Genomic DNA, 208,559 nt, shown 5'->3' on the forward strand with positions numbered 1-208,559 from the left:
AGAAAGAGATGGAAAGAGTTTTTTTTTTTTTCAATAATAACTAGTCCACTCCCTTGAGCTCCATTTGCAGTCACACCCATCACACTGCCTGCCTCTGTGTGGCTGAGCCAACTCATGTTTTTCTTCATTCCCCTCATCTCCAATAATAGCAAAACAGGCTGTGCTTCAATAATCTTTATTGTTCAATACTGCAGTGCATTATCATCACTGATGTCATTCCATATGTTCTCACTGTCAGCAATCACTCAAGTGCCAAATAAAATGTAATGAAGACAATGATGGAGCATGACAAATCTCTCAGACCAATACTGGAGGAGGAATTTATATATACGGAGAAGAAGGAAAAAAAGCTTCCTCTCCATCAGATATAACTTTTATAACCAAAATAATCTGATTTTGAATAATTGTGAAATTATTATATACATACCCTTTCAATAAATAGGAGTATTCAATATTAAATTAACGTTTCCTTACAAATATATGGTACAGACAAAAGCAAATCCATTCAAAAACAACCAACAATGTCCATCAGCATTTTCAGTAATGACAACAAAAACGACAAAAATAGAAACACTATAAACACAACAATGTTCATGCGACTGCTGTGGATTTGAAGGCACTTCCTTGGCAACACATTAATCCCTCTTCCATTATTTTGGAACCTGGAATTAAACAGGAAAAAATGATTAGAATCAAACATCAGTTTTTACTTTAAAGCTGCATTTTAGAGAAAAATTGTCTTTTGTCCAGTATTGGCAAAGACACATCTTCACATCTTGGCCATTCTGAGGAAGTCGTGTGGTCAGCCTCTAAAGAGGGCCATTACTGGCATTCCTCGATGTTATGTCTAAGCTCATTCAGAAATGACCAGGATGACTAAATAATGAATCACTTAATGCTCCTTCAATAGTCCGTCGATTGTGATATACGTTTGTCAGATTTCTCAGAACAGTGCAGAAAGGATTATCTGGTTCACTTGAGAAACTGAATACTTGAGGATGTGTCAGCCTCTTCAATTTTATCATCACCGAAGTCCTATACCACGAACGACTCAAATTAACTGAAATGGCCACGAGTGTAGATGAACTCTCACAGCCATCACTCACCAGTTAGACCTAAGTGCTAATTCGCTGAGAGCACATGCTTTTACTCACGTTGGATTTAGGACTAGACAGTGAAGGAATTCATCAGACCTGCTGTCATCAAAGATCACCTTAACAAAGGGATGACTTTGACTACATCCAAAATTACTCCACTGACGATAGTCTGAGTCCTGCCTTTGTCTTGAGAACCGCTATGTTTAAGGTTATTGGTTTGGTTGAGGTTATTGTAAGATGCATGTGGCAATCACAATGGATTCATACAAAGAACACCTCAATGTGTGCATTACTGATTCTAAAATGTTTTCTTTTTGTTTTGAGTTACATCACCTTTTAACAACAGTCAGTAAGCGTATGGGGACTGAGGATACTAACTGTTGAAGTTTTAAAGTTAATTTTTTTTTACTATTTTTGGTAAACAACAAGTGCTCAACAGTCTGTGGTCTCTGTTTCTCTGTCTCTCTATTTTGTGCTTCATAATGTTTCAATGGGAGACAGGTCTGGGCTGCAGCAGGTCAGTCTAGTACCTTAACTCTTTTACTATGCAGCCACAGTATTGTAACATGCAGAATGTGTCTTGGCATTGTCCTGCTGAAATAAACTAGGATGTCTCTGAAAAAGACATGTTCCTGATGGCAGCATATGTTGCCCCAAAACCTGTACTGTATTCAGAAATAATGGGGCATTCACAGACTGAGTTTTTCCTGAGTTGTGACTCAGAAAACATGCACGCTCGGTCAATTCTCGAGTCAGTACCGCTGACCATGGCTTACAACAGTTGAGTTGGGCACTGCACAGTGGCTGCCAGCTGCTCCTAATACTGGGGTGGATTAAATGCAGAGACTGTAACTCTTTATAATTGTACAGTAACAGTTAAGTTGACCTTTGAGAGCCTTCATTCTGATCATTAGGGAGAATTTGTGAAGAACAAGAGAAACAGCCACCTGCTCAAATAGTAGTTTTCTTCTTTTTTCTACAGTGAATGTGTACACTATCAAAATCACTGTAATTTGCATGCGTTTGCCAGCGGACCATCATGATAAGAGTCAGCTTAATAATGTTAATTCCAGTACAAGAGGGATGTTTGCTGCCTTTTAGTGGGTAAAAAAGGTGCATATCTTGAGTCGGAAAGTCTCATGCATCCCTGATTTTCTTGGTATCCGGTCTGTGAAACTGATTGAAATGTTTTATGATTATCTGAAATTTTAAAGACACAATTAAGCAATTAATCGACTAATCATAAAAAAAAAATCACTAGATTAATCCTTAATCAAAATAATAGTTACCATGGTTACATTTGCAGATGCAGTAATGGAGGAACTGACCATCACCAGTCACCAGGTAAACTATTTCTTATGATGAATGAAACCAGTGGAAGAGCATCAGCAGTATGGAACTGAGCAAACCAAACATACAGTGTTGTTCTAAACATGTAATATAAACAAGACATAAATAAACAATTTATTCATATAAATAATAGCATGTAAAAGTTATTCTCAAATCGATTTTAATGTACCTCTGTGATGTTCGAGCAGCAGAATAGACAGGAGACACTTGGCCAAGTGTTTCTAGACATTATTTCCCACATATACTAAACAACATGAATCAAAGGTTGTAATATATCATTCTCCTACTCATGAACACACATTTTTGTGCAACTTCAACCAACCAGCATCTGACAGGAAAGTGTTACAATATGTCCAACACCGACCAATAAAATATTGTCAAGGCATAAAAATTTTAAACAGATGCACTACAGATATGTTTCTGATTATGTGCACATTAGTTTTCCTTATTTTCCCATCAGGCACATTAGAATAACTCTGATCATGAGCAACAGAGCAAGTATTCCTTGTCTCACTGAGAGAAAATGATAAAAATGTATAAACACTAAAAAGACACAAGGCAAACATGCAAGTGGCTGCTAGATTTGCTTTATTCACCAGACGAAAAAAGCCCAGTAGTAATCTCTTGAGTAGTGGGTAAAATCTGAACATTTGCTAACCATTTGAGTTAGCTGAGAGATCCATCTCCATCAGACTTTTTAATGTTTCCATCTGACACATTTTAAAATGAGAACCCTGTAAAAAGGTCTGAAATACAAGACAAGTAGTCGTTTTTGTAGCTGCATGTATGTTTTAAGGTATCAGTGTTGGTATTGGCAGATACTGAAATTCAAAATCAGATCTGAACTGAAAGCAGTGGGTAGATACACTGAATATGTAGTATGCAAATCTTAATAAACAGTTAAACAGTTTTACTTTGACAATCATGTGTGGACAGAGTGTGTATGAATAAAGGAAAACACTTACTTACATGCAGTATCTACGATTGCATGCAGAGTGGACTCATTGCTAATCGTGTTAGCAATCTTGCACATCTTTTGTAATCTGAAAAAGACAGTGGGGAAAGGCCATTAATATATGTTAACATGACACTGTCCTTACAAAACTCAAAGCTTTAAATTCTTTTGATACTGTCAGGTATTTTTAACTGTTTATAAACTTGCAAATATCCCAGTTTTTTTTAAATAGACGTACCATCAGACCTTTAATAACACCACGTACTAGTACTGAATACATAACAGTGTCAAAGTGAGAGGGGAAAAAATGTTAAGTGAAAAAGACACAAGAGCCAGTGCTGACGTCAGAAGTGTTGCAATATGCAAATTCCTGACTGAGCATTTAAAGTTGCAGTGTTATGCTCTGCATGTAAAGTACACAATCACTCATGTTTTCTAATAACATCATCAGTAACATTAGCATGAGAAACGAACCATAGATGCTGCCGTCAACAATACTCTGCGTCATCCTAATCCAGCAGACACACAAATGAATCCTGATTGGGAACCAATCGCCATCATGTCCACCGTGTCTCTGTGTCTGTCTTAAACTGTCCACTGTGTATCACAGCAGGACATTTATTCAGTGGTGGAATGTAACAATACATTTACTGCACTTTACTTGAGTATCTCAGTTTTATGCAACTTTATACTTCTACGCTACATCTCAGAGTAAAGTATTGTACTTTTTACTCCTCTACATTTGTCTGACAGCTTTAGTTAGTTGTTACTTTCAGATTACAAATTTTCATACACTTTCTGTTCCAAGGAAATGATGCGTCTCCAAGATTGTCTGTTTTTATGAGCTCGTGAAAAGTTGCTGTTTTAGAGATAGGCTATGGGTTTTATATAATATGATGAACCAAACAGGTAGGAGAAACTATTGTGGCTGTGACAAAAAAAATGCAAAAGGCTATATCTAGAGTACGTGTTTGGTTTGTCCATTCAGGGCTGCTGCAGAAACATGGCAGCCTGCATGTAGGAGGACCTACACTGTATAAATACAAATGTCTGCCAGTAAAACCCTGTAAATCTTGCATGCTGGACTTTTAACGCAGTGATATTAATGCAGAAACTTTACTAATACTGGTAACATACTGACTGTTGACATTTTACTGCAGTGAGTGCCTTTACTTTTGATACTTCAAGTACATTTTGCTGATAATATTTTTTGTTTTGTAAGCTGGACTTTTGTTTATAGTGGAGTATCTTCCATTGGTGAAAAGTGTAGTGAAATGGAACTAAAAGTACTGTTACATTACTGAAATATTACTTCTACAACTACAATAAAACTACTGGCAATAAAAATAGAGTATTAATGACTTTTTAACTGTTGATGTTTGATGCAACATTAATTTTAACAGTAATTTGAGTAGTTGTAAGTTGTTACTTCCACCATTGGTGGCATTTGTAAGGATCTGAATAGGTCTACTTCTTCCACCACTGCATTTATTCAGTGCTTAAAGTTTGACTTCATGCTTACTTGTCTGTGTCACAGATGCTAACGACAGCACAAAAACAGTCTGGTTAAATAGATGTCACATCTGTGATGGAGGATCATCTGCATTTCTCTGGTGCCTGCTTGGCATCATCGCCTTAATTCCCAAATGTAAACATCCCAGAGAGAAGGACTGATGTTTCAGTTTACAAACTGTGGCTAGAACTCTTGGGGCTTCAACATCAGTGGTTCCCAACCTATGGTTTAGGACCCTCCAATTACCAGCTTGGAGGCTAAGCACTGTGGACAGGGTCAGCAGCAAAATGCATTTTAGCCACTTAAAGAAGGGCCCATCTAAAAAAATCTATATCAGTTTAAGTGTACGCTATATTTAGAATATTTTCACCACTTAACCTCGCCGTCATCAAGGTAAACTGGTAAACTACCATCATATAAGCCACATAAGTCATTTTACGTTGCTGAATACAGGAGTTGCTGGTCTACTTCTGTCTCAATTGGTTAGTTTGTTAGTTTGTTTGTTTGTTGTTACTGTGTGATTTCAGCGAATCCAAACTATCCTTTTAAGACAATTAAGTCACACAAAACACAAACAAAGTCACAGATCAAGGCAGAAGTAGACTAGCAACTCCTCCAGAATAACTCCTAAAGCAAAGCTGGGCAAATATTAAAATATTAAGTATTTTATTTACGTATTTAATATTAATATTAATATTAAATACTTAAACTGATTTAGATTTTTAGGAGGCTAAAATTCATTTTGCTTCTGACCCTGTCTACAGCAGTACATTTCTTAGGGGCCATCTAATGCCTAGTGCCATGTACTGTAAGTAATACACTGACAATCCATAAGGACCTCATACAACCCCACTTCAAATAATCCGAACCACCACTGAAGTGGTCATGAGTAAATACGAAACAATCAAAGTTAAACTTTGGAAAAAAACATCTTTACATATTGTTTATTATTTTAGCACTCAGCTAATCTGCACAGTAAAAAGACCACAAAAAAAACCAAAAAGAAAAAAGCAAAAAATAAATGAATAAATACAAAAGCAAAAACTAAAACAGCACAAACAGAAACCTCTCAGCTCACATAACAGAAACCGTTCCAACTTTAGCAAATACTGTGCGCATGGGGGAATAAATCATTCACAACGCTGATTGAAAACATACAAAAACATTTTGGGGCCTTTAAATCACAAAATGTTTGATGATAAAGGATGGCACAACACACACACACTGAGCACATTATAAAAAAGAGCAACACGGGAGGAAGAAGGCATACATACATGCTGGTCTTGAGCAATCCCTTGTGTTGTGATAAAGTCTATGAAAGTGTGTTCTGCACTCCGACGAGAACTTGACTGGTCCTGCTTAATGGAAAAGGTCTTGTCAGGCAAAATGAAAAGGATTTCAAAGGCTCTGTTATTTTCTCTTTAATCAATCTGCTAGTATAAGCATGCGTGAGCAAACAGTGAATATGTGAGTAAACAATAAAAACAGAAAAGTGAACAGTGCACCATTATTACGGAGTCGGGGTTCAACTGGACATTGAGTCCTCACTTATAATCACCTCTTAAGAGTTTCTGCACCAACAGTTAAACTTCAAGATTTTCACACCAATAATGAAGTCTACTCATAGGTCCTGAGACAAATAATCAGCTTAACCTTGCACTGCCTTCAACTTATTCCTGTCGGCTTCAGACCATGTGCTATTTCTCTGCACCATTGCCCTACAGCTAAGTCAGGCAACCCTCTTCTGACCCACAGCGGTTCCAGTGTTCACAAAGCTTTCTCTGACTTAAGCATACTGTATGTTGGCTTACAGGAATGAACGCTGTTTTCTCAAAGGGGCAAAATATAGAATTTCCAGCTAGAAAAGTTGCCTGGGAAAAATGCCAAGTATGCTCTAAAAATGTTTGCTAGATAAAATAGTTTTGCTATGTCTGCAGAGGAACGCGGCGAAACCCAATCAAGACCTAAACTTTGCACTCGTGTTGTTTGTCTTTGATGGCAATTTTCTTACCTGTGAAATGCTGAATGAATTTGCCTTTCATGTTTACATCTCTAGGAACAATTTCTGGAAAAAGAAAATCACTGTTAGCTTGTCAATCAACAGATCATTTTACAACAACTGAGCACTTGCCAAAAGTTGCACAGTAATCATGATGAATATGACACTTTCAAAGTCACCCTCCCCTGCAGGTATCATTGTGACGCAAGAAATGTCTCAATATCGTCACTTTAAGGTACAAATATATTTCAGTCCACATGAGGCAGCATGATTATTATTCATGTTTAATATCATTGATGATGTTGGTCATTAAAATTATTTAACTGCACTCATTCCATCTTATATAATCATTTCTAACTACAGCTGTCTAAATGAACACTATTCCTGTTCATCAGTAGTGCAACCAATGGATTATTACTGTGATGAACCTATACCTTTATACAGGGCTGCACAGTTAATAAAAAATATTCAGATTGCAATATAGATAAGTGCAATATACAAATTACAGCAGCTGTATTTTTTTTTGATAAAGGAAAAATGTGTGACAAACAGCATTATGGCTGCTGAGATGCCTTGAACTACAAATCTTGTTCTCCAGATGTGAAATAACATGTTTGTTTGGTACAGAGCCCAAGAAATGTCACATCATCATGATTTTAATTGTTTGTGTGTGTGTGTGTGTGTGTGTGTGTGTGTGTGTGTGTGTGTGTGTGTGTGTGTGTGTGTGTGTGTGTGTGTGTGTGCAAATTAAATCTGTGATGTAAAAAAGATCATTCCCAGTAATTGTGAATCATATCAGAATATCTGTCAAAATAATCTTAATATGATTTTTTTTTTTTTACCATATTGTGGAGCTTTACCTTTCTATTATTCTCTATATTATCTGCTGCCGGTAGGGGCATTTCATAGGTTCTAGATGGGGATAAGGGAAGCCCCCTCTCTACTTAATGTCCATGCAGGCAACACATGTATGTCAATGTGTCTGATAACACATTAGCCACGCTAACAGGCTAAAGAGATTATATTGGAGTTTAATGCTCATCAGAGTAAGTCCATGCTAGTAGATTCTGAACTAACATTACACTAGCCCCCAGACCCAGGAACATGTAATGCTGTAACTGCAGGAGAAGGTTGGCAAATAGGGGTCAGTGGCACTCTACCAGGGGTCTGTGAAAAGTTTTCAGTCATTCGTTTAAATTATTGTATTTAAAGCAAAATGATTTTTTTAATAACAGAAAGCTTCCTGATTCAACAAATATGTTAATTCTTAAATCTAAAAATTGTTCATAGATTACATTATACTCTAATAATCTATAACTCTTAATAAATATGTATAAGTCTTTTTCCTGCTAAGCACACGTCACCCGTTACTGGTGGAAACATGCTCTCTCTACAGGGACATACATGAGGGAGAACCTCTGATTAAGATCATTTGAAAGTCAATGCAGGAAGTCCTTTAAAACATCATTTTAAGTTCAAGTAGAGCCAGAATAACTCCACCTAACCACTCCGTTTAAAATGATAAGCACACCATATATTTTAGTACTCTAAAAAGAGTTATGGAAATACAAGGGACAAATGTGCCATCAAGCCAAAACCCAGATGTAAAGAGTGAAAACGGCAGCCTGGACATGTTCTGTATTTTCTGGGCATTAATAAATGCATGTCAACAAGAATAAAATACAGAAGTGTAAAGCAGCCAGTCTAAATCTTATTCCTTGTGCCAGATATATGAAAAGAGAAACTGTATGAGAGAAAACCAGCTGTAAAAATAAAAGTGTTTCCTTATATTATGTCTGTTTTACCATAGCTGCCACTCTGATGACACAGCCAGGCTTTTGAGGAACACACAGAGACAGCTGATAGTCTATAGGATGAGAACACATCAGCGGGTTTACAGATGGTTTTCCTTCCTCCTCATTATGCTCAAAACATCTATCCTTGCGTGACCATGGATCTTTGGCACTATAACACGCACCAGTTGCTAATATGCTGCTTTGAATATCCTCAAAAGATAAATTCCATCCAGCCAGTGGTCTGAGAAAGGTACTTTTCCAATTGCATAAGCTGGGGCCAGGACTTTGAGCTTTACAATGTCTGCGCAACATCTCTAAAAGATGATCTAATTGATAGTGATGGTGGGGAGAATCTGAAATAGCAAATAAAAAAAAAAACATACTGTGCTCACTTAGCACTTAATAAACCCCCACTGCACATACCAATGAGGCACAGTAATAGACCACTTAAAGTTAACTTTGCCTGTTGCGCTAATAAACACAGTTAGTGTACATAAAAGGATTTTCTGGGTACTTTGTCTTTATTACAGTCAGACTTGGACAAACCTTCTGTCTTGAATCTCAGATAATTGAAGAGATATGTATCAAAGATATACTCAAATTGCTTAATTCCAGCTGGATATGACGCTTTATTTAAGTCAATAACGGCAGAGCTGCAACAATGTCAGACACAGCTCAACATCCGGTTACTGCAGGAGAAATCAACAAGGGTCAGTTATAGTGAGAATTATATTGAAGTAAGGCTGCAACTAACACTTATTTTCAATGTTGACCAATCTGTCTATCATTTTCTCAATTGATCGATTAGTTGTTTGGTCCATAAACTGTCAGAAAATGGTGAAAATGTTGATTACAGTTTCCCAAAGGCCTAGGTGATGTCCTCAAATGCCTTTTTTGATCCACAACCCAAAGACATTCAGTTTATTGCCATGGCAGAGTAAAGAAACCAGAAAATATTCAGATTTCAGAAGACTGAGTTGCAGCATTTGGACATTTTTCTTACAAGACGATTTAAAATGATTAATTGATTATCAAAATATTTGATGATTAATTTAATAGTTGACAACTAATCCATTAAATGATTAATCATTACAGCTCCACACTGAGGGTCAATTTGTTTAGGTAAGATTTAGAAGCTCAAATTGATAAAACAAATAAATGAAGTTATCTTTATTGGAGCAGCAATGATTAAATCAATTGCCAACTGTTTTTATAATCGATTAATCGGTTTGAGCAACTTTTCAAGAAAAAAAGAAAAAATTGTCTTATTTCAGCTTGTTAAATGTGAATATTTTCTGGTGTCTTTACTGCTCTGTGATAATAAACTGAATATCTCTGGTTAATGGACAAAACAAGGCATTTGAGGACATCATCTTGGGCTTTGGGAAACACTGGCTGACATTTTTCATGATTTTCTGACATTTTATGGACCGAAGAACTAATTGGTTACATGAGAAAATGATCAACAGCTTAATCAATTATGAAAATAATCATTAGTTGCAGCCCAAATTGAATATCATTCTTTCTAGAACTGATCATTGTTCACTTCTCCTGAAGTAAATGGATGTTGAGCTGTGTCTGAGGTCTCTGATAAATGAGAATGTGCTTGTTTCAGTTCTGCCTTTATTGGCTTACATAAAGCATTATGTGCAGACTGGATTTAAGACATTTAAGTAAATCTCTGGTAGTAAATCTTAAGTTTCTTCACTTCTATATGACAGTAAAGTTAATATTGTTGGGTTGTGGACAAATAAGACATTTGAGGGTGTCATCTTGGGCGTTGGGAAACACTGATTGACATTTGACTATGAGCTCTAGGCTAAGAAAGACAACGGTGCAATCTTTGTTGGTATTCAATAAGATGTACAGATAGATGTACTTCTGTTTAAAGAGGCTGGATATTTACATTTTTTATTTTCATTATCAATTATTCTGCCATTTTTTTCTCAGTTGTTTGCTTAAATGTTTGGTTTGTAAAAGAAAGGGTGAAAAATGCCAATCACCATGTCCAAAACTCAAAAATATTAAATTTACTACAATGTAAGGCCAAGAAAATCAATTAATCCTTATATTTGAGAACCTAGAACTACAATTTCTTGGCACTTTTGCTTGAAACATTACTTCAGAATAGTTGCTGATATATTTTATAGCCAATAAGGTTAAGCAATTTATTGATAAATTCAGAAAAGAATCAGCAATGAAAATAAAACTGAGTTACAGCCTTAGTCTTTATATAGTCTCCTCTTACGGTCTCTCTTTCTGTAATTGCAGTCAAAAGGAGTGTTTGAGTTACAGAGACTTTGACGCAGCATCATAAATTACATTAATGTGACACAAAACAGACAATCTTGTCTCTCTGCTCTGTGTCTAATGTGTCTTTCGGAGATGCTAGTGATTGGTGATGCTCTGTGGCACGTCATAGTGTGCGTATGGGGTGGTCATCATTCATGTTTAAGATTCCACAGTGAATCATAATGAATGAATCATTCACAGGTTTGGCATGACGATGCTCCTCCTACATGAGATAATAGTACCTGTCCATGTCTCTGTCCATCAATCAATCTCAGTTTGAATGAGGGAGTGATACCATGATATGTCCAAGACATGCGGTGAAAAGACATCTCTCAGAAAGGACATCAAGTTTGATTAATGTGACATAACTCTTTTGTCCTAAACAGATGAAGCTCCTGGTTTATGTGCAGCATTGTGAAACCACTTTAAATTTAGTTGGACATTTAAAAACATAAAGATCTGGATACTGCACCGTGTCTTTGAAGCATGCATGAACAGGAAATTTCCTTTTCCATATATCTTGACTTCACATGCATGCACCAAGTTCCATTCAGCCGAACAAAATAAGATGTACAGCACAGACCAGACCAATGACAGCTGTCTCCCACGGTAAAATGGGGATTATGCCTTCATCATCAGGACCTAAAAATAAATCTTATCAGCTTACCTATGAGTCTACTGTTATCCAGCCTAGGAACATAGAAAGGCTTTTCCCGGGAGGAGAACTTCATGTCTTGGGCTGAAGTGAAGAGTCCACTGCTGCAGCGCCTGGAGACGGCTTTGTCTCGTTGCTGGCTTTCTCTGATAACCTGCAAGATTAGATCCAACAGGGTTCTTCTTTCTTTCTGCTTGACATCCTTGCTGTCCATACACTGGCCCGAGGTGATGAGCAGAAAGAAGATAGTCAACAGTATGTGCCATTTCCTCTCCACCTGCATGACTTCACTGTCTGAAAACATAAATAAGTTTGTTACACAGAGGTTTATGTGGTTTCTAAAGGGTGATTATATGGAATTAAAAAATAAAACAGCACACTTTGCACCACTCTTAAGCTCAACAGATGTATCAGCATGCCATTTTAGATCCTTTACAATCATAAAATTTCACACACACCCAAAAATCACTGACAGAGGGAACATGCACAGCCTCTAAAAGTGAAATTAGTCACCAGAAATGTTCTGGTGCAGTCTACTTTACGCAGCAGTCGTATTTTTTTTCTAGTTTAATACAAGGTTAAAACAAATGCAGCCAATCTAACTTTTGCACTTACTAGTTTAGGAGGTTAAAGATGCTTATGTCCTGCACAGTGGACACAGTTGTCTTCAGCAAATTCTTCCAGGCGTTGTCTGTGGTCCCGACAGGAGAGAGAGAGAACAGCCAGCAGATTGTGCTCACCACCGTCTTTCTTGAAATAATGCGTCCCTATTTATACGAGGAGCCACCTTCTTGAAGGTAATACAATCGATTTCGAGTGGGTGCTAAAGCAATGTTGACATCTTTGGTGCAATTTCTTCCAGTGGTATTCGCTCATTTTGCCATGCGCCCCTCCTTTACGCACCAAAACATTATCAAGTTGTAGTTTTTCAGAACTATTCAACTCCAAATAAAAATGACCCTCTCCACACAGTGTGATGGTTTAACAGCTAAAAAATGAACTCCAGTGATATTCCCATTCAAAAAAAAAAAAAAAGGCGACAAAGGCTGTGGCACTGCAGCGCGCAAGAAAGTAGTTGTCCAAATGGAGCAACTTGTTGGATGTTGGATGCAGAGAAGAGAAGAATCTGTGGGCCTGTAAGCTTCTAGCTGACCTGTCAGCGTGTCGATGTTTTTGTTCACCGATGTCCAAGTCTTGTGACCGCGTAAGCGCTGCAGAGAATGCGCCCCCAGAAGCAGCCATCCATCCGGCTGCTTTCCACCCTTACTGAATAGAAATCTACAATTGTGGTAAAGGTTTTAGGGATTTGAAATTAAAGGGAACATAAATGGTTAAAAAGAAATACAAAGGGAGTCCAAAAAAGTTATTAGACTGCTGGCTCAGCTGTCTGAGTTTTAAGTCCCTCCTTTAAATAAAATCAAACAGGAGTTTAATCTTGATGTAAACTACTGTAACAATCAATTAATACATTACGCCTGCAGATTGGTTCATATTTTCAGAGGTCATTTTGTTGAAGAAATTTATTAAGCTGCAAACTCCTTTATATCTGCCGGAATGTAAACTGCCACTGGCAGCTGCACACCGCATCTGCACTTTGCATGCATCCCGCTAGCCTGCATTACACGGTATATTTGGTATAAAAACGCTTCTTCACTCACAAGCTAAATGCCTGTGAATTCATAAAAAGGACGTCACCTAGTGGTGTCTCACTTGTTGCTGCTTGTTAATATGGTTCAAAGGAGTGGTATTATTACCTAAGTGCCCTTAAATTATGATGTTGGGGAAAAAAACTACCGTTAAATTATTATTGTTGTTGTTGTTGTTGTTGTTGTTGTTATAATTGTCGTTATGATTTAAAAGATGTTAAATTATTCACTTTCCAACATGATTTCCACTGATTAAAAGGTGACTACAAAACTGAGTTACTTCCGGAATGACTGTTACCATGGAGACGGGCTAACATGTCAACTTGATAAAGCTCACACCGTGTTTGATATACGAGTTAGCTAATGTTAGTTTGGTTTTATGCCCTGTAGCTTGTTTGATTATTTTATAACGAACACTCCCTCTGGAGGCAGAGACATGTCGCAAAGGTAAACTTCCCCGCTATGTCTGTATACTCAGCTGCTACCGTAGTTTAACGTTAGCTTTTCCAACATAACCCTAGCGTTGACCTAGCTAGTTTGCTAACTTTAGCTGTGTTCATGCAAACACGCCTCGCAATGTTAAAGCAAAGTTTTCCTGTCATGCCGTAGAGAAAACTTAGTACTATACTTACTTTTATAACACTTAAATCTTCAAACAACTTAAAGTACTCAACAACACAACAGAAAGCACAACGTGTTAACAAGAAAATAAGGTTTTGTTTGTTTGTCTCAGACCTGGTTCATGCAGCAGGTTGGCAGCAGTGACTAATAATATAACAACAGTAATGCAGTCCTCGTCTTATTATTGTTACTAGTGTTCGACCTATATAGGTTTTTCAATGGCCACTGCCAATATGAGACAGACCGATATTGATGTAGGACTGATATGTGATGCCAATATCAAAGCAAGGACAACTCATGTAATTCCATTATCTTAACCAAAAACAGAACACGACTGGTATTTAAGGGAGAGTTTGATACAGTATGTTAGAAGTTATGTCATTCAACTGCATTATTCTATGCATTATGACCAGGGGTGATTAGATTTTAATATAATTAATACATTTTTTGTCTAACAGATCATTGGTTTTATGTCCTGTCATTTTCAATTCTTCTTTAAAAAGAGTCTATGTGGTGTCACGATTGATATAAGAGCTTGTAAGCTATGCTGTGCCATCTCTGAAGTCTTGTTTTTTTCATCGGACACATGCTGTAGACTCTTTTTGTTTATTGGCCTCATGAGAGCAGGCATCGGCGGATGCAGATTGATCTCAAAATGCCAGATAACCAGCCCTATTAAACTGTCTTTCACTATTTGTTAGCCTTGGCATTTGTAACTTACTGCCTTTTATGAAACAAACTTACAAATACCACAAAAGACTCTAAAAGGGAAAAAAAAAATCCTTTCTTCCATCATGTCTTTTATCTTGTATTCGCATTTGTATCTTGTTTTTATTTTCTATGATATACTTATGGCTTGCAATAAATAATGATGTAGTTTTACTTGATTGTTACTCACCTACCAGTAATTAAGATGCCATTTTTCCAGCCTTGCCCTCAGCTCATCAGTATACTACTACTCATTTACATTGTTCCAGGACATACAACCAGCTGTGGGCAGATGCCCATTTAGAGTTGAGCCGTCTGCTAACTGAGGAGCTACCTGCAGAACCTCGTCGCCCAGAAAAGGACAGGGTAGTGTTCTTCCAGCGTCTGGCCATGCTTTATGTCCGCTACATCCAAATCTTCAGACAACTGGAGAAGGTGTATGACCAGGTGGTCCACCCGCAGAAGAGACAAGTCATTCGGGTGATTCTTGATGGTGTGATAGGGCGGGTGTTAGAGCTGAAGAATGAAATGGTGGAAAAAGAGTTTTCAGAGTACCACTACATGGATGATGTTCTTCATGACTTGAAGCTGATACCTGTGAGTTTCATTTCTCAGAACAAGTACAATGGAATTACCTGAACAAAATTATATTGATTTATCCACAGCAAACATTACTTTTTTATCATGGATGAACCTTCAATTATGACAAAACTCAAACTGCTGTTTTCTTTGTTATCACTCTAGGCAGACCTTGAGATCCCTATCCCTCGCTATTTCATGAGTGAACGCAGCAAAGAACTCCAAGAACGAAAGACAATGCTGACAGAAATCCTTAAAATGGTGGAGGTTACTGAAAGTGCAGAGGTGAGTTGAAAAGTAGCCACATCTTATTGTAAGATATTTTATTTTTAAAGTTTAACACGTATGAATTTTAATTGTAAAAGCGAAAATTATTCATGCATGAATGGTTATTATTTAATAAATTAACGACAAGCAGAAAAATAATTGAAATATTGTATTTAGGCTATTTCTTTTTGCTGTCCCTTCAGCCTCAAATGACCAAGGACATGAGTCAACTGGAGGCCATTAAGATCATTCAAGTAGCAGAAAGGGCACGCCAAGGACGACAGAGAGCAAAAATCAATGAAGAAAATAGAAACGCAAACACAATGTATGGGACCAAGGACCCTGGAGCAGCTAGCATTGCGTCAGCTGTGGTCTGCATTCAGAAGGTCCTTGTTATTAACCTAATCCTACGTGTGTCTTTCTCTGCCTCCTTCTTTGGCTTATGTCATCTTTCATGCTGAAAGATCTGGTTGTATGTGATTTGCAGGTGTGGAGAGGCTACATACAGAGGAAGAGGGTAAAGATTGCCCGGGAGGAAGAAATGATTTTTCTGGGAATGGTGAGTAAAATGGGTCATGAGTTTTGTGAATTGTCTGAAACTGTAAAAATACATCCCCAACTGTTTGCAAAACCACCAGTACTTCTAATGAAACTAATTTAAAAGCTTAATAATATGTATACTTTAAGACTTAAGTCATCCTTTGTCTTGCCTGAGATAAAGTTAAAGGTCCAGTGTTTAAGATTTACTGTGACAGAAAATGGAATCTAATATTCCTAAGTATGTTTTAGTGTAAAATCACCTGAAAATTAAAAAAAAAAAGTTTTTTGTTACCTTACAATAAGCCATTTATATCTACAGAGGGTGTGGGTCATTTCATGTCATGTTTATAAAGTATCCTAGAACAGAAAAACTTAACACTGGCTTTAGATAGGGCCTTTCTTTTTTTTTTTTCATGAGTTCTGTGGCCCCCATAGTTTCTCCTACATGCTTAGAAGGGGAGGGTGAGGCCAGATATTTGCACTCATCAAGCTCACCACTGGTCACACCACACTGGTCCTTTAATCCAGCCATACTTGCATTTTCTGTTAAAAAGGAGCAACAATATGATGAAAGCTATATAGCGATATTTCAAATTAATATTCCACCCTGTTCAAGTGTCTTTTCCCTTAAAATGTTATTTTCCTTGATTGTAATTTCCATGTGAGAGGTTACAACAAATTTCAGAGTTTTTTTTTAACATTTAAATTATGTATGTCACTCCCATGTTAGGTCATGCATCCAAAATACCAGGTGCCATGCTCTGCAGAAATCATGGCCCAGGCCAGTGAAATTAGCACACGGATCAAACAGGAGGAGCACGAGGATGATTATCAGAAGTCTGCCGTCGCTGTCACAAACCAGCTACGAGATGTGGAGGGTCGTGACATTGGCAAGACCATGAAAGACCAAATCCGACAGTGGTTCATTGAGTGTCGGTAAGGTGGCATGGAGGGGCTTATGGTGATTTATTTATTTATTTATTTATTTTTAAATTTCAGTGGCGCATTCCCACATGCAGTGAAATTAATCAAATAGTTGTGTTCTCTTCGGTTTGTTTGCTTTTTAATTAGCGATGCTACAGGATCATTCCCAGACTTCCCGGATGAAGAGGATGGAGGCTCAGCCCTCATTTTTGCTGAAAAGGACCCTCAGCAGGTAAAAGACACCCAGAGGCAAAACCATGATTTATGACATATTTTTAGAGTAGTTTGCAGAAGTAGAATGATGTTTGGTTTGCACACATTTTTTAGGTAATGGAAGAAATTGCTGCAAAAGAGGAGGAGGATTCCAACAACAAACCAAAAGGGAAGGAAGAGAAGAAGGAAAAGGTCAAAAAGGACAAGGGGAAGGATGTTGAGGAGGTAAGGGTTTACAGCTAAATGAAATTTGATTGATTTATTATAACATGCAGTTAATTCTGGTGATATCAGCCTAAATGATTAATAATATACAATAAGATTGGTTCCACTTATTCAAAGCAATCCTTGTCAGTAGTATCACAAAAATGCTGCACATCAGTGAATCAATGTAACTTTATTGTTAACCACAGGAAGAGGAGGCAGGGTTAAAGATGCTGCCATCAGCTTTTCTGTCCAACTTGGAAGCGGGACATAAAACCTTTGTAGGTATGTTTAAAGTGAAAAAAGATATCAAGATATCCAGTGGTCCACAGTTTGCTTAAAGTGTAGTTGGTCATCAAATTAACTAAAGTCAACAGTTGTAAGTAAACATTCAGTTCAATACCACTTTAAGTTCAGTTCATTCACATAGATAAAGCTTGAATTGAATTATTGTCATCATCAGATTTTTGGCAAACCCGCAATGAGTCCAGAAACTTCAACCAGAGGCATGACATGGAGCTGATCAAGGAAGAAAAGAGGAAAGTCATTGAGGCAGAGATTCGAGTACAGGTGATGCTGACTACAGAATACAAACCATTTTAAAGCATACATATTCAAACAACACATGTTAGGAATTTAACAAGCAATTATTATTATAATACTATTTAAACAGTTCAGTTTCTCAGTCTCTGGTACTTAAAACTGATAACAGCAGCACCTGTAGTTGCACTCATTGGTCTGTTGTGCTCTGACCAGGTAGATGAGCAGATGAGACAAGAGCTGGCTGAATGGAAGCTAGCTGTGGATAAAGACAAGGGTGGTAAAGCCAAAGGAAATGCCAAGGTAAAAAGTGAAAGACACATGACAATCCACACATGGTTCAACTGATTATCTTTAGCTGTGTCTGGATGACATTTATTTTACTGCACAGAAAAAGAAAGGATCAAAGAGTGGTAAAAAGAAGAAAAAGGAAAAAGATCTGACATCTGATAGGTGAGGTCACAGAGACAATGTACTTATAAAGTATGTGATTTTCAGTACAGAATTTAGTTGTATGATGACAATAAATCAGTCAGTGCAAATGTTGTAGAAAATGATTGTATTATTTTTTTCATGTCTACCAGAACTCTTCAGTCATTGTGTCAGGAGCTGGTCGAACAGGGCCTGTTGAAACAGGCAAAAAATGTGAGACTGCAGCATTACTTGGGTAAGATTTTATTATATTGTTTGCGTTAACTTGTGTGCCATCTTTCAAAAGTCTTTTTGTGTTTTGATGATAATTGTTGTGAGCTTCAATTAATGCACAGACGTAGTACAGAACTCCTAGAACTGAACACTTTTGCAACAGTCAAGGAAAGTAGAAACTAATCAGTAGTGATGTGCTGCCCCCTTCTGGTGTGTGGTTGCTAAAACACTGATCAGAATCAGAATCAGAAATATGTCATTGATCCCTGTGGAGAAATTGGGTGATGTTATACAGTTGCTCCGACCAAGGACAGAAGCATGTAGAAGCATAGAGGAATAACAAGAAAAATTAAAAAAATATATATATAAATGGGTATGTAAAAATATGTGCACTACAATACTATGATCAGAATGAACAATTTCATATTGTGACATTAATCTTTGTGGTAAAGAGGATCTTTCTTGCAGTTTTCTCCAATGATTCACTTTGCAGATAAATAGCTATTGGTCTCACAGTTGTTCCCTCCTGTTCCTAGGTGATTACAGCTACCTTGGGACCACACTGAGGCAAAATGACATTGAGCCCATGCCGTCATTGTCAGATGTGCGGCAGATCTTATCTCTGTATGCAGTTTTACCATTAGGTATGGAAGTTATTTAAGTCATATTTAAAATAAATTTAAATTTATTTTGTTATGATTATTTGTTTTCAAGTCAGTTTAGTTATTGTCTTAGTAGTTTTTCAGGAGTAAGATTTAAGATAAGTTTTAGAATAAAGAATTTATACTTAGATATAAGAAGCTCAGAATAGGTACCATAATACACAGACTTCATGAAGACAGTTGATTGAGTCTATATTCCAGTCTCAATAAACATTTGCACCAATGCCTCCTCAAATTCCAAATGTCCAAATAAACAAATACTAAAACTAAAGACATTTCCTGTATATTTTTATTTATTCTAGTTAGTTTTTAGGTGAACAATATCATTTCAGCTAGTTTTCATTTTTCTAAAGTCTATTTTTTATTTTAAAATGTTTTTTCTTTCAGATATAGTTTGTTTTTAGTTTGGTTTTAGTAAACTAGTAACCATAGTGTGTTGTCTGCAGGCTCTCAGGTGGTACATGAGAAGGCTCCACTGATAAAGGCCATCCTTCTGGTAGGGCCGGCAGGTGTAGGCAAGAAGATGTTGGTCCATGCAATCTGCCAGGAGACAGGGGCCAACCTGTTTGATCTGTCTCCTCTGAACACGGTGGGAAAGTACCCAGGCAAGAGTGGTCTTGCCATGATGCTTCACATGGTGTTTAAGGTAACACATTGGTGTTTAATAGAAGCCAGAGTCATTGTCCTCTAAGCTTATACAGTGATGATATTTTTTGGTTGGTTAGGTTTAGGCATAAAAACTACTTGGTTAGATTTTTGGAAAAGATCATGGGTTGGGTTCACATAAGTACTTTAATCCAGGAAGTTAGCTTGGGGGGTGTTAGTATGTCCCAGTACACAGTATGTCGAGTGCATTATGCCAAAAATACCAGAATGTCCCACTGCATCCAGTCGCACTTCGCCATATGCAAGCCAGCACGCTTTTCTGGCTGTTCTGACCCACAATCCTTTGTGATGGATGTATGAGCAAGAGGTTCAAACTACAAGGCTCAATGTTATGAGGAAGTAGCATGTCCTAATTGTATCCATACTGCATGCAACAGTACATAGCTGCAGAACATAGTGGATGTGAAGAGAAACAGTATGTGATTTGAAATACAGGTAATACATAGCAGGTAATATATAATGTTTTACCTGCTATTGATTATGTTTAGTATTTCATGGTGCACTTGGTGGAACATGAGGAATTTTAGGTGCCCCTTGCAGACATTTTGACATGGCCAGAAAGTAAAAAGTTCTTCATAATCATCTTCGCACAGGTTGCAAGATTGCTGCAACCTTCAGTAATATGGATCGAAGACGCAGAAAAAATGTTCTACAAGAAAGTTCCCAAGGAAGAAAAAGAGGTATTTCTAAGCAAGATGAAAGCCGAACAGCATGATTATGTTGTTTAAATGCTTCAGTTATGGATTTGCATAGTAATTAAATAATTTTTTATATGTTCACAGTTGGACCCCAAACGCTTGAAGAAAGACTTGCCCAAGTCTCTCAAGCTGATCAAAGGGGAGGATCGTGTTCTGATAGTAGGAACAACTAAAGACCCACAAGCTGCTGATATCAAGTCACTGTGTAAAATGTACAGCAAAATCATCCTCATCCCGAGACCTGACTACGGCTCAAGATACAGTAAGAATAAAAACAATTGTGGTTTTAATAATAATTTATGATATCTTTGGATGTTGGTGTGAAAAATGGCCTTTGACTCTGTTAACTTTCAGTCTTGTGGAAGCAGCTGATCAAAAAGCAGGGAGGTGAAGTAACCAAGTCACTGGACCTCAGCTCTCTTGCGAAAATTTCTGACGGCTACACGCCAGGTCACATAGTCCAGGTGATCCAGAGTGTTGTCACAAAGCGTCGTGTCTTACAGCAAGCAAACAGACCACTGATCGCCGCTGAGTTTGTTACTCCATTAGCCAAGATTGACCCTGTGTTTCAGGAAGAGGAAGAGGCCCTTAAAGTAAATCTCTTGTTTTGTGTTTGTTACTGTTGTTTCATGATTGCAACTGCTCTGTTGTAAATTCATTTTAATAATATAATCATATATGTTTAGTTTGTACTTTAGTTTATTATACTAGGATATTGTTGATTTTGTGTTTCCTTTCTTGTGTATCTCCAGAACTGGTATGCAAAGACTCCCTTGGGAAAGAAGAGGATTAAAGCTGCCACTGGAAAGGAAGAAGAAGAGGCACCAGATAAAGGCAAAGATGCGAAGAAGAAAGGGAAAAAATAAGTTTGTCATCATGTTTTTATCAACAACTGAATGTGTTTAAATATGTGAAATGCCTTCTGATGACTGGTCCCTACAAAATAAATAAATTGAGTTAAAAGCAGTCATTTTGTTTTGTTGTGTGTTTTGCTGTTGGGACTGTCAGGTACATATTTGAAGATGTAACAGGAATGGTAAGCAGTGCACAGCGGTGTGTTGTTGCCATGACAGAAACAGAAAAATGGTTCGGCATCACCTCATATAATGTGAAAAGTTAATTGTCATAACATTTTTTTCATGATAATGACATACAGCATCTTATGTTGAAACAAGAAACTTTTCTTATTCCAACAATATATGACACATGAAAAGTTTTGTGTTTTAACAAAAAAAGTATCTTAACATGAAACGATTCATGTTATAATGTAAATTATTACTTTCAATTACATTTATTTCCAAAAATAAAAACATAACTAGTTAGTATCTTTCTGATCTTATATAACTAATCAAATCTCAGCGTTATTTTTCATTTTAGTATTTACATGTATGTTTGCTTTAGATCTTGTAATACCTAGTTTTGTATGTGATTGTGTTTGGAGTTGATCTGCTGGATGACTGACCTTTGTTGGAGCCAACCAAACTACATATTCTGTATGAATGTGATCTGAAATACATTCAGTGGTCTGGATCAGGTGGACAGACCGTTATGGCTATAGTTATCAGAGGCCACGCTGTAATTAGACGTGCCAAGACTTTCTTTTTTATTTGCTTCAGTCAAGGGCATCTAAGGTCGTTCTACTGTATGGCTGTGGCTGCCTGACTATGACACGTCATGGTTATGAATTCTTCATATGGGAAAATGACAAACTAATTTTATGGTGTTTGACACAACACCTGTATGAAATTACTTTTTAGGTCACTGGGCTGATGATCAGGTCATTGGATGTACATGTTGAACGTCTCTATATTCCTCTGTTATGACCGCTGTCAGGTGTAGAGAGTCTGGACCAGAGGAAATGTGACACACAGGAGGAGGGGTGTTTCCAAACAAGGACCCAGAGGCTTAGGTGGAGTGTTCAGCTGTTTTGACGAGTTCTAAATTCACTCAACACATCCTCACATTGCCTCGCTTCCTTTAACGTTACTCTATTTTTAGTCTATGTGCACCAATTGATAGGATGCTACACACGTGAAGGCCCACATTTTAAGATTGTTGGCTGTATTCACTGTGGCGGGACATGATTTGGGTTGATTTCTTACCTCAGTCAGAGAAGGATTTGACATTCTGTTTAGAAATTAACATTGAAATGCCCCAAAAGTTAATCCAATAACGTACATGTTTTGTTCGTCATACAAAAGCAAATGTAAAATGTCCAACAAAGCTGTTAAAATCTTCGTAATGATTGGGCTGCTGGAGATCTGTAAAATGAGACTGGTTAGCTCCTGCGGGTCATCATTCCCCTGTCAGTGACGACAAGTTGTTTTTTGTGCCCCGGCAGGACTGCACAGAGATTATCCTGTCGAGTTTCACTGGACTTAGGAGTGCTCGGTAGCACATGGAGCTGTCTGTCAAACTGAGGCAAATACAATGCTGGGTAGTGCTGCTTTGTTCTGTGTTGCTGTCTGGATAAGGGAACCCTGCAAATGTCAACCTTCTTGTTGTAATGCAAACAAAAAACACCTTAGATCGACGTATCTTGCAGTAGGAGAAGGTAGAGGTGGGTGCATTGGCATTTCCCACCTGTGTGGAATTTATATCTATAGCTATCTTTGTTATTTTAGCCTGATGTCCTTTGAGTCTCTTGTATTGCAGGGTTCAACATTAATGTTTTTTTTCACTTGCCCAGTCGGACAAGTGTCTCAAAAATCTACATGCCCAAAGTAAATTTTAACTCGCCCCTAAATAATTTGTTTTATTTATGAGCTGTCATATGATGCCTTTGACATCAACCATCATAGTACTGCATAGCAATCCAGTTCTTCTGTTGGAGAAGCAACTGAAATGCATTTTTTGAAATATGATTCACCGTAATCAGTTTTGCGATTACCTGACTGGCCTCATGTTTTGTACAAGCACTGACAGTGCTGTGGAGAAAGGGTCACCGGCAGCTCTCTTAGCTGCCACAAAAGCGAGACCTTGTCAAGGCAAGGATGAAGTGACCATGTTGTATGTGCCTCTCAAACTTATGTCAAGCTGTGAAGCACAGTTGGAATTTCACCCACATCCTCTTAACGCCACGTCCTGTTTCCAGGATGATTGAAATGCTCACTTGCTTTTCAGTTTATTAACTTTATCCACAGCCATTGCAAATGCCTAATTGGTACCATACACTTAGAACTCTCAACAGAGATGAGAAGGAAACGAGATGGCTCTCTCCTTAGCTACCTACTTCTTTCAGCTCATCAGGCAAGTGAGTTGCCAGATTTACTAGCCCAGCGTGGCATTATATTTGCCCTGGGCAACAGGGCAATCCCTATTGTTAAGCCCCGTGCCACTATGGGTAGCAAACGACCTTCACTTACTCTGTTGTCAGTGAGTAACCTCACATGGGAACGCTGATGTGGTGTTATTTAAGAGAGGAAATGTGCAGTGGGGGAACTCCCTGCAGAGATCCATAGACTTTGATGTCTCTAACCTGGGGTTTAGCACACTGACAGATATGGGTCAGTATTGTAAAAAGCATGTGATTGAACTACATCAGCCTTATAATAGGTGACGGCATGATGTATTTCTGTTATGGACCAGTCATTTTGGTGGAGGAGACCTTAGACTTCTGTGAATCTTATCTATTCATATTGCAGACAGTACAAATTGTGTAGGCCACTCACCTAAATCCTCCTCCTACATGACGGTTACTTTCACTTACTGAGATGCTTTAAAGTAATTTGCACTAAGCTTGTCTCTCACTCATTCATGCACACTAGAAAACCATCAAACACACTAACCCTGTTGTATACATTGTGATTGTTTTTGATACTTCTACTGATGCACGACATGAGTTAACTCACACCATTAAAGCCAAAGCTATCTTTGCTCTCATACTGACAGAAGGCTATTTTGGAGGTTAGTATGTGGGGAGAGATATGTCAGCTGTTCAGCACTACGCTCCATCAAAGCAGGAAAAAAAAGAGAAAGCACTATAGGCTGTCTGCTTTGGGGGACTGGGACGCAGCTTGTGAACCTGGGCATGCTTTCCTTTGGCTAAATGTTTGTTGTTAATCTGAAGGGCTTTGTGATAAACAAGACAAGACTCGGATAGATCTGTTGCCATGGTGGATGTTTTATCCAGCTGTTTCCTGGTGAAAGTTTTTTTGTTTTTTAGCCGTTCGTGCAACAAGAGGGCATGCAAGGATTTGTTCTTTCTAGAAAATACCAAAGTTGAAGGTGGGTGCACGCTGAGTGTGAGCTTGTGTGTTTTTGTGTTATTCTGCGTACTTTGATGGAATTGATAGATTGCTTGTTGATAGAAAGTTAATAGAAAATTAGTTTATTCATTCGCTTCACTGTTGTCTTAAGATATGTTTATAAGTTTCTTGTAATGTCAGAGTATGGGTGTATACTGCATTTCTGAGCTGTTTTGAGTTTGCTCAATTAATTTCAAAGGATTTTTTTAAATTATTGTTTCCATGGTATCCATTAATTTCACATGCCATCTTCAAGGGATCGCATCGGACTACAGTATTTACAGTATCAGGCATCTAGCATTAATATAGTGATAGTTGGTGCATTCAGTGCAGTTGAGTGACGCATTATGAATTGTGGTAGGTAGGACCCTCCTCTTGCAGTACTTAATTTCCTTTGTGATGGAGGGAGGAGCCAGCCTCCAAAAAGTGTGCCATGATCTTAAATAGCCTTTCAATCAGTTCAGTAATTGGCAATTCTCATTTGGCCTCTCATTTGTTTTTTAAAGCTTCTCAGTTCGATGCACGCAGCCTCATCGCAGCTGAGTCTATATTGGTGGTGCTGAGCTCAGCCGAGTGAGGTGACAGAGATTACTCTGCTCTTCATTACTGAGGAGGACTGGCATGCCTTCACAGGGATCAACCATATGAGCGTGATGCCATGTGTATTCATTTTGACAATGTTGCCATTTTGGAAGTGATGGTTTATATCATTAGCCTGAGAGGAATTTGTTTGGCATGTGAGATATAGTTTTGTCTAAAACAAACAGAGGCCATACATGCATGCAACAGGTTATCTACAAAGCAGCATCAATGTACCTGAAAAATAATAATGATAATAATAACTTTATTTATAAAGCACTTCTCAAAATCAGGTTACAAAGTGTTTTACAAGGACATAAAACAACTGAAATTACATACTAAATGAAGTAGAATTGATACAGTAAAAATGACTGTGAAGACGTATGTTTTTGAGAGAGATACAAAAGAAGAAACAGAGCTAGCCTGGCTGATCTCTTCTGGCAGCTTGTTCCAGAGTTGTCTCTGACTCTAAAAAGTCAGCCCCTTCTAGTTGTCAGGTTTAACCAAGGAATTACTAGCAGACGTCTGCCGGAGGATCTCAGGGCGCATTCAGGATCATAAGGGATTAGTAAGTCAATGATATCATTTAATAATTATAAAATCTAAAACACACAGGTAACCAGTGTAGAGATGCTAAAATAGCCGTCATGTGGACTCTTCTATTTGATTTTGTAAGTCGTCTTACTGCAGCATTTTGAACTAGTTGAAGTTTAAAGACGTTTTGTTGAGTAAGACAGGAATAAATGGATGGTCTGCATTCATATAGCGCTTTTCTAGTCTTCCAACTACTCAAAGCATTTTACAGCACATGTCACATTCACCCATTTACACACATTCACACACTACTGGCAGAGGCTGCTATGCAATGTACCTCTACTTCTCAGAGACTAATCATTCACTCACACTCAGACACTCATTGCTGTGCCTTCGGGGGAAATCAGGGGTTCAGTTGAGGAGTTCAGACACGAGGGAGCTGGGGCTCAAACCGCTGATATTCCAATTAGTGAACAACCCAGCTCTACCACTCAATACAGCGAGTTAGGATGCAATAAAGGTGTGGGTGACAGTTTCCAGATTCTTAGCTGTAAAAAGATCTATCACGACTGACTTCGCTTGTTGGTCAATGTTAAATCATTATCAACATAACACAGATTTCTATACTGACATTTGATACAGCAGGATAGAGAACCTAAGTGAGACATGATGATGATGATAATGGTTTATGATTCATCTGATTTTGACTGAGGAAAGTTTTGAGATAGCCAGTTTGTATCTTCTGTAAGACAGGATTGTATTTTAACCAGTTGTGTTGTATTGTTGGAATCAAGTGAGGAATAAATCTGGGCGGTATCTGCATTAAAATGGAAACTGAAAGACTATGAATTGATGTTGTTGTAACATATAAATTGAGAATAATAAGGGCCAAGGACTGACCCTAGAGGCACTCCATAGGAAAACTGAGAACAACAATCGTCATGTGGAATTTACTATTAGAAAGATAGGAATATGAATGGCAGAACATGCAAATGAGGTGTGAATGAGTTGGTTGAAGCTAAAACAGATTAATTATGTTCTTGGCCAGACCATTACCCAATATATATTTTTCATCATATTTTAGTTGTAGCCCTTCTGTGATAACTGTGGTAAAAAGCAAGCAAGATTCCCCAGTCATACTGAGAGAAGAGCAGGAGGCATGGGCGACAATATACCTGGAGGAATAGTAGCTGCTGCAAGTAAGTTCTCCTGTCACACAAAGTTAAATTTCAGTGTAGTTTTTGCAATCAGCTTATGAATCTCATATGCTCTACGTGTGTGTTCGTGTGCCAGAGAACCGTCTGCAGGTGGTGAAGGGCTTGGGGGATGTGGAGGTGTCTGAGTGTGAGAGCTGCTCTTTTGAGGTGACCCTCAACCTGGCCTATATCGAGGGCGTGTGGACCAGAGATGGACTGCAGCTTAAGTCGAAGCCCAACTGTCGCATCAGCATGCATGGGAAGAAACACTCCCTCATACTGAAGAGGGTGTCTTTGGTAGATGCGGGCCTGTTCTCTTTTCAGGCCAACGGCATTCAGACCTCAGGCAGACTCAGTGTCAGAGGTAAGAAAGTACAATACACTGTGTACTTCCTCACTTCTGTGTCCATGTGACCAAGACAGTGGACATGTCAAGTCAAAGTCAAGAGCTGACTAAGGCCTAGAATTTTTAAATGATGGTATAATATAATGAAAACGTGTGGTCTTACGTTATTCACTTGGTGAAAATATCTACATTATTGTTTTCTTAATCAGTAATAACACAATATATGTAAGCTAGATAAGAGAGAAACCCATATTGTGTCACACAGTTCATACAACAGAAAGAGAAATATTTTTTTAGCCATGTTAGTGACTCTTCTCTAGGGCTCATCTGACTGTTCCTAAATTTTGTACATTCATGGCCCCCAGAGGGTGAAAACTGGATGATTCATCCCCAAGAGGATGAATGAAATATGTCAAAAAGTCATTATGATACTATTGTAGAGCAATCTTAAAAACAGATTGATGAAGTTCTGTTTGGATGCTTTAACTGAGTGTCCAGTCATGGTTTGGCTCTCTTCCGCCAGCTAGGGACATCCACATAATGACAGAGTTGGAGGATGTTGACACAGTGGAGCGTCAAACTGTGACCTTTGTGTGTGAGGTCAACCAGGTGGATGTGGATGGTCGATGGTACAGAGATGACAGCCGAATTAGACCTGGGGACAACATGAAGATCAGACACCAGGGTAAGAGACAAATCACATGGGTTTTAAGGAAACAAAAGCCTAAACAGTGTAAATACTCCCACTTCTTGCTTCACAAAGCTGTGTTTTAGTGGTCATAGTGGATGTACAGGGCACTTTCTTGGCATAAATATATATAAATAAGAGAATATAAATCCTGGTTAAATACAATTCCTTCCACTTTGATTTTATTGAAGGTAAAACTCACACCCTGATCTTCAAGTCTGTCCGGCCAGAGCATGCTGGAGAAATCAGATTCACTGCAGAGCGTGTGTCATCATATGCAACTCTCACAGTCAAAGGTGAGACAGCAGACTATTTATGTCATGATTTAACACGGATTTATGGAGGAAATTATTTCTGACGCAGCCTGCTCCTCCCTTCTTCAGAGCTCCCGGTCCAAATAGTACGTCCTCTGAGGGTCAAGATAGCCATGTATCGCCACCGTGGTCTGCTGGAGTGCCAAGTGTCGCGGCCTAATGCTCAGGTCAGGTGGTACAAGAACAGGAAGGAGCTCCTGCCCAGTAAGAAGTACCAACTAATCAGCCAAGATATCTACAGGCAGCTGACCATAGATGACGTCTGCTCTTCAGATGAAGACACCTACACCTGCGATGCAGGAGATGACAAAACCTCTTGTCAGCTTCTGGTGGAGGGTGAGATGCCTGCCGTCACAGTAATCTCTCTATGTCGTAGTCTCAATGTTAAGTTTATGGCTGCAGTTTTGCAATATCATAAGTAATGCCTACATGCACATGTATTTCCAAATTGCAAACTTTATAAAGTCTGGAGTTGCGTCGGTAGTGGTAATGTGTTTTATGGCTGTACATGCAGAGCAGGCTATCAGCATAGTGCGGGGGATGAGCTCACTGGAGGTGATGGAGCCTGAGTCAGCGCTGTTCCAGGTGGAGACCAGCCTGAAATCAGGAAGGCCGCCCCGGTGGACCCTGAATGGCGAAGTGCTGGAGCCCAGTGCGGCAGTGAACATTGACAGGGAAGGCACCCTCCACAGCCTCTGTCTCACCTCCACGGAAAGCTCCATGTCTGGCCCTGTGCTCTTTGTTGCTGGCAAGAGTCGTTCCACCGCTCAGCTAACTGTCAAGGGTGAGTTGCCTAAGTCTCTTCAGAGATGAAAGAAAGAAGATGAAGCTATTTGAAGTGGTCATAATATTAAAATATTAATCTAAAATGATACTCAATTTTGGCCAAATATGGCCCCCAATCCCAGGAGGGAGGGACAGTTAGGTCAATGATGTATGATGGGATAAATGAGGCTGATCAGAGAAGGCTGATCTTTGTGGCCTTTCAAGTTGTGCAATGTGCAGTCGGATTAGACGGTGAGCTGCACAGGTGAAGACAGCCGTTACCTTCACAGAAGCAGAGCAAAGATTATGCAGGAATTAGGAGAATTTTGATCCCTTAAATGTTTATCTCGTACTAAAACATCTTACATATGTATACATTATATTATTTTATAGTATGTATATATTATATATTATGTCACTTGAAAGAGCCATTTATGTTTATGTTTTTTTTTATGAATCATTCCAACATTTCAATGTTTGCATGATGGAAGCTATGTTTAATGTTGAATAAACTATTGTTAAAATGTAACTAAAGCATTTACAAATGCAGGAAGATGCAGATGCAGTTATGCAATAAAATATCTGATTTATCTCTCAATTCTTGAACTGACAATAATTTGATTAATAAGGTAAGATAATAACTCAATTCATTTGAAAATAAAGAATTTCAAAGAAAGAAGATTTATGGACCTGAAATGTTTATTAATTTAATCTGATTTATAATGTTATTAGTAATTCTTGTTTATTAATTGACACATGGCTTCCTGTCATTTTACAAAAGTGACCCAGTAATACAACTTGAGTATCCATGATTTAAAAGAAATTTTAAATTGTGGTCTGGTTTGACAAAGCTACTTCACCTTTTGTAGCTCTGCTGTATCTTGCCGTATCTCCACCCTGGAGATGTTAGTAGACATTGGGTGCTTATTTGTAGTGTTTACATGTCAGTGCATGTTTTTATTTACCCACAGTGCTATAAATTACATATTTCTATTGCTGCATTGCCACAGCAAGGAGAATGTATATGTATGGCATTAATAGTCGGGACATAACTGAAATAAATAGTCAGTATAATTTGTTTTATACAGTAATATACAGTGTCTGCTCTCTGTCTTTGCCTTGCAATGGACTGGCTAAAGTGGGTAAAGTGAATAAATTATGTTTATTTGAGCTTCTTTATATCTCTCCTACTGTAGAGCGACCCCTTCAGGTTGTCCACCATTTGGAAGATGTAGAGGTGAAGGAGAACAGCTCTGTGACTCTGAGCTGTGAGTTTGCCCCATCACCCAGGATGGTACGGTGGTTTAAAGGCCGCACGGCTCTGAAGAGCGCAAACAAGTACAGCATGAAGCGGGAAGGGAAACGGGCAGAGCTGACCATTCATGGGGTGACAGGGATGGATGGAGGACAGTACCGCTGCATGGCCGGGGGTTCACAGAGCACAGCACATGTTAAAGTGGAAGGTATGTAACTTTCTGTTTTGGATATTTTTGATTTTCAGGTCTTTATTACACTTCCTCTTTATGTTAGCTCAGTTGATGGTTTTGCATAATTTATTTCCCTCCTTTATTGTAGTGAAAACTCTGAAGTTGGTTAAACATCTTGAGCCAGTGGAAATCGAGGAGGATGGCATTGCCAGATTCACATGTGAGCTCAACTATGTGGTTGCCAATGTGGAGTGGCTCCTCAACAACGTTCGCCTCTATTCCAACACCGTGAACAAGATCCAGCACATGGGCACGATGCACAGCCTGACAATCATGAAGCCGCGGCCGCAGGAGAACAGGCTCACCTTCAAAGCAGGCCTTCTCTCTGAGACAACCATCTTAAAGGTCAAAGGTCAGCTGAGGGGCTAACTGAAGTGTATGATTAAGAGTTTTTCTGGCACTGTATTTAAAGGGATAGTTCAGTTTTTTTTATTGAGGTTGTATAAAGTTACTTTTTCATAGTGTATTCCCGGCAAAATGCATTTTGGCTGCCTAAAAAACTGCTCACTTTAAGAAATCAGTATCAGTTTAAATGTATGCTATTTTAGTATATTTAACTGCTTTACATACTTACTCCTTTAAGTATTACTCTCCAATGCAACCAGACTCCATTGGAAGATTGTTTTATGAATCCAGACTTAGCTTTTAAACCCCGACCTCACACAATAACACAAACAAACTGCTGTAGCTGTTTGAGGTAGACCAGCAACTCCCATGTTCTGCACGGTAAAATTAAAGTTTTTGCCAAAAGAATTTGGTGGTTTTGCAGATTAGGCTTATATAATAGCAGTTTCCCCTTGGAAAAGGGTTTCTGAAAGCAAGGTAAAGCGGTGAAAAATTCAAAATGTTGTAAATGTATGGATAAATACTTCACACAACCCCATTTCAAATAATCTGAACTATCCATTTAAATGTCTGTTTTTAATTTCTGAGAAACATATACACTATGAATGATGTTCTCGGCTCCAGAGCGCCCAGCAGTGTTCCTGAGGTCTCTGGAGGATGCAGTAGGAGAAGAGCAAGGAGAAGTCTGCCTGCAGTGTGAAATATCCAAAGAGACAGTGACTCCTGTTTGGAAAAAGGATGGCATGGTCCTGACCCCTGATGACAAACATGAAATTCTCCAGTATGGAAAGTCCATGGCTCTGATCATCCATTCTCTGGCTAAGGATGATGCTGGACAGTACACCTGTGACCTGGGCACTAGCCAGACCAAAGCTAAAGTAATTGTACATGGTGAGTTGTTGGTTATTTGGGAAGAGGTCTAGACTTTGAAAATGAAGTGCTTTGCTCACATGAGACTTTCTGCCTTTTGATGACAGTGCCACCAAATGATTGATAGAATAACAGATAAAACTGGCACTAAAGCGAAAATATATTCACTGTAATAAGCTTTATTATTGCATTTATCTACAGACTTACACATCACAATTGTTCAGCGTTTAAAGACAACATCTGTCCTGGAAGGGGAATGCTGCACATTCGATTGTCAGGTCTCTCATGATCTCGATGATGAGCCCTCCTGGACCATCAATGGGCAGGTGATCGTCAACAATAGCCGCATCCAGGTTATCAACAATGGCCGCAAGTATAAGATGACCATTAGAGATGCTTTGTTGGCTGACGCTGGGGATGTAGTCTTCACAATTAAAGACCTAAGCTGTAGGACCATGCTCTTTGTTAAAGGTAAACACCTGGCTGTCTTAAATAAAATTATGAACATCGTTTGATCTGTGCTTGTGTATGTGAGGACACCTGTGCATTATTTATTTTGAAATATGCCATTTGGTAGATGCATTTAAGCCTGAATGAATGCATTCTCTCTTCTGTAGAAAAGCCAGTGCACATATTTAGGGACCTACTGAATGTCAAAGCAGTGCCAGGTGAGGATGCAGAGTTGAGCTGTGAGATCACCAAAACAGACGGCACCATCCATTGGCTGAAAAATGGCCATTTGATCAGGCCTGGCCCTAAGTATGAGATGAGCGTGGAGAAGTACCTGGCCAAATTGGTGATAAAGAATGCCACCATCAGAGACTCTGGAGATTACTGCTGTGAGGCCGAAGGTGTTGCCTCCCGTGCCAAGCTGGAGGTCAGAGGTAGGTGAATTTTTAAAAAACTTTAGATAATGATATTTACAGCACAATCTAGTTGTGTTTTCTTTTACTGTGGCTTTGTGCAGGTTGATGTTGCTCTTACCTGCAATACAAAATGGAAAGCATGGTTTAATTTTCTAGACTTCATTGTTCCTTTCAGAACTCCAGCACACGTTTGCGAGGGAGTTAAGAGACACACGGGCAGAGGAAAAGGGTAAAGTGACCCTGGAGTGTGAGACCAGGAGGCCAGCCAAGCGGGTGACCTGGTTGAAGGGCATGGTGGAGCTGAGGTCTGGTAGGAAGTATATCATCAGGCAGAAGGGTGTGGTGCTGTCCCTGACCGTCACTGGCCTGGAGAAATCAGACACAGATATTTACATCTGTGATGTTGGCACCATGCAGAGCCGGGCACAGCTGACTGTCCAGGGTGAGACCATAGTGAAGGGGACAGTGGCATTTGCATCACTGTGGTTCAGGGGTGTTTAATATTTTTATGTTCACCAAGACCAGATGGTAGTTCTTTATATTAATTGATTAATTATGAGTTCAGTTGTAGGACAAACTTGGGGTCAATAACTGAACGATAAATTGATCTACAGGACCAGTGTGTAAGATTTACAGGTGTTTATTAGCAGAATATTGCAGAAATTGAATATAATAGTGAAGTATGTTTTCAATAGTCTTTAATTACCTGAAAATAAGAATGGTTGTAAAAAAGTATATCTATACTGTGGTTGTAAATGGTAAATCAAAAGCACAGGCTGGTTTTATCATTACTGTGTCTAATGCTTAGTAAAATTCCACAGATTTTGATTAATGCTTCTTATACCTACTGTATGTGACAATTATACACTTTCTGACTTTCCTATCTTTTTCATGTTTACTTCAGATCAGAGGGTGTTGATCCTGGATGAATTAGAAGATGTTGAGTGTCTCGAGGGCGACACTGTCACATTCAGGTGTCGAATTTGTCCCAGTGACTACGCTGGGGTCAAGTGGTATCTGGACGAGACGCTGCTGTACACCAATGAGCTCAATGAGATCCAGATGGTGCCTGGAGGCTACCACACTCTCACTTTTAGGCAGCTCGCCCGCAGAGACACTGGCACCATCTCGTTTTCAGCGGGGGACAAAAGATCATATGCCTCACTGTTGGTTAGGGGTGAGGCCTCAATCTGCCACAGAGTTTTATTGTGTATTTTTAATCACATTTCATTTGGTTTTGATTTGCCTTCTTCTCTCTATGTTACCAGAGAGGCGTCCCACCATCATTAAAGCGCTGGAAGACTGTGAAGCTATTGAAGGAGGTGGTTTGATTTTGTCTTGTGTGACCTCCAAGCCATGTCACATCCTGTGGTACAAAGATGGCTGCCTGATGTGGAACTCCTCGAGATATTTTGCCAGTCGCTCTGGCTGTGAGGCACGGCTGACAATTCGAGAGGTCTGCAACAACGATGCCGGAGTGTACGAGTGCAGTGCTGGTTCTGTTACAACCAGGGCCGTTGTAACTGTCAAAGGTATGAATGACGTTTTACTGGACCGTTTTTACAGGACTGTTATGACTCACTATTGCCCGTTATTAAATGCCAGAGGGGGGCTGGTGATATAAAATTATGCAGGTAAATTTGCTTTGATGCTTATAGTTGAAAAATGAGTATCCTGTTTTTTCCTCTTTGTTATTGTTTTTCTTAGCCATCCCAGCAGAGTTTATCCAGCCTCTAAAGACTGTGGAGGCCAAAGAGGGGGAGACGGTGACCTTGACCTGTGAGTACTCTCTGCCTGGGGTCCAGTTCCACTGGAAGAGAGGTTTTGAGACAATCAGAGCTGGAGACAGGTACTTGATGAAACAGAGGAAGACAATCAACTCCCTAACCATCAAATACCTGAGGCCTGACGACTCAGGAGAGTATACATGTCAGTGCAGAGATCACCGCACTACAGCAAGCCTCAAAGTACATGGTATGTCATTAACTTTTCCTAACCTGTATGTGCATTTTAACATACCAAAAATGTAATACTTGCAAGTCGTTTTCTCTTTTGTAATCATACCAAGTATTTGGGGTGTACAGTTTCAACAAACCACACTTTCACTGGAGTGTATTTGAAAGTCACTTAGGCATTTTCTGTTACTGGTTGCTCTGCAGTAATATTAATATATGCACATTAACTCTTAAGTCTATGGTGTAAACACTGGGCTGAGAAATCACAGTGGAGTTGCGACAGATTCACAGAGAGTTCACCAGAATGTTTAAACTATAACCAGCACTGTTTACCTTCAGGCATGAAACACAGGATTGTCACTATATTTTGGATGCTCAATTCTTGTTGCAGATTTGTCTGTATCATAAAACTATTTTGTTTGTTGAACTGAGTGTTTTCACAGCATGTTCCTCTCTCACCATCCACACACCATCAAAACTTTGTAATATTTAAGGTTTTCCAGCTCTGTGTGTGGGCTTGGTAAACAAACAAGGTAGTTCCTATGTTTGGTCATTCCAGAAGGAAGGACCCAGCTCATATGGATATTTACCACCTCTTAGTTTCTGAAAATATCACATTCATGCAAACCAAGTTTTTAGCAGCTTGAACTTTTCCATGGTTTAGACATCCTAAACTTGGCTCGAATTAGATATTAAGAGTGTAATCCATTCTGTTGTTTGTATCCTGGTACCTCCAACACGGTTTGGTCCGTGATACAGGTGCAAACACTCCAGCTCCATTAGACAAAGAGGTAATGGATTCTGTTATGGAGGGTTAAGATGTTTTATTTAGTGCTGTGTTGTCATGTTACTCATATCTCTATGACAAGTAGCTGTCTGGCTGGCATATTATTTATGTATTTGTGCCCATATATGAAATCTTTTCACCAGACCCGTGTGCAGCATCAAGACTTTCACCTTGCTCCTACCTATATTTATTAAAAATGTCGCCTCTTGTTTTCCAGCTATCCCCATAACGTTCGTACAGCAGTTAAAGAACATGCAAGCAGAGGAGGGAAGCAACGTTCTGTTGCGCTGTGAGCTGTCTAAACCTGTGATTCCAGTAGAATGGAGGAAGGGACACGAGCTGCTGAAGAATGGAGTGAAGCACCAGATAAGGAGAAGGGAGACCACCCTGGAGCTCCTGATATGGAAGCCTGTGCCTGAGGACAGTGGGGTCTACAGCTGTGTGTGTGCTGATCAGATGACATCTGCCACTGTCAAAATTACTGGTAGGACATGATTTACCAATAGCCTGATGGGTTTAGGTTTAAAATGAAATTTAATGAGGTTAGAGTAAAGTTAATAATTATCAGTAATTCATCAGTAGTTATTTATGTCAATCAATGGTCACCCTCAGCTCTCCCAGTCACCTTCAAGCAGAAGCTGAGGAATGTGCTGATTGAGGAGGGCAGCATCGCAGCTTTCCGCTGTGAGCTGTCGAAACCTGGTCACAGTGTGGAGTGGAGGAAGAGGGGGAATGAAATCATCAGGAACGGAGAGAAATATCACATGCGGCAGAGAGACATGCTGATTGAACTGAGGATCTTTGATGTTACACCTGAGGACAGCGATATCTACACATGCATCTGTGGAAACATAGAGACCACTGCAACTCTGACTGTTAGTGGTAGGTGTTTGTTATTGACAGAGTTCCATTATTTTCTACTATTTGTTTCTATTTACTTTGTACCTTGTCATATAACTAAAAGACAGACTCAGAACAGAAGTCAAGGAAGTAATGTTTTCTCTACAATAACGAGTAGGTCAGTGGTTCCCAAGCTTTTGGGTCCCTTCTTCTATCCTTGAGAAATCTGACAATCTCGTTGATAAACTATACAAGAAGCTCAAATAGTGAACACAATAATGGCAGGAAATTTGTGTAAAACGAGTGATTTGACTCAATTTTGAGCAGATTATTTCCTGTGAATATTGCATCAGAGATACGTTTTCTGAAACTTTTTATACAATTCTCCATCTGTATTATGCATTTAATGTTTTTTGTTACAATCATAGGAACTTAATAGGCTTTTTTGAAAAAATCAGTGTTTTATTCTCCCTGTTGCTTGGTCATTCTTTTGATAGCTCTTAGGTTGCTTTAACTGTTGAGCAGAGAGTGAACGCTCTGTGAATTTAGTGCATGTTCAGCTCTTCACCCTTCACCCCTATCCTGACAGATTTTTTTAAAAAGTATTTATCTTAAACAGTAATCTAAATTTCAAAAATAATTTCATTCATTTTTCTTTACAGGAATGAATGAAAAACTGAGATACATAATTTACTGTGTGTTTTTTAAAACATTTTCTTAGACCCCTTTGCAACCCTCTGTGAAGCATAGGTGACCCCTATTGGGGTCTGAACCCACAGATTGGGAACCAGTGATTACTCACAGAAAGTATGTGACATTAAACATAATAACAATATGCACACAAGCTTCACCAACTTCACATGGAAGTTTCTTTTGCCAAAATAAGACAAAAAAAGAAATAAATATGTAGGTTTAGATTTAAAAAATAAACTTTTTAACAACTGAATACCTGTCTTTCCTGTTTTTCATTTCTTCCTCATGACCCAAAATTATCTTTGCCTGTCAGCTCTTCCCATCACTTTCAAGCAAAAGCTGAAGAACGTCCAGGTGGAGGAAGGACACAACATCACGCTGTATTGTGAGATCTCTAAGCCTGGTGTCCCAGTGGAGTGGAGGCTTGGTGGAGATCTGCTGGAGAACGGAGAGAAGTACCAGATTAGGCAGAGGGACTCAGTCCTGGAGATGATCATCAGAGATGCTGACCCAGAGGACAGTGGGGTCTACACCTGTGTGTGTAGAGAGCAGAGGACAAAGGCCACTGTGAAAGTGATCGGTATGTTCAGTGTGGGTGGTGAAGCATGCTCTCTTTTTTCTTTGTATGTTATTCATTGACCCATTTTTAGAGGCATATTGAGCTATCTGTAAAGCACTTTGTTATTGATCTTGCCTGGTTTCTGCTTAGCATGTATCAACGATATCTGTGTTTGGTTCAACAGCTGTTCCTGCCACATTCAAAGTGAGCCTGAAGAGCCAGGAGGCTGAAGAAGGGAACAGTGTGACTTTGCGCTGTGAGCTGTCAAAGAAGGGAGTCCCGGTGCAGTGGTGGAGAGACGCTCAGGTGCTGTCTGAGGAGTTGTTTCGAGGGAAGTATCACATGACGCTAGAAGGAAGGATGGCTCAGATGACCATTCTCAATGTCCAGCCGGAGGATGCTGGGAAGTACAGCTGCATCACAGGAGATGAGAAAACCACAGCTGAAGTCAAAGTGAAACGTAAGTTTGAACTCTACCAAAGACCAATGAGAACACGTTTTCCTGTGGAATTTCATACCTGTTGTCCAGATTAGCTTTGCAGTACATCCTGCTTCCATTTACTCATCAATTTTCGTTGCCGTCTCATTTTTCATAGTCCATCTTTTGTGATTCTGTTCTTTTGTAAGCAGCATGTCAGTTGAGTAGGCTTAGTAAACTCATACTTCAGTAGCACTGACATCTTGGTAGCTTGCTGGCAGGAGGCATTGTACACTGTTTTTGTAGAATGTTAAGCTAAAAGAATATTTGTGGAACCATAATGTTGTGTTGGCGAAGGCATACAGTAAATAAAACTTGGTGGCCACTGCAGGGAGTATTTAATGGCCATAGGACACTTTTTTTTAGATTCTAGATACATCCTTTTGTGTTTTGCATGATTTTCATGGCCACTGTAGGTTCTCCTACATGCTTGGAAGTCGAGAGTGAACAAGGCGTTTGAAATATGCAATCTTGCTGCAAGATGCCACTAAATCCTACACGCTGGTCATGCATTGGTGACTGAATGCATTGGTGACTGAATGATTCATAACCAACACATGTATGTACATTTTGTATAGTGCAAAATCCAAAATCCCACACCGTGATACCAAAGTATGACATTTTGTTATGGTTTTAAGGAGAGGAAATCTAGAAGCGAGGAGGCAAGCTCATTTGAGTAAGTGGACATGGCAGGTTGCAATCACTTATTTTCTAATATATCCACGACAGCACTGCCTGTGACCTTCAAACGAGAGGTCCAGCGCCTGGTGGTGAAGGAAGGAGACAGTGGAGTTTTCTGCTGTGAGCTCTCCAAACCTGGAGCTCCAGTGGAGTGGAGGAAAGGCAGAGTGAAACTGAAGCCTGGAGAGAAATACGAGATGAAGCAGGAGGGACGTCTCACCAAACTGGTCATCAACAACGTAGACGAGAGTGATGCTGGCAAATACACCTGCAAGACTAAAGACAGCCAATCAACTGCAGAGCTCACTGTCAAAGGTATGACATTTAAATCAAAGTTCACCCCCATATATGTTGGATTCATTATTTTGTTAAGCATGTATCTTCCTATTTTTTTTTTAATTTTCCCAATGTATTCAACAGAATCACCTGAGCGCAGACGTCAAAGAGGTCAGCTCTAATGTAGTACAATAAAAATAAAATAGTCCCAGTGGGTATGATCACCGTGTGCGCTCCATTATGTCATTTCACTTAAGCTCAAAGGAGAGATCATTGTTTCATATCTTGTAACCCAGTATGCTTATGGCTAAATGTCACGGTACTCTGTGCGTACTGTACATTACCTCTCATTAGCTGGGTGAAAAGATACAGTAGATGAGATGTAGAGTCACATCATGTCATATCATGGGGTGTTTCGGCAATAATTTGCGATCAGATACATCCCTGTTCTCAGTTCTCTAACTAAACTGTAGCATTAGTATTAGCCTCAGTGTTTTTCATGTAAGTGACATGTTTCATTTGTGCCAGAAATAGTACTCTTGGTGTGACATGGGGATAGAAAATTTTACTCACCGCCTATAATGGATAATCATTTAATCCATTCCACCGTTCAGTTAAAACTGAATGGTTACCCAGATAAAAGGATTATGAGCATGGTGGATTTTCTTGTGAGAATACATGCCGTGTCACTGACATCATTCTCGTAGCCATGATACAAAAAAAAAATGTTTTTATAATTCACCAACAACTCAGTATGTCTTTTTCAGGGTCTTCTTTAGGGGCTTACCCTGAAGAAGACTGACATGTTGAAAAGTTGGTAAATTATTAAAAATTATTATTATTAAAATTATTTTTTTTTTTTTTTGCATCGTGGCTATGAGTGTGTGACTATCTTCCAACACACCTGTACTTTTTCATGGTCGGCACCTCTCCAACACTGGTGTGCATCCCCCCTTCCTACTTACATCACTGCTACTATAACATCCATGTAATATTTATTATGTTCCTTGTCAGACTGAAGACAAGGAAGTGTATTATGGAATCCAGTGAGTTCAGTGGATCTCTGCATGATTAGATAAGTGTTTTCATGTTTCCTCTGTAGCTCCGTAATTTATTGATCCTTATTGGACCCTAAATTTTATTATTGTTGAAGTTTCCAGCTGCTCAGTTTTCATTATGAGAATTTATTTTAATGTGATCATTAATAAGTTTAGCCAATACTTTTTTGGCTAGATTGCAGCAAAGTGGAGCCAGCTCTATAAATGAGAAAGTCTGTTCCTGATTTAATGAGTGAGTGATGAAGTTACGCAATTTTTTGTTCGAGTGTTCAAGTTTCCCCTCTTGCTTCCCCTGTTGCTCTTTCAAAATGAGAAGGCATGAACAGTCCTCAGTTACATCCCCAGGAGCACACTGATCATTCATGGTCCAGCTGGTCCTGTTTGCCTTTATTCCTTTTCTTGATTTTTATTCCCTTGACTTTTAATTTGGTCACTGATCACAGCTCTCCTGTCCACATGCCAAAGTGTCCCTGGGTAAGACACTGAACCCCAAATTGTTCCTAATGGTCAGTCAGGCACCTTGCATGGTAGCGTGCTGCCATTGGTGTGTGAGCAGGAAATTGTTAAGCCTTTGGGATAAAAGTGGTATATTTTATTGACAGGTCTACCACCAAGTTTTAAGCTGCCACTAGTCAACCAGGAGGTGATGGAAGGCAACAGTGCAGTACTGCGCTGTGAGCTCAACAAACCTGCCCCCTCAGTGGAGTGGAGGAGAGGAGGAGAGCTGTTGAAAAATGGAGATAAATACCAGATGAGGAAGAAGGATCTGCAGGTGGAGCTGAAGATTTCAGACCTCAGTCTGGATGACTGTGGAGATTATCTATGTATATGTGGAGAACAGATGACAAAAGCTACAATCATTGTGAATGGTGAGTAAACTTGTTTGTTTTGCTTTAGTGATTTTGAGTGTACTCAAAGATCTTATGAATACACAGTGTCTCAAAAGGTAAAATAAAGAGATGGTAAATACAACTGATAAACTGACAAATTTAAAGTATACACTGCAAAGTTATTGTAGGTTTAGGTGGATGTCTGGGTCACACTGGCAAAATAAAATTGTAAAAGGGCATTTTTATTAAATTTTCTCCACTGGGAGGGCACCCTAGAGGGCACATTATCACTTTTTAACCACTAGAGGGATCTCTCAGTTTTCTTGCATATTGGGTAACTGTAGAGGGCACTTTATCATGTTTTTCCGCCAGAGGGGGATCTTGTTTTTTTCAATCATGGGTCACCAGAACGAGTTGAGTGGCTCATGACTCATGTTAGCAATTGTAGAATAGTTACTCAAAGTCCTGGAAACTAATATAAAAAAAGAGTTCTCCAAAAGAATTTTTCCAGAAGATTCACTGGCATTATTTCTATTTTGGTGACACAACCATTGTACTTGCTAAAACTTTGGCAGTGTGTCTTGTATTGTCACCTCTTTCTTGATAACCATTTAAATTCCTATCGGTGATGTTTCTGTTATTGCTTTGGCTCCTAACATCACTGTTCCTTTGTGGTTATTCTGAAGAAACCACCGTTGCTGCTGGAGAAATACCTGAACTGGCACCTGATGTAAATGATTGTGTTTACCTGACTTATCGGTCGGGACTAAAGACCAGCAAAACAGAGGTTCCTCCGCATTTAAATGTCTTGATCTCATTTTGATATTCTTCCTCCTGTGATCTGCTGTAGAGCGGCCCATCAGATTCCTTCAAGAGCTGAAGAATATTCAGGTGCAGGAGGGTAATGGAGTGACACTGTGCTGTGAGCTCTCTAAACCCAGCACTTCAGTAGAGTGGAAGAAAGGAGACAATGTGTTGACCAACGGAGAGAAATACCAGATGAAGCAGAGCGGCTCCACCCTGGAGCTCCTAATCAGGAAAAGCCAGCCTGAGGACAGTGGCACATACAGCTGTGTTTGTGAAGATATAAAAACATCTGCCACCATCATCATCACTGGTGAGAGCCATTAGACATAATGTAACATAGTAACATAATTATGCTTTGGTAATTTGCACATCTTATACAGCATTTTATGTTGTCTCTCCTCAGCAATCCCAGTAACTTTCAAGCAGAAACTGAGGAACCAGGAGGCTGTTGAGGAGGGTAGTGTGACTCTGCGCTGTGAGCTTTCTAAACCAGGAGTCCCTGTGGAGTGGAGGAGAGACGCTCAACTTCTGAAGGAGGGGGAAAAATATCAGATGAAGCAAGAGGGCCGGGTGGCTGAGATGCTGATCAGAAATTTAACCCTCACAGATGCTGCGGAGTACAGCTGTTTGGTTGGCACAGCTGTGACTTCAGCTGACATCAAAGTAAGAGGTAAGTACAAAGTAAATACTTTAAATGTTTTAGTTTTGATCTAAGAAGTTTGGAAATTATGGAAAAATTGGGGTGGGTGGAACTATTAGTAATTTCAAATTTTGCTTAATTGTTTTTTTTTTTTTCTCAGCAATTCCTGTAACGTTTAAACAAGAGGTGGCAAATTTGGAGGTGAAGGAAGGGGACAGTGGAGTTTTCTGCTGTGAGCTCTCCAAACCTGGAGCTCCAGTGGACTGGAGGAAAGGCAGAGTCATCCTCAAACCTGGATACAAGTATGAGATGAAACAGGAGGGACGTCTCACTAAACTGATCATCAACAACGTAGAGGAGAACGATGCTGGCAAATACACTTGCAAGACTAACGACTGCCAATCTACTGCTGAGCTCACCGTCAAAGGTAAGATAGAGACTGAAAACATGAACAGAAACTCTCTAAACCTTCTCATTTTTTAGAGAGTAACCACTCTTTGGTTGTTCTCCTTGCAGCTCCTCCTATCACATTCAAGACAAAGTTGAAGAACCAGCAGGTGGAGGAGGAGAACAGTGTGACATTGAGCTGCGAGCTATCAAAGCCCGGCCTCGCTGTGGAGTGGAGGAAAGGACAAGAGCTACTGAAAAATAATTTCAAGTACCAGATTAAAAATCGAAGCAGCATCATGGAGCTGACCATCAAAAACTCACAGCTAGAGGACAGCGGACTTTACAGCTGCATCTATGGTGACACCAAGACCACAGCCAACATCACCATTACATGTAAGGGAAGCTTGTAAATGAGAGGATGTTTGTGTGTTTTTTCATTCTTAAACTTTTCAGAAATTAAGAAAAACGACATAAATTTGATCTGTGATTATGTGGGTTTTAAAGTTATATATTAGAATTTAAAAAGGATTAAAATGGTCTTGCTTATTTTACATATTCTTTATTTTGTTACTCACAGAAACACCATTCAATGTAAAAAATATACACAATATATTGGTTGAATAGATGATAATAGACAACATGAATTTTTATTTTCCCACAGCGATCCCCCTTTCCTTTAAACTGGGTCTGAAGAACCAGGAGGCCCCAGAAGGAGGCACCGTGTCCCTTCGTTGTGAACTGTCCAGGGCCGGGGCGCCTGTGCAGTGGTGGAAGGGCGAAGACCAGATCTATCACGGGGGACGATATCAGATGACACTGAGAGGGAAGATAGCTGAGATGCATATCAAAAACGTCCAGCCGGAGGATGTTGGAGAGTATAGCTGCATCTTTGGGGAGCAGAAAACAACAGCTGAAGTGAACGTGAGAGGTATTTGACATGCTGCCGTTTTGTGTTTCTTACACCAAGCAGCAAGTAACGTGGATTCTTGTGATGCCTGTGGATTAGTTCAGGCTGATGACTGCTACACCCACACATGGCATGTGTTGCTCACTCTAACATGGGCTGCAATATATCCACAGCACCCTTTGCAATAAGTTGGTCTGTTAAAGATCACAAAGCTCCACTCACTGTTTTATTTCTTGCCAATGCTGCTGCTGCTTATATGACTTTTTTCACTGCAGCCATTAGTGGTGGGAAATATATTGCCTCTTACGTGCACCGCGATGCCTAAATGGATGATTCTTCATCAGTTCACAAATGTCAAAAATCAGTTTCCTAAATGTTACTTAATAATATGATGTTCAAAAAATGTTTCATATTAGTGCTTCCTGGACTCAAAATGCATCTGAGGTGCTCTTGAAAAGTGATGAAAGCTGATGCTGATGCTGAAACGTGTCAGAGTTTGTTTGTCTTCACATCTAACATCACCATTCTGTAACAATCATTGCATATTCTTTTTTTAGATGGAGAAGATAGAACTCAGCTGTGAGGGCAGTGCAGCACGTTTGAGTTATCTTGTAATCATAGTATTTAATTTATTTTTTACAAAAGATAGTGGTTGCATGCATGTTTTGATTTAATGTCTACATAATTATCTTTGTGAGACAAATGTGAAGTATACTGTGAATGCTTTCTACACCAGCACCTGAACGCAATCTTAATTAGCATCACTGGTAACACCACTATTTCATGTCAAAATGGCTACTTTAAAAAAGTTCTATTATAGAGTAATTCATGGACCCCAACATCTACTTGTAGTCAGTTAGTAGATCGTCTTGATGTTTTGCTGATTACATCAGTATTCATTATTTTAGTTGTGAGTCAAACTTTTCTAAAAAACTGTCTCCTTTCCTTCTTTTTCTTCTCCTTTTCAGCGGCAGCATCTGTGTTCTTTGAGAAGGAACTGGAGAGCCGAGCCGTGATGGAAGGAAAATCCGTGCTGCTGTCTTGCGAAGTTTCCAGTGCTAATGTCCCCGTCACTTGGAAGAAGGACAACACTGTGCTGGGAGAAGGAGGACGGTGCATTTTAAAGAAGAAAGGTCCCACACACACCCTGGAGATCCAGAAACTGTGTCTGGAGGATTCTGGAGAGTACTGCTGTATCACCAGAGGCAAGAAGACCACTGCCAAGCTGATTGTGAGGGGTAGGTGGATTAGTTATATTAAAGTAGAATTTTTCCTTATATTTTGCTCGTATTTATCGATATATTTAACTAACTCATTTACAGTACAAGGAACGGGGCATGAATAAAACCAACAGGTGTCATTCTCACTTAAATTGTTGTAAAATACATCACATTCCATCTCCATCTCTAAACAGCCAGCTGTATATAGCTTCCTCTTCCTCCACAGAGCGCGTGCGGATTGTTACAGAGCTGCAGGACAAAACGGTGACAGCAGGCGAGGATGCAGAATTTGTGTGCGAGCTGAGCCATGCAGACGTGAGTGAGGGTGTATGGTGGCTTGGCTCCAGCCCTCTGCAGAAGAACGAGATGAACCAGATGACGTGCCGGGGTCGCCTACACCGACTGGTCCTCACCATGACGACGCCTGAGGAGACGGGCACCGTGGCATTTGTGGTTGGGGAGGAGAGGACCTCTGCGTGTCTGCTTGTAGTTCCTAAGGCCAAAGGTGAGCAGAAACATGAGGGAATAGGGTGTAATTTGAAACAATAATAATAATTCAGTGTTCTGTAATGTGTAATTTTAGTAGATGATTTCCTCTGAACCAGACTAATGTGGCATTTGATTTCAAATTCTAGTTTTATTTGAAGAGAAGCCTAAAGACGTTGTGATCATGGAAGGAGAGACAGCCGTTTTGTCCTGCAGGACCTCTGATTTTACCTCTCCAGTTTCCTGGCGGCGCAACCACATCCCACTCCGAAATGGTGATAAATATGAGATACGTAAGGAGGGAAAAGTCAACCTGTTGCTCATCCATGATGTGGATCCCCTGGATACTGGCACATACTCCTGTGATACAGGAGATGTGCAGAGCACTGCTAAGCTTACTGTAACAGGTAGATGCTGGAATGCTGTTATACCTTCTTTTTTGAAACGCATATGTTCTTATTACACCAAATGTCTCAAGTCCTTTTCTTTCTCTCCCAGAACTCCCTCCATTCTTCCAAGAAGAATTGCAGAGTGTGGAGGTTGAGGAGGGAGGTTCAGCCTCTCTGTACTGTGAGCTGTCTAAACTTGGAGTGCCGGTTCAGTGGAAGAAGAACAGACTCCCACTGAGAGCCAGCAGAAAGTACGAGATGAGGCAGGATGGCTGCTTCTTCCAGCTTCACATCAAGGAGCTCAAACTTGAGGACAGTGGCAGCTATTCGTGTCAAGCAGGAGGTGCAGAGACCGCTGCAACTGTGACAGTGAAAGGTGTGTGCTATTTGGCAGTGAACAGTTGACCTGTGTTTGCTCTGCTTGTACTGCAAATTCTATTATATCAGCAGTGTCACAGAATAATAACGTGTTTGTGTACTTTCCTGTGATTGTGTGAACTTTCTGGAACTCTGCATTTGGCAACATAGCAGTTCCCTCCCAAATCTGTGTATTTTGTTGTCAGTACTGAATGCAGTGTAGTCCAAATACTAGCATCAAGTGCAGTGACTTTCAGATAGTACCCAGTGATTTTGTTGTTTTGTGTAAATACTGCACTACTAAGCTAAATTAAAAGTAGAACAGTGCACTCAGTACAGTGCAAATGTCCACCAGGTGACAGATGGTGAAGCACCTATTGCAATATCACCACAACTATCTGCTGGAGGCAGCAAAGATTTGCAAAGTTTTTAATACAATCTTTTGTACAGTATAATGTAAGATTTCTTATTTTTCTGTATCAAAAGATGACCCACTACAATGACATAACTACTATGGGAACTAATATCATCACACATGAATACAGTTGGGCTCAGAAGCTCAGCTGAAATACAATCCCAATACTGTTTAGGGACCCCAGTATGGAGGAATTCAACTACACCATTTTAGAATAAGTAATATATATTTCTGTCCAAAACGGCATGGGATTAGTATAAATTAGACATCTCTGTAAAGGGACTTTTTGGTACCAATAGAACGCATTTTTATTAAGGTATCTTGAGGCGAGAGGTAAAGGAACCCCTTTAAAAACGACCATGCTAGTTTTTGCAAAATTTGGAGCACTATTTAGTCCCCTTCACGACAAGCATGACATTGATTGTTCCAATGGTGGTTGTAGGTCATCTAGTTTTGTATGATACCGGTATCTTCACTCTAGCTTTAAACCTGAGCATGATACTGTCTCTGAAAGAGACAAAAGTCTACTTTGTCTTTTTGTGGTGATATCTCACAAATTGTACCTCTCATGATAATTTTGTCCTCACCAACCCAATTCTCAGAGCCCCCTCCATTCTTCAAGAAAGAATTAAGAAGTGTGGAGGCTGATGAGGGAGCTACAGCCTCGCTGCACTGTGAGCTGTCTAAACCTGGAGTATCAGTACAATGGAAGAAGAACAGGCTGCCACTGAGAGCCAGCAGGAAGTACGAGATGAAACAAGATGGCTGCCTCCTCCAGCTCCACATCACAGAGCTCAGACCTGAGGACAGCGGAAGCTACACATGTCAAGCAGGAAATGCAGAGACCACTGCAGCTGTGACAGTGAAAGGTGCATTTTGAGATTTGCATGGAAAACAGCACAATGACACCAGTAATTATTATTTGTAAATTATACAAAACTAAACCTAGTAAGTTTCAAAAAAAAAGAAGTGATAATCTAAACATCCTGTAACTCATTATGATTGGATGTGATATGGAGCAAACACCACTCATCTTTCACATATGGCTACAAAAACATTGACATCATTTCTTCTACTTACTGGGGCCTTACTTGCTACAGCCTTATTGCTTGTCTGAAATGTTACCTCTATTACACTGAAAATATTTTACTTCATTAGTCTCTGGCCTTTCCTATCTTTCCCAGAGCTCCCGCCATTTTTCAAGGAAGAATTGCAGAACGTGAAGGCTGAGGAGGGAGGTACAGCCTCGCTGTTCTGTGAGCTGTCTAAGTCTGGAGTGTCAGTGCAGTGGAAGAAGAACAAGCTGCCACTAAGAGCTAACAGGAAGTATGAGATGAAACAGGAGGGCTGCCTTTTCCAGCTGCACATCAAGGAGCTCAAACCTGAGGACAGCGGAAGCTATTCATGTCAAGCAGGAAGTGCAGAGACCACTGCCACTGTGACAGTGAAAGGTGTGTACATTTGGACATCTGCCATTAAATTTTACAGTGTCATTGAGCTCTAAAATGTGGTAAAATATTTTCAAATAATTATTAGTTTTTCCCAGTGGAACAAACATCACTTTTTTTTTTATCACAATGCTTAGTTTCTGCATTTTATTTATAAAGTGAAAATAGGCATCTTTTTTGCATCTTTCTTACTTTCTTGCGTACTTGTTTACTTTCTTGTCTCTTATTCCCAAATTAGTTGTGTACAGGTATTGCCTTCACAGCAGCGGCATAAACAATAATATCACTTGGAAACTCCAGAAATGCATAGGCTCGTATAAATATAACATAAACATATGACCCACTAGAAGTGTGTGGTGGTAGCTATATCTGCAGAGATCCTGGCCTGTGCCTGCATTTAATGTTTTTTCCCTCATCATTTTGCTGTGCTTGGCACACTTGACCAACCCAAAACATCAGCATTTGACATTCTGGGAATGAGACTAAACAGTAAACAATCTTTCTGGGGTGTTTACAAACAGCACGGACAAACTCTACCGATTCTACTTTTAAATGCTGTTTCTGTTATAGTAAAGCATGCCACTATGTTAATCCCTAAATATTTCATATTCCACAGAGCTCCCACCCTTCTTCAAGGAAGAATTGCAGAACATGAAAGCTGAGGAGGGAGGTACCGTCTCCCTGTGTTGTGAGCTGTCCAAGCCTGGCATTTCAGTGCAATGGAAGAAGAACAAGCTGCCACTGAGAGCCAGCAGGAAGTATGAGATGAAACAAGATGGCTGCCTCCTCCAGCTCCACATCAAGGAGCTCAAACCTGAGGACAGTGGCAGCTACACATGTCAAACAGGAAGTGCAGAGACTGCTGCAACTGTGACAGTGTCAGGTGTTTATGTTTGGAGAATTCAGAGTTTATTAGAACATTTTAGTATTAGAACTATATGCATTTTATTGTACAGTGCTTTCCTGTACTTCTCTGGTATATCTGGTAGTCATTATGTGGTCCTACATTACTGTATTTGTTAACCCACCCACTGGTGAGGATTTAAGTACAGTTCCCATAATATTAAAGATGTACAATTCTGTTTTTATCTTGCCTATCTTCCCAGAGCTCCCACCATTTTTCAAGAAGGACTTAGTGAGTGTGGAGGCTGAGGAAGGAGGATCAGTCTCCCTGCACTGTGAGCTGTCTAAACCTGGAGTGTCAGTCTATTGGAAGAAGAACAGGCTGCCACTGAGAGCTAACAGGAAGTACGAGATGAAACAAGATGGCTGTCTCCTCCAGCTGCACATCAAGGAGCTCAAACTTGAGGACAGCGGAAGCTACACATGTCAAGCAGAAAATGCAGAGACCACTGCAGTTGTGACAGTGAAAGGTTTGTGCATTTGAGAGTGAACAATTTAATGTTTGCTCTGTAGGCGTTTAACCTCACAGCAAGTTTCAGTGAATTTTCTTGAGGGTGTCTGAAGTTCCATGAATGTTAAGTTGTTATCATTGCGGTTCGACCTTCTACATTGGGAGTTGGTTGAAAAATGTTGATAATGTTTGAATTACCAAATACATTTTCTGCTTTTTGGTAGGCCTCAAGCATTCTCTGATTCCACTTAAGATTTATAATTATGTTGTTTTTGGATCTATATCCATTTTTGCAGAGCTCACACCATTCTTCACCAAAGAATTACAAAGTGTGCATGTTGAGGAGGGAGCTACAGCTTCTCTCTGCTGTGAGCTGTCTAAACCTGGAGTGTCAGTGCAATGGAAGAAGAACAAGCTGCCACTGAGAGCCAACAGGAAATATGAGATGAAACAAGATGGCTGCCTCCTCCAGCTACATATCAAGGACCTCAAACCTGAGGACAGTGGCAGCTACACATGTCAAGCAGGAAGTGCAGAGACTGCGGCAACTCTGACAGTGCAAGGTTTGTCAGTCTGGAGGTTTGGCAATTAGAATTTCAATGGTAGCAGTGCATGCATTCAACCACACACCAAAACTTGAATAGCTGATGATTGCCTAAACATTTGTCATGTACCACCCATCTACATTGTAAGTTTTCTGACAAATCTTGATACTGTGTATCATCAAAGACAATTAAGTCCCCTTTCTGTTAGGTTACATTTTGCATTTTGCATCTTCCCATTACACATAATTTTACCTTACCTTTCTCCTAGAACTCCCACCATTCTTCAAGGAAGAATTAGGAAGTGTTGAAGTTGAGGAGGGAGGCACAGCCTCTCTTTGCTGTGAGCTGTCTAAGCCTGGAGTGTCAGTGCAGTGGAAGAAGAACAAGCTGCCACTGAGAGCTAACAGGAAGTATGAGATCAAACAAGATGGCTGCCTCCTCAGGCTTCACATCAAGGAGCTCAAACCTGAAGACAGCGGCAGCTACACATGTCAAGCAGGAAGTGCAGAGACCACTGCAACTGTGACAGTGTCAGGTGTGTGTATTTGATGAATAACAACTTTTATGATATCAGGATACTCTCAAGCCACAGATAAGAAATGTAATGTTGATACTTTTTTGTGATTGTCTAAACTTTCTGGGACTGTAATAGCAAAATAGAAATTCCCACCTGTAACATATAAGTATATGTACATAGTCTAGACAAAAACGTTTATTTTCCAGTTTGGTCTGCATTTGGTAATGTCTCAAGTGCCATTTTTATTATGACAAAACATGCCAAAGACATTTTCCCTCTTTATGACAATGTTTCACAGAGCTGCCTCCATTCTTCAAGGAAGAATTACAAAGTCTTAAGGTTGAGGAGGGAGCTACAGCCTCCCTATGCTGTGAGCTGTCCAAGCCTGGAGTGTCTGTACAATGGAAGAAGAACAAGCTGCCACTAAGAGCTAACAGGAAGTATGAGATGAAGCAAGATGGCTGCCTCTCCCAGCTCCACATTAAGGAGCTCAAACCTGAGGACAGTGGCAGCTATTCATGTCATGCAGGAAGTGCACAGACCTCTGCAACTGTGACAGTGAAAGGTCGGTCTGGTAATTTGCATAGCAATCAAAAATTCATTGTCAGAAATGGACACACTTACATATTTATTTTAAATACTTTCCTATTATTGTCTAGAACTTTTAGCACATTCATACTCATTCATTCATACATACTGCTCATATTGCAATTTAATCTACATTATAAGATGACTGAAAAGTCTTAATACTGTGTTATTTAAAGCAGCAATCTCAAAGATTTCAGTCCAGGTTGATTTGGCAACTCTTGTAGATGCTAGTGCTAACAGGAAATGCAGTTTATTTCTACAGGTCACAAGATTCTGGGTATTGCCACTCTAAAATATGTTTTTTCCTCTTCTGGATAGTTAAAAAAAAATCCAGTTACCTTAACAATACATGATCATTTTTTTCGAAACTGCACCCATTTCACAGAGCTCCCACCATTCTTCAAGGAGAGCTTGGATAGTGTGGAGGCTGAGGAGGGAGGTACAGCTTCTCTCTGCTGTGAGCTGTCTAAATCTGGAGTGTCAGTACAATGGAAGAAGAACAAGCTGCCACTGAGAGCCAGCAAGAAGTATGAGATGAAGCAGGATGGCTGCCTCCTCCAGCTCCACATCAAGGAGCTCAAACCTGAGGACAGTGGCAGCTACACATGTCAAGCAGGAAATGCAGAGACCATTGCAACCGTGACAGTGAAAGGTTTGTGCATTTTGTGGTGTATGTATGGAAGAGTTTACTGTGTCATCTCAAGTTCTCAGTGACAGGAAGGTATACTGTAATTTTCAAATACTCAAATGAGATGTTGTGAACTGTCTGGAGCTCACTGGATTTTCTAGTGTAGCAACCGCCACTTATCAAGTACATTCACTTTGTAAACTAAATCAATCCATGAAAACTAAATAGATTTACAAATCACATTTTACACCTTTTCTGACTTTACCTTAAGCAATACTTTTCTTTGCCCTGTCCTACCTACCTAGAGCTCGCCCCATTTTTCAAGAAAGAATTACAAAGTGTGGAGGCTGAGGAGGGAGGATCAACCTCTCTGTGCTGTGAGCTGTCTAAGCCTGGAGTGTCTGTGACATGGAAGAAGAACAAGCTGCCACTGAGAGCTAACAGGAAGTATGAGATGAAGCAAGATGGCTGCCTCCTCAAGCTGCACATTAAGGAGCTCAAACCTGAAGATGGTGGAAGCTACACATGTCAAGCAGGAAGTGCAGAGACCATTGCAACTGTGACAGTGCAAGGTTTGTACATCTTGATACCTAAGTGGCAAAGTAACAGGAATAAGATGAGTTTACTTATGTAATTTTTCACTGTAACCCCTACCACACAGTTATGCTTTTCATTCTCTTGTCCAGCACTACAACCAGCTCCACTAAAAGTAGAGACTCCCATGATACTGCCTGAGAAAAAGGGCACTGTTTCCAAACCAATGCTTACTCTAGAGAATGAGAAGTCTGTTCCCCCAGAGCCCAAAAAGAGAATTCATAGGAAACCCTCTATTACAAATTCAGAAAAAGATGTGGAGCCAATGTTGGACGTAAAACAGTCCATACTGAGGGATAATAATGAAGACCAAAAGGGCATCCAACCTGCAAGGACTGTGGAGAAAGACTTCAATGTTGCACAGAATGTAACTCAACTGGAGAGTCATGAGGAGAAAGACAGTGAGGTGTTCAAGAAAGCTGATGAGACAATGAGACTGCAGGAGAAGGATGATGGGGTTGACAGGGAGTTGGAGGAGCCTGCAAGGCCTTTGGAAGCGGAGAAAGTAGGTCTCTTGGAGATGAGAAAACCAGGAAGGAAGTTGGAGGAAGTAGTCAGGGTTGACCAAGTTCTGGGAGACACTGTGTTTGAACAAAAGAAACAGACATTAATATGTCTGGAAAAAGAAAATGAAGTTGATCAGAGGTTGAAACAACAAGGAAAGGCCTCAGAGAAAATATGTCAAGTTGAGAGGAAGGAAAACCTTCAAGGGGCAATCCAGTGGAAGAACACTGAGGATGAAAGACCTGCAAAACCTGTAGAAAGATTTGTGAAAGAAGCAATAAAGGAGCAAGAGGAGACGTCTGCAGTAAAGGAGGCTGAAGTACACAAAAAAGATGAGGAACCCTTTAAACCACCAGTAAGATCTAAAGGAAAGGTAACAGCAGGAATGGAACCACTCAAGTACTTTCCAAAGGAAAATGAGGAGATCATTGTTCAGTCAGTAAAGCCCACTGTAAATGGTTCTGAAGAAGACCATAAACAGAAAGACCTGAAGCAACACATGTCCACTGAGTCAGAGAGAGAGAAAAAGCCACTGAAACTAGTAGTGGAGAAACAGTCTGTAGAACAACCAGAAAAGGCTTTAGTAAAAGAGGCTGAAGTTGCCCCTCCAAAACCACCCAAGAGGATAAAAAGCAAAACAAAGGGAGGAATGGAAAAACAATATTCAAGGGACACAGAGACAGATCAGGATGACCAACCAATGACCAGGGTTGAAATGAAAACAACGGATGATCAGCTAATGAAACAACCAGTAGAATCTATGACAAAAGAGGTTGAGAAGCAGCCAAGTGTTGAGAGGAAACCATCAGTAACAGCAGACACTGAGATAACTGAGAAAATTCAGCAACCTGTGAAAGCTGCAGAGAAGGACGCAAACACCAAACAGCCGATCAAACAACCAGTAAAACCCATGAGGAAAGAACCTGAAGTTGACCAGGAGGTGAAAGTTGTGGTCGAGCCAATGAGAAGAGAGAAAGAACAACAAATAAATATGGCAGAAGACATTCCTCTCCTCTACATTTCCGAGGATGAAACTTTCTTAGAGGCTTTGACTGAGATACCAGAAACCCACAGGGATGTTCAGCCCTCTGGATCTTTTGTTGAAAGTTCAACACAGCCTTCTACTCTTTCTCCGATTAACGAACCCCAGAGGCCACAGCCACCGAATGATGCTCCACCAGAGGTTGACATCAACATTGAGGATGAACCACAACTGCAAGAGGCTGCGGTTAAGATCCAGGCTGCCTTCAAAGGCTACAAAACCCGCAAAGACATGCGTCCTGTCTTTAAAGAGGTTTTTAAGAACCAGAGTGTAGATCTTCATGGTACAGTGAGTCTGGTGTGTGTCGTAGAAGGAAAACCAAGCACCGTACGCTGGCTGAGAAATGGCCAACAGATCGCTCATGACCATCGATGCCGTATGGAGACTACAGAGAGTGGCGAATGCACACTGGTGATCAAGAACCTCACCACCAATGACAGTGGAGTCTACACATGTGAGGTGGTGAATAAATTTGGTGTAACCTCCTACAATGGAAACATAACAGTAGTCCAACCTCAGAAGCCTGCTCTGATAAACCAGAAGCCCGTGCACCCACCCCTCGCGGCCATAACTCCTCTGCAACTCGCCCCGCTGAAGCCTGAGGCTGACACCAAAACACAGACTCCAACTCGAACCCAGATGCCCACTTCGGCTACAGATGCTACAAGCTACGTAGAAAGTGTGAGTGTCTCTCTGTGGGAAGCCTACAACCTGACGGAGCAGCAGGACGCTCAAATAAGGCTGCAAGAGAGGAGAGGATCTTCAGTCATTGCTGCCAGCTCCAGTCAGTAACCTGTTTATTCTCTAACTGTAATCACAAAAAATATGTGCTGCATTTTTTATGATGCCCATGTATATACTGCATTATAAACATACTTACAATGCATTATACTGTGTGTATAGTAATGCATAATATTTATAAGCACTCGTATCCTTTAAATTAAAACAATAACTCATCATAAAGCATTTTCATGACTTCAAGTCAAGTATAATATTACTTCAAGGAGAATCATCTATTATAATACTCATAGTTGTAATATATAACAATTTAATAATGATCTATAATCAGTATTATAATGTGCAATTATGTGATTATAAGTTTCTCTAATTGGCCATTGGGTAGAGTAATGAAATCCCTAACGTAAATTCAGATATAATACATTACAAACTTGTTGAAGGTCACTTTTTAAATGGTCATTGTTTGCTTTAAGTAAAAATTGAAAAAAAAAATACTGCCTGAACAGCACACAAGATGTAAGATTAATTTATTTGTTTAACAGTTCATAACAGAAGTTTGTAGTAGTAGCTGCAAACATTTTATAATGTATTACAATCACTTAAAATTATAACAATGATAGATACAATATAATATACTATGATTCTTGCTGGTCAGTGAGTGACCAGCAAATATGAATTATTGTCATAGTTGACCTTATATGTCATTATAAAATGCTTTATAGTGTTTTATAAGTATTTTTGTAAAGCATGATGAATATTTATGAGTGCTTGTAAGTAATTATGCAATGCTATAAGCACAGTATAATTCATTCTATGTATGTTTATATTGCATTACAGACATGAGTGTCATAGAAAATGTGAAAAATGGATTTTCTTATGTATTTACAGTGTAGTATATATGATTTTCTGCTTTCAACAGTGTCGAGTCCGTCTGACTATGACACAGCTCCAGATATGCTGGAACCTGTTGAGACTGTACCAGCCGTACCAAGGTAAGAGGGCAGAGAGAGGAGTCCTTTTGTTATCTTTTGTTATCTAACTGCTAATATTATATATTGTGCTCATAAAGACACACAAAATATTTATGAATGCTGTTACAGAGAAGTGACAAAAGCAGCGGACAAAGTGGCTCCAAAAGATGATAAAGAAGAGATAACGCCTCCACAACCTCCAAAGAAACTACTGACGGTCAAAGGTCAGCAGTGTTGATTTCTTTTGTTGCTGTTTCATTTCAAGCAGGCAGTACTAAACCAAATAAACAGTCCAAAGAAGGCAAACAAACACAACAGGGTGCAGGCCAAGAACCAAAATCCATAAACCAGTCCAAAAACCAAAGTAAAGATCCAGAAAAAAACACAGGAAAACTGAAAAAAATTGCTGCGCTGCTTGATACAAAGGACAAAGACAAACTGGCAATGAAAGGAGGGAAACACAGACTAAATACACTAAGAACAAATTAATTAATGAGATACAGGTGACACAGAAAACAAGTGGGGGAAAAAGACAAAGACAGGAAATAAAGGCAATAAAGACACATTAGGGAAAACTCAAAATAAAAAAGGAACTAACTAGAGAGAACCCCAAAGCCATAAGATTATCATGTGATCTACTTCGTAGGAGCTCAAGATGGTAGACTGAGGACACCATCTCCTAAACACCACCGTGCTCATACTCCCTTAACTAGTACTGTCTCTGGATCGGAGTCAGAAGGGGAAGAGGACAGACGAGAGGTACTTTTTCATACTTGCACTGCATCTATGGACTCAATTGTGCTCTATAAACGTTAATGTAATTATGATTTGACTTAGTAACCATCTGAAAAGGTAGCTAATATTGCCCTTTTGATTACATAACCCCTAAATCATGTGCTTGCTTTTTTCACCTCAGACATATGAAATGTATGTGGCTCGAGCTGACTGCAGTCCTGACAGTGGAAATAAGGACAGTTTTGTCCTGAAGGAGGGCCAGTTTGTAGAGGTTCTGGATTCTGTTCACCCTGACAAATGGCTGGTGAGGACCAAACCCACCAAGACCAACCCGGCTCGACAGGGATGGGTGTGTCCAGCCTACCTGGAGAAGAAGAGGAAGGTAGGATGTATAAATCCAAATGTCAACTCAGGTACTGAATAAACATGTTGTACTCTGAAACATTTATCACACACTGTAAGTTTGCAATGTTGTCCTGTCAGCAAAGAGCTTAATTTAATCATGTAATGAGAAAAGAAAAGGCTTTTGACTATAAATACGTGATGGTCCTATGAACAGGAGACCTTCCCGCAGTTGAGAGCACCTCAAGAGGATCTTGATGGAATTGGGTCGACAGGAGAGGAGTACAGGAGAGCTCTGAGGTCCGTTATTCTGCTATTATACTACTATAAGGTTACATAAACAGAGAGGAATGAAACTGAGCACTATTAATTTGTATATGGATAATCATGTTTATTGTAAAAATGTATACATGTTTATTGTTAGTTAGCTTTTGTGATTACAGAGGATTTATTTGTTTATATCACAAAAAACAAATACTGCTGCATCACTTCCAGTCTGTATTAAATTTCTTTTGCCTTTAGCCAACTGATCCAAGGCCTAATTGATGGAGAAGAGGAGTTTGTAAAGGAGATGAAGATGTTCGCCTCTCACCAGCTAAATTATTTGGAGTCTAGCCGCCACGTCCCTATCAACATCCTCAACCAGAAAGAAATCATTTTCAGGAATATCAAGGACATTGTGTCCCTTCACGAGAGGTAATACACGCACACACAAGAAATTCTTGGTATAAGCTTGTCTGAATGTGTTAAAAAAATAAAATAATATGTCTTCTTAGGTCCCTCCTTCCCGGTCTGAGAGAGTGTGCCACAGATGATGACATAGCCATGCATCTGATCAAGCTCACTGAGGACTTTGAGAAATATCTTCACTACATGGTGGGACAAGCACAAGCAGAGGCCTGCGTCACTGACAAGGCTGTCCAACAGTATTTCAAAGTATTAACAAAATCTTTTTGTATTTAAATACGAGCATTTAACATAAATATTGTTGAAACCAAGGTCCTGAATAGCAACATTATTACACAGATTAATATTTCTTTATGTGCATAAATATGTTGCTCATTAGGAATTACCAGAGTCTGGTAAGCCTGAGGCTCTTCCCATGGATGTCCTTACCTTCCTCCAGAGACCAGTAGAGAGGATTCAAACCTACCAGGCTTTACTGAAGGTCAGCATATAGTTTTATTTTTAACTAAATATGTGTGAAACCTTAATCATTAATGTCAGTGTGATAGTGGCAATGCCTGAAATATATTAGCGTTTCAGCTGAATGCCTCGGATGTAAGTAGAAATTTTATTGGCAGGAGTTAATCAAGAACAAAGCCAAAAGTGGCCAGAGCTGCTGTCTCTTGGAGGATGCCTTCTCCATGGTGTCCTGTCTACCCTGGAGGTCTGACAACCTGCACCAGGTGTCCCTCATCGAGAACTACCCAGCTCCTCTAACTGCCCTGGGCGAGCCCGTGCGTCAGGTAGCTACAGACAGTTGACAGGATTTTAAATCCAGGTTAATTTTGCTAAGTTTACCAGACCAATTAAATATTCGGTCTTCAATAGTGTGTTAAGACCCAAGTTGCAGCACCAATTCAACTAATAGATAACCCCTTTAAAAAGTTATTTGGAGGGGTTATCAGCCTTATTACTCTGATAAAAAGAAAAAGAAAATATCTGTATTGTCTTCACTGTCCTTCCTTCAGGGAGCCTTCACAGTGTGGGAGGAAACTCCTGAAGTTAAGACGGCCACTAGGGGGCACCAGAGACAAGTGTTTCTGTTCAAGGAGTGTATTGTACTGTGTAAACTGAAAAGAGACACCAGTATGAACGGTGACACCTACACCTTCAAGAACAAAATGAAGGTAAGATCGGTTACCCTACTTTCTCCCTTACTCTACTGCAGCAATACAAAAAAGAAACCACATTTGACCACATGTAGTGACAATTCCTGTACATCAGTGTGTTCTCAAAACTACTACTCTCCAACTCATGACCTCATCTTTCCACTCACTCCTCTTTCTCATTCTCATATTTTGGCCTATCCAGCTGAATGATGTGGAAATAAAGGAGACTTTGGGTGGAGATGAGAAGTCATGGGGGTTGTGGCATGAGCACAGGGGCTCAATGCGGAGATACACTCTGCAGGGCCACTCCTCTCTGGTTAAACTCTCCTGGCTGAAGGACCTGAAGGAGCTACAGCAACGTTCCAGCCTGCCCACCAACAGTAAGTGTTTATTTGGAAGGGGAACTGAATTTTGACACTGAATCAAAACCTTTCTATCTATTTCCAGTCATTATGTGCTGTGCTTTAAATTACAATAGCAGCTAAAGGATGACATTGGCTTCTGATGTTCTGAACCCTCTGTATGCTGCATCTGGTGGACTAAAGTTTTAGCCTCTTGTCATGTTTTGAGTGTCAAAACTTTCTTTTATGAGATTACTTTTATTATTTTTTCATTAAATGCTTGGTGAGTGACTTCTATATCTGTGTTTGTGTCTCTCAACAGGCCCACCAGTGTTTGAGTCACTGTTGTCTGACTGCACAACAAAGATTGGACAGACAATCAAACTGACCTGTAAAGTCACAGGATCACCAAAGCCAACTGTCTGCTGGCTCAAAGGTCAGAAATGAATTATTAAAATATGTATATATTGGATATATTGTACCAGGTTTTATAAGATGTTACAAGAAGCACTTATCGCACATTGTTTTTCACCTTAATTTATCTGACAGTGATTTCCCATAACACCCAGTAACACCATATTTTGCAAACGTGCTCTCTGTGGTTTGTTTACAATGATGGTCTCGCAGTAAAAATCTGATTTTTCACCTCTTAGATGGTCTTCCCTTGGAGGATGATCCTCGTCACATCATCACAGCAGACCGATCAGGCACCTGCAGTCTCATCCTGGACAGCCTCACCACAGAGGACTCTGGACAGTATGCATGCTATGCTAGCAGCTCCATGGGCAGTGCTGGTACTCTGGCTAAGGTGGTGGTGCAGGGTGAGTCTGTTGACACATCTAAATCACTGGAGTGTTGCTGCAGAGACGTGTCTGGGTTTGTAGAAGAACATGCATGTATGTCAAGGGAAAATCTCTCAGACATCTAAAAGGTAACAGAGGACCCCAACTAGACATAGATTTTGTGTCACAAGACAAAAAGTCTTACTCAAAGCTTGTACTTTAAATGTAAAATCTTTATCTGAAAATTAATGAGTAACTATACCTGTTAGATAAATGTAGTGGAGTAAAAAGTGCAGTATTGTCCTCTGATTACTATTTCTAAAGTTTTACCACTGGTAATACCACTGTGATTACAGCTGTTACACTTACTGCTGGTATTCTGGTATTACCTCTACCTACTACTGTGCTAACTGCTATTACATTTACTACTGTGACTCCTTCTATTAGATCTACTATTACTTTATACTACAGTGTTATTGCTAGAACTACTGATACAACTAATAATACAACTACTAATGACTATTACTATAACTGCTAGTATTGGTCTTTTTCTAATTATAGAGGCACAGACTACATGTTAATGTATTTCTTCTTCCCTCTAGCTCCACCCAGATTTGTGTCTCGGCTAGAGAGTGCTTGTCTGATAGAGGGAGAGGATATACAGTTTACCTGTTCTACACTCACTACTCCTTTACCACGAATCAGGTATGACAACACAGAGCAAATGTACCCACAGTAGTTGCTACATGATTATTTTTGTCAAACACATCCGTCTTTGGGTTTGGCAGGTGGTTGAAAGACGGCAGAGAGTTGACTGACCATCAAAAATACTCCATCCTGAATGATGCTCGCAGTGGGATCTTGTGTCTGACGGTCATCAGGGCAACAGAGGCAGATATTGGACAGTATGAGTGTGAGGTATAAAACCATAAAATCAATGTATCAAGATAGTCAGTGTCATTGATATGAAATATCTTTCTTTAAGATACAGTATGTGAAATGTTTTGTTTTGTTTTAGCTTTGTAACGTGTTTGGCTGTGTCAAGTGCAAGGCAGGGCTGTGTCCCGCATATGTGCCGCCAATTGAAATGGAGAACGACCAACCACAGGACTTACCTCCTAAAGGTAGGACAGCCAGACCTGCTGAAGGTAAATATCCTCCACACAGGGTGGAAACCCACGGCAGGGTTTTCACTTTCACTAGTTCAGCTGTGTTTGAGAAGGGATGAAGCACATGCCATTGTCCAGTTTCACTTCAGTTCACCTCACTTCTGATCCCGCCACCCTATTTTTTGCATCACATCATATGACATCTCTCCTCTCTCCAACAAACTACAACAGTGTGCATCAAATTCCACTTTCAACCACTACCATTCATCCATTTTATCAAGGCGATGCCATTCTGAGATTTTACTCACATTTTCCTTTTTTCCATTCCACACACACTCACATCATACATAGTTCCAACTACTATACCAGTTCTCACTAGATCCTCTGGGATTATGGGTTGTAGCCTATGCATGCATGTAAAAACACTGCCATCTGCACAGTGCAGCAAATGTGGATTCATAACTATTAACTGAATTATTTGGTGGTATACATGAGCTAAAAGCACCCAGATGCACACTTTTTCCATTCCTCATTTTTCCATTTCTAATATTGTTGTGTTGCTGAACTTAAAAGGCAGCATGTGTTGACTAATACTTACATTATAAGTGCACACTGTCTGTGTCTCTGCCTGTTCCACACCACTACAATGGCCTTAGCCACATTAAACCCATACCAAAAGATAACCATTAGAGCTGCAATGATTAGTTGATTAATTGATTTATGCCAAACAATTAATTGTGAAAGTAATCTGCAAATTATTGATCAATAATAAAAAATAAATATTAGTTGCAGTCCTAATGACCATCTTTGACCTAATACCTGTACTGCTCTTTGGTCATGAATATGTTTCACAGCTCACTTCATCTGTTCATTTGAATGGTGGTGAAATTCAAACACTTTCACTTTTGTAGATGATTCAAATCTTGAGTTTTTGTTATTCACTCCATGTATTACCTAGTAATAACGATTTCTAACCACCTTGTATTGCCATAACCCAGCAGGATCTAGTGGCTACCATTCAACATAGACACCATACTGCACTTCCCAGCATCCTCCTCACCCATGAAAAGATATATATCATACATTATATTGTATGGAATGTTTTTGTGTTTTTCATCATGTTTTCACTTTCTAAAGAGGGCGTGAGTTGGAAAAGAGTAGATAAATTTACTCAATTAAACCTAAAAGCCAGCTTTAACAGCAGTTATTTGAATAGAAAGTACTATTATTACTGTCTCATATTATGTAGTGATTTTCCAACTATGCTAGTATCTATGAATTTATCATTTTTGTAACCGCAATGTCAGCTATAATACAGTAGAACAGAATTCACTAAAATTCAATAAAGTTATTAGATGTCAGTGAAAATCTTCTGCAAGTTTGATGTACAATACTCTTTATATAGACTGTAAAGTTGTCTGATTTTGATGCCGGTTCACCATGTTTGCCCTCTCATTGTCCATAACCTACACGTTTTTCCATCTTCCCTCTACTTGTTCTAAAGCAGGAGGTTCCTCACATGGACTGTTCCATGTAAGTCATCATTGTCATGATAACAAATAACCACTCAACATTCCCCTTTCTCCTCTCGCCAATGCATGCCCAGCTAACTGTTCACTCCTACGATCACAAGATGGTCATGTGCTGGGCAGGTGTCCCCTTTTACCACCATACAGGAGTGGGCATGTGTGCCCTTGTCCTGTTGTTGGGTTAGTGGGGTTAAACCCTCAAGTACCGAGGTAAGAAATGCATTATTACTGCTCCTGGTATGTAAGGTAATGTACTTTTTCACTTTTCCTTTTCCACTGATTCAATATAGTATATACAGTGCAATTGAGGCAACGTGTTCACTTCTCAAAATATATAAAAATATAGATTTAATTTAAGTGTCTGACCCATTAATTCCTGCTAAATGGCATTTTGGTTTTCACAGATGCAGACTCAGAGGGCTGGTCCACTGCTTTTGTGAAGAAATGGTTACAGACTGATTTCAGCCCCACCTCTATTGCAAAGATGCTCTTCGCTCCTGAACAACCTGAACAGTAAGTCCACTGCTGTATCAAGCTTCCTTTCCAGACTTTGAAGTAAATCGAGTGTGATTTTAAGAAAAAGCCCTGCACTGATCAGTAATATTTAATAATTACTTTGTCTTTTTATCTGTCTTTGTCTCCAGAGCTGAATGTGGACCTGTGGGTCAGGTGCCGCAGCAGCCTGTGTGTTACCTCGAGGATGAAGAGGAGGAGATCTACATTTCAGAGTCAATGCAGGAAATTACAGATGGTATTCTTGACTCTTAAACATAAGAGTGTGATTACAATCAAATGTTTTGTGAATACTAACTGATCTCATCTCTTGTTCAGCTCCTCCCTCCGTCCAGGTACCTGCTGAGGACCTGTGTGTAGAACCCGGCCAGTCAGCTACATTTACTGCCATCATCACAGGAAGACCTACCCCTAAGATTCAGTGGTACAAGGTGGGAGCACTGTAGATTAGTAGTGCAAGAAATCTCTGGTTGGGTTGTGAAATTTTAGAAAAAATATCATATTCCTACCATACAAGTTTCCTTTGTAGTATATACTCTGTTTATTCACCTATATTTTATCAGGAAAACATATCAATATGAATACAATAAATGTTATAGAAAAACATCTCTTTGTAATATCATGTCTTTTTGTTTTCTCTCTCTAGTATATGTTTTTTTCTGATTAAGTACTAAATAGTTTTCAGCTCAACTGTCTCCTCTAAAAATGAATAAAACATAAAAGACCTCTAAAGTTAAACACAAGGCAAAAGTTTGACCAGAATTTGTAGACCTGGTAGTTTGACCAATTACAACTTAACTCTTTCTTCTGTGATTGGAGGATGGAGAGGAGCTGGCAGCCAATGAGAATGTGGAGATTGCACAGCATGGTGCCCGCTGCTCAGTGACCATTGTGTGCCCCGAGGGTGAGGACAGTGGCATATACACCTGCTTCGCCTACAATGACTCTGGACATGCCTCATGCCAGGCTGAGCTGACAGTGGAGGAAGGTGAGGCAGTGGCAGTGCTGCTATGCCTCATTATTTTAGTTCTGTAGATATTGATTAATTAATCAAATCTGAGTGCAAGTAAATTTTACAAAGGGCTATTGGTCAGTGTAACTGAGATGAAAAGCAAAAAATATATTGTTGTCAGGGATATATTGTAAATTATGTTGGTCCAAGTGGTGGACCTGTTTTATTCACAGTTTTTGTTTCCTCTCCAGGTCCACTGGAGCGTCAGGAGAGAGAGGTGGAGCTGGGGAAGAGAAGGAAGTTATTCTCTGTCTATGACGTCCACGAGGAAATCGGAAGGTGAACTTGCACTTTTTTAATGAATTAGTCCACCCTGCCCATGAGCCCCGCCAAGATTCAATGTGATCAACATCATCTCTCTGTGTTTCAGGGGAACCTTTGGGGTAGTGAAGCGTGTCGTCCACAGAAGGACAGCTGAAGTGTTTGCTGCCAAGTTTCTGCCTCTGCGGAGCAGCACTCGGACTAGGGCCTTCCAGGAGAGGGACCTGCTGTCCCGTCTGGCTCACCCCAGAGTGGCCTGTCTGCTGGACTTCTTCTGCACCAGACGCACTCTGGTGCTGATCACAGAAATGTATCCTCCCCATTAAATATAACAAGAAGAGTCCTCACAGTGAGATTATTTTGATTTGTATTTGGTTAGGAGCTCTTTAACACCATTTTCAGATGCTGTTCTCATGGACTTCTGGACCATTTGTTACTGAAAGGATCAGTCTCAGAGAGAGAGGTACAAACTTAGAATCATTCTCTTAAAATGCTATTTTCTTGCTAATATAATGTGTGACTCTTGACTTGATATTGTGCATTTTATTTCAGATTCAGTCATATATCCAGCAAATCCTTGAGGGAGTTGGTCACATTCACAGCATGAATATTTTGCACCTGGACATTAAAGTAAGATTTTCAGTCCAATCATGATGATATGAATATGTCATCATATATAATATTGTATTCTTGACTGTGTCATTATTTTGTTAACTCCTCCTTTTAACTCCTTATTTATTTCCACTCCCTTCAGCCTGATAATATCCTGATGGTGTATCCGCCCAGGGATGAAATCAAGATCTGTGACTTTGGCTTCTGCCAAGAAATAGACACATCCAGACACCAGTACAGTATGATCGGTACACCAGAGTTTGTTGCCCCTGAGATTGTTCACCTTGAACCAGTCACTGTGGCCACTGACATTTGGTAAGTTTAACTACTAATCTGACTAACGGAGATTGGCTTCAGATAGTATTTGCAAAGACAAACCGTATGCAGTTTTAAGTTACTGTAAAATTAGATAGCATTACATTAACATGTTTTATTCTCTCTGTCAGGTCTGTAGGTGTTATAGCCTATATATGGTATGTATAACTACGTTTCATAATATCCTCAAAATTTCCTATATACAGTAAGTCATATACACAAAATCCGTGTATATGACTTGTGAGTTTCTGTTCACTTTTTACACTCTTTGTTTATCTTGACAGTCTAGTGTGCCGATGCCCGTTTGTGGGTGAGACGGACCGAGCCACACTGCTGAGGGTGGGGGAGGGGACCCTGAACTGGGATGCCCCTGATGTCACGTACAGGAGCCCTGAGGCCCAGAACTTTCTCCGCATGCTGCTTCAGCCAGATCCAGAGTAGGAAACCTCCTCTTTTACACTGCCACATCTGTCCAGTCACGCATGAATTTGCAATGACAGCAAGGATATTTTCTAAACTTTTTTTTCAAAATTCCTACCTCGTGGACATTAGTGACATTTTGACTGCAATGCACCAGGCTCACAAAAGAAAACTTTAAAAATAAGCAATGCTTATCAAATTTGAATCAAGATTCTGTTACTGCATTGCATATTTCTCGCTTCAAATGTTTTCAGAAACACATTTTAGTGTACTGTTTAGCTGTAATTTGACAGCTGTCTGTTGGTCTGTGCCCTGTGGATCAATCAATCAAAAGTGAACCGAGAAAATCCAGACTATATCTAGTCTGTTAATTAGTCTGGTGATGCCAGGCAACAAAAGTCCCATTTTGTGTGAGAAATTAGTCATTCCACAAATCAAACATAACCCAACACCCAACAATGCAAATGAGAGCAAAATATATATTGACATTAAAGCTGCATTTATTTGAACCCAGTTTTCTTCTACCTAGGAAGCGACCATCTGCCTTTGAGTGCTTGAGCCATGAATGGTTCCAGGTGAGAGGAAGTATAACACAGCAAATGTTTTAATCAGGCTTAACTGTATTAAAAAAAGCTGTGAGTTAGGCACCAATCTGAATGCACATCAACAACACAAATTTTGTAACTAAATATCTTGTGTTCAGGATGAACATGCAGGAGAAGACACCAATGAAATCAATACAAGGAATTTGAAAGTCTTCATCTCAAAAAGGAAATGGCAGGTAAGTCACCTCTCTTGCACCGTGTCATTCAATGTACTACAACCTCTGTGGAAAAAGGAACTAACTGGTTTCTTGTAATGTTGATAAACTTGAAGTTTAATATGATTACATGAATTTCCTTAGAGAAAACTCACTGTTTGTCTTCACCAGTATCTTTTCCATCTATCTTTCTAGCGTTCCTTGACATGTATTGGGTCAGTTCTGACGCTGAGGCCCGTCCCTGAGCTGCTGGACGCTCCTCTCAGAGACACTGCGGTGACGGTGCCCCGCGAGCCCCAGGAACACAGCAGCACCTCTCTGAGCAGCGGCTCCTCGTCTGAGTATGATGAAGCCGACTCTTGGGACTTTTTCCAGCACTGCAGCCAGACTGAGGAGGAGGAAGAAACCGAGGAGGACTATGATCCCTTAATGGAAAGAGCACAGATCCCCGAGCCTTTTGCCAAACTCCATCTAGATGCAGAGGAGGAAGAGGAAGTGACGTTAGGGGAGGAAGAGGATGGTGAGCCTGTAGGAAGGAGGAGTGTGCTAGAGAGGAGTGTAAGCAGGCAGTCGGTCGCATCTTCGGATGTGTCATGCAAACAGACACCTCAGACGGAGCGTAGATTCAGCAAGGACAGCAGTCCATCTCTCTACCTGTCTGATGGGGATGAGGGTTCAGGCAGTGATGGAGGTCGTATCCCTCGTGGCAGCGTCATCCGAAGCACTTTCTACAACACGTCCCATCAACTTTCACCCATGTCCGCCAGGCACATGACATTACGGGACAAATTCCAGGCCAAAAAACAGGAGAGAGGCCGCAAACCACTCCGGAGAAGTTTTTCAGGGCGTCTCAATGAGCCTCTTATTGAATACGTTGAGGATGAGACAGAGACCAATCGCGGCCAAAGACGAGCGTCTATCCAGCCTACAATGCAGAAGTCCTGTTCGTTTGACAGCGGTGTTGGCCTCGCCCACACCAATGTACCCCCTCACAGGAGGAGCAGGTCTCTTGATGAGTCCTCTCGTCGATCTCCCAGCCCATCCAAACACACAAAGGCAAGTGAAGAAGAAGGTTCTCAGAGTCTGAAGGAAGATTTCACAGATGATGAGGTGGCGGGGAGGAACTTTCTGGCAATCCCAGGCCCTCGAAGACCCGCAAGAAGAAGAGGCTCTGTTGCTCCAGTGCAAGGGACCCGTGTGCCAGGTGGATCATCTGTTCCCTTGAGCTTTGTTGCTGGAGACAGAAAGAGCCCCAGGCAGGAGCAGGAGCAGGCTGAGGCCGACACCTTTGCAGGCTCTCAGGGGTCTCTGGCTGAGTCGTCTGTTTCTTCAAGTAGACTCGGCTCCTGTGAGGAGCTGAGTCAGGCCCACCTCAGAGGGAGATACAGATCAGGAGAGAGTGAAGGGTATGATGATCAGGGCGAGCCTCTTATTTCACCATCCCCATGCTCATTCCAAGAAGTCAAACCTAGAAGCTTGTTTCCCCAGGCACCGCCACGGAACCGTACCCGCTCTAACCCCAACTTATCTAGCAGAAGTCAGCCGGGAACCCCGCTAACAGCGAGCCCCAGTCCCAGCCTTACTTCTCTTCAGGCTCCAGAGAGGCCTCCCCGGGCCAGGGACAAGAAGGAGAGCTATGGTCTCCAGAGGCACGCATCCGCTCCAGCCCTCGAAGCCCGGCCACCTTCTGGAAAGTCGCCCAAGCTGGGACTGCTGAAGATCTTCCGGAGGCAGTCCTGGACCGGCCACTCATACTCCCACCTTGAGGACACAGAGTTAGGACCCACGCTGGGAGAGATCATGAAGCCAGATACTCCCACCATGTCTCTGAGGAAGAAGATGAGAGCTTCAGCCTCCAGCCTGACCAAACTGTTTACCAGGTCTTCTAGTAAGGAGGACGTGAGCAAAGGAGGTGAGCTACTGACAATTTTATATTATGATTTAACAGAGAATAAAGGGGATAATTTGGATTTTTAGAAGAGGGATTGTATGAGGTACTTAACTGTTGTTAGTGTGTAACCTACAGTAAATGGAAGCAGACACACTCCCAGTTTGAAGTAGCAGCAGGAGTACTTTTGCAGGAAGTGATGCAGTGTACAGCTGTAGGGTCAGCAGCAAAATGTATTTTAACCGGCAAAAAAAATCAATATCTCTGTAAGTGTTTGCTATATTTAGAATGATTCCACGATTTTACTTTGCCGTCAGACAGCTTTTTCTATCTGACGGCATATTGCTTCATCCAAACACACCAAACTTTGTGTGACTTCATTGTTTTAAAAGGTGACCTTGGCTTCACCAAAGTCACAAAATAAGACAAACTAGTTAACTGATTGGGGCAGTGGTAGACCAGCAACTCCTGTCTTCTGCGAGGTTAAATTACTGATTTGTAGGAGGAGGCTGTCTGAGTAAGAGAGAGCGCTATTTGGCGTATATAACAAGACTTTCCCATTGGAAATCGCCTGACAGCAAGATAAATATTCTAAATAGAGTGTACATTTAAACTGACATTGTTTTTAGTGAGCCTTTTTTAGATGACTAAAATACTATATACTAATACTATAATGTTTTGCTGCTGACCCTGTCCACAGCAGTACATTGCTTAGCTTCCTACACGGGTACTGCTGCTTCTTCTGCCAATCTACTGTAGGCAGTACACTGACAATGGATACATTTCTCATACAATCCCACTTGAAAAATACACTATCCCTTTAAGGAAAAAGCTAAATATGTATTTCTACATCATTTTATCCAATCTGTTTTTTCATTTCTAGGGCCAATAGTAAAAGGATCAGCTCCCATCCCACCTGAAAGGCAGCACAGCACTGGTCTTGAAAGTCCAAAAAAGAGAACATCCAAACTCTTGCCCTCTTTTAAAATACCCGCATTCAAAAAGACTAAAGGTAGTGAATAAGATACGTTGTGTGGGTTGTGTCTTTCTAGTTTGAAATCCTGCTGTCATGATTTTGAGTTGTTTATCTTTGTTCTGCTCCATAATTTCTGGATCTTCCAGTCCGTCCGGCCAAGGCTGAGGTGCTCCAGCTACAGGGAGGTGGAGTCCTGCTGGTTTGGAGACCAGTCCAGTCTAGTGACCCTGTCACATACTGTGTGCAGTACTGTACAGATGGTGGGTTCACACACGTGATACAGAAGCACAGAAATTGACTTGGTCGTTTGTTGAAAGGAAGCCAAATTGACCAAATTAATTTGGGTTTTAAAAGTTTGCAATACTGACATATAAAATGTAATCTTATCTGTGTATTGCATAAATGGTCAAAGTGTTTCATGATAAAAATGAAATTCATATTGGAATTTAATACAGAGTGACTGTTTTGGTTTTCAGCATTAGACCAGTGTACTTGTAACACACAGTGATGAATACTGTTCTTATTCTGACACAGTATACTGTATTTCAAGAGTAATAACTAATATCACTGTTGTGTGAATCTACTGCAAGAGCATTAAAATGTGCCGCATGTATAGATTTCACAGTAAAACATGCTGTGTGCCTCCTCAGGTGGGGAATGGACAGTTCTGTCAGAGGAGGTGACAGATAGCTGTTACGTGGTGAAGGATTTACCCAGAGGAGCTTCTTATGTGTTCAGGGTGGGCTGCATCACCAAGACAGGAGCTGGACCTTTCAGTGATGCTTCAGCACCTGTTGTTATGTCTACTCATCCTGAAGGCAAGAAGAATACTCTCAAACATGATGCTGCATGTGTATTTTTCACATTATTACAGTTTTTTATCTCAGACCAGGGTTTTTAAATGTAGCAGGAATTTGCCTCACTGGTTTGGTGCTTTGATGTGCAGATTTATAGCAATCATATACACATCTATGGCTTCTACACAGAGAGTGATAGTGTTTTCACCTGTATTAACTCTGTTACACAGAGAGCCACATTCCTCTCATCCAGACTGAGACTCTGGGGTCAAAGGTCATTGCGTCAGAAGGACAGACACAGAAGAATTTCAATTTCCTCTCTGAGATCAACAGGTGGGGTTTTTAAGGAGAAGCTACAGTTTTCAAATAAAATTATTTGTAACTTATGTTTTATTAATAATGACAATGTTGTAAAAATTCTTCGTCTAAATAGTGAGAGTTGCTAGTTCTCTAAGGAATTACCAAGACGGTGTGATGAATCAAATCTCTTTATTTCATGCAGCATGGAGAGAAGACTCAAGCACAGTGTTCTCTGAAGGTCTTTTACAGTGTCTTGCCTGATATACAAAGTGTGTATTTAAGTATTTCCCAACATATTTTAAGTCTTTTAAGAATCAGGAAAATACTTAGATCCCCTTATTCAGTGTCAGTGTTTATTAGGAAAAGAATAGTGTAATCTCACTCGTACCACTTTCTCTTAGACACCAGTTTGGCTTACAGTACAACCTCTCTGTACCTCTTTATCTTTTGTTTCCTTCGCTCGTAGGGGTCGTTTCAGCGTTATAACCCTGTGCCGTGACGTTGAAACAAGCCAAGTCTTCGCTGCCAAGATCACCCCTTACCAGGCAGAGCAGAGACAGTTGGTGCTGAGGGAATACCAGCTGCTGAAGAGGCTTCATCATCACCACCTGATGCAGCTGCATGCTGCCTACATCACCCCGTGCTACATGGTGTTAGTGGAGGAGCTCTGTCCCGGCAAGGAGCTGCTCTACAGTCTGGCAGCAAGGTAAAGGGTCAGACTGATTTTGTATGGATTTATACACAGTACTATTTATACTTATTTTAAGTATTCTTTTCTAAAATTAAAATGTTTATCCCGTCTTCAAAATCACTGTTTTGTGCATGTCTCCTTTTTTCACCATGCTTCCAGTGTGAGTATGTGGGTGGGTCTGTCCGTCAAAAACTTTGTTCTAGACCGTCATACCATAAAATTTGCTCTATATATTAATAGACTTGCTAGGTTTGTTCTAGTGCCAATATTAGATTGAAATTACTGAGCAAAAGCAAGCAAGAAAAACTTATATCGCATGTTATATAGCACATTTCATCCCAGGTGGACACACAGTGTGCTGCACAGAGAGTGAGTTATGACAGTTGCAGCCATAAGAACAGAAGCATAAAAATACTGGAGTTAAAACCATTTGGGATGCAAAATAAAATAAATTAATAATTAATACCAGCCGCTGACCAAATATTACCACAAATATTCAATCAACGAATATTTCATCAAGGGACTTTGTCCATTACAGTGGAAAGCCTTCATATTTTCAACTCCTTATTCTGTCCTAAGGGGCCTTTAGTAGATATAATCCAGGCAGAACTGATCACTATCTAATTCCAAAATAACATGCTCTAGTTGGTCTAAGAAGGCAGTGAAAAAAAATAAACAAGGAACAGATTTTCCTGTAAGAAATGCTCCTCTAATTAGGGCCAGCAGGCCAGTTTAGATATCTCTCAAACTGCTGTTACAGAGGATGATTTACTGTAATCTAATTTGAGACGTTAACAATTAATGATTAATTGATTAATTGCCCTTGAAATTTAAACTCTAAAAATTTTGTTAACCCATAATCTGTTTTTTGTGTACCATTACTCCGGAGCTGACAGCTTTTCAGACGGACGAGTCGCCGTTTAGAGCGAGACCCTTACTGTTTTCTTATTCTTTCCATTTTAATTGTTTGTGCTTCATTAATTAATGTTTTATATTACTAATGTTAATAAATGCTAATAAAAAAACAAATATTATCTATATCATGTTTCATACCTATGTCAAAGACATTATTTTTATGCAATCTGTAGTCATTTTGTGTGAATTCCTCACATTCTGTTGTTGAGATCAACAAACCCATCTTTCTGCATGTTTGCCCTCTCAGAGATCTGTACGCGGAGACTCATGTGGCAGAGCTGCTGGTTCAGATCCTGAGTGCAGTCGACTACCTCCACAGCCGCCGGGTCATCCACCTGGACCTGAAGTCTGACAACATGCTGGTGGATGATGGTAACCACCTGAAGATAGTCGACTTGGGCTCGGCTCAGTCCTTCACGCCCGGTCAGCCTCTCAGCATCGAGCACATCCATGGCGTGTCAGAGAGCAAAGGTAGTAATGTATCCTGGTTTAATTTCAAAAGGCAAACTAAAAGATTGTGATGCTTGAATTGTTGTAGATCCTTCTAATGTACTAAACCTTTGACTGCCTTCAACAGACTGCCGCAGCAAAGGTACACATTCTTTAACGGAGGACGGATTGATGGATGGAAATAACTCAGCCTAACTTCATCCACCTCAGCTGATCCTAGCTACCATAGCCTAACAACCCCAAGTCCACTTTCTTGTCATTTTTAAAGCAATTTTTTCCTAATTTAGAAAATAAAGCATGTGAGTGAATGTGGCCTTGCGAGTAACAGCACCACTCTTTAAGAACAATGTTCTGTGTCTGTCTGTTTTGTCAGTTTATATTGTGCTTCCTAAAGCTCCGGAAATCCTGGAAGGTCAAGGTGTCGGACCTGAGACTGATGTCTGGGCTATTGGAGTTCTGTCCTTCATCATGTAAGTATAGAAATACAGGTGGAGTGGATGCACGTAGTTGTTTGTTTCAGTATTCGAGTATTCAGCTGTGTTCTTATTACTTTACAAAAATGATTTGTTTGTAATTTAATAAATGTGGCTCCCATTTTTGCAAACAATAGCAGAACAAAGTCTAATATTTCTCTAACAGATAGCAGGTATCACTGATTGACAAATGAAAAATTCTAATGGTTGAATCATCCAAGTTTTTTCTTTAGATATTAATATTTTTTGTCTGATCATGAAATGTTAACAGTGCTACTGACTCAATCTTCTATAGTTCTGGCGTGCTGGATTATGAACTAATTTAGTAATGCAATGTTGTTGTTTTTATCTTTATTTGGAATCACACAATCACAGCAGTTTATGCAGAGTGATCCAACTTTCCAGCATTTTACTGTATACTGTAGTTATAGATCACAAATACATAGACAAATCTACACAAAAGAAGGGCAAATATACATTTTCCACTTCTTTTCTCAAATTTATTTTCCTGAAGCCTCATGGAAATGGTGATTTATTCCATTATAAAGACTCCATGAATGATAACATGCTAGTCCTTCCATATAATTGCTTTTGTAGCAGCTACACTCAGAGCTTAACCCCAATTAAAAGTAATTTTTGTTCCAAATATAGACACTCATTCTGTTTAAATCTTGCACCAAAAAGTATGTACTTTTGGACAAGCTCAAAACAGGTGGTAGTGATTTGCTTTTTGGGCAATGCAATTCCTTCAGCAGGTGTAATAGCCTGAATGATGAGACTTCTAACCAGGTGTGATAAAACATTTTCTGAGACTCTCACAGCCAAGCCTTCTCCATTAGGTTGAACTTAATATCTTCCACTAAAATTCACAATATTTTGACCAGAATCTTTGTTCTCTTTTGAATTTTTGTTTTATATAGGTTGTGCTGTTTGAATTTTTGTATAATGTATGTGTCTTTTTTTCCCCCTTTCTTCACCAGGCTGAGCGCTGACAGCCCGTTCCATGCAGAGCTCGGCTGGGAGCAAGACAGAAACATCAAGAAAGGGAAGATCCAGTTTGGACGCTGTTACCCTGGCCTGTCAGAGGGAGCCTTAAACTTTATGAAGAGCAGCCTGAACAACAAATCCTGGTGAGTGTCTCTCTAAAAATGTAGTCCAGATATACAGAACATACATGCTTGTGTTCTAGTTTTCATTCTTCTTATATAAACCATGACAAAGATTAGTGAATTAAAAACATAAATGTGAATATTCCAGGGGGAGACCTACTGCAGCCGAGTGCCTCCAGAACCCCTGGCTGCGTGCCCATCGCGCCCCATACAAAGGCCGACACTCCAAAGTGTGTTTCTCCACAGACAAGCTTAAAGATTACCTCAAGCAGAAGGAGGAGAAACGAGACCAGGTCCGCACCAAACTGCAGGGGCCCTTCTTCCAGTAAGACAACACTGTTAAGGTTTCATTCGTCAGCCTCATAACCAGCACATTTTCATTTCACCTGAATGTTTCCTGTGTGGCTCCTTTCTGGCTTGCTGGAGCCAGGTCAGATTGCTAGAATCATGTGTCATGTGATTTTGAAAATGTGATGCGTCTTAATGAGTTTTTAAAAGTGTTTTAAAGCGTATTTATCCATTAGCTTGTATATGTGAGTGTGCTGCATTTTTTTTTGTGCTTTGGTTAATATGGAAACATATCAGGGATACAGTTTAGTCTAAACAATGAGTGCATACGAATGTGTGAGTTGTCAAAGAAACGTGTTTGACCTTAAAATGAAAAATGTTTTCTGGGCTTTTCTTCTTCACGCCTGAAGCAGATATTTTTCTGAGTGACATATTTTATTTAGAAATGTACACATTTTGTCTGTTACAATGTATAAATGGGAAATTGATTAGATTTATAGGTTTTACCGGATGCTTCTAAGGTTCATAATTCTTAAAGTTTATCATCTAGTGAATGACAGATTCATTAAATGGCACAAAAGTGGTCAGTCGTTGTCCTCACATTCTTTATTCAGTCTCATTTGTGTACAAAGACAAACATAAAGTACATTCAGTTTTAAATGTAACACATGCAGTGCTTTAATCTTTGTTCATGTAATATTTAAATAACATGCAGCATGTGAGTAATTATTTCAGTAACATGATATGAGTCATAAATATAAATCACAAACATTTTCAACAATACATTTAGCTATGAGTGAATTTATTTCTAATATTCAACAAAACAAATAAATCACATTGCGACTACTTTCTGAACTATTACTACTGTCTGAAGTATTTTGTAGGGTGTGTTGTAGGTATTGACTGTTGGTAGTGATGTGTACTCCACAGTTGTGGGCAGGCTAGTGCCAAACTTTGGGTTATATAGATATGCACAAATGTAGCACAGAATTTGGCAGCTGCACCTATAGTTTTTCTTTTACATGGCAGCTGAGCCAGCTGGTAGAATTGTATGGGTTAAGATTGTCATACCTAGATATCAACCACTGATTTGACTAAATCTAACACAGACCCCTGTTCTCTGCGTCGAGAACAATAAATCCCTCTTTTCCGTCTGAGCATGAAGAATGAAACCTCTGACCAGAGGGTAAAAGAAAAAGAAACTTTTGTGGGTTTGTGTGAGTCACAAGTGTTGGTTCTTCTGTTCAGCAGCAGAACAGACTGTTTCCCTCTTATGATTTGGCTTCCTGAACTTTTTGGATTTCCTGTATCAAGAGAGATGAGGGACACTTTTACAATTTGTGCATTAAACTAATGATCTTGTCCAGAGGATTGACGCATCAGCTGGCAGATAACGGTGGCGAAGCTTTGTTAACGAAATCAGAGCAAAGATACTATGGATATGGTTTTACTCACTTCATTGAGGATGTCTTTCAGCTCCTCGTAGGCCTTCTCTAAGTCATCATTGATGATAACCACATCAAACACTCCAGGCTCCTTACCTAGAAAAAAGAACGCAATCAGCTGCAGTGTTTGTCTTTAATTCTGCATCGTGTCCAAGTAGAAGTGCAGTGAAACTTACTGAGCTCCATGTCGATGCGTGCTGCCTCCAGGCGTTTCTGTAAACTCTCCTCTGTTTCCGTCTGCCTGTCCCTCAGACGTTTTTCCTGAGAAAGACAACGAAACGTGACGGTGAACGATCGACATCACAATATCCAACCAAGGGCTGAAAGCGACTGTAGATAAAAACATTAGATTTCAGTGTGTCAAATGATTTTTTAACACCTTACAACGCCAGAGAGGAAAAGTTAAGTTAAGCAATGTACTGCTGTGGACAGGCTCAGCAGCAAAACATGGTGGTTTCCTATCAGAAAGGGCTGTCTGACAGCAAGGTAAAGCAGTGAAAATTTACTAATTCTAACATACAGTTACACTGATGTCAATTTTTTCAGATGGACCTTTAAAAGTGGGTAAAATATGTTGCTGATCCTGTCCACAGCAGTATGTGGCTTAGCTTCCCTGCTGATACTCCTGTCTGCTTCTCTGCTTCTGAGGGCATGACAACCGCCATCGACTGTAGGTAATACACTGACCATCAGTAAGAACCTCATATAACCGCATTAATTCAAACTATCACTTTAAGTTGGACATTTACCAGGATTTCCATGGAGGGGGGCTGGATGGAGATGTAGATGGGGTTCAGATCAGTCTCTTTAATCCTCTTCACCCCCTGGATGTCCACGTCTAAGATGCAGATTAGGTTCTTGGCCTGCACGTCTTGAATGGCAGCTTTACTAGAGAATTGAAGCGTTGTTACATTATAAAACTACATAAAACAAGAGGCTTTTTAAGCAACCAGGACCACACATATGAACGTGGACAGACTGGATCATGTCCAACCAGGTATTGACAGTGTAATCGTGTCGTTTTGTGCTTTTCACACGTAGTGACTAAGGTAAGAGGATCGCTGCATTGATCCAAGCTGCTCAGACCCGTACTGCAGTGAGTGTGTGTTATCTTCAGAATAAGAGGAAGAGATTAAAGTTGACACACGAGGTGCTCAGCTGCAGCGTTGCTCTTTTTGACGTAATGGGGTTAAAGCTCCATCTGTGACCAGACTATTATATATCCTCTTAATCCCTGTAAGCCTGAGGGTATTCTCTTATATAAGGCAAGCAAGAGTATTAATTTCTATTGAATTAAGTTTAACCAGCATCAGTGAGAATGATACTTTATGTATTACAGTATTTTCGATCATATTAACTAGCAAACACCGAAACTGTGCAGATGTAGTTCCTTTTCAGAAATCAACAGCCTGCTAAAGCATTGCCTCTTAAATGATTATTGAAACTTGGAGAGAGGAAGAACAATTATATAAATAGATAACATGTTTTTTTAAAAAAGGTAGAGATGTCAGAGGTTATGCATCTAAATGACATTTACAAAATGCAGAAGAGTATTAGAGCCAGGCATAAAAGTGAGGAGGATCATTTATATTTTACATTTGTGTATAAAGTGCAGAGTTTCTAAGAGGACACGGTTGGGAAAAATGAATAATTACATAAATAGATAAACGGTTGAAAAGATATAAGTGGAAAAAAATCCCTGCCTTGAAAAGGTTGTATAAAAAAGAATTAAGAAAAAGCTAATGATAAAGACACAAATGTTAGTTTGCTAATGTAAGCTAGTTAATTTGCCCACTAACATGAAGCACTAATGTTAAACTGGTAAAAGTAAAGTTAACAAAGCTGTAACATTAACGTATGGAAGAACTTCACATTCATTACTTCTTCTTTTTGGGTTTTGACACAGAAGTGGAAGTGTGTTTTTCCACTCAGAATATATCTTGGAAGAGAAAGCAAATGTTTTGCAAGGGAATGCGAGGTTTTACAAGAGAATACAAAGTTTTGCAAGCACACAAAGTTTTGTGTAATAACGGGTTTTGCGAGGGAACGCAAGGTTTTGCGACTTAAGTTTTGTGAGGGAATGCCAAGTTTTGCGACTTAAGTTTTGCGAGGGAATGCCAAGTTTTGTGAGGGAACAAAGATTTACGGGAGAATCCAAAAGTTTTGTGAGAAAAAGTTTATTTGGGGAACACAAAAGTATTTTTTTCACTTATTTAGTTTTTTGCTCCCCCATGTCTACCTAAAGGTCTCTGTAATAAAGTAAAAATGTCACAAAATGAAGTTGAACTTTCAGTATTTTTCCCAGACACAAGAAAAATAAAATAAAGGATGAAGGTATTTTTTTGCCTTTCGAGAATAAAATCAACATTTATTTATTCTTATGCTTGGCTCTGATGCTCCATATCTAAGGTCGCTCTTGATTATGTGTTGGAAAATAATGTGGCATTCATGTAGAGAGATGCAAATATTTACCTTGTTCCATACATGTTACCGGAGAACTCTGCATTTTCAATGAAGTCCCCATTATCAATGCCCTCCTGCATGGCCTCTCTCGTTGTGAAGTGGTAGTCTGCAAGATGCAACGTGCATAATGAATCTAGCTCTGCTGTGGAGACTTGAAGAATGAATGGAGATGACCAAAGAGAGGTGATGGAGAATGAAGTGAAGGCTTGTGCTGATCAAGCAGTGAACATCACACAAAATAAAAGAAACACAGGCACCAAGGCTAACATTGTGTGCAGCTGGAGGTGCGTGTTTAAGTGTTGATGTTCTCCTCTGAACTAAATATGAGACTGTGTGTTGAAAGTGCAAACAAACAAAACAAGTACGCAGCCATTCTCCAAGGGAAAAGCATGCAAAGATTAAAAATTTGTTTCTCGTCACTTTCTAAACATGCCATTAGTGTAACTGTTCCAGAGCACATTATATTGTCCATACCAGCTCCACACAGGCCTAAATCTTCACAACATCAAAACCTCTGGGGATCTAAAACGGCAGAGTTTTAGAGACAAACACGTCACTACTTCCTACCGCTAATGGGCACTGCGATAGCACACAATCATTAGCATGACAACATGAAGGAGTCTGCTGAAGACTGAAGACTGAAGTAACAATCTGGAGGGAAACGCCAGATAGAATGAGAATTGGCTGCGCTGTAAACAAATGGATAATAACCCTGAAAACAAGGCAGAATTACTTTTAAACAGCAGTCAGGAAAACAGTAGTACATAGGATATTTTTATGCAAAATAAAGATCTAATTTTGGCCCAAAGTGAGTGATTGATTGAAGTGAGCGAGTGATGGGACATATTTTGGATTAATAAAAGTCTGGGCCACGTACAAAACAACGACTGTGTGTATTTTCCTGGAGTCTAACACATTACGGAGTCGTGACAACAGTGTTTGAAAAGCTTGGATGGATCGTTTATATCCCAAAATCTCTTTACTGTGATGCTAATGGTTGGTTCATCAATGATCTATCAGCCACACGGGGAAATGGGACCGTTTTTTTGGACATAAAAATGTCACGGGACTGGAAATGGGAATCACTACTGAGGCATAACAGGGGGCTATTTTCAAAAGCTTTTTACTCCAAAGTGTCAACTGTCTGGTCCCGATTCTGTACATAGTTTTCTTTTTCTCTTTTTTTTGGTTTGTATTATTACCATGAATCCATTCCTATGAATCCAATAAGAGCGTGCCAGGATGATGAAAGTAACCCCCATCCCTCTGCCCTAAAAAAAAAAAAAACTGTGATAAGGAATCACACTAAGGTCACCTTTATCTGTGGTTTCTGAATCGTTTGGACACGAAAATGAGGTTGACAATTCTAAGTCTTCAGAGGAAAAGACGTCTGCTACGGGCAGTAAAGTAGCCCCCAGAAGCATGGGGAGTTTGTTCAGCCCTATGGAGAAAGCAAAACAGGCACAGAAAGAGGTTTATCCCTTTTTATATCAAGGGAGCTACAGGGGGACAAAACCATTTGTACAGTTCACTTGGGAGTAAGAAGTGTCGTGGGCGTTATTTTAGACTGAGTGAGTGGGGAAGGCTACAGAAACAAAAAGCAAGGTGTAAAATATACTTTTTTTTTTTTTATCACAGTTATACAAATTCAAATCCAAGTCCAGGGCTCCTGCATGGTGAACCACAGAGCATGATGGTCCTACTACAGTGTGAGGGTGCTACAAACATCAATGACCCACTTTTAACACTTGTGTTGATACTAAAAACACTGCTTTGAGCCAGAAGTACTGTACCTTTGCCATCTTCCTCTCCCGGTCGTGGGTTTCTTGTTGTGTCTGTGAAAAGTGGATTTCATCATTAAAACCCAGAGATAAGGTAAAAAAAAAAAAAAAAAAAACATCAGTAATGTTGCTTTTGAGAGTTATTAAAGGGATAGTGTGTATTTTTTGAAGTGGGGTTGTATGAGGTACTTATCCATAGTCACTGTGTTACCTACAGTAGATGTGGTTGCTGACGCCTATGCTGCTGTTAAACTGTCAAGTCTTGATTTGTAAAGATCAACAGATCATTGGTTTTATGACCTGACAGCAGCCATTTACATTTTCGAATGTAAGTGGCACGTGGTAAAAAAGAATTAAACTATTAAATTATTTTGACAGTCTTTAAGTAATTCTTCATGCAACATGGCAGAAAGTGTTGTTTTCGGCCTCTCAAATGTGGAGATTTGCTGTCTCCATTTAACATCATATTAAGCAGAATATATTTTGACTCCTTGGACCTTGACAAATTGGGATGGACATTTCACTATTTTCTGGCTTTGGAGGGAGCTATATTTGTCTTATAAAACTGCAGTTTCCTGATGCATAAAGGCTTTCTGATGACAAAGCAGTAAAAATATTCTAAACATAGTGTACACTTAATTTGATATTGATTTTTTAGGTGGCTGAAATATGTTTTGCTGCTTCCTTCACTGGTATTCCTGCTGCTTCTCCAAACTGGGGACATGCCGACCAACATCTATACGCTGACTGTGTGCAAATACCTCGACCCGACTTCAAAAAAATCCAAACTATCCCTTTGACGTGAACCTCAGTCTCAGCATTAAAAGATTTCCTGATATATAGAATCACAGAATCTATTGGCTGGTGCAGAATTAAACCCATCAAGCTGAGACAGGGTGACTCCAGCGTGTCCTACTTCCTCCTCGGACAGGATGTTTTTTTGTGATTGAAGCCAATAACCAGTTGGCACACCAACGTACGTGACACACTGAATCCGAAGACGCCCTCGTGGTCCTTCATCAGCCTCTTCATCAGAGTGCTCTTCCCTGCTCCAGAGGGGCCACTTAGCACTACAGGCCTCGGTCCTGACATGGTTCTGAGACAGAAAGACAGACAGACAGACAGACAGACAGACAGGGACAGAGTGAGCTTCAGTTTGTGCCAAAAGCAGATTAAAGTCGGATCTTTTGTGCCAGTGAATCTAGCGATAAATAGGATGTTTGACATCTTGGTGTGAGTTATTTTATTGGTTTTGACTGATTGATTTTTGACTTTTTAAATTAAAATAATTTGCATGAAGTATTTTAAACTCTTCCTCTGCTGATACATTACTACTGCAGTACTGGTAAAGCTCACCAGCTATCCTATTAAGTGGTATAATGTGAAGTAAGTCTAATCCTTTGACCTGAGCTCCTCTTAGCCACTACACTGTCAGGAAGAAACGTCCCAACACACACATTGACGTTTAAAATCAGACCTTTGCTCTTGTGTTATTGTAGTTTTTAATCTCTGCTAATAATTAACTGACACTCAGGAAATTCTCCTTCCTATTTCCTTAATTAAAATATTGAAACACGTCCATGTCCTAATTGCTGACTCGTTAGACAGCCGGAGGCCCGGAGGTTAATGTTAAGAACGCCTGTTAATGAAGTCATGGCAGGTCAGTCAGCAGGATTAATTGGATCTGGGCCAGGCGGCACAAAGGTTCCAGGACAGGTGACCCATTTACCTGCCGCCTGTGCAAAAAGAGAGGATGATGTTTCAGGGACACTTTTGAATCAATTCATTAAGAGTAATTACTTAACAATACAGTCAAAAAAACATGCAACTTCTCTCTTCAACATCTTGCTGTTACAACTTATTGTTTGGCTTCACCTGCAGTTTTTGATGAAAAAGAACAATACAATCCCAAACTATTAATTTATGCCTCCTTTTCTCAAATTTCTGGAGCTTTTAATGCTCATTAAAACAGTTATTAATAGATTAAAAACTATATATAACCATGTCAGCCTATTCACTGAGCAGAAAAGAAATACTTTACAAACATGTTATGAATATGCAGTAGTGCAGGCTGTGGTGCAGTGCAATACAATTAAAATGGACCTTTCCTTTAGTTTTAGTTGAGGTTTGCACCTGAACTCACATTTATCACATCAGTACTTGACACAAATTTGATAATTAAATTTAAAAAAAAGTCAAAAGTTCGACCTTACCTTCTCTCACACCGTCTGTGTCGCAGAGACGCTCAGCAGATGATTCTTCAGGCTTCTTAATGGACTCTCACAATGAGTGTGTGTATGTGTGCATGTGTGTGTGTTTGTTAGACTGATTCACTGAAGCAGCTCAGTGTCAGTCTGAATTACCACCACCTCCCTTCAGCTCACTGACCAATCACGTGTGTGCATGCTGGCTTCATTTTATCCACAGTGTTTACGCAGGTCACAAGACCTTTAGACAAATGGGCAAAGTCACTGTATACTGTGACGTAGCAGAGGCTTTGAATTTGTTTCAGCTGACACTTGTTGCTTAAGCACCAGGATTTTGGCTTTGAAAGGAAAAGGTGGTTTAAGGTTGAGGAGGTAAATATAAATATGACCAGTATTTCCTTGTATTATTGTAAAAACAATAATTAACAAAAAGTTTCACTTTCACTTTCTCTTTGAGCATTGCTCTTTTTCATAAAGTTACAAACATTCATACCTGCCTGGTACAAATACGGTTGCATCCTACTGAGTTGGGTACCCACAGACACCAGGGGTATCCTTTATCACATCTCAGAGGGGCTTTATTCTATCACCCCAATTTTTAATGACTTTGTTCTCTAATGAATTATTACCTTTACTTTCTGTTTCTGCTTTAATGAGTGCTTTTTTTTTTTTTTTTTTTTTTTAAAAACACCAATCTGTTGGGGTCCTGGGGGACCCCATCAAAAGCACCCAATTCTGCTCATGCAGTTTTAATACATGAAGGTATTTATGGAGTTTACTTTTGCCCCGGGTCCAAATTTAAAGATAGATTCTGCAACATCAACGGTCAAAGAATCAGAGAAGCAAACCGTTATTTTCTGATTGTTTCAAAGCAGTAACATTGTGAAGAACAAAAACACGGCCACACCTCCACAAAATACTGGATTTTGTTTAAATAAACCTGAAGTCATCTTCAGTCTACTCTGCCTGTGTGTGTGTGTGTGAGTGTGTGTGTGTGTGTGTGTGTGTGTGTGTGTGTGTGTGTGTGTGTGTGTGTGTGTGTGTGTGTGTGTTCCCTTGCCTGATCATAAAGGTAAAAAGTGCTTCTTCAGACTAATTTTGTGTACAAACAAGTTTTGTTTGATCGGCATACAAGTTGATAATCTTACTGTTAATTTACTCAGGATGGTTTGATTTAGAGCATCGGTCTTTTCAGCAACGCCCTGCTCGCTCAGAAAGTTGCAGATACTTTACTGGTATGAGACGCTGCCTGGTACTGGTCTGGTAAGCAGCTCTACTAGAGCAGTTGAAGGTCAGAGTGATGGAAATGAGACAAACACAGCTCTGGACTTTGACTTGGTGTTACATTTTGAAAACTGGAAGAAATTTCAAACATAACCATTAAATCTGACTGGTGTTGGACTCTAAATTACATTATCCTGCCATTAAATGTAATAAAATGGGGTGTTTTGTGGTGTTTTTCGTGTATGATAGAGCCCTGTCAAAGCGTGAGTGGTCGTCCGTCCCTCACATGGTAAAAGCTCAGAATAGCAGGGTTTAGTGTTCCTCGACTACAGCTGAGCTGCGATGGGCTCTGCCTGACTAATCCTGCACCGACCCACTTCTTAAAGGGCGAACGCGCGACACAGAGCCATCAAAACAAGGGCCTCACCTGGCCTGAACAACACAAGATGCCTAAATCAAACAGGCTAATATTCATGTCATCCCCGCAATTAAAATGTATTGTAAAACGGCAACTTTTTAGACACACGTTTTATTGTAGTAACATTGATAAAATTAGATTTAATGATCCTTTTACAAAGAAACACGTCAGTGACCGAGACAAAATGAGCCTGAATGTGATGATGATATTATTGTGAGTGTTTCCAACCTACAGGAGCTACACAAATAATAATAAATGATCTAAGCAAAGACAAACTCTGTACAGTAAATACAGTCGGGTTGTTCTGCTAGTCAACATCATATACACACACCAATCCAAACATACACAAAACTATGTACATGTGCTTTTGCATGTGATTTTTTTTTCCCTCATAAAACAGAAAAAAGGATTATAAAATCGATAAATATTGTCCCAAAGCGTTTTTGTTCTTCAGTGCCTGAGCTATCAGTTGTTGTTTTTTTTTTAATGTTTCTTCTGGTCTGGTTGGTGTTGCAGCAGGAACATGGATATTGTACAGGGCTGTGGAGGAAGGTCAAAGGTCACACTTGCTGTTCTTCAGGGGTTAGTGGATGTTAGGAGTACACTGACGAACAGGTAGGACCAGGAAGGGTTTGAAGAGGAGGAGGAGGAGGAGGAGGAGAAGGATGGGAGTTTATGACAGGCCAGCTGCCCACAAGTCCACCCCTGATTAGTTAAAACAGAAGAAGTCCCTCCTCTTGTTTTGCGAGTGGTTGTGTCACAGGAAGACCCGCCTCAGGTCTCCAGGTGAGGTGATGGTATTACATTGAGGACACAACTTCTTTGCTCCCTGAACAGAAAAATAAAAAAAAAAAGGTCAAATGAGACTTTTATCAAACACGCTCTGGTTATTTTTCTTAATTTTCATGTTTATATGAATCAGATATTTTACCAGCGTTCGAAGCCAACACTCCTCACAGTGAACATGCCAGCACTGGATGGAGGTGAGCGGGGTTGTGTACGTGTCCTGCAGAGAGAAGAAAATACAGGTGAGCATGATTCTTTACACCTGCAGTACAAACAGCTGCCACTAGATGTCCATGTGAAACTATAATAAGAGCATTAAAAGACGCTCCATTTCAAATAATCTTTTATTGAGGCCACTTTAACAACAGGAACAGTCAGCTGGTGTGTTTACTTACTACACTGTTTTAGTTTTAGTAGATGATAAAATACATATTCTTTTGGCAAGTTCAAATTAAAATGAGCAAAATAAGTCTATCACTGTAAAACAGTGACTTGCTTCCTTCATGTGTACAAGAAAACAGAGCTGAGACACAGCAGCTGCTCCTTCATCAAGAAATTGTTTTTATACTTCATTATAGACTAATCCCATTTTTTTCTATTCATTAGTTAATTATTTTTTCAACAAAATGTGAATGAAATCATGAAAAATATTCATCACACGTTCTCAGGGGGAAGCTAATCCTCGAACAGATTCTGTTAAATCAACAGTCCAACATGATGATATAAAGCAGAGGAGAGTAGCAAATTCTCAAACTTTACAGTCTGTGAGGAGGAAAGAAGTGACATTTTTTGTCAATAAATGGCTCATATGATTAATTGATAATTTCTGTAGACTTTTGATTAACTGACTAATCATTATAGTACTAAAGCAAAACAGTTTTTAAAGATTTTCTTGAGACTTGACAATGTAACTTTTAAATTTTATTTTTTCAAGTTTATTCACAAGTTTAAATACATGTACAATCATATAAGACACTGAATACACGTGAAATCATCCTGACAAGTTTGGGTGTCACAAATCTCCAAATCCACCATTCAATTGGATTTTTGACCTTTTTTTTGTCTCAATTTTATTCAGTTTTCTCTTGTTAGTTTATCAAGTTCTCATCTGCAAAAAGTCTTCTTGTCATCAGTCTAACACTGATCAAAAAGGTAAGACACAGTAAAAACAGACATATGACAATATGACATATAACGATGTAAAAAGAATTTCAGAGTAGAGTAACTAGTTCAGAAGTCCCCAGCCATTCAGGGTATTCAAGCTTACAAGCAACATATTGTAATAGTTACCGCTGCCTTAAGCTGTGGAAGATGAACAAATTTGATGAATAATCAATGTACTAACTTTGGGAGTCTCTGTATGTAAGTTGTGAAACAGGAAGGTGACTGTAAGCCTGAGTGAACAATCAATCAATCAAATCAGTGGAACAGTATACTCAGGAAGACTAGTGTGCCTACACATTGTTAAAGGATTGATTGAATCGACACTGTTACAGAATCAGCAACTGTTGTTTTGCATATAAGGCAAGATGCTTTGTAAGACCTTCAGAGAACACTGTGCAAGAGTCTTCTCTCCATGCTGCATGAAGTAAAGAGATCTGATTCATCACACTGTCTTGGTAATTCTTCAGAGAACTAGCAACTCTCACTATTTAGACGAAGAATTTTTTCCACAAAGCTCATTTTTTAAAAAGAGACACAGATTGTGAGATTTTTATAGTGTTATCAGTCCCATTCCACATCTGGGGAACTCTGCAAACCACAGCAAAGCTTGTACTTTTCACGCCAACTAATCACACTGACAGCCTAAATGGTCATTTAAATCTAACGTCAAACAAACTGAACATAGAGCTTTTCAAATAATATTACTTAAAGTTATGTAAATGCAGATCCATATCGACAGATTAAAATATCATCATCAGCATATTTATATTCCTTTAAAAGAGCATGACCAATAATGTTGACATGGTCCCTGCAGGAATATGAGCAGTTCGTGCATTACTGCGCTGTTGTCTCAATCTCGCGTGTCTGCTGCTCTGTCGATTTAATTTGCCTCCGTACTCACCATGCAGATGAGGCATTTAAATCTGTCTCCTTTAGACAACTGTTTCTCCAAATCCCGTATCCGAGCTTTAAGTGCATCCAGAGTTGTCAGCGTGGAGTCCTCTGAGAGCCTGCACATACACACACACACACACACACACACACACACACAGACGGACGGTAACAGGAGGGGAGATGGGAGGAGATGGCAGAGTTAGGCAGACACTGGAGAGTCATTTATAAATCGAAGACAGATTAAATTATTCGCTGGCCAACATGGACACTGAGCATGAAATTTATCAGCAATCACATTGGCTGCTTTCGCTGTCTCATTTATCATAGACGGAGGGTGGAGGGTGGAGGAAGGGGCGAGGTGAGGCGTCCTCACACAGATAGACATACACACAGACACACGCACAATTACAGGATAGACTGCAGCGCAAACAGACTGTAGCGTGAGGCAGACAGGCTACAATGCATTAAGTGTGATGAAATGTGCATACATGCACACGAGCGTCGCCTGCTGTGACCTTGATTGATGATATCATCACATTGATACAGTATTGTGTATCACGCCGGTGGGAGCAGGGGACCGCCAAAATACACTTTACAGTAAGTGATGGTTACACCTCCTCCGCTCTGATTGGCTGATTCACACCTGGAATTCACTACACCCAACTTACAGTATAATACACGAGTACTAATTGAGTTTTAACTTGGTTTCAGTTCAGTTCTGTGAGTTTACGCATAACTAAAAACTTCTATATTTAACTTTTTATGCAAAAAAATTCCACATTTTGAAAATAAAGGTATGCAAACTGATTAAGGAAGAGGACTATTTTACTCAGGTAAAGGGAATTATTATGTGCAGAAGCAGCAACATTGAGCTAAAAAAAACTTTATTCAGGAGTTAAAAATCATTTTACTGCATTATTATAATATTTAAAATTAAAGAGAAATGTTTAGTAACACATTATTTGGCCATGGCACTGTTGTAACACAGTCACCAAACCTATTTAACTATTTTAAAACTTTAAGTAAAACTGTAAACACAACCTGAAGTGTGTAATGTCAAACTTACATCTCTATCTCAGTGTTTTTGCAGGTTTTGGGGAGACAAGCTGAGCTGCTGTCCACCTTCTCTCCACTGCTGGTAGATGGACTCCCTGAGTGAACAAACAAATGCAAAAGATAAATAATAGAATAAATGTTTTTTTTTTTTTTTTTTATAAAAGTCTCCCTTTTTCTGAAAGCAATTAATTTGCTTAATGTACCTTCATTTGACCATTTGGAAAATTCTAGGTTCACCCTTGAGTCAGGCAACGTGCTGCTGCTGCTGCTGCAAAAATACGACAGACATTTAACAGCCAAAAACATAAAAAAAAAAGGTACTGTATTAAATGGTTGCTTTCATATCTAACTGAATGTGACCCTATCAGTTGGGGCACATACTTCACTGTTGTCTCCTTGGAGCTTTCTCCTGAGCAGGGGATGACGTCTGTCTCTGTGTATCTGAGGACAAAGGTCAGGAAACATTCAACAACACAAGGCTGACAACAACTTATCTAACCTGTAAAGTGCTGAAAAACACTGCACACAGTGAGGAGTTTGTCTAAAAGAAAAAGAGTTTGTAAGAAAATTGAAAAGTAGACTGTTTATATATATCACTTATACAAGGTCTACAGCATTTGAGTGAGTGTTTCATGCTTCTTTTTTGGATTTCTATGTATATTCTTATACTGCATACTGTGAACTTTACCGTTATCATTATGCACCAAAACCATTCAAGTAAACTCCTCAAATTAAGCTTAATATTGCTGTTTTACATAACTTAAGACTGCACCAAAACCTTTGGTGTAAAGGATACTGCGCTCGGCCGTACTCCAGAGTATCATCTCCGTCCACGTCCAGGTCTGCGTCGCTGTCTCGACACTCCTTTGAAGTCGTGCTCACCAGGACTGCACCTGGGTTTCCCAAGAAAATCCAAAATATTTTTCACGTCAAGTCAAATCAAGTCAAGTCAGGTAAACTTTAATTTCTATAGTCCAAAATGACCAATCACAATTTTCATCAGGGTGCTTTATAATCTGTACATGGCTACAACAATTTCTATCCAATTTCCATCAATACAAACTTCCCAGATTAACACTTGTAAGAAACCTTTTTTTGTGATCATTTTTATTGGTATTAAAACATAATTATATAGGATGGGGTTGTGAGTTGATGGATCACCAATACAGTAAATGAATATTGTCTGTGCATTAATCAGTACAAAACTGACAAATAACTACAAGAGAAGAAAGAAAACACACACACACACAAAAAAAACAAAAATAAAAACTTCTGTCCATTCTCCCCACCCTCTTGATCCCCTCCAGTCCTCCATCCAACCTGAATTGGATTAAGGATTTAATTATAGTGATAGCTTGTTTTTAATGTGCTATATTTTCTGATTTTGTAAGTGCACTTGTGGTATATAAATTTGTTTGTAAAAGGACAAAGTAGAGAAGTTCTGTTCTTATTTCTAAGGTCAAAATAAGGTGAATTTTAGCATCATAAAATGTTGTGTTGCTGCTTGTTTCTGTCAGTCAGTATGTAACGAGTTTGCAGGTCACAGCTTTCTTCTCGGGTAAAGGAAACCGTTACTTTTAAGCGAACCTTCAAGGCATCCTGCTGCGCTGTAATGTGGACTGAAAAGTTCAGTGGTTTTTCAGCTGTCACTCAGTCACATCATTCACCCTCCACTGAACAGGATCACACACACACACGCAGATTCACTCTTACCTTTAAACCCCCCGACTAAAGACGTCATCTGTATCCTTCTCCTCTCATTCCACTCGTCCTCCAACGGCACCAGGTCCGCTGAACCCTCCTGAAACACACACACACACACACACACACACACACAAAATACATTTCAGAGTCTTGGTGAATATGTCCATATGCCTCCCACAGCCTCGAGCTACATATCTGCCGCTGTGTTTTCATAGCTGTGAACCAACGCCGGCAGTGTTTTCACATGGATACACAGCGAGCTGACAGTGATCCTGATGCTACACGAACAAAAGCAGTCAACAGCATCGGGGGGGCGACGTTCTCTCAACCTGAGGTCTCCCAGCTATATGTTCATCTCCCATTACAATAAAAATGTCATGGAAACAAATCAAACGCGTACCTGTCCGTCTTCTGGTTTCCTCCTCTTCAGCTTCCCGATCCTGACTGGAACAGACAGAAGAGACCATGAGATGGTGATACTCACAGAAGCTTCAAAAGCAGGACACAGTCACTTTAAATGGTCCTTTTATGTTTATTTCTTAAAATCGGGTTGTGAACTCGTCTCAGTTTTTAACTAAATACAAATGTCCTTTATTACTGAATTCTGACTAAATAAGAGGCCTGTACCTTTCTCCCTCAAAACAAAAACATTAAAGAGGTTAGAAAAAGGCAGTGGTCGGTGATGGAAGTCACACAGAGAAAAGTCAGGGACTATATAAAAGTTAATATTAATCTGCTGGTTATTTTCATGAATAATGATTAATTGTTTAGTGTAAAAATGTTTTAAAAAAGCCCATCTTCAAATTACCTCTTTTGTTCAACCAAAAGTCCAGATCAGTGGATGTTTTTTTTCTCTTCTCTTTCTAAATGTATATTTTATTGGTTGTGCAATAAAAATTTGGTCTCTGTTCCAGGATGTGTGCTATAAAACAAGTTTCACCAATTTACTGTAACACTGTTATAGTATGGTCACATTTTACAGAGATGCTGTTGCAGTTTTTCGAAGTCCACGATTTTGTTTTTATGAAGTAAAACTTTTAAGTTCAGATCCTCTCACCATCAAAAGTTTACTGTACAGTCTAGAAGCCAGTGGTTCTCAAACAGGGTCCGAGGACCCCCAGGGGTCTGTGGCAGTCTGCCAGGTGGTCCATGAAAAGTTTTTTTTTTCAGATTCAGCCTCTTAAAACATTATAACATAATTTTAATATATTTAATAATATTTTTATTTATTCATTTATTTATTACAAACAGCTTGACAGTCAAACAAATTATATTTTAATTTTCAAAATCTTAATAATTTATAGATTACATTCTGATCTAATGAATCTTTAACTCTTAGAATCTTTGTTTCAGATGGTGCAAATATATTTAATTTAATAAATTTAATACAATATCCTTCTAATGCATGTCTCTTCTGTTGCTCATTCACAAAACTAATACTACATAAGTGTATATAGATACATGAGGGGGTCCCCAGTTTTTCCTCATTATTTAGATTTTCAGCAATTTTTTATTCATTGCAACAAAATATTCTTATATTGGTAGACATGAAAATGGTACAGTAACAATCTTTGTGTTATTTCTTGCCATTGCGTTCTCTGCTTTGCAGAGTTTGAGCTCATTTCTTACTTTTGGCATTTATGTTTTTATTCATTTTCAGATTTTGACATTGTTCAAAAATATAAATTTGAATTTAGGATAAAGATAAACATAATATATAGCTAAATTCAATGGACAAATGTCTAATAACATTAAAATATCTTGTTATAATAGGACGTTTACAACTTCTGCCACACTAAGTGTTAACAGCAACTGCAAACTTGACCAGATTGATTTAAAAAAAAAAAAAAAAAGTACAGTTTAAATCAGCACATTTGGAGCACGATGGGTGGTGCTGATGAAGGGATACTTAGCTTAGACATTCAAAAATAATAAATTCTTTTGTTGTTTGAGCTCCTTTGAAAACCTTTATGCATGGATTAACCTGTAGCACAATCACACAAGCCAAAAGCATTCACACACACACACACACACACACACACACACACACATACACACCTTGAAGTACAACTAAAGCTAAAGGACAGTTCTGGGCTCTTTGTGAACAACAACTGCAGTTTTTTTTTTGTTTTTTTTTTCCCAGCAGTGGATGCAAAACGTTCCTCCCGTCTCCACCCTGTCATCTCCTCCTCCCTCCACTCTCCTCTCTGATATAAAAGTTAACATGGCAGAACACCAACTGCACCTCCTCTCCCACTGTGACCTGACTGACTGCAGATTGCATAAGGGGACATTAAGTTTTAGGGCCCTCTAATTCCCGCTGGATGACAGTAGCCCCCCCAGGGGGGGGAGGGGAAGGGTGGACACACAGAGAGCTGGTGGCTGTGACCTGATCGCCACCATCCCAGCGAACATAATGAGGGTTAAAGAGACGGTCATAGATGAGGAAGAGCTCATCAAACAGAGAGAGGAGAGAGGAGTGAGATAGGTTGATTAATCAACAGAGGAGCCCCCTCCTCCTCCTCCCTCTTCTTCTTTCTCCTCCCTGACATGTATTTAGAAGCTCATTATGCTGTCCTGTTATAAGGCCCAATAAAGGCTAACAGACCTCGACAGCGGTGGCGGTTTGAAGAGTCAGCTAAGAGCCAGAGCATCTCAGTGGTAATAATAACAGTAGTAAGATGTCAGCTGCAGCTTTAAGGATGCTCTGCAGGTCTGCAGGTCTATCAGCGCTCTGTTATATCACTTTCTAAATGGCTGGAGACCGCTGAAATGGTTGTTGTTTTATCACTGTTTATTTATTTATTTGTTTGTTTTATTAAGTGGTACCACTTTCTAATAAGAGACCATTTATAAAGGGTTTATAAGTTGTATGTAATCATTTCATTAACGGTTTCTAACTCATTTACTAGAAGTTTACTTTGCTTCATCTATAGAAATGTATTGTAGCCACACCAGAAAAAGAAAAACAGATCAGTATCATGTTATAACATGGCATTTTCACATTATAACAACGTATTTTCATGTTATTAGAAGATATTTTATCTTGTAACAAGATATGTTAATGTTATCAGCAGATATTTTCATGTTATAACAAGATATGTTTACATTATTACAACATACAAGCTTATCACATTAATAAATGTGAATTAAAGAAAATTTTCTTGTTGTAACATAACATATAACACGATATCTTGCTATATATGAAAATATATTTTTATCTGTTTTTCTTTTCTTGGCACGGCAGCAATACTTGTTCTTTATATCATCACTCAATAGACAACCCATCATTAATGACATAAATATACTCACTTTTATAAATGTAAGTTTGTGTCATGTTAGGGATGAACATCAGCACACAGGCATGAAGCCTACATATTTTCTTACTTCATGAAAAGTTAACATTTTGCAGATACATGGTTTGATGAAACCATTCAACTTCTACGCCCTTTATTCGAAGTCATATCCTTGTTTTTAAAAAAAATTGAGAGACTGGAAGGAAAACTCAACAGCTGCTCATTAATAGTTAAACGTGATGAAGAAGAGCGTGCTTCTCGGTGTGTCTTACCAGCTTGTGTGCAGTCTAGGTGGGCTCCTGCGCTGTGGGGGCGTAATGGGGCAGATTTGACGTAGCACCTGCACCAGCAGAGGTCATCGACTGTTAACATATCAAGAGGTCAAAGTTGAAAGGTTAATAGCTCCTCTGCTCGTGTGGGCGCTAGGCCGGTGGAGATGCGGTGGGAAAAAGGGTGATATCTGAACGACTGGGGAGGGAGGGAGGGTGAACAAAGGGAACTAGAATGTTTTATTTAGAAAAAAAAACTCTGACTCTTACTTTTTTAAAAAAAAAATTCAAAACCACTTAAAACTGCAGACCTGGCAGAGTTTTCTGTGCTGAGCTTTCTCTTAACAACAAGTTAGCTGAGTTAGCAGCAATGATACAAACACACAGTTATTCCGCTCTCCATGCATCAACGTACCATTTAGTCTGGTGTGTCTGTTGGCCCGAACACGGAGGAACGTCTGCAACAAACACAAAGAAACATCAGCGTACTTCACCCATGTGGAGTTTAAACTACAGCTTTCACTCACATATATTTTAGGGTCTAAATAATAAAAAAACCCAAAAAGTTTTGGAATTGATCCAGTGGCATCAACTAAAAGTGATCGCTTTTGCCACTGACAGGCTTCAACTGTTATTCCAAGTGTCTGTCGGCATTATTGAAAGCATCCTTACAGAGACAGACCTTTTCAGACAGCCGTATCTAACAGGGGACTGAAGCTGTGATATCGCTATCTTCAAAACCACTAAACTCCACTGACAAGAACATTCAGTCATTTTACCTTGCAGACACAGGAGCTGCTGGTGTAGAGCGCAGACATCCACCAAGGCTGAATGTTCTTTCTCACAAAGTTGCCAAAAGTGAATTTTTTCTCGTGTGTATCTTCCCCATGATTCAGATCCACTCATGCGACACCCAGTATTTGCCAACCCTCCCACTTTTCCCAGGAGACCCATTTTCATTGCCCTCTCACTGTGTCCTCCTGGGATTGTATTTCTCCTGATTCATGGCAAATTTTCACAACTTTTTTTTCCCTTTTTGTTATCACAGCCTGTTTCTGACCATGATGCAAAATTGTTCTTTATTCTTTCTTAAGAATTAAGAGTAGAATTAAATTTAACATAAACATGCTGTTGCAATGTACTTATTATTATGTATTTTGTTATTTTCATTCTTTAAAAATCCCCAGAACACAGGAAACAAAGTTGCTAAAACTCAAAATTTTGGCTTCAAAATCCTCCCTATTTTTAAGATCTCAGTATTGGCAAGTATTTTATAATCTTCCACCAAATTTAATGAAAACTGGAGGTAAAAATAGGGAACAGGTTTTAATATCTTGTCCTTGTCATGGGTAGCACATGTCAACTTTAATAGACAGCCATCTTTGTATGCGTTTCCTCTTCACCTTACTTTGATATAGTTGTCTTAATTCTGTTACAAATTCTACTCATTTTGTTTCTTCATATTGTATTTCTATTACTACTCCTCTGTTTATGACAACTATTGCACATTCCTGCTCAGTCCTGCCTGGAAGAGGAACCCCTCCCCTGATGTTCTTGAAGACTCTTTTCCATTTAAGATATTTTTGTGTCTTGTGTTTTTTTTCCTTATCCAAATCTAGGACCTCAGAAGTGCAATATGTTGTTCAGGTCGTAAAACGGTTTGAAACAAACCTGCGTTTTTGAGCTGTATAAATAAAATTGACTTGACTCGACTCCTGATGAACCTATTACTTTTATGTGAGGTGTTGAGTGTTGAGCACACCATTTGATCAACCCCAGACCATAAAACTGGTGAGTCACTGGCACCACACCAGGAAAAAACATGCTGTAAACTGCAGTACACAAATTTGGAAGTGACGTATACAAATTCAGGTAAAAAAAAAAAAAAAGCAGAAAAGTATTTGCCTGCAGTATAAACGCATAAATAACTAAGTGTATATTTGTGTTTGTGCTTCTGTACTTTCTTAATTTTATTCAAAATCTTTGTCATTTTGGCTCTTAAAGCAGGTTGCAGACATTTTCAAGTTATAACAAAATATTTTCACACTTTAACAAGAAGATTTTCTTGTTATAAATCTAACAAATAATATTAATAACTGTTTGTATATTTATGTTTGTACTTCTGTAAGTTCTTAAATCTATTCCACTCCACAGTTTAACAAAAGCTCTATTGTTTTGGCTTTTAAAGCGGGGTGCATTTATCCATGTCCAGTTCTAGATATGAACCCCAGTGGAAATGCACATATCTGTACAGTCATGTTACTCTGTGAATCTTAAATTCCTGATAATCTGATACTGCTTTTGTGGTGTTTTTTTAAACTCGCCTGGTATCGGTCAGAGTGGGCATCCTCAGATGGTCGAGGGGGCGAGGTGGGAGAACCTCCTTCACGCTTGATATGAAAAGAGAGCGAGAGAGACTGGAAAGAAAAAAGGAGGAAGAAGAAAAGAGGAAGAGAGTTAAAGGCAGGATGAAAGGATGAAAGCCACGGTCTTCTCATGAAACTCATGAGTGATATCGACTGTTTACCTTCGGCGTTCTGATGAGGTGGTCGTTCTGCGCTGGAGTGGCACTGCAGAGGAAAAAGGCAAATAATACAGATGCTCGTATGTTAAAAAAGATTGGAAATAGAAGCCAACACATGCGCACAAATCAGCTACACTCCGTTCCTATAAAATATTCAAACACAATATTGTCTTTAAAATGTCATCTCGTAAATAATCTCTGCTTTTATCTTGTCTAAATCTGTGTATAACCTCGTTTTACATGCTATGTCTATTACACTCGTACTATACACACTTTTACACACACACACACACACACACTCTTTCACACACACATTCACACACTCTTTCACACACATACACATTGTCCCCGTGGGCCAAGTTCAATTTGAAACCATTACTGTCCACGGAGCGGTCGTTAAGCAGATTTGGAGTGTAATGTCTTTATTGGAGGAATCATTCTTCTGGTCTAAGCAGCAGGTAATGTGTGTGTGTGTGTGTGTGTGTGTATGTGTGTGCACCTCTGGACGTCTTCCTGCGTATGTTTTAGGCTGTGAGTGTGTGTGTGTGTGTGTGTGTGTGTGTGTGTGTGTGTGTGTGTGTGTGTAGGGCTCAAAGCAGCCATTAGCAGGACATTATCCAGCCGCTGTATGATTTGTCGCCTCGAGGCTGCAGGCTGTAATATGAAATATGTAGGGAACAATGAAGCAGCTTGTAAACACTGCACGCAGGTGACAGAGAAGACGGGAGATACCACCTGGGGAAAGGGGGGGCCTCTAGCTACTAAATCTGTCAACATTAATTATCAGCTGAAAGCCAAACAGAACAGAAACAAAACAGGAAGAAAATAACGAATAAATGATAAATGGAGGAGGTGAAAGGAAAATGGTTAGAAGGAGGATGTGAAGATGTGATTCAGTGATAAAACCACTTGATGGCATTTGTGATCAGCTCATGATACCTGATTTGTAGTTGTGCGAGTTTGGTCAGCTCCTGCTCCATGTGCTCCTGCAGCTCTCCCGGTCGCAGAATAGCCTGGCAGACTGGACACACTGGGGCCTGAGTGTCATACAGACCCTTCACTTTACCTGGATAACAGCAGAGAGTTAAAAGAAAAAAAATGTTCCATGAATTTTCATGTTCGCTTGGTTTTTGAGGCTATTAAAAGATTATCTGTACTACAGAGAATATAAAAGTTTACTGTGATTAGATGGTGAGTTTTCTTTTCTAATAAGCTTTATTCAGTACTCAAAGTTTAAATGAACTACAATGTCTTTAGTCAGGCAAATAGGAGGTTTTTTCTCCCTTTTTCACATTTTATATTCCTGAGAAATGTACATTTTAGCCCTATAGGCACGGGTTTAGTTTTACCAGGGGATCTCACGTGATTTAGAAATTACCCTCCCGTGTCTGTTTCATGCGGCGCAATTGCACAGGAGCAGCAAAGTCTGTTTTTTACTTGAATTTACTGACATTATGCCCTGATGATGATGTCAAGCTCTGTATAACATGAAGAGCAATGCTGCTAAAAAGAAAAGCGGAATTGGAGGCAGAAAGAGACACTCTGATTAATTGCTGTGTGAGGTGAGCCACGTTACCAAAAGCACAACCACACCATCTGGGAAAATATTCCTCTCATTCTGGTGCTTGTCTGTACAGGACATCAAATATTAGACCAAGTAGTGAGATGAACCCACTTGTGACAAAAATACTCTCGGAGCACGACCCCTGGCTGCCCAGAGGCGGAGACTAACTCTGACATCACTGGATGCAGGAAGAACAACATATTTTGCAGCAGATGAACTCATCTTTCTCAGTCGATATAGCACACCCTGAGGAATTTATTGCTTAAATTGACTAAATGTAATGTCAACAGTGATTGGATAAACCACATGAGAAGTGGAAAATTTCCCCTTTAACTGCACAGACCTGCAAAAATTTTCAGAGTTAATGAAGGACAAACTAAAACATACATTAAATTACTTTTTTTGTATAAAATTTAAGGTCATTCTCATGTCATGTGTTTTGTCTCTTTTGCATATGAATAAGACTCAAGTGTAGGGGGTGAAGAAAGAGTATCAAACCATAACTGTACAAAAGTGTACAAAAAGTGCATTTACACCTAATGGATAATGAAAAAGTGTGTTTGGGGCTTTGGGGAGGAACACAAAGGGAGAACGGGAAGAAATTATTTAAAAACATACAGTATGTTCATGAAGAGGTGGATTATTTACGCAATCTTATCATATGTGTATTATTAACATGATATCAGTATTTCATTTTTTAAATTTCATGGTTATCATCAATACCAGTATATTGTGGCACCCCTCGTGTGTGTTCAGTAGACCCAGTAGACAGACAGTAGTGAGAGCAAAATAAGGTTACACACAGACATAAACACACAGGCGATGGCCCCCTACTGTCAGTGTGTTGACATCATAGGCTGTCAATAGGAACATTACCCAGGAGGGCCACTCGGCCCATTGGGCCCCACTGATGGATTACTGCCATAAGCAGCCAGCTGGGAGCCAGAGGAGCTCTACTATATCAAGATTTTACCTAGTAGATGAGGTGATTTACTCCTGAAAGCCATCAATCACACGCAGAGAGCTAGTAGGCAAGATGCACCTAATTTCCCATCTCTGCACAGTCAAGAGAAAACAAATGACAACGCTGGCAAACACAATTTAACACTTTTAAATATAAAACATTACAAACGGCTTAGTGTTTCTGACAGTTTCTGACCCCTCAGTGTGGAGCACAGTGGACTAAACTTCCTTCAGGACCCTATTATCCAAACACTGGACTAACACTCCTCCCCAGCTCCTCTCCAAATGACCAGCGACATGACGAGCTCTGATGCTGGCAAGTGGCGTCCCCTGACATCAGTTGAGCTATGAGCCCCCATAATGAGGAACCAAATAGGACAAAATGGCCTCTAAATAAAACATGGGGTGGAAAATAGAAAGCGGAGTCGAGTGTCCTTGGGAGAGTGACAGCTCTCCTGGTTTCAACCCCCCCCATCCTCTCGCCTTTTTTGCATCCCCTCGCGGAAGCCTAAATGACTTTTCCCGACACGCATCGAACGTTCCCGGGCTTTCTGCGCTCTGCCGCCCGGAACATGCAGGCATCAGTAAACAATGAAATCTCTGGGCTGAAATTGAATTTATAACCACATTACCTGCACAGATAACGTCTCTGAATGGCGCCGCGATAAGAGCAATGGGATTTGATTTTCAGGTGTTTTATTGGTCCACTTTTTGGATAAGCCCCCCTCCTCCAACTACAGCCGCTCCCCCACCCTTCACCTCTGCTCCACATAAACATCAGATTTAATGGTGTGGGAGCAGGCATGTTTGGATGTATGGATGCATTTGTGTGTGTGTGTGTGTGCGCGCGTGCATGCTTTTGCTGAGACTCGGTGCTTGTGCTGCGCTCTCGTAAGTGACAGTTGCCGGTTCGTGACCACCTTTTTACATGTCTCCATCCCCCCCGCTGCCCCGCGCCCCCACCCACATAAACCCTGTCAGTATCAGTCAGCCTCAGCCCCTCTTCAGCCTGGGGGTTCTCAGACACACAACAGGGGGCTGTAAAACCTGCCTGTGGGGCTTGTTAACTGCTCCCTCACTACGGCAACTGGCCCGGATGGATTGGCCCTCTCTCGGCGGGCCGCGCTGAGTTTGACTGGCCCGTCTCCTAATGGATTCACTGTCTCTATGTCTCTGATTGTTTCCTTTTTCTGTCTTTGTGTCTCGCCAGTTCAGGACCTCCTCTCCTGGATGTCTAGCCTTTGTCCAGCTGCCATTTGCTCTTACTTTCACTTACTGATCCCACTAGGGAGGAGGATGCCTCTTTGGCTATGTTTCAGTCTTTTTCTGAGAAAAGAATATGTGTGCATCAGAATAGAGTCCTGCACCATCAGATGATCTGCAAAACTCTGTGTAAGAGGTAAAAAATACATGTACAAATATGTCTATAAATTTCTGGGTGTGGGCATGGGTAAAAATGAACTAATCATGGCTGGGCAGCATGTGAGAGCAATAAAATAACAGATACAATACAATGATATGTTTTTTCCCTGGAGGAATCAGAAATGAAAGTTATTGAGTAGTATTTTTTAACATTTCTGTTCACTAACACAGTTATATCATAATAAAGTAATAGGATTTTATTGTGAAAGCCAACATCACCTTCTTCGACCCCACATCCTGTCAAACAATAAGACCTCACTGCTTGATTTGACAGTGATATAAGAAAAATATTGTTAGCAGCTTTGCTGCATGTAAAAAGTTTCTGAAAGTATTAGTTTGTGACTGCCACAAGCTGGCAACACTGTCACTGCGCATCGACAGCTGTAGGAGCACCAGTGCTGTACCAGTTCAGAACACGAGTGAGTGACTGTCTGTGTGTTTAAATGTGTGGGTCGGGTCATGGAATTTTTATTAATAGTTCCAGATGGGTGTAAACCCCAAAACATTCAGCTAGAAAAGACACCAGCATTATCTAGCTAGTATTAGCTTAGCTCATTTTTTTCTGCTGGTAACATTTATGTGTGGTAATTAGTGTTTTGCGCAACTCTGCTGTGAAGAATGCAAGAAGACACTCAAAGAACTGGAAATGAGAATTGTTAAGATCCAAAACTGATAAGCAGGATCGGAATTGTTAAAATACAAACAATACCCAACATAGGGTTGGGTATTTGTGGTCACTTCAAAACCGAATAAAACTATTTTAATAATCAGTTTATAATGGTGCTTTTACATATAACTGGAAAACCTCATGGGAAATAGACATATTGTACAGCATTTTTTCAGGAAGGATTCATACACACACACAAACACAACCATAAACATGCATGAGTACAATCTTATCTTCCTGTGGATTTGAAGAGAATACACCCCTGAGGGGCGAATAACCCATCAAAACACTGCGATATGCCTCTGCCCCATCCTCGCTATCAAGAGCATCATGAGATAGCAAAGTTCATGTTTTGAAACAAAACAAGATATCACCGTCCTCCTCGTCCTCTTGTATGATTGATGGTGAAATCCTGTTTCCGTTGTTCTGCATCAAGACGCAGACTGTGACCGTCCCGTGTTCAGTGTTCACCAGTGAAACAGAGAGATCAGAATCCTGCTGACAAATCCTCAAAGCATCGAGCCCCCCTGAGGGCCTGGGTAATGGCCGATGCCAGCGCCCATATGACGGCTGCCAGTTCTGCTGATGCAGACAGAGCGGAGATGCCTAACGTGACCTTTAGTGAATGCCACATCACATCAGGCCTGGATGTCACCCGCTGACATTATGCTGGGGCATGAAAAGGCTGTTCTGCAGGGGAGACATGGTGACGAACGTCCCCCCGGTGACAAACCTGTGGACGTGGTATAATTCTGATTGACGTGAGGAGGATTGGACGGCTTTGAATGGCAGGGGACGTACGAGCGAGCATCCGGAGGAGGATGTGGAGCTTGTTTTTGCCTCAGCTGGGTCTGTTTTTCTCTACGTTCACTGGCGATAAAGTGCTGAGACAACTCACTCCAACTGGCATCATTATCCCAATCATCAAACAATTCTCTAAGCACATCAGAAATCCCTCTATAAAGTCATAACAAGCACAGACTCTATATAACCAGTAGGCATGTAGAGATTGGTGGGGGGAGTAAAGTTAACGCTTGGCGGCTAACACTGCAGTGGTGGGTTGTGTAGGCAGGTCCTTGGCACACTTTCAGAGGAGTTGGAGGGCTATAAAAGCCATTGGCTCCTGCCACACCTGTACCCCACCCTATCCCGCGGCCTGCTTCCTATTTAAAAGCATCACATGCAGGATATTAGTCAGGGTTTTTCACCGTCTGTGAGGTAGAACTAACCTCTGAAGCGGAGGGGGGAGAGGGGAAAGTATGCAGGCCGCCGTTTGTTTTTTATTGGGGAAATAATGGCCTATTGAGAGGTTGGGTATTTAATGAGCAACATAATAGGCCCTGTAGTAACACATCTGCTATGAGCAGAGTCATTTCCTCAGCTTTCAAAGGCTGCTGCTCCAGCCTTTGAAACAGCAAGTCCAGTTGCCTTTGACTTAGTACTTCTAGATATCTGCTTTTTATTAATTGCAGAATTGCTACACCGGTAATACATGAAAGATTAATGTGCTGCTGGGCTCCGTGTTCAATCCTAACCTCATTCAACGGCCGATGAAGGCACACTTCCTCTCCTGGCTTGACCTCAAATCTCTCACTGTCCAATCTAATTCCAGCATCCTTCAAAAATATCCCTCCTACTCTGCAATCAATTGTGTTTAATGTATTAAAGACACTCACCACAACCACCGCAACCTTTGGCCCTTGCACAAATCAATGCCTCGTTAGACCACTAATGATCATTCATTGACTAATAAGATCTGTATCAACCTCTTGTAGAACATTGATTGGCCTTTGGCCTCTGTAGTGCTCTGTGCATTACGCGGACAGCGGGAGACGGCAGCTGTAAGTCCTGGGGAGTCAGATGATGAAAAAGCTCCTGGTGGGAATGGACAGGAATCCTAAACCCCAAATAGACTCATTCTGAAGCACCTCAGGCCAAAGCCCTTTTCTTCTGCCCTACAGATCAATGGACATAACCTCTTTGACCACAGGTCAATCAGCACACAAACCCCCAATTTCTCTCTCGGTCTTTCTCTCTCTCATCTTCTCCATTAGTCACCGCAATTGTTCCATCAGGTGCGGGCGTGGCTCAGCATGTCTGCGTCCAATCATCTCGTTGATGGAGAGTGGACTCGGTAGCTGTGCGACTGTGTCCCTGTGACCACGCTTCCCTTCTCAGGACCTGGGGGCAAAGATCGAACCCTGCCTCCGCTTCGCTCCAACCAATCAATCTGGCCCTCATTGAGATGCATGGCTCAATGATCTTTGATAGTGACTTACAGATTGGAGAGAGGGAGTGGAAGTCAGGGGGAAAGTTAGGACTGTCCTTGGGTGTCTGCCGTAATATGAGGCTACTTAGAAGACACCTCATGGGGGAATATCTTCAGGTCTATTTGAGCTTTGTTCTGAAACATCTGTCATTTGAAAGACATCAAGTCTGATGATTCCTGGTGGAAGCAGAGCTTAAAAAATGCCCATTTTACTACCTTGTGGATCTGAGCAAACTCACTATCAGCTTTGATCACATGATGCATCATGACCATCGCAGGTGAAAAATGACACAAGGAAAGAAAAAAGGAGGAGGCCAAACCAAACCTAGTTGACAAAGATGACAATCAAGTTTGTAACTCTGTTTGGGTCTGTTCGGGTGCTGTTTGGACATCTTGGATCAGTTGTAATTATCTTTGGCTTTTTTCGGATTGGTTGCTGTCCTTTAGGATCTTTGGGATCAAGGGCTGCATTACAAAAACTTCCTATCTTAAGTTAGGAAGAGTCAAAAATAGGATTTGTCCCAATATGGTATTAGAGAAACAAATACTAACGAATACTAACTTTAGGAGTCCTTTCTTGTCTTACATCATCCTAAGTTATCTTAGGTTCAGAAATCCTAAAACTTTTATGTCTGTTACCTAGCAACCAACACTACTTTTCTCATCTTGCAGAGCTAAACAACTTTGTAACTTGTTTTTTTATAATTAAAACAGAAAACTACTGCTGAAAAAGTTAGTGTGAAATACACATTTCCTATCTTAAGTGCTTAGCTTGGGATAGCAAGACCAGCTCAGGAAGTTTTCATCTGTAATTGCTTTTTTCCTAAATCAAGTCCAAATCCTAATTACCATGGTTACCAAACAGTTAGGGTCTGTGAGTTAGAAGTTCCTGTAATATAGCCTTAGATCTCTCTTTATTGACCTGGATTTGGGTCAGCTACATTTTCCACAGGTTTGTTTTGAATCAGTTCCCATGAAGACGTCTACCTACCTTAGTCCTACCTGGTTCCCCCTTTTTGTATATTTTTCCGCTTTTCTCCCTCACTTTATTGTCATCTATTTACCATCACAACCATTGATCAAGTCAGACAAATGCCCTCCAAAACCTTTAGATAGATAGATAGTTAGAGTTTAAATATAATTCCAGGAAAGGAAGCCGTGAAGCCCAGCATTTATGATCCTTAAAAGCTGAAACATAACTGAGCTCATACTCTGGGCAGCAAATGCCAGATCCTGACTGCTTTCTGTCAGTCACATTGGATCAAGAAGCCACTGACAGCGGACAGCGATAGAGCTGTTCACCGGTGGCCCGTCACTCATTCTGAAGCCATCAACAAGCACTCACTAGACAGACTGAAATATAAAAAGATCCAACTCTGTCACACTATATCACTCTGTCAGGACATGAACCTCTCTCAACACACTTCAGGCAATCAATTGCCATATTCGATTTAGGTTTAACTTGAGTAAATATTTGCCAGCAGGAAAAAGTTTTGACTGGAACATTTCCTACTGCTGTTATGTCAGAACTATAATACTGTTTTTTTCATTCCATTTTAGGGATTTAACAGGATTTAACACAGATTTAAAATAAAGTAGCAATTAAGCTGAAAAACAAAAGGCTGCTGCTATTAGCTCCTGAAAGCTTGACATTTTGCCCTGCTATGGAAGCCCATTTCCACCAATGTAACAGAAAAAAATCCCTATCATGAGAGAATTTTTCAAGGTAAAGACTTGGTATTATTATTGGTAGTATTTTGACAAAGTTTTCTGATTATTTTGAGATACAAAGTCATTTCTCATTATTTTATGATACAAAGTCTTCATTTGGAGATACCAGACATCATTTTAAGAAAGTTTCCTATTATTTTGAGTTACTAAGTTAATACTATGAAACAAATGAATCATTATTTTGAGATATTAAGTCATTATTTTCAGTTTCTCATTATAATGACTTACAGGATCTTTTTTTCATCACATTGGCGGAAGTGGTCCTCCATACCCTGCTTGTTAGCATTTTTAGCGCCAAAGAAACCAACTGGCATGAAAAACTCCAAGTTTTGCAAGATTTCAATGAGTGCCTTCCTCTGGAAGTAAGTAACTCATGAAAATGTAGAAAACTGCTGAGAGGTATTTATGTTTTATGTATTGATTTGATTGCTGCAATACTATTTCTTTCCTCTTTGTTAGAATGTTTGGGTTGAAGCAAACATGTATTAGGCTGTTAGCGCAAATCTATACATTATTCCTGTCATCATCGTGTGTGTGTGTGTGTGTGTGTGTGTGTGTGTGTGTGTGTGTGTGTTTGTGTGTGTGTGTGTGTGTGTGTGTGAGGGAGAGAGAGTGAGAGAGAGACATCAAGAAGCTAATAAACAGATCACAATCCCTCATTAGAGGATAATTAGATTGCCTCCAAAAATACAGATCACCATTACCCGGACCACTGATTAATACACATTAATACTCTCTCTCTCCCTCTCTCTCCCTCTCTCTCTCTGTGTGTGTGTGTGTGTGTTTCTCTCCCTCTTATTATTCCATCGTCTCCTCATCACTTCGCTCTCATTTTCTTTTCCCCTCTCGCTCTTTCTCTCAATTAGTGGTTAATAAGGAGAAAATGAGACGATCGCTCTGTTGCTTGCATCAAGTACTCAACTTTTCTAAACAGTCTTGGACAAACAGTGTGTCACAGTGTGTGTGGAACTCGCTGATGAGTTTAATTATAGCACCACTCATCAGTGGGAACAAATACGACTACAAGTTCTTACTATATTTGATCAGTTGGGGTCATTTTCTTACAGCAGCGTTCACCAAAGAGAGCTCTACTCTTACAGTTTTGCACTTCATGTTTTTGGTGTTTCATCTGCTTCACCATCAGTTAGTGATTTTCTACATTTCCCCAGGTGCCTTGGAAATAAAAGCCCCGGAGATCACACCTGGAATTGTTGCATCAAGTAGGTGACTGTGGTGCCAACTCTGACACATTCAGCGTTGTGCTGTAGGAACACGCACCAAGGCTCTGTCTCACTCTCCAATACTCCCTAAACAAACATCACGCCACAGTCTGGGTGATCTTAAAACGGCGAGACTCAATAAGAGACTCAAAGTGAGTGCTATGAACACATGCACTAGCAGATTTTTTTTTCTATTCTTTCTGCATTCTTACTGCTGTCAGGTGCACAAAGCACATTCTGAAAATTCAGATGAGGTTCCCAGATGGTGGTGAGAGGTTTAAGGGAGAGTTATTCGCATAGTTACAGCATGTGACAAAAAATGTACCCAGCTACGCTGCTCTGAACATAGGCGTAGATTTCGGCGTGGGCAGAGGCCACTGATTCCCCTACAATATTTAGAACACAAGCATTCCTCTTCCCACATAAAAAAACATGAAAGCAGCAGAGGACTTTTATTTTCACAAACCGCTTGCTCACGAGCCTCAATGCAATATATTCTAATTTTTCATAATTTTGTGCTTTAAAATACATAAATAAAATTATTCCCATTACACACTGATGCAAAAAAGGCACAAATTGGTGCATAAAAAAATCACAAAAAACAGGAAATGAATTTTGCTGGGAAAATCAAGAAGGAAGAAATAGAAAGGAAAAAGAAAGGATAAATAATTTCACTACAACACGAGAACCACCTTTAGTAAAGTATTGGCTGAATGACCTGTCCTTTAAAGAATCAGGTTTGCACTAAAGTTATAATATTTGAGGAATTTGAGGAAAATATGCCCCCCCCCCCCCTTCATTGCTTTTCTGTTAGAAGTGAAATATCAATCCCAATGATAAATCTCACTCTTTATCAGAGTGGTCTCAGAAGATCAGTCTAGAGTGATGTCTAGATGTTTTCCTCTATTATTAATTCATAAATTTTCCTTTATTTGCTTTGTCAGCTTGTGCACTCTTCACCAATAATAAGTCGACCAACTGATCAAGTATTTTTCAAGAAAGAATTTCTGTTCCAGCTTCTCAAATGTAAAGACTGCTTTACGTTGTCATTTATGATGGTAATGAAGAGTGTTTGGGTTTTGTACATTTGGTTGGACAAAAGAAGAAATTTGAAGACATTACTTTGGGCTCTGGGAAATTGTGATGAGCATTTTTCATGAATTTTTGACATTTTACATTAAATGATTATTTGATTAATGGTGATAAAAATTGTCAGATTTGTTGAGAATGAAAATAATTGTTAGTTGCAGCCCTGCTCTTCACAGTGTTAACTGTGTGTTCCTCATAGAAGGAAACATCCAGAGCAGAGAAGAGAAACCTGCTGTTTTGATTCTGATGGATCGACAACAAAATGAGTATTTTGCTGTTCAGTACATCTTGTCAGTGTTTTGCCAGAAATGCATAAGAATAAGAAAAACACACCACCAAACTGAGAACCCCAGAAAATGTAAGGCACATTAATCACTGTTTTTGTGTAGTTAGCTGACACACACTTCACCCCACACACTGTGCTCTATTGAGGGAAACACACCCACCTGCCTTCCCCTCACACACCTGTCCCACATACACTTTGTGCTGCACAGGTGAGCAGCAGAAAACTCAGTCATTATAGGGAGCAACACCCCACAGGGAGACTGAGAGACCCTTAAAGCTTCAAACAAAAGCTAAATTGTTATGTTTACCCACGCAATATTTTGGGTTTAAGACAAAAAAAAAAAAAAGCCCCGCATTGGGCCTCACCTCCAGTCAGAAACCCACAGCGTCCCACCCAATAGCCTCATCAGCGGGCATCATTACAGATAAGCCATCTGTCCCTCCACCTCTCCTCCAGATAACATCTGATACTGTCAGAAACTGTGTCGACCGCTGCTGGTACGAGAGGACCACAAGCACCTGGTGCTCTGTGATACACCTGTGTTTGGGTTAGTCACACTTCCTAAAGGATGTTATTTTGTCTGCCTGGATGGTTTTATCTTCAAATAGTGGAAAGATAGAGATGATTGAGCAACTTATCTTCAGTAACAAAGAGGAATCAGGGGCATTTAAAACACTCAGCTTGGAGGATTACTTAATTTCAAAGGGTGAAGAAATCTTGGAGGAAAACAGTTTTTTAATATCAAGGAAAGTACTTCTGTAGATGTGAATTATTTTATTCTACATTTTTAACAGATGTTTTTAATTTTCCTGCAAAAATATGAGATATAGGGACAAAGACAGGGTTATAACACGCATTCTTTCCTCAAGTAGTAGTATTTGTATTTTTTAAAAAATGGTACTAATTCTAGTTGTACTAATTCAAATTCTCAAGCAAAAGTGAAAAAGTACAGAATTTGAAATGCACTCAAAGTATAAAAATAAGTCAAAAGTAGCCCCCTGACGGACATTTCTAGCAGCTGTTTCAGTGCAAAGCTAACTGAATGTCACCTTTTCACCGCAGTTGAGTCTCCCTTTCTGTCTGTTTTGTCTTATTCTATCTTTCACGTCATTTGCATCTTGGTAGATCTGCTGTGTGTGGTGAAAAACTCTGTGGCTTTCCTAAATTTTCACTTTAAGCATGTTATTGCAAAACAACTGCAAGGATTCATTTGCACACTCTTTGCCATGCGAGTGTGTACAAGCAGATGTGACAACACCACAATCTGAGTCCCACGAAATGACCATACAGTAGATCTCATACCAACGCGTCTCAACAAGTTGAACAACATGAACTTTGCAAAGTAAATATTTGCTTCAGGGTTGTTATATTGCATTCAATTAGCGTTCAAGTATTCAAGATATTGCATCTCCTTCCATGTGATAAAATGTTTTTAATTCTGCTTAAGAAATCTGTAAACTTATCAAAATATGAAGTATGTATGTTGTTAAATGCTGAAATGTACTGTGTAGTTTAAAAGTACACTGTAAACAAAGGCCACGTTTCAACCACAGGAACTTTCCCCAGGGACTAGGAACCTTTGGAGGAACTTTGTGCATTTCCACTGCAAGGACTGGGGTCTAAATTAAATTCCTAAGCTCTTATTATACTTTTGGGTGTGGGGCTTCTTGATCGGTTGAGCACTCAAAGCACTTTATTTCAGCCACCACTTTTTAAAAATCAGCAGCTGCAAACCAGTTTGTTTTTTGTTCATTGTGCTTTGACACATCAACATGAAGTTACAGAGGAAAGTCTATGACAGATGGACCAATGACCAATAAGTCCTTATCGAGCATTTATCCAGTAGAATCCAGCAGAAATTGGAACACTTTATATGGCATCATTGTTGTTGTACAGTTGCACAAAAAAAGCGCATCAATTTTAAAACCAGCCGTTGCTTTTTCAGCGGACTACGTTGCATAATCCTCACGGTGGAAATGCAGACAACAAATGGCTGAAAGAAAAGTAGCTCCCGGGACTAAAAGTTCCAGGTACTTGGGGTGGAAACGTGGCTATTGTTGAACAGTAATTAATGCTTTTATAGTTTTGATGTTGTTTTGTGGGTAAAGGGCAGAGGATCCCTGCCTGCTGTGCGTGGTATCCCAGCACCACGCTGACTCCACTCACTCAGCCCTGTGGCCTTGTTGAGAGAAAGATATATTGAGCTTTGATACGACGACTGAGTGGACGGACAACCCTCCACATCAGACTAGAAATCACTGTAGTTGATAGTTTCATTGTGTGTGTGTGTTTGTGTGTAGGTGGATTTGTGCGCTTGTCAAAGAGCAAGTGTGAAGTGAGACTGAGTGAAAGTGCACACATTGTAAGGGTTTGTGTGTGAGAAACAGGGAGAGAAGGTAGAAATGTGTGTACAAACAGATTTCTGAGTGTGTGTGTGTGTTCATGTATATATCATTTACACACACACACACTGCTGTGTAGCCGTGGTGAGCGCAGCACAGTGTGAGCCCCCGTCGATACGCCCCTCCGATCTCCCCTGTCAGCAAACACAGGAGAACAAAGAGGCCTGTGGCAGCGCCAGCGGGTATAGATCTTCTCCCCTGTGTTCTCGCTCAGCGGGGTCACACAGGAGCTGCTCACAGTTCAATCTCCTCTACTTGACTGATCAGGAGCTTTGAGCCGCTGATAATGAGACTGGACCCTCTCCAGTCTGCACGACCCCGAACCAGCCCACCCAGAGTAAAACCAGGCAGACCCACTCCAACACAAGCTAACTGTTCTTCCAGATAAAACTAATTAAAAGCAATAATTAGTTATAGACATTATTGGTTTAGAGCTCCTTATAGTCAAAGGTTACTCACAAGAGATACACTGTACTGTTGGACACTAACTCAGTGTGTGATATGAGTTTTAAAATATGAGTGTCAGCTTGTAAACACCCAAAAGTAATTATCTTTAAAATTAAAACAATTATACCGGCAAAAAGGATGCATGACCATTACAATAAGGATACAACTGAGATTATTTTCATATCAATTTACCTGGAAATAATTCTCGATTTCTTGATTAATTGATTCATTGCTTGGACTTTAAAATATCAGAAAATAACTAAAATATTTATCATAGTGGAGTAAAAAGGAAAAGAGAAATTACATTTGAGAAGCTAAAATTGGAGAATTCAAATATTTTTTCTGAAATGCAATTTTTTTTCTCAACAAAAACCTTTTTTGAGTCAAAATGATGAAGTGATTATCAATATAGTTGGCAAGTAATTTAGTAGTTGACAACTAAACAATTAATCAACTAATTATTGCAGCTCCATATGATAATGCTTATCTACTAAAGTGATATCATACAAACATGTTTTAAACAAGTTAAACTAAAATTATTATTTTTTTAGGCAGAAACTAATATCTGTATTTTCCAGGGGGATATAATCTGATGATATTTTCATGGATATTCAATAATAAACACATTCTGGTTTAAGAATGAGTACTAGGACAAGGTCAGGTTAAAGGCTTTAACACGACAACCAAGGCCACATTTTCACCCAATCAGAGGATATCAACAATTATACTGGTCTAATTCTAATACTGAATGTAACACTGGTGTCTTTCATAAAATAGCCAAACCTGCGCCCAGTTAAACTTTGATCTTCTACAATTATAAACAATTTCCATTTTTTCATTTTGTGTTTCAGATAAAGATGGAAAATGATGCCATAATAGGGCAATTATTGCACTGCTGCAATGAAAGTGGTGAATGTTTTCATGATTAATCGATTAATGTGTACTCTATGAAATGTGAAAACTTGTCAAAAATGCTCAACACAATTTCTCAGAGCCCAAACTCATATCTTCAAATCATTTGTTTTTTTCCAAAATCCAAAGACCTATCATTTACTATTAGAAATGACAAAAAAGCAGCAAGTATTTGTATTTAGGAAGCTGGAACTAGAACATTCTTGACATTATTGCCTTTAAAAATGACTGAAACATTTAATCAATTATCAAAAACATTTGCAACTAATTTTCTTTCAATCGGTTAATCAACTAATCATTGCAGCTATAATTTAAATTCTATTGCAAGACTTAAAACAGATAAAACTTCACTAGGAACTTATTTGATGATCCCACGGGACACATTTTCACTAAGTCTGAACTGGATAGTCATGGCAGATATTTGACAGTGCAGGTGAAGCAGCTGTATGACTTTTTCTCTGTGAAACTCGACTACGCGCCATAATGGTGTAATTTGCATTGAAACAATCCACAGCATGTATGCCATAATCATTGAGTGATTGATTTGTAATTGCACTAATAGGGTCGTGACCGAGACAATAGGATGTGTAAAGCAGAGTCTCTTCTCTCCCTCACAGACTCGCAGTGGGCATGCCGAGCGCTGCATGTGTGGTCTGTGGGGACAATTAGCACAATCTCCATACTAATGGCAGCCTGTAATGGACACTGCTGAGCCTGCCAGCCACTGTGTGTGTGAGTGTGTGTGTCTGTGTGTTTGCATATGCATGTGTGTGTGAGGGAATGTTTGCATACGCGCATATCCTTCAGTGTGAGTGTCTTCCTGTATGTAGTCGAGCGTCTGCCAGGCTTCTGGTGTGTGTATGTCTGAGTCTGTGTTAGGTGCACACTGAGGTCTTGTGTTTATGTATTTATGTGTGTGCGTGTCTGCCCTGCCAGTGTGTGTGTGTGAGTAGCCAGTAGCCTGTATTTTACTGAGGTAACCCGCCCTCCACCCCCTTTGCTCGCGGCTCTAACCCTGATCCACGGCCACTCATTAGCACCATAATAAAGAGTTGAGACGACACGTAAAAGGTTATATACTGCTGGACTGCTGTTTTCCTATCAATTATCAGGCCTGTGATTTATGGCCCGGACCCAATGCTATTCTCTGAGGAGAATTGGGGGAGTGTTTACACCCCTACACAGTGGGGGTGAGGGGTCAATCCTGGCAAACTTTGACCTTTAAGGCAGGGGTGCACCGGCACTGATGGGAGTTTGTGAACAGTCAAGCAGCACTGGAAGTGACTGAATCGATCATTGGGGTTTTTAGGATGCATGTGTAAGTAATCTGCACTGTTTCCTGTGCTTTAACGTGTTTGAACTGTCACATTCACCTGGTTATATAACCCATAAAAATGAAAACCTCTTCAGGGCTGTGTCTCATATCACTTACCCTTTACTGTCTTATTTGAGTGAGTATGACATTTATGTGTCCATGGCATGTACACTACTTTCCGCCAACTATTCTACAAAATGACAATTAAATTTCCTGCACACTACAGAGTAAACTATTGAGTGTCTACTGTAGTGTTTTAAATGGGGGTGCTAGTATCCCTAGGGATACTTTGAAGCACACATTTCAAATCTCAGACTCTGGAGGAGCAATAAAATAACTTTTTAATCAATAAAATTTCTAAATTTACATTTTGTGTCAAATTATTATTATTGTTATTATTCTTTTGGTGATAAGCCATGTAATGAGCAGGATAAGGTATAGTGAGCAGGTCATTGTTGCAAAATAAACCCTTTAAGGATGATTCAAGACCTGCATCGCCTTGTCAGGGGTTTATTTCACAATATTGACCTGCTCACTCTACATTATCCCTTATATACCTAATTTCCTACTCACTACAGAGTAAACCAGTGTTGTTTTTTTTAGGGGACCAGCATTGGTCCTTGAGTGGGTTACAGGGGGTCCTCAGCAAAAAGAGGACTATAATATTTTAACCTTTATCACATTTTTTGGAAGTTGGAACAACGAGCGAAGAAATAGGGTCAGCTGTTTTGATTTTCACTTTGTTTTGATTGATCAGTTATTGACTATGAAGACTGCAAACCTAGAACACAATCACTCAGAGGGGATTCCTGAAGACAAAATCCTCTCAAACTGGGGGTCCGTCTACTGTGGGGATCCTTGTCATGAAAACTACTGAGAGCTTATTATATACGGAGCAGAGAATGAGTCTATACTCTAATATTTTTGTTCTTTTCTTATACATACACGTCTTCATTTTATTCAAATGTTAAAAAAAATAACAAAAAATGCACTTTTGATCATCTAGAATTGCTGCCAAGCCCTCTGTATGAAGTCACTGAATGATATCGGGACGTCTTGTGTTTGCGAGGTGCAGCTATCACGCCTGACATGCCTTTGACGTGTTGGCTTTTGTCAGCGCTCCTTCACAGCTGGGAGACTTGCAACGAGCACAAGTGACACGCTGTAATAAGGTTTGTGTGTGACACAAGACAAGCACACACATACAAACTGTATATAGTATAAATATATATGTGTGTGTGTGTGTGTGTGTGTGTGTGTAGGTTCCTGGCTGCCATCCAGGCGTGCAGGATTGGTGTGGTCTCGCTGTCTGTCTGCGCTGCTCCTCAGCAGCATGTGTTTAACCCCAGCATTTGGCCTTCCTGCCCTCTCTATCTGCCTGACTGATTTGTTAGGCTCCGGGGACTCACCAAGGATGTGAGTCTGTGTGCATGTGTGTGCCACTTCTTACCAACACACGATTCAATCTACAGAAATACCCCCTCCGCCTTTACCCCGAGCCCTTCCTATATGCACACACACACGCTCACACACACATGAACCAGGTCTTTGATGTGAGATCAGAGGCTGCTGTGATGCAAGTCGATCAGGTGCGTAGAGAGAGAAGCAGAATGAGGGAAAATGGAGCGAGTGGAAGAAGGAAAGATGGCCTCTGTTAAAACAAGGCTGTTGTTTTAACGACCCCTGGGCCCTGCACTCATTATGACCCTCTCTCGTCTCCCTGCCTCTCTGTCTCTTTACACAGAAGCAGCGCTGTTGGTGTGGACCGATCACAGCGGGCGATAGAGGCAGATGGAGCGACTGCAAGATGTGTAATGACTCATGTTTCTTCAGAATGTTGTGTTGACTGTCTAACAGGTGCTGACGGTCACCACAAAAAGACCCCCACACACAGATTTCCCCATGCTACTGTAAAGACCTCCTGCCAGACTTATAGATATCCTGTCTGTCTCCAACAAGCCGTGTGGTCCCAGAGCCCGGCGCTCTGAAACTTCTGAAGACGCATCGGCGTGCAGACACACACACACACACACACTGCATCCACAAATACACAATAACACGTAAACTTCCATGCTCCCATCTCTCCAGCCCGTACAAGATGAAGGGAAAGAAGACTTTCCCCTCCTGCCAGGATGAAAGCCTCTTTTACTTGGGAGAACATTAGGAGAACAAACTACCATCACAACAGGAGGGGGAACAGTCAACCGCGGCGTGCTCTCACATCAAACGCAACCACCATTAATATTGTAATGCTTCCTCCCTGTTGACTGTTTGAAATAAAGAACAAGACTACCAGTGTGGTCAGTCAGTATGAGAGATGGGTGCAGATGTCACTTATCTGGGACGACGTAGCTTCAAATACAGACTGAACGACACTGGCTGCAAGTGTGTGTTTCTGTCAGGAAACAAGAGTTTTATATCTTGACTTTCACGTTTATTCTCTGTTATTTTATGAGTTCATGACATAGTTTTTGAAATTATTTCTGAAGGGGACAGGTCAGATTATTGAAAGTGGGGTTGTATGAGGTACTTATCCACAGTGTGTAACCTACAGTAGATCATGGTAGAAGCCCCCCTTTGGAGAGGCAGCAGGAATCCCAGCGTAGGAAGCAAAGCAATATATTGCTGTAGACAGGGTCGGCAACAAAATGCATTGAAGTCACCTAAAAAAAAGTGTAAGTATACAATATATTTAAAATATTTTCACCTCTTTCTTTCCAATGGGAAACAGCTGTTATATAAGCCAAATATCTCTCTCTCCAAACCAACCAAACTCCATATGCGAAATCAGTAATTTTACCTTGCAGAGCACATAAGTTGCTGGTCAACCACTGCCCCAGTCGGCTAGTTTATTTGTTTTATTGCGAGACTCTGGTGTTTTAAAAGGTAAGTTTGGATTCACCAATCACAAAATAACACAAAAAACCCTGACAAATCAAGACAGCAACTCCCATGTTTTACAAAATAAAAGTACTGTTTTTGCAAAAGGAGTTTGGTTGAGCAAGAGACCATGATATTTGCCATACACAACAGTGGTTTCCCATCAGAAAAGGCTGTCTGAGAGAAAGGTAAAGCTGGGAAAATATTCTAAATATAGCATGCTCTTAAACTGATGTTGATTTTTTTTTAGGTGGGCCTGTTTTATGTGGCTAAAATATGACTGAAAATTTTGTAGCTCTGCCTGTCCACAGCAGTATTTTGCTTAATTTCTGTGCTGGTACTCCTCTCTGCTTCTCCAAACTAGGGATGTGCTGGCCAGCATCTACTGCAGGTAATACACTGACTATTTATAAGTACCTCAGACAACTCTAGTTGAAGTAATCTTACTATCCTTTTAATGTTTGTGGGTATTAAACTTGCTTAAAGATGACTCAAATTGACTCTCGTATTTTACAATTTCATGATTTCTTTTTCTCTATGGCTCTGAATTCGCTTGACCAAAAGCTTTGTGTCTGTCACTTTGGATGCTTGTTGTCTCATCTTATTCTTTCTGTGCTTCTATCTTCCAGCATTACCAGCCATGTCGTTCATGTTTAAACCTTAACATTACAACATTACTTCAGTTTTTTTCTCTTTAGTTTGTTCGTGCCAGATCACACCAACACAAAATCACAACAGCAACAAAATAAGAAAATAAAAAACTAGACATAAGCATATGGTGAGTGCAACTGTTGATGCGTGAAGTGAACATGCAGGTCCGCCTGATAAGGAGTGTACACCCTGGGAATAATAGCGAGCAGCAGATACTATATGTGTATGCATGAGCATCGAGTGGTTGCTATTGATCTCCTGTGGTCTGCCAGTGGGATGTAAACACTGTGTCTTTCAACAGGAAGCTCCACTCAATACGAGCGGCTGTCAACGACTGCTACACAGAAAACACAGCGCGCAGACACCCCCCGTTATCAAATCAGTACACACAAATAGAGTATATGGCCAAGCGTGTGTGCGTGCGTGTGTGTGCATGTGCGTGTGTGTTGTCAATAGACCATACAAACTTATATTCATAAGTAAGTGTATGAAAAATATGCAAAAACATGCACTGCTGGTGGGTGAAAACTGTTTAACAGTATAATCTTCATGATTTTCATGATTTCATGACTGAATAACCATACACTCCTCCATGGGTTAATTCTGCCATATTTAGCTTCAGCAAACAATAGAATATTTAAACCATCAAGCTAGAAACAACACTGCTTCCCTTAACTCCTGAAAACTTGACAGTTTGGAGATATGAGGTTTTCATATATTTAAATCTAAGTCACATCCGTCTAAACGCATACACCCACCTTCAGACACACACAGAGCATGTAAGCTGTGTCTGGAACAAGCTCAAACCCATCAAACTTCACCACTGAGATAATCTACGTGCCAAATCTAAGATGAATCTATGTAATATTGATTCTGTTCGGGCGCAGCACTAGTCCGCTAACAACCCATGAATAACCGACCGTGGGGGACACTTACGCTCTGAGCGCATCTGGTGGAGAATCCTCAGTGTGTGTTACGCTTACATGTTTCCCCTCTATTAACTTCCTGCAGGATTTCTTTACACTCAGGTGAAGATCTGGCGAGTCTCTCAGTGCCTCCTCATCCCAGTAAGAGAAGACCTCAACGATTCGTGACTGATTTAAAGGGCTGATGCACAGATTTTAATGTGGTCAAGAGTTGCTCACTTGCTCAGAAGATCAAGGTCTATCTAATGTTTCGTGTTTCACCTTATCAAAGTAGATTACAACATACAAATAAATGATAACACTCACATTCATTGTGCATGTACAATATATTGTACAGCCGATGAGACTGATGTTTATAAAGGTGATATTTTGAAATGTAGAGGTCACCGAGTCAATGTCAAAGAATTAGCGCTGACAAAGGCAGACTGATTTGTCTAATCAACATTTTCTTCAGTTAAAAGTCATGAACAACAGATGGCTGGCAGGCAGAGGTACAATCTAAGAATGCAGAATGTACATTCACTCAAGTTAAGTATTAATATAAGTACAAATTTGAGGTACCTGCACTTTAGCATTTCCATTTTATTCTACCTTACACTTGTACTCCACTACAGTTCAGAGGGAAATACTGTAGTTTTTACTACACACATGACAAATTTAGTTACATCAGCCCCAACTCAGTAAAATGCTCATTTCTCAAGAATACATCAGTAATACGTATATTTTATGATAAAATTTATGTGCTTGTAATTAAGTTATATTCTCAATGCAGGACTTTTACTTCTAGTGTATAGATTATTTTCAGAGAGGAATTGCTACTTTTACATAAGTAAAGGATCTGGATATTTCTAACTACTAACATGCATGACAGGAAACAGATGTAGATTAAATTGTAGTTAAAAAATAAATAAAATAATAACAAATTAGAAAGACAGCACTGCCATTTATGTGTGTGAATCTCTTCAATTGTCCAGTTTTATGTTAGCAATGCAAATTGAGAATATGTCAGATAGAAATTGCAACTAAACCTATAAAGATATGTTTTGCATTAGCGTTGTCGGCAGGGGGAGTGTTTCATCAAATCTGCAACATGCAAGCTGCAACATGAGATATTATTCTTTTCCGTTAAGTTTAACATGTTTCACGTGTCAACACAAACAGTACATTTGTGGTGATCCATGCATGAGCATGCAAGAGACGTGCAAGTTTAACTGCAATTTGCCAGTGACAAACAGGACCCTGCTACCATTGTGATCTGTGTAAGCAGTGCTGATATCACTTAGAACTGGTGCAGAGAAGAGAAGAGAAGAGAAGAGAAGAGAAGAGAAGAGAAGAGAAGAGAAGAGAAGAGAAGAGAAGAGAAGAGAAGAGAAAACGACAAGCTATACTAAATAAGTGAACTCTCTGCTTTACTGCCTGTCAGACAACAGATGACTATCTCTGTCCACTCTGCAGGTGAACGTTTTCACTTCTCTGACAGACACATCCAGGAGTTTGGCGTGTTACAAGTATCACATCACAGGGGCTCTCAAACATCTGGCTCCAGTTATCACAGCTCTCACTCACTTTGCCACCACAATAAGATACAGATGCACACAGACACACACACATACACACACACCACTCCGTCAGCGTCTGGCCATGGTGTGTTTTGCCACTTCACTCCTCTGGTTTCCCAACTTGTGTTTCTGGTAAAGAACCATTTTAGTTCCAGCTCTGGCCTGGAGCGGAAAGCATCTCCCTGAGGAAAATAAGCATGACTCGCTTCAGTGAAGACATCTGCCCTTTGAAAGCGAGCGTGGCTGTTTGAACAGCTGTCAGAGCGCACCGTGCGTCTCAGACCTTCCCTGATAAAACAGAGGGAAGTCTTGGGGGGGAAAATCGAAAGAAGAAAGACACTAAGTGGACAAAACAACATGTCCACCGGCAATGACACACAGGTGGGAGGAGGTTCCCTACCTGCATGGTGTGTAGAACAGCTGTGGTACCTGTGCTCAGTCCTGAATGTGGCGTCAAAAAGTCAAATGCAATCCGAAAAGTTTTACACAAGCATCATTATTTCATCTTAGATTAAAAAACACTTCAACGTGATGTAAGAATCTTAAGTCAAATTACACTTTCTAAGTATTTAGAAGCGTCTGGGCAGCAACAGTGCAGTGACCCCAGCGCCTTGCCTAAGGACAGCACCCTAAAGGTTTTTTGGGGGGCTGTTTTTCTTCACCCCATTAAGGGTCTCAAGGACAGCGCATATTGCACACTGTATATTTCAAAGGGAGACCAAAGCACAGTGGTGGAAAGTAACTAAATACATTTACTCAAGCACTGTACTGAAGTACAAATTTATTGTACTTTTACTTTACTTGAGTGTGTCTATTCTCTGCTACTTTATATTTCTAATCCCCTACATCTCAGAGGCAAACATTCCTCTTTTTACCTCATTACATTCATCTGACAGCTATAGTTAGTAGTCTATTTGCATATTTAGATTAAATAAAATTGGATTACAAAATATAATCGATAAGTAAATACTATTATAACTCTAAGGTTGTATTGGTCCCAGCAGGTACAATTCACAAGCTATCCAGCAGTATATAAAGTAATATATAATGTATATAATAAAATAATAAAAATTTACCACATTTACCAGCTTCAACTTTAAAGCTATGAACACATTAAAGCATCAAAAATTATAATTCAATAAGATAACATACATTATTCTGAAAATTGTTATAATAAATGCATAATTAGTGCTTTACTTTCTTTTGGTACTTATATTAATATATTTTGATACTCATACTTTTGTAACCTACTTTTTCAATGCAAGACTTTCACTTGCAGAGGTAACAAAAGTATTCAAGTAAGTACCCATACTTGCATAAAAAAATAAGATTCTTTAAAAGTAGAAGTACGGATTCGACTTCTTTACTAAAAGCAAAAGTAAAGAAGTGTAGGATCTGAAGTACAGAAGTAAAAAGCAGCCATCTGAAGGATATTTCTACGGCTGTTTTTGTGCAAAGCTAACTGAACCTCACCTTTTTTCGGTTGTCAAGTCTTTCCCATGTTATCTACTTCATCTTTTTATGTCTTTTACATTATATTATCTAAGTAAAAGCTCTGAGTACTTCTTCCACCACTGCTGAAGCACTTCTACAGACTCAGGGAGAACATGCAAACCCAACACAGAAGGTCATTTCAGTCATAAAGAAAAGTTAAAAAGTATTAAAGAAGGTTTTTATGGCTTAGTTTGTACTTCAGTGAGTATTTGCATTGTCATCGCTGCGGCAGTATGCGAGGAGCAGACACACTCTCACATCCCAAGAAGATTTCAAGCTTAACACTTAAGACTTTTGGTCCTGAAGTGACTGTCTGTTACCCAGTCAAGAGGAACAAGTGTATGTCAGACTTAGAAAAGTGCCGGGAGCTCAATTGCATTAAAGCTCTTAGTTTGCCTGAGCTCCAATCTAATTGGATAAAGCTGGAAAAGCAGCTTCCAATGTGCACGAATCCATTTTTTTTTTTTTTTTGGTTCCCAAACTCATTTTTTGGGGGGAGGAGGGAGAGACGGAGAAGCTCTCCATGTTCTATTCCGCCCCATCTTTTGTCCTTGTCAACATTCCCCAAATGAGATTCCCAAAATCATGGAGGTGAGGGGAGCACGCATGCTCGAGTGCACAGAGCAAACATTGTCAGACAGACACACCTCTCACACCAGCACGCGGGCTCGCCTGGCATCTCTTTCCTTTCCCGTCCTTATTAAAATTCCATATTGAGATTCCTTGCTGCCACTCCGCCTCCCTGGCCCTGTCACTCACACACACTGCCACCAACCGGCGACAAAATCAGCAAGTTTCAACAAAGACGCACACATATGCATGGAGACACACACAATCCAAACTTTTCTTAAGACAACTCGTCCCTGCTCCCGCCCTTTATGTGTGGGATGAAAGTTTCCTTTAGGTGATATGTATGAGAGCGTGTATCAGCGTCTCCCCCTCCTGCCTTCGCCTCTCTCCATCTCCCCCCCTCCTTTCTCCCTTCTCATTGTCATTATTTTCGATGGTGTCCCCCTCTGATCTGCCGAGCCTTTGGGTGCTCTTTCTCTGTCTTCCTCTGGTCCCTTTCATCTGTCAGGCGCTCCCCTTGGCGACCGCCACTGAGGGGGTTTGATTTCCCATCATGCCTAGCATTGCCTCCATGACTCCGGCTCCCCCCCCCCCCCCCCTCCCTCTCCCTCTGAGGCGAGTGTTGTGCCCCCGCGTCGTTGGGCAATTATCCCCAGGAGTAATGAGGAGCGTCTCTCCCTTTCCGCGCCGCACTGACTGACACCTCTCCCACTCATTTGTCAACAAATCAGACGGCTGGTGTGGGCGGCCATATTGAGCTGAGGGGTTGTCGTTGGGAAGCTGAGGCTGAGGCGCATCGCCGCGTCTCTCTCCCTCTATCCTCCTCCTCCTCCATCCCTTCCTCTCTATCTCTGCCACCTCGTTATCTCTGACAGGGTGTCATTCGTTCCAACTCTCACTCCTCCTGTGTCAACCCCTCCACACGCTCCACACGATGTATTTGTGTTCCTCAGCCGCTGAGAAAAGTCTGACTTCCAATAGGCCTAATGGTCATATGTGGCTAATGATCACTAAGCTGAACGAGTGACACTATTCAATTTATTTGTGTCAGAGTCGGTCGCAGCTGTAAAGTCGCTGTAAACACTTTGTCCAACTAGACGATAAAGACTAGAGAGTGCGCAAGAAGGAAGGAGAATATTTCCACATACGTCTTTTTACTCACAAAGACTCCTTTCAATTTGTTACCATTAGTCGATGCAGCTGTAGAGGAGATGTAAATCTCATCTGCCGTGTCGTGTCAAGGTGAGCGAAGTCTTTGATGTGCCAATTAAACTCTGCACACTGTAAAGATGTGACATGAGTGGCTGTGTGGAGAAACGACTAAGGAACTTTGATACTTTTATGGCACCGACTGGAATCCATCAGTACCATCGAGTATCGAAAAATGCCTTGTCATTCGATACAGAATTTCAATACCTAAGGAGTTAATCTAATCAGTGTCACTGCGCCATTGAACACACAGCATGCTTGTACCAAGGTATAATAATGCTTGTGATTGGCTGTCTAATGTTTCACGTCGTAGAGGCATGCAGGAAAAACACCACGGTACGTCCAGAGACAGGGGGGATCTTTGATTTTTCTTCTGGTTTACCGCCAGTTCTTCCTGTAAAGGGACAGTTCACCCTCAAATCAAAAATACATGTATTTTTCGTCTTACTTCTAGATTGTTTTGGTCTGAGTTGCCGAGTTTTGGAGGTATCTGACATAGAGATGTTTGCCTTCTCTCCAATATAATAGGACTAAATGGCACTTGGCATCTGGTGCTCAAACCAGCAAAAAAAAAACAAACTAAACAGCAATGTCTCTTTCCAGAGATCATGATCTTACTTTCAAAAGAAAGTCGTTCTCGTAAATTCCGAGAGAAAGTACTTCCTACATCAAACTGCTCACAACAACGTCTGTGAATTATCTTGAGTAACCGAGTCATGATTTCTGGAAAGAGAAAATGCTGTTAAGTTTGTCAGATGTATTTTTTGAATGCCACAAGTTGAGTGCCATCTGGCTGGAGAGAAGGATATCTCCAAAACTCTGCAACTCATACCAAAACAGTCTAGATGGATAAACAGCACCACAGATAACAGGAAAAATATGTATTTTTGACTTGGGGGATAATTGTCCCTTTAAAGGTAGTAATTGTACCATAATGTGTAATTTATTTTTCTTTTATTCAAATGGATTTGGCATTGAAAAAAAGCATTGTTCAGGAACTGGTATCAAAGCAAAGGTTTCTTTACTGGTATTGAATTTTTTTTTTTTTTACAATACCCAGCCGTAGAGACGAGTGTGTTGTGTGTTTCCCTGACTCGAGTGTATACTCACTGTGCTCTTTGCGCTCCTCTGGGCTCGATGATGCCTCTCCATCAGACAACAGGCCGGACATGGAGAACAGCTTCCTCCCTGAGTCATCCCCAGCTTTGAGGGAGCCTCCAGGGGAGCCGAAGTCAAACTCCTTCCCCTCCACGTCTGGGAAGCAGCTTTTCAGCCTCTTGGCGGGGGTGAAAGCCGACTGGTACACCCCTGACTCCCTATCCTCCTGTGGGGAGGAAAAAGGTCGGAAGGCGCCCACACCACTGTGGTTGAGCATGCTCAGGGTGGAGCAGTCCAGGTTTGGCGGGGTGAACTGGGGGTGCAGATGGAGCAGGGAGGCCGGGAAGTCTCGGGAGGGGAAGGTTCCCGACATGGGGCCCTGGCGCTGATACATGGAGGTGAAGGTGTAAGAGGCCGAAGGGAATGGGAGGTGGAGGTCTTTCTCCACCGAGGCGGGGACGCCGAAGGGCCTGGGAGCCTGGCATGGGACGGAGGCATCTCGGCCAGCCTCGGCGGTGGAGGCGAGGACCATCAGGGCGGGGGAGGCGAGTGGAGCTGGCAGGTAGGAGGGGCTGTCCATCTTGAAGGGGCGGTGGAGGTCCATTCACCTCCCTGTGAGTGGTCCTGAGGAGACGCAGAGGAGACGCAGAGTCAGAAGAGAGAGCTGAGGAGGAGTGTAACGACACAACGAGAAAAGAAACTGTTTCAAAAGATGCTCTTTTTTTCCTTCAAATATGGCACACAAAAAGTAATTATTTTCTTTAGACCATTACTGGATTATAATAATTAATTTGAACTGTCTTATGAAGACAAAATGTGTTTTATTCAGGCTGAGAAAAGATTATTAACCTTATTCTGTTAAGTTTACAGAGAATTTTTCTTTTTTGATCCAAATGCCAAAATCTTCATGTCTTCATTTACACACCCACTGTTGCAACTCCAGAGGCATTTTTACAATTACATTTTGGACTAATTTCAATAGAAAAGGGGCTGGAGGAGGCCTACTGTGCCTGTAAATAATTACGACAGAATAAATTGCCAATAAAACACACACGTAGCCAAAGCCTGCAAAAGATAAATTTAACAGTGAGGTATAAGCAATTAGATTTGGGGAAAATCCTCCAAACATGTTCGGAAAAAAGAACAATTCCTCCTCTTTTTGTTCTTCTCTGTAATTAATTAATTGTCCCGGTAAATCAATAAAATGCAAATACTGATTGTGTCCAATAAAATAAAATCTGTGGTGGGCCTCATTCAAGTAGAATAAACATCCCGGGAATACAAGTTTCTCAACATTTCTGCTATAAATGTGAAAAAACGATCTGCAAAAAAACATCAAAGCATTAACTGACTTCAATTAATTGTAGTTTCTTTAAAACAGCAAGAAAACGGTTGAACAATAATATTTTAGAAACGGAAAAAAAAAAAATGCTTAATGTAATTGGCCCATTTTCTGTTTCCTAAGCTGAAATTTAGAAAGTAGAAAAAGATCAGCGTGGGTTCTTAGAAAAGTTAAAAAATAATAAAGTTAAGTTTGGGCGCATATGATTCACTTTTATTTTTAACTAAATGAGTCGTTTTAACCGATTAACAAACTAAAACATCTGCTGTTAAATTTAACCAGGATAAGAATGAAAGTTTGTGCACTAAAGTGACACTAAATCGACTTAAAAACACTTTAACTCAGCATTTTGACAGCACAAATACAACCCATATTGCAATTAAGTGACAATTCAGACTTTTTGCAGGACATAAAAGCGCAAAAGACAAGATTTGGACCTGTTACATCCCAAGACTTAAACATTTCTCAGTTTGTTTTTTTTTTTTTTTTTACATCGGCTCAAAAGCGAGAACAGTTTTCAAGCGAGAGCGCAGAAGTTCCGTCAACTAACTACCGCGAAGCCTCACAGAACACATGGCAATCAAATCACCAATTAAGCCAATTAAAACAAATGAAGCTGTAATGACTTGTGTTATCACGCAGTATCAGGCACTTACCTTGTGCTCAAAGCGAGATTTATCCCCCCGTCAGGCAACTCTCTCACTCTCCCTCTACTCTTTCAACTTATGATTTCAAGGACGCGGCGGCACTTTCTCCTGGTCGCGCAGGAGGAAAAAAAAAAGAGAGAAAAGAAAGGAAAAGAAAAAACGTGCGGCTGCGGGCAGCGTCGGGCTTTTCCAGTCCTCCTCCAGATGTTGTGAGCGCTGAACAGTGAGTTAGCGCCGAGATGCGTGCAGTTTGGAGAGGTTCAGTCTCTGCGTTTCTGGTGAAGGAAGGATCAGGGCATCAGTGAGTGGACTGGCTGCGGGTCGCTCTCACTCTGTTGGTCTCCCCTTCATGCGCTCTGTGTGACAATCTCCCCCTCCTCTCCACCTCTCCCCCTCGTTCCCTGCCCTCTTTCTCTGTAGCCTCTTCGCCCCCCCCCCCCCCTCCCCTGCTCTCCTGCCCCCCCCCCCCCCTCTTGGAGATGGACACATTCAATTTCTTGTCCTCGCTGAATGTGTAAGAGTGAAATCAAAAGCAAAATACAGAATTTCAGTTTTTTGGGAAAAAACAAGGCAAATTTGTGTCATAGAGGTGCCAGACCATTTCACATTAAGATTGCCCTATAAATGATTTATAATTAGGCTCTTAATTAGGTTGTAAACAGTTTTCAAATAATTACGAACGATTATGAACAAATTATAACCAATCTTTCATACATTCATGTGGACTTGGCAAGATCCAGTTGCTGATTACTACTAATTAATCTTATTAATGACTTACTAACATTCATAACTGCCTGTCCCTATTGTAAAGTGTAAAATACATGACCATTTATTGATGACTTACTGTCATCTATAACTGGCAAAAGAGGATCTTACTGTAAAGTGTAAAATGGTGCATGTGTAAAACATCAAGGTAAACAATGTTGCCTAAGCCTCAGTGTATTAATGTGGTAGTGGGATATTTTAATTTGATGCAAAATGAAACTTTCTGACTATTAAGTGGTTCAATGCTCGTAACAAATATGTGATGAAGCTGACAGGCATAAATGCTGCTGATGGAGAAGACAAAGTAAGTTAAGTAAGCAATGAGATCTGAGGTTTAAGAGAAGAAATAAATGTGGGCTCACTATTTGGTAAGCAACAGGTCACTTTTTTTTTTTTTTTTTTTACAAGCCTTATTTAATGTGTTGTAACAGCTTATCCACTGCTTGTTAAATAGGCATTGATTCTGATTGGCCAATCATTATGCATTCTGAGGTCTGTTATTTTTGCTGTATTCAATTCTTGAACTCGTAATTGTGACACAGAAGTTGCGAATAGAACGTTGCAAACTTGGAGTTAACAAAAAAACCTGCAGTTCACGATGTTGTGAACATAAGGGGGCTCATCTCGTAAACACAAACCCATTTGAACCCACCGTCTGAATAGCAGACTGCTCCTATGAATGAACAGACAGATGTTATGGACACAGTTTCTGATCATGGACGCTGCGGGAGTAATAAAATATTTTTTGAATTAGTATTTTGTATCAAATTAATGATTTTTTGGTAAGTAACCATGTAATAATGTACAGTGAGCAGTTCATTGTTGCAGAATAAACTCCCGCACCATCCTGTCGGGGTTTATTTTGCAATAATGACCTGCTCACTGTACGTTACCCCTTACTTATTACACAGCTTTTTTTAAATACTTGATTCTGATTGGTCAACTATGGCATTCTGAGGTCTGTTATTTCTGAATAACGGACAGTTGCTATGAATAACAGATGGCTGCTATGGATGCAGTTCTGATCAGGGGTGCTGGAGGAGCAATAAACTCATTTTTTTTTTTTTTTTTAAGTAGACATGTAATAAGCAGGCATCACCCTGTAAGTGATATTTTCAACCCCTTTTTCTAACCCCTATCCCTTAATTATCAATAATCTGTTAAGTGTTTACAACTCAGTTAATTACCTAATTAAAAACCATTTCTGAATCACTTATAAGGGTAGTCTTATTGTAAAGTGAAAGTGGTACCTATAACTCTTATACAGAAAAATCGTTGAAGAAAGACACCTGGATTCGGGATGTAAAATTTGGAAGATCACATCCGACAAAACATCTATTAGAAAGGCCCTACCTGCTCTATATGAATATTTTTCTACATAAAGAGCTTCAATTGAGTGCATTAGGTTTACACACGTTAACTCAAGTCATCACTTTCACTGTGTGTGTGTGTGTGTGTGTGTGTGTGTGTGTGTGTGTGTGTGTGTGTGTGTGTTGGTGTAAGTGCTTTGTTACTGTGAATGGCAGGTGATGGAGTCATCCTCTCCTCCTTACAGGCTCACTGAGCCCGTACAGTCTCCAGCTGCTGTGATTGACACTTGGGAACATTCCCTTTTGATGAGACACAATGCAAACCAATGGCATTATTTGTCACAGATAATCTGCTTTCAACTGCGACACATTACACACACAGCATAATATCTACATTATTCATATCTGATTTCCAGCACATTGTCAGAAAGCACAGCTCAGAGCGCCACAAATCAGCCCAAATCACTCTTAATTTGTTTTTATCGGTATTGGTATTGCTTAAAGACTTTTTGAAATAATGTAATTGAAATAATTCCTTATTCCCCCGAGCCAATCCAGAGGCTTTACACTGCTAATCTAATGTGACACGCAATTTCCGTCTCTCAGACGATTGCTTCCCCTCAGGTCCCTGTCTTTAATGAACAGCCATTTGGCTGTGAGCCTGTGTGCGTGCATGTGTGTGTGAGTGTGAGTGTGAGTGTGTGTGTAATCAGAGAGCAAGAAAGAGTCCTGAGATAGGAAATGAGTGAACTGGGAATATCGCAGCCAAGACGAAAAAGACACAAGGAAGAGGCTGGTGGGGAGATGTAGCTGGGAATCAGTGGGTGCTAACTCAGCCTGAAAACACACCGAATAATTGGGATATAAAAATAAATATTGACTCTCTTGGTAAAGACTGAAGGGAACCACGATTTTGGCTGGACAGTTCATCTGCCCCGCTCATCCATAATGTGATCCCCGAGATGGAGCTTTCCATGTGCACCTAAAGACAGCCGCTTGGTGAGGAGGTGGAGGGCCAGACAGCAGATGCAGACCTTTAAATGGACACATAAACCAGAGTCCAGACTGACTCTAACAGTCTTGCCCTCAGACCAATATGGGAGCGTGTAACACATGTCTTCCGTGTGACAAGGCAAGGTCATTACTCCACTTAGAGAGCACCCAGCTTGCCCTCACACATTGTTTTGGGGTTAGACAATCGCATGCCACCACACAGACAAAGTCATAGTCCAGGGTCAGACGAGCCTGAACTAATATGAGGCCGCTTGGGGCGAGGATAACCTTTGTTTCATTTCAAATTAATAATCAAAGGTTATCTAGGAAACTGGTGTTCTCTTCATTTACTGGAAAATGCAAAAAATATCCTAATTTGCCAGCTGATCAGTGAGCACACTCACCACAAGTGGCTCCATTAACATTGTGATTATTATTTCTTCCCTGTTCCCCCAATTTGCCCACATGTGCTAGTGGCTGTGGGTGGTGTATAGTGGATGATGGGTGTGTGTCCTGCAGGCCCAGTGAAGTGTTAATGATGTCCCCGCTGCCTCAGCCAGGTTATGGCACAGGGGCCGTTAGCCGCCCTGGGTAAACTGCGTGGCTCCCAGAATAAATTGCCACCCGGAGCCACGCAGGCTGGTCAGCCAGCCAATTACAGGCCTGCCCGCTCAGCTGAGGATGATGGGATACGATGTTAATTGTATGTCTTCATTTTCTGGCAGGAGGTGAGTCACTTGGCTGTCTTCTTTCTTGACTGCCATACACACATGCATGTACACATAACATCTTAAAGCATGAACTTTATGCTTTGATTTGGTCTTATATCACAGTTTATTTCTTCACTTGACATTACATTGACTTTTGAATAATTTTCAAGCAATTTTATTGACATTTAAATGCACAATATGTAAATTTTGCTGCTGGCGGTCTCGCTACATTAAAACAATCCCGAAAGATGTAGTTTGATGACATTGTGAAGTAGCATGGGATCATGGGAGTTGTTTTCTTTGCTTTTATACAACCACCATAGCTGATGAAAATCTACCTGACATAACTCAAGCAAAAATTAAGTTCATGGATAAGGTAATATTAAAGTTTTATTCATGTTACGTATAAGTCACTTTCTAACGTATTTTATCTGACATATTTTCACAGAAATCATAGCAACTAGATAGCAACAGCTAACAGGAAACAATTATCTTAAACAAATTATGTGTTTCTCTGCATCTGTTTTGGTTTTTTGACATTTTAATGTAGAAATGTTCCTGACATACCCTGTGGTTTCCTGGAAGTTATAGCTACTAGCTAGCAATGGCTTACAGGAAAAGCTGTTATCTTGAATTGATGAGAAATTTCTCTGCATTTGAAGATTGTTGGAAACATTTGAGACAATGTAACTACATGTCTCAACCAAACGTCCAGCATTTTCAGATATTTTATTGTGGAAATGTGTCTGACATATTCTGTGCTCTCCTGGATGTTATAGCAAATTGCAGCTAATTAAAATTGTGGATTTCTCTGTTTGTGTTTAAAAATTGTTGAAAATATTTGGGATAATGTTGGTCCACAACTCAACAAAATATATAACATATGTTTAGCATTTTTTAGACATTTTAATGTGGAAAACTTACATATTCCAACTTTAAATTTTACAGCCCAGTTTCTGTGGTCTTCAGTGTAATTCCCAACAAATAAGACATGAGTTGAGGCAAATTAAATCAACATGATGAGAGTTCTGCACTTCTTTTATTACGATGCCAGGGGTCATCAGTGGAGTCTTTTAACTTTCACAATGCCTAATTGGAGCGGTGAACAGTAAATAGTCATGTATTTATTTTTTGCGCTCTCCTCCTTTCATTGCCAGTTCTTGTTTTTCGGGCGCGGAGTAAACTAAGTTACTGCTGTAATTATTTCCACAGACCAATTAGTGGTAATTACCTTTTTGCTGTGAGACTCACAATCTCCAATTACAGCAGATTGCATTGAAAATTTATATGATTTTCCCCTAATCAAAAACTAAAGAGGATGAGCGTGAAGGAAAAAAAATAAATGTGTTTTTCTTTAAGTGAGTTGTACCTGCTGGAGAAGCCAGATTCAACATTTCAGTGGCTGTAACAACAAGCAGTGTACAGGACAACAGAGTGGCCCGTGCAGCAGGATCCTCGCAGTGGCAGCAGTAGCAGTGGTGGAGATGAAGAGTGCTCAGTTCTCTGGAGTCAGTTGGGTAGGAGTTGTGCGGCGGAGTGCTACACTCCTCAGTATATCAACATAGAGACTGTCTGGTAGCAGTGCTATGGAGAGAGAGGTTAGCTACTATATTAACATAGGGAGAGACAGCGCCAGAGCAGAGCAGTCTGCCAAAGACTGAGCAGTGGAAGTGAGACAGAGAGAGAGGCCATCGACCAGACAGCTACAAGATGGAGTGGAAGGGAACGTGTGAGAGATGAGCTGTCGAACATGTGACAATGTGTGTGTGCGTGTGTGTGTGTGTGTGTGAGGGAAAGTGGAAGTGTGTGTGTGTGTGTGTGTGTGTGTGTGTGTGTGTGTGACAGCTCCCCAAAGCAGCCAGTGAGCGTGAATGTGAGGAGGAATACAGAGAGGTGCATTATGGTCTCAATCATTGATCGCTTCCTCCCAAGGGGGCTGGTGACTGCCCCCCCACCACGCACACTCTCACACATCCACGCACACGCCAGTATCCTGTATACTTACACATTCACAGCACACCCCGTGTCAACGGGCCGATACTGTTTGTATGTACTCAACTTTGTTTCCACACTGCTGAAGTTAAATTTGCTGAACTGAAGACAGTTTTATCAACAAAACACTGTGGATTTAAGTGGTTGTAAAAGAGACAAAATATTCAGTAGGCATAGAGAATAAGCAGTGCATGCTGTGTGACTTTAGGGGACATATTGTCCAATTATAGCACAACTTATAGCTATAGCTACACTAAGGCACATAAGTGTATAAAACTGAAGCCATTATGGGATTCAAGGTGACCCAGGACTGACCATTGACATGGAAACTTTGAAAATTTGACCATATGCAAATTTTTTCAAACAAAAACTAACAGTGAATGAAAAGATGATGCAGCGGTGGGACAGGAAATTTAGTTTTTATCTCAACAATACAACAAATGTCTGGAGAATTGGAAGATTGTTACCGTAACTCTTCAGATTCCTCTTTTGTATGACCCTCGCCTCAAAGATTACAGCTGAAAAAAAAATAAATAAAATAATGCAGCTTGATGTGACGTCATACAAAGTGTTGGAAAAAGTGGAGAAAGTTCTTAATTAATTAAGGTGACCATCATTTCATATTCCCAAACCTTTAAGTGTTTTGAATGCTCATGGACATGTCACACAAACAGGTATAAGTAGTGCATCTGTTAGGGACTGTTTTCAGAGAGACACATTTGGTGTGCATGTGGATAATTACAACAGCAGTATTAAGTCGACATCCTAAACATGTGTCAGACTGACTCAAAATGAACTGCAGTGTCCATGTTTCCTAGTGCAACATTGTGGCTTTGTGTGTTTTTAATAGTTTGTGGACAGCCAAGGACAAATTTATTGTTGGTTTTGGATTATTCATAAGATGACTAACAAAAATATAGGATATCACCAGCTTTATCCTTTAAGACAAATATGCATTCAAGGCGACTGTGTCTTTTGAGGACAGAAACAGGAGTCTCACGTAGCCACGAGGCGAAGAGTAAAGTGCAGTGACAGCCTGTGTCGTCAACCCACCACCACCACTTCAATGCACACACATATACACACATAAACACAACGCTGCCCACCACCAAACATCACACCCTTTCCCCTCCCCTCCCCTCGCTCTCCGCCTCACCCATCCAGCCAGCCGGGGCCCCCATCGTCCTCTCTCCTCTCTCACCGCCACGAGGCTGACACTAATGTGACACTCTGGAAAATAATTACCAACAAACGCACTGCTGACTGCAAACAGCTCGCTCCCCTCAGTGGACTGTCACTAGTCATTAGTCTGAACCCTGGGAGAGGACAGGACCACCGAGAGGACGGGGGGGTGGATGATGAGGAGGGCCATACCATGTACAGAAGGAGGAAATAAAGAAGGGAAGGGAGACCTGACAGGTGAGATGGATATAATCTGTTTTCCAGTTGTAAAACATGTAAAACAGTGTTGTGAGTGTATGTCGCAGCTGATTCTTCTGGCCCAGTCTTCATCATTGGCCCCCTCTGCTGGTTTACATTATATCAGCTGTGGTACGGCCACAACATCTGGCCCACTTTGTCCAGGAGAATGTTAACACAGTCACTATATTGCTTCCTCCTAGTGTGGGCAGTGTCTGATTTTCTTCTGGAACATGTTAGAGATTAGTAACACTTTATGGTAAGGGTACATAAATAATCACAAATTCATACATGACTTCATGCATGAAAATTCAGTCATGTAGTACTTCATGGAATCAGGAATGTACAAGGATTAACAGTATCTCATGCAAGAAGAAAGTTTTCAATCATCAAGATATTTGAGTTATTAATGGTGTCCATGTTCTCTTCATTGGTACGTCTGCAGGTAAAGGGATGGGGCAACAACCTGAGGGACACATATCCTGTTAAAATCCAAGAGGTTGTAATCATGATTAACTAAGCATTACTTCTTAATCATGTTTGTGGTCCTTCACATTAAGTGCTGACCTGTCTGTCTTTAACACTGATGAATAACATATGATTAATTGTATCATAATTGTTTTAACCATGTGTTGCTTATGCAAACATGACACATACATTTTCTTTTCCTAACTCAATTGTGATCCAATTTGCATTTTTTTCCCAAATGCACAATGCCTAAACACACAGAATGGCTAACTTAATGTATTAAGGCTATAATATGTAGTATTTCTACATTAAAATGTCTAAAAATGCTAAACATATTATATGTTTTGTTGAGTTGTATACTTACATAATCCCAAATGTTTCCAACAATGTTCAGACCTAGTGGAATTTGTAATGTACACAAGGTAATGTTTCCTTGCTAGTTGCTAGTTTCTTTAACTTATGGGAAAACACAGGATAAGTAGGATATCACAAAGGGTGAGTAATGAAGTCGGCCCATGAGACTAAATGTGAATAAACTTTAAAGCTGTAAAATGTATCATTTCCACTTTAAAATATCTAAAAATGCCAGACATGTTATATGTTTAGTTGAACTTCAGTGCTCACATTATGCCAAATGTTTCCTACAACAGTCAAGGTCAACAGTGCATTTCTTACTAGCTACTAGTTGAGTGAAGGACGGAGTCACCAAAGGTGAAACATAATGTGAATAAAACTTGAATTCATTATCTCGTCCGTGAACATGATTTCTGCCTGAGTCATGTCAGATATACAGTTTTTACAGCAAAATTAATGCAAATATGCAGGTTTTTTTAAACGGATAAACCTGCTGTAACTAGTCAACTGACTCCTTTCCCATTAGATGAGTTTTTCAGTTTTTTTTCTGATGTGTTGCAGGAAAGCTGAGACTCATATCTGAGCAGACAGGAGAGTAGAGAGAAAAGACATTTAAAAAGTCTCATTCTGCTCTCAGTACTATCATAGCCTCTAACTAAATTAACTGTACTTTGAGGTATCTGCTTTGTTTTGCTGTTACACGTTTGCTTTCAGCTGTACAGTAGTTGTGCTCAGTTACTGCTGATGAAAACCCAACATCTCCTAAATTTGCTGCTTCTTCAGAAAGGCTTTTAGACAACAGGGAACTTTTACTGTGAAAAATGTACAAAACTTTTTATAAAACTTTTTATACAGCCACTCTACTCAAGACAAGCTCATTAAATAGACACTTTCGAGTGGGTGCAAACTCTGCTGTGCTGGCCTGATGTGCTGAGTAAAACCCCATGCCAAGCAACGTATGTATGGATGGATGGAAAAGAAGGCAATGGAGGCGACAAGCCCTTCTTGCCACTGCTGTAAAAGGGGCAAAAATTAGCGTGTCCTCCCGGGTGTCATGTTTACATCACTGCTAATCGGAGCTGGAAACAATAAATATGTGTCACTACTGCAGAGTCATTTGGCCTGGGAATTAATACTGATTGTATCCTTTATTACTGAGGGCAAAAGCCAGATGATAGAGGGTATTTGGTCCAGTGTAAACAGGGCAACAGATTTTCATCTGCTACTGTATATCTTTTGTTATTTTTTTTAATGTGAGAGACCCCTGGTGGCAGAACTTACATATTGTGTCTTTATTTCATGATAATTCATGTACCCTTACCACAGTTTAAAGGGGACAGGCGACTGGAGTGCAACAGTGAAGTGAAATCCAACGTTTGGGGGTGAGTGAGCAGAAAAATCTATGGTCCAGGTAAGCAACGAAGTAAAATGAAGAAGGGGCGCTCAGCCTGAAAACTGTTCAAGGTGGCAGCAATTCCAACACAATTATCCAAATGCCACAGGGTACATCAATTCTTTGAACACCATCCCCCCTCCCGAACACCGTTATTTGAGTTGCCTTGGGGGGCAGCCGTGCCAGTGAGAGATTAAAATTTTTTAGAGCTCCCACAATGGCCAATATTAAAATGTCTCAATACATCTGCCTGGCTATTTTGATTGGTAACTTAACCCCTGACTCCTGAGCAGAAAAAGGCCCGTTCTCTGAGCTATTGTCAGCGGGATGGAGTCTAATTCTTGTATGATTCAGGCTAATGAGCTGGTAATAGGTCCTGTGTGTGTGTGTGGATGAGGAGGATATTACAGTGTAGTGGAGAGAAGAGGAGGAGGGCAGGGGTGGAGGGTTCTCATTGTTCAATAATCGGAGGCTACAAGGTTTAATCTGTGAGCAAGAAACTGTTTCCTCTCTTTAAAATACAGTTTTCATTGATAGTTTCCACATAAACAGGCAGACTCGGCTGAAATAAGTGTCCATGCTTCTCATTTTCAGGTCAAGACAGTAACAGAGCGAGAGACAGGGAGTTAGAGACAAAGTGAAAGTGTGTCTGTCTGTGTGTCACCCAGCCAATGGCTTTATCCAGCCTTATCCTGAACCATGAAACCATAGTGCATGACACCCTTCTATGCTCTGCACAGATATGGCTATTCACTGTTAGCACAGAGATTTGACAAGCCAGACTGCTCTCACTCAACAGCCTGGGTCAAATGGATGACTGTCACAATCTTTTTATCTTTCTCTTCCTCTCTATTCCACTCTGTGCACCCTCCTTTTACTCCCCCACTTTGCCGCCAATCTCCCAACTTTGCCTGTTCAAATTGACAAATTCAACCAGCGACAAAAGAATAAATGGAAGCGAGAGAAGAGGCCTCTGAAGGGGATAATCTTTGCAGAGGGAAGGATCTGCTTGACTGGGAGACAGGCAGGTGAACGCATTCATTGTAAACATTCACATGTAAATGTTTCTCAAAACCATAAAAAACTGAGTCAAAGTTAGAGCATCGAAAAATTATTTAATAAAAGCAGTTATTTAAACAGTAGAAAGTGGACGTTTCGGTTCAATCTTCAGAGAACAAAGACAGTGTCCTCTTTACGATTTGGATAAGGTTGAGAATTGAATGCATTTATAGTCTACTGTTTATTCCATTCAGATCATTGTATTAAGTCGACATCCTAAATTAATGTAGATTATGATACCTGCAAACAAGGTCTTTGATTAAACATCATCAACTTATAAAAGTGTCAGTGGTGGAAGAATTGTTCAGATCCTTTGCTTAAAAGTATCTTGTGGAGTTCTTGATCTCCAGTAGCACTATGGAGTAATATTTTAAGACGTGTGGGTCCTTGTTTCATTTGTATAGTTCATATATGTGAGCTTGCAGGTGTGCTAGTAACTAAGAAAGATGCTCTAATATACTGATGTGATGCAGTACAAGCTGCACCAGTGGTTTGAAATGGTGTACACTTCCTGTCTGCTACATGGACATGGTGAGAAGTGTTGGGAACGTCATGTGGACGGATTAAAGTAGATAAATTAGGCCTATTAGATACAGTACAAATGTAATGTTTGCATTTTATTTTGCAGCTTGTTTTTATCTGCTATCTTAATGTGTTTAATATTGTTAGAGCGCATATCTGTGTTGCCAGATCAACAAGGGTGCATTGCTGAGACAGGTCTTGAACAAAGTTCATTTTCTCCTGATTCGTCTGGCTGAAAAATGCAATTTTAATGTCACATTGTGTGGAAGATACGTGGCTTGTGAAAAATAGGTCCAATATTAAAGAAATAAAGAAGCGATCATCTGTGCTCACGTTCACTTCTCCTCTTAGAGTGAATAAACTTAAGACCTGCCGCTGGTCTCCTAAAGGGGCAAGTGGCAGCAGTGAAACCCACATGACACAGATACAGGAAAGTGTACCGTCTACTTTCTGAACTGTGTCTGTTAAAAATGAATGTAATTGAATAAATAAAAAAAAAAACAGCTTTGCAGATGTTTTATGAGGGATTGCATTCAACATGTTTGTTAGAGGTCAAGAATAGAGAGTGACCTTCACAGAGTGCTGAACATAACTTTTGTTTGTTCAAAAGAAACCCCTCAAGGTGCCTTTATGTAAAAGTACCAATACAACAATGTAGAACATACACAAGTGTCCTTCACTCAAAATCCTTCACTCAAAATTACACAACTACTATCTGCAAAATGTACTTTAAAAGTACTGATTATGCAGAAAAAATGTCCCTATAAGAGATGCATTAGTATATATGACATAATTAGATTGTTTATACAGATGCATCATTGTCAAAATGACATTTTCCTGCTGGCACTGGTTGCAATGGAGCACACTTGAATTACTTCATAAACCAATTTAACCTTAGTAATACATTATATTTTATTCATCATTTTATCAAGTAAAATCTTAATCTAGCAGCCATAAACCTTAAATAAATGTAGAGGAGTAGAAGAGTGAAGCACATAATGAAAATACCTAAGTAATAAAGTTCAGGGATATATTTTTTTTTTAAAGTAAAGTACAGGGTTGCAGTATTAGAGTGAACTAAATTAATTTTCATCCACTGGAACATATATTATTAATTCTATTTTATCCATATCTTTGTTTTCTTTTTCGCACTGTTCATTTCCTCACGCCATCATTCAAATCCCCACCTAGCAGACCTTGTAATATATTTCCCTTGTCTCTGTTGTGGTGTGTCACCTTTGTGTGTGTCTATCTACCTCTAAGCCCCATGAGGCCCCTTCATGCAGCCTGTGGTTCCGTGTGTGTCAAAATCCTAATCACCGCACACTCCCCAGCATCTCCACACACACAGACGCGCACACACACACACACACACACACACACACACACACACACACGCGGTCTATCGGTGTTCAGTCAGGTAAAGGTCTCTCAGTCGTGCTCTGTGAGTGGCCTCTGCTCAAACAGATCAATAGACACTGGCACGTCCCTCCACCAACCAAGAGAAAACAATTAAAAGCCATCGATCCTGTGCCAGGCTCCTCCATGAATATGCATGTGTCCTTGACCTTCCCTTGCAGAGGAGAACAGAGAGACAGACTGACAGACAGACAGACAGACAGGTGTAGGGCCACTCTCTTTTCCCCCTCTGTTGTAATGTTAACTGCTTTGCGACTGCGTTTTGTGAAGCCTGTGTTCAGTGGCATAAGGCCCCAGTGCACACTAGTTTCTAGTTATGAAGCATAAACACACACACTCACAATAAATGTATATATATTTGACCAAAATGTGCTGGATTTTACAGTTTAATGAGTTACTGAGGCTGTTGTATTAGAAAAGCAAAGAAGTCAAAGAGAACGCTTTGAGAACAATAGAAAAGGATCAGAGTTGGGCAGAGTTGTCGCATGATTAAACAGAGACTTGAGATTGGACAACACCAGCATACATGTTGCCCAATAATCATCACTGCATTCCTGTATATGACAAAAATACCAAAGAAAAAAAAGAAATTATTAATTTCATCAAATATTTCTTTTAGTGTTTTTATAGTTTATGTAGAATAAATATATAATTTTGTTACAGATTACAAATGACTATTTAACTTCCTCGATCCCAGTAGAGTTATAGAATATTCCTGCAGTTCACTTAAATGAGCATTTTCCCGCTCAATCCAAACAAACAGCTCTATCTGAAAATCAGAAAGAAACTGACAATAAGTCAAAGCTTCACTCCGAAGAAACAATCTCCTCTTTAATTTGATACCACATATGTGGTATTTGTAGCTTTTTAAACCAAGTTTGATTCAACACAGTTCAAAAACACCAGCAACCACCAACAACAAGACTGCATGAAAGAAGAAAAAGTAACTTGGGTCAATTTTATAACACAGATGCATTTTTGAGGTGCCTGTTCTCCATCCAGCACTGTGTCAGAAAGCCCCCCCCCGCCCCATGGGCCCCAGTACAACAGCGCTGTCTATATTTACACCCCTGCCTGTGTTGCTCTTTCCTCCGTGAATCCGCTCACATCAAATCTCCAACATGCCTCCCGAGCTCACATCAGGCAAATCGTCGCATTAAAGCCCGTGAAACCAGTTGCTCTTTTATGAGCCCGTTTTAGGCACAGATTGCTCTTTTCCGAGCCGTGTCGGGAACAGGGATCAAGTGGTCCCGCAACAACTGTCCCCTGCAGCTCTCCCGCTGTCCGCCTCTTGTCTAATTACAGATGTGTGACATGCACATGGGGACGTCTCCATGTTAGCACATCACTGTGCCTGTCCTGACACATCCTGTGGTCACAACAGCAGGAGCTGCAGGGGACAGCCCTGCCCTGTCCCCCGTCACTGGGGATTAGCATTAGCATGCTAACAGGACCCCCAGGGGAGCACTATGCTAAGGGTCAGGCTGACAACTGTCAACAGCCTGCTTTAATTAGCTGAGCCTGGTCATCAAGGCTGACTCTACATTCAAAGTCCTGTTTATTAAGAACATATTCTGCACAGTAACAAAAGAATCACATTGGCTTTTGATTGACGGTAACTGAACAGATTCAAGCCTGACATGTGTATAAAAATATGAGTGTTGCCCCTGTATCTCCTCTAATCCATCATTCATCATCAACCCAGCCTCCTTTAGCTTTAATATTGTACATCAGGAGTCAAGTGCTGACATGTCACACTGGCTGGCTGCTAACCTGACAGTATCAAGATGGCGTTGTCATAGGCCCAGGGACGAGGTGAGAAGCAGAGTGTGTGAGAGGTAGAGTGTATCGTCAGTCAGACAGTGCATTATCCAGCTGTTCTGTGGCTGTCTACCTTTTTCTGTGGCGGGGTAATGGGAGTGTCACACACTAGCGAGACAGTCGGGAGTCTCACTATTCAGCTGAGAGGCCACATCCATATACACTGCCTGCTAACTGACTGCCAACGCTGCCGAGGCTGTCCTGTCTGCCCCGTCTGCCCCACAATGACTGTCAGTGGCAACCTGGGGGCTGGCTGGCGTGACTGTCAGCGACTGGTCACAAAGCATTTACCTGCTGACAGAATTGCAATTAGTCCAGGGAATGTTGTTACTGGGAGAAAGAAAAAGAGAGACAGAGAGGGGAAGCAGAGAAGGGGGGAGGCAGGCAGGAGGGACAGGTATAGGAGGAGAGGCAGGGAGAGGGTGGATGGATGGAGAGTGAGAGGTGGGTAGATAAAGAGGAGAGAAGGTGTGTTTGGGGGTGGTGGAGACAGCAGCAATGGAGAGTGAGAGGTGAGTAGATAGAGGAAGGTAAAAGAGGATTGTGAGGAGTGGACAGGTTTGATCTCTGAAGCATCCCTCATGTATGCGTGTGTGTGTGTGTGTGTGTGTGTGTGTGTGTGTGTGTGTGTGTGTGTGTGTGTGTGTGTGTGTGTGTGTGTGTGTGTGTGAGTGCAGAAGATTGGCTCCTAGCATCGTTTCAGGAGAGTGTGTCTGCCACTGGCCTGGGTCAACACACATTTACTTAGTGACACAATCCTAATGAATCTCACCAGTCACATCACCCCATCACACACACACACAGACAGACACCTCCAATGACCTCCTGGAATAACTGTCCTCAGAGTCTGAAAGGAAGGATGGAAGAAAGACAGCTCGTCTTCCAATATGTAGCCTGTTTTCAGCACCATGGACAGCTCTGGATCTGTGGCTTGAATTGACCCCTCCAAAGTCCAGCCCTTTTTTGTTATGTGCTACGAATCCTATATAGACTGATTTTAAGATTTTACACCAGAACAATTTAACACACAAGATAAACTATCAATGTTCATCAAGGGACCGTTGTTGGAAATTAGTTTTGACTATAAACACGACTATAAACACATGCTCAGTACTTTGGACACTGCTTATGCAGCTGTCAATGATTTCTATACCTTACAAATTAACTAATGTACTAACTAACAGTAAGAGTAAGAGTTGAAGAAGCTTGGTACCTGGCAGAACCTGTTTCATGTACTTAGATATACTATGTGCTTATCTATGTTAAAAAGAAAAAAATTTGGCAGATGGTTAAAGATGTTGCTGTGTGACCCATAAAAGCGACACACACACGTATAGTCACATTTCCTGCTATCTAATGTTAGCTAAGTGCTAGCTAACAATTAATATAGGCCTAGATTAGCTAGCTAACTAGGTAGTGTCAAATGTAAATGACTATCTAACAATTTATGTATATTAGCTAGCTAATTTGCCAGTGTTTTACTACGGAACAAAACACCATATAACTAGCTAAGGGAACAGCAGATGTAGGCCTAGATTAGTAAGCTACTTAGCTAGCTTTTTGCTAACATTAGCTGACTTATAATGTGACTATATATAAGTCATTTTTACAGGTGCCCCAGCTCAGCATGCAGCTATTGTTAGAGCAGATAAAAACAAAGTTTAGTCCATTCCTTATGTATACCCTTGCGTTTTACATTTCTGAAAGACTACAAAAAAGGCTACACCCTCCAAACTCGTGAGATGTGAGTATTGTGTTTCTTAGAGCCCCATGCACACTGCTTCAACATGTCAAGAAATGCAATCTTGACAGTTTGGAGGAGGTGTTTGGTGAAGGGTCAATTTCAACACATCCACATTTTCCTGGCGCATTGAAGGTGTACTGAAGGAATCAATGGCGGCCAGTCCTCAGGAGTCATATGGCTACATAACGCACTGCAACCTCGCACAAAGCCAGTACCGCTCTGCTTTCCATCAAACTCTGGAACTCATCTCCATCCACTAATGACCTCTCTCCCTTTCTCCGCAAGCTAGTAACGCTCCACTCCCGCCTTTCACTCCCCATCTCTCTCCATCCCACACACTCTTTGTGTGTGTGCTCTCTGCCTGATAAGAGAGTGGCAGGGGCTCCTCCCTGGCCCCTAAGGGAGAGATGGAGCGTGACCGAAACTGTAGTCCCAAACCAAACACAAGTGGAAATTGGTCTATGGGCCAGGATCAATAGTGAATTAGCCAGTACGCTGGTTCTATGGAGGGCTGCTCAGCTCTGATCTGATGATCCATAGTAAAAGGCCGTGAGTGGAGACTTGAGACGAGCACAGAGGCAAAGAGGACTTCAGGGTTGTAACGGTGGCATACGCTATCCAGTGGTGACCTACTCAAATTGAAGTGTCTCCTCAAGAAACTTTGTATGCAAGTACTGCGACTGTCCTCCAGAGAGCAGCAGCAGCAGCAACCGCTCCAGCAAATTCCAGAGAGTGACATATGTTTACATTCAAGAAATAAACTAACAAAGACCATGCTATATGTGTATTTATGGAAGTATCAACCCTAACATGCATGTTTTTGATGATGTAAGGAGACTGGAGCACCTGGTGGAGACCCATGAGAACACAAGGGGATCGTGCAATCTCCCAGCGAATGGGATGAGTGAGGTTGAACCTGGGACTTTCTTGCTGGGGCGAGGAGGTGAACAGGGTTTTGGGGGGGAAGGGTCATGAGAACAGACAAGTGGGAGATGAAAGTTAGAATTGCTCATGTAGGCATGCACAGGTGACTGGATTAGAGAGGCACAGGAAAATGGGTGGCATGGTCTTATTATTCAACCTTAGTTCTAAAACATGAATAGCTGTAGGAATTATGACTATTGTCGATCGGAAGTAAAGGAAGAAGTGGGTTCAGGAAGTGAGAAAATACCTTTGTGCAGCATTTAACCATGGCTAAAGTCTGACAAGAAATGATAATGACACTCCACAACTTTAAACACTTAAAAGAGTGCTACAGTGATTCAGTATTGCCAGAAGGCAATGGGCTAATTTTTAACAGAGGAAATGGACCTGGTTTGTTTTGTTCACTCATCATGAGAGAAACAAATCATGAACAACGGTCATTGCCTTATAGTTCAAGAATATTGTAGACCCAAGATAAAACTGACAGAAGTGCAGAGTTGCAAATCTGTCTGCTTGTTCAGCACAACGGAGAGCACCATGTATTTAACACAGCACAGCTACTGATATGTCAGAGCCATGGTCAGGGTCGTAGATTCTAACTTGCACAAACTTTAGTCAGATAAAGGATCAATTAAACAACCTCATAGCTCTGCACTCTATCCACTGCTAGGGGATGATGAACTAGGGGGTGGCAGGTCAACCAGGGGAAAGCATTTTACTCATTTTGATAACAAGTGAGGTGGCAGCCTCCATTGAGAAATTAACAATCAAAATAAATGCAGTGAAAGGTGAGATATAGGTCTAACTCCAATAATGCTTACACCTTAAACCACCACCCTTGCATGCTTAACCATCATATAAATTTATAGTGATATGTGAAATCAAAATATTCTTTCAAACACATGTGGAAATAGAAGAAATATTGCCATTAAAACAGAAAATAAAGAATAAAATTGTTTTGTCTCTGGAGGTTGTCCTCAAGATTCCCTCTGAGGCCGTGGTCATTGTCTGCGGATGTGTTGTGTCGCCTGCAGCCGACATGCTTTTTGTGGTTCAGGTGTGAGTGCTCCACTAAACTAACCCTACTGTTCATCACTGCCTGCCCTGATCCCAAAGGTGTGTGTGTGTGAGCGTGTGTGTGTACGTGCATGTGTGTCTGTCTGGTGATTAATGAGTGGCAAGGCCTGATGGATTGTCCTGATCACAGAAAGGACACCATGTTGAGGACACACACACACATTAAGTGGGGATATAGGCTGCTGTCCAACAAACACGCAGACACACACACGCACGCAAATAAAGTATATGCATACACACACACAAGCATTCACTTACAGACATGTAAGCACATATACAGTACATGCATTCACACCCATTATCGACTCAGCTACACACACACACACGCACACACACAAACACACAGTTAACCTCTATCAGTCCATTACATCAGGAAGAGTCATCTCAAGCACATCTTTCCATCTGCTGCCTTGTACACGTGGACACACACGCACACACACTAGTGAACCACCTGCACCTGGTCCAGCTGACAAAGTTTCCAGAGGTGAATGTGTGACCTGAGTGGGCAGACACCATCATCATCTCATCTCTCTCTTGAAGTTTGTGATGTGATCATGAGATGAGAGGTATCTCTGCAGCTGCAGGTCAGACACAAAGAAACACACACAGACACACACGGAGGCGCAAAATCACGGTGGCCTCTCCCCTCAGGCCAGTGACAGACTCAGGCTGGGTGAAAAAATAAATAAATAAAAGGGCAATAGCTATATGCAGTGAGGCAGCGACACACCAAAAGCCGTGATTCATTTGTGGTGAAACATTTACAGTCTTCTGATTGAAATTTAAATACAGTAACTAGAATAAATATGTATTAAAATATACAGGGAACAATTAACTATTTACTCATTCAGAGGTCAAGTTTTTTGGACATTGGGCTGTCCCAGGGGGCATTTTTATCATGTTTTGTCCACTGGAAGGGCACCCTAGAGGGACCTTTATTGAGTGTTTTTGGACATTAGACCACCTTAGAAGGCATTTTATCATAACTTATCTTCCACAGGGGCATCCAAGAGGGCACTTTTAGGGCATTTTGTTGTACATGGCAGCCCCCCCTTGAGTCCACCAGTGTCTTCAGCCTCAGCAGGGAACAGATGTAACAATGCACCTCATGCTACCTTGCTGTCATGGGTGTTTCTTTGCCCGGCAAAGTGGGTTATTGTGATCAGAATCCACTTTGCGACGCTTACCGTTTGACTTAGTTCTTAAGGTGATTTACATTGATAGAGCAGGCCTTTCTTAGGTCCAATGAATCGCATTTGGAATATCCCATTTTGCAACACAAACACATGCAAAGGTGTGGACGCATACATACATGCACATACACATTCTCCCCCCAAGCAGTCTGATAAGGTTGTCTTATCAGAAAAGAAAGGGGAGGGAGGAAGAGTGGGGGGTTAGCTGTGTGATAATGGCTTTCACCAAATCCCTCCTCTGTCACAGATTAAAATGCCTGCTTGGAGAGCATTAGCAATCTTTCTTTTCATCTGTCTCCTCTTTTTTTCCCCGCTGTCGGCGAGTGCCATCGGATTTCTGGGCCAATCTATTGTCACAGGCCTGCCACACATACAAGGAGAAGTCAACCTCAATCTGATAGGCCATTGTCTTATTCTCCCCATCGCTGATTCCTGCTCATGGTATTGATCGCAAAGCTGTCCCTCTCACATCTCATCACATCGCTCTGTGTGAGTGTGTTGACGTGTGTGCGTGTGTTTGCACCCGTGTCAGTCAGTCAGATGGAAGATGTGGTCAGCGTCCCACTGGAAGGATCTTCCCATTGGGAGAAAAAATGCCCAAATTAGAACTCTTTTCTGTAATTACTCAGATCTATAGGCGGCCAGATCGCACGCTCAAACTATGTAGAATTGAGCCCAGTGGACTCCCACCTAATCCGGTCACTCCAGGTATCAAGAGATCACAGAAGTGGAGAGAAGAAGCCACTCGAAACTAACTGTGACACTGCTCAGCCACCTTCCCCGTAACACCCCCTTCATTCCACCTTCGCTTCCTCCTTCGCCTCGCCTCCTCCACCATGCCTCACAGGCCCGTCTGTCACCCCTCTATAATTATGAGGAGTGAGAGTAATGTGTTGCAGTATGAATAGGATTGTCGGCCTGATTGTGATGTATAGGCTTTCATTACCATGTCCAGGCCTGTGCCCTTCGCCATGTAGGAAATCCTATTTAGGCCCTAATTTGGGAGCCTCCCCGACCGTCCCGCCTGATAGCAATCACACACAGTAATTGTGTGCTGGGGCAACTGACAAGAGTGGAGGCTCAGACATGGAGAGAGGGAAAGAAAAGAAGGATAGGAGGAGGAGGAGGAGGGAGGAGGTACTGACAATGATATATCTGCATAGTTTGGTACATTATTCAAGTCATCCTCTGCACAATATGCATGTTTTGTGTGTATATGTACTTATTTTAAGCTAGTTTGTTATTTAGAGACACTTACAGTAAAACTGGAGAATTTGATGCGATTTTATAATGGACAATTGGAGGGCTTCCCCCATTTCCTCCCCTCTCTCATTCTACTTCGACAATGCTACATAGCTAATTGGGAGCTAACTCGATAATTATGATTTATGAGACAATCTCCAGTGGGTATCGCACATTCTCCCCTGATTTGACGACAAACATGTAACCACCAGCCCTCTAGCAATCAATATTTGTACATTTTCTGTGTCTAAGTTGTTAACTTTTTTAATATTTCATTAGCTCTCCACACCAACATTTATGCAGATCTGACTCCACTTATAGGCTTGTAGATAATGAATGTCTAATTGACTCATTTAAATACTGTTTGCCTGCAGGAGGGCCTTTGCATTAAATGTTTGATTGCCCTCATATTAACTGTCATTAATCCCCTCTGCTCTTAATAAGGACTTTATGAGGCTTTCTTAAAACTTCTCATCTACCTCACTATTCCCTTTGCATAATTAAGTAGAATATTCAAAAATATGGAAATGAAGGAGCTCTCAGGATTTGACTAATGGTCTTTGTGCCACTGAATTCTAATTATAGGCAAACCTTTGCATTTTCTGGTCTGCATTGGGTCACGGTCCATTAGCTTGGGTCAATGTGGGTCGATACAGTTAACTCTTCTGTTTAATGTCCAACTTGCGCCTGATTTTCACACCACATGCAACATTCAAACCGATTAAAGTTCTTATACCTGTTGTGTTTCCAAGAGGTATGGCATATTCGTGCACCACAGTGTCCTTTAAAGGAAGATGTACGGCACAGAGCGAACTTTTGACAGCCATTACAAACTGTCACTGCGCCAGAGTGGGTGAGAGACACAAACTTGTCTGTGTTTATAGCTTAACTGATCCTCTTATTCCTGCTACTCCTCCAGTCTCTCTGCTCTGCCCTAATCTCTCCGGGGGTCTTACTGGCTCCAGGATGACAAATGGGAAGGAGAGGCCAGCCAAGCGTGGGCTCTGTGGAGAGGCTCAGGCCGGGGGTCTCACTAAGCCCCCTCAGCTCCGCCCTGGATCATCTCTGACATGGCCCGCACTAACCCCAAGGGTGGAGAGGCCACACAGATCACACACACACACGCCCAGGTATGCAACTCCACACATGTACAAACGGAGACACACAACACTGTAAAAATAACTTAAAAAATTGTCAGGCCTCCTTAAAAATTTAACTTGACTGTTTTTGAAAAGCCAAGTTTAGGTAATTTTGTAACGATTCAAATAAATTCACATAATTATTCAGTTATACATAATTAGCTTAAGATATTAAGTTGTACCAACAATTCTTCAGTCACACTGATGGACATTACAAACAAGTTTGATTTCCTTTTACATTTTCTCCATTTGAAAAGTCAGTTCTTCATTTCACATGGAGAATTTACAGCTTCGACTCATCTTGTTGGAGCTACTTTGTTCCAGCATCCAGCAACACAATATTACAAAACTGATTTTAGTGAATTTATTAACATTTAAGGGGGTCATGACTGAATTCAGTTCTAACCTTCATCAAGGTTCACAGTGTTTTCATTACTGTGGAAACAAACAACAATGAATTATCTAAAAGAAGAAATATGATATATATTTAATGAAAAAAAACTACAAATTTTAAGTTAAATTCACTTGGATAAATAAAACTTGTATATTTACTTAAGTTAATGAGAAAAGATTAATTGATTCCACTAAATTCCTGTATGATTTTTTTACCGGAGGTGGGAAGTGATGAGATACAAATACTTTGTTACTGTACTTATGAAAATAAGTATTAAAGTAAAGTAGAAATGTCCTTCAGAGTGATACTTTTTACTTTTATACTTTGAGTACATTTTTCAGTTTTCTTGAGTAAAGACATTGAATCAGTACTTCTACTTTTACCAAAGTCTTTATTTACACAATTTTCTGTACTTCTACTCGAGTAAACAGTGTCTGTGCTTTTGCCACTTCTGTTTTTTACAGTGAAGAAGAGATAAACCTCTGATCAGGACATTGCACCAGATTGATTTGTCTCATAGACACCTCCACCTTATATCACATGTGCACACACACATACACCTACAACTTCTCACACTTCTCAGCTGCTCCAACAATCCAGGGCGCCGGGTATGTCTGAATGTCAGCTCAGAACTGGTGTCACCAGATAAAACCCAGCCAGCTCTATTTTAGAATACACAGTCCGGCTCAATAAGAGCATGTACTAAATGACTGCAATGTAATGAGTGGCTGTGTGGCTGTACTCAGAGCTGTGACTCTGACAGCGCATGAGAATGTAATGCGCTGAAGCCTCCTTCTCTTCCCCCCTTCTCTCGTTCGCTCCATGCTCCTCTGCGCCCCACTGCCTCTCAGCCATGGGATCAGCTGCAGGCGCTAATGAAACGTCAGTCAGGTAATTGAGGCTCTGGTGGTGGCGGGCCAGCCAGGCAAGCAGTCAGCCTGTGTGGGTGATGACACTGGGACGCTAGAAGCTACAGGATCTCAGCAACCCCCTATGAAGCATCACAGGAACTGCTCCAGGACCCAGTGGGGTGGAAAGCATTGCATTTATGCTGACATTTTCCCCATGTCCTCCTGTTTGTGTTAGGAAGAAATTTGAGCGATGAGTAGTCAGGTGTGTACTGCTAAGTTGAGTCGTCAACTCAACCACAGATTGTTAACCAGCCTGGTGAAAGCTGCTGCTGGTGGTGGTGAGGAAAGAGGATGTTCTGCCAGCAGCAGCACTAGTGACGGAGTCAGAGGTTAAAATCCTTTGTTATTGCACCCTAGAGTGATGTTACCATCCCTGCCATCCGCTGACCTGCTCAGCACCCCCAGTGAGTTATGGGTAATGTTTAATTCCCCTGCCGTGACAGCTGTGGATCCGCATGGTAAATTGGATTTTTTTTTCTTTGTTAGAATTGTGCTTGTGCAGGTGAAGAGAGGGACATTCGCAGCACTGGTTTGCTGAGGTAACTCTGTCACATATTGTTCAGAGGCCTCTCTGTCTCACACTGACAAATCAAGTCAAACTGGTTTGTTTGTGAGGGCTGATGGGAGAACAGAGTGGAGCTGATCTGTCCAACCTGATCTTGTTTATAGTCAGCATGCAATCACAGCCCTGACCTGAACAGACCACACTCTGCTCACCCCTCTGTGCCCCACTTTCTTCATCATGTCAACTAAGACAGACAGTAGAATAAAATTACATATATGTGGATACACATGCAACTGAATCCAGTAAATACACCGAGGACATGCTTACATGTGCTGAATACTGTGCAAGCTTTGTGCATTGTCCATCTCTTAACTTAGAGATCTTTCTTCATACATCTGATATCATTAAAGCTGCGCTACTGATTTTTTTAAAGTTCCAGTGTGCAATATTTACAGAGATGTATTATCTATTAATATGGAAGAAATTTAATATAATATTCATCATTATGTTTTCATTAGTGTATAAATGCCTGAACATGTTTTTTTTGTTTTTTTTTCTTTTCACATTAGACTGAGATGTTTACATCTACAGAGGGAGCGGGTCCTCTTCCATGGAGTCTGCCATGTTGCACCACCATGTTTCTACAACAGCCTGGAACGGACAAACCCAACACTGGCCACAGACATGGTTCTATATAGGGCCTTTCACATTATTCACGACTCTTCTGGTAGGTTCTACTTTGCATTTGGAAGGGGTGAGTGAGGCGAAGTGGCTGCAATCTGCAATCTCACCACTACATGCAGCTAAATTCTACATGCCTGTGTTATGTGAAAGGGGTTAACATTTGATAAACCCACAGAGAATTGTTTTGGCTGTACAGTCAGCGGGCTTTTTGATCATTTTGATTTAAACTGATTCAGGGTAAGAAAATATTTTATAATGCTTTGCAACCATATTTAGATAGAATACAAGGCTCTGCTCTAACTCTCTAACTCTAAAAAAGTAACACTTCAAATTTATTCATTCAAATTGTAGATTAAATCAAACAAAGATAAAATCTTTCACTTAAATCTACCTGGTTTGTGTTTTGTACATTCAAGTCTACCTGACTATACAAAGAAATCTCTCCTCCTAAAACGACTTTTTCTATTTCGCCATCATCCTGTCCCGTTCCTTCTTGCCAAGGTAGGACACCTTGAAAGACAACAACAGCTGACCGGAGATGTTCCCGAGAGCAGCCCAGTGCCGGGGAATAGGAAGTCTCGATTTAGTTCCACTCTCTCCGCTCTACTCCACTCCACTCTCTGCTGCCTCCCTGGGGCTTTAATGTGGAGAGTGGACAGTGGGGTTAATGCCTAGCTGTAAGCACTGCTTAGCGCCAGTGATTGGGTTTGTGTTGTAGCAAGCCTTCCCCCACCAGCAAAAAATCCAGTGGAAATGACTTCCACTGTCCAACCCTATGGGCGATGGTGATTTTCCAACCTGCGGTTTCAACTCCCCTCCCCTTTGTTGCAGCTTGGTGTCCCACAGGGCACAGGTGAATTTGATGTGGAACAATGATTAAAAGTTTTCTCCCTCAAGGTGACCTAAATACTGGAGGAGGTGAAAGTCAAAGTGAGACATGGAGATGAGACAGGGGCATGGAGGTGAAAGTCTGTTTTGGACATTTATAATGGCCCATATAGTAAGAGATCCACCCTGAGCTTAGGAAGGTCATTATCCACTGCTTGGTTGCATAAACCACCTTAAGTCTCAAACTTAAGTTTGTCCTTGAATCAAAATATTTCCCTTAGCTAAGGAGTTCACTTAGGAGAGTTGCATAAAGCCTCTTTATCTCCTTTCACTGTTTAGAGTCAGACTTCAATGGCAGTTGTTGTTGTTATAATACAGCACTTGCGCATTCCTATTTCCATGGTTATACTTATACCGTACATTCATGTTCTTTAATGTTACAGGACCGGACAGTATTATTGTCATCCCTTAGACCTCTGCATATGCTAAGTACCAGTTAAGGTTTAATTTAACATCCTAGCTTTATATTTGGTTTTAGCCAGGGTAAAGTTACCGAAGACAGCACAGGGACAAAAGTCACACCATGTTAATTTTGTCCTGCTGTTATTTAATATGCATTTCTTTGCTTACTATATTTTCAAGAAATGTCCAGTCCAGTCCAAATGGGTTTACTAGAGCGTGTCAGGCTGTTTTATCTGAGGGACAGTCTGTAAGAGGAGTTTTATACATTGGACTAATTTCATAAAATTGAGCCATTTAACATGATAGATTGATTTAAGAGTCACATGGATATTTGCTTGGAGGACTAAGTGAAGCATTAATGAGCATTATATGCCAGAAATATTCCAACACTTGTTTTGTGGCTGAATAATTCAACTGTTACTGTTGTCCTACACCTTTGTTTCTTTCATCCCGTCAGAGAGGCGCCAAAGTAATAATGTACAACGTCAGTGTCTAGTCTTATTGCATCGGACTCATTCATCCAAAATTTTAAAAGACAAGTTACACAAACTATTTCACTTTTAATGGTCTGTTATGAGTCACTTAAAATTTCCTGAGGAAAATGTTTGCCTAGGATCCTCTAGCAACACATGAGGGAATAATTAAGTAGCTAAGGGCAAACACTTAGAAATTGAAGGGTTTAAGGAAATCTTTGTCTTTATGCAACTCCAGGAATCCTTAGATGAAAATTTAAGGGAATCCTTAGCCTAAGTGGTTTTATGGAACCGGACACAGACTCTGTCCTTACACTCCTATTGCACCATTTCTGCCTCTTTCCCTTGTAGTAATCAGTGATTGTATGTGACATGATGGGTATAAAGCACTGTGCCACAGCAAGGAGGCATCGACAATCTAATCATTGTCACATCAGCGATTACCTCAAGGCGTGATGTATTTGAACAGGCTTCTATCACATCTGCTATTACCTGCCTCTTCCTGCCTTATGTCCCTCAGTACACATCTTTTCTCTTAACTGTGTGTTCAATCACCACCACCAGCAGCGCCTGCTGGTGCGGCCGAGCGACCCCTCGACAGTGACGTATGCCAGCGATTAGCCTGGATACAGTTCAATTATGATAAACAGCCAGCGCACCTCTTAGGCCGTGATTAAAGCCTCCGCCCGGCCTTGATAAAGAGATCCCATCTCAATGCCATCACAACCACATTATAAGACACTCCGCCACGCTGTTCTGCCTCATGCTTTTCACATCAGTGTTGCAGAACGTACACTGTAGCCTGGATGGAGCTCATGGCAGATGGGGGCTGCTGGGGGTCTTTATCATTCACACATGGCCGGCGATGCATCCCTGCCCACCTATTTTCAATTTAGACTAGTATTTATTAATAACCTCCACTTTCTTGAAGCCCATCTTACAAGATACCTGCCATATAACTTAAGACGGGTTTAGATATTGAGAGATAGGGAGGGAGAAGAGGAGCCCCGGTTTTGATAAATGGATGAGCAGTGATGAAAAGAAGATATCAGAGGAGCATGAAAGGAGCGAGGGGAAGAGAGCAGAGCATTAATCCAACGGCAGGCTGCTGGAGAGAGGGAGCGAGAATGAGAGACAGAGAGAAGAAGGGGGAGAGTAAGGGGAGGAGGAAGCAAAAGAAAGATAGCCTCTCGGCTGTGTTCTGTCAAGGGAGAAATTACACATTTACGGAGGTTTTTTCAAGCAACGACGGGTTCCATAGATCAAACCACTGGATTTATGAGCCAATTTTCAACATGAAATATAGACACTGAGAATCCATTTTACCCATGTTTACTTGCCTTCTCTAACTCTTTTTCTCCCTCTCTCTCAATCAAACAGCCCACAGTATGTGGAGGGGTTTAGTCCTGTAACCTTAGCAGCACTTATTAGAGCCATAAATGAAGATGTTTTGATTGTGGTGATGATGCAGCAGGCATATTCAATGGAGTGTTTTCTCCTGTGACAGCTAAGAAAGAAGGCCTCTGAAGTTAAGAGAGGATTAAGACTTCATCAGATGGTTTAATTATTATCTATTGTCTTGTTTTTGGGGAATTTCTTTTGCAGATATAACGGTCAAACCAACAAAAATCACAGTTGGATTTTAAGTTAAGATCATTCTACAGATGTCCCTAACAACTAATTTTCCTGTCAATGAGACAATATCAATTTGGATTAATTGACTACTCTCAAAAATAAACCGTTAATGTTAGCAGTGCAGGTTAATGTACACATACCTGTGTTGAATGTGGACATACGTTGCTCACTCTGGTCGAGAGGTTTAATGCCAGTTTATTCTGACACAGCCTGCATAGAAACTTATTTTAATTTTCTACATTAAAAAAAACTCCCACTCCCACCTCTCCACTTTGCTGATTTACATCCAGGCATTAGCACCTACCTGCTCAGGATAGTGGTGGACGGCTATTTAAAATCTTGAATGCAACTAATAACTGGTGTTGTACATCGATGAAATATCAGCAGATAGTTTAAGCGACTAGTATTTGTGGTGCAAATTTGAGAGAGAAGTAACACCCAATCGCACACATCCCTAGATCATACATAAAAAAAGGGGGACCATACTTTTACACTTTTAGCCCCAACACTTCCTCCAAAATGCCTCTAAACGCCGCTCCTTTACTGTTAGGTCAGCTGAGCCTCAACTACATTTAAAAAAAAAAAAAACTGTTAAAACCCCACTGCTATAGGCTGGAATTCCATAGTATTTTCTACTTGCTTTATTAAGTGTGAAGCATTTTGCAACTGCTTTTTTGAAAAACGCGATATAAATGAAGCTTATTATTTGTATTGCATGTTTAAACATTCTGTTGCAATGTTGTGCACTTCTATGTATTTCTGTGTGTGTGAACTGTTGAGCTTGCTGTATTTAATTTATTTAATTGTAGAGCAGGGTAGGTCACTGGCATAAACACTCTATGTGGTTGTTTAGGGCCACGACCTGTGACTTTTTGTTTCCCTTGCTCCTCACCGCTGAAAAACTGGGCTGTCAGAGAGAGCAAGAGAGACATCATGAAGCCTAATGTTACTCTACCATTCTGTGGCTTACTCTAATGACTGGAGTCCCTGTTAACAGGGACAAACAGTTAGATCTGTGTTGTATACGGTCGTCTTCTCTGTGAAACATCTTTACTTTCACTGTACATGTGCCGTCTCTCCCTATGGAAGCCCATAGGGAAAACTGACTATACCAAAGGCCAAACGGTCTTGCCACTAAAATGATGAAATTCCAGGCGTGCTCTTCACACTGTACAATGTTAAATCGACTTTAATAACTCAGTATGTTCCCATGGTAGCACAAGTAAGCTAGCAAGCAAATAGCGAGAAGTCAAGCTTGTTCTAATGAAAAATGACTAAACTAAAATTCAACTAAAATGTATAACTAATTTATTATTTTTAAAATTATTGTGGCCATGTTCAGTTTAATTCATTCAATACTAAAACATGACTTTGTTGCAAGTAACTAATTTATTATTTTTAAAATTATTGTGGCCATGTTCAGTTTAATTCATTCAAAACTAAAACATGACTTTGTTGCAAGAAAACATTAGTGGGTAAACACAGTGTGTGTGTTTGTCCGTGTAGAATCTGTTCATTTAATTTTGAAGACAAAATTTTGTTAAGGGTCAAAATCCTGGGGTCGACCCTGTCGTCAAGTATCTGTTTTTGTTTCTAAACTGGATTTTTACTTGCTTAATTAACTGTGAATCACTTTCTAACTGCTGTTTTGAAAAGTGCTATATAAAGAAAGCTTATTATTATTATTATTATTATTATTATTATAATAAGTTTAAACCCTGTTTTGTAATTCAAGAATCATTATAAATGACCACTGGTTTTCTGTTATAGACCAAAAGACTGGATGAGAAACATAAAAAGGTCCCAAGAAATAACAGACTGCAATTTAAATTTTTTTTTTGCAAAATATACCTCTATATAGATACAGGAATACAAACAGTATGCTCAGATCACAGTGCCTCTCCTCTTCTGGGCAAACGTATTCAAAAATTTGCATAGAAATTAATGTCTAAGTAGGCTAAATGACATAATTGACACGCAATTAGCAATATTATGGAGAGGGGACCTAATGAAGTTTCAGTGGCTGTGCCAACCTAAGAATGATCACTGCTTAATTATCATATTAATGAAGTCATTAGTTGTCACTTAACTTAGATGACAGGTAAGGTAAGAATGTCATGATCCTACAATTTCCCCAGCAAATGTGTATTCAACACTAATTACCTCCAAGTTAAGATCTCATCTGAGAAAGAGGGACACATGCTTGAAATGTGAAAGGGAGCGACCACGGCATAGAAAAAAAAAACAATGAGGTTTATTGAATCATTGACTAAAGCATCGTCAAGGTCACCTGAGGACAAACAACACAATCAGCCCCACCAGTCCAACATGAAGCACGGGCGGCAGATGAAACCACCACTGCACTGAGCGGAGAGAGAGCTGTGGTGGGTACTAAAGGCTAACACAAAAACACATTTCCAGTAAACACTATGGCATGATTAGTCTACAAAAAAAAAAAGACCTCAGATGGGTCAAATGAGCATTGGGGCTCGAGATCCTCCCACTCCCAGAGTCTCTTCTTTCATTCCAATTCATTTCAATTACCCAGTCATTCCCACCTTCCTCCCCATGTCCCGATTAGCTCAGCCTGGCAATTTACAGTTGATCTTGCCTCATCTAAGGCTGAGCAATGGTGGAGGCAGGGAGTCGAACAGTAATGGAATGAAATGTCACTCAGTTGTTGCCTTTGTCACAAAGATGCTGGGCAGGCCAGATGGGGAGGGGTTGGAGAGATCTCATTGGTAGGTGAAAAGTTGTGTGTGTATCTGTATGTGTGTGTAATCCATGATGCCTCTACATAAAGGGACAGCAATATGGTGTCCTGCTCTCCTGTGTCCCTCTTGTCCAACCATAAAACTTATGGGCTTCTTCACCACAGTGACTAACACAGACCTTCGTTCTCCACCGTGTACGAGCTGGTGCTCTTCTCCTCCTCCTCAAGGCTTCTTCACCTTTTTCACTGAAGATGAGCTGGATGCCGATTCTCTCCGTTTGCGCTGCAATGTGATATAAGAAACAATCACTTCAGGGTCTGACTGGGATTTCATACTTGTGTTTGTATTCCTAACAGTCGTGACTTATTTATACTCAAAATTGTGATCAGTAATTGGAATTTGCAGCAATTTACAGTCATGTAGCTCCAACCAATACACCTGAAGACACCAACTGTAGGTTTTTTTTTCTCCAAACAGCACAGGCCTTAAAGCTATAATGTGTAGTATTTCTGCATTAAAATGTCTTAAAACACTAGACCTATGTTTTTTTTTTATTTTGTTGAGCTGTGTTCTTGATAATCCAAAATGTATCCAGCTAGTCTCTCAAAGACTTGAGACTTGACTTTGTTCAAAATATTTAACAACAGGTCTGGCTGAGTGTCCTCACCCAGTTGTTTGGTGATGGTTTGAAAGAGTTTGTGTGTAAGCTCTGCAGACTTACTGAGTTGGGGGTAAGCGGTGCTCCTACAACATCAATGATCTGCTCCTTGGCTTCCACTTTGATGTCATCTGCACTGGGCCAGGACTGAGTTTCACCTCCTGGGGTGGAGGCTGTAGTGGTGTTGGTGGCGTTGAGTTCTCCACTCTGTGTTGTGGCGGCTAATCCAGCCCCTGTAATTCCACCACACCCGCCTCCACTGCCGGCCTTCAGTAGGGCCTCATAGCGGTGACGCAGCATCTGTTGTTCGTACTCACAGTTGCTGTGGGCCTGCTTCAGCTCATACAACAGCACAAGGTCGCTACGCAGCTCATTGAACATCTGCACAATCTCCTCTGTGGGCATTGGGTTAAGATCTGGATCCACAGACAAACACAAAGGCACAGATTAATCAAAATGAGATTGAAGCATTTTGATTAAACACAACAAAACTAGTTTACAATTGTGAGTTTACTGGTTTGTCCCCAACTGTTTCATGTGGGGCTTTTGACTCAACAGGCCTTGCTGCTCAGCCCAGCCCATCAGATAAGAAGTATTTAGAATATTTTCAATGTTATACTTTGCTGTCAGACAGCCTTTTACTTTGGCATTACATTTTCTCAACCGTAGTACTTCCATATTCCTTTGCATGAGAGCGCCTGCCTGTGCAGCGCGCCATAGATCAGCTGTTTGAGTCATAGTTACAGCAGTTTATGGAGACAACATAGAACATATACAAGAAAATAAAAATGAGTGATTATGTAAGCAATGACAAAATGCTGTTCGGTGTGGAGACGAGGATAACTTTATGAACAAGACTATAGAGAAGAACTTGTGCAGATAGAGACATGGGGTGGTTTTTCATAATCCTCTTCAGAAAAATGCTCACTGCAAATGCAGAGATGTACCGATCTTGCACACTGAGTGCTGATGTCTATATTCAGTGCAACTAGCCACAGCTGTCTAAAGCCAATATCACTAACTTGTTTGTTTGAACAGCCTGGAAAAACACATGCATGCACCATCTTTGAAATCTTTTGGAGAGTAAAGTTTGATCTCAGTTTTACCTGGAACTTACTGACCCAAACAGCTGATCTGCCTGCCAGTGTCTGCCAGAGCAGCACTAGCAGGCACTGTTATGTGTAGGAGTACAGAAGTACTACAGTTGACAAAATATAGTGCCAAAGTAGAAGACTGTCTGATGGCAAAGTAAAACAGTGAACATTTTCTAAATATGGCATACACTTAAACTGCTATTTTTTTTTCCTTCTGCTGTACTGAAACATGAACAAGACCACTAAATACCTAATTGAGGGGTTTTCTATTGTAAGTCTGTTGCAGAGAAGAGTTCAACATGTAAAACTTTGAAATGTTAGTGGATTGCCAATTTTAATTCACACTTCACACGTACCAACTCCTTGCTCCATCAGGATCTGCTCAATGGCCTTGATCTTCTTCTGGCCTACCGAGCTTGGCAGTTTCATCTGAATCACACACAAACACACAGAGAGACACACACGCCAGCACACACAAGGATGTGATTTAAGGTGCCGGATATATTAGGATAAACAGCTCCACCTCAGGGCTTTTAATTCGTATGAAATGCACTTCAGCGAGCCAGATCAAAATGTCTTTATCCACTGAACTCTGTCTGACTGATTAGCTAGAGGGCTACTCCACTCCTTTAGCCGTACTAATGCATTTTCCATAGAGAGCAGCAGCTCCTCATCAGTCTTGAAGATGAATAAGAGTCCCCTTGCTAGGTTTTACAGATATTAGCTAGTGACTAACAGAATTAATCATCTCACTGCTAATGAGAGATAGCTGGGCTCAAGTCAGACATTCTGTTTTCTCACATACATCAACTGAGGGTCAAGCTTCACTAAAATTGTTTTGATATTAATAGTGGTTCAAACAAAACTTTAAACTTTAAATTCAAGTTCAGAGAGTTCAAATGCAATGTTTTTAAATCAATTCCAACTATACATATCAGAATAAATATAAGTGCATTATAAATACAGAGAAATACGAGAAAGTCATACAGAGCACTGGGATTATTTCTGACCACTTCAGGTTCAGGTTTGTTCTTTGGCTCTAAAATACCAATGATGAACACGAAACACCAATCTGAACCTAAGTTTTACGTTGAACTTGTGTTTCAGAAAACTCTTTTTGTACTTTTAATACCTCAATAGGATCTATCTGTACTCACCCTCTGACTGCGGAGTGTGACTCCCGCTGATTTGAAGTCAGGGAACTTGATGCCTGCTGTCTCCGGCACAGCCTAAAAGAAGAAATACCTCATGAGAGACAAGATATGAACCCCTTCTGTACTTTGGACAGACTCAACACATAAAAATATTTTAATAGTCATTAGCTGTTAAATCAGGCCTTGTGAGTCACAAACCAAGACAGAAGAGCCACCTCAGTTTATTTCAGAGACAGCTGTTCAACCAAAAATAACTGGAAATATTAAGACTGAGATGAATCTTCATTATTTCAGTATACAATGGTACTGAATACAGCTGTGCCATCTCAATGATGAAAAAAAAATTGAAGGTTTTTTTTTGCTTCTAATGATGCTTTAACTTGCTGGTAAATGTTTCAAAGGCAGGAATGGTTGGCTCATACTTTGCTCATTTGTATGCATACATATCATACCGGTTTTTCTGTTTCTCTTTTTTGTGGGAGCTTCTTCTTGGAAACCCTCTTTTCAGCTCGCCTTAACTCTGTGGTCGTGTCAGCTGCTTTAATGAGTTTCTGCAGATCCTGAGCCTTCTTCTCACGCTCTTTCTTTCTGGTCTCAATCTTCCTTAGCTCCTGAATAAGATATTCCTCTTCTGCCACCTGCAGGAAAAACAAGAGAAGTGCGATCTTAATATCTAAAAGGCTGGAAGCATCTCATAAGCTTTGGCAAATATTATTAGATTTTTTTCCCCCCACAAAACGTACTACTGCATTAAACACCGCAGTTATAATTGGTTAGTGCTTGGCATTATGACAGCTTAACAGTATGTTATGAGCACTTAACAGTAGCATAAGAATCTAAATCCAAATGATATCACAAAGTCACTAACTTGTTCAGGAGTACGATTAAAGAGCTTCTCCAGTTGTTCTTTACGACGCCTTTCGTGGCCAGCATCAAAGATGTAGATCTTGGGCTCAGTTCCTGATGCTGCGCGGACCTTAGTCAGCTTACCACAAATACTATAATACCGTTCTTTCAAGTCCTCCACAGAACGTTTCTGAAAAGCATACATGGAAGAATGTTACTACAAACATGTGCTTTGATTTACAGCATGATGATTTTTGCTGTATATCCTCACTGAAAGGAAATGTGAGTAGCTGTAGATGAGTGACTAGGCGATTACCCTGTATTGCTGGTGGTCGTAACGGTCATGGACAACTATAAAGCGCAGGTCAAAGCGCTTGCACAAGTCAAACAGGTGGTCTGTCTCTGCTTTAGTCCAGCCATCATCATGGAGATGCACCTGATACTCCTGTTCCGAGTACACTGGTACCTGCACTGTCTGTAAAGGCAGAGAGGACGACAGGGAGAATATCGCGAATCACCATCAGTAACTCAAAACAGTAAATCAGTGTACACATTTGAAAAGGAGGAAATGACAATAGCTGTAGTTAGCTGTAAAATCTTTTGCACAAGTGATTAAACTAAAGAGGAGACAGTAGTCATCCCTACCTTATTGAAGCGGGCAAAAGGGTAGTCCTTGCCTTCTTCGGCCACACGTCTCCAGTGGTGGAATATAGCCCCATCCCTGCGAGCTGGATTGGTGAAGGGCATCCACTTCCAGGGACGCACTTTTTTACAGCCCAGTTTAGCTTTGACTGTTCTGTAGCCTTGAGTAGTATCACTGGGCAGCAAAGGAGGTGCATCTCTGTGGATTTGAAAATTAGTCTTTGTTAAAGCAAGGGTACAACATTCGTAGAAAATCTGTTTAATTTGAGTGTAATCTAACCAGCTCAATTAACATATTCAGCACTAATGGTTGACCAACATGGGTTTTTCAGTAGGCGATGCCAATATTTAGACAGCAGGGCAGCCAATTAACGATATATAAAGACGATATCAAAACAAGAAAAGTCGTGTTTAAGTCCAGTATTTTATGCACATAACAATCTAATTTACATGTAGGGCTGCTAAATGTGACAGGTATTTAAGCGAGAACAGGATGCAATATGTCAGAAGCGCCATCACTCAACTGCAATATTCTGCACATTATAAAATGATAAATTTAATGCTAACCAGTAACAGGTTTAGATTAGATTTGCTATCATTTGGGATAGGAAAAATGTAGGAAGCAAATATGTCTAAGCTAAAAGATGTTATTTTTCTTTTATAACTAATCACTAGATGTTTATTCCTACTGTTGTCGAAGAAGCTTAGTACTTCTTTCTACAATCACTGGGTAAGTGTTTGTTACAGCTTTCTAAACAACAACAAAAAAAAGGTTCAGCGTCCAAATTCTATAGAGTGACAGCCTTTCATCAAGAGGATAACTGACATATAACCTTTGTGAACACTCAGCTGACATTGCAGCTTATATTCGGTATATATACCAGCAATTCATTATTAAGCACTGACACTAGCAGTTTTTTTTTTCTTTTTTTTTGAGTGTTTTGGTTTGTTCTGACTCTTTCCTCTGTTTAAGAGGTTTGTTAAAAATATTCAGCTCTGTTTCCTCTGCTAATATTGATGACACAGACAAAGCTCCTTTCTCTGTATCTTCATACACCAATGCATTAATAAACACTGGGGAAAAAATGGATGGTAGAAAATTAAGAGAAGACAGTGCTGAGTCGCGTTATTTCAGTAAATGTGTTAAGTAGGATACGTGGGAGTTACAGTACAGCGTTCAAAACTAACTTTTTCACCATCTTCATTCATACTGACAAAGCTGCCCGCAGATGTGTCACATCAGCCCATGCCTGTTATCTCTATCTCTTATTACACATAGGACATGAATCTAAATTCAATGCACTGATTTAAGAACTCAAACTCAAAACAAACAACATACTTCTTATCTGAATAGAGCAGAGCATAGACCTCTCTGTGCATTCCCTCTGGTCTCTTGAAGGTCAGCGTTTCTGTTGTCTTCTTGGTTTTTTTCTGAGACCGGAAACGGAGAAAATGATTGTTTATCTTGAAGAAGATGGCACAGAGTAGTAACATAATCTTGACATTTCATTTGTTTGTTGTGGGAATGGCATGGTTTTGTGTTTTTGAGTCTCTGTGTGTAACTCTTTGAATTGGGGAAGATTAACGATAGTAGTAACTTAATACTGGTACAGTCATTATTATGAGTCTCTTATGAGCATCTCTCACCTTGTCTGAGTTGATGAGATCTTTCTTGCTGATGGGACCGTCATTTTCTCCTCCAGCCAACTCCAGAATATCCCTGACATCAGCACCAGTAGCCATGACTCTATATGTTGTTAATTACCACTTCTTACAACCTGTCAAACGTGGATACTGTTCATTCATTCACGGGCACTCATTCAGTAACGCGGTACCGTCCAGCGAATACGCTCTTAGCTAAGTGCTAAGGCTAACGTTGTCATTTCTAAGCTAACTGTCATGTAAACTTTACACAGAGCCGCAAACAGTCAAGTAACGATTTTATAAGATTTGTTTTCGTAATATTACAATGAGCAATTCTCATATATGTGAAGCTATAGAGAGCGTTTATAACAATATCTAGAATCTATTGTTAACCCTACGTGAGTAGCTAGCCACCGATACCGACACTTCCGTCCCCGTTTATGTCGTTGTGAGTCTACTGCGCTCCTCAATTCACTGTCGCCCCCGTGAGGCCTGGCGGTGCACTGCGGATTTTATTTTTTTCAAATAACGCAGCCCCAAAATAATCAGAAAAACTTTAGACAGTTAGAGCAACTCTTTTGCACAGGAAGTTAAGGGAACTTATGCTTGTTTATGAACTAGTGGCCTTCAGGCAAAACAAGTTGTGTCCCTGGTTTACATAATGTTAAGACTGTTTTAAAAAAATGAGCCAAAGTGATTGAGAAAAGCTTTAAATAATTAGCTATTATTTTGTAGTTGTTCATCATGAAGACGTGTGAATCATTAGTTGGCTAAAATATGAAAATAAAAGATTTACAAGTGAAAAAGAATAATGAAGAATAAAATAATAAAATATAATGATAAAGAAATATGACAAAGAAATAAAGGCAAATACAATATCAATACAATTGAAAACATAGAATTATAAAGAAATTCAGATATTTGATATTGTACATCAAAAGTTTTAAAAATTTTGTGAAAAAATATTTTCAGTTAAACTAAAACTGAACATCTTAAAACAAGAAACACTAAACTAAAATGAGCAAACCTGCACTGGAACCTAACTGAAACTGAACTGAATTGAAAATAAAAATTAATACGAAATAAAAATGAAAATCATGAAAAATACATCTGTTTGTTACTTTTGAGCTTTGACTGCTAGAAAGCTACAAACATAAACAAAAATATGTTCAAAGTCTCATAATCTTGCCCTTAAATTGATTGTGTATTGGGTGATATTTATTATTACATACTACATAGTGATGTATGAAAACTAAATCGTAATTTCCAGTCAACAATAATAGCGTAACAGTTGTAACATTGTTCAATTTTTTTTAAAGCATCCCGGGCACTTTAATTTGAAAATCCTTATAGTGCCCTGACGTCCTTTACTTTGTAAAGTACAGACCGGATGTAAACCTAGTTTAAAAATTTCCAGCAGACTCCTCTCCGCCATTTTCATCAGCTAGTGTCGCAGAGGTGGTCGGCGTAGCAAAGAATTGTTTCATCCAAAGTTGACCTTTGAATGCGCTTGATTCGTTAATTTAAAAGAGAATACTCTGCGACAACACTGTTTGATTTAGCCAGAAACTAAACCACGCAACAAGATGTCCGGCGAGCAGACTGAAAATACTTCAGAGAAAGTAGGCCAGCAGCCGCAGCCGCAGCAGCAGCAGGGGTAAGTCCATTCATCAAGGTTCCTTTGTTAGCTCTGACTAGCTAACGGCTAACTATTCAGTTAGCGAAAGTGCTTGTGCTCATGACGGGAATGTTGTACTTCGACCAGAAAAAAAAATCATTCAGTGCATCCTGGTGAGGCAGTTGTATATTAACGCGCTCAAAGAGTTTAAATTTCGTCACCCTATGCGTTTATTTAACGTTAGGTGGCGTGTGTGGGGCCCGTCTACTTAATGGGAGAGGCCGTCCATTTTACGTAACTGAAATTAACTTCGCGTTGGGAGCTCTCTTATCTACTATATCAGTGCTTAATAACTTAGTGGTTTTTTGTTCGTTTGTATTAGATGCCAATTTGTTTAGTGTTTGCAATAGTTAAAAAGCTTATTTTAATAATGGAATACAGGCCTGGTATGTCCGAAGAGAGGCCTTGCCATGCGACTCAAGCAGTTACTATTGTCTTCATGGCAATCCATTGCTGTGATTGTACCGAAACTCTCATCAGTTTTACTAGTAACAATAAGTGTAGTTTTTATAATTTAAAATGCATTTTTTTCCCGTTAACAGTAAAATCTGTTAAACCCTCTAAGATTATTGTATTACTGGGTTGAGTTACAGTCCTTCGGAAGGAGTAAGTGCTAATGACCAGACACAGTGTCTAAACTGTAAATCCAAATATTTTTAAATCGTAGTCTTATAAAGTGCAATAATTTTTAAGAACAAGCTATGTTACCACATACCAGTATAAATTAAGCATTGTGGTGCTATAGAGATGCTCATACGAGTCATATTCTCTAGATGCAAGGGAACATGTTTGTTTTTACTAAATCTGTGAAAACAATTGTATAAGATTTCTGTATATTGTTTAGGCCTACCAGACACAAGTAAAAATGGTGTGCCTTGTGTTATGTTTTAATTCAAATCAAATGGTTGTAATATGAACTAACAATTGTGTCTGCAGTAATTTTACACTTATGTCTTCAGACTCTACCTTTTAACTTTGGACTCGCATATAAAAGTGTGTATGTATGTGTTCTTTAACACAGAGAAGTGAACGGGAAACCCAAGCATGAGTCCAATTCGAGCAGGAAGGAGAGGCCCCAGAAGAGAGGTGGAGGCGGGCGCTACGAACCCTATGGAAACGTGAACAAAAGATACCGTGTCTTTGTCAGCAACATCCCATATGATGTGAAATGGCAAGCCCTGAAAGACCTGATGAAAGAAAAAGGTAAGGTATTTGGATAATGGATCGGCTCAGTCACTTTTGGACAAAGCTGCAGCATCCAGGGTCATTTTGTTTGACCACTGCAGCTTTGAAGAGTTTTATGGGAATTTGTACAAGGACTTCAGTCGTACAAAGTTCCTTGAGATCTCGTGGAAATTATTTGGAACAAAGGTTTTGGATGAGGTCCCTCTTATTTGTCTGTCAACCAAGGAGTTGCTGCAGAATTGCACAAGTGCTGTGAACCTGGATGTTAGAGGGAACATTTTTTCTTCACAGAGATTTAAAAATCCTTTTGTGTTTTTTGTGAAGTGGAGGTTGTATACGTGTAAAGCCGGTCCATTAATGTGAAAATCCAATGGCTTGGGCTTATGAGTGGATATGTTTCCTCAAGAAATACATGAAAAAATATACAGTAAACAGTTGTATTGTAACTATTTTGCTTAGAAATGAGGAACAACTTTCTCTCAGTTGCAAGGTGTAATTATTGGGAAAAACCTGTGCTCTCATGACCTACAAATCAGTAAAACGTTTGGAGACGTGACAAATGAAATTATTTGTGATGCAGCAACTTTGAATTTAAGTAGGGATTCGCTTAAATTTCCCTTCAATGTACAATATGGATGTTCATGTGTTGTTATGTGAAAGTATTTATGGGGTATTGAGAGATATATCTATCATAAGAAATGCACTAACTTGGCATTTACTTGAAGTTAACGCATGTGTTAAAGGTATAATCCTTTTTTTAGAAGGAGTGCCTGGTATTCGATTTATGACAAATGACTGTGGAGTTAAATTGCATTTTCTTTTTTAGGTGTGACCTTGACAAGCAAATGTTTTCTCAGCAGATCTCCATGTTGTGCCAAACACAGCTATGCGTTGGGGATTTCTTTGGGGTACAGGTCTACAAAATGAAGCAGCTTCTTACGCACTGTCCTTGTCTCTAGAGGTTTGGTCATTTGTCATTTGTCCATTCGTTGAACAGACATGTGATCTGGAACGAAGGCGTGGCTGTGGTCGACGCTGAATCAAAATTCTGATATTGTGCGTTTTAAGGAACAGGGCCACTTCAAGAACATGTTTGCAGTTAGAGAAGTTTCTTTCCCATAAGAGTTTGCCGACATTAAGATAATGGTTAGTTTTCTAGCTGTAGGGTTTCTCTTAGGCTCCGCTGATGGACGAATGTATTGATGCATTAGCCTGAGGTTTAAAATGGCAACATTTGACGAAGTATGGACAGGTTTTAACGAAGAAGTGGGCTGAGGCATTGGACGGGTTTTGCCTACTTGAAATTATTTGGTTAATTATCTCCAGGTAGAAGGTGGTGTTCACGGGATTATATCCAAATAGGAAGGCTGATGGCCATTTCAATAGTTGTTGTCCTCAGTCTATTGCTTTTGGTGCTTCGGGAGAAATCCAACAAGGACAGGCTAAGAAGTCTTTACTCTTTTAAAAATACCCAAGCTTGCTTTTTGTAGACCTGTACCATATTGTGCTGCTGCTGAGGTGCTGGGGGGAGGCTCAGGACTGGCAGTCTGAGCTCACTGTCACCGGCCGCCCTACTTGTGTTTCTGCTCTAAACCCCAATTGTTCTCTCGGCTTCTCTCCCCTTGGTGTGTGTCGTCTCTGGAATCTGATTTGTAGTGGGTGAGGTAACGTACGTGGAACACTTAATGGACGCAGAAGGCAAATCGAGGGTAAGTGCAAATACATACAAATAAAAAAAAATATGAATAATCCTAGACAAACCTGTGTTTGTCAGCTTTGGTTTCTTTATTTTAATTGTTGGGATTTGTTCAGACTCAGAAAGCTGGTGGAGTGTGTGAGATGGTGACATGCTGGAGGCGTGTTTTATTTGGTGTCGTCTGTGGCACTGACTGGAGGTCATCCAGAGGGTTGATGCTCTTATAACAGGACTTCAGCTTTCTTTGTAGCCAATCATGCGGGATTGCAGTAGCTGACAATGTCCCTTTGGTTGCTGGAGTTGCTCCTCTTGAACTAAAGGGGTCTAGTCTGCAAGAGGTTGTTAGAAGGCTGTTAGATGGTTGTTAAATACAACTCATTCAAGTGCTTTATTGGAAAAGTTACCTCCCAATATCTTAGTAGTGGGGAATCCTGACTCACTGTGGATTTTCTGCCCTTTGGATGTTGGAAAAATACTCTCTAATATTCACCAGACTTGCCTGCATTGTGATAGTGACTGGAAAAATGTGTTAACATTGTAATTTTATTTGGAAGCAAAGAGTTGTGGCCAAGACTTTAGGCTTGTGTGATGTTGAACTTTTTATTATGCATGACATATTCTATTTTTGCTTAAATTTTGTCAGTTAAGACACCTGTTATAACCACTGCTTTTACTAATTTGAATTATTCTCTACTCCTCTTGGTGCGGCCTGTTCTGATGTCTTCAATCAACGAAGGGTTGTGCGTAAGTAATCACTGTCCATGTTATTATTTCCAAATGTTGTGCTTCTTAGACTGACAAAACAGAAATGTTGCAGTCTTGATCAAGTTAACCAAGTGGAAAAGCTCATCATCAAATATCTTTGTTTATTGATTGCGCTCACCTGATATACTGTATATTTCTGTCAGTGTTGTTGAGTTTAGGACTGAGGAACTAATGAAGAAAGCAGTGGAGAAGGTCAACAAGCACAACTTCAATGGACGACCCCTGAAAGTGAAAGAGGTAGGCCACTGCAAGAACAACAAAGATTATGCAAAGAGAGCAAAATGTCAGTTGTGGATTTACCTGAGCCATATTTTCATGCTTTTTGTTAGGACCCTGATGGTGTGATTGCTCAGAGAGAAATCAACAAGGGTCAGGGTGGAGGCCCTCCTGGGGGTCATGGCGGAATGGGAGGAATGGGTGGAATGGATCGTATGAACATGGATCGAATGGGCCCTGGACCAAACGGCCCCATGGTCAACATTCCTCCAAGTCTGATGAACAACCCCAACATCCCCAACGAGATCATCCATGGTCTGCAGGCTGGCAGGATTGGCAGCACTGTTTTTGTGGCTAATGTAAGGCTTCCAGAGTTTTCCCATAGTTTGTTTTTTAAACCCCATTATTGAATTAAGTGATATGAAAAGCGAGGCAGCAAATACATTTGGGAGACTGTAGCCAGTAAATGAATGGCATTTTTACATTATAAGTTTAGTCTGGCTGTTGTGACTTTTTCTTAAATTTTTTGTTGTGCCTACAGCTTGACTACAAAGTGGGCTGGAAGAAGCTGAAGGAGGTATTCAGCATGGCTGGCATGGTGGTGAGGGCTGACATTCTGGAGGACAAAGATGGGAAAAGCAGAGGCATGGGCACAGTCACATTTGATATGCCCCTTGAAGCAGTCCAAGCTGTCTGTATCCTTTTGTAAAATGTTGGCTTTGATTTGAACAGCTTACCTTCTTAAGTGTGTGCATAGACTGTTAATTCAGTAAACTGTCATTGTTTACAAATGTCTCTGGTACACTTTCCTTAATGATTTCACAGCTATGTTCAATGGGCAGCTGTTATTCAACAGAGTCATGCACGTCAAACTGGTATGTTGCTTAAACCTCATTTCACATTGTATTACAATATGATTGGACAGCATGGTTTGAATGCTTTTTTGTGTCCCCCCCCACAGGATGAGAAATCAATGCCCAAAGACTTTGGACCTCCTGACAGAGCTGCTTCTCTTCCTCGTAAGTGTATACTAAACTTTTTAATTGGGGTATGGAATTAATAACACTAAGAGATTTACTCCTTGGGTATCGAAATTTGGTATCTAATAACCTGGCATTTTTCAACACTTGATAGTATTGAAGCAATTCAGTCAGTAACAAAAGTATAAGTAAGTTTGGTATCCAGCCCTACATCCACCAGAACTACATCTGTGAACTACATTCTTTTGATTTCTGACGAAAGAATAGAAATGCAGTAGATTTGACCAGTTCCTGTGTAGACTGTGTGTGTCTTAATTCTGTACCCATTTTCTCCGCCTAGGTGGTCTGAGTGGTGTTGGTTTGGGACTGGGACCTGGTGGCCAGCCCATTGATGCTACCCAGCTCAACAGAGGAGGAGGAGGAGGAGGAGGAGGAATGGGAAACATGGGCCCTGGAGGTAACGAAGTCTGCTGTTAATTTTTGGTTAACACTTGAATGAAAGGTACCATTGAAACCTTTGGCTTATCATCATCACTCTTCTCACTTGTAGGAATGGATGGAATGGGCTTCGGCAACATGGGAGGACGTATGGGAGGAGGAGGAGGAGGAGGAGGAGGTACGTGCAGAAGATGTTCAAGTGGCTGCGGCCCTTTCTGCGTTTACTTCAAAGGCTGCATTTACTGTTAAAGCAAACTGAACACCTCCACAAATTATTGCATTGAAAAATTTTCAGCAATCCCATTTAAGTCTTTAAAATAATGTTACTTATGTTACATTTGCAGGAGGTTTTTAGCTCCATTACAAACTTCAAATGAGAAAGCACAGCATACTGGAATTTGTATAAATCATCAGTTTTACGTAGCCTATTCAACTCGCGTATCATAAAGGTGTCATATTTAAATACGCAGTCTGTCCATCTCTACTTGTGTCTTCTGACATTAAGACTTTCTTCTTCTCTGTTTTAGGAATGGACAACTTTGGAGGAATGAACAACATGGATCGTTTTGGTTCCTCAGGAATGGGAAGAATGAACGGTGAGGAGATGTTTTGTGACATGTTAAGCAAGCGTGGAACACTTTCACGTTTTGCGAGACATTTCTAATGGTTTCATCTCTTGCATTGTCAGAGATGGACCGTGGGATTGGTGGTGCTTTTGACAGGGAGTTTGGGCGAAATGAAATGGGAATGTCTCGCAATAATTTTGGAGACTCGTTTGAAAGAGGAATGGGTTAGTATTTTCAGGATTTTGTTTGAATTCCTGTGATAACCCCTCTAATGAGCCTCATCAGATGTAATGCTCATTACCGCTTAAGCAGTTGATGTGACTTCTCCGTTATTTTTCTTTGTTTAATCTTTTAACAGGAAACTCCCTGGGTATGGATCGCATGAGCTCTGGAATGGACCGTCTGGGAGCAAGCATGGATCGCATGTCAGGGATGGAGCGGATGGGAATGGACAGGATGGACCGCGTGTCTGACCTGGACAGGCTGGGTTCCGGGTTCGACCGGATGGGCTCGGGGTTGGAACGGCTCGGGCCCAGTATGGACAGGCTTGGACCTGGCCTGGACCGTATGAGCTCCAGCATGGACCGCCTCGGCCCGTCTGGCTTCGACCGCTTAGGCCCGTCTGGTTTGGATCGCATGGGTTCTAGCCTGGACTTTGGCTCCCCGATGGGTATGGATCGCATGGGCAACACCGGGCTCGACAGAATGGGCAGCAGCTTCGATCGCATGGGGTCCACTGGAGGACTTGACCGCTTCTCCTCAGGTGGCCTCGACCGCATGAGCTCTGGGATGGACCGGATGGGATCTGGAGGTGTTGGTGGTCAGTTTGATCGCTCTGCTGACTTGGATCGTGGATTTGGTGGCAATTCCTTTGGAGGAGCTGGAGGGCCTGGAACCGGGGGAGGCAATATCAGAAAGGGTTGCCAGATCTTTGTCAGAAATGTAAGTGTTTATCAGACAGGGTAGTTGGGTGTGATTCATTTGATCAGTAGCTTTTCATATATGATTATAATTAATTTTTTATGTATTTTATTTTTCAGCTGCCATTTGATTTCACCTGGAAGATGCTGAAGGATACCTTTAACACATGCGGTAAGAGTAGTCGCTGCCATGCACCATTATTTGCAAATCCTTATTTTTACCTATATTCATTTGAATATAGTAAGGACAAGATAGTTGATGTTCAAACTGATAAACTTTGTTTTTGTAAATGTACTCATTCTAAATTAATTTGAGAGGGGTAATACATCACCTTTTCTTTTAACAACACTCCGTAAGCATTGGGGAACTGAGGACACTAATCATCAGAGTTTTGTAAGGAAAATTCATCCAACTATTCAATGTACAATTCAAATTGCTCAACTGTCCAGGGTCTCCATTGTTCTATTGTGTGTGTCATAAAGCGTCACACACTTTGAGTGTGAGACAGGTCTGGGCTACAAGCAGGACAACATAGTACCCGCACTCTTGAACTATGAAGAATGTGACCTGGCCCTTTGCCAATTATTTGCTGAAATTAGTAGGGATGTCCCTGAAAAAGATGTCTGGATGCTCTATGTTACTCCAAAACCTGTATGTACCTTTGAGCATCAGTTGTGCCCTCACAGATGTGCAAGTTATCCATGGCATAGGCACTAACCACACCCCCATACCATCACAGATGAGCTTGGGGTTTGTAGTTTGTAAATAGAAAATGAGCAGTTATTGTTGCTATTTAATATCAACATGATTTTTAACATTGTTTGCTTTTCTCCTGCAGGCATGGTTCAGTATGCTGACATTAAGATGGAGAACGGCAAGTCCAAGGGCTGTGGTGTGGTTCGCTTTGACAACCCTGAAACTGCTGAGCGCGTCTGCCGGACCATGAACGGCTATCGGCTGAACGGAAGAGAAATTGATGTTAGGATTGATAGAAATGCATAAATTATTTATCCACTTAACATCTGACATTTCATTCAGTTTCTAATGTCTAAACACTCTGTATCATCTGACTTGCCCTTCAACCATATTCATATTATTCATATTCAGTTGGTTTGTTAGATATTTGTAACAGTGAAAATGTTATTTTAGTTAGAAATTTGTATCGGTGAAAGTGTTTTAGTTTTTGCTTAAACTTTACTTTTTTTTAGAGACCAAATTTTTAAACTTTTTTTTTCTGTCATGCTTCACTTGTCATTGCCTTTGTTCTATAAGGTGTTTTGATAAATGAACCTCAATATTTGACTTTTGACTTTTGTATTATTGCATTGCTCGTCAATTTAGCAGACTAGCAGTGAACAGTCGAGATCGTAACTTTATAGATTTCTTGTGGTTGACATAAGCCAAATTGGTCTGTGTTGACATTAAGACATAAGAGTAATCTGTTGGGTGCGATCTCACATCTATTCAATCGGTCTGTCTGTGAATCATTTAATAAATTATTTAATCAATTCATGTATTAATTATTTAAACAAAGCAATAGGAAGGAATGCAATCCATGCAATTAACAGAAAAGTATTTCCAGTATTTCCATCTACATTCAATTTGATATGAAAAGGAAACTGCCTGTTTCCACAGACCAATTGATTCAGATGGATAGTAGACCACCTCAGAGTGTCACACATGCAATATCAGAAGTCTGATGTAAATTTTCAAAATTAAAGCCCTAACAAAAGTCCAATATTTTTTATATTACCGTCTAAATTCAGATTGATATTTAAAAAAAAAGAAACTAGCTGTTTCCACAGACAAACTTGAGAGAAGAATGATAGTACACCACCTCAGAGTGTCTCTCACAGTTTCATTCCACAAGATGTGTATGTCACTTGGTTAGTTGTTAGGAAACTGGCACTAATGTGCATTCACTCGAACAAGTTACCATTTCCTACTTCAGCTCAGGAACATTAAACTATCCCTCGTCAGTCTGAGGATGGCAAATCTGTCTATGATTTTATCTTTATCCAATCTGTCAGAAAATGTAACAATTATTTCATGAAAAATACAAAAAGGAAACATCTCATAAATGAATAAAAAATTACAGGTGTGTAAAGTTTCTAGAGTAATCCAAGATTCAGGTGCAGAGAGACAGGACACAATGTAAAATGCAAAAGATAACTTCTTTACTGAAGAGGCGAGCAGTCATGCACACAATATCAATCGAAGTGAGTGAACGAATCCATGTAGGAAGAATAAATACGATCAGAAAAAGAAAAACGAATATACCGAAAACGAAGACAGACCGATGCTGAGAAAACACTGTAAAGCAATGAGAACATGGTCTTACAGTACGGGGGCATGTGACGGAGCGCTCATGTGGCCAAGACCAGGAATAAAATTTGCTGACTCTGACAACAAAAACAGGAAGAATATGACATTTTGGAGGGCCTTAATTTTTGTCTACATCAGACTTCCCAGAAGTCAACATTTCAACTCATCTTCAAATGTGTGTTTGATTGCAAAAACGGCATGTACTGTGTTTTCTGCTATCGATATTCTAAAATCAATCTGGGTATATAAAAAAAAAAACGATTTGGGCTGGCAGTCTGGACAGGAGCTCTGCATAATGAAACCAGTTTGAGCAATATGTGGAGGCGAAGCGCGGTGAAATAATGAGCTCTTAACACCCCCCTCGTGGATGTCGAAGGTCACCACCGGAAGAAGGTCATAGGCATTAAAATCCAAGATGGCGACCCCCTTGTGTCAGTGTTATCAGGTGAGTGCTTGGGACTTTTTGTACAAAACAGTGGCATTAACACCGCTAAATTATGAGAGGAGAACTTAAACGTTATTTTGAAATGCTGGTTTTACTACAAACTGCAAGTGTCGCTAGTTTTTGTATTTTCCTGTTGTAGGCAGCTAACGTAGCGTTAGCTAGCTAAGTTAGGTATTTCACTAATAAGCTGTCCAGCCGGTGTTTGAACTCTGAGGCGCAAGACGAAATCTTTTTCGTACAAAAGTGTCATCTTCTATATCTAGCTGATTATTCTTACTCTCCATTAAGCATTGAATTGAAGGGAGTATACCCATTTATTATTATTATATATATATACATATATTATTTTGCTTTTTCTTTCACCACGAATCACATGTCATTCCTATGTTTTACGTCACGGTTTCAGATGAATGAGCAGTACTTTGTGCAATGTTTCATGCAGTCATGACTTATCGTAGTCAAGTGAGTGTGTGTGTGTGTGTGTGTGTTTTTTTTCTAGCGTGATTGTCAGCAGCTTTAGCCTGTATGTCAATAATCAGTAGCTGCGTGGTGATTCAAGATAAACTTTATTGTTCCACTGAGTGGGAAATATGTCTTTGACTTTTCACCCACGCTGCAGCAATTTCGCATACAAAAACATGCATTCAAAGGTTTTGAAACACGTAGGCAGATAAAAAAAAAAAAAAAGCAAACACCACCACCACCAATAATAAAAACAAAGAAGTCCACCTCCAATCATGTTTTAAATAATATCAAATGTTCTGCAAGAAGTACTACATTGTGTCTGATAGGTCTGGGCAATATATCAGTCTTATATCATACTGTAATATGACACTAAATATCGTGATGCATTTTGGATATAATTATATGGTAATATGGCATAAGTGTTGTCTTTTACTACTTTTAAAGGCTGCATTGTGGTGAAGTGATTTTCTGAACTTACCAGACTTATAGCTGTTCTATTAATTGAGTTTACCCACCTAGGCATTATATCCACATTACTGATGACTATTTATCAAATAATCTGTTGTGTTTTGAAAGTACCAAGAATCATCTCTGCAGTATTGCTGCAATATCAATATTGAGGTATTTGGTAAAAAAAATTGTGATATTTGATTTTGTCAAATACTACAACAATCATATGTCATCACCTTAGCCACTTCCACTTTTTGGAGTACACAGACCTTAAAGATCAGTTATCTTTATCAACCAATATGAAACTTACAATATTGCCCAGGCCAAGTGTCTGATACATACATATATATATATATGTACATATATACTGTATGTATGCTAGCTAATGATAACTAGCTACATTCGGCCTCTCTTGTGGGCTGGGCATCATTGGTAATAATTTGTTTTTATATGATATGTTTTAATTTTCTACAAGTGACTCTGAACCTCCTACCTGAGGGCAGTAGCTGAGATTCACAGTGCAGAACATGGGATGTGTCAGTATCTATTTTACTGGCTTGACAAGCAGCCTAGTTTGAGGGTGACTTTGTATGCCCGTCTGTCTCCAGATATGTGTAAGAAGAGGCTTGGTGGCATTTCCTTCCTCTTACCTGCTACTTCACAACAGACCCAATGTCTTCAGGATACGTGGGCTCCTGCCATGCTCTTCACAGGTAAGGATGCCTGGCTTTTTCTGAATATTCTGAAATTTTGCAGGCTGTGTGTCACTGTATCTCTTCCTCTGTGGAGAAGTTTACAGATGTTATGCTCTCAACTCCAGCAAACTTCCCTACAGTTGTTATTTGAAAAAGATGGATTTATCATGGCTTCTTGTTTTTTGAAATGTTGTAAACTAGCAAATGTACACAGTCAGTTACCAATATTCTGCACACTTAACTAAAACTAATTCAGTCTAATAGAATATTCCTGCAATAAATCCTACCTAGTAAGTAAAATCTGTATATGTGTACTTTGTACATTTGGAAGTAACAGTAACTAACATAACAAGCATAACTAGAACAGCACTTGGAGAGTACAGCCTTCAAAATTTAATGGGTTCATCCTTGTTTCACGCTACACTGTTCCATCAAGTTTCATGAAAATCTGGCCAGTAGGTTTTCCATAATCCTGCAAACGAACAGCACAAAAACATAACCTCATTGGCCAGTGTAATAACTTCTTCCTGGAAAAATAGCAGGAACACTTATAACATATACAGCATATACATACAGATTCCATGACCTCACGTTTGTATTCATGTTTTAGAGCTCTGAAGATGTTTACTGAATCCTTGGCTATTGGAATTAAGTCCACCTTGCTGCATATATATTATTCTAAAGCATAGGCAACACTATTAACATACTCCAGACTTCCTTGAAGTAAATTCATTGTATGTGTTGTTTCTTGTTCAGACCAACAAGGTGCCTCAGTCATACCATCTCCAGGTACGGTATTTGTCGGGGCAGAGAGGTGGTGGCAGAAAAGGCTTCCTGGGGGAGTTTCTTGACAACATCAAGCAGGAACTAAACAAGAACAAGGAAATGAAAGAAAACATCAAGAAGTTCCGGGAAGAGGCCAAAAAACTGGAGGAGTCAGATGCACTGAAACAAGCCCGAAGGAAATATGTATGTTTTTGACCACACACAGCATATCTGTCCATGTTCATGTGAAAAATTAATGTTGGAACTAAACACCATGTCTCTTCCCCAGAAAACTATAGAGTCTGAAACAGTGAAGACCTCCGAGGTCCTCAAGAAGAAGTTGGGAACGATCTCTGAGACAGTGAAAGAGGTAAATGTGTAAGGCATCTGAATCAGATTGTCATATAATATATGTATGTATGTCTGTGTGTGTGTGTGTGTGTGTGTGTGTGTGTGTGCGCATGCTATTTAAGGTGATACATCAACCCTTACAAGTTGTGTCTGTGTGTGTGAACAGGGGCTGGAGGAGGTCAGTCGTACGGAAATTGGGAAGAAAATCAAGGAAGGAATGGAGGAAGCAGCCAAAACAGCCAAGACCTCAGCAGAGAGTGTCTCTAAGAGTGGAGAGATGTTGGGGAAGACAGGTGCATTCAGAGCAATATCACAGGTATGGAGTGGCTGTGCTCACTAATTCTTTGTTTAACAAAAGTTAAAGTGTGCTTGTTAGTTTTTCAATTTGTAATCTTTCTCATGGCATGACAATACATCATACTGGCACATACTGTTAATCAGTGGTATTATACTTAATTACCAGTTTGTGCACTGCTCACTCTGTTTCTCTGGGAAATAATTTGTCGTGTTCCATTTACAGAAACTGCTCATGGTTAAGGATAAAGGTTGGTAAATAATAATGTAAAGTAACGTTCATGTGTTTTCAGGGCATGGAGAGTGTGAAGAAAGAGATTGGTGACCTGGGTCACACCGGCCCTTATCGACCTCCCGCCAGACTCAGGAAGAGGACTGAGTTCTCCTCCAAGGGGGCAGGGGATGACAGCAAGGTTTTTGAAGCCAACGAGTACGTGAATGCCCTCTGCTTTGGCCTGATACCGAGAGGGGAACGCCTCTCAGGTTCAGAGATTGCCAGTACCACTTTTATGGCCTCAGATATTATAATTTTTGGACTGTCAGACATAACACAGGTCATTTGTTGCTTTTCATGTCATTTATTATAGAAGATGAGTCTTAGAGATTTAGACTGTTGGTTGGATAAAAGAAGGAGTCTGAAGATGTCACTTTGAGTTCTGGGAGATTGTGATGAGCATTTTTCATTATTCTTTGACATTTTTTAGACTAAATGCTAAATCAATTAATCATGATTAATTGAAAGTGAATAATTGTTATTTGTAGCACTAAAATGATCAGTTTAGAAAATAATGGGCAGATTGTTGCTAATGAAAATAATCACAATGTTAGTCAACAGGGACACCAGTTTACCTCAACCTGCTGTTTAAAACTTCACTTTGTGTTTTCTTCAGGGAAGCGATGGGTGTGGTGCTGCACAAAGACTCAAAATGGTACCAGCAGTGGAAGGACTTCAAAGACAACAACGTGGTCTTCAACAGTAAGGACTACCTGACTTCCTCTTCTTCTGCCTGTCTGTGTTTGAATCCTTGGCTGTTAACTTTTCGCCAGCTTTTAATGAGTGTACCAGCAATTTTCTTTTGCATGTAAGTGATATGGGGTCCAAATCAAGTAGTACAAAATCGTGCTTAAAATATACAGTTTTGTGTGGGAAAAGCTATATTTAATTTAATGGACATTATCACGTTTAAACCCTATTTGATTGCTGAGTAGTAATAAAGTTAAACAACATTGTGGGCCTTGTTGAACTGATATTTGGTTTTCCTGCATGTGATGCTGCTATTATTGGGGGCTCTACATAGCTCTGGTGAGATTAATTAATCTATAGTATCATAGTCCCAAGTGTTAACAGTTGTGTAAGATATATTTGTGCCTGGGCCTGGATGGCCTGGAGCACTTTTCTAACCTTCAAGATTGCTGAAGGATCCAGTTAATAGAAAGTGCTGCTATGGGATTAGGTGGAGAGTGTGAAAAACGGGGGGTTTATAATTTAGTCGATATTATGCACATTAGTTAGGGAAACAACATTGATGATTAATAATGTTTGGACAGGTGAAAAAATTACCTGGGTCACAGTTGGGACTTTGTGCAAAGTCAACAGATTTGCAGCTATGTAGATTTCCATAGCTATTGTTGCAGCATCAGCACTTTTTACTCTGAATACAAGAGTAGGGCAGTGAAGCAATACATCAGTTTTATATTGTCGGCTAAATCTATGGCAGATGACTTTTTTATTTTGGGCTGATTTGAATCAGAAAAATAATAGCTCCAATGGAACTGGTTATATGCAGCATCATTCTCTTATTACCTGCATGATGTCCTGCACAGCATGGAACAACCCACCTGCAGCACTCTCCTGTGGCTTTTTATTGGTGTCACATGGTATATTTTGTGTTTAAGGACTTTATTTAATGCAGTGGAAGACTGACAATTTATAGATGCAAACTAGAAAATGATATCAAGCTCAGACATGCAGCTACCTCTTGAACTCCAGTGCATTGGATGTTGCTTGTTGCAGGGCTGAAGGTGTCCAGTGGTAAAGTTATATACACCGTCATCCAACCCTCCTCAATACAAGTACATGTTGATGTTGTGTTTTTGTGTGAGTGGACTGCTGCTGATGCTGATATTTTGTTCACTGCAGGGTTCTTTGAGATGAAGATGAAGTACGATGAGAGCGACAACGCCCTCATCAGAGCATCTCGTGCCATCACCGACAAGATGACTGACCTCATAGGTGAGGGACCTCTGGTTTGATAGTTTGCAACAATCACACTGAGGGCTCTGATCAGGCACTGACAGAGACAATGTCAAAGGTTATGTGCACTGCAGGATAACTATAGGTACCTACAAATTCTGAAAAGTTTCATATTATATACGAAGCGTATTCTATTGATTTTTTTGGGTTGGCTTTTCTTTCATTTTTTCATAACGGCAGATTTAGTCATTATAACCACATTAGCAAATTTTGACAGTATTTCTATTTAGTGATATCTAATAAAGACAGAGCTGAAGGCAAGGTTAAGTAAATGGCACAGATTGTATATTTTCAACATGTTTACCTCAGAAAAACACACAATACACAAGCAAATTCAGCTGCTTCGGTAAATCTTTTTTGCTACACTGACTCACTGTTCAGTCACTACATTGGCTGGTTTTCCTTGGTATCATAAATAATCGATTTAACCTTTGGAATCCTGCTGTTACTGTGTGTTTTCCTTCACGTAAATGTGTTTACTATTCCTGTGTTCGCTTGTGTTTAGGTGGGTTGTTCTCCAAGACGGAGATGTCTGAAGTGCTGACAGAGATTCTGAAGGTGGACCCATCTTTTGACAAAGATTCTTTCCTCAAGCAGTGTGAACGAGATATCATCCCCAATATACTGGAGGTACGGTGGAGTGGAAACAACACTGGCACCAAAGTCTGTGTAACCTAATCATTTAATGCATTTGAGAGAAGTTTTATATGAATACATCCAGTAAGGACAAACTCCACATAATGTTTCTAATAAAAAGTTATTTATTTTTATACATTGAATTACAGTAAGATGTTTTCTGTCTTCATGTAGGCGATGATCAGAGGAGAGCTGGAGGTGCTGAAGGACTGGTGTTATGAAGCGGTACGACGTTCCTCACACACTGACTCTCAGCTTTAAGTACTGAAATACAGACACTATAGGATTCTGTTGTTATTGATTGATGTTATTGATTGTTATTGATGTGTAAAGAGAGTAGTTAAACTGACCATAGGGGACATATTGCCTTTGGGAGGGGAATTTCTTAATGAAATGTTTAGTCATAGTGTTATCTTATCTTGTTTTTCTTCAGACATACAGCCAGCTGGCTCACCCGATTCAACAAGCCAAGGCCATGGGACTTCAGTTCCACTCTAAGATCCTGGACATTGACAATATTGATGTACGTTATTCAAGACTACACTACACGTGGTTAGAAATGAAACTTTGAGCACTGACACTCCACGACATTGCCAGGTTTCACTAAATCCCAGTAATTCTGTGTTTTCTAACTAATACAGTTTTTTGTGAGGATTCAGAATCTTAATTTTCGGCCTTAAAATGTCCTAAATATGATCTCAACAAGACTTAAAAATGGACTGGATTATGAAGTTAATGTTACTTTTATAAAGCTGCATTAACTTAAGTTTCTGTTAAATGTCTGGGAGAAGTTTGTATTGATTACGCTGCAACGACTACAAAACAAAACCACCATGCAACTAATAACCACTAATGCAAACTATACAGACTGATCAGATTTTGTTCTGTTCTGTTCTGTGCTGGAGCACATGCAGCTACTGAGTCATGATGCGGGGTTTTGGCTAATGGGGCGTCTCCTCTCAAAAAAGTAATAGACAGTAATTGTTTTGCTTTGATTCAAGGACCTTGTGATTATTGTGTATGATTGTCTGCAGAGATGGATTTGGCAAAGTTGTACAATCAAAAGTTAATTTTTGACCAATTTGTATTTTGTGTTCAAGTCCTAGCAGCATAACTTCTGTGTTTTTAAAATACCATCTAAAAATCTCATGTTTTGGTTCAGTTAAAGTGTACACTGTATGCATTCTCCTCTCCAGTTGGCCATGGGGAAGATGATGGACCAGGGTCCAGTGTTGATTATCACCTTTCAGGCTCAGTTAGTCATGGTGATCCGAAACACCAAAGGAGAGGTGGTGGAGGGGGACCCCGTAAGTTACACACACACACACACACACACACACACACACACACACACACACACACACACACACACACATGAACAGAGACACAAACCACTAAAAAAAAAAACATAATATATGTAAAGTACATGGCTTTTGTGCCTTGTAATGTTACAGAATTAATACCAGGCTTTAGGTGACATTTTGTCAATAATCACGAATGTGTTAGAACTTCTAATAAATGAGGCACCAGGAGAATTTTATGAGACAACAAAGACACTTTTTACTATTTGTTCATGGCTTTTATTTCTTTAGACCCGTGACCCAGACTAAAGCTTTATTGGTTGTAAATCAGCTGTGTTGTCCACCGAGGGCTCCTCAGGGACACCTGTGATTGGTAAAGAGGTCAAGGTATCCACTCAGTACCAAGCAGTTGGCATCTGCCCAGTATTGAGATTAAAAGACTGCTTGAAGAGGATTAATGGTGGATGTACTGTTCTCCCTGTGTTTTATCAGCTGAATCCAAGTGTCCGGACATCAAATGACAGACTCTGCCCTCGTGGACTTCAGTATTTAGTGTCTCCTACAGCCAGCTTCTCGCTACTCACAGGCTTTTATATCTTTTTTGCCCTTTGAAAACTTCTTGGTTGTAGAGACAAATGGGCCATCTGGGTATCAACAAGGCTACAGCTAACTCAAAAAAAATGTGAGCTCTGGGTAGCTGCTGGAGTCACTGTCACCGTGTCAGACAAATATATAAAACCCAACATTGGTTTCATCAGGTTAACATAACCACAAATAGATATTTATATTTGGTTTGTCTAAAATTTAATTTAAAGGGATAGTTCAGCTTAATTAATGTGGTATTGCATGAGTACTTAACCATAGTCAGTGTCGATAGCAGTCAGCATGCCCCCACTTTGGACTGGGAGCAGCGAGGGGTACCACCAGGAAGCTCAGCAATGTACTGCTGTTCACATGATCAGCAACAAAAGTTATTTTAGCCACTTTAAAAATATCCACCCCAAAAAATCATTATCAGGTTAAGTGTATGCTATACTTAGACAGTTAAGAATAAATGTATCCATCTTTTTTTTTTTCTCCCCACAGGAAAAAGTGCTCAGGATGATGTACGTGTGGGCTCTGTGTCGAGACCAGGAGGAGCTCAACCCAAACGCTGCCTGGAGACTACTTGACATCTCCGCTTCTAGCACCGAACAGATCCTCTAAGACTCTCTGATACGCTCAAAACACTCAGCCTGGGAGAGAACATGCTGCACCTGAACCGGCTCTGGAGCTGGCTGGGAAGAAAGTAAAGGGGGAGAGGAATACACGCAGGGATGAGGGGACAGACAAGTGGGACACGGGCTCACATCACAGCAGAAACACTGTGGAGTAGTGCTGCTAAACGCCAGGTGCTTCACTTTTTGTCTCTTACTACACTGGCTTTGGGTTCAATCGCTGCAGTCCCTGGTTGTTCTTTGAATGCCTGATGTATTTCTAAACCTGCTGGCTCACACTAGGGGGCGGTAGACCACCAGTAACTCCCATCCACTGTGTTTTCTGAAATGCCTGTATGGTTGTCCATCAGTTGAACCTACACATCGGCATTTAAGGAATAAATTAAGTTTTTTAACTTAGCTCTTTTATGAATTTGCGGGGGAGAAAATGTAGTTATCAAGGGAGCTGATCTGTAACCGAGCTGAACATCAGGTTGGTGTGACCATGCCAATAACTTCAGATGTCTCTGCCACCTTCCTCTGTCCCATCAGCCCCTCGTACTCGTTCTCTTCCTCTATGAAGCGTTGTGATCTTGGTGTCTGGTGGTGTTCCAGCCAATCAATGCTCTCCTCGATCCTCGTTTGTATGATAATCGTCCAATATAATTGTTACACATGTGACAAAGTCTATATTTATTATGAAAAATAAAGATGACCCCTGTTTTTCACACTAGCAGAACATTTTTGAAAATAATTTTCTATAAAATATTTTTTACCTTCCTCTATCCTACAAACAGTTAAGCTTCTCCTCTGATCTGGAGGAAATCATGTGACTCATTTTAGGGCAGTTGATAATTATTTTTTTTTAAATTAAATCCTTAAGTGGGATTTCAGTGTTTGCTATAATATTTCCTTTGGGAAAATCTTCTGAGTGATTTTTCACAGTTGTGTTTCCAGAGCAGAGCTGTAGTGCTCATTTCCTTTGAGTGACATTTAGCTGCTTTTGTAAATGAGACTGAAGTGAACATGATGACAAGACGGTGTTCTTGGTCTTGGGGACACACAGAGACACAGAGATCATGTCTTATCCAGACCAAATTAGATTAAAAGTAAGATTTATCTTGACCTCAGTTTACCTCCAACTTTCAGTATTGACATTAACACGATGTGTCATCATACGACTGTGGTTGCAGCTTTCTGTTGACATATTGTGTGACCTTCAGTGTGATGGAGGATTAAAAGTCACAGCTATGTGTGTTCAGTGTGCCATGTTATTGCCCTACACACCAGAGGGGTGTACTAGGAAACAGATTAATGAGATAGTGAGGTATGTTGAGTTATCAGTGTCACAAAGGTGGATGTCTTTTAACCTGGCTAGATCACCATGGTAACTCTAGCCTCTCATAACCTGGTCAGTTTCAGATTTAATCGGCTGTAAAAGCGTCATTCTTTCACCGATTCTTTTCCTGATGTTCTTTATGAGCGATACAGAGTCTAAACTGAGCTGAGCTGTACGTTCGTAAATTCACCAAATAAATTGTATTACAGCACCACTAACTATATGCATTGCATTGTCACTGAAACTTTAGTTTGGTGATGCAGAGTCATTTTTTTCCCCGTTTGCTTCAGGTCAGGTTGTTGTTAAGCTTGATCCTGGTTTGCTGCCAAGCCAGTTTTATACTGCTGATGCTGCAGCTCTGGACACAAATTAGAAAATATTCAATCACTAACATTCATTTAACTTTTATTTGGCCAAAAACGTAAGTGATTTCCATGTCTCCTTTTCAATTGGACAGCATGAAACCAACAGGATCATGTTTAAATCTGCTCTGACAAGTTTAATTCCTTAATGTGCAGATGTAAAACAAACAGCAGCATTAAGAGCACCATGAGTATTTTTCTGCCAGCATTTCTCTCGTGTCATTTGCAGCAATAGCGTTGCTTTTTGCCATAATCTATATATATTTTTAAATTCTCCATAGCTGTCCATAACAACCCGTTCATCTTGACTTCAGAGGAAGAACAGTGAAATGACACAACAAATGCCACTTTTTATGTGTGTGACTGCACACAGAGCCTGAAGAAAAAAGACTGGGTTAACAAATTAAGTTAATAACCACCGTCATGGTACCCGTTATCTCTAAATTTTAGGTTTTGTCAAGGCAGCTCATGCAAAGACTGTGACTGTGTTGAGCTCTCTTTGTAGTACAGACCTCAGAGGCCGTATTACAGAAACTCCCTGTCTGTAGTCTTATGATATGAAGAGTCTGATATGACTTAATCCTAAATCCTAAATCCTAAATACTCAATCCAACATCGCTTATCAACATTTATGTCTGTGCCTAGCAACTGACACTTCTTTTCTTGCAGAGCTAAGAGCTAAACAACTTTGCAACCACTGTTTTTTATACATACTGAAACATAAAAAAACACAAAAAAAGCAGCAAAACAAATTCTTATCCTCAAGACAGATTTTTGGTGACAAACAGGTGGATTAATCAAGCTAGCTAGCACTGTTAGCGAACACTTCCATTAGCTACCGTTAGCTAGTTTGTAAGTTAGCTACTGCTACAGGTGGAAAAGTGAAAGTTAGGTCACCTTAATATTTATCCCAAAGTTATGAGTTTATGTAAGACTTTAGGAAGTTTAGATGCTTCCTGTCTTAAGTTAGGGTTTGGATATTAACTTGGGGACTGTTCATCTGTAATGGCTTTTCCCTAAATAAGGTTTTAACCCTTATTGCCATGGTTACCACACAGTTAAAATAGGATCTGCAAGTATGAGGTTTCCATGACAAATCAGCCTCCTCTCTTGGACAAAAAAGCAATGGAGGTTGCTATGGCTAACTGGCAAATCAGACTTGTCAGCACATGATGGAGATGATGGGAATAGAGGTCACCTCTGCGTCTGCGTCTGTCACCTCTGTCATTTGAATTTGTGAAAAGTAGTTATCTACAGATTTAATGGCATTATTTTTTTTGTTGGTAACCCGTTTATGTCTGATTTGCAGCAGGCGAAGATTCATTCAGGTCAGTGATCACACGTTGTAAACAAACTTGTCTCAAACTGAGCTTTTTTTTTTAATCGCTGCATTTTCCCCATTTCCACTATGTAAGATATCACTGCCTCAGTTAAAATGTCTGAGTCGCCACCATCCTGATAACTCTGTTTTTATGTACTTGTTTTGTTTCTGTTTTATAACGTAACATGCAGTTAAGTAAGAGAGCAAATGAAATCTGTCAAACAGGCCTGGGGACTCTGTGTTTCATTCAGAACATGTGCTTCACTTGCGATGTGTCTGAGATGATCACGGGTGTGATCACACTACAGTAGCTGTTCGTCGTCCGTGGCAGGCAGCAGTCAGACAGCTCAGTACAGATGGTGGGATGCAGAGCAGCGTGCGGTGTTGCATTAATTCGGACTGGCCGTCTCTCACACACACAGCAGGATTGATTACAGTGGCCTTGGGTGAGAAGGTAGAAGCTGGCTTTTTAAACAAGTGCGCATGTCGTATATGTCTGTACATGTAGACCAGCAGCTCCTCTGTTCCAGGCCTGTCCTGAATGATGGATCCTCTCTGTTGCTGAGCTGTGCTGAGGCTGCAGCTCCCCACTGTGGTGCTCATCGCTCAGGATGCACCCCCACACACACAGCTCTCAACACAGGTATTTGGAGGAGCCACCCTGGAGAATTCACGACTGGAGAATATGGTCAGCTGGATCTTGTCAGACACCGACTGACCGAGAGATGATCTGAATCAAGTTTGTGAGTCTGCTCCACAGACTTTTACACTGAGTTGACTTATGAGTGATTTGCACACCTCCCTGAAGTGTGATAATCAGCTTGCAGGGTCATTAAATTTACTTTCTGGAGGTAATCCATCATATGGGAAATATTTAGTCAGCTTTCATTTTTGCCAAAGTTACATTATTATTCCCTGTTGACAGTTTGAAAAGTGTTTCTTGTTGATGCATTCAAACATATAAACTGACACATGAAGCTGGATGCAGCAAATCATTATATATTCAACCTGGAAACACAAATGTAAGTAAAACTGGATGTATTGTAAAAACAGTCAACTTGCCTCTAAAAGGCTGCTCCTTTTACTGCTCAGGTAGGGGTTGCTGTACCTGAGACACACGACTGCCTTTACAAGAAAACCGATCAAAATATTTAAGGTTTACCACCGTGTTACAGGATAATGAAAATGTCATTTGATTTAATAAAGTCCCTGCATGTTGATTTTCAGGACATATTGTCATGAACAACAACTGCAAACTGAAAGTGGATGCCTGGAGGGTAGGGAATCAAGCTATACTATAAGGTAATGGATTGGAAAATAGTTGGTAGTAATAACAATTATACCTGTCTAAAAGAGATCCAACATGCAAATGAACAAGCAGGTATGGTCCTTAAAACTTACACCCTCCTAAAATCTGCAGCTCTTCAAATAAGCACTTGAGCCTGGCTCCAAGAGTGAATCAATGGTAGTGGTAGCTGCTTCATTCAGTCCACCTCAGCTGCGCCCACGCTCCATGTCTTCACCAGTTTTTGGAGTAGCTGGGAGTCAGTCAGAATCAGGCACTGCCAAGACAGCAACAGCCAGAGCCACCACACTGAGCTTCACAGTGGCTTGACAGAAATGCATGGTGACATCCAGACGCTCCGTCCAACAGTTATGATCCAGTGTATGCAGAGAAATTAATGGCCTACGTCTCCATCTTTGAGTAACCAGGAAATATTTTTGTCACCTAATGCAATGTTTTTTGGCCAATAAAGTTATAACTAAATGATAGGGTCATGATGCATGGCAACATAGGTTTTGGCATCACAAGCTTGCCCACAATGCATCTTGGTACATATAGGCAGAAGAATATCAATAGAGGTCAGTATAGCAAACACTGTGGAAATTATTGCTTCAATTGGCTACATTTACCTTCACCACTGACTGGACATCCATACGAAAAGTGCTGAATTTTCCTTTTAAAAACTAATTCTGTAGCCTAAAATTAACCCCCAAAATAACCTCTACTCATACAAAGATCCACTCTTTGCAGGTTTTCCTCATCTCTCATGCATTAGTTTACACAGTGCTTAAATGCTCACTGCATGAGTAGACAGGACACACACATGCACATGTGTAGTGAACAGTTTTGTGGAGTGAACTCAGCAGGGATGTTTGGCTTCACACCGAATACAAACGTCAGTGTCTGAAGAGCAGAGAAATAACAGCCATGCAGCTGGTCGACCGGGGGCTGCTCTCACATGTGTATGTCTTTCCTGTGACGCACACATAGAAGTGATGCTAGGTCAAGTCCCAGGGAAGTGGGGCAGAGGTGCCACATAGATTTTCTCACTTGACGGCTGAGTGCTGACATCCCGTTGTGGTCTGGGATCCAGGTTGGCAGCTGCAGCAGGACTAACAAGCTGAGTGACAACAGCCAAAGAAAAAAAAGAACTCGGACAAAAAAAAGTCATAAAACATGATCGGTGCGAATTTTAAAATGTTTTAAAGTCAGTTAAATGATGTTAAAAGCATCTCCAGACTGTTTTAATTCATTCAGAAACCAAACAACATGACGGTGATGCCGCTGACTGGAAAAGCTTTCAGAGTGAAACCATTAAAGTAACCAACTGTGGTGTTCGGTTCCCCACCACTTAATGGTTAAAGCTGTTTTATTCCACGGTGGTCACATTTACTATTCATCTTTATATCACAAATGAAAATTTTCCAACACATGTCAAGTGTCTCTCGCCTGTCAGTCGTCCTTTTGTTGAACATCCGCCCCATTTCCTTTCTTCCCTGTCATCTGTCTGATGCCCCATTAACTATGCTGTCCTTGAGCTCCCCTGGCACCCAGTCTCCTAAAGGACGATTTAACCAGCACCGTCCTTTTCTGTAGTCCTCCTTCCACCTAATTATGTATTTTAATAGATTTGCTGTCGGGGCGGACCTACACAGGTTAACCGCCTCCTTTTATGTATCTGGTTATATCAAATAGTAGAAGCAATATGGTGGCAGGCAGCAATCCTCTCTCTCCTCTGAGCGGCAGAGAAACAACAGTTTTATGCATCGGATGTTCTCAGATGGGCTTAATGCAACATGACATTGTTCTTACTTGATTTGAAGTTGAGCACCGGCTGCTACAACTACTCTCTGATGTGCCTGATGCACAGCAAGTCTTTTGGAAAGAGCTGAAATGAAGGTCACCAAAACTCTGCGTGTGTGTGTGTGTGTGTGTATGCATGTATGGGTGCTCGGTCTGACCCAGATTCATCAGTGCAGTGGGGCACTGTGCCAACATGCCAATTCATGAGCACACAGAAAAGAGCACACACATTCACATTCATACAGGCGGTCAGACAACATCACGGGGAAAGGTCAGGAGGATGTACCGGGGAGAGAGGGATTATGCATGACAGAGGGCAGGTTGGATCCTTTTTCCTCTTGTATAGAGACTGAAAACAAGGGCCTGAGGGGGTTTTATTATAGTAAAAAACATTCTGTATTCTGTGTGTGTAGCCTTGTGTTTTTTTTATTCATCTCTGTGTGTGTTTTCCAAATCCAGGTACAACATCACCGTATCCAGGCAACCTGCTCACCCCCCGCAGGATTTCTGCTCTGTTGTATTCATGTCTGGGCTTGTAACACTTTCCATTCTGTCTCACATCCAGCGAGACAGAATGGAACGAGTCCGCACTTCTTCTGTTCCAGAAAAATAATTCATGAATTGTTAAATACATGGAAAGTATTTAAACGGCGGTGCAGCGGTTAGCACTGTGTTCTAGATGGTGGACACAGGAGTGTTTTTGTTTTTCACTCCTGTCCCATGCCACTCCCACAAAAACTGTCCCTTATATTATCTTGACACGTTATTGAAATCATGCACACGTTAAAACTTTGGAAATGAGAAATAAATTATTTCCTCCCATCAGGAAAACATAGAATATTTTAGCTTACTTCATAAATAAGATAAAATAAGTGCATTTAGATGGAATTAACAGGTTCTTGTTTTTTCCTCTCATCAGGAAAACAATACATACATATTTTAAATGCTTTATAAAAGATATACTACAGATATAAAAATCTTAAATTTGCTCATTTTATTCCTTAACCTTTTATTTATTTGAGGACCAGAATAAAATTCCCTGTGACCCACCTGTGCGCCACAACTCAGTCTCTGAAAATGACTGCCTTTAAGGACCAGTGTGAAGGATTTAGTGGCATCTAGCGGTGGGCTTGCAGATTACAAACACCTTGTATCACTCTCCTTTTCCAAGCAAATAGGACAGATGTCTGAAAGCTTCGATGTCAAAAGACCAATTTTTGGTCAAAAAAAGGAAAAAAAAGTATAAAACCAGTCTAGAGCTGTAACTCTTATATTCTTAAATTCTTTCTTTTTCTTTTTTTTTTATTTGTCATTCATAGCTAGCCTATGAGAAGTCAAGGCTAGCCAACAGCAAAATTTAGAGAAACAGGTGCCAAGCCATAAACATTATCCATTTCCATATAGTTTTTTTTGTTAGAGCACCTGTAGAGTATCAAAAGAGCTGCTTATGGCTTTGGAACCACAGGTTGCTGACCTCTGGCGCAGGAGAACCTACAGTGCACCAAAACTCGTGCAAAACATGATATAAAGGGCTCATTTTAAGGTAAAAAAAAAGACAGCAATTCTTATTTTCAAATGATTAACCACTAATGAAAACACGCTTATAAGTATTATATTCCATTTCTGCCATATTCTACCCATGTATCCCAGTAAATCTTACATACTGGACTAGACATTTTAAACGACCGCTTTACCCAAATTAGAAAAAACATATTCTGTCTCTTACCTGTTTCTTAAGTGGTTCCCAACCTTGCTGGCTGCCGATCCCTTTAAAATGAAGCAATGTCTACTTGTTGACCCCTCGTCACAGGTCACGGTCTTGGTGATGACATTGTCAGTGTGAGTTGTGAGTAGAGTGATATTTCCTTCTTGGGTCATTTTAATTTAATGTTTTTTTAGTGCCCTAAATAAGTGCTTCATTAATAGGACTGGGTGTTAAAATCCCTGAAGATTCAGCACTGCACTTAACTCCACACTACACAGTCTTATAGAAATATAGACATAGGAAAAACAGAGGTATTTTTGAGTGGCAGTTTTTTTTCCTTGTCACTTTAATCCTGTTGTGACACACAGATTAACTCCTCCAGGTCGAGCTAAGCAAAGAGATATGCTTTTTTCTGCTCTTACCTGAACATAATACAGGTGTGTTAAATTGTTTTTAAGGTATATCTATTAAAGAAATAATCTCTACGAAAACTGCTGACAGCAAGACCTGTGAACTTTCCTTAATAACAAGGACGCTGATTCCGCAAAAGATATTTTTTTGATGATTTTTTTTATGTGAGTTTCATTAATAATTTGTGCTTTTTTCATTACTTCAATTGTATTTGGAAGGAGAAATCAAATAAAACAAATAAAAGCAAGGCGATCTGCAACCAAAATCATTGTTTTCTTCAACACTGCAATTTCTTGGTTCTTGTCGCACATAATATGACAAACGAGGTGGAGTAGCTTATGTACCTTTGGCCGAGACCAGTTCAATAATAGATTTTTGAGGCTTTTGTTTGGGGATATTGCCTCACATTAAAATTAGATTTTTCTTTTAGAGGTTATCCTCTTCATCTTTTCATAAAGCTCCCCTTGTTATTGCAACTCTAACTGTGTTCGGGATCTAATATTGAGGAGCTTTGTGTCTTCCTATGAAAAGTCAGTGGTCAACACCCTTATCTCATTTTCATATATCGCTGCAGTCCCACATGATAAGACAGCGATATCAGACAGAGAGGGGGGAGCCAACTTTGGACATGTGTTATGAAAAAAATCACTTTACCTTCAATAAAAATAAAAGCGAAGAGAGAAGTGTGGTCAGTGAGACACAGAGAGACAGAAAGGGAGGTAGAGAGACTGACAGGCAGACAGACACCACTTGTTTAGCATTGTAAATGAGCAGGAAAGCAGGCGGCAAATTTATGGAAGGTCAGGTGTGCCTGTTCAGCAGTAATAGGCAGTGAGATTGCTCTAACCGGCCCCCCGTCTCACCCGACCATGCACGTCCAGAGACCAGCAGGACGTGGCGAACGTGCTGGAACTCCTGGGCCCAACATTACAGCAGAAACGTGGGACGATGGCTCTTACAGTACAGCTGTGTCAGACACAGATCTGTGTGGCTGCATGCGTCGGTGCTGATAAATACTCACCCAGGCTGGATCACGCTCAGTGTAGGCACGGACAGGTTACTGCAGGTCATGGAACATATTTCTCACATATTCTCTTCACCTCTATGTACAATACTTCTCTGTCTCTGTCTGTTATTGCTTTCAATTTAATTTTCAATTAAAGGTACAATGTAGAATTTTCAGAAAATCCTTGTTATTAATGAATAAGTGAACAGCAGTCAGGATCCTGTTACTCACACTTTCTCATTCCAGATAGGCACGAGCGAGCATCCTGGGCACCAGCCAAAACTGTGATGTGACACAGGCTACATGAGTCTGAACTGATTGACCAGCATCGTGTTGATAGATGAGGTAAGTTAAGTTAGGTTTGTGTTGTTTGTTGGCATTGTTGATTGTATTTTTTAGATAATGTTAGCTGGTGCTGGAACTGCAGGGGAGCTGAGGGGATGCAAGGCACTCATATATAAAGCAAGTGTGTATAAATGTCACATCATGTCATGTCCCGTCCCAGTCCCAGATGACTGATTCCCATCCCGTCAGCCTCTACTTTGCAGTGCTGCCATGTGCTTCGTGTCTCTGCCATAACACACCGGGATCTCCAACAAAACTTTCAGTAGTCAAACTACACTGGGGGTAATGTAGGCTCCAGGTTTGGACAAGGAAGAAGAATGTGGTATCAGGAGAAGTTTCTGACAGAAAGCCTCTCAGCCTAAAAGCTTTCAGGTAATTGGCAGAGTACAGCTGTATGGCAGTATTTCAAAGTATTTCAAATTATTCAAGTAAGTAAATAACCAAATCAGCAGATTCTACATACAGTAATGTACAATTATCAAATCTCTTATTTGAAATGATGCATGTATAAACTTGTACTGTTCAGTTTATTTAACTGTATATCACCCCTGTGTATAGAGAGAGGCACCACTATATACAGTACATACTGCATATTGTAGATAATACTATGTAATGCTTCTTTCAAAGCATTTTCTCCACCCACTAATACCTGAATCTTTTCTCTCTGATCATTTGTTATGCTCCCCCATCCTTTTGAATCTCCTGCATTAGCCCGTTTCTAACTATTTCAATTCCATTATCACTTCTCTCCTCCTCCCCCTCACCCTCTTTTTCTAAATCTAATCCCCTGTCCACCCAAGACACCATCAGCAAGCCCACCCTAATTGCAGCGAGCAGATTCTTTATGAGAATGGCGATTCTGCTGAGAGGAGGAAAAACAATGGAAGCAAATGCTGTTTCTATTGATCAGCCAGCGTCTCCGTCCTCCCTGCAGCCGGCCGTGTTTACTGTTCCTGTGCAGTGGTCTGATATGTCATAAGATTTAGTGGCCTGGGTGCACATATTAGCCTCTGCGGGGAGAATTTCAGTAGACGAAGAGAGGAAAGCGTGGCTGTAAATACAGGCTGCTCTCTTAACCAGACGAACACTGCTCCGTGAGTTGTCTGGAGGAGCGTCGAACATGGCTATTAACTCCTGGCCCACACAGTGCAGACAGCACAGAGGGCAGTATATCATAGGATTCAAATTAAAGAATGTGGGGACAACACAGCAACAAGTGGAGAAGAGAAGAGGTATGCTAGCCAGAGTTCACGAGGAACATAATAAAATGACTCATTTTCAGTGACACATACCATATATGTTTTCCTTTATACCCACTCTTTTTCATGGGCTCCGTGGGCAGAGGCTGTGACAGATCGCCTCACCTCCAGTGACAGGTAATCTATAAGAGTAAATCAGAATGAGGCTGAGGCCAAAGGACAGCTGGAGTGGGCTACAGGTACTGTCCTGCTAGTCTGCTAGACCTCGCTGCTCTCCACAGCCTATCAATAACTCTAATGATGATGGAGAGCCAGTTAGATTAACTTTCCACACTGTTACCATGTCCTATCAGTGGAGGCCGGTGGGCCAGGGAAACGAATGTTAGCTTGTCAAAGGTTTGCATTTGCATCGGCGAAATTACTGCTAATCTTTAAGAAGACGGATCTCCCGACTGTCCTGAGAGGAATCAGAGAGAGGTCAGCCCAGGACAGAGAGCCTTGATCCATACAAGTGAAGGTAGGAGTTATAGGTAGTATCTACGTATGAATTTCTTCCTTCACCCTCTGCCTCCGAGTGTGTGTGAATCCGCACACTTTGCTCTTCTCTCTCCATCAGTGTGACAGGTAGATGAGGTTGTGAATAAAGAGTTCCGTCATCTCATCAATAGTTATCAAGGTCAGGGTCAGACAGACAGACAGGTAAGGTGATTTATTACTGGAGGCAGAAGGTGGAGCGTGAAAGTGGGAAAGTGGGGAAAGGTGAGGACATATAACAAGGCGGAAGAATAAAAAGCCTGAAGAGGAACGTTAGAGATCAAACAACGCGACTGATTCAAGGACGAAGACACAGACACGCCTACAGAGAGGCAAGTCCCTCCCTTCCAGTGGAACATCATGGGACCTTATTTTGGAAAAATATGCACTGTAATTAATGTCAAGAAACATTCAGTTTGAATTGTGCCATGAATAACACATCCATCCATCCTTCTTCAACCACTTATCCGAAATCGAATCAAAATCTACATCAGCCAGCTCTGACTGGGGGATCCCGAGGCGTTCCCCGGCCATGGCAGAGATATAATCCCTCCACCTTGTCCTCGGTCCGCCCCATGGCCTCCTCCCAGCTGGACGTGCCTGGAACACCTCCCTAGGGAGGCGACCAGGAACCACCTCAACTGGCTCCTTTCTACGCAAAGGAGCAGCGGCTCTACTCCGAGTCCCTCACGGATGACTGAGCTTCTCACCCTATCCCTGAGGGAAATACCAGCCACCCTACTGAGAAAACCCATTTCGGCCGCGATCTCGTTCTTTCGGTCATGACCCACCCTCTTGATCATTGGTGAGATTGGGAATGAAGATTGTCTGGTAGATTGAGAGCTTCGCCTTCTGGCTAAGTTCTCTTTTCATCACAACGGTACAGTAAAGTGAACACAATACCGCTCCCGCTCCCGCTGCACTTGAGAACAAGACCCCGACATACTTGAACTCCCTCCCTTGGGGTAAGGACTCATTCCCTACTTGGAGTAGACAGTCCACTGGTCTCCTGCTGAGAACCATGGCCACAGACTTAGAGGTGCTGATCCTCATCCCAGCTGCTTCACACTCGGATGTGAACTGATCCAGTGAGTGCTTGAGGTCAAAGACCGATGATGCTATCAGAACCACAACATCTGCAAAAAGCAGCTTTGCAATACTCGGGCCGTATAATATATAATATATGCCCTTTTAACAGAAGTTTGAAAAATTTAGATTTTTCTTATGAGAGCGTAACACATAGCATCTTTGTACAGGAAAACAGGAGACATGAGGAACAGTTGAGTACATAGGGAGGACCATGGGGATAATCAGGGGCAGGTGAGTAATTGGCTGTAGGTGTGCCTGATGAAGAACAGGAAAACACAGAAAACTGCAATGACAAGAGAAATGAGTACTTCAAAATAAAATGGCAAATAATCATGACAAAATCCAGAGTGACACAGCATTTCTCTCTCCACAAATGAATGTTAACCAGAGCTGCTAAAGCTACGATGCCTGTGTGTTTCATACTGTGATGTAGTCAAATGAGCACCAGTTCTTCCTCATTCTTTTGTTTCTCAACTGATAAAAGGACCAGGAATCACTTGGTAAAACACATAAGGTAAGATATTGTTGCAAAACAGCCAAGTTGGTGTTGATTAAATATATTGTGTGGGACAAAAGATGTAGTTCACTGAGTGGTTTCGCACAAAACTAAATTGTATGCTACTATGACAACCTGGGACTTTCTTGACTTGCCAAATTTCCTTTAAAATCGATGAACATCTCTTTTGCCCCAAGGCCCCACGTTGAACTCCAGAAGGGGAGGGTCTTCACCTCCCTATATATAACACAGCACACTTGGAAATCTTATACTAGCTACAATGCTAACATTTAAGGCAGATGTTTACTTCAGCTGTTGTCAGATGTTCATACAGAGAGAGGGGTCACATATTTGGATGACGTTGAGTCCACTAATCAAGTATGTTGAACCATGGACAAATGATCAGCAATCCTTACACAGCACAGGTCTTCTCATTAAGGATTAGTGATGTTAGATTATGTGAGGATTTGGTACTTGGATGTCCTGTGATAAGTCATGGTTCAGCTCTTCTAATTAGCCCAAAGGTATGTTTTTGCACGTGGATTTTTTAATTGCATAACTGTTTCTGATTAACTTTAATCACTCAGTTTATTGATTAAAGAATTATAATTAGCCTGCAGAACCTACACTGTAATATACATCCTGTAAGTCACATTAATACACTGTAACTTGTAGTCTGTGTTCCTCTGCTCGCAGTATTTCCTTGCAGTCCCCTGTCAAATTACACAAGTGTCAGGCTGACATAGTTAATCCACCACGCTTTTCTCATGAGAATCCTTCACAGGCTAATCGTGCTTCAAAGAATAATTGCAGTCATTTAAAAGAAATGCGTGAATGGTATTTGATAATATGAGTTCATTTTCCCCACGGACTCGTATTTCCCAGTGAACCTCCGCACCCTACTTTTTGCCAGTGGCAAGGACACTATAGGGTCCGCTGACTGCTTGTGCATGTTTACACTATGAGATTGGGGTCCTGTCCCTTTGTGTCACGCCTATATATTATGTTGGTATGTATTATTACTTTTATGACTTTAGGCACCAGTTAAATGAAGAATAATGTGTATCTAGTCTAAGGTCAAGTTTTCACCAAACATTGGCAGCTTGCTTTGTTGAATTTCCAACACGTCCTCATCCCAGCTCGTCCACTATACAGACTATCACAGTTTAGGTAAGTTTAGACATCAAAACTACTTGAGTGGGTTTGGGAAAAGACCGTGGTTGTGGTTATGTGACATAGTGCTGAGCTGAGGTGTAGCAGCCACAGCACATCAGAGGGAAAACCAGAAAATATTTTCTCCAGAATATATAATCCAGTTTCACCAGTGACATAGTGTGGTGTGTGTTTCTAATGTCATAAACTTCTCCTGACACTTAAGTCACCTGGTGCAAGAACAGGCATTCAAGGTGCAGAGTGGAAATGAAAGATACCATTTATCCAATTAGAAGTCAGTGTAGCATCCAAGTGATTTTTAAGCTGTTATTTTAAGATAGAATAGTAACATACATAATGTTGCTTTTAGATGATCTGTGATCCAAGAGAGGAACAGTTTACTGTGTTCTGATTTAATTTGCTCAGATTTATTCCAACAATCTCAAGGACATGAAGTTCAGATGACTTTTAGTTTGTTAAGTCACACTACTTGTAGTGAATATGCTGTTGGAGCATTGCAGAAGTTTAAAAAAAATCAGAAAGGAAGGAGAGAGAGAGGAAGTTCTTAAAAACTGTATCTAAATGCGTCATATTCACCCAGGGGTGCCCCCTAATACTTGACTAAACTGTTAGTTGGCCAAGTTTTCATTTATTCATAAGTCACAGAAAAAAAAACTTAACCTAACTGTTAGGCCTGGGAAATTGTTGCAACATGAGCCTTTTTTTCCGGCACACTGCTGTAACTGTGCTGTAGCTGCCATTAGCAAGTTAACTCACTTAGCAGTCCGATGGGATGCTGCCTCTGAGACCAGCGGAGACCGGCTGACATACAGCACCTGAGGTGATTTAACTTTACAGAGGCTCCAACCAGACTGTGACTCCAGGGACGATGAAGACATGGCAGGTTCAGACAGGAACAGGAGGCGGAGGCTGTCGAGGAGGGAGTTTGTAACTTAGCACCTTAATTAGGACGCACACATCGTCCGTTGTGTTGATAAGTCTGTAAAGTTCTGTAAAGTTATACTGTGTTGAAATCGCAACATCTCTCCTTGCTGGTTGTCTCAGCACATTCAGAATAAGTACCCCTACTGCCGTTAGCATTTAATAGACAGCTTGTTTTGTGACCCAAAATATGTATTTAATGACTAAGTTAATATTCTAAACATGCAGCGACTAGTCGACTAAGGCTTTGAACTGAGGACCACTGGTTGATAAAAGCTGCTGTTTTTAGACAGGAAGATAGTAGCCGTTAGTTGTTTTTAGTTCAAATGGATTTAGAAATATTTCAGTGGCACATGAGTTTAATTCTATCAGAGATGCAAAAAGCGCATGGTTACCTGAGGAAAGCTGTGAATGAGAGGCAGTCATTCAGAGATTTATGGGTCATGGGTAAAATCTGAATATTGCCTTTGGGAGCCCACCTGAACTGTGTGAAGTGAAGCAAGTGCACAAGAGCCGTTCTGCTGAGGCTAAGAGGCATATAAAGACCAGACATTGTGCTGGGGCCTAAAGGGGACTCATTAAAAATTCAAAATTGCCTCTGCTCTCTTCATCAGTCACTAGAAATGTAAGGTACAGGAGGAGGGGGGCAAGTTTTGATATTTTTGTCTTGGATTTAATTTCCTCCCTTTACATATTTTATCAAAAACCCCCTCTCCCCCACTTCCTTAATCCCCCCCTTTCTACCTTCCTCTCCTCCTTTCCTGCTGTCTTCTGCCTGCTATCCATCATGCGATCTGACTTTAATATGCTTTACAGAGGAATATAAGTCATTCATCACACTGTGCTGAGGCCCAGGACACTGCCATGCTGCACATTTCATAGGCCAGTAAGCCTCAGCAGCAGCATGGCCAGCTGTAGAGCTGCTAATGCCTCTATTTATTCCGCCAGGCAGGCCTGGTACCATCCGTCACTCCAGGCCCGACAACGCTGACTCTGTGTCACGCCTTTTATGGAGCCACGAGCAGGTCCTTAGTAAACATCTCTCAAGTCACCTGATTGGCCTTTGTAAGGATGGATGGAGGGCTAGATGGATGCAGAGAGGGGAAAAAAATGATGCGTGGGTGTGAGAGAGCATAGAAGCAAACAAGATGGAGAAGGAAAATGAGGAAGAAGAAAAACTGAGGAACAGAGAAGTACATGCAACAAATGGAACTTCTTAACTTTAGGAGTCAGCTAACCATATTTTAGTTGCAGTAGCAGCGCAGCTTCAAAGATGGCAATGTTGTTCAGTCATTCAGTCCGTTGGTCCACCACTTTGATCCAGAATGAAATAGCTCAACAACTGTTGGATGGTTGTTCAAGGTATTCATGGTCCCCAGAGGAGGATGTATCCTAATAACTTTGGTGATCCCTGGACTTTTCCTTTGGCACCACTGTGATGTTCACAGCTGTAGTGTTGAGTGAGTTTTGAATGAAATGTCTTGAAGACCATGTCCTGGTCCTGGTCCTGGTCTAGGGGAACCCCTGACACAGCATGAATAGGTCCCCCCCCAGTCTTCCAACACCAAGAAAGGCCAGCAACACCAAGTTCAAAATGAGCAATTTTTATTTTGCTTCAGAGGGAGAAAAGGCCAACATAACAAACAAAACACTTTAAATTAACTCTAACCTCCCTACTAATCAAAATAAAATTTAAATAAATGATAAATTACTAATCTATCTCCTAACAATAAAGAAACAGGAGAAAAGGGGTTAAAGAAAAAGGCTTCTCCCTCCTACCAAACTGCCCTATTATTTATAGGTATTTACAAGGTTTAAGTTTTAATCTAGACTACAAACTATCTTATGACAAGTCTTCTACACAGCTTTCTACAACATTGTGGTGGAAAGGCTGGAGGGGAGGCAGAGAGCAGTCTACTCGAGGTTCAGATAGGTCTTGGCACCTGCCCCTTGGCCAATTGTGCTGCAGCAATCAGGCACCACCTGTTTTCAATTCCCTCACTCATTCATTCAGGGGAGAGAGAAGAAGAGAACACGTCGAGAGGAGGAGACATTGCACCACAAAAACATACAAAATTACAAATGACCCACAGGGTCAATGGATGGATTGCTGTGAAATTTAGCTCAGGCATTTGTACCCCTCAGGATAAATTATAACAACTTCCATGATCCCCTGAATTTTCATTTAGTGTCATCGTCAAGTCACATGGAATTTGTCCAATGCTTTGGCTTTGGATCAAATGCCTGTTAAACTAGAAAAAAGTCTCATTGGAAAATAGATCATTTAATATGCACTCACTGCTGTTCATTAGCGAATATTAACATGATAACACTCCAAGCTAAGATCGTGAACAACATTATAAGTAGTATCAGCATGTTGCTCAAAGCGCAGCCTCTGGTGGGACATCTTTCTCAACATGAAGTTCACAGCTTGTTCTCATTCCAAAGTTGTCAAATACAGACGTATCACCCAGGCCTTGTGTTATGTCATGTGACTTGCGTCTTGTAGGTTGCTTCACTGATGGGTGATGTTTCACTGAGAGCTGGGCAAGCGGACAGACAATGCTCGGAACCCTCAAAGGACATCATGGGAGAGGCAATGAGACCAAAGAGGATGTCGACAGAGGACAGAGGAAAAGAGAGAGTGACTGAGAAAGAGGTCGCTGGAGAAGAGTAAATGTCAGACTGGCTTTCAGCTGTTGGCAAGAGCTTCATGAAATAAAAGGACGCCCATAGCGCTCTTGCTGCTGGACTAGTAAGTAATATTATCTGGCTTGCTGTCTTGTGTTGTTGCATTTGCTTGATGATGGCTGTTAGCAAAGTTGTCGACTTGTTTTTGATCATAAGAAAGGTAATCATAAGAAATGCAAGGACACAGTGGTCCATGTTTACACCAGCAGTGTACAAGCAAGATGCACTTTGAAAATGAAGGTGCCAAATCACAAAAACAATGTCAATTCTTACATAGGCTAATTTACTCTAATGGTAGAATCAGTAGGATTTGTCCGAGTTGTTCGCAGTCACACCAGGAAGATAGCTGATTGTTGAGTGTCAATCCCAGCACGTCAAATACTGATGTTTTGGGTTGGTTAAAGAGTCCTGAGCACTGTAAAATAATGCTAAATACAGGCAGAGGGCAGGTTTCTGCAGATACAGCCACCACCACAGGCTTCAAGTGGGTCATAAGCGATGATTGGGAGGGATTATGTTTTTGAGTCTATACATTGTTTTATTTTTTGATGGAAAATGTTTGTACTATCTCTTTAATGTACATTATTCATATATGTGTAAAACACTCTCCTGATGCTGTGCTTTTGTTGCTCTCCTGCAGTAAATTACTTGAAGATGTCATATTGTAACTAAAGACCACTTGGTGCTAAGTAGACCTTTTCAGAATTTAGTATGGGCTCTCCTCATCCTGTGTGAATAGTAGACATGAATCACTACAGGCACTGAGTCACACAGAAGTAGACACTTGAAAAGTTTTTTGGGAAGTTAGTTCGAACTCAAAGTACTATGACACATTCTGAAATAAAATGAAATTAAGTTAAAAAGTATTTGTATAATAAGATTATTAATTTATTAATGATATGAAAGAACCACGAATGAATGAATTTGGCAATTCCATAATTAGCAATGAACAAAAATGTGTTAATGAATGATTTTGTCATTATTCTTGCTCTGCACTAACTTCGTTTTTGAAAACCGCCATAATTACATGGAACTTTCCATTTTCATTTGTTAGCTGTCATCACAAGCTCAGTCCAGTAATTGCTTTTTCACTGTGCTGATGTGATGTCAGTGTGATGAGTGGACATGTTTCATGCAGGCTGGATGCACAGCGGCACTGACGACGATGCTGAAACAGACTTGCGTGTGTAATTTCCTGTCTGGGGAATACTGCACTAGATTTCAGTGTCAGCGGTCATTGACTGATCGGCAAAAGGGCTCAATGAGTCAATCACTCACCTGATCCAAACTTAATATCTTCATTGGTATAGGAAGAACCTTGCGTGGCATTTTTACCTTCAATATCCCAAGGTGTCTCATGGATGAGAGGACATTGATCTCTGACCTTGTCCATTTAATCACAGGTAGAGGGACGTATTGACTTATTGGCTTTGAAATGGAGAAGTGAAGTGTTAAATGGGCTACATCGACTCCGTGAGAAAATTCACTAAGTGCAGAAAAGAGTCATAAGTATGTGTGTGTGTTTATGTGTGTTTATGTAAGCATATCTGGTAAAAAATGCAAATGACAAATTTGAAAGTGATGCATTGCAGCAGCATGGCTGGTTGCCTTTCTGGCAAGGTTTATCCCTCATTCGTTATTAATATATTTATTATTTGTTTCATTAATTTATAGAAATGATCAATCACTTTAAATGTAGCCAGAATTAATCCTCTGGCGATGCTAATCGTGTGGAGAAAATTTGAAACGGTGCATCATCAGTCAACTGGCTCCATCAGACTCTGTTATCTGAACCAAGTGTCCTCTCATTTTAATTTAATTCAGTCTCCCCCACCCTCCCCCCAATCACCCCCCCATCCTCTCACTTGCTCTCGCTCTTGTTCTCCGAGAAGGAAAATTACACCGTGAGTCGCAGTACAAAATGATTTTGGCAGCCTCGTCTGACAAACTCCCCCAATCACTGTCTGTTTCATCGGCGTGATCAGACCTTTACAGCTTTACACTTAATTTCCAAAGCTGATATCAAACAGTCATCAATCATTTTGCCTTTAAGTTTTGGAGTAATAAACGTCCCTGGGCTCAGAATCACATCAAGCAGTTAAAAAGTCTGTCAACAGGAACTTGTTTTTTCACTCTACACAATGACTGTTTACTACTGTTGCATAATTAAAGCTCTTATGAATAACTAAGATTGTGCATTTAACCTCACACCACCACACTCTCCCTGCTGGGAACAGAATATAAATCCTCAGAAACCTCTTACCAAGGTCAGGGGTTGAGCTAATGCCTCATTAAAAACTCACTTTCCCATCATGCCATCATGGGCGAATGCGGAGTGATAGACAGCCTCAACGTATTGATCTGCTGTGGGCCTACATTTAAAGGGGAACTCCACCTATTTTATTCATCAAAGTCCGCCAACATGTCTCAGGGAGTGCTACTGTGTCTGTAGAAAAAAGCTGTATAAAGCCTCAAGTGATGTCATTTGAGTCAATGTTGGTTGGGGCTAAAGACTACAAGTCTGAAAATGAAAAAAGTCTGGAAGTTTGGAGAGAGAAGTTTACTTACCAGACCTCTGTGGCCTGCTCTTCATCTCTGCTTGCTGCTATCACTGCAAGGCTGCGTTAGCTGATACTAGCTTGGAGAAGTTAGCCTCCAAGACTTTCTGCCAGATGTCAGAAAGCCCAGAAAGCTCTCTGGCAAGAGTTCCTGGTTAGGTTTTGGAAAAAAAAATCATGGTTTGTGTTAAAACAGACCATTAATCATGCGTTACAAAATCTTTCTGGCAGAAAGACGTTTCAGGCAGATTTCTGGTAAACAGCCCTAAATGCTAACTTCTTCCATGAGTGACCAAACTAGCTGAAAGTGTTTTAGTTGCATTGTGGGTAATGTAGACACCAGTTTTTCACAAAGAGGGAGATAACGTGTCTCTAGTATCTCTGGTTCTGCTGTATTGATTTTAATCCTTTACATGCTTTAATCTTACAAGGATCTATTGGCAGAATATGGCAGAAATTGACTATAATATTCATAAGAATAAATTGTTTTGCTGCCTTATATTATTTGAACCATTTACATCAACAGAGGATGTGGATCCTCATCCACAGTGGTCCCCATGTTGCACGACCATCTTCCTACAGTAGCCCAGAACGGACAAACCAAACACTGGCTCTAGATACAGCCTTTTCATTTTTTATGAGTTTTGCGGCCACCGTAGGTTCACCAACACACTTGGAAGTGGGGAGGGAGGGTGAGGCCGTGTATTTGCAATCTGCAAGCTCACCACTATATACTACTAAATCCTGTGCACTGGTCCTTTAAAAATGGTTCACTGTGAGTCCCTCAGTGTTATATAAAGTATGTATATTAATAATAATGTAATGCCGTGATAAAAACAATTGTTTTGCCACAACTCCTTTAAAAATTCTACAGTCAAACTGTCGTAGTTACACCTAAGTTGTTTAGTTATTCTGCACCACAAGGTTGCCCTGTAGTGGACCACACACACACACACACACACAAACTCAGACAGCATGCTAAGACCTTGGAGCTTCCTGGCCAGACACTTTAGAGTAATTAAACAAAAATAGAATATCAAATGGACCGTGAAGTGTGGAACAGTGAAGAGGAGCTGGCTGGGAACTGATAGGCAAAGGTGTGTGTGTCTGGGACTGGGAGGGTGCGTGATCTTGTATAGTGGCGACACTGGGACAGTCCAGGGTAAAGTTGTGAAACTGTATGATGAATGTTGCTCCATAACCAGGACTTTGGGAACGATTAAACCCTTTTCCCCGATCACCTCCCCTGCAGCTTGTATGAAACCACCGGGGAGACGCAGCCTGTGCTCTCAGCAGCCCCAACAGCAGAGGACACAGAAAGACACACACACGCACACACACATACAAATATCATTTTCTGATTCTTGTTGGTTTAAACGTCAAACATGTAAACACATCAGCGAACCAAATGGGCACATGACTTGGACTTTTTCTATAAATTGCTCTGAAAAAATATTTGAAATTCCATATTGATAGCTACATGTAATTAAACGTCTAATCCTCTGCTTGTTTAGATTACGTGTCCATGCATGCTGGGAAAATGTGCTGATCCAGCAATGTGTTTCAGCTAGTAAAGCATCTTTGCTGAATTTCATTTACATTTTGTACATTTACTTCATGTCCAGCCAAATATCATTAGTTCCACACATGACTGCCGATGCACCCACAGTGTTTCTTTTAGGGGACCATCCTCGTGTCCTTCTGGTTTCAGGAGAGTCTCTCTACACTCAATTTAGCAAGGTTCCTCTGTACTACTCAATCAGACAAACCCCTACAGTAAAGTGTGTACACACACACTCAAACACACCACAGGGGAACTGACATGGCTCTGAAGGTCACTGGCTACAAAACAGCTCTGATTCCCAGAGGTTTACATGACTTTCAGACACCCTGTTCACTTTTCCACTTTCATTTTGAGAACATCAGCTGCTGTTTTTTTTTTTTTCCTTTGCATATTACTGTGATAATCCGTATGCTGGTGTTCAACATGGGAGGGATTACTGCCACGAGGGACAACTGGCTTCAGGGAGGGGGAGACGATTTTCACGCTCGGCATGAAAACCTTCCTCAAACATACTTTGGCGTCACAGCTGCACAGTGTTCACTGTAAAAATGTGTCCAATTGAGTGTCTACTGTAAATATGAGCTTTATTAGATTGTGTAGGGTTTATTTTGGCGAGATGGTGGGTCAGTATGCTCAAATTATTGTGGGGATATTTTCAGAAAGTAATTTCCACTGCTGTCAATCACAAAATGGCACACACACAGAGCTCTGAGGTTTCTCTGTCAGCGTGACAGATATCACTTTATTTGGAAGCATTAACAGATAGCGTATTAAAAAGGATTTTACACTCCAAACTGATGAATACGCTGAACATTTTATACAGCACAAAGTTGAGGAAACTAAACCTTCAACCTTATGAAATCCCAGCAAACTGCTGCTAAAAAACACACAGAACGAGAAAGGATTAAAAGGATAGTTCAGATTTTCTGAAGTGAGGTTGTGTTGATATGTACTTATAAAGAGTCAATGTATTACCTACAGTAAATGGCAGTGGCAGAGAGGAGTACAACAAAACTTATTTTAACCACCTAAGAAAATCATATTAGTTTAAATGTATGCTATATTTAGAATATTTTTTACCATTGCTCTCTGCAAAGCCACCAGACTCAGTTGGCAAAAGTTTAGCACTCAGTTAGTTTGTTTGTGTTCATGTGTGACTTTGGTGTTTTAAAAGATTAGTCTGGATTCACCAAAGTCACACAATAACACAAACACACAAACCAACTGAGACAGTGGTAGACCAGCAACCCCCATGTTCTGCAAGAAGCATGGGAGTCGCTGGTCATGGTTGGTTTGGAGAAAGCTTTATCACGCCTTTAACACAAATTTTACCTGACCGAAATCAATATGAGTTTAAGTGTATGCTATAATTAGAACATTTTCAAAATGGTGAACATGTATGAAATATGGTATACATTTATACCAATATTGATTTTTTTTTGTGGCGGTCCTTTGTTTAGGTGGCTGTTAGTTGTCTTGCTGCTGTCCACAGCAGAACATTACTTATCTTCTGTGATGGGACTCCTGAGGCAGCTGTCAATCAAATGTGAGCTGACACGCCCACAAAAAAATGGTCTAAACAGCAAAATTAGGTGTTTTTGAACCTGGTTTCTTAATAATTATGAACCTTTATTTTCATTCAAATCTTTGTGGATGCTTAATGAGAAACTCAAATTTCATATCATGTGTGCATTTTTTTGTCAGGAATTCCAACTCTTAGTTGTTTTTCATCTGGTTTTATGTTCTTGTCTCATCATTAACTCTCCTGTCATTTCAGATCACGCCTCCCTCTCAGCCCATGCAGTTGTTCATTGCCTGCACCTGGTTTTCCCCGCCCATCTCCACACCTGTGGCCCATTCTCCCATCAGTCCCTCAGTGTTTTTATACCGGTCCATTTTCTTCTGCTCCTTGCCAGATTGTCTTGTGTCTTTTGCCAAGCTTTCCAGCATTTTCCCCTTTTTCCTGTATCACCTGTTTTTGGACTCTGTCTACCTGTTTTGAACTCCAGATTACCTGCCTGCTCCTTGTTTGCCTCCTAAACTGATTTCCTGGTTTTTGACTCCACTTGCTTTTTTCCAGTAAAGAGAGCTTTGTCTAAAACACCACGGTCATTGTCATGCTTTTGGGTTCAACTCTGTACTAGTGATTCTAACATTTTTACTATTTCAAGCCAAGTTTTCATTGGCTTTAAATATTGGCCGTGTCCCACTGGAAAAGGAGTCCAGGTGTTCTAAATATAATGTACATTTAATACAATATTGACTTTTTTCAGTGAACCTTTTTTGGTGGCTAAAAATATGTTTTGCTGCTGACCCTGTCAAGGGCAGGACATTACTTAGCCTTATTTTAAACACTTAAACCACTTTACTTTTTTGTCAGACATAGTTTTTTGATGGGAAACGACTGTTATTCAAGCTAAATATTTGCTGTCTCCAAACTAACCAGACTCCATTGGTGAAATCAGTAATTTTACTTCAGAGTGTTGCTGGTGTACTGCTGCATTGATTGGTTTGTTTGTTTGTGTTATTGTGCGACTTTGGTGTTTTAAAAGGATATTTTGGATTCACAAAAGTCAGACAATATATTTGTCTTAAATAATGATGGTAAAGGCTGACTTCTGGAAAGAGTTTGTTTGTTTGTTTGTTTTGTTTTTTTGCTGCTGACCCTGTCCACAGCAGTAAATTTCTTAGCTTCCTATACCTTTAGTCCTGCTGCTTTCAAACTGGGGACATGCCAACCACCATCTACACTGACTATCAATACGTTCCTCCACTTAAAAAATTCTCAACTATCCTTTTAACTTTATACAAATTACTGTATTTGTTCCAAAAAGAGAAAACAAAGGTTTATTTTCTTAATCATGAGAGCAAACAACATGTTGGGGAAAAGTAAATGGCGTCTGGTCGGTGTTGTGTTGGCTCAAAAGGTTAATGAGGTGCGTGTTTGCTCGGAGGAGAGGAGACAACGATGCTCTTTACGGAAGAGGAGGCGTTGTACGCCCGAGGGGCCGCCATAATGACACCCCTCAGATCTCATTATCAGGCTTATTGATTGGTCATGGCCACCTGCCCCTCCGCCCACATACACAGACCCAGAGACACTCACACAATCAAAGACAAAAACAGAAAAGATTAATTTTTCACTTGCATACAGGAACATTACGCACACACTGACACATTTATACACATATCCTTTTCAGGTTAACAAGCTGGGAGATTTTAGTCAACGTGCCAGATATGGACTCTCCATTCACAGCCTCCTACTCACACACACACACACACACACACATTTGAACAAACACACCTGGGAAAGTGACACACTCCATATTCGTAATGTACTTGCCCACACCCACACAGCCACTCCACAGGGGATGAACACGCACACACACTTATACACACTTTAAAATACATGGACATTTTCCGCCCCTCATGTGAAGCTGCCATTTTGTTCCAAGAGAAAATTGCTTCAATTAAAATTAGCACAGTTGTAATAGATGTACGTCCAGCTGGGTTGTCAAAGGTTTGAACACTCACCATCATCACTACACCACACACTCACACTGTCATGAGATGAACCAGCAGGGAATATCTGACATTGTTCAGTAACATGTCCGTCCTGCACTACGCTGGCAGAAACCGCCGAGATAACACAGAGGAAAAAGTCATCAAACCTCAGCTTGGGTTGGTTTGCTTCTGTCATTTTCACCTGGACACATTTCCACAGTCTGCGCCTCTACCAGTGACTGATGAACTAGATTGGAAAAAATCACACGAGAGTCACACACCATGTTTCTTCAACAGCTCTTTGGGGTGGTTGAGCTGCTATACAGCATCACTGCCACCACAAAGAACCTGTTAAGAAAAGTCACAGAGAAACTAAACTCCATGGTCCTTTGAAATCAAATCTAAATAATAATTATGATTTGAAAGAATATATTTTCATTAGCATTAAGAGAACTCTTAGCGACTTTAAAAAATACAACTATGCTCTAAAAAAAGAAAACGTAACATTTTGTCAACTCCATAATAAGACGTCAACACATATTCCATCTTATGGAGTTGGCATCCACACTGATGGAGGTATGTTAAAGGAACAGTTCACCCAAAAATGAAAATCGGTCATTATCTAGTCACCCTCATGCCGATTGTTGGTTGGGTTTAATTTGTTACTTAACAAAACTCTGCTGGGGTTTCACAGGACCAGTTTTCACATGTAAAAAGAACAACAGGAAATAAAACATAAAATGCCTTCATACTGCTCATCTGGTTTAATCCAAGTCTCCTAAAGCCCTGACATGCCGTTTGCACACCGTCACACCACACACACCAATCTCAGACACTGTAGATGTGGCTCCAAGCTAAGGAGCTATACTGAATATTCAGGCTAAAAACATGCTGTAACTAACATTTTATTGGTCATCTTGGCATGTTGGGGCTTTAGGAGACATGGATTACACCAGACGAACAGTATGGAGAATTTATGTTTTTATTCTATTGTTTTTTTACGTTTCAAAAATGGTCACCATTCACTTCCATTGTTTGGGAGATTCTGCAACACTGTTTTCCTGTGAAACTCCAGCAGTGTTTTGCATTTTTGGGTGAACTATCCCTTTAACTCTCATTAATGTTTCTTTCTGTTACATTCATTAAATATATTCCATTAGTGTGTATACAATTAGTTTACTTCAACAACAAACATCATTGTACACCTAATGTGTGTTCTTTGTGTTATAAATCATATTATATGCTGTTGTAAGTGTGCAACATTAAAATATTTATGACAAATAAAAATAAATCAGTTTTTTTATAATACAGCTAATTAAATAATCTTGTAATTATTTCAAAAAACCCATTAAACATTTCCCACATATTTTAAATTATAATACAATTGCTTTTCATGTGTTTGATGAAGTTACAATATTCAAGTCCTCAGCCAATGAAAAAAATTAATCCCCAGGAGGTTGGCACATTACAAGGTTTAATAGGTTTAATAGAATTTGATCAGCATAATTGTGGAGTTAAAATCAAAACCCCCTCAAAATATGTTTTTGTCTTAATTCTCAAGAATGGGTGAGAGCCATGTAGTGGCTCTTCTTAAACACTGGGCTGCAGCCAACAGGTGGACCTGGTCCATCTAGTAGACCTCAGAGGTAGCAGTACTGCAAAATGGTCAGTTTAAAAGTTTGGTAATTTACAAAGACTAGCTTAGTTTTGTCTTGGATGCAGTGACACAAAATGGATCAATTTTTTAAATGAAAAAAGTGACGTGGGAAACAACCTGCAGCAGTAAAACAAAAGGTTACAAAAGGTTGAGAACCCCTGCTACGTTGCACCATTTGACAATAGCAAATAGCAATAGCTTCAAAGACGGGTGCACCAAAAAGCAGTTCTATGATTACGAGCCAAAGAACCACTTATAGTGCTATTTGGCACCATTTTTATTCAGTGTATAGGTGCAGTGGTTTGGTAATAGTTAAGTAAGAAGAGAGGGCGTGTTAATCTGCTCTGAACAAATATTTCCAAATGAAGCCTTTAATGAGCTCTTATTTCTTGGCAAAATATAGTTCCAGGAAGCAGGTTGGCAAAATTCCCTCATCAATTACATAACTACTGTGGAGGTGAATCTCTGAGGACCAAAAGAACTACAGCAATAAATCTAATTAAGGCCTCTCCGCACGTAGGACCCGTCTGCCACTGCTTTCACGCTCCCGTTTCCCAGCTGCCCCGACACTCGAACCCCGACCTGCTCTACTGGGGAAACAGGTGAGGCGAATGGCACCGGTAGCACCTGGCAGTGGGACGACAGCAGGTGGCACAGATTGCACAGATGCCACCGGTTCCCCCACATGGACGCCACATGGACTGGAAGAGCAGTTTAAGAAATGGAGGGAGGAAGGAATTAGGTGTAGTTTGGGGAAAGAATGAGCTGAGGAGAGGAATGAAGACATGGAGTAGACCACTGTGGTGAAAGAGGATGAGAAGTGCTCTCAAGTTGTTTTTTGATTTGTTGTTTTTTTTGTTTTTTTAATTGCCTCATCCAGGGAGGTTCAAAATTGAGGTGTGAGTTCACTTCTGCTGGATCACTCCAGACCTGTATGGTTACACTGTGTTTATCCAGTAGCCCCAGAGCCAGTAGAGACCTGTCTTGTCCTGGAGCATGAACAGAAAGAAAATCTGGGACTCATGTGGCTGTACATTGATGTCACTTGCTTTTGCCCTTTTATAATAATACAAAATGCATGTAAACAACATGCTTTTCTGTCAACTTTTGCTTTTCTTTTGCATCAGACAGTAATGTACCGCAACGGTTAAAGGTGCGCTGTGCCATTTGAATTGGTCCTTTAATGGACTGACTTTGGACGAAGCAGTAGAGGAGGATGTGAAAGCCGCTTACAAGAACAAAATGGTCAAAGGACAAGAAAAGAAAAGTGTGGAGTCACATTAGCTGTGAGGTACACTCAGGTGTTAGACTATTCCTGCACTTAAGGTTTGTGTAACAGGATAACACGTACAAAAAGGTGGTTTATTATTTATACTCACTAGTTTTCACAGAGGCAGTACAAGCATGTTATAGATCTGCAGCATTTGGAGCATACAACAGACAGCTTAACAGATAAAAGACATAAGGTGTGATTACTGAACAAAATTTTACAACAGGCTCAACTGACCTGCCTTGTCTGGAACCTCTTCTCTCCTGTTTCAGGTATGCTGTGTGCAAGACCTGTAAATGTTAAAAAGAAAATCACATTTTGGTGGTTGTTGCTGGAGACCTGTGAAAGTGATATATAGTAGCTGCATCTTAAGTTAGCTAAATACTACATAACTAGATAGCTAGTCTACGTTGATTGTTAGCTAGCATTGTACTAGAGGTAGCCGACACAGAGATGTCATTATTTGTATCTGTATTTGTTCCACCAACAAAATTATCTGTCTCTGTATCTGTATTTGAATAGACGATCAGAAATGGGCATGGTTTGTACCAGACGTCACATTAAATTGGGCAAGTGTACAATTTTGTAACCTAATATTAATTAGCAATGCAATTATACATACAAAGCAACAAAATGATATCTAAAAATATCCATCAGTTGAAGGG

At 40.4% G+C, this 208,559-nt stretch overlaps 8 protein-coding genes across 13 annotated transcripts; 4 read left to right on the forward strand and 4 right to left on the reverse strand.

Annotated features, from left to right (window-relative positions):
* Window positions 1–488: 488 nt before the first annotated feature.
* On the reverse strand, window positions 489–12,912 carry alkal1 (ALK and LTK ligand 1). 3 transcript variants are annotated; one of them, XM_084722258.1, is made up of 6 exons: window positions 12,273–12,912; window positions 11,670–11,951; window positions 6,927–6,980; window positions 6,190–6,270; window positions 3,413–3,490; window positions 489–662 (listed from the first exon to the last, which is right to left on the reverse strand). In XM_084722258.1, the coding sequence occupies exons 2-5, from the start codon at window positions 11,938–11,940 to the stop codon at window positions 3,426–3,428; spliced, it is 471 nt and encodes a 156-aa protein (XP_084578384.1). In that variant the 5' UTR covers window positions 11,941–11,951; window positions 12,273–12,912; the 3' UTR covers window positions 489–662; window positions 3,413–3,425. The 3 variants fall into 3 exon arrangements, with proteins under 3 accessions (XP_084578384.1, XP_084578382.1, XP_084578381.1); XM_084722256.1 differs by having other exon boundaries at window positions 3,417–3,490; window positions 6,190–6,273; XM_084722255.1 differs by having other exon boundaries at window positions 6,190–6,273.
* Window positions 12,913–13,614: 702 nt separating this feature from the next.
* On the forward strand, window positions 13,615–21,540 carry LOC146324125 (dynein regulatory complex subunit 11). Its single transcript, XM_084722259.1, has 19 exons — window positions 13,615–13,750; window positions 14,902–15,229; window positions 15,377–15,496; window positions 15,682–15,864; window positions 15,966–16,037; window positions 16,749–16,954; window positions 17,090–17,174; window positions 17,270–17,380; window positions 17,569–17,644; window positions 17,823–17,929; window positions 18,116–18,202; window positions 18,291–18,352; window positions 18,484–18,566; window positions 19,081–19,188; window positions 19,653–19,852; window positions 20,466–20,552; window positions 20,655–20,832; window positions 20,925–21,163; window positions 21,323–21,540. Exons 1-19 carry the CDS (start codon window positions 13,683–13,685, stop codon window positions 21,434–21,436), a joined length of 2,514 nt encoding a protein of 837 aa, XP_084578385.1. The 5' UTR covers window positions 13,615–13,682; the 3' UTR covers window positions 21,437–21,540.
* Window positions 21,541–24,568: 3,028 nt separating this feature from the next.
* On the forward strand, window positions 24,569–74,544 carry obscna (obscurin, cytoskeletal calmodulin and titin-interacting RhoGEF a). The gene is made up of 77 exons (XM_084723414.1): window positions 24,569–24,797; window positions 27,015–27,129; window positions 27,224–27,490; window positions 27,996–28,157; window positions 28,352–28,456; window positions 28,544–28,810; window positions 28,989–29,258; window positions 30,436–30,702; window positions 30,815–31,078; window positions 31,696–31,962; window positions 32,143–32,412; window positions 32,559–32,825; window positions 32,983–33,249; window positions 33,712–33,984; window positions 34,076–34,339; window positions 34,515–34,781; window positions 35,767–36,033; window positions 36,162–36,431; window positions 37,396–37,662; window positions 37,826–38,101; window positions 38,849–39,115; window positions 40,737–41,003; window positions 41,815–42,081; window positions 42,175–42,441; window positions 42,572–42,838; window positions 42,928–43,194; window positions 43,463–43,729; window positions 44,677–44,946; window positions 45,137–45,433; window positions 45,564–45,821; window positions 45,913–46,179; window positions 47,178–47,444; window positions 47,760–48,026; window positions 48,640–48,906; window positions 49,130–49,396; window positions 49,674–49,940; window positions 52,342–54,579; window positions 55,453–55,525; window positions 55,634–55,728; window positions 56,151–56,263; window positions 56,421–56,621; window positions 56,799–56,881; window positions 57,104–57,277; window positions 57,358–57,517; window positions 57,648–57,749; window positions 57,886–58,050; window positions 58,276–58,434; window positions 58,619–58,796; window positions 59,080–59,193; window positions 59,411–59,578; window positions 60,142–60,244; window positions 60,328–60,457; window positions 60,558–60,663; window positions 62,582–62,690; window positions 62,822–62,928; window positions 63,009–63,121; window positions 63,510–63,678; window positions 63,894–63,981; window positions 64,073–64,273; window positions 64,366–64,426; window positions 64,516–64,593; window positions 64,718–64,890; window positions 65,022–65,048; window positions 65,175–65,327; window positions 65,840–65,885; window positions 66,014–66,091; window positions 66,266–67,982; window positions 68,842–68,970; window positions 69,081–69,194; window positions 69,585–69,752; window positions 69,962–70,064; window positions 70,498–70,737; window positions 71,885–72,108; window positions 72,215–72,229; window positions 72,461–72,557; window positions 73,541–73,690; window positions 73,818–74,544. The coding sequence occupies exons 2-77, from the start codon at window positions 27,090–27,092 to the stop codon at window positions 73,996–73,998; spliced, it is 17,796 nt and encodes a 5,931-aa protein (XP_084579540.1). The 5' UTR covers window positions 24,569–24,797; window positions 27,015–27,089; the 3' UTR covers window positions 73,999–74,544.
* Window position 74,545: 1 nt separating this feature from the next.
* On the reverse strand, window positions 74,546–82,436 carry guk1b (guanylate kinase 1b). 2 transcript variants are annotated; one of them, XM_084723412.1, is made up of 9 exons: window positions 81,860–82,436; window positions 80,627–80,742; window positions 79,659–79,700; window positions 79,181–79,306; window positions 77,875–77,971; window positions 76,152–76,290; window positions 75,579–75,663; window positions 75,413–75,498; window positions 74,546–75,261 (listed from the first exon to the last, which is right to left on the reverse strand). In XM_084723412.1, the coding sequence occupies exons 2-9, from the start codon at window positions 80,736–80,738 to the stop codon at window positions 75,229–75,231; spliced, it is 720 nt and encodes a 239-aa protein (XP_084579538.1). In that variant the 5' UTR covers window positions 80,739–80,742; window positions 81,860–82,436; the 3' UTR covers window positions 74,546–75,228. The 2 variants fall into 2 exon arrangements, with proteins under 2 accessions (XP_084579538.1, XP_084579539.1); XM_084723413.1 differs by lacking the exon at window positions 79,181–79,306 and having other exon boundaries at window positions 81,860–82,060.
* Window positions 82,437–83,590: 1,154 nt separating this feature from the next.
* On the reverse strand, window positions 83,591–124,215 carry rnf220b (ring finger protein 220b). Its single transcript, XM_084723415.1, has 16 exons — window positions 123,861–124,215; window positions 121,875–122,526; window positions 96,128–96,254; window positions 95,192–95,234; window positions 94,989–95,081; window positions 93,080–93,122; window positions 92,668–92,757; window positions 89,500–89,543; window positions 89,109–89,196; window positions 88,192–88,288; window positions 87,777–87,836; window positions 87,599–87,663; window positions 87,406–87,490; window positions 86,347–86,455; window positions 84,427–84,501; window positions 83,591–84,324 (listed from the first exon to the last, which is right to left on the reverse strand). The coding sequence occupies exons 2-16, from the start codon at window positions 122,464–122,466 to the stop codon at window positions 84,253–84,255; spliced, it is 1,683 nt and encodes a 560-aa protein (XP_084579541.1). The 5' UTR covers window positions 122,467–122,526; window positions 123,861–124,215; the 3' UTR covers window positions 83,591–84,252.
* A 29,344-nt stretch (window positions 124,216–153,559) lies between these two features.
* dmap1 (DNA methyltransferase 1 associated protein 1) lies at window positions 153,560–160,496 on the reverse strand. The gene is made up of 10 exons (XM_084723417.1): window positions 160,043–160,496; window positions 159,735–159,826; window positions 158,399–158,594; window positions 158,070–158,228; window positions 157,776–157,943; window positions 157,360–157,545; window positions 156,911–156,982; window positions 156,110–156,182; window positions 154,723–155,075; window positions 153,560–154,283 (listed from the first exon to the last, which is right to left on the reverse strand). The coding sequence occupies exons 1-10, from the start codon at window positions 160,136–160,138 to the stop codon at window positions 154,224–154,226; spliced, it is 1,455 nt and encodes a 484-aa protein (XP_084579543.1). The 5' UTR covers window positions 160,139–160,496; the 3' UTR covers window positions 153,560–154,223.
* Window positions 160,497–161,457: 961 nt separating this feature from the next.
* Window positions 161,458–169,786, forward strand: hnrnpm (heterogeneous nuclear ribonucleoprotein M). Of its 3 annotated transcripts, XM_084723420.1 has the most exons (16): window positions 161,458–161,696; window positions 162,739–162,920; window positions 164,559–164,611; window positions 165,335–165,342; window positions 165,507–165,600; window positions 165,693–165,938; window positions 166,121–166,274; window positions 166,405–166,454; window positions 166,541–166,598; window positions 166,900–167,016; window positions 167,110–167,175; window positions 167,525–167,593; window positions 167,686–167,787; window positions 167,922–168,505; window positions 168,604–168,655; window positions 169,323–169,786. In XM_084723420.1, the coding sequence occupies exons 1-16, from the start codon at window positions 161,626–161,628 to the stop codon at window positions 169,484–169,486; spliced, it is 2,070 nt and encodes a 689-aa protein (XP_084579546.1). In that variant the 5' UTR covers window positions 161,458–161,625; the 3' UTR covers window positions 169,487–169,786. The 3 variants fall into 3 exon arrangements, with proteins under 3 accessions (XP_084579546.1, XP_084579544.1, XP_084579545.1); XM_084723418.1 differs by lacking the exons at window positions 161,458–161,696; window positions 162,739–162,920 and having other exon boundaries at window positions 163,873–165,342; window positions 167,110–167,170; window positions 167,523–167,593; XM_084723419.1 differs by lacking the exons at window positions 161,458–161,696; window positions 162,739–162,920 and having other exon boundaries at window positions 163,874–165,342; window positions 167,110–167,167; window positions 167,523–167,593.
* Window positions 169,787–171,104: 1,318 nt separating this feature from the next.
* Window positions 171,105–180,394, forward strand: timm44 (translocase of inner mitochondrial membrane 44 homolog (yeast)). The gene is made up of 13 exons (XM_084723421.1): window positions 171,105–171,254; window positions 172,778–172,882; window positions 173,621–173,833; window positions 173,919–173,999; window positions 174,147–174,296; window positions 174,568–174,704; window positions 175,165–175,250; window positions 176,415–176,507; window positions 177,034–177,158; window positions 177,339–177,389; window positions 177,598–177,687; window positions 178,361–178,471; window positions 179,552–180,394. Exons 1-13 carry the CDS (start codon window positions 171,225–171,227, stop codon window positions 179,669–179,671), a joined length of 1,392 nt encoding a protein of 463 aa, XP_084579547.1. The 5' UTR covers window positions 171,105–171,224; the 3' UTR covers window positions 179,672–180,394.
* The last annotated feature ends 28,165 nt before the right edge of the window (window positions 180,395–208,559 follow it).

Source organism: Lutjanus erythropterus, chromosome 7, assembly GCF_056507025.1.
Source record: "Lutjanus erythropterus isolate fLutEry1 chromosome 7, fLutEry1.hap2, whole genome shotgun sequence".
Classification (NCBI taxonomy): domain Eukaryota; kingdom Metazoa; phylum Chordata; class Actinopteri; order Lutjaniformes; family Lutjanidae; genus Lutjanus; species Lutjanus erythropterus.

Coding starts and splice junctions, on each gene's coding strand:
- alkal1 (XM_084722256.1), bottom strand. CDS start 11,940: ATGCAGGTGGAGAGGAAATGGCACATACTGTTGACTATCTTCTTTCTG. Junction 6,981..11,669: donor GGATAACAGTAGACTCATAG/GTAAGCTGATAA, acceptor TTCTTTTTCCAG/AAATTGTTCCTAGAGATGTA. Junction 3,491..6,189: donor GGATTGCTCAAGACCAGCAT/GTATGTATGCCT, acceptor TGTCTTTTTCAG/ATTACAAAAGATGTGCAAGA.
- LOC146324125 (XM_084722259.1), top strand. CDS start 13,683: ATGCCCTGTAGCTTGTTTGATTATTTTATAACGAACACTCCCTCTGGA. Junction 16,038..16,748: donor AAATGATTTTTCTGGGAATG/GTGAGTAAAATG, acceptor CTCCCATGTTAG/GTCATGCATCCAAAATACCA. Junction 16,955..17,089: donor CAGTGGTTCATTGAGTGTCG/GTAAGGTGGCAT, acceptor CTTTTTAATTAG/CGATGCTACAGGATCATTCC.
- obscna (XM_084723414.1), top strand. CDS start 27,090: ATGGGCGACAATATACCTGGAGGAATAGTAGCTGCTGCAA. Junction 32,826..32,982: donor TGCCAAGCTGGAGGTCAGAG/GTAGGTGAATTT, acceptor TGTTCCTTTCAG/AACTCCAGCACACGTTTGCG. Junction 70,738..71,884: donor CTCTACAGTCTGGCAGCAAG/GTAAAGGGTCAG, acceptor TTGCCCTCTCAG/AGATCTGTACGCGGAGACTC.
- guk1b (XM_084723412.1), bottom strand. CDS start 80,738: ATGTCAGGACCGAGGCCTGTAGTGCTAAGTGGCCCCTCTGGAGCAGGG. Junction 79,307..79,658: donor GGGAGAGGAAGATGGCAAAG/GTACAGTACTTC, acceptor CTTTCTCCATAG/GGCTGAACAAACTCCCCATG. Junction 75,499..75,578: donor ACGCATCGACATGGAGCTCA/GTAAGTTTCACT, acceptor TCTTTTTTCTAG/GTAAGGAGCCTGGAGTGTTT.
- rnf220b (XM_084723415.1), bottom strand. CDS start 122,466: ATGGACCTCCACCGCCCCTTCAAGATGGACAGCCCCTCCTACCTGCCA. Junction 86,456..87,405: donor AAAAACACTGAGATAGAGAT/GTAAGTTTGACA, acceptor GTGTATGTGCAG/GCTCTCAGAGGACTCCACGC. Junction 84,502..86,346: donor TTAAATGCCTCATCTGCATG/GTGAGTACGGAG, acceptor TTCTCTCTGCAG/GACACGTACACAACCCCGCT.
- dmap1 (XM_084723417.1), bottom strand. CDS start 160,138: ATGGCTACTGGTGCTGATGTCAGGGATATTCTGGAGTTGGCTGGAGGA. Junction 158,229..158,398: donor CTTTTGCCCGCTTCAATAAG/GTAGGGATGACT, acceptor CTGCCTTTACAG/ACAGTGCAGGTACCAGTGTA. Junction 155,076..156,109: donor CCTGATGGAGCAAGGAGTTG/GTACGTGTGAAG, acceptor CTGTGGATCCAG/ATCTTAACCCAATGCCCACA.
- hnrnpm (XM_084723420.1), top strand. CDS start 161,626: ATGTCCGGCGAGCAGACTGAAAATACTTCAGAGAAAGTAGGCCAGCAG. Junction 165,601..165,692: donor GACCCCTGAAAGTGAAAGAG/GTAGGCCACTGC, acceptor GCTTTTTGTTAG/GACCCTGATGGTGTGATTGC. Junction 166,275..166,404: donor TGAAGCAGTCCAAGCTGTCT/GTATCCTTTTGT, acceptor ATGATTTCACAG/CTATGTTCAATGGGCAGCTG.
- timm44 (XM_084723421.1), top strand. CDS start 171,225: ATGGCGACCCCCTTGTGTCAGTGTTATCAG. Junction 177,390..177,597: donor AGGACTGGTGTTATGAAGCG/GTACGACGTTCC, acceptor GTTTTTCTTCAG/ACATACAGCCAGCTGGCTCA. Junction 178,472..179,551: donor AGGTGGTGGAGGGGGACCCC/GTAAGTTACACA, acceptor TTCTCCCCACAG/GAAAAAGTGCTCAGGATGAT.